This window comes from Haliotis asinina, chromosome 5 (assembly GCF_037392515.1).
Source record: "Haliotis asinina isolate JCU_RB_2024 chromosome 5, JCU_Hal_asi_v2, whole genome shotgun sequence".
Taxonomy (NCBI): domain Eukaryota; kingdom Metazoa; phylum Mollusca; class Gastropoda; order Lepetellida; family Haliotidae; genus Haliotis; species Haliotis asinina.
This window is the reverse complement of record NC_090284.1, coordinates 2,743,194-3,031,551: the sequence shown is the minus strand read 5'-3', so window position 1 is coordinate 3,031,551 and position 288,358 is coordinate 2,743,194. Positions and strand designations below refer to the sequence as shown.

The window sequence follows — 288,358 nt, the reverse complement described above, 5'->3', positions numbered from 1 at the left end:
GCCTGTTGCATCGCCAGAACTCAGTGTATCGTTACCCAGTGCCTGTTGCATCGCCAGAACTCAGTGTATCGTTACCCAGTGTCTGGAGCATCGCCAGCCCTCATTGTATCGTTACCCAGTGCCTGGAGCATCGCCAGGACTCAGTGTATCGTTACCCAGTGCCTGTTGCATCGCCAGAACTCAGTGTATCGTTACCCAGTGCCTGTTGCATCGCCAGGACTCAGTACATCGCTACCCAGTGTCTGTAGCATCGCCAGAACTCAGTGTATCGTTACCCAGTGCCTGTTGCATCGCCAGGACTCAGTACATCGCTACCCAGTGTCTGTAGCATCGCCAGAACTCAGTGTATCGTTACCCAGTGCCTGTTGCATCGCCAGGACTCAGTGTATCGTTACCCAGTGCCTGTTGCATCGCCAGAACTCAGTGTATCGTTACCCAGTGCCTGGAGCATCGCCATAACTCAGTGTATCGTTACCCAGTGCCTGGAGCATCGCCAGGACTCAGTGTATCGTTACCCAGTGCCTGTTGCATCGCCAGAACTCAGTACATCGTTACCCAGTGTCTGTAGCATCGCCAGAACTCAGTGTATCGTTACCCAGTGCCTGTTGCATCGCCAGGACTCAGTACATCGCTACCCAGTGTCTGTAGCATCGCCAGGACTCAGTGTATCGTTACCCAGTGCCTGTTGCATCGCCAGAACTCAGTGTATCGTTACCCAGTGCCTGTTGCATCGCCAGAACTCAGTGTATTGTTACCCAGTGCCTGGAGCATCGCCAGGACTCAGTGTATCGTTACCCAGTGTCTGTTGCATCGCCAGAACTCAGTGTATCGTTACCCAGTGCCTGTTGCATCGCCAGAACTCAGTGTATCGTTACCCAGTGCCTGTTGCATCGCCAGGACTCAGTGTGTCGTTACCCAGTGCCTGGACCATCGCCAGGACTCAGTACATCGTTACCCAGTGTCTGTAGCATCGCCAGAACTCAGTGTATCGTTACCCAGTGCCTGTTGCATCGCCAGGACTCAGTACATCTTTACCCAGTGTCTGTAGCATCGCCAGAACTCAGTGTATCGTTACCCAGTGTCTGTTGCATCGCCAGAACTCAGTGTATCGTTACCCAGTGCCTGTTGCATCGCCAGAACTCAGTACATCGTTACCCAGTGCCTGGAGCATCGCCAGCCCTCATTGTATCGTTACCCAGTGCCTGTTGCATCGCCAGGACTCAGTGTATCGTTACCCAGTGCCTGTTGCATCGCCAGAACTCAGTGTATCGTTACCCCTACTCGGTTACATCGGACCCTCAGTAAACCGTTACCACTACCCAGCAACACTGCCACCACACACACACACACACACACACACCCCACCCCCCACCCCCCACCCCCAGTACATCACTAACATCGTACCCTTCAATACATCGTTACAACTACCCTGTAACATCGCCACCCCTTAGTACATCATTACTCCTACCCTGTAACATCGCCACCCCCAAATACATCGTTACCACTACCCTGTACCATCGCCACCCCAATACATAGTTAACACTACCCTGTATCATTACTACTTTCCTATAGCAAAGCTGTACCCAGTACATCGTTACCCCTACCCGGTGACATCGTCACCCCTCAGTACATCGTTACCCACTGTCCTGTAACATCGTACCCCACAGTACATCGTTACTACTGCCCGGTCACATCGTACCCTCCAGTACATAGTTACCAGTATCCTATAACATCCCCACCCTACTGCATCGTTACCCATACCCGGTAACATCGCCACCCCTCAGAATGTTGTTACCCCTACCCTGTAACATCGTCGCACCTCAATGCATCGTTACTCCTATCCTGTAACATCATTGCCCCTTAGTACATCGTTACCACTACCCGTCCAATCGCCACCCCAGTGCACCGTTACCCCTACCCGGTAATATCGCCACCCCTCAGTACATTGTTACCACTACCCTATAACATCCCAACCCTACTGCATCGTTACCCCTCCCCTGAAACATCGCCTTGTCTCAGAATATTGTTACCTCTACCCTGTAAAATTGTCATATATAAGAATATTGTTACCCTTACCCTGATACATCGTCGCCCCTCAGAATATTGTTAACCCCTACCCTGTAACATCGCCTTGTCTCAGAATATTGTTACCTCTACCCTGTAAAATTGTCATATATAAGAATATTGTTACCCTTACCCTGATACATCGTCGCCCCTCAGAATATTGTTAACCCCTACCCTGTAACATCGCCTTGTCTCAGAATATTGTTACCTCTACCCTGTAAAATTGTCATATATAAGAATATTGCAACCCTTACCCTGATACATCGTCGCCCCTCAGTACATCATTACTCCTACCCTGTAACATCGCCGCCCCTCAGTACATCGGGGCAATTGGGTAGCTTACTGGTCAAAGCGTTCGCTCGACACACCGAAAACCCGGGTTCGATTCTCCATATGGGTACAATGTGTGAAGCACATTCCTGGTGTCCCCCACCGTGATGTTGCTGGAATATTGCTAGTAGCGGCGTAAAACCAAACTCATTTCGAGTATAGATTGTTATCCCTACCCTGTGATGCCGCCATCAAAGTACACCAGACACGCACAACCATGTCACATAAGTCACTCGCTTAGTGCGAATTGGTTCAACCAATCCAAAGTGTATCGGGGCATGGACAACAGGAAGTCTGCCAAGCTCTGGCACCGTGGCAGTCACATAACTGTTGTACACTTTGATCAGTCTCCAGCTGACAGATTGGGTGACAGCGGGCATCTTTGTTGTTGGAGAATCCTGACTATATCCTGATCACAAGAAGGACAAGCAGGAGAGTTTTATGATGATCTTAACGGGCACCTGTCTCCGTTCATATTACCTGGATAGAGACTGTCTGTTACTAACTTATAACACTAACTACTGTTGTTGACGATAGTGACGAGGGTGTCACTCACTTGTCCCTTCTTGACAACCTCTTGCCCCGAGCTAACGCGTGTATGAGGTAGGTATACGTTAGTATATTGCCAGGGGCATTAAATGGGGACCTGGTCTTGTGCGTGGTTCGCCGGAGTTGAGTTGGATGGAGAGTGGAGACTTGGTCAGACAGACCTAAGGGTTTTTACGTTGCTGCAGTACGATTTATGGGTAACTAGGAAGGTTTATGTTTATCATATTCTTGTTTACTTATTCAGTATAATCTCAGACTTTCAAACTTCAGTAAAACACACAACCACGCAGGCAGCATATCAGTGACTCGTCATTCATTGTTGCTGACTTCAGGGGAGGATACCTCAGCGAAGTCTGGACAGGACAATTCAACGGGAGAAGGGAGTCGTGAAGATGATCCAAGATCAGGAACACCTCCAACCTTCATCACTGAAGAAACCCAAATACGTGTATCACTAAGGAACCAATTGATGTAATACGTGATACAATAATAACTGGTTGATGACTGACCACACGCCACACAGGCAAAACGTGAGGAGGTTGAGAACATTCTCAGGAAAGATTGACTTTAGTTTTACGCCGTCTTTTAACAATATTCCAGCAATATGACGACAGCACGACAGGAGACACAAGGGATGGGCTATACATATCGTACTTATTGTGGTGGTGTGTGGTCTTGAGCACAGAGAACAGTTCCTTACTCAGATAAAGTTAGGCAACGTCCAGTTCGGACAGTCAATGGACTGGTGACGTTTCGACAGTTTGACTGCTGATAGTTGCTGGGACTTCAGTCCTGTCCCACAACGATGCACATGTGACACGCGTAGCCTCACATTAGTGAGGTTTCAAAAATTGCCTCTGTTCATTCAGCCAAAAATGGGTACCCGTTCTGATAATTCATGTGACTATTAACCTCCAAGCGGCTCACAGGCATCTTGGGTTATCCGGGGTAATAATAAATCAGATTGTAGATCAGATCAGGTTGCCCCGCGGTTGTGTGGAATTCAGAGCATTACAAATGGCCTTATTATTTTATCATTATTACTATTACCCATGTGGGGAATCGAACCCGGATCTTGGTGTGACGATCGAAAGCTTTGACCACTAGGCTACCCTACCGCGCCTTCTGAGGAATGAGCTGAGCATAACAGAATTTCAATGGGCTTCTGGCCACGCCACATTTCCCGCGTTTCTCATGAGGCTTTACGTGGTTTTGAGGCAGGCCAGCTGACTCTGTAAAGCAAATAGTAATGATGGGTCAGATTTAGGTGACTATTCCATCAGTTACAGACTAAACAACTGTCAGAGCTGTGGAAACATCTGCTGCTTGCAAGAAGGTAAATTGTGTTCCATCGGAGGGAATTATGTTGAAAACTATTGGGCAACCAATTCCATCAGCGTACCTCAGACACAAACCTTTTCAGCCCTATATCAACCCTATATCAACAAACAGAACAGTGAATATATCCCACATCACTTATGTCACGGTAGCTAGCAGTATGTCACTTCTATGTCCATTAGTCGGGCTAACTATTCAGTGCTCACTAGTCGGGCCAGCTATTCGATGCTCACTAGACGGGCCAACTATTCCATGCTCACTAGACGGGTCAACTATTCCATGCTCACTAGACGGGCCAACTATTCAATGCTCACTAGACGGGTCAACTATTCGATGCTCACTAGTCGGGCCAACTGTTCGATGCTCACTAGTCGGGCCAGCTATTCAATGCTCACTAGTCGGGCCAACTATTCGATGCTCACTAGTCGGGCCAGCTATTCGATGCTCACTAGTCGGACCGACTATTCGATGCTCACTAGTCGGAGCAGCTATTCAATGCTCACTAGTCGGACCGACTATTCAATGCTCACTAGTCGGAGCAGCTATTCAATGCTCACTAGTCGGGCCAGCTATTCGATGCTCACTAGCCGGACCAACTATTCGATGCTCACTAGTCGGGCCAGCTATTCAATGCTCACTAGTCGGACCAGCTATTCAATGCTCACTAGTCGGGCCAACTATTCGATGCTCACTTGTCGGATTAGTTATTCGATGCTCACTAGTCGGACCAACTATCCAGTGCCATCTAGTCGGACCAACTATTCAATGCCCATTAGTAGGACCAACTATTCAACTCAATAATCATTAATAACTGTCATATGTGGTATGCAATAGTAAGGTCCGTATATAGTATTCAGTATCATTATACGCGTTTCAGTGGCACCTGCCAGAAAGTATGGTCATGGTTTCGAATCTTATATTCGCTCGGATTATGCTTTTAGAGTTCTCTGCATCAAATTTCCATAACTTTCTCCGTTTCCTTACACATAAAGCCGACACACCCTAGTATGAGTGAGGAAGAAAGTGTGCAAGCCTAACTCACTCACTCATTCACTCGTATGCAACAACATTATCCCGCACTGTGTGCATGTGACGAGTGGTACGTTCAGATATGGCAGCATGTTCCTCTTCCGTTTGGCCAAGTCTGTTGTGTCTGGAAGTTAGATCTAGAATGCGTCAGAGGTAACACCCCGAGTCCAGGCCTGGCTGCACAGATGTAGATGTATTCACGTGGGCAGATCAGTGTGAGTACTGACAAGTCGACCGGATATAGTATACATATCTATCACGTCGGAAGGACCCCATGCTGGCGTGGCGCTTGGAGACACATACTCCTACACAGACGAATGCTCATTCGATCAAAACACAACTAATTATGTTATGACTAGTCTCAACAAAAGCACACGAACATGATGGCGAGAGATTCTCCTGTAAAATTTTCTTTCCCTCAGTTCATTTGGCTGCCATGTTGTCTCCGTCCGACGACATTGAGTCGCCACTGCAGATAGCTTGGCACGAGGCCCGGGCTGGCTCGATCCCCCTCGACACCTGCTGCCAGAGTCTGCTGCGCAGGGGAACGCCACACTCCCTACTCCACGGCACCACGCTCGCAACTAATTAATACACTTAGTCTTACAGTAAATATACCTTGTCGCAGAACTGTTTTCTAAACGATAGTGTACACATAAACATAGGATAAAGAGGTGTATAATCACAACAAACAAACAAGTATATATATATAGAGAAGGAAAGTAAATATCACTTATACCGGTATACCATCCTATTGGCCATCTTTGTCTGTGCCCTGCCAATCTCGCAATTTTTGTCGTGGAGAGATAGTGCACGGGTTGTCACTGTTATCTACAGTAGTGGAGCGGTGTTTCACAGCCAGCCATTTGTCTCTCTACTAGTAGTGGGGTGGTATAGTACAGACAGTCATTTGTCTCTCTACTAGTACTGGGGTAGTATAGTACAGATAGTACTGGGGTGGTATAGTACAGATAGTACTGGGGTGGTATAGTACAGACAGCCATTTGTCTCTCTGCTAGTAGTGGGGTGGTATAGTACAGACAGTCATTTGTCTCTCTACTAGTAGTGGGGTGGTATAGTACAGACAGTCATTTGTCTCTCTATTAGTAGTGGGGTGGTATAGTACACACAGTCATTTGTCTCTCTATTACTAGTGAGGTGGTATAGTACAGACAGTCATTTGTCTCTCTGCTAGTAGTGGGGTGGTACAGTACAGACAGTCATTTGTCTCTCTACTAGTACTAGGGTGGTATAGTACAGACAGTCATTTGTCTCACTACTAGTAGTGGGGTGGTATAGTACAGTCATATGTCTCTCTATTAGTAGTGGGGTGGTATAGTACAGATAGTCATTTGTCTCTCTACTAGTACTGGGGTGGTACAGTACAGACCGTCATTTGTCTCTCTACTAGTACTGGGGTGGTATTATACAGAGAGTCATTTGTCTCTCTACTAGTAGTAGGGTGGTATTGTACAGACAGTCATTTGACTCTCTACTAGTAGTGGGGTGGTATTGTACAGATAGTCATTTGTCTCTCCACTAGTAGTGGGGTGGAATTATACAGATAGTCATTTGTCTCCCTACTAGTAGTGGGGCGAAATTGTACAGATAGTCATTTGACTAACTACTTGTTGTGGGGCGGTGTTGTACAGATAGTCATTTGTCTCTCTACTAGTAGTGGGGCAGTTGTACTGGGGCGGTATTTGTCTCTCTACTAGTAGTGGGGTGGTATTCTACAGAGAGTCAATTGTCTCTCTACTGGTAGTGGGGCGAAATTGTACAGATAGTCATTTGACTCTCTACTTGTTGTGGGGCGGTGTTGTACAGATAGTCATTTGTCTCTCTACTAGTAGTGGGGCAGTTGTACTTGGGCGGTATTGTACAGATAGTCATTTGTCTCTCCACTAGTAGTGCGGTGGTATTCTACAGAGAGTCAATTGTCTCTCTACTAGTAGTGGGGCGAAATTGTACAGATAGTCATTTGACTCTCTACTTGTTGTGGGGCGGTGTTGTACAGATAGTCATTTGTCTCTCTACTAGTAGTGGGGCAGTTGTACTGGGGCGGTATTGTACAGATAGTCATTTGTCTCTCTACTAGTAGTGGGGTGGTATCATACAGATAGTCATTTGTCTCTCTTTTAGTAGTGGGGTGGTATTCTACAGAGAGTCATTTGTCTCCCTACTAGTAGTGGGGCGAAAGTGTACAGATAGTCATTTGACTTTCTACTTGTTGTGGGGCGGTGTTGTACAGATAGTCATTTATCTCTCTACTAGTAGTGGGGCAGTTGTACTGGGGCGGTATTGTACAGATAGTCATTTGTCTCTCTACTAGTAGTGGGGTGGTATTCTACAGAGAGTCAATTGTCTCTCTACTAGTAGTGGGGCGGTATTGTACAGATAGTCATTTGACTAACTACTTGTTGTGGGGCGGTGTTGTACAGATAGTCATTTGTCTCTCTACTAGTAGTGGGGCAGTTGTACTGGGGCGGTATTTGTCTCTCTACTAGTAGTGGGGTGGTATTCTACAGAGAGTCAATTGTCTCTCTACTTGTTGTGGGGCGGTGTTGTACAGATAGTCATTTGTCTCTCTACTAGTAGTGGGGCAGTTGTACTGGGGCGGTATTGTACAGATAGTCATTTGTCTCTCTACTAGTAGTGGGGTGGTATCATACAGATAGTCATTTGTCTCTCTTTTAGTAGTGGGGTGGTATTCTACAGAGAGTCATTTGTCTCTCTACTAGTAGTGGGGCGAAAGTGTACAGATAGTCATTTGACTAACTACTTGTTGTGGGGCGGTGTTGTACAGATAGTCATTTATCTCTGTACTAGTAGTGGGGCAGTTGTACTGGGGCGGTATTGTACAGATAGTCATTTGTCTCTCTACTAGTAGTGGGGTGGTATTCTACAGAGAGTCAATTGTCTCTCTACTGGTAGTGGGGCGAAATTGTACAGATAGTCATTTGACTTTCTACTTGTTGTGGGGCGGTGTTGTACAGATAGTCATTTATCTCTCTACTAGTAGTGGGGCAGTTGTACTGGGGCGGTATTGTACAGATAGTCATTTGTCTCTCTACTAGTAGTGGGGTGGTATTCTACAGAGAGTCAATTGTCTCTCTACTAGTAGTGGGGCGAAATTGTACAGATAGTCATTTGACAAACTACTTGTTGTGGGGCGGTGTTGTACAGATAGTCATTTATCTCTGTACTAGTAGTGGGGCAGTTGTACTGGGGCGGTATTGTACAGATAGTCATTTGTCTCTCTACTAGTAGTGGGGTGGTATTGTACAGATAATCAGTTGTCTCTCTACTAGTAGGGGATTGGCATTGTACTGATAGTCATTTGTCCGTCTACTAGTACTAGGGTGGTATTGGGTTCATAACCTATGTTACCCACTACTCTAGGTAGAGCGATATTGCACACAGAGTCATTTGTCTCACTAATGAAGCCCATTTCCGATTAGAACAATTACTCGACACATTCACGCGTTAAATCGTGCACAAGTGGCCGTTTTCATCTCGCCCGCGCTAAGGCGCGTGCAGATGAGGCTCAATGGAACCAATATGCCTGCCCTCAGAGAACAGCGGAAGCGATGCAATTATCGCCATGTTGTACTAGCGCTCCGCACGAGAACTGCCTCTTGACAAACGAGATTTGCAGACGAAAAAAAAACAATATGGACGGCCAGGATGGTTCTGCAAAGGGAAGATAACTAACGTACCATGTAAATGATGACAGTGGATGGCTAAGTCAGTGATGACAGTGGATGATTATGTCAGTGTATGACAGTGGTTGGTTGTGTCGGTGATGACAGTGGGTCATTTTGTCTATGACGACAGTGGTCAACTATGTCAGCGACGACAGTGGATGGCTATGTCAGTGATGACAGCAAGTCGTTTTGTGAGTGATGACAGTGGATGGCTATGTCAGTGATGACAACATGTGATTATGTCAGTGATGACAGTGGATGACTACCTCAGTGATGATAGTGGAGGGTAATGTCAGTGATGGCGGTGGGTGGTTACTACACTGATGACAGCATGTGGTTATGACAGTAATGGTAGTGGATGGTTATGTTAGTGATGATAGCATGTGGTATTGTCAGTAATGACAGTGGATGGTTGTCAGTGATGAAAGTGGGTGGTTATGTCAGTGATGCCTGTGGATGGTTATGTGAGTTTACAGTTTGTCTTTATGTCAGTGATGACAGAGGGTCGTTATGACAGTGAGTTGGTTATTGTAGAGATGAAAGTGACCTGGGCATGTCAGTGGTGACATCAGGTTAGTCATATCAATATCAGTGGCTAGTCGGTTACGTCGTGCTGTGAATGGTACCTGATGGCGGTTGACCTGTCCGTATGGCGACTGGTGACGCACTGGTGCACATGCAATAAATGGTAAGCTTTACCCGTGGCAGAAGCGCCGGATCAGATGCCGGTAATGACAGATTATCCAACACGTGTCTTTCACAACACACGACACTGCCTGCTCGGCATATGTTTCCTGAAACAATTTTACTAAAGTGTCATCTTCCCGCCCTTATTATACGTGCATTTTACACCAAACCAGTCAGTATTAACTGATGCATCTCCCTCATCCCACATGGCGCCAGACCTGAGACTTTTTTTCCCCTTCCCTCTCATCTGCAGTAAGTATTTGGACCTCTTCCCACATCCTGATCCTGATGAGGTACCCCCTGACCCCTTCTCCCTCTCCCCTCGAGCCCCTCCTCGCCACCCAGCCTCCCAAGGTGCCCTGCATCCACAGACTCGACCCCCATGAGGAGGTGTTCTTTGTACCCCAGTCTGTAAGTGTGAGTTTCAAAGGGGTGATTACCACAATACCACAGGCAGTAGAAAGAGGTGTGAGGATGCACTGAAAAGTTCTATGCCGCCGTGCCGGCTTCGCTAGGTGTCGCCACTGTATATGTAACAAGGACGACCCACGGGAGACAGACGCCCTTCCCAAATCACGGACCCTTCCCAGGACGGTATACCAGTGAAAATGGGGAGGGGGCCGAGTAAACGGTTCCCCCGATGGCATCTTCCCATCTCCTCCAAGTCGTCCCCGCCACGTCGGCTCCGAAACGTCGCCATTCCTACTACAGCGGCGTCAAGAGCTCCGATTAATCAGCCCACTCCGACCCTCTCATTGCCACCTTTAACCGTGTGAAGGTGCTGTTCCATTGCGGAAAACACGGCCCGTCGAGACCCGTCTCATCACAACACTTTTTAAGCACGCCGCCATCATTTCTGGCCCATTAAAGTCGCCGCCAAATTTCCAGAATTCTTTGCACGTTTGCCAGCTTCAGACTCCCCCATCACACTTGCTCTTGTTAACTAAGTTCACGCTGCGAACACCAGTCTGATGCAACCTCTAATGAGCGCTTACCTTCGCAATTAGCAAATTAGACGCTGTTTATCGTCCTTTACCACGGCTGAACACTTGCCCTTACTAAGGGCCCTCCCTCCCTCCCTCGGCGTTACGGCAACCTGCCTCTCAGCAGCACGGCACCGGTACGGCACGCGCCACGTTCACCTAGGGCAAATGGCAACGCTAAAACAGAGACACGAGCTATCGCCTTTGAAAGGTTCTTGGTTTGTTTGCACAGAAGTATACCATGTATACAACATAATGCCCGACTATCGAAAGCGTAATCGTATACTCGATACCTCAAAGACAACGTGTTTTCACAATGATCATACAATTTATGACACAGAGTTTGTGGATGCCGAATCACGATCTACCTAACTGGCGATACAATTCATGTCTGCAGGTGGCAATTTGTTAATAACCCTTTCGTACACAACCTCATTTGTTAACCCTTATTGAGACCCTGGGCTGAAAGGATCGACAGTGTCAACTAACTGTCCTGAAGCAGGGAATCAGGTGGTCATGATGTGTCAACACCTCTGTTGTTAGGATATGACAACCTCCGTCCTTAGGATATGACAACCTCCGTTCTTAGAGTATGACAAATCACCAACTATTTACACTTTCTGATCACAGACTTTCCTCCAGCTGCGATACCCTTACCTTGTCCAGTGAAATGTGTTGACATGATATATATAGGGCTGTAACGATGCATCGATGGTTTGCAGTTGTTGAGTCTCCGATGTCGATTAATCGATGGTAGAAACGAAAAGCTATTGATGCATCGATAGTATGCGTGACTATCGCTAGTTTAGGAATTATTGACTTCAGTGCATGTGCAAAATACAGGAAGTACCAGATTTGTTAACTTTGATTTAGAGTTATTCGCCCCTAAAGGAGACTGAAACTACAGCAACAGGCCATACATTCATTCGGGAAATGAATTCAAATGAGACAATTCACGGCGAGAAAACTATTGCAATAGTATTGCATTAGTTGGTCGCAGTAGGCTATCACTATATCGCAATAATGTTGCAATAGACTATCGCTATATCGCAATAATGTTGCAATAGTCTATCGCTATACCGCAATAATGTTGCAACAGACTATCGCTATACCGCAATAATGTTGCAACAGACTATCGCTATACCGCAATAATGTTGCAACAGATTAGTTGTTTCCCCTCAATAGTCACCATTATGTGTTGATCTGGAACGATCCGATCAAGTGGTGACTAAATGTCGTGAGGTCGCAAAGTGGGGTCGACTAGCAGTTCTGTCTATGTTGGTAAATCTCTAATGGAGTGTAGTCTTGGCTATCAGTAATCTGTGTGGACGTACCTTGTAAAGAAATTGGGTATTCTTGGCTATGAGCAGAGTATGCTGGTCGTAAGTCATGTGGAAAACGGGTATTCTTGACTATGATGGCAGAAGAAAGCGGGTATTCTTGGCTATGAGCAGCCTGTACCAGTCGTGCCTAACATGGAAAGTGAGTGGGTGAGTTTAGTTTTACGCCGCAATTAGCAACATTCCAACTATATGGCGGTGGTCTGTAAATACTGGAGTCAGGACCAGACAATCCAGTGATCAACAGCATGAGCATCGATCTACGCAACTGGGAACCGATGACATATGTCAACCAACCTGACCACCCGATCCCGTTAGTCGCTTCTTACGACTAGGATAGTCACCTTTTGAGACAAAAATGAGTTGCTGAAGACCTATTCTACCCCGAATCTTCACTGGTTTATGTGGCAAGTGGGTTTGTACCATCAACAGTCAGAATTCTGTTTCAGGGTCTAGTTCCCATCATCTAATATTTTCTGTGATGAACAACGAAAAGACGTCACGGTATAAAGATGTGACACACTTGATTTACATGTTGTGTACATCTTTATGGGTCAGGGCCTCCTTTCACAAAGCACTAAGGTGATCGTAACTCACTAAGGTACCATAGTGCAATATTAAAGAATGGGAGTTTAGATTAACCTTAGTAATGTTGCTTCGTGAAAGGAGGCCCAGGTGCCACCATGACATCTGATACGTGTATGTTGACCAACGCGTGTACCTGATTCACGCCCCCATGGCGTATTTTACACACAAAACAAACGAGTACAGCTGATTCGCGTGTTTGGTTACTAACGACCACCTAGTTTACAGCTGATTCACATGTTTGTCTATTAACGACCACCTAGTTTACAGATGCTTCACATGTTTGGCCAGTAACGACCACGTAGTTTAGGGATGATTCACATGTTTGTCTATTAACGACCACCTAGTTTACAGATGCTTCACATGTTTGGCCAGTAACGACCACGTAGTTTAGGGATGATTCACATGTTTGTCTATTAACGACCACCTAGTTTACAGATGCTTCACATGTTTGGCCAGTAACGACCACGTAGTTTAGGGATGATTCACATGTTTGTCTATTAACGACCACCTAGTTTACAGATGCTTCACATGTTTGGCCAGTAACGACCAGGTAGTTTAGGGATGATTCACATGTTTGTCTATTAACGACCACCTAGTTTACAGATGCTTCACATGTTTGGCCAGTAACGACCACGTAGTTTAGGGATGATTCACATGTTTGTCTATTAACGACCACCTAGTTTACAGATGCTTCACATGTTTGGCCAGTAACGACCACGTAGTTTAGGGATGATTCACATGTTTGTCTATTAACGACCACCTAGTTCATAGATGATTCACATGTTTGGTCACTACAGTTTTATTCCACTAATGACAAACCAGTTGGAAGATTCACATTTGACAACCAATCATAAACCATTTTACAGTCGATTCCTATATCTGCAGACTAATGATTTTACAGCCGAGGTACAGCCCTGTATTTGTCCAAGTATTTCTTCGATGAGTCTCTGTATACTGAATCACAGTGTACGGATTGTGGACGCCCAGTTTGTATGTCTTCAATGCGCTTCTGTACTGGTAGTGGACGCCCAGTTTGTATGTCTTCAATGAACCTCTGTACTGGTTGTGGACGCCCAGTTTGTATATATCTTCAATGAACCTATTTACTGGTTGTGGACGCCCAGTTTGTATGTCTTCAATGCGCCTCTGTACTGGTTGTGGACGCCCAGTTTGTATATATCTTCAATGAGCCTATGTACTGGTTGTGGACGCCCAGTTTGTATGTCTTCAATGCGCCTCTGTACTGGTTGTGGACGCCCAGTTTGTATATATCTTCAATGAGCCTATGTACTGGTTGTGGACGCCCAGTTTGTATGTCTTCAATGCGCCTCTGTACTGGTTGTGGACGCCCAGTTTGTATATATCTTCAATGAGCCTATGTACTGGTTGTGGACGCCCAGTTTGTATGTCTTCAATGCGCTTCTGTACTGGTTGTGGACTCCCAGTTTGTATGTCTTCAATGAACCTCTGTACTGGTTGTGGACGCCCAGTTTGTATATATCTTCAATGAGCCTATGTACTGGTTGTGGACGCCCAGTTTGTATATATCTTCAATGAGCCTCTGTACTGGTTGTGGACGCCCAGTTTGTATGTCATGAATGAGTCTCTGTACAATGAATCACAGTGTCTAGGTTTGTACGTTTTCAGTGAGTCTCTGCATACTGAATCACAGTTTAGGTATTGTGGACGCCTGCTTTTGTTTCCTCCTGACATGTGACTGACGCATGTTGCACATGTTTATACCCCACATCAGCAGGAGTCAGTGTGACACGATCACGTTTCCAGGTATCATTCCAGCTTCAGCAACTTCATTCTTAGATCTGTGCACAGGGAATCACCGTCTACATGCCTCTATGACAAGAGACAGCTCCATCCGATGGTGTCTACGCTTCTCATCTTGGAGTACACGGGCATGTTCTGTTCACCAAGACTTTTCGGAGTTCCATCTGACTGTAGATATGCAGCATCCGTAGGCATTCAGTTTGGCTTTCGAAATGTGATAGAAACCTCGTGATAGGACATTTCAGATTGTCACCTTTTCACCAACAAGTGATGCCATCTCTATTTCAATGAATACGCTTTGATAATGCTTTTGATGGAGTAGGAATCGGGCATTTGGCCATGCTACCACTATTACACTTTCAGGTCCCTTAGATTTAAGTCGGGACCTTTTCACTTTGATCCATTAGACTAGTTAATACGTTGTTTCTAGGCAACATATGTGCACTAACCAAGAACTTTAAGGAGAGTGTGGCTGACTCTTGGATGGCATAGTCATAACATATGTCGTCGACTGCGGGCTGTAAACAGGGAGTTGGTTATTCACGTCTGATTCGTGTTGACAGTGTGTAATCCCTGTGGATGTGACAGCACAGACGCGCATACTACAGCAATCTGAAGAAGGCAACATTTACCCCACAGGTGGAAGGGATAATCCTTCTCGGAGGACTGTCAGTAAATCATGTTTTAATTTGTGTAACGCTGTAAGCACTTCTCGCTCTTATTGCTCCCTTTTCACAGTCGGCGGCACCGGCGCCGTGACACAGCTTGTAAGATTATAAATTTCACACCTCTCACCTCGTCTGCTCTTCTCCTCACTGCGGTGACTCAATAACTCAGTCATCTTCACTCAATAATTGCGCCTGTGTTTAATGGGGTAGCGTGCACGACGGTTGTGCGGGTGGTGATAAAAGTGTGGTGTGTAACAGGAGTGTTGTACAGGTAGTGATAGATCGTGATGTGTAACAGGAGTGTTGTACAGGTAGTGATAGATCGTGATGTGTAACAGGAGGGTTGTACGGGTAGTGATAGATCGTGATGTGTAACAGGAGGGTTGTACAGGTAGTGATAGAGCGTGATGTGTAACAGGAGGGTTGTACAGGGAGTGATAGATCGTGATGTGTAACAGGAGGGTTGTACGGGTAGTGATAGAGCGTGGTGTGTAACAATAGGGTCGTACGGGTAGTGATAGAGCGTGGTGTGCAACAATAGGTTTGTACAGGTAGTGATAGATCGTGGTGTGCAACAATAGGTTTGTACAGGTAGTGATAGAGCGTGGTGTGCAACAATAGGTTTGTACAGGTAGTGATAGATCGTGGTGTGCAACAATAGGTTTGTACAGGTAGTGATAGAGCGTGGTGTGCAACAATAGGTTTGTACAGGTAGTGATAGAGCGTGGTGTGCAACAATAGGTTTGTACAGGTAGTGATAGAGCGTGGTGTGCAACAATAGGTTTGTACAGGTAGTGATAGAGCGTGGTGTGCAACAATAGGTTTGTACAGGTAGTGATAGAGCGTGGTGTGCAACAATAGGTTTGTACAGGTAGTGATAGATCGTGATGTGTAACAGGAGGGTTGTACGGGTAGTGATAGAGCGTGGTGTGCAACAATAGGTTTGTACAGGTAGTGATAGAGCGTGGTGTGCAACAATAGGTTTGTACAGGTAGTGATAGAGCGTGGTGTGCAACAATAGGTTTGTACAGGTAGTTACAGAGTGTGGGGATATACTAGAGATTACGTGAGGACATGATAAAGGACTTGTCACTACAATCGAATACCTATTATTTGAACATAAGTTCGATTGTCTGAAGTACCTTGCTGACGCTGTTTGACGCCACTGTCGTGGTAGTCGTCCTCCCCAGGAAAACCCTGCTCACCCTGCTCCCAACTCCGCCCTGTCGCCGGCATATTACACTGTAGACCGTGACAGTGAGATTCGCCATAACGCATCATCTGAAATGTACGCATACTTGATATGTAGATACACATAAGTAAAAAAAGCCTTACACAACACCAACTACTGCTTTGGGTTCGCTTAAACCTTAAAACTCCCTCGCTCAAAATGGAATTCGGAAATCAGTTGAAACTGGTAGTACGAGAGGATCAATTAGGGTAGAACGAGGGTACCAATGTGGGTATGAATAATGTGGGTAGAACGAGTTAGGGTATCAATGAAGGTACGCATACTGAAGGTAGAATGAGGGTATCATTGAGGGTAGGGTATCCAGGAGAATATCAGTAATGAGGGTAGATCGAGAGTATCAACGAAGGTAGAATATCTAATCTGAAGGAGTATGAAATGTAGATCGACATCATGATAGCTGAGAAAATACTGTTCTGCAGATGTTTATTACTATAGCTGAAAGGGTTATTTTTATGGTCATGTTTATAGAAGACGATAGGTTTTTGTAGTTGATTTTCAGGCTGAAACTTAGGTGTTAAAAGGGAAACAGTCCATACAAGAATTAGGTGGGAAACAGTCCATACAAGAATTAGGTGGGAAACAGTCCATACAAGAATTAGGTGGGAAACAGTCCATACAAGAATTAGGTATGAAAAACAAGTAACAGAAAATGTAATGTAATTAACAACTGTATTCAGACGTATGTCAAGTTCACAATTCCATATACATCTTAGACGAGAGTGTAGCTCCATCTCTAGACGAGAGTGTAGCTCCATCAGTAGACGAGAGTGTAGCTCTATCCGTAGATGAGAGTGTAGCTCTATCAGTAGACGGGAGAGTAGCTCCATCAGTAGACGAGAGAGTAGCTCCATCAGTAGACGGGAGAGTAGCTCCATCAGTAGACGGGAGAGTAGCTCCATCAGTAGACGGGAGAGTAGCTCTATCCGTAGATGAGAGTGTAGCTCCATCAGTAGACGAGAGAGTAGCTCCATCAGTAGACGAGAGTGTATCTCCATCAGTAGACGGGAGAGTAGCTCCATCAGTAGACGAGAGTGTAGCTCCATCAGTAGACGAGAGTGTAGCTCTATCCGTAGATGAGAGTGTAGCTCAATCAGTAGACGGGAGAGTAGCTCCATCAGTAGACGAGAGAGTAGCTCCATCAGTAGACGAGAGAGTAGCTCCATCAGTAGACGGGAGAGTAGCTCCATCAGTAGACGGGAGAGTAGCTCCATCAGTAGACGGGAGAGTAGCTCTATCAGTAGACGAGAGAGTAGCTCCATCAGTAGACGGGAGAGTAGCTCCATCAGTAGACGAGAGAGTAGCTCCATCAGTAGACGAGAGAGTAGCTCCATCAGTAGACGAGAGAGTAGCTCCATCAGTAGACGGGAGAGTAGCTCCATCAGTAGACGGGAGCGTAGCTCCATCAGTAGACGAGAGAGTAGCTCCATCAGTAGACGAGAGAGTAGCTCCATCAGTAGACGAGAGTGTAGCTCCATCAGTAGACGGGAGAGTAGCTCCATCAGTAGACGGGAGAGTAGCTCCATCAGTAGACGAGAGTGTAGCTCCATCAGTAGACGAGAGTGTAGCTCTATCAGTAGACGAGAGAGTAGCTCCATCAGTAGACGGGAGAGTAGCTCCATCAGTAGACGGGAGAGTAGCTCTATCAGTAGACGAGAGAGTAGCTCCATCAGTAGACGGGAGAGTAGTTCCATCAGTAGACGAGAGAGTAGCTCCATCAGTAGACGAGAGAGTAGCTCCATCAGTAGACGGGAGAGTAGCTCCATCAGTAGACGAGAGTGTAGCTCCATCAGTAGACGAGAGTGTAGCTCTATCAGTAGACGAGAGAGTAGCTCCATCAGTAGACGGGAGAGTAGCTCCATCAGTAGACGAGAGAGTAGCTCCATCAGTAGACGGGAGAGTAGCTCCATCAGTAGACGAGAGAGTAGCTCCATCAGTAGACGGGAGAGTAGCTCCATCAGTAGACGGGAGAGTAGCTCCATCAGTAGACGAGAGAGTAGCTCCATCAGTAGACGGGAGAGTAGCTCCATCAGTAGACGGGAGCGTAGCTCCATCAGTAGACGAGAGAGTAGCTCCATCAGTAGACGAGAGAGTAGCTCCATCAGTAGACGAGAGTGTAGCTCCATCAGTAGACGGGAGAGTAGCTCCATCAGTAGACGGGAGAGTAGCTCCATCAGTAGACGAGAGTGTAGCTCTATCCGTAGATGAGAGTGCAGATCAACCAGTAGGCGATAGCATAGCTCAGCCACTAGACGAGAGTGTAGCTCTACAGTAGACGTGAACGTATCTCCATCAGTAGACGAGAGTGGAAAATATGAACATCATTACAAAAAGACTGTAATAAATGTATCGCACGCAGAGAATATAGAATGTGAACACCCATACCGGTAGACGGGGTCGTAGACTCAGGTAGGTACAGAAGAAGAGAACCGTGCCTACTACCGTGATAACCATAAACTTAGCAGATAGTGAGTACTAGTATCTGCAGACATACACCCATAAGCAAAAACTCCGTGGAGGCTTTTGTTCCCCGATCTTGTAACAAACACAATCTACAGATAAGCAACTCGAATCGGTCTATGCCGTGTGTCCACTCAAGCATGTATACGATCACGGTTTACGAAGGTGATACGTCTAGTCTGGGGGAAACCTAAGGTGGGTATCTCAATAATGATGCTGGGGTTGTAAGATTTAATTCGCACATAATACCGAATATCTCACTAGTTATTTATGTTGCTAATATTGGCTCTGCATGAGGGGCGGACAGGTAGATGGTCGGACTTTCACCTACGTCAGAAAGCACGAGAGCAGATTTGTTGCAGTTGTTGGTTATACGGTTCATACTCTACAACTTCCGGTAAAACAACCGATATGCGTAACAGCATTCAGTGCAACACATCTCCGCTTACAGGCAGCCTAAAGGTTAGTGTGTTCGCCAACCATGCGCGTCTCCCGTGTTTTATTCCGTGTCGTGACACATATTGCCACGACAGTCCTTTAGGCTTCCGTTATGGCATTGCTAGACTTATGTGGTTAAGTAATAACAGATTTGGGGGCTTTGGACAAAGTGTATAGCGGACATGTTTGACCTGATAAACACAACAAACGAGACGCATTGTGTTCTGTCTTTTAAATATGACCCTCTGTCGGCTTTAAGCCATAGTGTGAGGAATACACATTGCTACATCCGACCACACGCGCCCCACGCTCACGTTATGTACATAGCCCGGGGTGCCAGATGATTTACTCAACAGACATACTAGACAACTGTCCTGGTGACACCACAGACCACAGGCATAAGGACACTGAAAATATCGTTATTTTCGCTCCTTGTGAAGAGATGTTTGTATACGTAGGTTGTGTTTCTATAGGCATCGACGCCCGAGGGTCTTGTGGTGTTTTTCGGACGTGTCCTGCGTGCGGAGACGGGCATGTTAGAGGGGATGGAAGTGACGAAAGCGGCACACTGGCGGCAGATGACCACACGGGCGTGCTGCAGGCGTCTCATGTCCCCGCTGTGGGTGTCTCCGACGCGCGATACACAGCCATGCAAGCAACCTCCGACCTAGCTCTGTGTACAAACTCGAGTCTACATGAATCTTCCATACTTTAAGCCGAATCCCACCGTCCACATTTACACCGATTGACTTGCCCGCCATCTAAGGCTTCTTTGCTTTTCGGATTCTCTTTACGGCGTGAAGACCATTAATCCCCGTGATCAGAGACAAATCTGCTGAAGGCATCTACAGTAAACATTCTCTTATGTTACAGTTTGCTAGTGGGTAGGTAGAGTTTACCTGACTGGACCCCACCACAATAAGCTGTTGATTCAAGGAGCAAAACAGCAGTCAGGCAGTAGATTGTCCTCAACGACAATGGGTATTGTCAGTATTACAGACAGACTTGTCCCCAGATGCCTCAATAGCCTCCCATTGGTGCATACAGTTCAGGACAGACATCCAGTACTGTATTTGCATTGGTGATAATTTTACTTACCATACTTTGAGGCCTTTGCAACAACGACCCCATATTTGTGTAACTTTGCACTTTATGGATCAGAATCTCTGTAGGTCCCTTGCTTGTCTAACCATGCGCTTTTCAGATCAAAGAGGACCCTGTGTTCCCTGCTTGCTCCCCCGGGGAATTGTCCGTTCTGGCATCGAGGACTCCACTGTTAGATGAAACCTCCTTCACGGTAGATACTGTATGAGACAGAACAATGCGGAATAGCCCCTGAGTGTATGTGTCAGTTGGTGCTGATAGGTCATCAATGATATGAAGGATAACATTGCTTTTACACCATGAGAATTCTGGGACAGTAAAAACCAACCTTGACTTGGTTGCCTGCGATTTGCAGATGGGAACAGCTGCCTGGTTGTTGCTTATCTGACAATAACATGTACGTTTATGATGATTTACAAATGTGGGCACCTTATTAGTAGAATAAGAAACCATGTGTTATGGATGGTTATGGGTGGATAACTTGTAAAGTATGACTACATTGTATTTTGTCCAAAGGATTAAGAATCAGCCGGTATCTTCCTGCAACCTGAGAATCACTTAGATGCCTGGTTAAATGTCCTGAAGAGTCAGTGTACCGGCAGTAGTGTACTGACGACACTTACACAATGCATTACTGACCACTTCAGTCGTTGCAAGTCGAAGAATACAGGTTAGGACAATATGAGAGTGCTGACGAATGTGACTCAATGCTGTGGTGTAAATAGTATCATAATGCGCGTAGAACTGGGCAATAAACTGGGTCAAGAGTTCAATAAATGTTACGTATCAAGAGCTGGCAAATACCTGCACGGGGGTGTACTTGACGTGTTGGTCCTTTAGTGGAGAAGACCGAGCAGTCATAAAGCTCTACTAGATGTATAAGTAGATAGAGAGTTGACACCCCGGGTGTTCGAGCTCGACCTATAGTCCGATCACTGAGACAGTGGGTATCGGGTATACAACATAGACTGATTTACTTCCTATCGGTTTCCATCGTGGCTGCCATTCTATTGTTGCAAGGGTGGGGCAGATTGGTTTCTGATACCGTCAGGCAAACTGCCAGATCTCAAATGACATATTCGGCCAGGAGTGGGCGTGGCGTGCTATCACTTACGCTGAACAGTAAGTTGCAATTGGAACAGGAGAGAACAGGAATATATCGCAAACGTTTAATGTAACTTGTAATCTAAGATATACTTTCTATGAGGCCTGCGCTGCACGGTCTGGTGCCCAGTCTGGGTCTAGACGTTGTAATTAGCTCCTCGTGGAAACTGAGACATTGTCTCTGTAATTGAGGTAGTCATTTATTGCCCGGTATTCAACCTGATAAAGTTGTGTTAGCGGACAAATAGAGTGGACTTAGAATAACCTGATTTAAACTTGCTGATAGTTCTCTAGAAGTGACCCGTGAAGGTCCCGGGGTAGAATAGGCCTTCAGCAACCAATGCTTGCCATAAAAGGTGACTATGCTTGTCGTAAGAGGCGACTAACGGGATCGGGTGGTCAGACTAGCTGACTTGGTTGACACATGTCATCGGTTCCAAATTGCGCAGATCGATGCTCATGTTGTTGATCACTGGATTGTCTGGTCCAGACTCGATTATTTACAGACCGTCGCCATATAGCTGGAATATTGCTAAGTGCGACGTAAAACTAAACTCACTCACTCACTCACTCTCTAGAAGTGTGTTCAGTCTATATGATATGTCCTCGGGTTTTCATGTAGTTGTTCAGCTAGGAACCACACATACCAACCACTCCATGTCTTATTGCATAAACATAGATATTTTATGTCTGCTTCATTATATCTTGAAGCAGTTGATCTGTTCCAAGAATCTCAGCAATCTAACAGTGTAACAGTCGTATGTAGATAATCGACCCCTGACCTAGAAATCCAGTGATCAACAACACGAGCATCGATAAAAGCTAATGGGATACGGTGACATGCATGATCAAACAACACGAGCATCGATATACGCTAATGGGATACGGTGACATGCATGATCAAATAACACGAGCATCGATATAAGCTAATGGGATACGGTGACATGCATGATCAAACAACACGAGCATCGATATACGCTAATGGGATACGGTGACATGCATGATCAAACAACACGAGCATCGATATACGCTAATGGGATACGGTGACATGCGTGATCAAACAACACGAGCATCGATATACGCTAATGGGATACGGTGACGTGCATGATCAAACAATACGAGCATCGATAAAAGCTAATGGGATACGGTGACGTGCATGATCAAACAACACGAGCATCGATATAAGCTAATGGGATACGGTGACATATATGATCAAACTAGCCAATCATAATCATGGGCTTCTGAAGACAATATGTGATCCTGACCTTTACGGGTAGATGTAGTCAGATGGTTTTAGTCTGGCATCCTTCTGCTATAAATTCCTTACCTAACCAGGTAACATACAACGCTGTGAGTAGGTTGTAGATTGGTAACGATATGACACAAGGTTGTGACAACGTGAAACTGGTAGCTTGGCAGATATATGTATACAACATTTAGTATCAATGTACTTGACCATGTTTTATGTTTGAATATAGACTCGACTGAGTGATTGGGAGATGAATAAATAATCTACACCTCAGATATCAGAAGATGTGTTGTGGTATGAAACAATGCTTTTGCTTATTTCATTGCATGATATATAGGGCATGATTATCAAACCGGTATTTCATAGACAGACAGACAGACAGACAGACAGATTGGTAGAGAGATAGATTATTGTAGTGCCTCCAACAATATTGCAGGTGCACATCTATTTGACAAAGTATTAGATTTTGCTCTACCCACTAAGGCAGAGTCTTCCCACCTCCCGTTAATTCTAGATCTACGTGCCTATCACTCACTAGTACAGCCAAAGACTATGAATGGTAAATCTAAATCTGATCCTGAAGCATATGGAATAGCAAGATGCAGTCGCAATTCAGGAATAATTCACGATCGAATGATATACAAAAGACCTATTTGGTATAAGCTAATAAGTAGATTATGCCGTAGAAGCGTTGTGTGCTGTGTGCTGTGTGCCTCGGATATGACAAGACGGATATGCCCCTTTTAAAAAAAAACACAATATGAACATCTGATATGATGAATGTAATCATTTAAAAAATGAACCGTGTAAATTTATTAACTCCTTCAGAAAAGATCGCAGTCCCTGGAGAGCTATCACAAACCTAGAAATAGGTATAACAACCTGTAAGATGAAAAAAGAAAGACATTTATGGAACAGAAAAGAAAAAAAAACTAGAAAATAATATAAATGATACCAAAATATTTGGTAAGAACTTAAAATAATAAATCCTAAGAACAGTCAAAATACACAGCACTGAAATGGGCCAATGGCTCCACTACTTTCAGTCATTATTCTCTACTTCTGATAACAACCCAGATGCAAACAGACAAACATAATTTTTCGAACATTCATCTGATCTTCTACTTCAATATCTTGAGCCTATTTTCAACTCTTTTTTTTTTATTATTCTCGACACTGGGTTTACTTGAATCTTGGTCAGTTGGCATTACTCCCTCACAAAAAAAAACGCATCGCTAAGTTTGAATTTTGAATTTTCCTTGTATTGATGCAGGTGAAATTTTCCGAGCATCTTCCATGGGTTTGTGATTTTGTATGTGTTTTTGTATCACAAACATCGCATCCAAACGCACCCATCCTGCACAACGCCCATTTAAAGGCATGATTTTGTTTTTGCGCATGTAATGTCACTGAAAGCAAAATGTGCATGAAATGCACGTGAAAAGTGGGATGCACATCGCATCGCTTGGGGTATAAAAGGTCGCCTTCATTCACCTTTTCCGCCACTTTCATTGTGAATGAAAATGCTGAGACTAAGCCGTACAAACCGAAACATCGCCATAGGACTTCTTCTTCTGAATTGGCTTGCGTATGATTCGTCGTAGCACCCAAGCTCTACAACAGCATTCGCTAATGGTCGTAGCCACCATCCGGGCTTTACTCTAATAGTCACATACTAGTAATCGTCGCCCGCCGTATGGGAGTCCATCAGAGCACAAATTATCGTCTCTGGAAGAGATGGTGGCAACGGAACTCCGTCAAAGATAGGCCAAGTAGCGGACGTCCTAGCGTGACCAACAGAGCCCAAGATCGGTACATCCGGGTACATGACTTACGTCATCGTACTACTACAGCCACCAGTACCGCCATGAACATACCCGGATTACGCCGAGTTTCTGCTCAGACTGTCAGGAACAGGCTTCAAGAAGCAGGTGTGTGGGTGGGTGGGTGGGTGTGGGGAACCATATAATACACTGGAAAAAGTGATTTGGTGATGGTCCAAGGCAATCTGACCGCTCAACGCTACTGTGCTGAAATCCTGTTTCAACAGGATAATGCCAGACCGCACACGGCACGTGTCACAACAGATTTCTTCACTAATGAGAACATCAATGTTTTGCCATGGCCATCCAGGTCACCACACTTGAACCCAATAGAACATCTGTGGGATGTTCTCGACAGACGTGTACGACAGCGTAGCCCACAGTTGCAGACTCTCGGACAACTTGCCACAGCTCTACGGGCAGAGTGGACTGCTATTCCACAAAATCAGATCCAGAGACTCATTCGATCCATGCCGAGGCGATGTCGCGCAGTCCTAGACGCTCATGGGGTCACAACGGATACTGAATTCAGCGCTACCTATTGGACTTTTCTATTCAACGTTCCCTGTGCAGACTTTTCATTGAATTGTGTCCATTATTACGAACAATACTGTGTATTCAAATTATTGATATAGAATAGCTTAAAACTATATATGCGTTTCTTTTTTGAGTGAGTATATAAAGAGTGATCATAAAGATACCATTAGCTACCGTGGAATAACTTACTTCGTGCATTTGGTCAGTTGTTTACTTATATCATCAACAAAAGATTAGTTAAATGGACTGACGTGATGGGTCGGGTCATAACGAGGGTCAAGCGGGCTTTGTTGGGGCGGGGTGGGGGTCTACAAGAACAGATAATATACTAAGCATCAAAAGAAACGTCAGTAGATATTCCAAATTTGACAGGCACTTTATTCAATTCATTACAGAATGTGATGCAATAAGTGTATGGAAAAACGGTTTTGTTTACAGTTTCTACACACATTGATGAATAACTAACCAGCATTTCATTGGAATACGTTAACGTTTAATGTCCAAACAGAGTCCTGACTTCAGTACCTCGTGTGACCACCATGGGAGGCAATGACCGCAGCACAACGTCGAGGCATGGAGTGCACAAGTCTATTGATGAATGCCATGGGCACCTGGTTCCACACTCTTAGGAAGGCTTGACGCAGTAAATCAGCTGTGTTTGGTCTTGGGATGACGTCATTCAACCGCCTTTGAATTTCGTCCCAAAGGTGTTCAATTGGATTTAAATCGGGACTTAGGGCTGGCCACTGCATTACATTGACACCATTCTGCTGTAGGAAGTCCCGTATAGCCCTTGCAGTGTGGGCTCTGGCATTATCGTGCTGAAACACGTTGTTACGGTGACGAGCAAAATGTGGTATAACGTGGGGTCTGAGGGCTTGGTCAATGTAACGCGCTGCTGTGATGCCGCCTCCTCTTTCAGGACCAAGATTCTGGAATACCACAGGACCAACTCTCTGGTTTAGGCCAATCCCCCCCCCCCCCCCCCCCCTTGGTCCACGGTAAGGTCTGCGGCACTGAAGGTCACTGCTGCTAAGACGTCGGCGTACAGTGGAAGTGCTGAGCGGTCGCCCATATGTCCCAATTGTCTGACGTGCTGTCTCAGAGGCCTGTTGGAAAGGAGTCTGTACGTGGCGTCGCACAATGTGGCGATCTTGACGTCTCGTGGTGACCCTTGGTCTGCCGGTGCGGGGACGGTCGTCTGTGGTGTTGGTGGTCCGGAAGCGTTCCTGAAGCCTGTAGATGGTCCGAACATTAACATGGAAGTGGTTAGCAACGGCTTTGGCAGTGTGACCAGCTTCTAGTCGTCCTATGGCTTGGTTCCTCTGAGCTGACGTAAGACGTGGCATCCTGCTGACGTTTTGACGTTAATATTTCAACCAAGTTTGGGGGTGCATTTTATAGGGCTGGATCAAGAGAAAAGCACGTGCAGCATTTGATGCATGCACTGCATGCAGAAAACCGTACCCTCTTCATGTTCATGCTGCGTTTTGGTGGACCTTTCCTGGGTTCGAATTTGTGTTTGGAGACAAATGGTTTTGTCACGTAAAGCTTGATTTTCTGACCAAAAAATACAATCACAACATTTGCTAAGTTTTCAGTTTTATGGTCGCAGTAAGGAAACTACCAACCTGACGTTTCTTTTGATGCTTAGTATATATGCTGTATGGTGGAAAGTTCTACGCACTATTCGTTGATTTCGCAAAGGCTTTTGATTCTGCGCAGCGGAATAAACTCTGGGGGCTTCTACAGTCGCACGGTCTTAGTAGTAAAAGGAATAAAATGTTAAGTATATACAAAAATGTTAAAAGGTGTGTAAGGAATAAGCATGAATTATCTGACCCTTTCATTAGTGAACTAGGAGTTACTCAAAGTTGCATTTTAAGGGCTTTCCTTTTTACGTTTTTCATTGATGAATTAACATTACAAATATGTGACCCATGTACGATTGGGATCCAACTACACCCAGATATAATACCACTATATCTGCTACACTCTGCCGATGATATTGCATTATTCTCAAGTACTGTTAACTGTTTACAGAAACAAATAGACGAATTAGACAAATTTTCTGACCAGTATAAATTGTGTGTAAACGGAGACAAATCCAAAATTATCGTCTTTAAGAAAGGTGGAAAACTCTGAGTTAGAAAAATGGTATTATAAAGGGCAACTACTCCGAACTGCCTGCGTTTATAAGTACCTTGGTCTGTATGTCTCTAATAGCCTTTCCTGGTCTAAACACACAAAACAAGCGTCAGTACAAGTCTTGAAAATCTTAATCGGTGTTTGTAAAAATATGACATCTGTAGGTGAAATGTCCTTTAACACATTCTTTACAATATTCGATATGAAGATAAGTCCAATACTTCTATATGACACTAAAATATGGGGACTACAGTAATATAAAAGTATTGAAAGAGTACATTTATATGCATGCACACAGTGTCTTAGGGGTAAAGCGAGCATATGTAATATGATGGTCTACGGAGAATTAGGTAGATTCCCTATGTTTGTATACTCTTCAATTAAAGCCATGAAGTATTGGGTAAGATTATTGCATGTGCCAGGTTATGATATGATGAAATTGTATGACGAAAATGTGAAAAGAAATTGAGTGACTGATATTAGAGAGTTTCTGTACAAAACTGGTTGTGGCCATGTGCGGTGTGATCACAGTGTTCAGTGACACACACATTGTATCATATCATTTACACAGAGAATGAAAGATACGTATTTTCAGTCTTGGTCGGAATCCATAAAATGCTTATACTATAATCAGTGGAAATCGGACATGTGTTTTGAAGACTATTTTGCAACGTAAGAAAGTGCCGTGTAGCTCCCTCTCGTTTCCGTTGCTCTTCCCATGAATTATTTACTGAAACGGGCAGGTATACAGGTATACAATGAGAAAACAGAATATCTCAATTATGTAATATGAATACTATTGAGGATGAACTACATTTCTTTCTAACAGAGCTCCAGATAAGGTGCGTATTTGCGTATTTTACTCAATAAAAATCACATTTATTCAATTAATTACAAATCTGGGAGTACAAAAAATGCGTCAGAATCACTCAAAACCCAGTAGGTGTATAATATCTTGCATACATTACTCAATTAACTGAATTGGCTTGCGTATGATTCGTCGTAGCACCCAAAGTCTACAACAGCCTTAGCTAATGGCCGTAGCCACTATCCGGGATTTACTCTAATAGTCACATGACTCCCATGTTGAGTTTTTTTAAATGGCTGTCAAATATTTGGCAATAAGGCAATTACTAAAATCTTTTAGTCTATTGAAATGCATTTATATTTTTTATATTTGAAAGGATTAAGTACCCAATAAGAATAAGAAAATCTTGCAAAAGTACTAAATTCTTTTAACTAGTGGTAGTACACAAAATGCTAGTTACTCCTCAATATATGCAATTGCCCATACATACACACAGAGAAGTAAATACCCACTTGCTTGAAAACTTACCTGGAGCTCTTTTCTTATCTGTCCTGTTTATACGACTCTACGAAGAAACTACCTAAAACGATACTTTTTATAAGCATCTAAGTGTAAGAACTTGAACTTCAGATACTACATGTCAAAACATTGACTAGAGAACAGTCTCGTTTCCTGTTCACTTGGTTCCGTCCTATTGCGCAACTTAGTGCGATAGCCAGTCCAGAATGTTTAAACTATGTCAGCTAACTGGATGCATAAATATTAATCAGTATGATTTGATAAGTCTATCCACGTGAATATTGCAACACTAAGCTCCTTCTAATCCTAGCAAACACGTCGTACGGTGTGCTCTGTCGTAAAGCGAGCTCTGACAAACGGAAACCTAGAACTCGATGAAATCTCAAAACGAGGCTCTGCCGCTAGAAAAGTTTGGCGGTCTCTGACGGAACTGATATTCCATCAACCTCGTTGTGCGTCACAGGACTACGGTGAATAAGCGCAAAAAATACCTAACAGGTTTAACCAGTGAGCCAGATGCATTGTGACTTATTTTACGACCTCATCAAACAGGGACAGTCTGCATTTCCATAGTTAAGATATGCTGCCTGAACCTCGACAGAAAGTATAGAAAGACGGTGTTCTTAAAGTTTATAATTACAATTCATTTATAAATATCATTTTCTTATGAAACAAGGAATTGAAATTCAGTTTAACTAGAATTGTTGGAAGTGTCGATTTACACTTTCACACGAGAAAATTCGGATCGGCTGAAAAGTAGGTCATAGTCTGAATAGGTTAATGAGACTTATGTTTTGGTATGCACATCACTATTACAGAATCCGGCCATGTACATCTACTTCGCTATGAGATTGCATTGTTACGGAAAGGAATTTATAAATGACATCTATCTGATCATGTGAACTCCAAATGTACTGCAGGTCTGAGGCCTTTTAAGTACTGAAATAATGATTGACTGATAGAGAAGGTTACACTAAACACACTAAAAGCGAACATAACCTCCATCAAGAGTATTTCTAGCGACTTGCACCTATTCTAGTTATCTCCCTTAGCGCACCTGACAACACTTCCGGAGAAGAGACGCTTCAACCTGCTAATCAAGTCATTGAATGAAAATGGCAATTCATAGTTATGTGTGGGCTGTCTTCATTTGGACATGCGTCCCAAGCTTTTCGCATGGTGCTAAAGAGACACCGATGCCAAAGGACATCCCTAAAGGTGCGCACGGATGCAATATTGCAATTATTCGATAAGGGGAAGGGGGCCCATATATTGATATCTGTATACATGAAAATAATGCGGCCATCGTCTCGGTTCAGTGAACATAATTGTGTATGTTGTGTGTGTGTATATAATTTTCCAGCTCTCATCCTTGGCTACGAGTACTGAAAGCTCATGTTAACAGACCGTTTTTTACAAGAGAATTATTCCAATCTGACACTAGTGAAAGCCATTTTCTTTTGACGGAGAGAATATGTAACACGTATGACATGCATGTGATGTTAAAGGGGCACTGATGCGGAGCAATTTCCGTGGACTGGTGTAAACCTTTGTTATTGTTTTTCTCCAGTGAGTACCCGGATGATATCCCAGAATTCGTGACTGGTTCTTGACCTCTGCTGCGCAGTCCGTATGTGCAACTGATAGTTTAATTATAGACAGATCAACTGAGGTGAAGTCATTTTTACTTCATTACAAATGTGTTATGATAACAAATGAAACACTTTGAAGATTAATCATCTGCCAATGGTAGAAATGGTAAAAAGCTATCAGGACGGAAAAATACCGGAGCCAATGTACGTCTCTATATTTTGTCTCATAACCCTAATTAGTTTATTGTCATATTTGTATGATTTTGAAAATTAATAAAAGAACACACGGTCTGCTTATACTCGTAGTAAATTTCTAACATAACAGCAACATTTATACATTGTATAGATTGCCAATGTGGATCCTATTTCACACACATACGCGATCTAGTGTGTGTTTTCTGTCATATCGATTCTGCTGAATGCTACAACAAATAAATTAAAACAAAATGCAAATAATGAATGTAAAACAGACTAATTTTATAGCAACAATGTCAGGCTACTACCTTGTTCAGGAATGTATCGATATCCACGTAAAAGAAATCGTATTCCATTCATCTGCAGCTGGTAAATAATCCTGCTCTGTGTCGCGTGTCTTACACAACTGTCTAAAGCAACACATCGTTTCACGTCATTCGTTGGTGAAAACCTGATAAACCTCGCACTGGTCACCCAAGATAGCACACCTGGCAACTAATTGTATGATGTCCGCTATTATAAGTAATTTAGTTAACCAATAAAGAGCAATCAATCTATCAACGCAAGGGTGGTTAATTCTTTGAAGGGAGGATGTTGTTTTTACAATCGCACTTTACGACAGGGTGTAGTCATCTACACACACTACCTTTAGACAAAAGTAATTAATCAATTAGTGTGTTATCAGTTAATCCTTTGATCGATGTTTGTTTTTGTAACTCAGCTGGTAAACCCTCTTGCATCACCTACATGCACATATTACATAACATACAATACATTTGCCATTACAGACCTTAATTTATAATGATGAGTATTTACTCCAGACAGGAGAAATGCCAAATGGGAATCTTTGTTGAGTAACCTGAGTGGTGTTACTACTAATTATACCTGTTATGAATTCATTAATTGACCATCCAGAGAATGATGACAAATAACACGTGTAGGTTTACACCTACACCATCAAACGCAATTTACAGCAAGGAAGATGTAATCTCTGTGTCGCATGCAGCCTGAAAACACTTATGGGCTGAAACTGTTTTGAGGATACCAACGGAATTTCGTTACATAAGTAATACATACAGGCATTTGCTATGTACTTGGGTAAATAGGTGAAATAAGGGTTTTTAATTTACGTAAGAAAATTTTCAGATTTCTCTACCAAAGGCAAAGTCATCGTTTATTGTTTACGAATTCAAATAAATCAACTGTGTTTTTATTATCATAAATAATAAACCATTGTAGCTACCATAGCTACCAAAATTTACGTATGATAGTTGCTATCACAGCTGAACCAACACTCAAAATTACCTAAATATAAAGCTTTGCAATCTTCCGTACTGAAACAAATGGCTTGCTACGTGCCTGTAGACATCATATTTTCATGTAACATGATTGAATAGCAAGGTTAAAACAGAGAAATGGGATAAAATCGACTAACTATACCATCCAAGCATCCGAAAAAAACTACACTGCTGGGATATTTTGTTACGATCAGACAACGAGTACCATGGATATTTTTAAATAATGGCATATGATGGGCATCCGGCCTCCTGACTCTTTTGGGTGAAGAAATTCTGCTAATATGGACAGGAGCCCAGTTCCTTTGTCTGTCACGGTCGAAGGAGCGGGCGCTGACCAATTTGCAGTATGGTTCCGTAATTAGACCGTTGGCGAGAAACATTATTCGCTCCGCATCAGTGCCCCTTTAAGGACAGGACATCCCTAGGGGTAGCCATTGTTTTCATGTGACTGTCCCTAGGGGTAGCCAGTTTTCATGTGACTGTTGCTCAAAGGTTGCCTAATCTGGGTTGCAACATTGAAAATCCCAGCTATAGTCACGTTAACCTTTCGGGGTTGGCACATGGAGAACACTCATAAACTCATAACCGAATCATTGATAAGCATATAATACCAGATGAAATAGTCGCTTTTGACATGTATCATGTGTTTTTACGTGAACAAATCACTTGTCTGTGGTGGGTGCCACGGTTTGGCCAGGATATACTCAGCCTATCAGACACTATTAGATGCTGATTTATTCAGGAACACATATTCATGGTATAGCATGGTATAGCATAAACTTCTTGTGTTGTAAGATATCATGGAAATGATTTTGTCACTTTTTTGTTCCATTTCAACCCATTAATTTTTGTTTCAGAAATTTACTGTGTAGGATGTGAATACACAGTGAAAGGTAGGACATCTTCTTCATGCAATATTGTCATAGCGGAACTGCATAATTATCAGAAACATAGTTTTTATGTACATCTATAAAATCATTCACATTTTTAAAAACACTTTATGACATTTGTCCATTAAAAGTTTTAACTCCACCTAGGTCATCCTTTACTAGATGATTGCCATGCACACTCATTTGATTCTTTTCTTTATGAATGTTATCACCCTTCTAATTTGTTTCACAGCTTTGGATAAACTGTTGAAAGTACGATCTGAATCAGACACACTGGACATTCAAGTTGCAGAGGCTATTGAAGCTGTTTGTGACAAGAGTCACTTCAGTGGGGCAGAAATTTCTTCTGACAATCTCTTAAAGGGCTGCAAATTTCTAACAGGTTGGAATTTATCAGTGTATTATTCTATCAAAGGTCACATGCAACCAAAAAATCAAATATAATTAAAACACAATTATCACTTAAACAAAATTATAAGTGTACAATCGAGATTCAAAGTGCAATATTTTGTACTTGGGCTTACTTCCCTCAAAACGAAGCCCTCGGGAGACCGAACCCAGTCATGTCAGATGGGCGTGCACTCAAGTGTAACGATGGCTTCCGATTGGCTGCTTCATTTGCTGATACGCTGAGAGCTCATTGTTTGTACAGAAAGATGATCTGTTTGATGGGCTGTTTAGAAGTATTTGAGTCACAAGAAAGTAAGATTCTTCATGGATAACAACTTCTTTTATTGTACTTGATGCGTCATTTCAGTATGGATTCATATACCATTGTCAACCAAATCATATACACTTGAAGAAGTTGTTATCCATATAGAATGCCTTTTGAGATGTTGGGTTTTGTAAATACATGTTCTCAGAATTTGCGTGCAGTCCATTCAAAAATCACCTGAGCAGAGATTGTGAACTACTGCATGGCTGGAAACTCTCATTTGTCCAAATACAAAGCACTTGGACTTGGAACTGACAAGAGTTTGCACCAGTTTCCGTCAGATCCAGTCATCCGAGAAAAATGGATGTAGTTTGCTTGCAACCCGCAGACATAAAATTGTGTGTACAAGTATCACGCCACCCTCGATATCTCCTGGGGATACGTTCCGATAAGTCTCCACTTTATCCTGAACGCATCTACGGGTTGACCCAATAATTTTATTACCTCCCTTTGCTTACTTCGCATTCTCACAATAGCCAATCAGCTAGGCCGTCATTATAATCGAGCTTGCCAGTGTCAAGAAAGTAGCGGTCGCAAAAGTTTGCTCGCAGTGCGACTCAGATTTTGAGGAAATCATACAGACATATTTTTAGGTCCGAATCTTATAAAAAAATACATGTGTATGTGCAAAAACTCCTTCTATCTCTTTCAGAGAACCTCTGTATCGTTTGGTTTGCCAAGTTTAATCGGTTAGATAATTTGAAAAGCGAAAGCGAGTTGTGATTGGTTCTCTCAACTTCCCAGTGTTGACACCTGATTGAATACAAAGCCAGCCAAGGGAGGTAATACATTTATCGGGCTGAGCCATGGATGCATCCAGGGTATAGTAGAGACTTGGAACATATACCCTGGAGATATCAAGGATGGTATCACAACTGCCTAATTACATAATGTGGCAGAGACAGGACTCTGGTGCACGAGTCATAAATCAATTTATTTTGTGTATGGTGTCTGGCCTGATAGGTGTTCAAATTGCATGTCGTCAATGATTGAAGCTGTGTATTTCATATTGTCTTTAGCAGACAGGCAGGCAGACATGTAGGTGTCAATAAACTAGACATTGAGCTTTCTCTGTGACAGAAGCTGCTTACCACAATTAACAAGTTTTTTTTATGTAACAAGTAGATTATTTACTTAGTTGTGTACACAACCAAGATTAGACGACCCCATACTCCAGGCATGCATACTGTTTCAAGCTCCGCGAACCTAATCACTGTGCATGTGTTATGGGCACAGCGCAGCACAGCTGTTTAAACCAGTTTTTCCCCAGTGCTCGGGGAAATTTAGTGAATCATTTGAACTCCGATTTCGCAGGCTTTTTTCCATCGTTTTTTTTTTCAAATTTATAGGTTGAATTGGCATTTTTGATGATTTGTTTCATTAAGTGCATACGGAAAGGTATCAGAATCTGCAAAGTTGTGTTTTATGTTGCATGTGACTTTTAAGCATGGCAAACTTTCACCAGTATTGTGGTAATAAGATGGACATCACGATTCCATTTGCATGTACAGATTCATGGTCATACCACACTGGAGATTTATATCTGTTGAATATGTTGATATATTACTTTACCTACGAACTGCTTCTTTGATATCTAAGCATGGTATTGTTACATTCATCAGTTGTGGACAAAGTTAAGTGTCTAACTTGTATGCACTTTCAGAGACACATGAAAACATCCTAGAGCCTCTCCTCGTCAGCCATTACAGTCGCACGTACATGGCCACCTATCTTGACCTGTCACAGCAAGTCTGTGTCGATCTCACCTCGGCATGTGTCGGCGTATCAGGCACAAAGAGATTCCCCGGACATTTGGTTAGTGTTAGTTTCCTCACGTTGACTAGAAAATGCCAAGATTACTGACACTTCCCATAATAAATCCTATATATCCACACTACGGGTTATGGTTAAACATGGTCACCTGTTTAATAACAGTTCTCTTTTAACTGTTTGAAATAACCCTTTCTCAGAAAGTTTCCTGCATTTGTCATTGATATTAGTGGCCAAATGTCCATCATCTACAGGGGTCATTAATGTAGATTTTCAGTTTAATGAATTTGTTACTTTGTTGTCAGGATTTGGATATAGAATTTGATCCAGAGATGCAGAGGTTCAGAGTCAAACCAGGACGCAATCTACGTATTCCAGAGCCGATAGAAGCCAGCCATGAAGAACTGTGACACGTCTCTCCACTGTCATGCCAATAATGCATCATCATTGATGGAATATAAGCATGTAAGTGAAGGTGTCTCGGTCATAGCCTTAACATCACAAGGTGAAGATCTCAAGGTACCTCCACTCACCTAGTAGCAAACGCAACACCCATGACCATGCATGATATGGAACATTGCATTCTAATGGTTGTTAGAAAATTTCAGTTCCGCATGAGTAAGAAATATTAATATTTTTATATTGTATACTTACCTTACCATAGGTCTATAGCATATTGCCTCAAGCTTAGTAGGAGATCTGACAGTTGAACTGCTATTCAATCTTGAATGGCTACCTTGAATTCAACAACTGGAATGATACGGAAGTTTCTGGATCTCCCCATGGCGCATGCATGAAAACTCCATGACACTTTTACTTCAAGTGTCATCTTGTCTAGACGTGTTTGAGTTGCTACTTTATTTCAGCTATTAAAGTTTGATTTACTACGCTTTTGCACTGATTCCTTTTACAGGTTCTTGGTGTTGGGGTAGGTAATATTTTTCAACCTTTGTGTCAGTTATAGTGTATAAATTCGTTATCATACACTTGTCGGCTACCTTGGACGAGACACTGTCGTGTGTCTCCTATTTTCGACGTTGCCTCCTTAACTTTACGCAGATCGCTTTTGTTTGTCGGCGGATTGGTTTTCTGTTGATAATTCTCCCGCCGTATCTAAGCTTTTGTGTTTCATTTTTTGCCACATGTTGCTGTATCTAGTATAATTTTGCTGTCCCTATCGGAGGGGCATCCATTTCACTTGTCATTTGCAAAGCAGCTGCTGCATGTGCGAGTGGAGCAGTCCATTACGTGGTAAAGGGTGTTCTTCATTTATCCTTATTGTCACGTTCATATTTCGTTTTGTTACAGTAGTTGTGTAAGACACGACACTTGTGCATGGTGTTTAAGGCCTGAAGTCTGGCAAAGATCCTCACCCCTGGTGTCCAGATTGTGCTACGGTGTTGTGCACCCTTGAGCAGCATTGTGCAGTAAGGGAGTTGACGAATGCAGAGTTTAAAATTTTCCTGGCTGTGGTTAAGAAGTTACATAAGATGTCCCGTTCGCTTGTGTCTTCATCAGGATCCAGGTTGTTGGCGCCTCGTACACCAGAGTTACAGCCAGCGCTGAAGGTGCCTGGGGCAGCATTTGATGCTTTGTTGATGGTGGAGCCGACGCTGATGCAGACACTGATGCCGTTGCCAATGCCAATGTTGATGCCGACGCCGACGCCCCAGGCTAGTGCACCAGGAGGTACAATGGATTCTACGATCGTTGTTAGTACTTACCCCTTCGATGACGTCAGGTGCATCTCAGGAGCTGACGGCGCCTACTACTAGTGCTCCACCATTGGTCCCAGACTTTGCAGCAATGCCGAGAGAGGAGCGCATCCGTTTACCGGCGCCGGTGCCTGTGGGAGCATGTCAATCAGCAGGAGCACCGCGCTTTGTGAGATCGGTGCCAGGGTTGGATGCATTGGCATATGGAGCACCTAGAGGCACCACTACTGTCACCAGCACTAGAGATCAAGATGGGACGACGCCATATCCTGCTTGAATGAGGACTTTGCCAAATTGTCGGCAGAGTGAAAGGGAAGCGCCCCTATTCAAGATGTTGAGGGTGGTACCTGTCATGACTGGGACCTCCCGCCCCCCAGCCATGCCAGTTTTCCCCTACACTGGTAGGCGGGAGATTGGGCATCTTTTGGAGGAACTGGTCCATCCTCGAAGATCCTTACATTACCAGAATCCTGAAGAAGGGCTACAAACTACCGGTCAGACAACCTCCACTGTTGACGTCTCAGTCGTCAGCACGGGTGTATCCAGAGTTACATCGCCAGTTGCTGGCAGACAACATAGAGATGTTACTAGGGAAGTGTGCCATCGAGAAAGTGTTGGACCCACACTCGCGAGGGTTCTATTCTCCGATCTTCCTCATTCCCAAGAAGGATTCTGACAAGTTACGCATGATCCACAACATGGCAGCGTTCAACAATCATTACTTGATGGAGCCTCCTCACTTCAAGATGGTGTCTCTGGAACAGCTACGCCTCAAGTTGGTTCTGGGAGCATGGCTGTGCAGTCTCGACTTACCGGATGTGTATCTGCACGTGCCCATCTGCCCGGCTCACAAGAAGTTTCTGAGGTTCGTTTTCTACAGTCGACATTACCAGTGGCGGGTCCTGCCGTTTGGCATTTCCACGGCCCTGTGGCTATTTACCGGAACCAGGACGCCCATCAGTCAGTTTCTTCATCTCAGGCAGATAAAGTTTGACCCGTACATAGATGATTGCCTTCTCAACCAGTCCGAACCTCAGCTGCTACGCAGACTTTGGCATCCATCTCCTGGAGCAGTTAGGGTGGATAATAAACCGGGAAAATCGCAGCTGCATCCCACACAGGAATTGGTGTTTATTGGGGGCCTGTTCCAGACACAGTACGACCATGTTCGATTCCCTCTCGGCAGGTGGGAGAAGATTTCTGTAGTGAACGGACTGTCAGAGTTGTTGCTTCTCAGGCAGTGGCAGTCTCTGTTGGGCCTACTGACATCAGCGCAGGACTTAACACGCAGAGGGCGCCTTATGCTACGACCGTTACAGAGGTACCTCCTCCCATACATACAGGCAGACGATGTTACAACGAAGCTGTTGCTTCTGGTACATCTGCACCAATACCTGCAGTGGTGGACGATTAACTCGAAAGTCTGCAACGGAGTTTGCTTGACCAAGTTTGTGCAGGACCACAAATTATTTGTCGACGCATCACTCCAGGGCTGAGGTGCACATATCAACAATCAGACTCTGGTCTGATGTAGAAGCAGGGTGGCACATCAACAATATCAAGCTGGAGGCAGTGGTTCTAGCTGTAGACCACTGGATGCCGCTACTACCCTACTCCAACCTGTTGATTGTTTCAGACAACGTGACTGTCATATGGCTGATATTGAGACAAGGGACAACCAGGTCGAAGTCCCTGCTGGATCAGATGTTCCGCCTGCATTCTAGACGCAAACGGCATCCAGAGCTCGAGCAGGTTGCAGGAACGTCCTAGCTGATGCGCTTTCCCGTTGAGGGAAGCCGTCCCCGACTGAGTGGAGATATTTCAGCTCATATGTTAGGATCACAGGCGCCCACTGATAGAACTATTTGCCACGAGGTTCAACACTCAGCTTCCAGTGAACTTGTCTCAGATACCAGCCCCGGCAGCTTGGGCAGTCGACACTCTGTTGATGTCATGGGAGGGAGTGGACGCGTATGCCTTCCCTCCGCCGTGCTAGTACTAGTGGTAGTGGCGAAAGGATCCGTCTGCTTTTGGTCGCACCCTGGTGGCCAGCAAGGACGTGGTTCCCAGAGCTGTACCGCCCTCGCAGGAAAAGATCCGTTCTGGCTTCCAGAGTGGGACCAGTTGCTATGCCATCTCCACAGTCGGACGACTGCACCCGGACCCGGCGCGGTTTCATCTATGCGCCTGGACCATCTGCAAAGGACCAAGGGGTACTCATCTCAAGTGGCGAAGAACAGTGCCCGAGCTTCCACTCAGTCACTCTATGATGAGTGGGCTACATTTGAGAAGTTCTGTGCCCAGAAATCGCAGGACCCGTGGGTAGCATCACCCCAATCCCTTCCGGAATTTTTACAGTATTTACGGTGCTTGATGAAACTCAAGGGTAGTACCATTGGGACTTACCTGTCAGCATTAAACTCAGTGGTAGCAGTCAGAGGAGATAGGAAGGTCTCGCAGATCACGGAACTGGTTACTATGTAGAAGGCATTCAAGCTGGAGGACCATAAGGTTAAGTTCCGGCCGCCTGCGTGGGACCTGAACATCGTGATATCGACGAAGAACCAGCTGCCAGGTCAACCAGACAGGTTATTCACCATCCCCCTTCTTACTGCCATCATCGGACCTCAGGATCGGGAAGAGCAGTTATTATGTCCGGTTCAGGACCTCAGATTATATATCAGGAACTAGGAAGAGGTTGTTCCTGGCCTTTTCCATGACTGATAGAGGGGAAGTCACCAGGAACACAGTTGTGGTTGAGGCAGACCATCCTGGTGGTTTACAATGCACAGAATCTTCCGCACCCATTGTCTAACAACCCGCACGAGATTCAAGCGCTAGCATCAACAATGGCTCTGCACAGAAAGTGTACAGTTGCCGACATCATAGCTGGATGCTTCTGGTGGTCCTCTTCAGTGTTTGCTAGCCATTACTTGCGGGACTTGGCCGTGGAAGATGTGGAGGGGCTGCAGCCTTTCAGACCAATGGTGGTTGCACAGCAACGTGTCCTTCCGCCCTATTGGTACAATCTTACTTACCTTGGTCTATGGGGGTCCTGTACTTGCGTGAGATAATGTACCGTGCCCCTCCGGTGGTTAGTATGTGACTTACTACTCTGATTCTGGTTCCAGTGGACCTTCCCGAGAGATTGTTGTGGCAGAACAGTGTTTGTGAATCAGTAGTGTTCAGGCTGCCCCGAGGTATATGTGGAATGATAGACGTTTGACGGTCCTCTGGAGTCCTGCACCACCGTCCTGTCTGTTGCATCCATATGCTATAGACCTATGGTAAAGTAAGTAAAAAATTTGTTAAAATCTAAATATTTTAGATATTTAAATACTTACCTTACCATGGGGCGGTTAGTCCCTCCCAATGCTGGATGCTCCTCCCTACTATGGACTCTTCGGACCAGGAAGTAAAAGTGATGTTCTCGTGGAGTCTGCACGCATGCGCCGTGGGGAGATCCAGATACTTCCGTATCATTGCAGTCATCGAATTCGAGGTAGCCATTCAAGATTGAATAGCAATTCAACTCTGTCAGATCTCCTACTAAGCGAAATTTGAGATAATATGCTATAGACCTATGGTAAGGTAAGTATTTAAATATCTAAAATATTTAGATTTTAACAAGTTTCTATTCTCAAGTGAGAATTTCTCCATTTATCAGAGGTGTTTTACACACTGTTGTTTTATATCAGTATTTTCTTGTAGAATGTGGATGATAACTACAATATTTTAACACCATGTACATAAACAAGACACTGAATCATGTTTCACAGAAGTGTCTGTACTGGAACTTGTACACCTGATTGTATGTTACATGATCAAACAACTACAGTGTTCCCAGAAATTATTGAGAAAATCTTTGTTTTTTTTCTAATGATGCTAAGATTGGAAAAAGGGCTTTCACTATGCACTAAGCATAATAAATAAGGGAGACAACTCTTGAAGGCTTAGAAGGCAGCTCATTACATCAAGAGTTATCTCCCTTGTCTGAGCAGATGGCTTCCTGTGTTGACATGGCAGAATTTACAGCAAGAGAGAAAAGAAAGCTCATTCTAGATGATTTTGAAAGGGGTGAGGCTGATGCTAAAGTGTTAGCTTGTAGACATGGTATTCCTCTGTCTACAGTATACAGAACTTTGAAGAATATTCAAACAGGAACCGGGATAGAGCACAAAGCAGGGGCAGGTCGGCCTAGGAAATTCAGTATTGTGGATCGCCGAAGACATGGGCAGATTGTGAGTAGGGGCAAATTGAAAAGTGTTGAGAACATCAGAAATGAAATGATTAGCAGAGGAAGTCCTCAGGTATGCAATGAAACAGTTAGGCAGGAATTACAGAGACTTAATTGGGTGAAAAAACGTGGAATTCCCTCGCCGTTGATGAAAGATGCACAAAAGGAAAAACGTTTAAACTGGTGTCGGGCTCATGAAAATCAAGATTGGGATAATGTTTTCTTTTCGGATGAAAGTTCTGTTTGGCTTTTCCCTAATTGTGTGAAAATTTGGACCAAAGATACTGTCAAACCTATAGCCCGAAGTTTCACATGTGGGGTGGCATATCGGCTCGCGGAGCGACGCCATTGTGTGTTTTCACGGGAAACTTGACAAAGGAAAGATACGTTGACATTCTAAATGGTCACCTTCTTCCGACAGCACAAACATTGTATGAAGATGATTGGATTTTCCAGCATGATAATGACCCAAAACACACTGCGCGCTACACAAAACAGTGGTTGTCGGGCGAAAATGTTCAAGTTTTAGACTGGCCCAGTTACAGCCCAGACCTAAACCCAATTGAGAATGTGTGGGGAGTCATGAAGAACAGAATAAACCAAAAGGGACTGAGAAATATTGATGATATGAAGGCCGAGGTGGTCCTCCTGTGCGAGGAGGTCTAACAAAGTACTAAAACAAGACTGAGACTGTAAAACGATGATGTTTTAACATGTTTATGTAAGTAAAACGCCAGAAGTTAATAAACGTAATGAGTTACATGACGCAACATGATTCTCAATAATTTCTGGGAATGCTATATTTGTCAGTCACTCAACGAAAAGAGGAAGAAGTCAAGTTTAAAGTCTGGTGTCCTTTAACAGTATTGTGCACAAGTGTTCCTTCTCTGTAAAGGACTTGAAGTGATTCGTCCTTCGCCTTACTGTATTGGACAACATTATCAGCTGCCTTCAATTCTTCGGGGTAATATATCACAGCATTCACATACGCTGGCATCACTGTCTGTGTAAACATGACTTCCCTGTTGGTATTGTTTGTTATAATACACAACTTTGATGACGATCTGAATATGCAGTTAACACATCAGCATGTGATGTCACAGATGGTGTTATGTTGCCTGGAAGATATGAAATAGAGTCAGGTCCTCATGCCACAGCCTGTCCTTCATCGTGCATAAGGCAGGTCTCCATTCTGTGGTGGCAAGTACTTAAACATTTTGTCATGGTTGTGCGTTGATGTACTATGTGTATCACAAGAACTGGTTTATATAGGACACTTAGTAACTTGGGATATGCTGTGCTTGAACAGGGAGTAGGGTCTAAATATGGGAGTCATCATCACTTCCTGTCTTCATGGGAGTTATGTGCATATCGTAGGGGTCATTTTCATTAGAAAAGACTTTATGCTACAATGTGAGAAAGTCAATTCACTGATTCAGAACCAATTACTAATCAGTCATACTCATGTCATTATGTGATATTGCAAAATTATTTTCAAACTGAAAATTGAGTCATGTCAATTTGCATCAATATATTATTTGAAGTATTACAGTATTTGAAAGTAATGGCTAGACAAGAAGCGGGGCAGGGCGACTGAATGTAAATAACAGAAAATTTGATATTAACATATTTCTGTTGACATCCAAGTGTAAGCATGCTGTTTTTGACTGTACTTATAGTAGTGAGGGATATTTGTAAATTTTGAAATTATGAATAATGATGTATGTATTCATTGACATGCTGATAAAATGTCAGTCATAAAAATACTATGCCTAACTTATTTTGTGCAGTATGTGATGAGAATCGGTTGACGTGCATGAAATCAACCTAGCACCGAAATTAACCTTGTATTTCCAGCATAGATTGTGGCAAATACTGACTATTTCTGTGTCAGGGTAGTTTCTGCTTGAATCTGTTTTGTGATTTGATAACCTTGACTTAAAATATACCAAATCCAGTCTAAGTAAACTTATCCTCACTACTTTTCGTTACACTCCACTACTGAGTCTAACAAAACCTTATGGGAAATCATGTCAGGTAACCTTTGAGATTGACCAATCAGAACACAGCTTACCAAATTGTGGAAGTGGACATTCACACATACCTTTTGAACTTTTTATCTCGAAATGGTTCGTACCCTAACGATTCCAAATCCTATTTAGCATACGCTCGCTTCCGGGTGATGCACACGGCGTACGTACAACCATGACAATGGTGAATAAACAGTCGCTGAAAATGGTGTTTTTGGCAATATTCAAGGATGTCATCTTGCAGAAATATTAGCTAATGGTAACCATGTAAACAGAAACCCCAAAGCATATATACTGCAGGTCAAATAATTGTGTTATTAGTGGAGTTTTGTTTGTGGAGAGATCTGTGTTCGTGACCTGAATATTTTGAAAGTCCATCGAATGCCTAAATAGTAACCGTTGTCTGATTGGTTAAATGTATTTAACCGTCTCATGTTTGGTTGGACGGTCATTGATCGCTCAAAGGTTACCTGACGCGACCTTCTACTAGGTTTTGTTAGACTCAGTGGTGGAGTGTAACAAAATACTCGGAGACTAAGTTTACTTAGACTGTACCAAATCAAGCATCATTCATCCTTCTCTATCAGTATAATTTGTTTTTTATGAAATCATTTATCATTCATGAGGAGAGAATCTCGACCACTATGTCAGGTGTAGATGTTCATACCTATATACTATTTGATTTGTAAGAGTACAGGTAGCCAGAAGAGAGTTTTGAAGGTGGTATTCACTTTTGTTACGGGATGAAAGATTGGTGCCAGACATTGCCAAATAATCTCTCATAATCTTTCAGATTCAAACAGTCAGACAATAGCTAGTGCTTCATGTCTATTCCCAGAAAGTCAGTCTTGGTTGAAAAATGTGGTGCTTGAGATGATGCCTTACAACCAGTAGTAATTTCATTTGTAGTGATGTCCATTGTAAATATGCCCAGTGTTATAGGAACCTTGTGCCTGCTTTGGTTTTTAGCATGAACTTGTCCATATATATACAGCAATCAGTAACTGTGGCAGTATAATATTTGGTGATACCTGATGCTCTGCTAATCGACCAAAATCTGTATGGCTGTTGCCAGGTTGTTTGTGAACTGAATGCGAAAATGGTCACAAAATTTTGATTTAGCTATTTATAGACTCTTTGTCTAGCCAGAACATACCCCTATAATTCCAGCCAAATCTGTCAATAGAAGTAACTGGTATCTTGTAGCAGAGACCATATCATATCTTGTAGTTTGTTGACCGCCTTGCTTGGGAAGGCTGCACTTACAAGCACACCTGTAACCTAAATTAACTCATTATGTCTGTTTATTCTATATATCTACATATATATGATATCTTTCAAGTATTTTGCTGTAACTATGGCATTCTCAATGTATGTGTACGTATATAGTGTTTTTTAAGCTCAGTTTAGCTAAGGCAGTCTCAGTATATCTGTATATACAGTTTTAAGCATGACTCTATTCATGATAGCCATTATTTGTATCTGTACATTAAATGCATTTATGAACGCCTGTAACCATGGCAATCCCAGTATATATGAGCATAATATACAACGTTCAAGCATGCTGCGGCTTTTATCTCAGTCTCTTCCATTCCTGCATCTGTGGCGTTTACTAGACACTCCGGTACACTTAGGAAGGTATGCATATATAGTCATCTGTATCATTTGCAGTGTCAAAGAATTGCCAGTCTCCTCCATGTATGTTGATGGTGGTACATGTGTTGTCTTGCTTGTAGGATGTAACAGTCAGCGAGTCAGAATCACTGCTAGTTTTTCAGCAGGCACATACTTCTAATATTGTTTTGAAATCCCAATATGACAAGGTCACTGAACAGCTCAGTGTATTTGCCACTATAGCACTTTTTTCATGCTGTATTACATTAACCTAAAATTCATACATACCATATAATTTAACAATTACTGTAATAATTTCTCATACACGTGTGTCTTAGAAATAATGTTTATGTGTATCACACACTTTTGAATGCTGTGTCAACCCTACTTTCCTGAAACCTATAGATATCTCGCAGCTAGAACTACAGCTCTTTACATGTGTATGTGTGTTTCTTCTATACGCATGTGAGTCAGACTGTTATTATACACCTCAAATATACCATGACAGAGCAATAAACCTATATTATTTATCACGTTCCTATAGCAGATTTGTGTTGTATTTCAAAATGGTTGAAGTTAACTTGACTTGGGCAAGTTGGTGGTGACTGGTCTATGAGGTTATGCGTACATGATTGTGCTGTCCTGTCCAGTAATGAACACAGGGTGTGTCATTGCCCTCTATTCACTCAGCAACTCACTTGTGTGTCTCATATGCAGTTTTGGTGGTATACTTTCAAGGAAGCTGATATTTGGACTCAGTAATGATCTGCAGTGTGATCACTTGGAGTGAGTGAGTTTAGTTTTAAGTCGCACTCAGCAATATTCCAGCTATATGGCAGCTGTCTGTATATAATACAATCTGGACCAGAAAATCCAGTGATCAACATCATGAGCATCGATCTGTGCAACTGGGAACTGATTACATGTCAACCAAGTCAGCGAGTCTGACCACCCAATCCCATTAGTTGCCATAGACGACAGTTACTTGGATAATAATGCAGCACCATGCACAGGATGATGATACAGTGTAACATAACCTTGCCAGTTGCATCCTGACTGTTCAGGAGTGAAGGAGTGCTTGCACAGAAATCAGGGTAGGTGACAATCGGAGACCCTGACAGCCAAATCTACTGCAGCCTTCTGTCAGCCGCTATAGGTCTCTGTGGACCACTTCCTCCATGGACAAAACAGGCTCTCTGGTAGGTAGTGTAGTTTTATTGTATGTACAAGTTGGTATCACAGGAACATGCTGGCTCCACAAAGCTGCTGTAGAGGACACTGGACGGAACCATGTTTAAACATGTCAGAATTAAATTTCTAAAATGAAGATGGTCAGTTGGACAGGTACTAGATCAGCCAGTAGGTGTCTCATGATGTGGAAATGGGATATCAGTTCAGATGTTGAATGCCATGATTACAGAATGGATGGGGCTTGTATTGAATTCTGGCATGGAAAAATGTTTTTGTCTACATATTTCTGCATGTCGGTGATTAGATATGCAGTCTTAAGTAGTTATGTTCACCATGTACATTTAGATAAACTGACTTTAACAAATGTTTGGGTTTATGGAGCTGTATACAGTAGCCTGTTCGTTAGTTTCACTTGCACATCCACCTACTGGAGATAAGGGTGCCAGACCACTGAGGAAGTAATACAGAGACTCCCTTATACTGAAGTCTTCGGGGGATGGCTCCTAGTTCAGCTGAAGAAGAATACTTTTCAGAAGTCGCGCTTCAAAAGCAACGGTGTTTCTCCCAGGATGCATGGGTTCTTCCTCCAAAGGCTGCTCTATAACCGCTTTCACATCGCGCCCGTACACTACAACAGGAAATGACATTGTCAAGGGTGAAGGCAAGAAGTGTACACATTCACAAAACCATTAATGATAGTGTTCAAAATAAATGACACAATAACACAACAGTGCTCACATGAACAATACTCCAGAAACTGAATACACTCCTGAATGACACACCTGTACTTAAGATCACAACACTTACTTATGTACACAACAATCCAGGAACTGAATGAATACTTACAATGCCCTTGAAACTGAATATGATCCTCTATGACACAACAGTACTTAGATTCACAACACTCCAGGAACTGGATGAAGTCCTGAGTGACACAACAGTACTTACGTTCACAACACTCCAGGAACTGGATGAAGTCCTGAGTGACACAACAGTACTTACGTTCACAACACCAGGAACTGGATGAAGTCCTGAGTGACACAACAGTACTTACGTTCACAACACTCCAGGAACTGGATGAACTCCTGAGTGACACAACAGTACTTACGTTCACAACACTCCAGTACTTACGTTCACAACACTCCAGGAACTGGATGCACTCCTGAATGACGGAGTCCCTGATCATGATCATGTGTTTTGCCATGTTTTCTATGAGTGAGAGGAAGCAGCGTTTGGCATAGAACCAGGTGTCTGTGCCAAGTTTCTTGTTGTATGGCTCCAGGCTTTTGATGACACGTGAGATGCCGAACTCATAGTTGCCCTTGGCACAGTAGAGAGTTCTGTGGGACATACAGGTTTGAGATTGTACTTACAAAACTTTTATTGTTCAATCATCTTTACTTGTCATCTCTGTCCTTCTAAAGGAAACTACCACAATACATGTATGTTAGGTCAGAAAACTATGAACATGTTGCATCTGTATACAACACACGCTCCACCACTGAGTCTAACAAAACCTTATGGAAGGTCCTGTTAGGTAACCTTTGAAAATGACCAATCAGAACACATCTTACCAAATTGCAAAAGTGGTCATTCGCACACACCTTTTGATTTTTTATATCTCGGGAAGGTTCGTACCCGAATGATTCCGAATGCATATTTCCGTAGATTCGCTTCCAGGTGATGCCCGTGGAGCACGCGATAACAGTGAGTAAACAGTTGCAGAAAATTGCATTTTGTCAATTATTCAAGGATGTCAGCTTGGGGAGATATTAGCTAATGATAACAATGTCAACTGAACCCCCAAAGCGTATATACTGCAGGTCAAATATCTGTGTTTTATGCAGATTTTTGTTTGTTGAGCGATGCATGTCAGCGACGGGGGGGGGAGAGATAATCCAAAAACACATCACGCAAAAATTAAAATTGATTAATGAAAGGATTGAAAAGATTCAGCTAGTCATTGGTATTTTCATAGCAAACCGTCATGTGATGATTCCAATGGTGTAATTGTCAAATGCTTTAGACGAGTTGAGAACATTTTGAAAATGAAGAAGGAAATCGAATATCAGACTGCATCGCTTAACAAAACCAGAAAGCATGTGGATAGCATCCTCTTGACTTTGCCATCGCCACAGAAACAAACAGTAACCAAAAGGCCTCTAAGATGACCTCATTCAGGACAAGAAGCAAAGTTATCCACAGCTACAAAATTGTTTCCAACAACTCTGGTGCGAAAGTTCCCTGTGCAGCTATCTCCTTTGCAGCCACTGCAATCTTCTAACAGGAAAACAGTACGTTCACCCAAGCAAATGCTGCCAGGAATACGTTTGTTACCAGATGTTGAGAAATTACCAAGCAGTGAAGCCGAGTTAAAACACACACACAACTATAGTATGCTAAAATGTTAACATAAGAATTCCTCCCATTCACCTTTCCAATGTTTATAAGTCTGTATATACAAAAATTATAATTAAAACCTAACACAACAATTATTAAAAAACTCACAAATAACTAACAGCCCAAAAATTAAAGGGTTGAACCATGTTGCATTAATCTGCAGAAGAAAGGTGGGGAACGAAATGAACTCTTTCCAAAATAAACCATTAATCTGAACCAGCTGTACAAGTGACAGTTGTTCGTTGTATTAATTTCCAAAAATCTTTTTCATGCTGCTTAGACATTGAAGCCAAGAGATCAGCATGAGGATTGCTTGAGTTCAAACAGTAAGAAACATCTTCTGACATGGAAAGACCTGATGGAGAAGTAGAGGTGTTTGAATTATCATCAACACAATATTCATTTATTTGTGAATGCCACTGCATGATTTCAGTTTATGTTAAGCATTCATTTTGTTTTGTGTACACTGTTGAAATGAACATGTGTTACTTAAACTTTCACCAAAAATTAACACTCATTGAACAGAACAAATTATATCAAAAAGGACATACTGAAGTTCTGGTAAGTCTGAGTATTGGATATATTCAAGATATTGATTTTGACATGTCAATATTGGAGACATTTATGTCTTTAAAGAATATTAGGTGTCGAGGCCATGGAAACCTAAAAAAAGGTCATTACTGTCATCCAAGTCAAACTAATTTATATGAAACAGAAATTTGAGTAGAAAATGTGTATTATGATTTCACAAGAAAATTCAGCAACTCCTAAAAATGTAAATTATTACATAACCTTTAAAGTTTAGTTTTGGATTAAACATATGTACTGTTTGATCATACAGCTATGTTGTTTTATTTTATGTTGACTATACTAACCTCTACTAACTATAATTTTCAGATTTCAAGCACTCTACTTGTTTAATACTAACTCTGGTTTTCCACAGCTTTAAAAAATATGAAAAATGAAAAAAGTCCCGGTCCGGACGGCTTTACAACTGAATTTCTTAAATTCTTCTGGAAAGACTTGGGTGATTTTTTATTAAACTCCTTAAACTCTGGATATCGCAAGGGAAAACTTTCAACAACACAAATTCAAGGCTTGTATTCCAAAAGGAAACAAACCAAAGAAATAATTGAAAAATTGGCATCATATTTCTCTTTGGAATACATCATACAAAGTAGGAGCTGCTGCCATTGCCAACCGTTTAAAAAGAGTATTGCCAAATATAATCACTGAAGATCAAAAAGGATTTCTATCAGTCCGCTATATTGGAGAGGTAACAAGACTGATATATGACTTAATGGAACACACTGAAACATTTCAAATCACTGGCTTATTGTTGATGATTGATTTCAAAAAGGCATTCGATCCTTTTCAAGGTTCTTCAATTTTTATCACATTGGATAAAAACTCTTTACAATGATATAGAATCTCGTGTGGTCGTTAATGGCTTTGTATCAGACTCCTTTAACATTGATTGGGGTTGCCGCCAAGGAGATGCAATTGCCTCTTACTTATTTATAATTTGTGTTGAGGTTCTAGGTATTATGGTTAGAAATAACAAAGATTTAAAAGGGACTAGATTGGGCAACATCGAATATCTTTTTGCACAATTCGCAGACGACACAACCTTAACTTTAGATGGAAATGAGAAAAGTTTGTATGCCACTCTTAATACTCTTCAACTCTTTCAACGTTTTTCTGGACTAAAGACAAATGTGGAAGAAACAAAGTTAATTTGGACTGGCTCAAAGAAAAGGTCATAATATAAACTTTGCAGTGACTGGAAATTTGATTGGACTCAGACACAATTCTTCTTTACTGGGAATACATTTTGATATTGATCTTGAATGTATGATTGAAAAAAATTATGATGAAAAAATATCTTATATTGAAAAACAAATGAACAGTTGGTCAGCCAGGAGTCTTACTCCTTTTGGAAGAAATACTATATTGCAATCACTCCTACTTCCAAAATTAAATCATATATTTTCATCATTGCCAGATCCACCTAAGGTCCAACTCGAAAGCTTTCAGAAAAATTGTTTCAACTTTATATGGAGAGGTAAACCAGATAAGGTAAAAAGAGATGTCTTGGTTCTCAACCCAGAACATGGAGGCATAAAAGCCCCCAGTATAAGAGAAATAATAATATACCAAAAACTGAGATGGATAGGCCGATTGCATAGTGGAAATCTTAAGTGGAATATGGTGTTCATCAACAGACTCAGAAATGAAAAATTATTTTGGTTAGTAGATAGCAGCTACATAGAAAAAGACATTATTCCTGATATGACAAATTGTTTTTGGAGGGATGTACTTCTGTCATATTCCCATTTTCTAAGAACCTGTAAAACGTTAGACATACAAGAATCCGAACTGCTCAGTCAGTCGATTTGGAATAATGACGAAATTAAAATTAAAATTGACAATCGACCATTTTTCTACAATTCATGGTATAAAGAGGGAGTTCTATTTGTAAACGACTTATTTAGTGAAGAAGGTAGAGTTTTAAAATTTGATGAATTTCAGATGAAGTTTAAAGTTAAAACAAATTTTTTTATACTTTCAAAAGCGTAAAAAGAGCAGTGTCAGCCTATATAAACAAACTAGAACATAATGAAAAAGAAATAAACGTTCTTTCATGTCCAATTTACCCTTTCAATTTTAATCATATTGATAAAAAGTTAAAATGTAAACACATTGATGCAATATTGCTTGATTCTAAGTTTCAACAATTGTCTTGCTATAAAAAATGGGAAAGAACTTTAGGCCTACAATTTCCAGATGAAGACTGGAGAGTGTTCAATACCATTGCAGAAAAATCTACTCACAGTACTGATCTAAAATGGTTCCAATATAGAATAATTCATCGTATTCTTCCGATTAACAGTTTTAAGTTTAAGATAAAGTTATCAGATTCGCTTTTTTGTCGTCTTTGCAATGCAGTAGTAGAGACCATAGAGCACCTATTTTGGTATTGCAAAGAAACTGTGGAAATTTGGAAACATCTAGAAATGTGGTTAACATCAGTTCAAGTAAATGTAATATTTACGACTTCAAAGATAACGTTTGGTTTAAAAGGAAAACAAAACAATCCTATAAATGCGATAATTTTATTAGTCAAAAACCAGATATACAAATTCTCTAATAAAAAGCAAAAACCTGATATTGCTTACATCCAGAACCAGATTAAACGGTACTATGATTCCACAAGATATTCATACCGGTTAACAGGTGAAGAAGACATGTTTGTTAAATTCTGGTCCTCCCTACATGATCTGTTGAGAGTATGATGTCTTTTACTGTTATCAGTTATCTCTACTGTACATCAGAAGCTAGTCTTTATAACTTATTGAGAATACATGTATTCGTTTTGTGTGTCTGAATATTGTGAATCATGTCTGTATGTTGAAAATATGAAAATAAAAAATAAAAAAATAAATAAAAAAAAACCTCTGGTTTTGATTTGCAATGTAGTCAATGTACAGTTCACCTATATATGATATGATATGCTATCTGTACTTGAAATGGTTTATTTTAATTAAGTGGATGAAAGCTTAACTGAACCATATGCTATTCTTTGACTGCTTTGTGATTCATCATTTTCCATCTCCAGGTTCTGGGTAAGAGGTTAATAGTTATACTGAATTTTTCAGATGTTCATTTGCATGATGTTTGCAACACTATCCCACCAAGATCCATTTATTGGTAAGTTAAACATCTGAGCACACAACAGATTGTCAGTATTAAAAAATACTAAACATAATCTTTAAATGCTGAAACTGATAAATGTTGGTGGTATTGTTATTTGTGGGTAAGAGGGAAAATTGTACAGTGGATTCTTGATTTTAGATACTGTTACCTTGACAGTAGTTAATGCAATAGAACATAATTTGTGACAACATTCTGTTTTTACTCAGGTCACAATCTTCTACCAGTGGCATGAAAAGAAAAATTGTTGAGGAAGAAGGGCAGAAAAAAGCCTGCAGAGCCATTGTCAGAAGATCTGACTTTAATAAGGTTGTTTTAGACCACATAGCTATTTCAAAACCAATGGCTGTCATAAAAAGCTCTGCCAAAGTGGTTGCAGATGAGTGCAGAACCTTATGCAAAAAGAACTCTCATTCACTTCTAATGCAGAAAACACATGATCACATTATGAATTTCACATGGGAAACATTTTACCATGAACTTAAAACGAGGTGTCCAGGAATTGTTCCATTTTGTCAGCAATTGTGAGTGATGTGCCCATTCAAGCAACAAGCAAAGCTTTCCGCAACGTGTTGATGACAGGACCTGTCTTCACAGTAGATCTCAAGACAAGTCCTCCAGGGCATATCAGGCTTTCTTCTCACCCATGGTGGTTGTACTCAGAAGGTACTTTTTGAATATGCTCATGATGTATAAAATGTTTGTAATTAAGGCAGTAATTTTCATAATAAGCACAATTATTACTGAGTAATCATCTCAGGGGATAGCAATAAATGTCATTGGACATGGGTTACAAGAGGATCTCCTCGGGTGCACAAGTATTACCTTCCATCAACAGTATTCTGACAGTCTGATGCAGTATTTGGCATCGAATTATTGAATTGAAGAAAGGACTCTTCTATTCCATGATTGTCATTTACATAGGATTCAATGGAGGAGTAGTTGTAGTAGTAGTACATCACACAACTGAACTTTGCAGTCCACTTTTAGTTACGTACCTAATCAAATTAATATTATTTTTCAAGGATATACTGAGACAATCACAGGTTGGAAATCACCATGCATTCTGCTTCATTACACCAGAAACTGCTTTCTTGGGAAAGTGAGCTTAGTACAGAGACTAAGGATATGAAGACTGAATGGGCTGCTGGAGGACAGAGGAAGTATATCAGCTGATTGGTGACAACTGGGATAAAAACATTCTGCCATCCTACAGGACCTCGGGCAGGAAGACTCTGTCCAGATGACCAGGACACCAAGATAAACTTTCCTGACAACTTTACTGACCAGTCATCAGAGGAAAGGATACAGTGGCTGGATGATATCTCAGAGGAAAGGATACAGTGGCTGGATGATATCTCAGAGGAAAGGATACAGTAGCTGGATGATATCTCAGAGGAAAGGATACAGTGGCTGGATGATATCTCAGAGGAAAGGATACAGTAGCTGGATGATATCTCAGAGGAAAGGATACAGTGGCTGGATGATATCTCAGAGGAAAGGATACAGTGGCTGGATGATATCTCAGAGGAAAGGATACAGTAGCTGGATGATATCTCAGAGGAAAGGATACAGTGGCTGGATGATATCTCAGAGGAAAGGATACAGTGGCTGGATGATATCTCTGGGGAAAGGATACAGTGGCTGGATGATATCTCAGAGGAAAGGATACAGTGGCTGGATGATATCTCAGGGGAAATCATTAAAGAGTGGATTTTTGAAGATTCAGAGGACATCTGTGAATCTCTGAGAAGGGTTCTTTCAGATCCTGAACACCAGGAGAATTACTGGGTGACCAACCTTGAGGACGGACATGTCAAATGTCTTTTTTGTGAAAAGATATATGCATATGTTGGGTCACCGAAGGCACATGAAGCCAAGTTCCACAATGTCATCATTTGGAAAAAGAAATCAAAAAGCAAAACCAAGAAATCAGACCAGTTGAAAGACCATCTTTTGATGCAGTTTAAGCTGACAATGCTTCACCAGAACTTAGACCAAGCTGTTGACAGGGCAGATGGCAGTTGATCTGTTCATTCAGCGAAATATCAGTTACCCTTATATAACAAAATGAACAAGGTGAAATATGTGATAGGTGTTGTACACTTAACTGCCCTCACTTCTGGCACTCTACCAGAAGAGCAGACAGAGCACCTAGTCGCCAATAGATTTGTGAATTTGCAAGGGGGCAGAAATAACAACATTGCCCTTGATGAGTACTTGGAAATGTTCAATCAGGACAGTAAAATTGCATGTTCAGGTTACAAGACAAAAGAGAGTACCGTCCAACATTCAAAAGAGTACCCACATCTCACCCAGTCTATGCGAAATTTTGATGTAATTTGCAACCTGAAACATAAGAAAGGATTTCATCACTTGCCAAACTATGGTGCTGATGTACACAAAGTACTTTGTGAACTGAAGCAATTAGATGTGCTTATAACAAAACCTGGACGTTCACTCCACTGCAAGGGTCTGTGCACAGTAAGGAATCCATTTGCCAACTCTGAATGAAATCTGTCTTCCACGATACATCATCACAAACAAATATTTGATTGTGCAACAAACTGCAGTGTTCATGTAGGTATGTGATCTGTGATCACTTTTGTCTTGTGATACAAGTTCACATGGTGTTCTCTGATGTCCAAAACATTATTACATTCAACATTATGATAGTGTTGAACACTCTGATATGGGCTTAGTGTGCAACAATATACAAGGCAAAAGAATATACCAGGCAAAAATATGTTTGCCAAATGTTCATCATGTTACTTGCAGTAGTATGTTCAACAGTTTGATTGTAAGTTCCAACTGGTTTGTACGTATCTTGAGAGTAACTTTCGATTACAACCATCATCTCGATATACTTGCTCACCACAAATAGTTGCAATATGGCTGATGCGGCATTAAGCAGTATTCACTTTAGATTCAGTTAAGTTATTTGGATGGTTTTAATTTCCTTGCTTATACATCCTGACTTTTACATTTACAATACTGCTGCAAACAAGTAGATTGCAAGACTATATATTTTAATGAAAGTACTTATATTTGTCAAACACTGCTGAATCTTTTCAGTATTTGTTTTCTCATTTTTATTGCAGTACACACTAGTCATGATGCCACCATTTGGCAATAGGAAACTACAGCATTTTATCCAGGATGGCTTTAAAACCAGTTTGGACAGTTACTGGCCCTTTGGCTTCAAATAAAAATCAGATTCACCACCCGAATTGGATGTGTCATATAAATCTGTCCTGGTGCTGTTGTCTAATAGAACAGGCTTCACTCCTGCAAACAATTCTTCTAGCTTCAGCATAGAACACTTTCCACAGGAACATGCTTTAGCACAGATGTCACAACAACTATGACAGCCAGTTTCAGGTTTTAGACCTTCCAACTGTTTCACTGTGAGAAATGATGTCATGAGCGACATTCGTCTGCATTCTGTTAATTGGTACACATTTCTTACTTCAGTGTCACACTATCTCAAGTGAAAAGAGTTGTGCAGCAACAATGCAATAGCCATGTCGCCTCCTCGTCCAACTCGGCCTATTTCCTGTACAAGATCAACAGTGTTATCTGGATTTCCATATATTATAACACTGTCAAAACCTACTATGTCAACACCCATGCCAAGCGCATTTGTACACACCATTAACTTCAGTGAATTTAAGGTTTCTTTCAAGCCTTGTAAAATTTCCATCTTTTTATCTTGTGGTGTGTGCGAATGAAACATGTCCACTTGCTTCACAAGATCTGGTTGCTCTTCAGTAATGTAGGTACACATTCTTGTTACATCCCTGATAGTCTGACAGTACATAATAGTTCTAGGAAAAAGGTTCTTTAAATCTCTTAAACAGTCAACAAGCCAAGACATGGCAGTTTCAACAGTGTTGGACACTTTAGCTACAACAAGTTTAATGTTGGTCTTGTTTGGAGACATGTTTATAACATATGTATTTTCTTTTAAGGACAGCACTTCCATTACACATTTTCTAATTTTTGTTGTACATGTGGCACTTAGTGGTAATATGCATGCATCAGGAAACAATGATCGCAGTTCCCCAATGTGAGCAAACCATTTCCAGAAAGCTTCTTTTTCAGCACCATGACCCCTGAAACAAGTTGTAAATTGCAACAGTTACTTGATCAAATATTACGCTATTTATTGATGAAATATCAGACTGATCAAGAACTGCAAAAACATCAAGAAGTGTGCCCAATTAATAAAAAATGTACCTGACTATTGTCATAAAATGGATCTATCAACTATGAAGAAAATTAAAGCCATGTAGATGATATTGTTGATATTTTAGTCTTTGATGACTCATACCATGTTGCAGTTGTGTGGAACTCGTCGATGACAATCACATCAACTTTCAGTTTTTGTAGTGCTGTTCTCCAAATGGGTCACCAACAAGTGTCTCGGGAGAGGCATAGGTAATATCTACAGATCCATCTTGAATAAGTTTGTCACTTGACTCACTGAAACCTACAAAGATGAACAAGCTGAATTTTAGGAATTAGGATATTAATTCATGTTTCCACAAATGGTAATAGTAGTAGTAATTACATACACTGATTCATGACTGCAAACATTTTGAGGTTTGAATAGGGTATTGATACTAAATTACACTGCCTACAATTGTGTATTCAAAATTACTGATGTAATAATGATGAATCTATAACCAAAATTATTATAATTGGCAACTAAAGGTAAGCTTTACATAACTATATGGTATATATTGTTTTTACTGACATCTCATGTAAATGACTGTAGGTAAGAAGTGAAGTCAGTAACAGGTGACAAGGAACAGTCTAAATAATAGGCCCATAATAATCACATTTATAACAAATTCATTTCATAGTATGCTTGATATTCACACAAATTATCTTACCTCTGTACGCAGAAATGCAGAAATGCCAGGAATGGAGGAGAATTTATCTACTTGATCGTGCATGAGTGACACGAGAGGACAGCAAACGATCATCTTGCCCATTTGTCTGGAATCCAACTCGCGACAAACGTGAATTTAAGTTTGAAAAACAAGCAACTTGCCAAATCCAGTTGGCAGAGTGGCAAAACAGTCTCAATTTTCCAGTAAACACTTTAAAATTTCTTTCTGTTGCGTTTTCATCCCTTCGACACCGAAATGTGGAAGAACTTGTCCGCACCCACTGTCAATATTATCTTGCGTAGCCATTTTGTCGGTCCCACCGAACCGTAATTAGTAGCTGTTTTCTGATTGGTGAAATCCGCTCGGTTGTCTCGCGTTTGATTGGACGGTAAAAGGTCACTCAAAGGTTACCTGACGTGACCGCCTACTAGGTTTTGTTGAACTCAGCAGTGGAGCGTAACGAAAAGCACTGAGACTAAGTTTACTTAGACTGCAACACAGAGGGGACTATTTACACAAAGCAATCTTAACACTATGGAAGTCCGAGCTCTTATACTTCAAACCATAGCATATGAACTACTTCTACTCTTATTCTTTGACAGAACCGCACGACAGCCACAGCTATATGTATAAACCCTCATGACCAATGACAGTCATGGCGCTACCATAAACTTCTAAACTGACCTCAGGAGGGAAAAACCATTAGCATTGCAATAAGGAAGATGAGTAAGATGATATGAAGTATATAACTTCATACAAGACCTGCCTAGTGGTTTCAGTTACTATGGATGTGGAGACAGTTGCCATGGAGACTCATTCTTACCCTATTACAAGGTTGACAATACACAGGTGGTAGATCTTCTTGTCTGGATCTTCATACGCAACCTGCTCTTCCTCCTTTTCAATCTTCCTCATCAGTTCCTCAGCCTGCAAAAACAAGACAACAGATACATGTGAGGATCACATACCACTACATGAAGGACTCGACAGGAGCACATACCACTGCATGCAGGGCTACAGACAGGAGCACATACCACTGCAAGTAGGGCTACACACAGGAGCACATACCACTGCAAGCAGGGCTACACACAGGAGCACATACCACTGCATGCAGGGCTACAGACTGGAGCACATGCCACTTCAAGCAGGGCTACAGACAGGAGCACATACCACTGCAAGCAGGGCTACAGACAGGAGGACATACCACTGCAAGCAGGGCTACAGACTGGAGCACATACCACTGCAAGCAGGGCTACAGACAGAAGCACAGGTCACTGCAAGCAGGGCTACAGACAGGAGCACATACCACTGCAAGCAGGGCTACAGACTGGAGCACATGCCACTTCAAGCAGGGCTACAGACAGGAGCATATACCACTGCAAGCAGGGCTACAGACTGGAGCACATGCCACTGCAAGCAGGGCTACAGACAGGAGCACATGCAACTGCAAGCAGGGCTACAGACAGGAGCACATGCCACTGCATGCAAGGCTACAGACAGAAGCACATGCCACTGCAAGCAGGGCTACAGACAGAAGCACATGCCACTGCAAGCAGGGCTACAGACAGAAGCACATACCACTGCAAGCAGGGCTACAGACAGAAGCACATGCCACTGCAAGCAGGGCTACAGACAGGAGCACATACCACTGCATGCAGGGCTACAGACAGAAGCACATGCCACTGCAAGTAGGGCTACACACAGGAGCACATACCACTGCATGCAGGGCTACAGACAGGAGCACATACCACTGCAAGCAGGGCTACAGACAGAAATTAATACCACTGCAAGCACGGTTACAGACAGGAGCAAATACCACTACATGCAGGGCTACAGACTGGACTTCATACCACTGCATGCAGGGCTACAGGCAGGAATTCCAACAGGAACTACAGACAGGACCAGGTATGAACTGAAAACTAAGCTAACAGGTGACGACTAACATTAAGTTCTATGCATAAACTGATAATGCTGATAAATAGATGCTGTTATTATATCTTATATAGTGTGATAGAGAGAATTGTGTTGGGGCCAGGCTTTGGTCTTACCTCCTCATTCTGGCTGGTCATGATGTAGGACACACACAGATTGGCCAGGACGATGGCACTGACACTCAGCAACTGCAACAAGGAGGAACACATACTGAGTCAAGATTGTAATGAGAGAAGAACTCAACAACTTACGAAGGATTTAAAACCTTTTTACTGTTTATTTTCAAATCACATTTTGATTGAAAACTATGAACAAGGTAGCAGAAATTTCTCAAAGATAACACACAGAGAGTTTGGAAAAACTCTGCAGCACATTTGGAGTAGGATTCACTCACATTGTCATAGTTCTTCTTGACGATGGGCTCATAGAAGCCTGTTGCCTCCTTGTACTTATTCTCCTGCATGAACAACACATGTGCCACATTCAGTTTCCATGCATCATGCTCGTTACAGAACTCAACAGACTTGCGGAATATCTTCTCCACCTGCTGGTAGTTCTCCATGTCCCAATAGATCTTGGCCTGCTGCATCAGGATAGGGATATACCTGCAAAACACATCATCAGGATAGGTTTATACCTGCCACACACATCATCAGGATAGGGATATACCTGCAAAACACATCATCAGGATAGGGATATACCTGCAAAACACACCATCAGGATAGGGATATACCTGCAACACACATCATCAGGATAGGTTTATACCTGCCACACACACCATCAGGATAGGGATATACCTGCAAAACACATCATCAGGATAGGTTTATACCTGCCACACACATCATCAGGATAGGGATATACCTGCAAAACACATCATCAGGATAGGGATATACCTGCCACACACATCATCAGGATAGGGATATACCTGCAAAACACATCATCAGGATAGGGATATACCTGCCACACACATCATCAGGATAGGGATATACCTGCAACACACATCATCAGGATAGGGATATACCTGCCACACACATCATCAGGATAGGGATATACCTGCAACACACATCATCAGGATAGGGATATACCTGCAAAACACATCATCAGGATAGGGATATACCTGCCACACACACCATCAGGATAGGGATATACCTGCCACACACATCATCAGGATAGGGATATACCTGCAAAACACATCATCAGGATAGGTTTATACCTGCCACACACATCATCAGGATAGGGATATACCTGCAACACACATCATCAGGATAGGGATATACCTGCAAAACACACCATCAGGATAGGGATATACCTGCAAAACAAATCATCAGGATAGGTTTATACCTGCCACACACACCATCAGGATAGGGATATACCTGCAACACACATCATCAGGACAGGTTTATACCTGCAAAACACACCATCAGGATAGGGATATACCTGCAAAACACATCATCAGGATAGGTTTATACCTGCCACACACACCATCAGGATAGGGATATACCTGCAACACACATCATCAGGATAGGTATATACCTGCCACACACACCATCAAGATAGGGATATACCTGCAAAACAAATCATCAGGATAGGTTTATACCTGCCACACACACCATCAGGATAGGGATATACCTGCAACACACATCATCAGGATAGGTTTATACCTGCCACACACATCATCAGGATAGGGATATACCTGCAACACACATCATCAGGATAGGTTTATACCTGCAAAACACACCATCAGGATAGGGATATACCTGCAAAACAAATCATAAGGATAGGTTTATACCTGCCACACACACCATCAGGATAGGGATATACCTGCAACACACATCATCAGGATAGGTTTATACCTGCAAAACACACCATCAGGATAGGGATATACCTGCAAAACAAATCATCAGGATAGGTTTATACCTGCAACACACACCATCAGGATAGGGATATACCTGCAACACACATCATCAGGATAGGTTTATACCTGCCACACACACCATCAAGATAGGGATATACCTGCAAAACAAATCATCAGGATAGGTTTATACCTGCCACACACACCATCAGGATAGGGATATACCTGCAACACACATCATCAGGATAGGGATATACCTGCAAGACACACCATCAGGATATAAACACACATCATCAAGATATCACACCATCACAACACCTCACAGACAGACAACAGCTGGATAAAACACAGACCTTAGGAACAGACACACAGTATCAAGTCAAGATACATACACACAATCAGGGGAGCATGCACACACATTCGAACACATGCACACATGCATGCACACACACACACAAACACACACAGAGTTGGTATGACACACAATCACAATGTTATTCACATCTACCTCCAGCAAACAGGGCTGATGATTAACTTCCTACTCTGGAAACCTGTATGTACCAATTAACTCACCTCTCCAGGGCCTCATCGTACTCATTAACAGCTCGCTTGACTGCATCGTCGTCATGATTCTGTCTTGCTTCCTGGACCTGCATAACAACATTGAGCTTAGCACCACTATGCACATACCATATCATGAGGGTGTGTATCTGGCACATCTGGCACAACATGTGGTCAAAAGTTTAAAATGTCCACAAAGAGAATCACTTCAAAAACACTGCTATTTAAATATTCTGAGACTAAACTAAAGACAAATGCAATACAAGTAGATAAACCTTGCAAATTAATTTTAAATCCCTACAACAGAAATGTTTTGAATAACACTGTTTTCGTAGTTACATTTATGTACTTTCAAGATCACTACTGATACAGGTATAATGCTTGATGCGTCGCGGTTTTGGAGTAAAGACATGAAAGCTAGGGTCATTATGTAAGAAGCATTTCTATAGGTCATGGGTAGGTGGTGTTAGAGACCACTGCATGTCTCTGGGTTGTGAGCTTGTGGTCAATCAAGTTTAACAACACAACTTGAGATGTAAAGATATTTCAACTCTGAGCTTGACATAGCATTAACTACACAAGTATTATTCAAATATGAAGGTGAAAATCAAGGTGAAAACTTAACACATCACAAAGAGCTCAATTCTATCTATCTTGAGTCTACTATCTACATACATATACTAATTTAATTTCACTATGCCTGTCACTTTACCTGTTTAGTTAGCTTGCGAAGTGTTTCCGTTTGTTTGGAGGCCATCTCGTCCAGCTTGCGATATGCCTCTTCTGGGGAAGTCTGACGTGTGATGACTGCCTCCAGGAAGTCATACAGGTACTAACAGACAAATAATCAGTTTCAGAGTTATTTGCAACATTACATCCACAATCTTCAAGCTACATAATAATGCTGTTCGTTAAGACCTATGTATTACAAAAATACATTAAAAACAAGGAGAAGAGAGCACTGCATATCACATACACTTCGAACTTCAGTGAAACCAGAGATGCATATACATGTACATACAGCTGGCATGTGCATTGCACCTATCAGTGAAGGTATGGGTTGTAAAATATCTTCAGTAAACCATGCATGTCATAACGGGTAACTAACAGAATCGGTTGGTCAGACTCGCTGACATGGTTGACAAGTCATCGGTTCCCAATTGCGCAGATCGATGCTGGTGATGCTGATCACTGAATTGCCTGGTCCAGACTTCATTATTTACAGACCGCCAGGAAACAGGTGGAATATTGGTGAGAGGAGCATAAAACTAAACTCACTCACTCACTCACTTCTACAGCCATAGCTGGCACAAGGAGGAAAAGCTTACCGGGGTGAGGTACTTGTATGTGAGATGGGCGTTCTCAGCCAAGACATCAGCTGCTAGATCATAATACTGAAAGAAAACATTATGATGTAGATATAAACATGGTAACGGGAGCCATATACTGATGAAGCAGGTATGTATACATAAGCATTATCCCTGGAACACAGGGTCCATGCACATGCAGTCCATCAAGTATCACTCACATCCTTGATCAAGAATTACAATCTGCTGCATGTAAACAGTTTCCAAGTATCTCTAAACTCCTGGTTCTTGGAAGTCCTGAACCAGTACTTGATGAAGTGCCCTTCAACCTGAAGCACTGACCTAGTATTTAAATTACTGACTCCTCGTACTTGAGGTACTAACCTCATACTTGATGTAGAGCAGGAGGAGGTTGCCGAAGGTCTCGGGAGGGAAGGGGTTCTGCTGCAGCAAGAACTGCATCTTCTGGAATCCCTGTGTGGCATTCTGCTCCATGTTCATTAGACCCTGATTGTGCAAAGTCACTGCATCCAACTCCTCTTCTGATCGTGGTGGCATATCTGTCAAGGCCTCGCAAGCTGCCTCAACTACAACAGGAAAAGTTCTCTTTTCAGAACCAGAGAAAAAACATGTCTACACAATATATCATAACATGAGACTTTTGACTATTTAAGAAAACATTAAACACAATCATTACACAATTTTTCTGCAATCCTGGCAGGATGCAGTCAGGAATTTCATTGTTGATATGGGATACTAATGCTAAATATATGCCAACACTACAACAAACCAGTTTGGTTAATTGGTTATTGTAATTTTCTGAAAAAAAAAACTGATATTTTATACTTCTCCTGACTCATGCTTATAATGCTTATCTCCTCCCTCCATGCAAAGATAGTGGAACACACAGTTGAAATCTCTTGAAGTTTCGTTCTATTTGAAGCAGACGTACAATATCACTCACCGGTAGCGCTCCCTGCTTCCCGCCAATATGGTCACGTGACCAGCCATGCCTGTCACTCTCATAAGCCCAACATGAGAATGACAGTGTGCTTGAGAGGGGTGGTAGAATTGAACGGAAATGGCAGTGGGTCAGGCCACAAGAGATTCTACTGGCTGCCATATAAGTACATCCAGTACTCCACGAACCCCCTTCGGGAACTGTAATGCCAGTAGTTCGGTCCTGTTCTTCCAACATTCATCCATGAAAAGTGGGAATCACATCCTGTCAAACTTGTCTTATCGTGAAGCAATCGCTGACTGTAACATGGTGATATGTAGATCAGCTGGTGTCCTAATAGCATCTAATGCAACTGCATATCAAGATCCGTCACGACCCTTCTTCAAGTACAAGTATCTTCATAATGAGTACATTATGTCACTCATGCCAGTCTGTTCAAGACGTGGGCATGGACTCTCAACCAGAACGTCTTGGTCTCGACAAGTCACATGATAAACTCGGGCAGGTGTTTGCCAAACACTGTTATGTTAACGAGCAGTTTCCATGTACAGCGAGTGTTGATGCCAAGGCACTTGCTTTGTGTGGATTGGAAGCTCGTGGAGGTAAGAGTCCTGAGGTTTTGTAGACCCTCAGTATAACGGCTCTCATGCATCCTGAGATAGTGTTGTGGGATACTTCCATAGATGTCTCCGTAGATACTGTGATAATAGGCACTTGTCTCCTTGTTTTGCTTTTAGTACACTGGAGACACATTTTCAACACTCTGATTGAGCATAATGCTAAATCCTGTGTATCTTGTGGCCCAAGGTCTGTAGATAATATCAGGATGTTGTCTATCCGCTTGTCCAAGCAGTTGATTTTTGGCGATAAAATCCCATCTCAGTCCCAGATGTACAATCTTACGATGACTGGAGTCAAATCGTGTGTGACTGAAGTCCATTTTCTGTGTCAATAACTCGTAGACATCACTTGTGAGGTGTGGTAGTACAACATTCAAGCTGGAGACTTAAATCTGCGTAGTTGGTCTCCCACCTTGAACAAGTGTAGTAAGGTGAGTAGTTCAGCTCCTTTAGTCAGCTTGATCCCAGTTTCATGGTGATAGCACAGCTGAGTGTCGCTAAGTATGTCGAGAGTAGTTTGAGCTAGGATTGTCCTATTTCCTTGATTACTACTGGAAACCAATCTCTCACTGGCCAGTAAGGTGCGACCAAATTCAGTTGTATCAGCATCATCTGTTTTATCTTCCCAATGACTTTCGGTAGCAGTACAGGAGGTGGGGAACCAGTAAGCATTTAGTCCTTTCAATGAAATGCTGAGACCATCTGTTGCCCACGCTAACGGATTCGGTACTGGAGATATAAATGTTGGCATCTGACAATAGAACCTTGAGACAAGTAGGTCATGTCTGACTGATGATTCGAAACACCTCTTGATGTAGCATCCATTCCATAGATGGTTGTAGAGGGCGTTGCATGCAGCTGAAATGTGACATACCTTTATGTAGAGGTTCAAGTTGTCAACCATGTCGCAGTTGCTCAGCAGTGTGTGAGATCATGTCTGGCAGAGCAATCCGATCTGAGGTGATAAGGTGCTAAATCATGAACTATTGTTATGGGCGTAGTTGTAGATGCCTTCATCTGGTCAAATCCTGTGCTGATGTCAGTAGACCAAGTAGACACTGCCAGTGTTGTAGTGGTAACAGAGAGAGGAGAGCTTGTTCTATCATAACCTGAATTTTGACCCAATGATCCTCTGGGACGACGATGTGGTTCAACGGAATGATGAATCAAATCCCAAGGAATTGAAGATCTTACTGCAGCTTTAATTCTGATTTCAGTAGATTCACAAGCCATCCAAGTTGAGTTAACAGCCTGATGGTGACATCTACGTGTAGTCTGAGTTGACTTGTCTTGTGATGCACGTAAGTGCCATCATCCAGGTAAAAGGCACTGTGAAGTCCCTGCGGATGTAGGTAGATTACTATTGGCTTGGTGATCTGAGTAAATAGCCAAACGTTAGAACCATCCATTGGAGGTACTGAATAGGAAGCACAGATATTTCCCGGAGTCCAGATGTATCGGAATCTTGCAGAACGATGCTGGCTAGACATTCTGCTGCATGGATGAGATGCCTCGTTTGTGGTAGATGGATCACTCTGAACCATTCTGGCTTCAGTAGATGATCCTTGCTGAACTCCTACAACTTGTTGTAGGACTCCTACTGTTGTATACAATCCAAAACTTTGTGATGAAGGCAGCGAACGATGATGCAGACATATGAAGGATGCAGTGTAGTAGACACAGTAGTTGATGAAGGTTTGGTAGACGCTGATTGTGGGTCCTGCATGCTGACAATCTGTGCCTTGGCAAGTAGTAGCGGAGGTTCGTGGTAGGTCTGACATTCATCAGGAGGGATGATCTCATTGCCGAAGGACTTCAAAGTCGTGGAGTATTGTTTCAGCAGAGGTCTGGTAGTGGAAGCCTGTCTCTGGCAAAGACGATTTCAACTTCTTAGGTTGATCACGAATTTGACGACATCCTCTTTTGAGACCTAGACAGAGACTCAGTGGTATCTCGACCATGCCCCTGGGGTACGCCTGGCTGATCACTCAAATGATGAATGTCAGCTGTAAACAACATGCAGTTACAAGACACAGAAACAACAGATTTAGACATGACTAGCAAGAGCGTATGTTGTTTGTCCTTCGCACGCCTTTGAACAGTCTAAGTTGACGCCTAGTCTAAGTTGACGAAAAAAACATGTCCAAAACACATGAAAATATATAAATTTCAACAATAATTCTACATAATGACAATAGTAATTACAATCCAAAACCGAATCTGAAATAATTTAGATTATAAGACCAAAGCAAAAACTTATCACGGTATTGGGACCCAAAGTGCCTCCAACTGCCTTTGTGCCATGAAGGAGAGAGTGGCAAGCATCACTGGTCATGTTACCATATTAGCAGGAAAGGGAGGTAGGCAAGTGTATTATACATCCGCTTCAATTAAAACGGAACTTGAAGGGATTTTAAGTGCTCCACTATCTTCGCACAGTGGGAGGAGATAAGCATATGCATGAGTCAGGACAAGGAAAAATAATAAGCATTTTTGATGAAACTCTTGACTTATTGAATGTACACCACAATAACCACAAAGTTCCCCCTTTTCAAATAGTCACATCTGTGCCAACATGTATGCAAGATGTGTGCATGATAATGTAACTCACAGTTTTTCAGTTGGTATTCAATGGCTGCCTTGAGATTGAAAGCCTCGATCAGTGCCGTCTCATGAAGGGTAAGAGTGTTGCCAACGCTGCGTACATCAATACCCTCCGTTGTCATGCCAACACTAAGTTCTGAAACAATACAACAAGGATTTAGACATCAACTCAGCCTCCAGTCCCTGCTGGTGAATGCCGCTGGACACTTAAGCAGCAGTACCTCTGATAGTTGTGGTACTGTACCTGGGTGTTCCCGGATGCCCCTCTCTATGATGTCTGCAATGTGCTTGAGGGCCGGTGCATACTGTTTCATCATGTAGTGACATAATGCTATATTGTAGGACAGGTCCGGCTTGTAGCCCACAATCTGCATCGCAGTAGAGAACTTCTGACAAGCCTCCTCAAATCTCCCTTCCTGAAACATCATCATAAGAAAAGATGTTTTCTCTTTCTAGACTGGAAACAGGTGGGAACAGGGCCACCAAGCTAACAATCTCTTTTGGTTCATGGATATTTTCTTTTCAACAAAGTAAAGTGAATTCTATGATTATCATTCTAGAAGTTGAGGAGAAAAAGAATGAGGACAATTTTTAGGGATACACAACTTCTTTATTCTGTACCGGCTGCATTTCGAAATAGATTCTAATGTCTTTGTCAAGTAGGTCAAAACGTCTCCTATAAGGTTAATAAAACCCACCCAACTTATCCAATCAAAATGCAGGAATTAGTATGAAATGACTAAAAAGTACTAAATATTGTTTGACGAATTGTGGCTAGTGATATGTCTGCGCACTTGTTATTTGCTTCTGATGAACAACAATGGATATGATTAAGACAGATTATGTTGCAACCACATACTATTTTCTTGTGCCATTAAAATTAAATGAATCAAGGGATAAGACACTCACCTTGAACAGGAGACAGCCGAAGTTGACCTCCGTGTCAGGGTCATCTGCCGGGCACTGCTCCACCAAGCTCTGAAACAACCAACTTTGTTTGTCACTAACACCCTAAATTATACATTTGTTGAACCATTAGGAGATGATTCAAAGTGACTAACAGGCAAAATGTTTTTAATAGAAGCAACCATTTGTACACACAAAAAAAAACATGGCGGTAAATGTTTTATTTAGTAAGAGTTTACCCACATTTACAGTTGGATTACTAAATGGACTAATGGCTGACATAAACATAAAAGACGGTTCACGCCTGAGCACCCACCACCCAGGTGTGTGTACAAAATGATGTGTTTGCCGTGATCTAAGTTCCTGAGGGGGGTTACCTTGGCGCCAGGCAGATCCTCCTCTCCATACTTGATGGCTGCCTGCAACTTGGTGATCTGTGGAAACAAACAACTCATAGTCATCACATGAGACTTGAGGAAACTCATGGGTCAAGAATTATAGCCAGTAGAAAATGTTATCTTCAGTTTTAATTCATTTGGTTTGAACAGTTTCAGTCACTGAGCCAGATTATTGCATCTTACTTGATGCAGGTCTTAGGACCAACAGTCATGGGAATGGTGCAGATAAACCAAGACATATAAACATGGAAAATCTAGATGTCCAGCCACAGGGCAAATTCCTGACACACACAAGGGACACAACTATGCCTCATGAATGGATGCCTGGTGGTACCCTCTATGACAGAATAAGTATGTGATGCACATAGTCATCACAATGATGTTCCTTGTGATGTGACTACAACACTTAAAGGATTGCATTTTCTTTCACTGAATCACATACTAAAGGTAATCGTATTTAAATCAACATTATATAAAAGACTAAAATTGTCTGTCTGTTATGACTGTATTACCAAGACTCATCTTGAGTCAAGTATATATAAAAAAAACCGTAAGGGACCAATTAGCAGGCCCAGCAAAGTGAATCAAACTGCAATTATTTGGTCTGTTAGCTAGAGCTGATGATCACCCGAACTACATACATACATTGTACAATGACTTTTTCAGACAGTACATAGTCCAGCATTATGCCTCTTATTGACAGACAAAGACATACATGCACAAACACAAGCACAGACAGAAACATAGTATATAGTGTGTACCTGTCCCTGGTAGGCTGGATTGTCAATCTGACAGGCCACTTTCATGGCTTCCTGGTAGAGACAGGCTTTATGCAGGGCCTGGGCATAGTACAGGCGATACTCCTCCACTTCCGGCTGCATCAGTGTCAGCTGTTCATAGCTGTCAGCCGCATTAACAAAGTCTTGCATCTGGTAGTAGCAGTAGGCCAGCAAGGACAGGGCTGACCGAGACTGGAAACCAAACATGCAAATGTCAATAATAAAAATAAGCGATAAGGGTATTTTTGAAAAATCACCTCTGTAAATATAACACATAGACCAGTTGCTGGAGACAATAAATCATGGTTATGTTTACATTGAAATGACGGACAACTCTCAAACTTCAAGACGTCCCATAGCCCAATTTCTCTGAGTTAAGCATGGCATTGTTGAACAAGGAGTGATAAGTCCAACTTAGGTGCACAGTCTTATACCAACTAATGGTGGTGAAAATTTGGATCTTGTTCCATTTCATGGGAAATGTGTGCATGATACCCACATGTTCACTGGTATTGAGTATTTTGGTGATTCCTTGTTTTGAAGTGTTTTACCAGTACCAAAACACAACAAAAATTATTAGTAATGCCATTAGGTTTCACTAAATGCCAAAAACTCATATCTATTTAGGGTTCCAAGTTTCTTTCCTATTTTGATGAAAAAAGCTGCATTTCTTGTGAGTGCTTAAGAATTACACTATGAGTATGAGTATGAGTCTCTTCATCACTGTTGATAGTTAATGGATGAATTATAACCGATCTTCTGTTAACAGATGAAAACATATCTAGAGATAAAAAATATGTTGAAAAGGGATCAACATGACGATGTAATATTCCGAGTTTTGGCAACGGTTTAAACAATAAGCTCCATGGATTAAGGGGGTTCATTTGAAGAGACAACATTTCCAGACATACAGTGATTTTGTACCAGTTAAAACCATAGGATCCAACACATTCTTACCTTTGGATGACTCTGCAACTGGTTGTTGAGCAGCTGCACAGCTTCATTATAGCGCTGATCCTTTATCTGCAATAAATATTTTGTGATCAACTCCAGCAGAGCATGCATGCTACTATGGTCACCGACTCTCTGAAACACAACACTACGTACAATAAATATTTCTATTCATGAGCAAAATAACCTCTAGAATAGGTAACATGTAAGGTAGATATCACTTAGCTGTTGTTATAACAGTGTTTTTCATGATGTAAATCACTTCATTTCCGCTTACTGGGATAATGAAACTCCAAGTGACATAGGTCTACATTACTGTTGTTAGGTGACATGAATGACAAGTCAGTCCTTGTATTCTCCTCATGATGATGTGTGAAAGCACCAGAGTACTGAACTACTTCCATCTTCCTGGCTCAACATGCAAGACTCTCTACAGCACACCATGGAATAGATACATTATTTCTTGTAGGGTTTCACATATGTGATAAGTACCGTTGCATTTGTTAAATACTATCTGCTCAGTCCCCAATGCTACATTTCCACGAAAAGATGATAGATAGATAGGAGAAAACCTACTTGTCCTGCTATCTGGTCATAATCAAATAACATACACTTCTTGGTCTTTTCACCATTGTTTTGATCATGAAAGTAAACAAACATTAAATTTTTGAAGGTGAACTTAATTAGTCCGCAAACATAGATTTGATTTAAAGCATTCGGAATATGTTGGGAAAGATTTGAATTCATTCTGGTATCGTGGTTACTACTGCTAGCCTGATTATAGTAAATTATACTGCTGTTTCACTTTTCATAAGTTTAAATTGAATGAACAGTATTTTTTCTGCAGTTTGCCCCAGAGACCATATACGGTCTCTGGTTTGCCCCTACAACAGCGACAAGAATTTCGAACAAGGCTTCAATCCATGTAATCGGGGTATTGATATAACAAAAACTAACAAAGATGTTTCGTATTGTCACTTATCAACTTGACAGGTAGTTCACACACTATTCGGTACACGTTCAATATCATCAACTGTTTACCTTGGTTACAGGCACTTACCAATCCATAAATAGTTGATGTATACTCTCCCTCCTTCAGCTGAAGATGAGCCATGATTAGATTGTGCTGTTGTGTCTTATACTCTTGAACTGTTAAGAATTTCTTGCTGTCGTTTATTTCGATACTCTTCTAACGAACCTAACCTACCCGAAAAGTATGCATATTTATGCGCATGCCACCAGGATGCGTAACTCTTGTTACTTCCGTTTTCCGTCTGAGCTGGTTCCCGTCTCGACCTGCGCAGCCATGGTGATTTTAGGAGTCGTCACCCAGTTTGCGGAGTCCATAAATATTTTACGGCCGCGTTTATCGGATTCAACTGCGAGATGGCAAATTAAATAGTTACGAACATCGAAAGCCGTACTATCTCCAAATGTAATAATCAAAACTACATTATCTTTTATTCAATGGTATACTGGCATCTCCTATTCTCGCGGTACTTACGAATATCGGCTGAAAAAATAATACAAACAGTTCTTTTTCGTATGTATGCTTGTTGTTTTTACATGAAGAGATTCTCCCTCTAACGTCTGCATTTATCAGCTGCTTGATCCATCAGGCGTATCATCGCACTTGAGCGCGATGAAAAACATGGTAGTCCGCCGCTGACTTTCCGAGGCGTCTCCCATTCTCGCGATTAACGGGAAAGTAACGTTAAAGGTGTAAGGAAGGGGAACCTTATGAGCAAGGTCGAGGAAAAGTTACTGTACGATTTTTCCAAGATGGTTACAACTCACGAATATTGGTTACATTGCAAAATCTTGATAATTCACAGACTTGGGCCACTTCCTAGTTACCGGTCAATGATGTAAAGAACCGCTAAGTATCATGCATCGGCGATCTCGCCAGAAATTGCGTTTACCGCGAGAATAGGAGACGGCCCTATATATGTGGATGCATTCAATGTTAAAGCTCTATGTATATTCGGTGTATCATGTGTATCAATGTATATTCCATCACTCATACGTATCAATGTATATTCATTCCACCACTTATACAAATCAGAGTATATTCCGTGTATCGTAGGTATATTCCGTATGTGATACGTATCATTTTTTATCCCACCATTCATACGTATGAATGTATATTTCGAGTATCGTACATATCAATGTATAATCCACCTATCATACGTATCTTAATATGTTCCGGTCATAATACGTAACACTGCATATTGATGCGAGCTCTATTGCTGACAGTCTAGTGTAGATGACAGTCTGGCTGTGCAGCGGACAGTCTCGCTGAGTTGCTGACGGTCTAGAATAGCGGACTGCCTAGTTGAGTATCTGGAAGTCTTGTTGTGTAGCTGACAATCTAGTCGTGTAGCGAAGTCTAGTTCTGTTGATGACAGTCCAGTTATGTAGCGAACAGTCTAGTTGTGGAGCTGACAATCTAGTCATGTAGCGGACAGTCTAGTTGTGTAGCTGACGGTCCAGTTATGTAGCTGACAATCTAGTCATGTAGCGAACAGTCTAGTTGTGTAGCTGACAATCTAGTCGTGTAGCTGACAGTCTAGTCATGTAGCTGACAGTTTAGTTGTGTAGCTGGTAATCTAGTCGTGTAGCTGACAATCTAGTCATGTAGCGAACAGTCCAGTTGTGTAGCTGACAATCTAGTCGTGTAGCGAACAATCTAGTCATGTAGCGAACAGTCTAGTTCTGTTGATGACAGTCCAGTTGATGTGCTGGCAATCTAGTCGTGTAGCGTACAGTCTAGCTGACAATCGAGTCATGTAGCGAACAGTCTAGCTGTGTAGCTGACAGTCCAGTTATGTAGCTGACAATCTAGTCATGTACCGAACAGTCTAGTTGTGTAGCTGACAATCTAGTCCTGTAGCTGACAGTCTAGTCATGTAGCTGACAGTTTAGTTGTGTAGAATACAGTCTAGTTTTTGTAGCTGACAGTCTAGTTGTGTAGCTTGCAGGCTAGTTGCGTAGCTGACAGTCTAGTTGTGTAACGAAGAGTCCAGTTGTGTAGCTGACAGTCTAGTCATGTAGCTGACATTTTAGTTGTGTAGAATACAGTCTAGTTTTTGTAGCTGACAGTCTAGTTGTGTAGCTTGCAGGCTAGTTGTGTAGTTGACAGTCTAGTTGTGTAGCGAACAGTCCAGTTGTGTAGCTGACAATCTAGTCGTGTAGCAGTCTAGTTGTGTAGCGAACAGTCTAGTTGTGTAGCTGACAGTCCAGCTGTGTAGCTGATAATCTAGTCGTGTAGCTGACAGTCTAGTCATGTAGCGAACAGTCTAGTTCTGTTGATGACAGTCCAGTTGATGTGCTGGCAATCTAGTCGTGTAGCGAACGGTCTAGTTGTGTAGCTGACAGTCCAGTTATGTAGCTGACAATGTAGTTGTGTAGCTTGCAGGCTAGTTGTGTAGCTGACAGTCTAGTTGTTTAGCGAACAGTCCAGTTGTGTAGCTGACAATCTAGTCGTGTAGCTGACAGTTTAGTTGTATAGAATACAGTCTAGTTTTTGTAGCTGACAATCTAGTTGTGTAGCTTGCAGGCTATTTGTGTAGTTGACAGTCTAGTTGTGTAGCAGTCTAGTTGTGTAGCGAACAGTCTAGTTGTGAAGCTGACAGTCCAGCTGTGTAGCTGACAATCTAGTGTAGCAAACAGTCTAGTCGTGTAACGAACGGTCTAGTTGTGTAGCTGACAGTCCTGTTGTGTAGCTGGCTATCTAGTCGTGTAGCGAACACTCTAGTTGTGCAGATGACAGTCCACTTGATGTGCTGACAATCTAGTCATCTAGCGATCAGTCTAGTTGTGCAGATGACAGGCTATTCGAATGGGATAAAAAAAATACTTTCACCCGGAAGGGAGTAGAAAATCTGTCCCGAGGTGTTATCCCAGAATACGTTGTTTAGTGGCCATGCTGAGAGTCACCGACTAAAGCAACCTAACATCATATAAGCAATACACACAAACATTGCATGGTGGGAGAACATTGTCTCATTTGCGGTTGAATTACTTTTACAGGTTGGTGTGGTCCTGTTGTTGAGACCCTCTATGTTATCACTTAGGTCACAGTGACCCAAGGGGAAAATTCATTATACTGGAGGGTTGTTGATGGCTTGACGTTGTATATTAATACCACAACTGAGCATTTCATGCCTCAGATATCATCAACGAAATTTAACCTGTTCGCTGAATTTGTTTACTTCTCACGAGATCTTTACCTGTGTTCACTATCGTTTCTTTAAACGTTCACTGAAACACATTTTCTATTAATAGCCTTCACGTTTTTGGTTGATAATAGATAGCAGGTGTTCTGAGAAATCCCCGATACGTCATCGGTGCTCTATTCTTAGAACACGATGAATTCTCAGAAATAAGGGACGGATTCCTGTTAATGAAAGATTACGAAACATTATGGTAGATACGTCCAAGATCTCTGTGTAATTCATTGCTGGAAGTGTAATTAAATGTATTTTGTCATTCTAATGTTCAGTTAGGTTGTAATTTGTGTTTAACCCGACTCGGGCAGTATTTCCATGCATCATGATTTGACAGCTGGATGTGTCAACCCCCACATCCCCACATCCCCACATCCCCACATCCCCACATCCCCACAACCCATACCCCACACTCACACCCCAGCAAGGGTATGGTGATGACGAACCTTTCACCATAACCAGTGCGAATCTAAGATTCAAACCGATTCTGTCAGAGGGTTCTGGCAAATGGACGGGAAGCGACCCCGAACAACGTTTCTAGCGCTTTGTTATACTGGTTTACACGAGACTAATTCACAAACACACTGGGTAACGCTTACAACTGACCAACTGTGTTCACAAACACACTGGATGGCCCGCACCACTGACCAACCCTTTTCACAAACACATTGGGTGACCTGTACCACTGACCAGACCAACTGGCTGATCTGTACCTGCTTTAGTTGATGGTTCACCACATGGCCAATCCGTACCAGCTGTAGCTAACTGTTCACAAACTGGCCAACCCGTACATGCTGTAATTGTTTACAAACTGGCCAACCCGTACCCGCTGTAATTGACTGTTTACAAACTGGCCAACCCGTACCAGCTGTAATTGACAGTTCACAAACTGGCCAACCCGTATCAGCTGTAATTGATTGTTTATAAACTGGCCAATCCGTATCAACTTTAACCGACTATTCACAAACTTGCCAACTCGTACCCGCTTCAGCTGACTGTTCTCAAATTGGTGAACGTATACTAACGTAGGTTCGAACATGCAGTTCAGAACAAACTAGATGAATCACATCTTCTTTATTTTGTGAATGTGACGTTTCAATACAGATTCTCGAAATACAGAATCTCGAGATACAGATTCTCGAGATACAGAATCTCGAGATACAGATTCTTGTACCGATGTCAACGATACCATCTGACTGACATTTTTTTAACTGGTGAGTCAGTACTCCAAGCTGTCCGAAAGTTAGGCACGTCATAAGGTTTAATTTGGGACAGTGGGACAGTTACCGTCACCGGTGACTCAATGTGAATTGGGTGTGGCAGGCCCAGAAAACAACGTCTACGGAATACAATCCTCCTGTGGTATGTGTAGGATATAACATCGCCCGCGGGCGTTATTGAAAAGTAAGCCCTCTTCCCGCGGGCATATAATTTCAATGTTTGGTATTCACTGATGAAATCAACTGAGATGAGACTAGCCTCGTCTTGCTCTCGCAATACATGTGTTTCGCACGAGCTAACCGGGCGCTACCCGCACACCACACGGTTCATACCGAGAAACAATCTCATTCTTCACATCGATCCTTCATAGCCAAGTGGGTAAGTCAGTAAGCGAAGGGTTCAGTGTTCAGAACTGGGTGTCGGCATTGCACGCCGTCACATTTTACGATCCTATTCAGTGATGGCAAAGCAAAGTTATTAAGATAATGCCCGGTCAGAGGGACATTCTTTAGATAATTGCCAGTGGAAGCGATATTTTGTCAGATTTGAGGGATATTACGAAAACAATAGCGTGACGTCACTGTCGCTTAATAACAGTAGGGAATGCCGTATCGTTCCTGGCATCAATATCTCATGCATGCATGAGTTATAACGTACAGTAAGAGCTCCAGCCTGGTTATAGAAATGATATTCTCAGAAATTTGGAAACTGTTTGCCATATATAGATATATAGAACAGATATAGTCATGTGATAAGTGATTCTGGGAAACCAGTATCAGTGAATGCGAATTAGAGAAATACTGTACAACAATCAGTAAACACATTGCACACTGGCACGCCTGTTGTAACAGCATCAGCGGGCCTGGGGCACTACAGACAAGGTGATCCAGCTTTAGAAACACTGAATAGCTGCTATTCATTTGACTCCTGTATTGTGAATAACTGAAAAAATCTTTGTATGAATAGACACACATCCAAGTACACACAGTGCGTCATATACAGAGAAATATGTTTTACAAATATGTTCAAACTGAAGTATTTCCATGCTGAAGGCATACTACATATCAGTACTGTGCACATTGCGTCTTGTGCATTTTAAAGTTATATGAGTTTTAATTTCCAATTAAATATGTTGAATGTATGTAGTATTGGAACTTTTGCCCAAATTATAACGTAGTGAGAATGTTACCTACCAACTCCTTGATGAAAAGTGAAAATTGGATAAGATGTGTGACACAGCCCTGTTTCAGTCCAATAGCGCAGAGGACATTGTAAAATCTGCGTCATGCAATGTAAATGCTGAAACAAACGTATACACAGGCAGTGTCATAATCGACAGTCTGCACAGACGAACATTAACAGGTTGCCGGAATATTGGGAGAACTGGCCGGGTTTTCTACGTTTAAATCCTTGTTTAATACCCTCAGATATTCTACATTACATTACAGATAATTTTGTGTTCAATCAGTTAGTGTGAACACGTTGCCCACACTTTCACATCCGAGCTTACAAATGGGTTTGTCATGTTCGGCGATTGTTACATTCTACACTTAGTTATTGCTTGAAATGGAGGGAGAAAATACAGCGTACAGAAGGGATAAATATACGTGTATTTACCAATACTACTATTCATAACAAGAAACCTTGATGACGTGAATATTAAGGAAATACACAAGTAAATAAGGTACATTTAAACATGTGGGTGAAAAACCCGACGCTTCAAAATGACAAAAGCAGCAGGATCGTTGGCTGATAGATGTCCCGAAACCCGATAAAGTGGAGGTATATTGGGTAATACCTTATGATAATTAACGAACAAAAGACTTAATGAGAAAAGGGATTGTATTCAATCCACACGACACCATAATACTGAAGAAACCTGAAGATAGCATGTATATGATGTTCATGTCACGTGGTAAGTTTTGGTCTGTTATCTGAATTTCATAATACAACTATATATATGAACACTTACACTGAACAAAACAGTTGTGTTGCATGTGTACAGATATGTCTAAACCTATTTATGTAGTTTTGGTCAGAACATTATGTAGATGCTACAATTTTTGAACGAAGAAACTTTTTGAAAAATACATGAAAAAATGGACAAAGGTTGCTGGAAAAATATATTTTATGCAAAATTGGAGATTTCATAAATGAAGTCATTTTATCATCTAATTTTAGCATCTCATGTTTATAAAGTGGGGACTTACAGTACTTGTGCTACCTGCATGGGCCCTAAGTGGATTTACCCTTCATCCCTTCAGCCGTGATTATATGTATATATTTAGCCATAACCATAAAGTCACAAAAATGACACGTTTTAAAATATTTAGTAAGCTCAATTTACCTTTGAATGTTTTGGGACCTATGTACCCAACACGAGGACAATAATTTTTCAACCCCTATGAGGAGGCTGCAGGAAGTGTTGAGACGATTGGGGACAACAGTCAGATGGGGCCGTTTCGCAGCACGACAACGCAAGGCGTCACACCACCATAATGATGTGAGAATACCTGCGCAGCGTTAACGTCAAGGTGATGCCTTGGACACTGTGTTCTCCAGGCATGAATTCCATTAGATATCATGTTGACCCACCTAAAAGAAAACGGCCTGGTAACACCCCTTGTGAGACCCCTCTGGTGGTTTCGAAAACATCTAACATCTATCCTTTGTCATCTAACACCGGACAACGACCCACAAACACACATATCCACTCCACTGTGGAAGAAAAGTTCAAATATCAGCTGCCCTTCCTCGATGTACTGGTTGAAGGACAACAACAAGCTTAGTACCTCTATGTATCGCAAACCAACCCACACAGACTAGTACCCTCTCTTCACCTCCAACCACACACTTCAAGTCAAGAAATGAATCATCTCCACTTCAGTACGTCGAGCCTACAACATCTGCTCCCCCAAGCAATAACTGAGCACCAACACCAACACCAACACCAACACCAACACCAACCGCTTAACTCCATTACCTTGCCACTGAACTCCAGCACCTTTCCACTGGACTCCAACACCTTGCCACTGAACTTCAACACCTTGCCACTGAAAACCAGCACCTTGCCTCTGGACTCCAACACCTTGCCACTGAACTCCTGCACCTTGCCACTGAACACCAACAACTTGCCACTGAACTCCATTACCTTGCCACTCAACTCCGGCACCTTGCCACTGAACTCCAACACCTTGTCACTGAACACCAGCACCTTGCCACTCAAATCCAGCACCTTGCCACTGGATTTCAACAACTTTCCACTCAACTCCATAACAACATCCTAAACAGGATCACAGAAGCTGGCAAACTACAAGCCAGTCAGAAACAACCACCATCGGGAACAGTCTGCCACGTCCCAAGCAATCATGCAATTGTGGACAGGTTCATGAAGGTGAAATACCAAGACACCTCACAACCCTAATGAAAAAGCATCCGATCTCAGTATTGACACGTGTGCCCAAATCATTTGTATCAGATCACATCCACGGCAACCCCGACCAAGCGATGGAAGTCGCGGTAGCTGGGCGGGGTAGGCGGCTGAAGGGACTTAACCCAACAAAAGTACTAGAATCGGTACTTTACTATGAAAGTGCAATCCCAAATGTAACATGCGTTACATCTGATCAATTCCTGAATGGCATTGTGTAATGATACAAGCATCACTATCTCTCTCTTTATGTATGTATAGCAAGCTTCACGTGTTGTCGCTTCCCTCTACCTGTTGTTATTGTAAACTGGCTTCCCTATGAGGGGGGGGGGGGGGACTTTATTGCACGTAATAATGTATGCACATTTAATTCTGTGGTAATTCCCTGGTACGAGAACATATTGTGAACTTGATTGTCACACTCATATCTATATATACTCTTCAAAAAAGTAGGGATCTTCATTTTTTCTGTTTACGATTATAAATATTTAGGAGATTTATCGGAGACAGTCAATGTTGATATGATATTATTGAATGTTTTGAGAGTGCATCACCATTTGCACTTCCTTACAACCATAGTTATTTTGAATGCAGTCGCTTTTGAAAGATGACTGATGTATGGCATGTAATTTGTATGTATACGATTTTCATTTTAAAACAAACGACTAGATACAAACACTAACTAATGTGTGATGCAAGATGAGTGTCAAAATTAATGTTCTAAGTGATTTCTCGACCTTCTTGAAAAAACGTCAAAATCAAGGAAGGGACCCCATGCACGTGTATGGGGCTACTGCGTTGTGCACGTGCATATCGGATACAATGTACATATATGTGGGTGTTGGTGAGAGAGAGAGAGAGAGAGAGAGAGAGAGAGAGAGAGAGAGAGAGAGAGAGAGAGAGAGAGAGAGAGAATGACCTATCCAGTGATTCTATCACTTTCTATCCAAATTGAAAGTTCATTATCCCCTACTTTTTTGGACGATCTATAATGACGTATGTGGAAGTGGCCACTTTCCGACATTTCTCTTGGCTATGAATCTGACTGATGACCCACCGGCAACAACGTGGAATTTTAATATACGGCTAACTGGGAGTTATTTCAATCACTTTCTACTGACGAACTGAAATCTGATGTTCTTGTTTATGTTCCAAATTCTCTTCAGTTGTTGTCAGGTAAGTCACATTGTCGTAAAGCATGGTTTACAGAAGATAAACAGGTCAGGAAATGTAGGAGGGAGGCAGAGAATACACGAGTCATCCTACAGTTCATAATCTTAACAATGTTAAGATAACTAGTACCAAGGCTCGATGTACGTATAAGCAAAAGAGGCGCCAGCGCTGAACGAATTTTGTATCACTGTAACTTTCATACATCAATGACAAAAGTGTGGAACATGATACAGAACATCCAAGGCAAAGGTACAAGATGTAGGATCAAAATCACCTGAAAGGTAGTCACTAAAGCTGACATTGTAAAGAAGTTGAGTGAAAGTTTACCTGTACATTTTTATCATTACATTATAACGCACAATTTCAGAAATACATACATCAACAAAAAAGATATTTAGGATTTAGTTTTTTCTGATAAAGGTGAAGACTTCAATGCTGTATTTTCACTATACGACCACTATTTCCCCCAGCGCTAGGGGAAAATTAGTGAATCGTTTGAACTCCGATTTCGCGGGCTTTTTTCATCTCATCCCGTTTTATCAGCTTTATAGGTTGAATTGGCATTGTTGATGATATGTTTCGGCAAAGGTATCAGAATCTGCAGTTGTGTTTTACGTTGCAGATGACCTTTAACATTACCTTTGCACAAGCCCGTGATGCCATAACAGACAGTACCCGTTATCAGCTTCTGAATCCCAACTCATTTGTTGTTTACCTATTTGTGATGATGCTTAGACAGCTGAACATAATTCCATTGTAGTCCCTACTCCTAAGCCTGTCCGGAACCATACAGTTCCATATAACCTAATTCATTTACGAAGAACCTTTGTAAAAGCATGCAGCGCATGGTCAATAAGTGACTGTTATGGATCTTAATTGTGGCTGCAAATATTGATTTTAATATCACCTCTCCAGGCTTCTGCCAAATCTTCCTAGGCAGCTGGTCTGACCTGAAGTAGGCATTACACTAACAAGTCCTAAAATATCGGAAACAAACCAATGCAGGAATACGTCCATTTGAGAAGTAAATACAATTATCGTCTTTCGATATATGTCAATGGATCTAAAATGCTGGGTCAAAACAGAAAATACCCTGGTAATTCATTTTTCACTGCCGAATCTTATGCTATCCTTTCCGCCTCGTTATAGATCTAAATACAGTCAGCGTATAAACAGTTTACAATATTTTCTGATTCTCTTTCTGAATGTCTACTAGTCATCCATTTATGTTAGAAATTTTAGAGCTAAAAATCTCCCATACAATGATTATATACCTGTCATCAGATGTTACATCCTGGATCTTAAGCGAAAGAAGTGGACATTAATAAACTATACAACTATCGGTTACACCTACTGGGGCTGTCAGTCGGGATTTCAAGTCGTAATAAGACGGGGTTGCTATTCACGATATACTCATGTATATTTATTGTGAAAGACGAGGATCCTCCATTTTGTATCCATTGTGATGAAGGAAACACAGTCAAACATGTTTTGCTTGACTACATGTATTGATTTTTCCATCACAAGGGATAACCATTTCAAGGTTTCACCCACGAGGGATCATTTTACCATCAGCCCTCATATAGTTATTGCTTTTTACAATCATGTCAATTGATCAACATGTTTTCATCATCATCATCATCATCATCATCATCATCATCATCATCATCATTACTGAAACATTTATATGGCGCCAAGTCCAGTCCAAAAGTATTGTTCAGTATAGCGCTCTCCGAACAACTCAAGAAAGAAAAGTTTGGCACTGTGTGTTTTCTTAAAAAGGTATGTCTTCAGCTTGGATTTGAAAATCTACAGGTTATTTATTTTCCTCAGCTGCAGTTGGTGTTGATTCCGGGAACCGAAGTGGACATCTGCACCCTCAGATCAAGACAGCCATCATATCTACATGAGGCAGACGTGCCAAGTCCATCTGCAGCCCCTCCCATCTCCAACATGAGCTTGACCACCTCAAGCCAACTTCCATAACCCTCAGTGCACCCTCATCCGAGACAACTAGTGGACCTCAACTCTCTATCATCAAGACCAATTCAGCCCAAGCCTGAACCAAGCCCTATTCAATTTGCAGGTTCCATCAGGAATCACATCAAGAGACAACAGGGGAAAACTGCCATAACTGACTCCACGTTCTCATCCGGAATCACCCTAAAAACCTTACTGAAGGCCAACGGCAAAGACAGCTACAACACCACTCCCAACTCAACAGGGTGTGTCTACAACTGGAGTGCAACTGTGACACTTACATTGGTGAGACTGGCAGACCTATTGCCAACCGGACCAAAGAGCACAAAACGTCAGCAAATCAGACTTAATATCAGCTCTTTCGGAACACATAGTTAAGATTCCTCCCCACACCATCACCTGGCAGCACAAAAAACCATAGCCGTGAGCAGTTGCGCAAACGGAAATTACTCAGGCTGGAAACCATCCACAACAGACTGTTCAAATCTGAGCTGAATAGGGACCAGGGTGTTTTCCTTCCCAATTTCCTTGAACAATATTGTTTACCTAAACAATGCAAGACAGTCGTCTGTTACTGCACATGGTAAGATGCAGAGATATGTTAGTGTCAGCAAGGCATACAAACGGGCTACCAGTCATCCAGGGGTGGCAACCTCGCACCCCAAGAGGTGCATAACTCTGTGTCACGCTATTCGCTGCGCATTCTCTCTCAAACACATGGGCATGTTCACAGTGTATTGTTAGAACTATATAAGATATACACCCGATAGCCGAATTCTAGGGAATTAGTGACAACACATTCCCATATATGGAAACGAAAATGATCATTGGTCGAATGCAAATAAAGATCAATAGAGGGCAAATTCCCAGAAACACGTTGACAGATCATATATAAAGTGTCCGTTGGACGTTCTCAGATACTGGCCAGATACGTTTGGGACAACACTCAGCGCTGTACTTCCACAACATTCGAGGGTACCAAACTCTGAAACAGACGGAACACTTCTGCAAACAGGTACACTATAACCTAATTAATGATCTGTTTGTTTTCAGGTTTCAGTCAACAGAACAGCAACTATACGTGTACCGTCATCACGTGACACCTTGTATATTACAGGAAAACAACAGATATGTACTGATCTTTAACAGTATCTGGGTCTTGTGTGGTTGCTCAACAATACATCATACTACTTCCAACATATATTTTAACACTATCATGTTAACGAACTGTAAAATGGGTTGCTTAAATCTGTCATGACCGTAATATTGGATAATAGTGGATACAATGTCTGTGTGTGTGTGCGTGTGTGTGTGTGTGTGTGTGTGGGGGGGGGGGGGGGGGGGTCGCACGGGGTGAGAGAGAGAGGGAAAGAGAGAGAGAGAATGACCTATCCAGTGATATCCGGACGACTTTTATGTGAAACGAAACTTACGTTCAGCAATTGTACTCGCTTAACCGGACGCCGCGCTTCCGGACCCGGACGGCGAATTTTCAAACCATTCCCATACATTTCCATTGAAAAATTATCCAGTTATCTGAACGGAGAGATCTGTGCAACGTGCACATGTATATGGCACGTCAATACCGTTTACCGCACGACTATGTGATTTCTTAATCTATCAGAAGGCATTTATCAGAAGGCATTTCACACCAAATGCCTTCTGATAGGTTAAGAAACCACATAGTCTTTCATTTCACACACACACACACACACACACACACACACACACACACACACACACACACACACACACACACACACACACACACACACACACACATATATATATATATATATATATATATATATATATATATATATATATATATATATATATATATATATATATATATATATATATCGTTAAGCATTAGCGTTCTCCTGATCAGGTCAAGCTAAACACCTGTATATATATCAGGATCAGGAGAACGCTAATGCATTGCGTGCCCGTGTCACCAATGACTAGGTCTATTACTGTGAAGGGGTGCGACTTTTGTCAGTTGATTGTTCACAGCTGATAGTCGAGACAAGGTCGCAGTTTGACATCTCAGTGTCAAGAAATCGTCAACAATGTCTTAACTTTCGCTACACGATTAGCTACAGGGGGTTTAATGCATCATATCCAGGGTTTAATACATCATATCCGGGGTTTAATGCATCATATTCGGAGTTTAATGCATCATATCCGGGGTTTAATGCATCATATCCGGGGTTTAGGCAGCGAGAAGCAGCACTGAATCTGATTCTGAAAGTAATCTATTAAAGTTAGTAAACCAAACTAGATACTGCTAGTCCCATATTAGATGATCCTACGCACTAAACGCATTTGTGACAAGAGAGGCGGTACAACGAATTGGGCGAGTACACTTGGCTGCTACAGGTAGCTTGACGATTATGCACGTGCAATACATGCTAACCGTGACATGAAATCAACACCGCATATTCCCTCGAATGATAAGACTGCAATTTCAGGCATAAGATACTGATATTCCACGCTAACCTTTAGTTAAGACGAAGACAAATAGGTGATTGGGGCATTGACAAGCATTTTAGATATTCAACAATTTTGTTTTAAAAAAAACAACAGGAAAATGTCATTTGCTTCGTGAAATGGATCGGTGGTCCTAAACACATTTGCTTAGTATATTGTGTTGATTCAATTCGTTGGGACTGTACCCGTTCCCAAATCGAGTGTGCTATAACAATTCATGCGTGAAACGCGCGGGGAAAATGAGCTTCTAGATATTTATCAGACAACCTGTCTCCCTCTTGTTTCAAGTGGATCGTTCTGTGGGGCGTTCCCAAGTATGCAAATTGGGGTCATTTGTCAGGTCGTGGATCACCTTATATGTGTTTACCAGTAGCTTATGACTGTAAACAAGAAGAGTTGTTTAACGGGACAACTTGTGTAACAAATTCATGTTTACATGTTTCGAACACAACAATAACAACATTCTCTGCTCCTTTCCTATTTTATGAAGTCAACTCGACCAGCCGTTTGTGTCATTTGACCTCCCGGGTCATGCATATGCAGAGTAGCTCAACCTGTATATCCATACCTACGTACATACATACGTACACACACACACACACACACACACACACACACACACACACACACACACACACACACTAACATAGACAGACATGCAAATGCTGGCACTCATGAGACTGGTGATAACCGTTTACACACTGAAAATGGTAAACGAGGGTACTCAACCTCTTGAGCTAAGCTAAGATACTTGTTTTTACAGCAAAATGTCTGACAGAAGCAGCAGCAAAGGTTACACCGGAACTGGAACAAAAGCTGACCTTGGCAACCACTCCAACCAGCTCAACCCAAATCACTCCGAGCATCGAGGGGGAACCACCAGTTACTCTGGGACAGGTACAAGAGCGGACCTCAACAACCACGCCAACCAGCTCAACCCCAACCACTCGCAGTATGGAGGGGGCGGGACGGGAGGCAAGAAGTGATGAGGTGTCAGCTGATGGTTGGCTTCACAGACATTACAGACACCTCACGTGACATTATGTCAGTGAGGTCACTACTGTGCAGTGCTTGTGAAGTCCGGTGCTTAACTAACAAAATACTTCATATGCATAGTATGAAATAAATATGTTATAACTACAAACAGTGCTGTGTTGTTGTTGATATGTCGGACAGAGATGGCAAAAGTGAGGCCTGGTTAAAGCAGACACCCCTCTAACTAGAAAGCCTTCCTTGTGAGAGAACTTGTTAAGACATGCAATATACCGCCGTGTCAATGACTGGTTATTCCAGAAGAGAGGTCTTTCACGAAGGAGGACAGTTGAAAAGACCGAGAGCTCCTACAAATGATAATGCCCTGAAAAATATCGTTATCGTTATTATAGCTAAAATGGATAGAATTTTTAATAAAATAACAATTTAAAACAACAGCATCGGTTTGGAAGCATTCACTGCTAACAACAAACGACGGAGTCACCGCCACACTTTTTTTCAAATACAGACAGGTCGTAGAACAACACAGACCTTTGCCCATACTACGAGCCGCCATTGTTTTCAGTGCTCAACAATGTTAGACTTCCAGTCGATGTTTTCAGTGCTGTATGTTGTAATTTATGGTACAATTGTTATGGTTTGCACCTGAGACAAGAAAGTACATATTGTGACATGTGACGAATGTGAGTCATAAGTATTGTCAATAATGAACCCAAGTTCAAACGAGCCGGAGGCGACTGAACGTCAACAGCCGAGCTACTTATGACGTCACCTAAACCCGGGCTTGATAATGGCCCGTCGTCAATTGTGAGCATTGTCATTTTGTGGGCATTATGAAGTTACAGTGGCCCACTCATTTCTGATAACGTACAAGCGTTATAATGATGATTATATCCATTTTAGCTATATTGCGTATATAGAGCGATTCCAGAACCGTTCGGGTTAAGGTTTCCTTGTGTGCAAGTTGACCGTCATCAGTAAGGTGTAAGGAAAACGGGGCCGTACTGGAAAACTATTGGCCGTACTGGAAATCTATTGGCCGTACTGGAAAACGACGAGATGTTTGCCAAACTATGTCTATGGAAACTGTATTTATGTAAAGCTTTTAATCTGCACACATCTTTAATCTTATAGAGTTCAGCTGTCAACTAAATGGCAGTGACAGAACCATTCCCATGGCCAAAAGAGATCCCTGCCTAAAGCAGAGTATGAATGTACTACAATGCTGAATAATGACACCAGGTGTTCGGCAGAAGGAGACCATGCCCTGCACCAGCACTGAAACTCAACACATTGTACAAACAAATCAGTAATCAGTAATCTACCTGGAAAAACAAATGGCGCAAATTATGAAAGGGAATTTCACATGACATCATTTTAGTCATTGATGAGTAAATATAGAAATGACCTCTTAAAACTTGATATGTCTTCCATAAAGATTTTAATATACTTGTATGTGACTGACAACTTTCTCGTGCATCACAAGAACAAATCCACAGGGAGTAAACCATCTCTATGCTCAACCAGAAGTTTCAAGTAGCAAGTGTTTATGAAATCAATGTTACCTGTGTCTGTTGGTAGAGTGTGGGGTAATCATGTTGTCAGACTCATGTAGATAGGGGGTATTCACATTAATATTCAATCATGTAATATACTACAAACAAAAAGTATGGGAGCACCCTCAAAGTTGATAGCCATGTATAAACAAAAACGTAGTGAGGTCATTTATACTCTAAGGTAAATGAAACTGCTGTGAGCTAAATGGGAACTTTAAAAGACATGACAGAATTTGCAGTGATGCAACGGATTCAGTTTTCGTGGAGTTTGAGTGAAATGAAACATTGTCAAAAACAGCAAAAAACACGGGTGCTCAAACACAGCAGCAGCATCTTTGATTCGAACAGACTAGTACTGGTGCATGTCGACGATTAAAAACTAAAAACTATTTAACAGCTCTAATCTAGACATAATGCTTTCATCAAGATTAGTATGGCCGAGAGTGTGTGAAACGCTGGCTGTACAACCACACAGGCCTCCATGTCTACTTATTATTTAAGAATTATTCGAAGCTCTCTTAGCGTTAAGATCGTCGTGAGTTAGTGTATGGCGCTCACGACTATCTTGCCACTAAGAGAACTTCTAAAATCTAGGCCCTGTGTTCTTTCAACATCCCGCACAATATATGTGATACTAACAATACATCGATTTTACTTAGTGGTTCAGAAGTGTGAGCGTTTACATTCGGGAACCTATATAAAAGTGCAGAGCAATTACTTTAAGCATTGTCTTGATGCCTCCAGACGATGCCTCCAGATGATGCCTCCAGTTGTGCTATAGTGAGAAGGGAGATGTAGGTAGAAGTTTCAAGTGCGTACGTTGTTATAGTCGGTCCATTGTGTACAGACTTCTGCATGGGAAAGGCTTTCATATCCTAGAACTTGCTATGATATGTTATGGATTCGTGATGATAATGGTAAAATACATTGAGTTTCTCATGTTCGACAGGATAAAAGACACATATTTAGGATTCAGCGTATATCTGGTCACTCTGTACTTTACGCTTCTGCAACAGTTGATCATTGGACTTAAGTTGCTTTGTGATTTTCATGATCTCTTTATTGTGTAATTCCTAACTGTCTTTGACTTTGTACTACATATAGAAGAATGTGCTGCTAAATGTTATAGATTTGGTCTCATTGGGGTTGAATCGGACTTGTCATTAGCGGGCCAAGTCTGATTTATTTTTAGCTATTCGTTATTGCTACAATGTGCTGTTGAGATGTGATCGTCAACTATGACATAAGCAGCAGATATCGGTGTATCACTCTCTGTGCCTTCGTCAGTGTCGTCTACTATGTAAACAACAAAAGCAGTATCCCAAGGACCGATCCCTGGGGAATTCCCATTTGTTCAGATTTTGATTCGGAACTGTAACCATACAATACTGCATTTTAAACTCTAAATTCTAAATAACTTTCAACCAATTTCAGAGGATTACCTTGGATACCATAAGCGTTACGTTTATGATGATACCTCCATGCCATACCCTATCAAAAGCTTTGCTTACATCACAAGAAGTTACATTTGTGAAGTAAAGCAATATCGATAAAGGTAAATTGGTATGTGAGTTGGTATAATGTTGAGTCAATCAGTCTCGATAGTAGACTAGTTAGCTGGTACCTTTCCCTAACTTTTTACGTTTGAAATACACATTTCAAATAGCGTGCCCAGCAGGTCTGTAGTGTTTCCAGACTGACGAAAAACACATTTATTTCACAGACATAAGTAAGCCTACTTGGTAAGAGTAAGAGCTAGGCTAGTCGCATGCCATATGTCCTTGTTGCTTTAGTCGTATCTACAGAAAGAAGAATATATGATAAACTTCATTTGGTTGTAAATCCACAGACTGTAATCGTTCATTGACTTTACATGGTTCAGTAAAAGGAAGTTCATTGTATGTTCTTCTTCATATAAATGATCACACACACGCACGAACGGACACACGCACACATACACTCACACATACCGTACAACACGCGAAGGTAACGGAAGTTGTAGCATGGCGTTAATAACCAGGCGATGCAACATGACATGGGGATCTCTCTGCAAGTGGTATCATTCATACAGTGGATATGATCAACAACGTCTGGACAGTGTAGGGTGTGACTAGCGGGTTCCAACCATAGATCAGGTTTTCCAGGAAGGTGGATTCCGTCGTATTTGAATATGACACAGTAATCTCACGCATTAGGCTATTTATAATTACGTTTCCGAAAGGAAGGTTCCAGTTTGACCAGAACATGTACAGAATGTAATTGCGGCAGATCGATTTGTTTTGCTGGAGTCTTGATATAGCAGCTGGCCATATTTGGAAATTGAAATAACACGTGACTAGAGACAGACCAGGACACGTGATTGACCTATTTATGTGACTAGTGGTATAAACGAACATGTTCCATTATACATACGTTTTTTGTGTAATGAATATAGTGAAAGGTTGAGACTCAAGTCAAGGGACGGATAGTTGACATGTATGGATATCATTAGATCTTCCCATGGCAAATAGATGTATATTCGAAAGCAACAAATCATCTTAAATGGCTTGAAAAAAAGGTCATTTGTCCACATCAAATCGTCACGATAATCTGAGACAATGGCATGGCAAGGGGGAAAGCGGTTCAGCAAACGACCATGAAAGGGTCAGGATAACCTACATAGCTCGCAAAGCCATTCGGTCACTGGACGATGTACGTGTTCATCAAATCTCCAAACAGGTAATGACACATGAAGCGGGCGGGGTGGTTCAGCAACAGACGTGTGCATTTACCACACCATTATTTAAAGGCTCACGGGAATTAACGATAACACATGCCCATATTTGGAAATGGAAATAGCCATTGACAGAACACAAATACAGATGACTAGAGGGCAAATTCTCAGAAACAAGCTGACTGGTTTTATATTATGTGTCCGCTGGGCTTTCTCAGTCAAACACTGGCCAGCTACGTTTGGAAGAACACTCAGCGCTATACTTCCACAACATTCGAGGGTACCAAACTCTGAAATAGACGGAACACTTCTGCAAACAGGTACACTATAACCTAATTTACGATCGATCTGTTTGTGTTCAGGTTTCAATCACCAGCATAGCAAACATACATGTACCGTCATCACGTGACTCCTTATATATTACAGGAAACCAGCAGGTGTGTATTGATCTATAACACCATTGGGGGTAGTGTTTAGGTCGTGCATGGTTGCTCAACGCTACATCATGCTATTTACAACACATATTTAACACTATCATCTTACCTAACTGCAAAATGTGCTGCTTAAACTTGTCATGGTGCTATATATAGAGAGATCGTCGGTGGCTGCCTTATTGGTCAGGTTATTTCAAAAGACGTTAAACGATGGTGCTTGTTGTTGCTATGCCTGGCGTTCTGCAATGCGGGAATGTTTACCCATCTGGGATGACAGGTCGGCTGGGACTCAACTGAATGTGACCAGACTTGGTAGCCATGTTACGCTGCAGCATGGAGTCTCACGATTTCATCGGCGTCATGTCAGACGAGTAGTCACACATTCTCAACACAAGCCACGTTCCGTGTCCTTAATTTGCATGCTGTAAGGTCCAAACATGTTTAGGAGTTGAACATGTTAAGTGTCTCAATGCTGGACAGACGAGTAGTCCACACTGATACTCATTGAAGGTAATTTTTAAAGTGGCGCTCTCCATATATGTCTCTGGAGGGCTTATAGGTGTACTCTTGTATAGGACGCTAGGTAAGTAAGGGACAAAGTTAATTATCTTACCTCACTCATAACTGTCGTTTTCTGATTGACTAAGCGATCTTCTATTATTTTCGCTGTACATCACTTACAAGCGAGTTACACTGCAATGTACCCCGCTACTAATGACAACTCCTTCGTTACTTCGGGGTAGTCCTTCATCACGAATAACCTTTAATCGCGCATGATGCACGAAATTACCGATGTTTTGCGAATGCAAATCGATGGAAGGTAGGTAACTCTAAATCTGTATTGCTTCTGTAGTCTGCAAAATAAACAATGGCAACGAACATTTGCCTCGCATTCCAATAAATATATTTTAACAAAACGTTCAAATGTAGTCCCTGTGAACGTTAAGAAGGGGAATTACACCGCGGCAACTTCACAAAACAGCGAGATTCAAGATTTGAACTGCTTGACTCGCACAGGTTGGCTAAGTTACGATCCGATACCCATGCTTCAAACAGTTCAATGTTAACATTGAGGTGTTCGTAAGATAAATACGTTGTTCACTGGTTGATGTAGCCGTAATGTTAGTTTATATTACTTGAGCCCGAAGGAACATGAACAAACATGAAGGGTACATCAACCCATGTCCCCCTCGTGACCTGTAAACAAAGTATGTCTATCGGAATATGCAGAACAGCTTTCATTGTGAGGCTCAGTATCAAGTGTGATAGAAACACTATCACAGCAACAAAACAACACTTCACATGTAGTCAGTGAGTCATTGTGGCTCCTAATCACTTTTAACCTGCACGTTTGGCATATATGTAGAGTTTAGTGTTAATATGGTAGGCTGCTACGTTCGCTGTGAGTCCTGGTGATGCAATGGTTATGCATGCTATGTTATTCATGCACGTACACACTCTCACATTACAGACAGACACGCACACACATATACAAACACATGCGCACACACACATATACATGTATACATAAACATGCTAAAGTTTGTGAATTCAAGTCATTGGTTATAATTGTTTACAAACTGTAAATGTTGAAAAATGAGGTTGAACACCAATATAAACAAGAATTTAATAAGAATATAAACAAATAATATTTCTCACTTGTATGTGTGTTTGTGTCTGTGTATGTCTGTGTGTGTGCGTTTTTGTTTGTTTTTGTTTTGTTTTGTTTTTCTTGTTGTTTTATGTGTCCCTCTGTGTGTGTCTAACGAAATCTGACACACCAATGAGTTTCCCTGTAGCTAAACTAAGATACTTGTTTTTATAGCAAAATGTCTGACAGAAGCAGCAACAAAGGTTACACCGGAACTGGAACAAAAGCTGACCTTGGCAACCACTCCAACCAGCTCAACCCAAATCACTCCGAGTATCGAGGGGGAACCACCAGTTACTCTGGGACAGGTACAAGAGCGGACCTCAACAACCACGCCAATCAGCTCAACCCCAACCACTCGCAGTATGGAGGGGGCAGGACTGGAGGCAAGAAGTGATGAGGTGTCAGCTGATGGTTGGCTTCACAGACATTACAGACACATCACGTGACATTATGTCAGTGAGGTCATTACTGTGCAGTGCTTGTGCAAATACTTCATATGCATAGTATCAAATAAATATGTTATAACTACAAACAGTGCTGTGTTGTTGATATGTCGGACAGAGATGGCAAAAGTACTGTAGGCGTCCAATGATAGTGATTCTGCACAGCGCATGATGGTGACATAGAAACTGCAGTATACACCCACCCCTGGAACCCTGTACTGTAGGCGTCCATTGATAGTGATTCTGCACAGCGTGCGCATCAGTGATAGTGATTATATTTTCGAGACTATTTGCGGCAAGTGTGTTGTGATTGCTGCTCTGAAGTAACATATGGGTGGTACCGAGTTAATGGCAATGATGTGAAGCTGAATATTTGGTCCTTTCATATCAGTCATTGCTTTAAAATATTGCTGAAATATTAGATTGTAGTCCTGTGGTTTACTGGTCAGGGAACAATATTGACCAAATTGTTACAGAATCTTGAACATTTGGCTTCACAAAATACATTGTCTAAATGTCATTCATTCTGTGAAAGGTTATTAAAAATACATCAAACTGTACATACTTCGCAGTGGTCGAAAAGATGGTGAAAACAGGCGATGGAGGGGAGAGACCATTAAAAATGTCTGTTTTAAGAACCACGGACGGATGTGGTGCAAAGACAGACCATGATGCCATTGCACGTTTATTGACTTCACTCGCACCTTCCGTCGTCTTGGTATTCTAAGCATGGACCCTAGCTGGATGTACACCATTCCTTCAGCTAGTAGCAATGTTAGACAATCTAACCGTCAATTCAAATGAATGAGTAAAGGTCTAACGTCGTCACGTCCACTATATAGTGACGAGAAAGGTTTTGCATGGACAGTGAATATAAAGTGTTAAACGCCCATTCATCAAAGAACTGTACAATAAATAGAGTATCACAGTAGGTGTTTAAAAGTAGCTTGAAAATCAAAAACTAATTTACTTTTGAAGACAGTACAATATACATGTAGGTAATAGGCCAACAATACTGCACAAGGACTCATGGGGACTTTCAGTGGCCGTGCTACCTGCATGGACCGTAGTTTCTGAAGATGCTGGCGAATGTGACATAGATAAACACATATGGACAATAATTTACGGTACTTCAAACTGCTTTGAAGGTAGTGCCATAACAATCGCAAATCTGGACTCACAACTCGAATCTATTCCTTCGTCTTGTGTATATAGTATTATTTCGCGTTTTCCATAACTGAAATAATTTGCCAATCAAATAACACTTGGATAGATTCTTGTTTTAGAATCAGTCTCAGAAGAACTTTTTCTTAACATTGCCTTTTTGTGAGTTCTGTTTCTCTGTGAATATAAATTAATGCTACGGTTGGCAAAGTCAATATTTTCCCAAAACATTTAACACAACCTTCGGGTACATCTTTGTACATCGATCCTGTGCAAAACAACTCTATCTGTACAACATCTTTCACCCTTCAACGACTCTTCAGGTGTACAATGTAAACAAAGTGTCTTCATAGGCGACACATAAACATCCCGTGGCACCCTGTACTGCAGCCGTCCAGTGATAGTGAGTTTGTACAGACAGTGCATCAGCGCATCATTCGGAGAATACGGACGTATGTGCATCGGTTGATGAAAATATCTCTATTTATTATCACAAACAAATCATAGCTTTTAACTAAGAATAGTGCATGCATGTGGAGGCATCAATGCATCCCCTTATCATTTACAATGTATGTAAAGACACGAGTTTTTTCATTGATGACAACTTCTTTATTGTGAAGAGTCACGACGTTTCGAAGTACATGTATATTCTTACTTCTTAATCAGGTGAATGAAGCAAAGGGTACAACGAGCTATTTATGTACATGTAGATACAACAACGGTATGACAAAGGAATCCAGTAGTTAATTGGTGGATGGACAGGAGTGGAAACCAGGGGGTTGTTAACCCAGGCATGATTTTTAAGACAAACAATAGGAAGTCAGGTGGGGTGGGGTATAATGGACAAGGGAAGCAAGGGAGTTTAATCCAGGCGTGGCTGAAGTGGTAAGAGTGGCGGCATGTAACAAGTTGGCAAGAGACAAGTGGGAGTGGGTTTTATTGGTAGTATGTACAAGGATAAAGTGGACAGCAATGATATTGAATTATTCCAATATAAATAAGTCACAAGAGCTAGGGAGATGTGTTCCTTGGTCACGGTTGATAGCTGGTGGGTTTCTTCTGATATCTATGGCCTCTTGCAATTTCCTTTGCCGACAGTTGCTGTTGATGACAGATAAGGTCTTGGTGGCTTCCCATATGATGGTGTGGGTCCTGGTTCTTGCTGATTTGTTCGGAAACCGCAGATTTGAGGTCAAGTTTATTGACGGATGTCTGATGTTCTTTCAGTCTGGTGTTGAGGGACCTAAGGGTTTCGCCGATGTATGTGTCACCACAATCACAGAGGATTTGACATGCGCATCCTCTGGGATTGGTTGTGGAGCTACTGGTGCCTCTGTCATTGGCGCGTAGGGGGGGTTTGACTTTGCCAAATTTGAGGGATTGAATGTTTTTCGTCATTGTGGAACGAAGTGAAGATTTAGAGTCATACGTTTGTGAAAATATGCATTTTGTGCTTTTCCTGCGACACAAGAGTAACTATACTCAGATCAACAAGAACATTTACTTGAAACTGAACTATAGAGCTCGATCACATATAATTTATGTAAAACGAAGTAAAACCAATTTCTTTTTGTATCGGAGTTATCCCTGAGGTGTTGAACGGTTATTCTGCCTTCAGGGGAAAAACTTTTAATGAATATATTTGGATGCTGCGAGATTTATTTACACTGGTTTGACCAATTTTGCATCAACGAAAAGTTTATATTTCCAAACGGGATGGCTATCACTACAGAGGACGAGTGAGTTAAGAGTTCTAGTCACTGGGACAGTATTTCAGTCTCATCGTCACTAAAACAAGTTATACACTCATGACACATAAACACAGAATATGAAAAACTTGTAGACGAACTACATTAAAACAACCAGAAAATCACAGATACAGAAGCTACAACCGACACTACCACTACAGACACTATCACTACTGACACTACACCGACACTACCACTACTGACGCTACACTGACACTACCACCACTGACACTACCACCACTGACTTTACCACTACTGACGCCATCACTACTGACACTAATTCAGCAGATACTCTGACACTGCCACTACTGACACTGCCACTACTAAGACTACACTGACACTACCACTACTGACACTACACTGACACTACCACCACTGACACTATCACTACTGACACTGACACTACTGACACTACACTGACACTACCACTATTGACACTACACTGACACTACCACCACTGACACTACCACCACTGACACTATCACTGCTGACACTAATTCAACAGATACGACACTGACACTACTACTGCTGACACTAATTCAACAGATACGACACTGACACTACTACTGCTGACACTACCACTTCTGACATTACACTGACACTACCACTACTGACACTACACTGACACTGCCATTACTGACACTACACTGACGCTACCACCACTGACACTACCACATAACTGACACTACACTGACACTACCACCACTGACAGTAATTCAACCGATACTACACTGACACTACTACTACTGACACCACCACTAATGACACCACCACTACTGACACTACCACTACTGACACTATCACTATTGACACTACCACTACTGACACTACCACCACCGACACTACACTGACATTACCACCGCCGACACTACCACCGACACTACCACTTCTGACACTACACTGACACTACCACTACTGACGCTACACTGTAACTACCACCACTGACACTTATTCAACCGATACTACACTGACACAACTACTACTGACACTACAACTACTGACACTGACACTAACACTATTGACACTAACACAGCTGATTCTACACGGCCATCACCACTACTGACACTACACTGACACTATCACTACTGACACTACCACTATTGACACTACCACAACTGACACTACTACAACTGACACTCTCTACAATCTTGAATCGAGAAAAGCAAACTAAATATCTAAGGCTGTGTCAGCTAATGCTGGGACGTGTTACCCGGATAACCGTGATGGATGGGTAATGAGTTGGCCCCGGGTACCCATCTCTTTACCCGGATTGGTTATGATCATGTGACTAGTCGATTAAACAATGTGATATACTATTTAAATAATAGATTTTTAGATTTATAAGATTTAGACGTGATTATGCAGTCACTTGTTTTGAATATAATTCGTGGGTAGCGGGGAATGGGGTACTCAGGTAGAAAATTTAGACCTGTCCCAGCACTTGCATCAGCAGGTAAAAGTGTATCGCTGTGTGTCGGGACATGGTCGTGTGTTCTGTGCCGACTGTACATACCACATGACTTGTTGAGGCAGAACATCACATTGTAAATTCAGTCACCAGGAACAGACGGCCACAGAGTCTAGCAGATATGGGCGTAATTAAATCGTTATGCTAGCACATCTTATCTGTATACCAACTACCACTTAAAGCAGGCAAGCTTCACCATACATGGAGCGGTCCTCATGGATACTATCACTACTTGGGAGAGCTTATCATATTTCTGACGTCACACTGTGACCACCTGCCGAGCAGTTCCTGGAACCCTTGTCTCAATTCGTTCTTTGAATTTCCGGAAACAAAACTGAACATGATCTACCTGCGGTAGCTGAACATCAGCTCCTGATACAGGAGTATCAGTTATAACCGCGATAACGATGATGCCTACATAGAAACCTGCAGGTCGGGGTGACAGGCAGTGTCACATTATACGCAATAACAAATTGGCAGGAGCAGGCTGACAAAACTATTATTTCAATTAAAAATATCTTTACATGTCCATATCCAGTTTCTGAGATTAAGTTTAATGTCTGGCAGTGTTGCATGTAGTAGCCGTAACATTAGTAGAAATGCCTTTATACACTGTTCACTACAAGCATTTCTGCCACTTGTAGTAGCCGTAACTTCGGTAGATCTAGTAGCTTCTTTATACCTAGTTCACTACAACCATTTGTGTCACTTGTAGTGGCTGTTACATCGGCAGATGCAGAGTTCACTATTATGGCATCTAGCAGGAATATAATCGGCAGATTTCCTTGTATTTCACATATACATGTCTTTAGGTGTGTGTATTCCGCTACCCTGCCTCTCAATGTTTTCTATACATAGTTTTCTACAATAATATCATGTCTCGCAGTCCCCGAACCATATCAAATTCTTTCCCGACAGTCCAGCCCTCCTAATTGCTGAAAGAAGCAAGGATGGATTTCCCCAGCTTCAGTCTCTGTCTCAATGGGGTTCATTTGCAATTGAAATGATTTATTTTTATTACCATCAAACTGAAATTTATTCAGAGACTAAGCGTTTGCGTTTACAAGTAGCAGTACTACAAGTAGTAGCTTTCATGTAACGAGTAACATTACTGTCCGTGTACGTTAAGTATTGTTCTCTACTTGTATAGTAGCGTTACAGCTACCCGACTAGAAATGTCTTTAGAAAGGTTCTCACGCACACGAAGAATACAGATCACAAAAATATCCAGTCAAACCTGAGCCGCGCAAAAGTCTTTTCATGACAATAGTCGTACCACATCACTCATGCGGAGTCCTTGCATGTACAGCAACACGTGATTGCAATCGGTATTTCACAATACTTGAGTTGGTTTTATTTAAAGTAGTTCGGGGAATACCGAGTCGATATTACCAGTCACATGGCCTTGGACGTTCTTGGAAACAGACTGACTGATGCTATATAAGTGCGAGGCGGTGTTCACAACACATAACTCCACGCTGACAGAAGAAACCCTATCCCAAGGCGGAGACGTGAGTACCTCGTGTGTTATTACACTGTAAGATATGCGCCAATTAAATGATTAGAATGACAACTTTGTGGAATCTTCCATAGACTTTGTGCATCCTTGTTTAATATTTGCCATGACGTCAGAGTATAATCTTATTAATAACTGCCGAGAAATAGGTGTTGCCTTTTGCAGAAACTATAAAACATTATTCTCAAAACAGAATATCTCCCAAGAACTATGAACTTGAGATGATGTCATGGCATCCATTTTGTAAGAATAAAATAGGGGCATTACTCTAACAAAATGTAGGATGGAATAACAAAGACTGGAAGAATGATGAAAGGTACATTGTCCATTCTTTGCAGGTCATTCCACACGAACTTCGAATTCGCGAATGTACAACAAGTACTAAATACAAAGCTGCAAACAGGTGAGTACAAGTTAGCATTTAAATGCAATTAAATGCTCAGAACAACCTTGGTGTTACTGTAAATTATTGGGTTCACCTCCAAAAAGACAGACCACACATAAGATCGACCTCCCATAAGATAGACTCAATGAGTACACTCATCATCTAAGCCATACTGTCCTTCAGTATTTAATTAATGAGCTGACCCCGAGTCACTACAGAATACAGTAACAACACATTCCTGTATTCTGGGTTATAGGTCGGGAAAGCCATATCTTTTAAGCTGTTTGTCTTTCAGGAGGTCTGTCTAGGGGAAGCTACCAATTCTTGTTAAAAGATCCACAGACTCAGTGTATAACCTTGTTACTATTCTCGCAGGGGTTATTGTTTAACCTTGTCAGTATTCTCAAGGGAGTTATTGTATAACCTTGTCAGTATTCTCAAGGGAGTTATTGTATAACCTTGTCAGTATTCTCAAAGGAGTTATTGTATAACCATGTCAGTATTCTCAAGGGAGTTATTGCATAACCTTGTCAGTATTCTCAAAGGAGTTATTGTATAACCTTGTCAGTATTCTCAAGGGAGTTATTGTATAACCTTGTCAGTATTCTCAAAGGAGTTATTGTATAACCTTGTCAGTATTCTCAAGGGAGTTATTGTATAACCTTGTCAGTATTCTCAAGGGAGTTATTGTATAACCTTGTCAGTATTCTCAAGGGAGTTATTGTATAACCTTGTCAGTATTCTCAAGGGAGTTATTGTATAACCTTGTCAGTATTCTCAAGGGAGTTATTGTGTAACCTTGTCAGTATTCTCAAGGGAGTTATTGTATAACCTTGTCAGTATTCTCAAGGGAGTTATTGTATAACCTTGTCAGTATTCTCAAGGGAGTTATTGTGTAACCTTGTCAGTATTCTCAAGAGGGTTAGTGTATGACCTTGTTACCCTGAAAACTGACGTTTGCAGCATTTGGTTTTTCACCACACATACGTTTAAAGTACTAGATCTTATCACTAGTTGCAAGCCTCAGGGATATGTCTATCTCAGCTGTTGACTTCATAGTAAGGAACCTAACTTTATAACATAGGTCAAAGATATGATAAAATGAAGAAAATAGTTTAATATGTTATCGATAAAACTGTTGATGCATAAATATACTTAATATCCTTTTGCTTCCTACTGTAGTATATTTGTGAATATTGACGGCAATATTGACATTTCAAATCATGATAGTAAATGTCTTAAAAGACACAGTTGTGAAGGAATGTACCTTACCTGTCTCTTAAATGTATTGGGTGCAACGTCTGAGTTTCTATCGGGTAGATCTTTAGTCATGACATTTTCCTCGTTTTTACAAAAATGGATTAAGAAAGTGCGTGATGTGGCTATACCCTTTTCAAGGTGAAACTAATTATTTCTGTGTACCCATTTCCTGCATCTGCATCCATTTCCTGTATCATGTATTGGAAATGGACCTGCACAATGTTCGTCAACGGACCATAATTGAACTGTTATTCCCAATATATGATATTTGCTATACCAACACACCTTCGGCTTATGATCTTTATTGATTTGTGATATTGAAAGTCATATCTAAATTGACATTTTGTTTACTAATTCAAAACATGATTTCTATAGGGTGATGTATCGAATATCATCCAATGTAATATATCCGATGTATTGCTGACTAAGATCAACGATGATTTATCCAACGTAATGTGTTGAGGAACTTAACCAAAGCTAAACTGTATAATGTATTCAGTGTATACACAAATGTATCCAACAGTTAATTGTTGTATTGCGAGTAATGGTGTCTGTGTTTCATCTTTTAGAAAAAAATGTCTGACAGTGGAGCTCAAAAAGACTTGGACAACCATGCCAATCAGTGCAACCCCAACAACTCGGAATACAGTGGCCACACTTCGGGGTACTCCGGGACCGGCGACAAGGCCGACCTCGACAACCACTCCAACCAGTGCAACCCCAATAACTCCGAGTATCGGGGGTACCAGTCGGGCTACGGTGGGTCTGGTGGCAAGTGATTATGTGACAGACGCTGACTGCTTAACACAGCCAATGCAAACACGTGTGTGGAACACGTGGCATGGCGAACAGTAGTGATCATTCTGTGGCATGGCTGTCCAGTCAAAATATTGAAAAGTGAAAAAGTAAATGTCTTTCATGAAAAGATATGTTTGTAGATGTAATAAAAGTGTAGTATATGTAATAAACAGGATGTGAATCCAGAGAGAGTTGATCGTTGATTGTGTATGTGCCGTGAGTTTGTGTTTGTGCGCACGTGTGTGTATGTGTGTGTCCGTGCGTTAGTGCGTGTGTAAATGTGGGTCTTACTAAAATGTGACCCGTGTTATTGACATATTACACCTCAACAGACATTGTGTATATACCAATGTTTATATACCTAAAAGGACCACAAATTTTAGTTTGCAACACGTTTTTCGACTAATGCTATACAGCAAGTTTCATACATAAATCCGTCAGTTTACTATGAGGGTGTTCATTACAAACGTAGCTCCGAAGATGTTTGATGAAGGTAGCAACATTCAAGACCCCAAACTGTGTTATAATAGACATGTGGAGGACGTAACGTCTGATGCAGTTCCCTAGTTTGACTTGCGCCATACTTTCTCGTCCTTCAGTACGTGAATGATTTACTAGTCTGTGCATATGTTTACAATGGATACAACCTTTAGGGGTAGCACGTGGTATCATCAATATTGGACAGTCATATATAAACATGTGTCTTTCCATTAAAAAGAGGATGCACACATAAACATAATGTATTTCAACCAAAGACGATGTGACCACATAGGTAATATGCCCATCTTTATTGTTTTCTAAGCCAATTGATCCATTATTCATACAAAGGTTTGCAGAGACATGCAAGTGCGCTTTACAAATGTTGTAGATGGCCACTCAACGAAATAAATCTGTCTGTCTGTTACATAATGCACATTGATAAAGTATATGTTTCTCGCCACACAGGGGACATTTAGTGTCATCATTTTGAGAATTACAAAACCCTTTTCTAACCAATTCTTGAATCATTACGGTTAACGTCTATCATAACACGTTTCGAGCTCTGCGTGTATTCATTCCGTACCGGTTCAGTAGTCGGGCAGTAAGTGTGATATTCGGATCTAAGGCTCATATGGCTGATATGTATTTTCACCCCGGCATTTGCTTATGTTCAAAGTTAGATATGGACTATATCCAAAGCAGGTAGGCAAATAAAATATGTAGTATGATCAAAATTTGGAAATTTATCATATGAACAGGTTGTAAAAGCTATAATACATTTTGAGACATAATAGTACTGGCAGCAGGTTCTAAAAACTTCTTTTGATCTGGTATTATTCTGTATTTTCGGTTGCGAAAGATTGTTTCGTTAGAAGCAAAATTATATTCAAAGGATCATTTTGAATCCACATAGAATGATTTATCTGGTAAGTTTAATTCTTATTTCATCATCAGACATGAACCACTTTTTAATTTTCTTCCAAAGTCTATTTATCAAATTACAATCCCAAAAAGAGGTGTAAGATATGATTACACGATACCAAGTGGTCAAATGCAACATATGTCATATTTGGGATTTCACTTTCTTAGGAAAGTACAAATTCTAGTACCTTTTTGGTTGAATCCTATCCGGGATTCGAAGTCGCGGTCGCAGTCGCTGTCGCAGTCGCGGTGGCTGAGCGGGCTAGGTGGCTGACTTTGTGTGCTGGCGATTAGGTGCCTGACTCTGAGGGTGCGGGTTCGAATCCCGGATGGGACTCAACCAAAAAAGTACTAGAATTTGTACTTTCCTAAGAAAGTGAAATCCCAAATATGACATTTGTTGCAAGGTGCAAGATAGTTTCATTGGGATGAGTCACTGGCTTTCATTTTATGTTCATAACAGTTTGTGCCTATGATATTGTTTACAATTTTCATTTGGAACCATCATAATTCCGTACTGCATGTACATCTAAATGGAATAATGTAAGTTCTCCAGTCTGATTCATCAATGTTAGATTCAAGTGTGGTTTCCCATTTTAAATTTGAGGCTGATTTCCTGAATTTTGCCGGAAGAAGAGTGATATAGAACAGCATGCTACCATTATCAGAATGAAACATTTTATGAATGTAGTAAGGTGCTACAGGCAATTCTAATGACAAGTGGTCTGAGTTAAGGGTAGCAAGATTTTTTGAACTGATCATACTTTGATACGATAAGAAATGTAAATGCTGTTGTTGTAAGGTGATCTAGGTATTAATAAGAATTCTAGATCGACATCTTTGACATGTTTACTGGTATATAAAGTTTGAAAATAGGTTTTTGCATGGTTGTTAATATCCTTTGTTTCGTTTATTTGTTTGCCACCAGTTTCTAGCTCAGTAATTGCTTTGTTTAAGAAATTCTGGGCTTTCAGGGGATAATAAAAATCTGCTGCTTTTCTCCTTGTTTCATACCAGTTTGCTTTTGACCTCAATATGCTTCTTTCTGTTTTGTATTTATTTAATTCAAGCTGCTGATCTTACAGTTTATCAATTTCTTTCTTCAGTTTCGACTTCACTCTCAATCAAGGCTATCTGCTTTCAATACTGCCTAGTTTTACTGCAAGACTTTCAAGTGTTTCATTGTATATGTATCATTCTATTCTTCTTCTGGGTTTAGTCTTTCTCTCTTTTTCTGAGATGAATATGTTTCTGTGTGGCCTAGAAGATTGCCCGAGTACTTCGAAAAGCAATCGTTCGTTTATCTTTACTACTTTAAAACCATCTTCGTCTCGAGAGTAATAGTGATCTACCGTCTCTTTCATGTTAATTTTGATTTCTCGCCCATATTCGGGATCGTTACAACCATAGCATTCAACTGAGTGGTCCATTTGAACGTAACGCATGTTGTAGCATGCCGTTGTGTTTGTGAAGGGAACACAAAACGGGGATCTCTATGCATGCGTTATAACTGAATATGATCAACAATGTCTGCACAGTGTAGTGTATGACTAACGGTCTCCAACGATGCATCAGGTTTTCCATGTTTCCGTCTTGTTTGAATGTCCTTTTGTGAGTAGTCTCACTCAATCAATAGGCTTCTTGTAAGTACGTTTCTGAAAAGAAAGTTCCAATTTCTCTGTAGGAAGAACATGTGCAGACATGTTATTCTGTGAGACTTCTTTTCCTTGTAAGTCTTGATCTTGCAGTTGGAATAATATCACGTGACCAAGGTAAACCAGGTCACGTGACTGGTCGATGATTATTTAAAGTGGCTGCGAGAAGCCCTCAGTTAAATCGCTGAATCTCCAATCATAATCAAGCAGCCCTCAGTGAATTTGATTGCCGATCTTTGTAGAAAGTATCGTTCGCCATAACTCTGCAGGTGAGTCTTTGTTGTGTTTTATGTAGCAGTGTAAATACACATGTTGTGTTTAGGGTCATTAGCAATTACTACATCATTCATCCTAGAAAGAAGGGAGAAATACGTCTTATCTACCTTAAACGTTTTTATCATAGGGAGTGTCATCCCTTGTATATTTTAAGTTGAGTGGAATGGTAGAATTTTCTAAACTATCTATTTCATCACCGAATTCGATTAAAATTTGAAACTCCATACAGGTATCAAATGCACTATAACTTTCCGCGCTTGTTTTAATGCTAAATGTGATATTCTAGTTGTTTTACTGTCCTTCGTCGATGGGTTTTTATAATACGCACATATTCCATTTCAGTGTTAAATGTTCTCGTCACGATATGGCTGAAATATTGCCGATGTGACGTTACATATTAACCCACTCACTCACTCTAATTTGAATTATATGTTAGACTAAGTGTAGATTGTGTGAGCATATTAGTGATACTTTGCAATGTGACCTTAACAAATCAATTCCTGCAATTTATAGAAATTATTTGTTAAATTCCAAGTGTAGATTGTGTGAGCATATTATTGATACTTTGCAATGTGACCTTAACAAATCAATTCCTGCAATTTTTACAAATTATTTGTTAAATTCCAATTCTCTTCACAAAACTTATATAGTGAAACAGGAAGGTATTACAATAATGACATAAAATGTAAAACATGTCTGCCCTGTTCCAGTTATGCAGAGGATGAATTCGATTTTGTTTTAAAATGTCCTGTTAATCAAAATTTATGGAAATTGTACTTTAATCCTTATTATTGGGAAAAGCCATCAGTTTTCAAACTTGTCCAGCTCTTGAGAACCGAAACTGTTATGCTGCACTGTAGTCTAATAAAATTCCTTATTCAAAGTCAAGACTGAAGTTGATGTTTATGCTTAAATATGTACTTCCCTGTCTGTAGTAAGAAGGTATATTTTCATGTTCATCACCAGGTAACCAAAAGAATTGAATTGATTCTGGTAGTGATGGGTCAGTAAAACGAGAAGAGCCCAGGAGATAGACGTGTGTGTTACTATAGTGTGCAGTGACTCTGGGTCATTAACTAATGGGGGTGGATGGGTGGACAGCATGGGTCAGCCAAGTAGTGTACTCATTGAGTCTTATGAGAGGTTTGTCTTTTGGGAGACCTGTCTTATGTGAGAGAACGTAGAGGTGACATCAGACAGGCACAGATGTCGGTCTCGCTCAATGTGAGATTTTCGTGGGCGTCTTCCATAATTTCTGCAATACGAATGACTGAAAGGAAACTCCTTCATGCAGAATACCCTATCATATAATCATATTTTAGAAATATAACTCCGTAAATTAGGATCAGTTTCTACACTTGTGTTAATATGGTAATCTCACTCAGTACTTGATGATGCAAAGTTTCATTGTGCTCTTGTTCAGCAAGAACATCCTGTGACTAGGCGCCGTCAAAAAGAGCCTCGTTTAACATACCGATGTGGCAGAAAGTAACACTTGAAAAATATTGTTGGAATAAAACGATTTTACAGATTCTCCAAGTCCGACTTACTTTTTTCAAAACATATTCAACGGCATACAAACAGTTCTCGTCTATACTTGGTGGCTGGTATCAGATATAAACTGTCAACGTCAGGGACAATAGGTCACGATTATTTACCTAAACGTATGCCATTTAACAATTTGCGTTAAAATGCAAATTGCATTGGTTACCTAACGCCGCTGAGAAGTGAATTTGTAATTTCTGTAGATAATAGATCTCAAGAACAAGGTTTTACTTGGCTGATGTTTTTGTTAAGCTATGGCTGTTATGTGCTATTTTTTTTGTTTGACGATGCTCTTTTCAACTATACGCTCCATCTTGCAACTGGTTTTGCTTGTCCTTGGGTTGTCTTGTGCTCTTAGTTTTGCTTGTCTGTAGGTTGCATTGTCCTAGTTTTGTGTGCCAGTCGGTTGCATTGTGCTATTAGTTTTGTTTCTCTATGAGTTGTATTGTGCTGCTAGTTCTGCTTGTCTATATGCTGCATTGTGCTGTTAGTTTGTTTGCCTATGGGTTGTATTGTGCAGCTACTTTTGTTAGTCTATGAATTGTATTGTGCTGTAGTTTTGCTTGTCTATGGGTCGTGTTGTGCTGTTTGTTTCAGATGCTCAGGGATTGTATTGTGCAGCTACTTTCGTCTGTCTATGAGTTGTACTGCTAGTTTCGTTTGTCCGTGGCCTGTTTTGTGCTGTCAGTTTTGTTTTTTTATTGATTATATTTCTTCTGCAAGTTTCAATTGTCTGTGGGTTGTATTGTGCCAGTAGTTTCGTTAGTCCATGTGTTGTATTGTGCTGTTAGTTTTCTTTGTCTATGAGTTGTATTGTGCTGCCAGTTTCCTTAGTCTATGAGTTGTATTGTGCTGCTAGTTTCCTTTGTCTATGAGTTGTATAGTGCTGCTAGTTTCCTTTGTCTATGAGTTGTATTGTGCTGCTAGTTTTCTTTGTCTATGAGTTGTATTGTGCTGTTAGTTTTCTTTGTCTATGAGTTGTATTGTGCTGCTAGTTTCCTTTGTCTATGAGTTGTATTGTGCTGCTAGTTTCGCTTCTCTGAGAGACATATTTTGTGCTAGTTTTGCTAGATTTTTTACTGGGTTTCATTTTGCTGCTAGTTTCCATCGTCTATGAATTGTATTGTGCTGCTAGTTTTGTTTGTCTACGGGTTGTATTGTGCATCTCGTTTCGTTTATCTGTGAGATGTATTGTGCTGCTACTTTCGTTTGTCTATGGATTTTATTGTGTTGCTACTTTTGTACGTATTGCTGGTGACAGTGTAAGACCTATATTTGAGTAATCGCTTATCAGTGTAAAGTCACTATCCTTTGTTTCCTTTACTACCGTAAATATACAATAAAAAACAGCCTCGACTATCCCTGGGAAAAGATTACATCTTTACTAATAGCAAAACGGTTGAGAAAGTTATGCAGACCACTGAAAATCAGTGATGACACTTGGTCTCTACATTCCAGGTGAACAAAAGTGTATCCACACCATTATCCTTTTTAGGCGTAAAAACCATATTCCAGACGAGCTTTTCATCAAGTATTCATATTTGAATATGGGGTACATTAAAAGGTTTACAGCTGATAAATTTCAATTCTTAAAGAAGTTGAATACCGTGGTTTGTGCGCATAAGGTGTGACAGAAGGAGTGCATGTTTAGGTTAGGCAGTTATTTCCTTGCATATGATCATACTTCATGGTATTTTGGGCACACAAGCATTTATCCTGAGGTAAATCTTGACAAGGGTTATTTCCCCTCATCAAATTTTATTTGGGTATGTCATTTTAATTGGATATAATGTTGATACCCCCTGGTAACATATTTTATATATTTCTGAATATTAATCTAGAGCAAATTTACTGTATAAAGTTCATTTTATAATAAAAAAACTACCATTAAATTATTCTTTTCTTAATGAATCAATATTCTTTTGAAGTCTACGTTTCTTCCTAGAAGTTATATAATGTGTCTAAACATACATACTGCCTTGACTATTGATTTTCCTGATTTATTTCATATTAGTGCTGAAATATCTTTATAAATAACACATACTGAATGTAAACAATGTAGTTTTAAGAGAACTTTATTTACATATTACTTTTTTACAGACGGTGCAAGAGGAGTGCCACAAGGGGGCACTACTTGTCAAACAAATGCCGTGGTGACTTGCTATATTTATTGCATAATTAGTTTCAGCACACCTTTTCTACAAAATGATATCAAAGTCTGCAATTTCTTCACATTTTGATATTTAGGATGCACCCACCTTAAAGGTTTCCTTCCATTCTGCAGCAGTATGTCTGACCGACCAGATCAAAAAGCCGCCGACAACCGCAGCAACCAGTGCAACCCAAACAATGAGAAATATCAGGGCCACGAAAAGGAGTACACCGGGACGGGCGACAAAGCGGACCTGGATAACCATGGCAACCAGTTAAACCCAAACAATCCTGAATATGGAGGGGGCGTTGCTGGGGGAAAGAAGTGATTGTCTCCCTTGACTTATTCCCACCGAAAATGTAGATAGCTTTTTAAGAGTCGCAGTGATTTGTGTGGCTGTCTGCCAGGCTCTTCTTAGATTTCAAGTAACGAAATAATAGTAATAAATGCCATAAAATCACCATCAGTCTTGCGTTGCTAATGATTCCAATTACAAGATGGCACTTGTAGTTACGGAAGACAACGGGAACTGGTTGGCAGGGAAACAGCGTGTCTGTTACAATTACAAAATCTCAGGGGACTTGGACGAGGAACCAGACATACGTCCGGACTAATTACAGAAAGCACATGCGATACACTTGAACAAGGGGTACATCCTCATCACCATCTCCTCGAATCACCCCACCTCACTACGTCACCTAAACGTCACGCCATTTCTCGTGTCCACATCATAAAAATGTTAGTATTGTACTGTTAAGTTTGTTTATCTGTGGGTTTGTGGGGTTTTGTACTTACTGTTGGTAACTGCTTGTTATGAAGGCTTATCATATACCTATCAAAAATATGGACCATTTTGCACATGCATTACTTGTAGTCTGTCGTACAGACCCCGAAGCAAATATATCCAAGGAAGCCCATGCAAGTCTAGAAAATGTGGTAAGTCTAGATTCCCTTACGTTCATATCATCTTTAGTTGAAGGACATTATGTGTGCATCCTCCGTTTAATAGGACACATGTTAATATATTACTGTCCAGTATTAATGATACCACGTGATACTCCTAAAGGTTGTATTCATTGTAAACATAAGCACATACCAGTGAATCGTTCACGTACTGAAGGACGAGAATGTATGGTGCAAGTCAAACTAGGGAATTGCATTAGACCACGCAGGTACCTGCGTCACGCTACAAGGGAATCACTTGTAAGAATCTGTCAATGTTAAATTAGCTCTGTTTCTAATACATTCATTGTCATTAAGGAAGAATCTCATCTCACCTGCTAACTGATTTCACAATGCTCTGATGCTTTTCACGCTTTGCCAGGTCAGTATGCTGTCTGTCATTACAACACTATGTATACGGGCCAGAGGCCTTGTGTACAATAAACCATCTTGATCTGGATCATCAGACCACACGTCTATTATATAACAGTTTGGGGTCTTGAATGCTGCTACCTTCATCAAACATCTTCCGAGCTACGTTTGTAATGAACCCCTCATACTAAACTGACGGATTTCTGTATGAAACTTGCTGTATATCATTAGTCGAAAAACGTGTTGAGAACTCAAATTTGTGTACCTTTCAGGTTCATAAACATTGGTACATACACAATGTCTGTTGAGGTATAATATGTCAAGAAGACGGGTCACATTTTAGTAAGACCAACATTACACACACACACACACACACACACACACACACATGTTTAGTCAGACAACGAAATCACATTGTAAATCATCGATGTTATGCGTTTGTTTGAAAGAATCTATGTGATTGTCAACAAAATAAACAGCAGAACGCAGACTGCTTCAGAGGGAGGGAGCCAAGGACCAGCGGGAGTGTTGGGTCAGTCAGTCAATGTTTGTCAGTGTAGGTCAGTTCTGCACGTGACAGGTATGCAGAGGTGTCACAGGTCGTGAATAGGGTAAGGTGGGTGCCAACTGTTAACCATCATACGGAGTTTGTTGTAATGAGTTGTTCAACATGAATCACAAAACCCATTATTGAGAATTATCTTTCAGGTTAAAATCTTTAAATCTGTAAAAATCATTAATCGGACCACCTATGCTTAGAACTCAACATTTGTTAGAGCCCCTCTGACACAAGCACACACAATCATGCACACTCACTGAAGAAAAGATCAAATGAAGACAAAAGTATTATGGTTTGATGTCGTTCACATTCTAAATTAATCAACGTATTTCTAATAGCTTTAAGCATATAGATAGATAATATTTATATTTTCATGATAATATTATGTGAAATGAGTGTTTTATGTTACACTATAAGTCGTTGGAATTAGCCAGTGCTATTAATATATTTTTAGCATATCTGGCTGGATACTGTTATTATCTGTAAATATCATAACACAATTACACTTCATCAAGTTCACACCATTCTTCAAAAAGAGGAGTCATCAGTGTCCAGACGAATGACAACTGGATTAACTGTTTGCTCCTTGCAACATATGTCATATTTGGGATATCACTTTCTTAGTAAAGTACAAATTCTAGTACTTATTGGTTGAGTCCTATCCGCGATTTGAACACGCACCCTCAGAGTCAGGCACCTAATCGTCAGCACACAAAGTCAGCCGCCTAGCCCGCTCAGCCATCGCGACTTCCACAAAGATGAAAGTCGGACAACTGGTAGTCTAGACTGCGTACTTTGTGTACCCCTCTGACAAGTGTGAATTGGCACGGCTCCCATGGCAAATTGCTTCTTCAAGCCATCTTTGAGCCAGTACTCTTTCCCACCTTCTTGACATGTTCAACACATGCGTCCCAGCATGGCAATGTCACATATAGCAGTGTTGACAATGTGCTTGACAGCATTCAATTTGAATGATTGATTTTTCCTGGCCACTGTACTTTTAAGGTCTCCCCAGATAAGCTCGGTTGGGTTGAGATCACAGTGGTACGTTGGTAATCTCAATACCTTATGGCCGTGTTGGCGTAGCATTTTGTCAATGCTGTATGTGGGTGGAGGTTTGTTAGTTTTAATCAAAGAGTACAACTGTGGTTTAGTGGCCTTAAATGAAAATTGTATATTCTTATTTGTTAGCCATTGCTGCATATCTGAGTTCTTTGTACTGGAAGTCGGGCATCTGAATAAACTTTCCTGATGACAGCTAGAAGTAGTCAGTGTGAATTATCCATGCGGCCCGTCACTCTGCAGTGAACAGATAACTATCATGGACTGCGCGCGCATTACCTTTCTGTCCGCTGTTACAGGTTATTGGCTCCCTCCCTCTGCAAGCAATATGCATTCTGCTGTTTATTTTGTTGACAGTTGCATAGACAGATTCTTTCGTCCAAACGCATAACATCGGTGATTTACAGTGTGATTAGTTTGTCTGACAAAACATCCACTTGCAAAGTTTGAGATCGATTGGATCATTGGATGAGGAGTTATCTACAAAAACCGAGTCCTCATGCATTTCATGCCAAACTATAACGATCAACACAACTCTCTCTGGATTCACATCCTGTTTATTACATATACTACACTTTTATTGCATCTACAAACATATCTTTTCATGAAAGACATTTACTTTTTCACTTTTTAATATTTTGACTGGACAGCCATGCCACAGAATGATCACTACTGTTCGCCATGCCACGTGTTCCACACACGTGTTTGCATTGGCTGTGTTGACCAGTCAGCGTCTGTCACATAATCACTTGCCACCAGACCCACCGTAGCCCGACTGGTACCCCCGATACTCGGAGTTATTGGGGTTGCACTGGTTGGAGTGGTTGTCGAGGTCGGCCTTGTCGCCGGTCCCGGAGTACCCCGAAGTGTGGCCACTGTATTCCGAGTTGTTGGGGTTGCACTGATTGGCATGGTTGTCCAAGTCTTTTTGAGCTCCACTGTCAGACATTTTTTTTCTAAAAGATGAAACACAGACACCATTACTCGCTATACAACAATTATCTGTTGGATACATTTGTGTATACACTGAATACATTATACAGTTTAGCTTTGGTTAAGTTCCTCAACACATTACGTTGGATAAATCATCGTTGGTCTTAGTCAGCAATACATCGGATATATTACATTGGATGATATTCGATACATCACCCTATAGAAATCATGTTTTGAATTAGTAAACAAATGTCAATTTAGATATGAATGAATTTGGATATCACAAATCAGTATAGATATTAAGCTGAATGTGTGTCGGCATCGCAAATATCGCAAATATCATATATTGGGAATAACAGTCCCATGGTGGTCCGTTGACGAACATTGTACGAGTCCATTTCCAATATATGATAGGTACGATAGATGCAGGAAATGGGTACACAGAAAATTAGTTTCACTATAAAAAAAGGCGTAGTCACATCCCGCTCTTTCTTAATCCAGTTTATGTGAAAACGAGGAAAATGTCATGACTAAAGATCTACCCAATACAAACTCAAACGTTCCACGCAAAACAATTATGAAATTAAGAGACAGTTAAGGTACATTCCTTCACAACTGTGTCTTTTAAGACATTTACTATCATGATTTGAAATGTCAATATTGCCGTCAGTATACACAAATATACTACAGTAGAAAGCAGACGGATATTAAGTTTATCTCTGCATCAAAACATTTATCCATAATAAATCCAAGTATATTTTTCGTTATTAACATATCTTTGACCTGTGTTAAGATTCCTTACTATGAAGTCGATAGCTGAGATAGGCATTCCGTTATACTTGAGGCTTACAACTAGTGATAGCATCATAAGATCCTGATCGTTAAACATATAAACATATGTGTGGCAAAAAAACCCAAATGCTACAGACGTCAGTTTTCCGGGTAACAAGGTTATACACTAACTCCCTTGAGATATTGACAGGTTTACACAATAACTCCTGAGAAGGTTATACACTGTGGATGATTTAACAATAATTGGTAACTTCCCCTATGACAGACCTCCCAACAGACACACAACTGAAAACAACACATACAAACAAACACACACACGCGCGCGCGCGCGCGCGCACGCACACGCACACGCACAAATATATATATATATATTTGATCGAGGTATGCAAACTTGTACTCACCTGTTTGCAGTTCTGTATTTAGTATTTTTTGTACATTCTCGAAGTCTGTGTTCGTTTGGAATGACCTACAACAGGATGGACAATGTATCTTGCATCATTCTGTAAGTGTTTGTAATTACATCCTACATTATGTTACAGTTTATTTTATTTTCACTAATAGATTCCTTACTAACATCTCAAGTTCATAGTTCTTGGGAGATATTTTTCTGGTTTGAGAAAAATGATCAATAGAATGGTAAATTTCTGCAGAAGGCAACACACCTATTTCTCAGCAGTCATTAATACGATTGTACTCTGACGTCATAGCAAATATTAAGCAAGGATGCACAAGGTCTATGGAAGATTAATTAAACAAAGTTGTCATTCTAAACATTAAATTCCCGCATATGTCTTACAGTGTAATAACACACGAGGTACTCACCCGTTCGCCTTGGAACAACGTTTGTTATGTGAGCAGTTCTGTATGTGTTGTGAACACCACCTCGCACTTATATAGCATCAGCCAATCTGATTCCAAGAACGTCCCAGGCCATGCGACTGGTAATATCGACTCGGTATTCCCCGAACTACTGAAAATAAAACCAATTAAGGTATTGTGAAATACCGATTGCAATCACATGTGGACGCACTATCACGGACTCCGCATGAGTGATGTGGTGCGACTATCGTCAAGAAAAGACTGATTGTACAGTCTCCTTATAGGTTTGACTGGATATTTTTGTGATATGTATTCTTCGAGTGCGTCATGCAGAAGCAAGCACCTTCCTAAAGACGTTTCTACTCGGGTAGCTGCCAGGCTACTATACAAGTAGAGAACAATACTTAACGTACAAGGACAGTAATGTTACTCGTTACATTGTTCTTACATGAAAACTACTACTTATAGCACTACTACTTGTAAACACAATTGTAGCACTACTACTTGTAAACACAAACACTTAGTCTCCGAATATATTTCAGTTTGATGGTAATAAATATTATATCATTTCAATTGCATGGAGACAGAGACTGAACGTGGGAAAATCCATCCATCCATCAATTCTTTCAGGGCATTAGGAGGAGGGCTAGGCTGCAGGGGAAAATATAATATGGTTTCAGGGACAGCGAGACATGCTACTGCTTGTAGAGAGCTGTGCATAGAGTACAGTGATAGGCAAGCAAGCGGAATAAACACACCACCTAAGGACATGTATATGTGAAGTACAAGGAAATCTGCCGGTTCTGTTACTGCTAGATGCCACTTCACAACTACTTGTAGTGAACTCTGTATATACCGATGTAACGGCTAGTGACACAATTGCTTGTAGTGAACTCGGTATAAAGAAGATACTAGATCTACGGATGGAAAGGCTAGCGACACAATTGCTTGTGGTGAACTAGGTATAAAGAAGATACAAGATCTACGGATGGAACGGCTACTACAAATGACACAACTGCTTGTAGTGATGCATGTATAAAGTATGTTTAGCTACGGCATGTAGACCATGTTCAGTTTTGTTGTCGCAAATTGAAAGGAAGAATTGAGACAAGGGTTCCAGGAACTGCTCGGCAGGTGGTCACAGTGTGACGTCAGAAATATGATAAGCTCTCCCAAGTAGTGATAGTATCCATGAGGACCGATCCATGTATGGTGAAGCTTGAATGCTTTAAGTGGTAGTTGGTATACAGATAAGATGTGCTAGTATAACGATTTAATTATGCCCATATCTGCTAGATTCTGTGTCCGCCTGTTCCTGGTGACTGAATTTAGAATGTGATGTTCTCCCACAACAAGTCATGTTGTATGTACAGACGGCACAGAACACACGACCATGTCCCGACACACAGTGATACACTTTTACCTGCTGATGCAAGTGCCGGGACAGGTCTAAATTTTCTACCCGGGTACCCCATTCCGCATTATCCTACCCTACCCGGATACGTGTTATGTTGATTCCTGACATCAAATTCGTACGAAATGGTAGTATCTTCTTCAGTTCGGAGGCTACAATTTCGAGTATTTCCATAAATTAACTATGTATTATATTCGAAACAAGTGACTGCATAATTATATCTAAATCTTATAAATCTAAATTTTTAAAAATCTATTACCTAATAACATATTACATTGTTTAATCTACTAGTCACATGATCATAACCGGTCCAGGTATGGAGATGGGTACCCGTCCAATTAATTACCCATCTCCCCCGGGTATCCAGGTTACAGGTCCCAGCCTTAGCTATCAAGTTTACTTTCCTCGATTCCAGATTGTAGATAGTGTCAGTTGTAGTTGTGTCAGTTGTAGTGGTGTCAGTTGTAGTGGTGTCAGTTGTAGTGGTGTCAGTGGTGTGGCAGTGTCAGTACTGGTAGTGTCAGTAGTGGTAGTGTCAGTTGTAGTGGTGTCAGGTGTGGTAGTGTCAGTTGTGTGATAGTGTCAGTGGTGTGGTAGTGTCAGTTGTGGTAGTGTCAGTAGTAGTAGTGTCAATGCAGTGTCAGCAGTGTGGTAGTGTCAGTAGTGGTAGTGTCAGTAGTAGTGTCAGTGGTAGTGTCAGTAGTGGTAGTGTCAGTAGTAGTGCCAGTAGTAGTGGCAGTGGTAGTGTCAGTAGTGGTAGTGTCAGTGTAGTGTCAGCAGTGGTAGTGTTACTGTAGTGGTAGTGTCACTAGTGGTAGTGTCACTAGTAGTAGTGTCACTAGTGGTAGTGTGAGTGTAGTGTCAGTAGAGGTAGTGTCAGTAGTGGTAGTGTCAGTGATGGTAGTGTCAGTAGTGGTAGTGCCAGTGGTGGTAGTGTCAGTGGCGGTAGTGTCAGTAGTGTGATAGTGGTAGTGTCAGTGGTGGTATTGTCAGTAGTGGTAGTGTCAGTGGTGTGATAGTGGTAGTGTCAGTGGTTGTAGTGTCAGTAGTGTGGTAGTGTCAGTGGTGGTAGTGTCAGTAGTGGTAGTGTCAGTGGTTGTAGTGTCAGTGGTTGTAGTGTCAGTGGTTGTAGTGTCAGTAGTGTGGTAGTGTCAGTGGCGGTAGTGTCAGTAGTGTGGTAGTGGTAGTGTCAGTGGTGGTATTGTCAGTAGTGGTAGTGTCAGTGGTGTGATAGTGGTAGTGTCAGTGGTTGTAGTGTCAGTAGTGTGGTAGTGTCAGTGGTGGTAGTGTCAGTAGTGGTAGTGTCAGTGGTTGTAGTGTCAGTGGTTGTAGTGTCAGTGGTTGTAGTGTCAGTAGTGTGGTAGTGTCAGTGGCGGTAGTGTCAGTAGTGTGGTAGTGGTAGAGTCAGTGGTGGCAGTGTCAGTAGTGGTAGTGTCAGTGGCGGTAGTGTCAGTAGTGTGGTAAGGGTAGTGTCAGTGGTGGTAGTGTCAGTAGTGTGGTAGTGGTAGTGTCGGTGGTTGTGGTGTTAGTAGTGTGGTAGTCGTAGTGTCAGTGTAGTGTCGGTAGTGGTAGTGTCAGCAGTGTAAGTGTCGGCGTTGATAGTAGGGCTGGGACAGGTAACCCGAATACCTGGACGGATGGGTAATTGGTTGGACACGGGTATCCGTCTAATATCCCCGGACCCGCTTTGATCACGTGGCTAATAAATGAAGAATTGATTGAACGTGTGTCTTAATGTCATAATTTTGTTTGCAATGAGATTGTTGTCTTGTGTTTGAGATTGTGGAGAAAACTTGCACTGAAACTCAAAAGATGTCAACTGCCGACAACTAAGTACAGAACAGAACCGCCCAGTGTTAACCTACCTTGTTCAATATTATCTAGCTAGCGGGTTCAACATGCGACATAAAACGAATTATTTAACTAACAACTAGAATGGAAACGAATCTAAACCATACTGAAACATTTTCAACAAGCAGACGAAGTCATGAATATCCCTTGCAATGGTAAACTCTCTACATGAATCTGACATGTACTTATGTCAATGTCAAATGTTATATCGTTCTTCACACTGATTTAACGAAGCCATACATAATTATGTGAACAATTCATATACATGTAACTATTCGATAAACAGCGCATTTGATGACATCATTGTTCTCTATGTTTAATCCAGGATACTTTTCAAAGAATCAGACATAACATGGTGTCATTATTACAATTGTGTGTATCGTGCAGAACGTCTGTACATCAATTTGTTACATGTAAGTTTACTAGCATACATCATTTATTTACACCATCCATGGCATGTTGCCTGTAGGTTGTTGGAACGGCAGTTGTTTGCATCTCCTTCCTTCTTATGGGGGGATGTAGGCTGTTAAATATTTCCACATCGATCACGGGCCTACTCCATGAGCACACACTACATTTTAACTTTGTGACTGATGCGACGTGTTCGGTTTTTATCCAAACGACGATGTTATTCTCGGCCATTTAAGACTGGTTTATGAGTGAGTGCGCTAAGATTTACAGTCAACATCAATAGTTCAGTCATATCGTGACTAAAACCAATTCATGGTATATCATAAACTATAGAAAATTTACCAACAAAGACAGTAACATTTCTAGATCACCCCCAAAATGAGTGAAAACTAGCTGGCACATTTCGTTAAGTGTAGGGTGGTATTTTTGGACAATGCTAAGTACAAATGGGCTATGGGTCATCAACAGCTGAAGGCAGGTCATCCTACTATTGACCAAGGGAACAAACAGGGCTGCAGGTACCTGTGGGGAGCTTAGTTAGATTTACACCATACCGTCAGTCGCTGGTGGCTGTAGGAAAAAAAGCCGAGGTGTAAAATGACAAAAATTTCTACGTTTAATAGTTTGGTAAGTTTAGATCAATTTTGAAGGCTTGGGGAGTTACGCACGTGTCCAGGTGACAATAATTATACGATACTTGAACTAACAATAGCGGTTGCTAATTTATACTATCAGTCATTAAAATGCACCTATCTACAGAACATAAGCAGAATTCATCAATTAAATCAATTTGGACACGTCCCACTCCTAGATCATAGCGTCAGTGGTAGTGTCAGTAGTGGTAGTGTCAGTAGTGTGGTAGTGGTATTGACACTGGTGGTAGTGTGTGTACCTGTAGTGTCGGTAGTTGTTGTGACAGTTTCTGTTGATCGCTGCTAGGCAGTCTGATCTATGACTTGTAATCAATATACGCTGCCGCATATGAGTCGATTAGGGTAGACCTGTGTTAGTTTTCAGTTGTGCGAGTTCAAGGACGACCTGCAATTGGTTTTCTTGGAACTGGGCGGCACAAAGCTGTATGACGTCACCAATCAGTATGGCAAGGGTGGTTTACTTTATCTGCGAAAGTGAAAGGACTGGGCTTTCCTTGGGACGATCAGTGAGCGCTTTGCGCATTGCCTTGGTGTGGTGGAAGTCAGCGCTTTATAAATACTCTTATTATTATCATCATTATCAATGATTCCATGGCAGTCTGCACGTACTGTCGGGATTTGATGTACATCCTTGTTTTATAGTGTTTTGGTGGTCAGGTTACCCTGCCACAGGCATCGAACATATATATCACATTTCCCATGTCACATGAAACATACACTGCTATTCAACAGGCCGAATTCAGTGTGTCCATATGTATTCGAGTTAGTAAAGGTATTCCTTCATCATGTTCGTTTTCAGTAAGAAAAATGAATCATAGGTACCCAAACCGTGGCCTGAAAGAGGAGACTGTAGGCTGGAGTGTAGTCTCAGAATATCACAATATCATATCAATAATTCCATTGATTAACCTCAAGAAAACCTAGAGCTGCCTCATTTAAGGCAGTCCACATGTCAGTGCGGGCTGGGCGGGAGGGGAAATAAGGTGGTTCAGGGATTGTGAGACAGACTATGGAGACAGGTCACCTATCCATTCAAATATCACGTATGACCTACTGGAACAAAAATGTACAGAATATGCATAATGCGTCGTCGTTTGCATTTGAATGTAATATTTTCATGACAACAGTAAGATCTTTGAAATTGGGAGTCTCATATTGGTGAGCCTAGACTCGACAAGGCTAGCAGATGTGAATGTGATCTGCACTAAAAGTAGAGTTGGCATGAGAAAAAAAATAAACCTAACCAACTTCAAAAGTCTAAACCGAAAGTTGATGAAAAAATAATTCAAGTGAAATTGGCTCAAAGATATTTTAGCCAATTGTATATTGTGTGTCAGTTACCATAGAAAGTACTATGCACAAGGATACTAAATTTTCGCCGGTATCATAACTAAGCACAAAAGCACGTTGGCAAAACGAAGAAGTAGGATGTAGACTGGATAAACAGTCTCCATCAAATAAGCTTGGAGAGAGATACTTATTATACTTCTACGACTGCTATTACCACGTAAAAAGATTTAGACGTTTTTCACAAAGAGTATCTATAGTATTGCATAACTCGCTATAAGCTATTGTCTATAGTAATAGTTATAGAGGAACAAATTGTTAGAAAATCCTTGAAACCGGGAGTCTGATTTGAGTGGGACGACGCGGAACACGCAGATAGCGTTGATCTGCATTAAATGCGTACATGCAAAGGAGTGCAGGGTAAAACGTCACCACGGCAAAACGGCACCTGGCGAAAACGTCACCGTTTGGACACAACGGAACCTTCCCTTGGCGAAAACGGCTACAAATGTTATGGCGAAAACGTCACCATATACAATTTTAAAAAGGATGAACATTGATATGATGACTTTATTGTATTGTGAACTTTGGATAAACATTTAGTGTTTCGTAAATAGACTTTGTGAAATAAAAACATAAATATTAGGTAAGTAGACGTTATTGGATTGTGAACTTTGGATGAACATTGATATGATCACTTTAGTGTTTCGTAAATAGACTTTGTGAAAGCATATATATTACCTAAATATAAATAATATGTCAGGAATATATCAGGTAAGTATGCCCATCAATATATAACACTAACACTCACCAAGCTGCTTGCATCATGTTTAGATAATAAGTGCGTCTACTCTGTCGACAGTGATTGGAAAGTGCTTCTCATACCCAAGCTGCGTGTAGTATGTTTAGATAATAAATGCGTCCACTCTGCCGACAATGTTTGGAAAGTAAAAACATCGCACCCTTCAAACTGTATTTAAAGCACAGATATGTACCCGATACACATCATTCATCACAATGTCTCACCACTGTGTTGTATGCGATAAGACTGTCCGAAGAAATCAACATGCTGTGTCTTGCGACCAGTGTGAGTTATGGACTCACAGAGTTTGTGGCACCGGTATATCTGTATCACGCTACCGTGAGATATGCGCAAATGAAGAAGATTTCCCCTTTGTATGTGTTCGGTGTGAAGGGAATTCCTTTGACATCATGCTGGACAGCGTCAACTTCCATCTAAGTCTGGAATCAAGAGCCTAATCGATTTAAAAAAACTTAATCTAATAAAGATGTACGTGTCATAACATCACATACAGATAGCAATAGGCCTACTTACTCAAACAATGAAAGGGGGACATATATAAACACACGTGAAACATGAAACGCCTGGAGAGGATTCCACATACCTGGCATGAACAAGAATGTCCGACAGAAACGTATAAACACAAAAGTTTGTGTCAAGTCTTGTTGACATGATCTTGAAGAGTGGCGTTGAAAGTTCTTGTACTCACTCGATGTGACTTTCGCTGAGTCTGGGCTGCTGTTTCGCTGATGATCGTCGGAACGGCTGTCTATTGTCGTCTCTGTTCTGACGCCAAGATGGCGCCCGACGTTGACGCTGCTCTTGTCAACCACCACCTCTAAACTACCGGTTGCTTTGCTGCGAGTTAGGATTGGGGAATCGTGCGTGAGTCATAGCAAACTCACGCTACCCGGATATTTCTCCACCAAAATGAATTTTTTATTATCAATTTCATAATCACAAATTTTCGGTCACATCAGAACACTTCAGTGTTTCAGATATGGGTGTTCTTTTTTATGATAACAAAACATGCTTCTTTATAGAACGCTACTCTTTCTGGTATATGTCACACATAATTATCTTAATCCTTGACATTATGGAAGCAGCTGGATGGAGGGAATGTTGACATTTTCCTTTTTGATGGAAGGACATTGACATTATGAGGGGATACTGCATTGTGATGGAAAGACATTGTGTGAAGATACTACTTTGTGATGGAAGGACATTATGTGAAGATACTGCCTTGCGATGGAAGAAGATTGTGTGAGGATACTGCCTTGCGATGGAAGGACATTGTGTGAAGATACTGCCTTGTGATGGAAGGACATTGTGTGAGGATACTGCCTTGCGATGGAAGGACATTATGTGAGGATACTGCCTTGCAATGGAAGGACATTGTGTGAAGATACTGCCTTGCGATGGAAGGAGATTGTGTGAAGATACTGCCTTGCGATGGAAGGACATTGTGTGAGGATACTGCCTTGCGATGGAAGGACATTATGTGAAGATACTGCCTTGCAATGGAAGGACATTGTGTGAAGATACTGCCTTGTGATGGAAGGACATTGTGTGAAAATACTGCCTTGTGATGGAAGGACATTGTGTGAGGATACTGCCTTGTGATGGAAGGACATTGTGTGAAGATACTGCCTTGCGATGGAAGGACGTTGTGTGAAGATACTGCCTTGTGATGGAAGGACATTATGTGAGCATACTGCCTTTTAATGGAAGAATATTATGTGGGCATACTGCCTCTCGATGGAAGGGCATTATTTTGGCATACTGCCTTTTGATGGGAGGACATCATGTCGAAATACTGCCTTGTGATGGAAGGGCATGTGCTTATGAAGCCACCATGTGCATGTTGGCACAAGGTTTGTGTCAGTTCATAGCAGTTAAGACATGCAGGTGTTATATTGTTAGATGATATCACTGAGCAGTTTCATATTGATACACACTGTGAAGTTCAATATTGATACACACTGACTCTGAGTTTGCATGGCTAACAAGCACCAGCTTGTAACATGTGGTGTCATAAACCTGTCAGCAGAACATAGCCTCCAGCTGTCACTCTAGTAACTACACTGCTGAAGTGATAATCATGAAAATATAACTCTTGAAAAGGAATAAATAAAGTTTAATAACATTTCATATACAATGGACAGGCATGTACAAGCTGTAAAAACAACCTTTCAAAACACTACTTCCTGTCTAAAGTACAAGAGTTGCTGAGCTTAACAATAGTTCTGACTCAGGTTAAAACATAGGAACATACCAACTAAAGGAAAGATCTGGATATTCCCAACAAACACTACACAGGTCTGAGTCACCCTGAGACAGAACATTCAATGTCTACAGTCAATTGTACTACAGACAAGAGTGAGTGAGATGTGTTAGCACCCTTTCTTGTCAGTTTTTCAGACATAGGTATATCACAGGTGTGAACTTGAAGAGTTGGGAAAAAATACACTGATGCTGGTCTCAGACCCAAACCAACTTCAGTGATACACATGTATGACGCCAACAAACCTAGTCCCATAATCATGGAGATCATAGGATTCAAATCCATGATCATGTATCTGGCATGTGCAAGACAGGCAGGTCAGCACAGTATATTGTAGGGTCTGACCACTTTTAGAGAAGAAAAGTATGCAACATTGAGACTCCTCAGACTGACGTTAAACTATGAACCACAGGCGTGGCCTCCTGGAATGTTTCATGGACTGTGGTTGTTTACAAACACTTCCATGACTACAGCCATCAGGGGAGAACATAACACCGCTCACTTCCACCTCATGGTTCCATAACAAAATTACATTTTGGAATAGACAGCCAATCCTAGAAGCTCTGCACTGGTGACAAACCAATCCTGCATATGTGAAGAAGTCATGCTGGCTTTATTTCAAATAGAGTTCAGTTTGCGATGATGTCTTTTGGAACAAGGCTCTACAGAAGGTCAATTGTTTCCATCCAATATCCCACCCCATTACGCCACCTATCACCCAACCATGTGTTTTATGCTACAGACTGAAACAGCTGTACTCTTTCCTGGTACAGTTTGTGGTACTCGGCAGCCAGGTAGAAGAAGGGTGTGTCCACATTCTGCATCTCCTTCTGTAAACAGCAATACAAGCTTCAAGTCTGAACCATACAGGAACATGTAAACAAATACAAGCTTAAGTCTGAACCATACAGGAACACAAAAACCAATAGAAGCACATGTCTGAACCATACAGGAACAAGCAAACTGATACAAACACAAGACATGTCTGAATGATACAGGAACATGAAAAGTAATCTAAATTTTAGAAGGGCAACACCATATCAGCAGAGCGTGGAGAGAGGTTATACAGGTAAAGTACTTACAGCCGAACACTCAAAGTATTCCAGTTGATGTGTTGTGGCCATGTCCTTGCCAGCCTTGGGGCTGATCACTCGCCTCTGGTCTAGGTCGACCTTATTGGCAATCAGCACACCTGTGACAGGAATCAGAAAACTGGGGGAACAATGCAATACAATACATTATGTGGCTGTCATAAATTATGTTATACCGATATATCTAGAGAAACAGAGTTGGTCACTTGATCACGATTACCTGTCATCAGGAAACAGGTGTATACTACAGTATACTACTCACAGTGTGCTAATGATTATGGTTTCTTGACATAAAAAAAATCTCACACATGTTATATATCCTGGCGTACAATGGCTAGTGACCACAGATGATCTCTACTGATGGTGTTTAGTCATAATCAGGAGTGGGATCAGTCAAGCTGGAAGAACTGATCACCAGGTCCTACGAGTCATGACTTTTGTGCAGTACAGGAAAACCGTATGCTAATGCACAAACTCAACATGAAGTGTCAAGCCCAGTCACCCTATTGAAAACATACGGAACAAGCTGTAGATCATCCTCTCACATGATGAACCATACCAAAATTTGTGTAGTATGCATAATTCTGATAAAACAAAGACCTTCAAACAAGGCAGTCCATCATCAGCTTCATAACTGAACCTTCACTAATTCAGAATATTAAAACTACTTGAGGACTGATCTCTCTCTCCTTATCAAGCCTGTTCATAGCAGCAAGAATAGGGTCCCTAAACCAGATTAACAAGAAAGGGGAAGTAACTCTTCAAAACAATTCAAGTCAGAGATTTGTTTCACTAAGCTGTTAACTGATTACTGAACAACAGCTGAACATCATGAGATGGACATCAAAACCGTTACGTGTAGAGTAAAGCCAAACAGCCTTTGAAACATGAGGATGAGTACAATATCAAGATTTATTGGTGCAAGTGTACCTGGAAGAACTACATCTGGACACTGGGAGCGAACCCTCTCCAGCCACTTTTCACAGCTGGAGAAGGAGGTCTCGTTGGTCACATCGTACACAGCCATCACCATGGATGGGTTCTCCCACTGCAGGAATACACAAGTTAATAAGGTAAACAAGGCCACAATTAAGACTGTAAGTCATTAGCAAAGTTGAAGCATTTGGTAGAATTAAGTACTACTGAACATTCCACCATCTTCCCGAGGCAAAGTAGGAAACCGACTAATAAAACTCAAGTTTTCCATCCTTTCACGACTAGATTGGAATTATAGAGTTGTATCTTGTCTGGACTAACAAGTTTCTCTGGAGTGTAATGAAATTGTATGATGAAAACAATAACACATTAACTGTCTTACAAATTTTGGAAGATTGCAGTATTTACAAAGCATGGGACCTATTACGTAGACATTGACAGATAGTTTTTCAAATGTTTCCTTTTTCAGTAGTCAAATCTTGACCAGGCGCTGCCACTTTGTTTAAAGTAAATGCAATCAACATGAGTGGTGAAATCACACTGGTCAGTAGATCAGCCATACCAAATAACAGCCACTACTGGGGGCACTAGGTCCAAGCCACAAAACACTCCAGCCGAGTTGGGAAATTAGACCCTTGAAGTAAGTTAACTTCCTTGCCTCAAGAGGATGGCATACCAAAGTACACCAAGAAGTACTCTTTAGACGAGAAGTGGTAAAAAGGTGCCTGAAAGAGTTCACTTACAAATTTCCTGACTACTTCCGAGAATATTTCTTTACCAGCTGAATCAAACATGAACATTTCCTGCAATCACAAAATCATTGATCAGTTACAAATACAGATGCATGCATGTAACAGTACATACTTCAAGGTATACAAGTTCACACCAAGTCAGTATACTTCAGGGTATACAAGTTCACACCAAGTCAGTATACTTCAGGGTATACAAGTTCACACCAAGTCAGTATACTTCAAGGTATACAAGTTCACACCAAGTCAGTATACTTCAAGGTATACAAGTTCACACCAAGTCAGTATACTTCAAGGTATACAAGTTCACACCAAGTCAGTATACTTCAAGGTATACAAGTTCACACCAAGTCAGTATACTTCAAGGTATACAAGTTCACACCAAGTCAGTATACTTCAAGGTATACAAGTTCACACCAAGTCAGTATACTTCAGGGTATACAAGTTCACACCAAGTCAGTATACTTCTGGGTATACAAGTTCACACCAAGTCAGTATACTTCAAGGTATACAAGTTCACACCAAGTCAGTATACTTCAAGGTATACAAGTTCACACCAAGTCAGTATACTTCAGGGTATACAAGTTCACACCAAGTCAGTATACTTCAAGGTATACAAGTTCACACCAAGTCAGTATACTTCAAACATCCGCCGAGTTTGACAGTTTTAACAGGATTGACAAACTTTAAGGATAACAACTTCCTTATTATGATAGTGTGACTTTTCGGCACAGATTCTTGCACCATTGTCAAGCAGGAATGAAACATACAGCAGAGGCAAAGTATATATAGTGAGGCTAACAAAGACAACAAGATAACAAGGTAATTAACACAATAGGGTATGGACTGAGGTGATGAAACCAGTGGGTAGACAATGGAGGAGGGAGAAGAGGCCACTCAGTGATTGAAACATTTACTGTTCATTATTTACAGCTGACAGTCAAGTGATCCTGTTTATCCTAACTTTAGAACTATATGGTTTGAAGATCACAATTGTACAACTTACACAACGCCTACTGAACCCAACATTTACCATGTTTACACCGAACCCTCTCCTGAATGTGTACTTACGACACTGTCTTTTGAGTCTGGGATATTGATGGACTTCACAAGGAGCTCCACCCCTGTGTTCTGGGAATCATACAAACATAGAAATAGCTGTGAATATTAGTGTGGAAGAGTTGTATATATATATATTTTACATATTTGTATACATTGAATGATGTAATGAAATAATGTATTAACTTTTACTGTGAAGTACAAAATATATAAACTTGATTTCTATTTAGCTCCTGTTGTCTTGTCTTTAATTCTTTTGTTGCCTATAGTTTCTGTATCAACATCAGCCAATCACCCTAACCAACTTCTAGACCTGTTTGAAAGTAATTTATGTACATATCATTACATAATTCCATAGTAGCATGTATGGAAAAGTTTGGTTCATCAACATTTGAACTATGTCTTTACACAATGGTTCAGTCACTGAAAAATATATCAAATCTTTCGATTTTGTTTCCCTATTGCTTATTACAACAAATTTATCGTGGCTGTGACCAGACAGAAAAAATAGCCTCCCTAACATAACCACAGTCAAACCACATGGGACGATAGACACTTACCCTTAACATGCAGATAACATATTCAGATGTCACTTTATGAGCAAAGTCTTGTTACTTTTCTTCCTTTGCCTACACGATATCATTACTACAGCACACACTATTTACATCATAAACAGGACAATATGAACTAAGAAGTAATATGATTATGATGACAAATCTTACCATGGTATAAGTCTTTGGAAAACTGGATCCATCGCTGTGAAAAACTTGGCAAATGCTGCTCTTGCCGACCCCAGAATCCCCTGAAATGACAAGAATAAGATGTAATATGATGCAGCAGAACTGATAACAATTTACAGCTATACATCATGTGGCCCTCAGGATATTTAGTCAAACCAATCACCAAGTATCTGAAGAAAGAGTCACACACAATCAGGCACGTAATGAGACAAAGGACTGCTGCTTTAAATCAACCAAACTTTTCAGACTTTTTTATTATGTCACTCGATATACTATCGTGTAATTATTGACAACATGATAACATTATTAATGACATAAAACGGCAATGAACTGTCTCTAGCGCAGACTTGTACAACATATTATCGTGGCAAACTGGATCGAACTAAGATTTTCCACTACCCACATGAAACCGTGTCCATTACAAAACGCACTCATTAATACGTATAATCAATTGTTAGTTTGATGACAATACACGGGGCGTGCGCAGATTCCAACTCTTACCGACAATAATACACTTCGCTCGCAAAATAGTCGGCATCACGGTATACTGGTAAAACCCTTTCGCCTGTAACCAACGTAAACTTGTAACTTGCCGCACTTGCCAAAATATGCAAGTCTCGCAAGAAGAAAATGCATGGTTCTGATTGGTTGAAAATTCTTAATAACATTTTCCAAACGACTAGCTATTTAAGGTAGGAGACAACTGAAGGAGAAAGAAGCCTGAACCGATAACGAACTTTAGACACAACAGACCATGTAATGAAATATATAATACCATTAGTGGCGGTCCGATTAAATGAAATAATCGAAGATTGGTCGAAATGACTAAACGACCAAACAATCGATCATGTTTTCTCATAATCGAACACAAACAAGTTTGGAACACTTGTTTGCAATTAACAATATTTAATATTTATCCTAGAGTTAAGTCTTTGAAGGGCATTTAGAAGTGAAATACATAAGAATGAAGATTTTTATGGATGTCAACTTCTGTACATGAGAACACAACGTTTCGGAGTTAATGCTAACTCCTTCATCAGATGATTGAGAATGGGGTACAGAGCTATATTTATATGTGCAGATAAAACAGTAACAAAGTAACAAGTGGAATGAATTAACGAAACCAGCAATCAACCGTGACCAAGGAGTGTACCTACCAAGTGCCTGGGACTTATTGATAAATTAATCTCATCTATCTGTGTACGTTCTATCTATGTATTCATGTATAGCCAATCTACTTGTGTTTGTACATCATCAACCCTCATGTAAACTTGCTTATATCAATCATGTACATCATCCTTAATCCCCTATCATCCAATCATGCGCAATGTATCACCATTGGCTTCCATCCTTATCCCCAATCATGTACATCGTCCTTATCTCCTATCTGTGTTATGTAAACATATCCTATTATCTGTAATGTATTGACATTGGCTTCCATCATTGTTATCATAACTGTCGGCTTCCTATCAGTGCATGTTTATACTGGCTTCCAGCTTTCGTTAATTCATTCCACTTGTTACTTTGTTACTGTTTTATCTGCACATATAAATATAGCTCTGTACCCCATTCTCAATCATCTGATGAAGGAGTAAGCATTAACTCCGAAACGTTGTGTTCTCATGTAAAGAAGTTGATATCCATAAAAATCTTTATTTTTATCCCAGAGTTGCTTTTGTTTGTTACATTTGCAAAACACTAGAAGATCGTTTCTGGTCATGGTCGAATGTATCTGAAAGACTCTCTCTCTCTATTTCTCTCTCTCTCTCTCTGTGTGTGTGTGTGTGTGCATATGAGTGAGTATATGCACATTATCGCACTATGTACGTTGTAAAGTGGGAATAAAAATGGAAATAAAAACTAAAAAAAATCCCAAAAACGTGGCTACATGCTTGTACCATACCAATACCACTGTATTTAATGTTGTCATATTGTGTTTTAATGCTATGTGTGTCAATAAATAATGTCAAACATTTCTAAACTCTTTTCTGTTTGGTCCATGTGACTAGGAATAAGGCCCCTTTGACGTTTTCCATCAGCTCTTTTAACCTGACACTTCTCAGTCCTTTTGTTCTTCGACCCATTTGACACAAAAGGCGACTATGCTTGTCGTAAGAGGCGACTAACGGGATCGAGTGGTCAGGCTCGCTGACTTGGTTGACACATGTCATCGGTTCCCAGTTGCGCAGATCGATGCCCATGTTGTTGATCTCTGGATTGTCTGGTCCGGACTCGATTATTTACTTTGTTTCATGTGTGGCCAGTGAGATGTTCAGAAATCGGAGTCATAAATCAGGAATACTGTGTATTTATTGCCGTAGCTGCAAATAATCCTCTTTGACTCTGAACCTGGTATAATGAAGAGGAATATTATTTATAGGTAGACAACATCTGTGCTGCAATAGAAGCGCTGTTTCGGCGTAGATGCTAACGCCGTTACGAAGCAAATGATCATGACAGTATACACAAGGATAACAACAGATCCACATGACAGTTACTGGAGATTGTATACAACTGAAGAGGTTGATGTACAGTGTGTTGACATCATTTACTGATAGTTGATATATTGTTGTTACAGATAATGGCCACGAATATCGACTTTAAAGAAGTCCTTCTCACTAAATTATAATCATGTTCTGCCACAAAAAAACAACAACATATTCTGAAATTCGAATTGACGTTTCATTTTGCTTTGAACATGTAAGTGTTGGCACCTGGATATTGTGCTTGGCATTTACATCCCTGCATGCACCCTTCGTCTGAAGTAGGCGGAAGGCAGCTGACAGCTTAGAAACATCATTCCTGAAAATGGCTTTACCTATTTATTACAAATCCAATGACATCAACACTTCGTGTAATTAGTCGATTTGCATTTTGTGATTTTATTGTATAGGTTTATGATATATTTCATAGATCAACTGACAACCATTACTTACTGTGAAACGTTTTATGGATGATAGTAGGCACTGTGACGTTCCATATACTTCCGGGGCTAATATCAACATTTGACAGCTCGGATGTAGCAGAAATATCGTTGCTGGAAAATTGTTCATGGCTGCACCAGATTGAATTTAATTGAGACGAATTTCTCTGCATCTATCAGACAAATCTGGCAACAGAGGGTATCATTCACATTTGAATGGAGAGACGAAAGCCCCAGAGAAAGACCTGACGCAGGAGGATGGAAGGATGACCCGGTGTTGTGGATGTAGCCTGGGGGACACATGTCATCGGCAAGCTGTTAGTTGTCCGGGGTCATCTTACCTCACACTTACAACAGCATCAAGCGTTACAATACGTATTTACATGTGGTGTTTTTCCACAGATGGTGAATCGGTAAAAACTACACCACTGGAATTGTAGAGAGGAGTCGTGTAAAGGTAAACCAAATCTGTCCAACAAGACTTCCACTGCAACCCATCTATACATGTATTCTGCCACAATGTCACAAATCGCAGCCATAGTTGCAAAGGCAACCATTGTTGCAAAAGCTAATGTGCACAAAGAAGTACAGTGCAAATCACCTAACAGCACACAAACAACATTTGAGACTTCGAACCGTTATGTCCAGTCATATTTATCATATGATTTATTTTCTGCAATTGAAGAAGGATGTTTGACATCTGTTCGGAACTTGCTCTTGTCATATCCAGATTTGGATCTAAACTATCACATCAAAGACATTACCCCTCTCTCCTTGACTCTCTACAAGCGACATTTTGACATATTTCATCTATTTATGAGACATCATGAGAAGACGAAAAAGATGGACTTGAATATGAGCAGCAAAGACCACTTGGGTCGTGTTGAGCCACCAGTTGTGACGTCCTGTCGGATGCACTTCCTTGAGGGTGTCGTCACCTTGGTGTCACAGGGTGCAGATATTGATGCTGCAGACAACATGGGTCATACTGCATTGTGGGTAGCATCACGACAACAGATGCCAGATCTTGTACAGTATCTTATTGCTAATGGTGCTAGTGTTAACAAGATGGATAAATATAATTGTACACCCCTTCTTGCTGCATTTATGTACAGAGTGAGTTCAATAATACTCAAGACACTGATTGTGCATGGAAGTAGTCTTGGTGGTGTAGGACCTTACTGTCCTGCAGAACAGTCCCCCTTGTTCTGGGCTGCCAAGCATGGGAATGTGGAAATAATCAAACTTGTTTTAATGGCTGGGGTGTCACCTCCACAGATCCGTTCAGTGCGTATGGCGCTTCAAAACAGTGACATTGATGAAGATATTGTTGAACTCTTGGATACAGAATCCAAAACACCCCACTCCCTCCGTCATCAATGCAAATGTGTTCTTCGATCTCACATTATTAAACAATCTGATGGCAAGAACTTCTTGCAGAGTGTCGACAGTCTCCCACTGCCATCAAGTCTCAAACACTACCTACTCCTCAACAGATGATGCACTGATACTTTGGAATCCACCTGTGCCACCTGCTGTTGCATACCTGGAGATCCACCTGTGCCACCTGCTGTTGCATACCTGGAGATCCACCTGTGCCACCTGCTGTTGCATACCTGGAGATCCACCTGTGCCACCTGCTGTTGCATACCTGGAGATCCACCTGTGCCACCTGGATATCCACCTGTGCCACCTGGAGATCCACCTGTGCCACCTGGAGATCCACCTGTGCCACCTGGAGATCCACCTGTGCCACCTGGAGATCCAACTGTGCCACCTGGAGATCCACCTGTGCCACCTGGAGATCCAACTGTGCTATATTCTATTGCATACTTGGAGATCCTCATGTGCCATGTGTGTTGCATACCTGGAGATCCAACTGTGCTATATTCTATTGCATACCTGGAGATCCTCATGTGCCATGTGTGTTGCATACCTGGAGATCCACCTGTGCCACCTGGAGATCCAACTGTGCTATATTCTATTGCATACTTGGAGATCCTCATGTGCCATGTGTGTTGCATACCTGAAGATCCACCTGTGCTGTATTATGTTGCACATTCAATGGGCACCCAGTGCATAACTCCAACATAAGTGTCAAGAAATGGAAAATTATTTTGTATAATCATGATCATTCATGTACCATAATCAAATAATGTGATGTTAGCAAAGTTTGCTTTAAGTGCTGTAATGGCTGTGAGTGACTGTGGACATTACTCTAAACTGGGCAGTTTGTGCTGGTGCTGTAGTGACCTCCATTTACTGGCAGACGGGAAATCTTTGTTGATCTGTCAGTGGCCATCATAACCACCTTATCTGTTGTCATGACTACAAGATGAAAATTTTCACATCTTTTCTGTCTTCATGTACTTAATATGCGCAACCATACAATACAAGAATTCATCTTTTATAGACATTTAGAATTTACCTATGTGAAATACTGGCTTTGTAATGTCATGCGATTATTGAAACTGTTTTAAAGTGTGTATGTCAAAGAGTTTGTTTTTATCTTTTGTAGGTTATTGATTATATTAGCTCAATGTTGAACCGGACTTCATGTTTAGTGGATCATTCAAACCTTTAGTCACAGAGGAAATTAACCTCACTATTTGTGCAAATGGTTGTGTAATGCCTCTTCAGGATCTGGGATATTTGTTCGTGTTTGAGTGTGTATGACAGTTCATCATTTTTGATGTTGTGCATGTTGTATTTACTAATTTAGTCTCTCCGATGTCAACAGTCTCTTCATATCTTCTTGTCAACATAAGTCAAATACGTTGTTTTGATTCACACTTATTGTGTCCGCATGATCTGAAAGAGATGTATTTCCACCATCAGTAACACAGGTTCTGACTCTTCCAGTTTACTTTCAGATCGGCCCATTCCTTTCCATTATTCAGAATTGTGGGTATTCTATGTCCTTAAAGTGTTCTCATGTGGCGTTCAAATCTAGAGACCCACAAAATCTTTAACTTTAAGTATTAACATTGAGATAAGGACCCCATGACGTTCCACCTTGACTGTAAACACAATACAGGACCCCATGACGTTCCACCTTGACTGTAAACACTGCTTTCTTATCTGTGTTGGGCATGTACAGATTATGTCACAATATCAGGGCTACAGTGTTCAGCTGTAACATAGGTAAGTGTTGGACATGTACAGAACCTGTCACAATATCAGGGCTACAGTGTTCAGCTGTAACACAGATAAGTGGGGTGAGTTGTCACATTGCGTGACAGACAGACAGTGTTTTGAATGAGAACTTCCTTCTTTATTCTGTAAATTCTGTTAACTACCTAACTGCAAGGATGTTAATCTAAGACATTTTCAGTGGATCTCAACCTGTTTTTTTTTAATATTGAAAAAATGGCTGTGAAATTATAAGTGTATCCAAACATGATCAGAGTGTCTGAAAGCTACTTGTCATCATAAGCCAGACATTCATTGTCTGTGTCAGGTGTCTGGTGTTCCTCTTACATGAAGTGTCTCTTGGCATGATGTTACTGTTACCTTATATTGACTTGTAGCAGAGCTTCAGGTTGATTTGAATGCTGAAGTTACTCACTGTCTGGAGAAATGGCATGATTGTTAAATATAGTGCAATGTGACCCATATTGTTCATGACAGAGGGTAAGAGATATTTTATGGACCCTGGCTTTCTTCCAGCACTGCTGACAGATCTTATTTTGGGTGTTCCTCCTGGCCTTGACTCCTAACCATCTGTGTCATGACATACATGAACATCTTCAACTTTGCATCTGATGATGGTTAGGGAGTTATCACTGATGTTCTGATGTTCTGATGTTCTGTACACTGACCAGGCTGTCTGGTCCTTTCATCATTGTTTAAATGTGATTTCCTTTTGTGTGTGAATCTTGGCAGCTGATTATCAGTGAGAACTTGATCTTACTTTCAAAAAGTTCAAACATCACTGAGAATCTGGAACCTGCTACTGCTCGTACACCAGCATCTTGCTTGACTGAGACAGTCTTCAGAACTGGTCATGCTTGTCATGAGGTCAGCAAGGCTGTTATCATCTATCATCTTATCAACAGATCCTCTCAGATTTGGTGAATGACTCCTGAACTTCCACTGTCTTCAGTTGTACAATGCCATTATTTGTCCAATTATCAGTCTCTTGAGGGAATCCGGACAGTGACAGATGATGAATGTTTGTCTTACTATCTATTGCAAGCATTGTACAAGGCTGTGTTTATAGAGTATAACTTTGTTCACCAGTGTTTCACAAAATGTTGTTCAATATGTATGGAAATGGTTCCTCCTTTTGCTGCTTAGGAGGTAGCAAAGTTGTGTGAGACTTTTTGAGTGGCATTTTAGGAGATAGGACATACAGTATTAAACAAACTTTATGGAGGGCAACTTCTTTTATTTTTTGAGTGCAACATTTCAATACAGATTCTTGTATTGCTGTCAAACACTCATGAAATAAAACAAGTTATCCATAATGTTTGCTCAATATTGTGTGAAACTTGATCCCTAGTGACAGCCGTGAGCCTGTTTGTTGGTCAATTGGTGTACTGTGTGTATTGATGTGTGTATCGGTGAGTACTACTCTGTGTGTCCTGGTGCCTGCTGCTCTAGCTGATACATGGTCATCTCATATTGTCCAGGCGAGGAAAGGTCAAGGTCAGCTTGTAGCGTTTCTGAATAACAACAAAGTTTGCTGCATTGTTTGCTTGTTAGTTTGGAATTAGTTCATATTTCATATTGATAGCTCCCTTAAAAACAAAAACTGTCATATACTATTCAACATTTGAGAAGAATACTGATTTATTTCATATTGTTACGTGACTTTATGACAGCATCTAGCGTACTTAAACTGTGTGTTTACTTTTGTTACCTTTGAAAGAAGCTGAACTTGCTTCATTTACTTGTCCACATGGGGCACTACTTTAAAGACATCACCAAGCAGCGAATCAATGTCATTCAGATCCCATACACATTCAGTTGGTGAGTTTTATACATCAACTTCTCAGAAAACCAACCCTGATGCTACATGAAACTCAATTCAATATGTTACTCCACAAACCTCAGGGTAAAGCACATAGATCAGGGGTATCCAATTATGGCTGTTTGAGACTCACATGATCAGGTTTTGATCGGATCACAAAGCATGTAATGAGGACATACAAATTGTGTTTCATCATTCCATGACTGAGATGTCTTGTAGTTTCGCTGACCAAGACACTCATTCTTCCACATTTTTCTTGCCACATGGGCCGAAGTATTGAAATCTCATCGTCTACTTTTGCAATATTTCTAAAAAAGATTATTTCTATTTTTTAGATTTATCTTATCTTTGTTACTATGTTTTACATGAAGTTGTGAATCTCTGTGTGTACTTCTCAGTGTCAGCATCATGCTCATAGTATTCTTCCTGTTGCGACATGGCGTAGATATTGCCAGTGAAATGTGTAGCAGAATTATTTAACTTGTGTGCTGACAGATGAAATGATGATGAAGTGATGAGAATAGCTTGGCTGTTGATAGTGTACTACCAGCATTAAATGCTCTTTCCTTCAAACATATTTGTACAATGCTTTATAGTTACATTTTAAGTGGGGCTCCAAGTACCACAACAAAAGTTTATTCATGTTAAAATGTTGGACAGTCATAAATGACTGTACTGTTGAATTGCAAAGCTCTGTGTTCATGATCTGTGTTTGTTGTTTCAACTATGGAACTGTTGACTGGTAGAACAGGATGCAGGTGTGCTCCATGCTAACTGCACATTCCAGTTGCATGGCGGTTGTTGGAACATATTTCGCTACAAGTGCTTCTGTTGTCACTGTTTGGCTGCACGTAACCATGGCCACATGTAAATTGTTTATGTGAGGGATGTCTCAACATGGCCTCCATCAACACAGGGTTTTTTGAGGTGGTTAGTGTGAATGGTTTCAGACCAACATTATTCTGATACCTCCAACCTTCATCCATTTTTCTCAGTGGTTAATATGCCATCTTGTTAATCTGTATTTATGCTGCCAACATAAGTAGAGTACCCCTCACATTAAATAGCCCAGCCATTGTTTTTATTTGAAAGAGGCTTTTATTGATACACATCTAAAGCAAATGACTATTTCTGCCAAATAATTTTTAAAAACACATCGTCAGCTTGTGACCATTTCAGCACTGTCATATCACACAGTTTTTCTAGTGGTATTCTCTTTCCTCAAAATATACTAGTCCTCAAAAGTTTAGACTCACTTAAAGCATTCACTGTATATTATGTGTATATATGTCATTACATGAAAGATAAATTACTCCACTAACTTATGCAGATGAAATGCAAGAGGATCATGCATCAAATTGCTGAAAAGCATGTGCAATATCATGCATGTGAACAGCTGTGTTTTGGTGTAAAGTTGTGTTAAGAATTCATTGAGTTTCATCATTTATTGAACTCATGAAAATAAGCTTTTCAACATTATAGAATTGTTTTACAATACATCAGTTCATTTTTAAAAGCACCTTGGAACAGTATGGAATACTTTGTAAAATCTAGTTTAGGACAGTTGACTGAAAAAGTGGCTAAAGTCCAAACTTTAGATGGGTAGTGTAGTTTTACAGGTAACTGTCTGGAGGTTTTCGAGTAGTCTCCCCTTGAGTGCCCCTTTTGGGTGCTCTGTTGATTTCCCCATGTGTTTTGGCAAGTGGTGAAAGTGCCAGAATCCACTGTTAACTGCTGGGTCCCAGTGTTTATTGTGGGTATAACATGTTGCCTCTTTCTGAAGACATGTTATGTCCTTAACAGAGACGAGGTTTACACTTTACATTGCAGACATTGGGAAATGGAGGCAGTTTGAACAGTACAATGTTCATAAGTGTTGCCAGTTAGTGTCATGTGACAGTCATGTGCATGAAGGTGTTCTGGTGTGGATTCAAGCCGTTGTTGTATGTGATCGATGAGTCGAGTGTATGTCTGTGAGGCATGTGTGTGACGTGTTTCTCTGTGTGACTTGTACTCCAGTTACCCTTGTATGGGCTGACAAATAACATGCTTCACTTGTTGACGAATACTTCCTAAATAAACTTGCTTTTTATTTATTCAAGTTTGTATTTGTATCTTGATATGATTTTTCTGCAGTACCTTGAGACTTCCATAACCAGCAATGACAGTGCAGGACACTAAGACTTAAGAAGGTCCTCACAGCCATGTGCTGCTGTCATATGTCAGGATGCTGTCTGCTCACTAGAATGCAGGGATAGTCAAGTGTTAACATGTTGACTGCCACCATGAGTTTACTCATACTATCAATGTCTGCTTGAATTTGCCACTGTGAGTTATCTTCTAGATATATCAGTGGTATTTTAGGACAAGATTCACATTTTGGCAAAACAGGCACAAGAAACAATCATCTCCTTGTGGTAACAAAGAACACTAGAAGTTGTGTGTTTCTTGTGCCTGTTTTGCCAATATGTGAAACTTGTTTTAAAATACCACTGTTGTAGCTACGAAATAACTTGTGACAGTTTCAATATGAATGGAAACTATGATTATACTCGTGCGAGGCAATCAACATGCTTAAGTGAGTGATACATATTTAATCACAATATTGACCACTGCATTGTCTGGTCAAGGTTCAGTTATTTACTAAGTGATGTCATAATAAGTTGAATATTTCTGACTGCAGTGTTGAACAGCAAACAAACAGTAAACAGCTAAATTCTTAGTATGAGCGAGCTGATACTTTTCAGACTGGTATATTTGATTCAGAGTCAACAAAGACAGGTAGCTTATGACAATGTAGATGTGGAGTACAAGTGAATGCATCTTCCCTAAACTGTGGCCTTTGTTGATGGTACAGCAAAAATGTATGTCTGGGAAACATTATACCAAATACTTTCCTTACCATGGAGGCGTTATTGATTTCCAGATTATACTGAGATCATAACATTCGCACTTACTTGATGACAATATATTTCACACTTATTTCAGACGCACTGTGATTGTAGTTGGTGTTTATGGAGACAAGTCAGTCCATATTTTATTCAGTAACAACAACAACAACAACATATATATATATTTACAAATCATTTTATTCCAAAGTCCATCATGATACATACATTCATACATACATACATTCAGTCCTTTTGACTAAAAATAAATATTTACAACACATCACATGAATCATACATATAGGCAAGATCATAACACGTATATATAATAACATTAATAAATATATTAGTCTTTATAGATCCTCAAAGGTACAATATATGTGAAATGATATTGGAGTTTGGGATTCCTGTAACGCTGTAGTTTCAGACAAAAATAACACACCATCTGGCCTGAGACAGGCAGGTCTGTCTGAGACATCCCATGTTGCCATGGTTTGAAAAGAACTACAAAATTAACAAATAGTCATAAAAAGCACTTAGTCAATAAAATTATAAAATCATGGATTATAATACGCATTTCCCAGGTACTGAGAACTGCTAATCAAGTTCTATATCATCGTGAGACACCCAGTTAACAAAACTATCCAGGAATCCTTACCACTATACAGAGAGCATAAACTTCACATGCTCAATGTTGATAGATGCTGGAACAAATTGTGAAACATAATTTAGGTCAAATCTTTGAAAAGCATTTAGAAGTGGAATGCATAAGAAAGGCAACATTTAAAGATGTTTACTTCTGTATTGTGAATAACATGATGTTTGAGAGTGTATGCTTGCTCAACCTGATGAGGGTGCAAGCAAATGCTCTGAAACATTTTGTAATTCACAATCAAGAAGTTGACATTAATAAATCTGGCTTCTTTTCTCATAATTCTGGTACAACTAATCAACATACAGGAGACATGATTATTACCTTACAGCTTATCAGATCTGGTGATGGCCATGCATGCAGGTGTGAAACTAGGAAATACAATGAGGGAGAATCTAAATCATCATACTGTCGGGTGGGTTGTTTCCATGATGAAGTCATGCAAATCTGGATGACTGGGCCACTTGTCACCCAAATCTTGTTATTTAAGTTGTGGCTGTAATCACTTGAATTTCTGTCTGATTATTAACAAGATCAGCCAAATATCCTCTGTAAAGGTTGTGGTCTGTGAAAGTTCTTATCAGTCGTAGAGTGATTACACCATGCCATTTAGAAAGTGGTCAAATGCAACATATGTCATATTTGGGATTTCATGGAATATGACATATGTTGCATTTGACCACTTTCTAAATGGCATAGTGTAATCATAGCTTTCGGCCGTGGGAGACATGCCAACTTACACTTATCAGAGGGGTACACAAAGTACGCAGTCTAGACTACCAGTGGTCCGACTTTCATTTTTGTGGAAGTCGCAGTGGCTGAGCAGGCTAGGCGGCTGACTGTGTGCTGGCAATTAGGTGCCTGACTCTGAGGGTGCAAGTTCAAATCCCGGATGGGACTCAACCAAAAAAAGTACTAGAATTTGTACTTTTCTAAGAAAGTGAAATCCCAAATATGACAAATGTTGCAGTTGTAGAGTGCTCTTGTAGCATGTATTGTGTTAAGTACATCTGTTGGACAAAATGTGAGCAATGGTTCCCATGTGACGCCGTGGTGCCAGCTGGAATGACAATCTGTCCAGAAAACTGAAGTACAACAAACTTGGGGAGTCCAGTAACATCAACTTACAATATCTACATTTGTAACAATATAACACTGGAATGCCTTGAGCAGGAACAGAGACGACAGACAGTCAAGGGGGTTTCTGCTGTGTATGAAACATTCACCAACACATGGTCTCAAACAGGCTATATGCACACAGGCTATGCAGAAGCCAAGGTGATTCAAAAATAACTAAAAAATGCTGCAAATAACTCTTTCTCAACACACACCAAAATGTTCAGCTCACAATGTTGGTGAGTACTTTTCGTCTTGTGTGAATCCAATACTGCCTCTGAGCATTGCTTCATCAGTGAAGAAAATCTTTAACATCACAGCTGAAGTTATGCAAATGATCCATAACTTCACAGACAAAAGTATGATCATGACAGTGGTCTATAAACTGACAGTTAAGCTGTGTAATGATCAAATAAATTCATAACTGAAAGAGTGTGATAACGGCCCATAACATCACAGCTAGGTATGTGATAAAATATATATTGCCTTATGAAAATTATTGCAGGATGTCCGAGGATGTCATGCTGTTACATTAACTGGTGACCGTGTGGGGGTGACGTAAGTGGCTTCCACCCCTGAATCAGTACAGGGGTATTTCACCAAATTTGAGACCGCTGACTGACAAATTAGTTTTAACATCCTCCATATATAAGTGAAAACCATGGTGTAGATAAACTAATGCTATCCAAATTTGCAAATCCCAAATTGTATAAACTGAAAAATTACTGAAATATCTGAGGATATTATACTCACAAAAATTGCAGACATTAATAAGTTAACATTTGTGAACTATCACAGATTTTGATATAGGTAAATAATAAAATAACATTTCCTCAAAACAAAAGCCAAGTCTTAATGTTGGGTACTGTGATGCATGTGTTTGCATGTGTGGGACATAATTCATCAACAAAGAGCTGCATCATGAGAAAAACATGCAAGACAATATGTACAATGGTGCAAAGTAATACGCTGTACACTAGATCAACTCAACCCACATCCACCATGTTTGATAACATTCTCATCCATACAATGATGTGGCACAACACTAAACTCACTCATTCACCCACTCTACATACTGATCAACCGATATAATAATTGAATGTTTTATTAAGAATATAAAAATAGAATGAGAATTTCCCAGCAAAAGTTATTCCCCAAAACCTAAGCCAACGAGGCGTCTCTGTTTTTCTGTATGGAATCTCCTTATGTTATTGTAGCTTACACAGTTAGACATGATCAATCTGCCTTTGTCTCTTTGTTATTAATGAAATAATTATAGAGTTCACATGAGGTCAGTAGTTGTTTATGTGGACCCAACAAAATGCAATATCAGCCTTGCATCATACTTCACAGCAGGCAAACAGAAGCAAGGGCTTGTTATTTACAAGTTACTTCATGAAGTCAAAGGTACATCACATTTCCTCATGTTTGGCATGGGGATAGTCATATTCAAGTTTTGAAATAGAAATTTTTAAAAAATGCTGTTTTAGGACAAATATCGATCAAAAGAAGTTTCCACCTACTGAGTGTATGACACACAACCATCATTACATTGTTTACACTAAAACCGCTGTACAAGCAACCCTCAATGTATCATACAAGAAATAACTACCCCAACAACACAACATTTTATGCATGACAATAAAATCAAACTGTCTTTCACCATACATTTGTATTGAATGTCAGACTGAGCTGTCATACAGTTTGTTCTTCATTAAACACAAACTGGACACAGTTGTAACATAGACGTGGTAGAATGTGAGGCAGTTGTTTTGTAATACCTCAAATCATGGCTCTAACATACCCAAGGTGACAATTTTTTACAACAGAAAGACAAAGCACTGAGACTCACCTCTAATATTTGGAAATACTGACAGCCAGTTGTACAATCAACCATAGGTCTGAAAACAATGTTTCAAGGCACAATAGTTGTGATCATTAAAACAAACTATGAGGAAATGGTGCATCAAGGTCATGGGTGTCATACCAGCAAGAATAAAATTTATTTTTCAGATGTCCCGGGAAGGCTAAAATGTATATTTCAGTTTTCCTGGGAGAGCTAATTAGGAGAATATCGCCAAAGCTGAAGATAACATGACGAGAAGCATAAACCATGTCAGGAGTAGGGAGAATCCTTTTCAACAAGTAGTTATAATGTTCACTTCTTTAGAAGTTTATACTTCAACTTCAACCTCCTTATTCTCATACACCACTGACGGTACAAGAGAAAAGAATATACAGAATTAACAAATGTACATATATATAAACATGCGTCAAGATGAGACTTATTTACGTAACAAATTATACAAGGGTTACATTAGCGATAATTGTAATCATGACTAATACACTGGTATAAAACATGATGCGAATATATGCCAAAAGGACAACATACTGACATGGATTCTTACATTTAATGGCGCTGTACCAAATTCGACATAAACCATAAAGTTAAGGGTGGATTTTCTGAGACCACCACAAGATTATCACGGTTGCACTGAAGAAACATCCAAACATGTATGAAGTCGTGCGCCTTAAGAAGGAGGAGCACTCATAGGAAGAAGCAAAGTTACACCAGTTGCAGTGCAACTGGCCTGAGCCTCCTTGGAAAAGACGTTACAGGAACATTGACTCCCGACTCCATACCCTGAAGGGCCATCTCGGACACATCATCATCTGAACTTCTCAAATTATCTTAAACTCGATAATGACAATTTAATGTCGAATTCAATCAAATGTATAATGAAGAATAGATGCAAAAATGTGCAAATAAATTTATATTTTAAGTTAAAGAGTGCCCACATTAATCCTGTTTTCTTTGTAATTTGTCAGAGCCTCCAAGTGAGATGTGCCATGTTCAATCAGCCATAACATTGCATTGGAAGGACCGCAAAGGCTACACTCACTGAATCGAAAAGGGTCACGATTTTCGTCTTCCCAGCCATGATCCATGTCAAGGGTTACAGCATAATGAATATTCTGCATTCCACATACTTACTCCATTTCAGATGCCATAATGACACAAGGTAAATGACTAGTAATGCGCAACACAACCCCTATTTCAGTATGGCTGTGTTTGTGGCCATATTCAGTTTGTTGAGTTTGTTGGCCCACTCTTACAGACATCATAACAGCAATCATACTTACTCCTTATATGTTGTACTTTCATGGGAGGTGAAGAAAATGTTTAAGCTAACAATGACCAATGGGCAGACAATAGACGACTTGCCGTGACATGAGTTCATGTGACATTCAAACAGGTGAGCAAGGGATTAGTTTACAGGTAACAGAATCCGTTTGAACAATTGACAAAAATAATCCAAAAAGCACAGTATTCTTCCATTCCATACTTTCATAAAAAGTCTAAGTAACATTGCATTTATCTTAAAAATCTTTTGGTTTTCCATCTTCCACCAGTATTTTTCACTAAATAGAAATAACTGTTAAAGAGACTTTGCTCCACAGTTGGCCTCAGTGTTGACATTGCAAAGGGTTCCTACTGTGGAGCTGTGCCAATCAATGTCTTTGCATAAACTGGAATTTGATAACTGACACAAAGAAATAAGAATTGACAAATGTGGCATGCTAACAACTTGAATCCTAAAAGATTACCAACTTACCCCAGTATAAAAAATATTACATAAATTGAGGAAATGAAGATTTCACGTAAACTTCCTGTTCTAGCATAAACACAATCCATGTGGACAGTTTGATAGTAGACACTGACCACACAGACACATGGACAGTTTGATAGTAGACACTGACAACACAGACACATGGACAGTTTGTTCATCATAGGCAGACAAAGAATACAGACATGAGCCTCGATCCTAACATCCGCAGTACACACGGCAACCAACATGTATCAGCACTATGAGATTCTAGTTGTCATCCGTCACTGTTAAGAGATACTCCTTCAATAAACAAACATCAACACATGAAAGATTTCAAATAATATACCTATTAAAAGAAGTCACAGAATATCAAATCTTCTATTCTTTTACTTCTTTGGATTAATGTTGTGACGTCTGCTCACAGCACAGCAGGATGTCTGCTCTTGTAGATGTGTCTCACAAGCTTCATTACTTCACAGAAAGATGGACATGTATCTATATTTCAGAGTCACTGGCACAATAAGAAAACTTTGAAGGAGACACGATTTGCAGTAGACTGGAAAATGAATTGGTGAGTTTAAAGAGGTGGCATATTTGGACATTCAAATGATACTGCAGAAAAGTATGCATGGATGGTCTTACAAACAAGACACTTGCATCATGCTGTAATCCCTCATGACTGAGACCATCCCAGATGAAGTCACCTCGCAGTGCAAGCCCTGACATACAGTTTAAGAGAAGATGCAACTGACTGTTTCACATCAAAACCTGCAGATTAATGAAAAATGAAAGACTAAAGCTCAAGGTTAAGAAGTCTGAAAATCAGGCCTCTCAACAGTGCCTCTGTTCCATGACTGTAAAGACATCTATATAAGGATGATATAAAAATACTCTCACATAATTGCACTTTGGTATGTGGTAAATGGTGTGGTATCATGCTTAGACTATGTCCAAGTTGGAGCTGCTGAAGTCTGTGTTTCAGCAGACGTGTCTGTCTGTGTTTCAGCACAGTTGTCTGTCTGTATGTCTGTTGAGTTGTCTGTCTGTGTGTCTGTTGAGATGGCTGTCTGTGTGTCTGTCGAAATGGCTGTCTGTGTGTCTGTCGAGATGGCTGTCGGTGTGTCTGTCGAGATGGCTGTCGGTGTGTCTGTCGAGATGGCTGTCGGTGTGTCTGTAGGATGGCTGCAATCTGAGAGAAAACATTTTGAAGAATTGTCGTAGTACTGCTGGAAGATGCGCTCAGCTCGGCAGCACTCTACAGCATGGTAGGCATGGAGCAGAAGCTTGGGGAAGCGGGAGGTGAAGTAGTAAACAAACTGGTCCGGTACACTGCCCAGTGAAGCCTTCACAGCCTCTGGCAACTCTCGATAATGGTGTTTCTGGAACAAAGGCAGATATACTGACAAAAGACTTAGTAATTGGTGGTAATGAAGCATTAAGTACTGTCAATCAAGAAATTTTTGCAAGCATGACATTCTTGCGAAAATTGCGAATGACCTGAGCTCCCAAAAATATCATGATAAAGACTGATGGTCAAATGTAAAAGACAATCAATAACGTGTCACCATATCTCAATATCTTAAACAAGAGTCATCAAAAGATGACATATCCCCCCTGGCCCCCACATATTTGAAAGGACAAATCATCTGAAGGTTACTTGATGTTTTCTTAGATTAAGCTTGAATCGTTTCCATGGAAGTCATGGAAAATATAAATGCCACATATCTGTTAACAGCAAAAGGCACCACTTCAAGATCTGTCTCATAAATCTGCCAAGATCTGTTGAAAGATATGAAATGGTTTTCGAGTTATGCTCTGGAAATCAAGCCTATCCCTTCATTTTGAGACTAGGTCAGAATTGTTTCAATGGAAACCAGGATAAATGAAGATGCCAAAACACTGTAAATAGCAAAAGGCACCACTTTGTGGTCTGCCTCAAATATCTGCCAAGTTTTGCTGTAAGATATTGAATAGTTTTCAAGTTGTGCAGAAACGATGCCCATCCCTCCATTTTGAGACTAAGTCCGGAACGTTTCCATTGAAACTGAGAAAATAAGAAATCACAAAAACCTGTAAGTCCCAAAAGGCACCACTTTAAGTTCTGATTGATATATCTACCAAGTTTTGCAGAAAAATGCTGAACTTTTTTTGAGTTATGTTCCAGAAACAAAGCCCATCCCTCCATTTTGAGACTAAGTCTGAAACATTTCCATGAAAACAGAGAAAATGATAAATAATAAAATCCTGTAAATAGCAAAAGGCACCACTTTAGGTTCTGATTGATATATCCATCAAATTTTGCAGAAAAATATTGAACGGTTTTTGAGTTCTGCACCGGGAACAAAGCCCACCCCACCATTAGCCTAACACCAAAATGTTCCATGGGAAAAAATAAATAAAATAAAAACGCCAAAAATCTGTAAATAGCAAAAGGCACAACCATAGGTTCAGAATATTATATCTATCAAGTTTGGCCTAAAAATATTGAACGGCTTCTGACTTATGCACCGCAAACAAAATGATTACATACGGACGCAAGTACGGACGCAAGTATGGACGGACGGACAGACGAGGCGTCGACTACATCCCCCACATAGGGGACCAACATAGGGGACAACTAAATACAAGCATTGCTAGTACTCACATGCTAGATGTCAAATAAGGGATACTTGAACAAAACTTACTCATCAGTAAGTCTGATAGTCAGGACAACCGCACAACACCTATTCTTTGTCTTGAGAGACCGTCTGATAGGACAACACCATCCAGTGGGCATGGATAGGTTTCATTACACTTATCAGGAGATCCACAGCTTTGGTGATAATTGTAATTGTCAACAACAAAATGGAGGCATTACAACAATATAATTGGGCATATATGGCTTGTGCAGTGTGTTGTTTTCAGGAAAACATCACTGATTTGCATACACACAGAAGTCCTCTACTAAGCTCAGTTCAAGATTTGTGGAATCCTTCAGTATGTGCTTCGATTTTCAGAGGGTAGAACTTTCAGTCACTTTCAATCTACTTTAACAATTAGGCAATTCATGAGGCAAAAACCAAGTTTAGACAACCAGTCTACACTACACATGCTTAGACAACCAGTCTATACTACCCATGTTTAGACAACCAGTCTACACTACACATGCTTAGACAACCAGTCTATACTACCCATGTTCAACAATCAGTGTACATTACCCATGTTTAGACGTCAGAGTACACTACCTACGTTTAGACAAACTGTCTACACTAAACACGTTTAGACAACCAGTCCATACAACCCATGCTTGTGTAGACCGGTTATTCCAACTGAACTTCATCTTCCTCATGGTGGCTGTTCCCAAGCTTATTCATCAGATTAAACCAACAAAAAGGGAATCCAAAATGAGAACCAAGCAGATGATCTTACCTTATTTCTCATGGCTCGAAGCAAATCTCTCACAGAATGACCTTTGTATGAACGGAACTTTCTCAAATCTGAAATAAATACAGAAATCTTGCTGTTGATTTTGACAAAACAAATCACCAAATAACCTATCATTGTTTACACTGTTTTGTTCCTGAACACAACCACACTGATCCAACGTTACATGAAGTACCCACCATTCTGAAGTTCCTGTGTGATATTGCGCCGCCAGTCCCACCTGACGATAACATGTGCATCCTTCTCTAACCTCTGCACAACCTCACTATCCTCCTTCTCTTTTTCAATCCGGTCACTGACGTCCTGCCAGACAACAATTACAAGCTAACAACATGGGAACAACATGAGAAAACATGACACACCTATACACAGGACATAATTGGTCTTATCTCTGCAGAACAAGGAAGTATTCCAAAGAATCCTAAAACATATGACTCAATGCTTTATACACATCAAATTCTCATTCCAGTGGTGCAAACTGAGCAGCGTTTGGTGGACAGATGAACTCACCTGAAAGAACAGAAGCTGCTTCTCCCTGCTCCAGAAGAATGGATGTTTGAGCACAGCTTGAGCTGAGGGCCGTTGATCGGGTTTGTATGTAACCATACTAGTTATGAGGCTCAGGGACACGTGGTCTGAAGAAATTACATCATCTATTTTAATGAGCTTGAGTTCTAGGGCAACAAGAAACAGGCATTTAAGTCAACATAAACATCAAAGACTCTCAATGCATAGCTCGTGCTTACCCTCTGGATCAAGATTCTGAAGAGAGAACTCCCCACTGAGAATGTTGGCCTGTCGTTTCAGGGAGTCGCCAAATGGGTGTTTGCCTTGAGTACACACATAGTAGAACACACATCCCGCAGAGAAGATATCCACTGCATAAGTCTACAAGACAGAGTAACCAGGGTGGTAGTAAGCATTGTGCCCACTGGATCCTTGTCACCATCAGTTTTTGGCATGGCTCAAAGTTTCATTAATGTTAAAATAAAGAGCAGGAATCACCAGTTGATGTTAAATTTGAGACTCTCTCAACAATACTACATCCATAAAACCAGTACTGCATTACATATGCAAGGCATGACTCAGGTTGAAAGGGTACTTTAGCATATGAGTCAGAATAAGTACAAAATAGTGGTGGTGTTATTCTTTCTTGCATGTGCATATTTCCCATTCTTAAAGTGCAGAATAAATACTGTATGCTTCAACATACTGTCCTCTGAAGCTCATCCAGCATCTCGGGGGCAATCCATCCCTCTGTGCCTGCAGCTCCAGATCGGCGGGAGAAGGACAGTCGGCCTGCAGCCAGCTTCTTACACAGGCCAAAGTCTGAGATCATGGCACGCACCTCTTTCTTGGAGTTGGGTAGCGAGATGAGGACATTGTGGGGCTTTATATCACGGTGTACTGACAACATGAAAAACAGTAGCTGGTGTAGTTAACATTGTAGGAATAACGAAACATACAAAGATACTGATAACAGGTCGTTGGTCCCTAGACGATAATGTTCTGACATCACTGGGTAATTACAGCAGACATATCATATGTTATGTGAAATAATCATCAAGTGTTTCCAGAGCCTGTGATGTGCTGCTGACTATTTCTCTACACCTACCTATGTCTAAAGAATGAAGATGGGAGATGCCTGCCATTGCTTGCTGAAGAACGGTCTTGGGGTCAAGGTCACAAATGTGTTTTCCCTCCACATACTCCTGCACCGTGGCCGCACATAACTCCAGCGCAATGTAGCGGAATTGACTGTCTGCCTCCTGCAACATCAAGTTATACATCAGTCAGCAGTAGGATGTTGAGAGTCAAAGACTGCAAGTGGTGACACCATAATGGGAACTCAGATAGTTATCATGGATGGAGCATTTCCCTCAATCACAGACCACAAATGTACTTTTCTGATTAAAATTGATTTTTAATACTTATCCTGACTCATGCTTATTTGCTTATCTCCTCCCTACATGCAAAGATAGTGGAACACTTGAAATCCCTAGCAGTTCCCACCTTTTGAAGAAGATGTACAATCACACTCATCCACCTCCCCGTTTCCCTCCACACTGGTCACATGACCAGCCCCGTTTGTCACTCTCTCTATAACCCACAAGCCCAGCATGAGAACTGCCGAGAATCCAACATGTTTCAGAGGCTTGGTAGGGAGGGTTTGACGCCATGAGTCAGGATAAGATTGTAATTTCCTGAATAAAATTGATATTTTATACTTATCTTGACTCATGCTTAATTGCTTGTCTCCCTTTTCTATCCAAAGTTATAGTGGAAACTTGAAATCCCTTGAAGTACCCTTCTTTAAAAGAGGACATAAAATCATACTCGCCCCTGAGTACCCTCCCTTACCTCCATGTTTGGCACCAATATTGGTCACATGATTAGCCATATTTGTCGCTCACTCCTTTTTTGACCATCAAGAAGATTGTGTGGGCAACTTGGGCCCCTATAAGACACTTTTCTCTTGTCTATTTTGGGCTTTAATCCAAATATTGCTGCATATGGTTTTCAGTCTGTATATTTAATTGTGAGATGAACAAATTTTGTGTATAAATTACATATTTTATACATGTTTGCAGCTTGTAATCATGGTTCATACTTTGCTTACATTTTGATGAAAACTTGTCTGAGTTGTAGATACCGATTTTCAGCATCCAATCCTCACTGATTATGTCCATCTTGCACTACGGTCTGTGCCTCTGATCTCCACTGTGATCTTTGTCGTCACTTATCGTCCGAAGAATTTCATCAATTTTTGTTTCCCATTCTTAGACATGCAAGGGACAAAGTAAGACGGTGTCCATCAGTCATGTCTGGTAAGGCAAATGATGATTGTGCCAAGAAGCATATGCTGATAATTACACCTGACATTTGTAATTCCAGTGAGATGCCGAGCGTGACTCTGATTTGGTGATGGTCGCTGCACCAGCTAAGAAGAGATTTACTCCAAGGGAATCATCTGTATGGCAGAGTAACTAATCTAAATCGTCTCAGAAGAAAAGTGCTACAAAGGCTTGTTCCTTCACTCAGGATGTTGTGCCTCCAAGTGAATCGGAAATTTTTGATGAACCACCTCTGCTTCTGGCAGAGGAGATTCTTACAACTGTCAACATCATAGTAGAAAGGATTTTCCCTGCTTTCTGTTGAACCTGATGGCAAATAGGTACATTTGTGGTGATCTGAATGTCTGACTGGTAAGTCAAACCCCTCCTGATGTATCCACTCTGTTGGAGATGATTGTAGAAGACGTGATATAGCTTCTGCCGTGATGCTGCAAGCACCTGGGATGTGGCATGCCATTATGTAGAGATGCAGTGTCGAAGAGTTGAACAGTCAGCTGTATCAGCATGTGAGATCATGTTGAGCCTTGCTTGTTTATGTGGAATGCTACTGTTGTCTGAGTGGACCATCAATAGTTTGTTCCTCAATGCTGTGCACCAGTGCTGATTACAATATTCATCTTCTGGTGGTGCGTTCATGGCTTGCCCAATTTCCTGCTGCAACCTCGTTGTTCAGGTGGGCACCCTGACCTTGTAGCGACGCATCTGCGTAGAAATGACTGTTTCAGTTCAGCTCTCTCAAGTAAGTCTCTGTGAAAAGTTGTCATAGGCGTTGTTGTAGTCTTCCGCTTCAGGTCAAAAGCTGCACTGAGGTGAGTAGACCGAGACGGCACTGCTACTGTTGCAGTGGTAACGGAAGAGAGTGGAATTTGCGGTATCACGGCACGAATCTTCTCTCAACACTTTCGTGTTGCGAAGATTCTTCTTCCCTGGAATGTAGATCCATGTCCGACTTCATCAATAATCTTCTGGTACTGTGATACCATTCTGTGTACGCCATGTTCGTTGTTGCAGTAACATTTCAATCAGCTAAATATTCATGAAAATAGTCGGTGAAGTAGTACGAACAGGTATACGCTTCATCTGTAATGAAGATGTTGGTACTGGAATCACTTCGCCTTCAGATCATCAATACTGTAAGATGTGAGCAAGCTTTCATCCATGTGAAGTCTATTCATAGCAGGCTGGCTGTCGCGGCAAAAAACTGCCATCTGTTGCTACAAGCCTCCAGATAAACAATGTTGAATCTGCTGTTAGAAGATCTCTTGTCTTGTGAAGACAATCAAAACCTGGTGTAGACTGCTATCTGGGTTGTAAATAATATCTTTCCAATGATGGAAGGGTCGTTTACATCTGTAGGTGACTTCCTAACATGAGAACACTAGCTGTATTCTGCCCAAAGCATTGTCCTTCAAAGACCAATCAGATTCCAGATGTGATGTTACCTGTGTTGATTGTGAAATCTTGTGCATTCGGTGATTCCCTCACTAGCATTTGGGCTTGTCTCGGAGACACACTAGTGAGTACATGTATAGGTGACTGAGTAGAAACATGCGAAACCTTCCATCACTTAATACTGACGTTGGTAGACTGTCCTCCTAGCCATTGTGTCAGTGTTCTTCAAATGAAGATCATACCATCGTTATCTTACACCAATGCTGTGAAGCAATTCCCATATTTCCCCATGTTGGTACAGGTTGACTGTAGTAACCAAGTTACATGAAGGGTCGAAATAATCTTGTTGAATTCCTAGCTGCTGGTGCACAACAATCTGATGCATGGAGATGAACTGATCCTTCTGCCAAGTAAGTAGAGCAGATAAAATCATCTTATCTTCTTCAAAGTTGGAAACTTGTGGCAATAAACGCCGAATGTTGGTATGCTGATTCCACATATGTCAGTCTAGTAGAATAGTGTGCAATCCCCGAATACATTCGCACATGTATGTGCGCATGGTTGCAGCGTCGTTGTAGATGCAGTAGATGAAGGTCTAGTAGATGCAGTAGATGAAGGTCTAGTAGATGCAGTAGATGAAGGTCTAGTAGATGCAGTAGATGAAGGTCTAGTAGATGCAGTAGATGAAGGTCTAGTAGATGCAGTAGATGAAGGTCTAGGAGATGCAGTAGATGAAGGTCTAGTAGATGCAGTAGATGAAGGTCTAGGAGATGCAGTAGATGAAAGTCTAGTAGATGCAGTAGATGAAGGTCTAGTAGATGCAGTAGATGAAGGTCTAGGAGATGCAGTAGATGAAAGTCTAGGAGATGCAGTAGATGAAGGTCTAGTAGATGCAGTAGATGAAGGTCTAGGAGATGCAGTAGATGAAAGTCTAGTAGATGCAGTAGATGAAGGTCTAGTAAATGCAGTAGATGAAGGTCTAGGAGATGCAGTAGATGAAGGTCTAGTAGATGCAGTAGATGAAGGTCTAGTAGATGCAGTAGATGAAGGTCTAGTAGATGAAGGTCTAGTAGATGCTGCAAGTTGCACTGATTTCCCTCGAGCTCTGTACCTCAAGTAGTAGGAGTCGAGATTCACCACAGATGTCTCATTTATCAGTAAGGACCATATCATCGCTGAAGGACTTCATAGAAGAGCTGGTTCGTTGTTTCAGCGATGATCTAGTAGTAGATGACTTCAACCAGTCTCCATGTTATCCCGACAGCACCTCCAGGAACATCTTGCAATTCACTATAAACCTGTTGTTTGCACATGGGTACTAGAAGCAATAAGAATCAAACTGCCAGACATGACTTGAGAGAGACAACGTAAAATATTTTTAGCAAGTATTTGAACGGTAAACAAAACAAAATTCTTTCCAAATTCACAGAGAATGCTGGAATAACAAATAACAGTAGAAGTAGGACATAAATACCTACAACAGGAGCATGATTTCATCAGTGAAAACATAATCTCACAAGATGAGATGCATGCTCAACAACATAAAAAATCTATAAATTTACCAACAATTTTCATATTATAATGATAATTAACACAGACCAAAGCCGTATACCATTAAATATTGTGTAACAGAATGTAATGTAAAAGGATATTAAATGCCGCATAGAGACTCAAGCTGACTGCAACCGCCTCGTCGGGCAATGGAGGAGAGAGTGACAAACAGGACTGCTTATGTGGCCGATGTGGTGGGAAACAGGGAGGCTTCAACTGGGTGAGTGTGACTGAATGTCCATTTCAAGAGAAGAGAACTTCAAGGGATTTCAGGTGTTCCACTATCTTCGCATGTAGGAAGGAGGTAAGCTTGCGTCAGAATAAGGAAAAACATAGGATATCTGGAATTGGAACAGTTACAAATGTATTTTCATGGAATGCAGCCTCCTAACCCACATGGCCATTTGTCAAACTCCCCCCAACAAAGGGTTTGAGTTAGAGTGCAATTCATTGGGGAGACTTTAACTCAAATGGACTGTACAGAAATATTTATTCCCTCACCATGCAGAAATACCGGATAACATTTGGATGCTGGTCAGATTCACGTAGTAACTCCACTTCACGGTCAGCGAAACTGAAGCATTCTGGGAGTAACCTCTTCACTGCAACATCCCGGCCATCAAATCGTCCCCTGTAACATTAGCAACAATCACCTGAATACAAGAAACAGAGGAATACCCCGTAGCACAAGTTCATTAGTATGTGTTGCAGTACCTCAATTTAACAGCAACTTCACTATAACAGATGGTTCAGTCAATTAACTGTTTTGGTCAATTCACTTGTAGCCAATTGTTTCAATGGACTCACCTGTAGACAAACGTTCCTTCACATCCATGACCCAAGATATTCTTCGGATTAAAAATAATCTTCCCCACCTTGTAGTGGCCCTGAGGGGGATCTGTAGAGAGAAGTGGATTTGTTGAAGCCTGATTAATAAACTTCAGTGTTCCAGAATCAGTTATGGGTGAGGTTGAATATCTTAATTACTGGTAGCTCTGACCCATGATTTGGCAGTTGCAAATGTCCCTGATCTATTCAATGATGGGGTGACCCAGATCTACTGAGTGATATACAGTGATGGAACGACCCTGATTTACTGAGTGATATACAGTGATGGAACGAACCCGATTTACTGACTGATATACTGCCATAGAACAACCCAGATTTACTGATTGATATCCACTTAGGAACAACCCTGATTTACCGGATGATATTCAGTAATGCAATGACCCTGACCCTGAGTGATATACAATAATAGGACAACCCTGATCTACTGAGTGATATACAGTGATGGAACGACCCTGATCTACTGACTGATACAGAGTGATGGAACTTACTGTTCTCCTCCTCAAGAGAGTTGTTACTGGAGGATGGCGTCAGTGATGTCTGTGCAGACCGCTGCTGCATTTGTAGCTGCCGTTGCTCCTCCAACTGCTTCTGCAGCAGCAGCTTGATGGAATTTTCAGCTTTCTACAAACACACACACAAGGTCTGCAAACACAATGCATTTTTCTTTTTGGGGAATGGGGAACAAGTAAACAAGTACCTGTCCATTACTTCAAAGACATTAAATATGGCTATTCATTTCAGGATAAATTATCTAAAGATACCCATATTTTAATGGACAGCATACTTTGAACACAATAATCCCTTTGACAAAGTTTAAGCCTTTACAGCAATCTGATGTTGATAGCATAATTTTCTAAATATAATTGATATACTATACTTGTCCTGACTCACGTTTGATTGATTGTCTCCCTCTTTTATTTGAAAGTTAGTGGAACACCTAAAACCCCTTGACGTTCCTTTCTTCAAAGAGGATGTAAAATCACACTCATCCACAAGTACCCTCCCTTTCCTCTATGTTATGGCGATAATATCGGACATACAACCAGCCATATTTGTCACACTCTCCGAAAATTTGCAGCCCAAACACAAAGATTTGCAGGGAAATCCAAGTGACATGAAATGGCGGTAGAGAGGGTTGACCTCATGAGTCAGGATAACTATAAATATCAATTTTATTCCGAAAATTACCTATTTTTCCTTATTCTGACTCATGCTTATTTCCTTACAGTATCCAATGGATATGGTGGTGGATCATGCCACTTCTTGGATACTTTCTACCTGCAAAACATCTGTAATGTCTCCCAGGGAACTATAATGGCACTGTAATCTCCTGTCCAACTGGGGGGAGCCACACTGTCAACGTACTCTGACATCCATGTGTGGTCATATATGAGGGTTGGCTGAAAAGTTCTAAGCCTCACTGTGAAAAAAAGTTACAAAGTCCACGTTTGCAATTTATTTTTCTACATAGTCCCCTTCCAAGTTCACACACTTTTGCCAGCGATGCTGCAAGGCCCGAATCCCGGTCAGGAAGAAATCTTCTTCAGCTACCCTAAAAAAAATCAGTCACAGCGGAAATGACGTCATCATTACTTGCAAAATGGCGACCGGCGAGTTCCTTTTTCATTTTGGGGAACAGGTGGAAGTCAGAAGGAGCCAAATCAGGTGAATAAGGAGGATGGTCAATGAGTTCAAAGCCACAATCGTGGATTGTTGACATGGCCACCACTGATTTGTGAACAGGCGCATTGTCTTGGTGGAAGAGGACACCTATAGCGATCATCCCTCGTCGTTTGGCTTTGATTTCTTCTCGCAACTGGTTTAGTAGATCAGCATAGTATCTGCCGTTGATAGTTTGACCTTTTTCAAGATAATCAATGAGCAGAATACCCCTGGAATCCCAAAAGACTGATGCCATCACCTTTCCAGCTGAAGGAACAGATTTGGCTTTCTTCGGAGCTGGTGAATCAGGATGCTTCCACTGTTTCCACTTGTTTCTGGTTGAAAGTGATGTATCCAGGTCTCATCCATGGTTACAAATCGTGCCACAAAATCATCAGGATCTGCTTCAAAACGACGCAAATTCAAGGGACGTCTGATGTCCATTTCTGATGATTTCAGAGGGTAGGTTTACCAAAAGAGCTGTAGTTGAGATAAAACTATTAGTACGTTTGTAGTTCTTGTGTCTATGATTCACTAAATGATTGTCCTCATTGGTGGCAAACACCTGTCTCTACCTGGTGGGGAAAAACCACTCAGGCTGAGAACTTTTCAGCCCTCGTAAGTAATGTCTTAATAGTCATATACATACCGTAACTTTGCAACCCTTGTACCACATATTATCCAAATATGTTTAGGGTTTATGATCACTCATGCTAGCCTGTCTTGATGTGCGTATGTGATCACTCATGCTAGCCTGTCTTGATGTGTGTATGTGATCACTCATGCTAGCCTGTCTTGATGTGCGTATGTGATCACTCATGCTAGCCTGTCTTGATGTGCGTATGTGATCACTCATGCTAGCCTGTCTTGATGTGCGTATGTGATCACTCATGCTAGCCTGTCTTGATGTGCGTATGTGATCACTCATGCTAGCTGTCTTGATGTGCGTATGTGATCACTCATGCTAGCCTGTCTTGATGTGTGTATGGACTCTCAACCAACCATGATTTGTGGAATCAAACTGAGTTGGTGCAAAATCCAGTACGTGAATTTCTGACATCCGAGCTGCCATGGCTATGGCAAGTAAAAATAGTGTCCTTTGTGTCAAATATTCTAAGGATGTCGGGATCCAATGGTTCATATTCCTCACTAGTGAGGTGTTGCAAAACAACATTAAGTTCCCAAGCTGGGGCTTTGAATTTCTGTTGTTGATCTTCCAATTAGAAGGAGCGAAATACACAAGTAATTTCTGTACGGCCTGATTTCATAAATATAACAGTACTGAGCGCAACTAGATAACTTGAAAGTGATGATCCTTTTAATCTCCTTGTTTGACAAAGATGACATAAGTAATCAGCCACATGAGATTGAGATGCTTTAGACATATTAAATCCTTTGAGCTTGTGCTTGTTTGGTGTGCAGATGTACTAGCAGTTTCAACCAATCTGGTAGTTTCATTGTTGGATTACCGAGTTCTTGAATGAGTACTGAAACCACATTCTTGATAGCCAGTAAGGCATGACCAAAGTCAGTTGTAACATTTATGTCTGTTTGATTTTCGCCAGTACTTGAGGTATTAATATCAGAAGTGGGAATGCATATGCATGTCTGCGAGAATGTTCTTTGCTTCTGGAATATGCCATGCTTTTATGTAAATGTTCAACTCGTCAACTATGTTGAATAGTTGAAGTAGATTTAATGATCTTTATGATCCTTGCTTGTTTATGTAAAAAGCCACTGTGGAGCTTCTGACCAATGTTGTATCGTGTTGATTACTGCCTTCATTTCCAACTGACTGATGTGCATCTTGCAATCCTGATTGGACCATGGACCTGCTGCCACTTTGTTGTTGAAATGAGCACCCCACCCTTGAAGGAATGCGTCCACATAAAGATGAGTGCTGCAGACCGGCTCTGATAAATAAGTTCCTGTGTAGACATTCGATTCCCGAGGCCACCACAGGAGATACAGTTTCAGATTTTTTGGTAACTGTAGGGGGTTCACGTTGGTCAAATGTAGATTCACAAACCACTGAAGTGGTCATAAATGTAAGCTTCCCATGCGTGTCATGTCCTGGGCCGAGGTTAGCAGTCCCAGACAGCATTGCCAATATCGGAGTTTCAATGGATAGAGTAAATATTGTGATTGTGATATTCTGGCTTGAATCTTGATCCACCAATTGTTCAGAACCATAATATGGTTGAGAGGTATGATGAGCCGTATCCCTAGAAACCGCAGATCCTGTTTCGGTTCAAGGTCCGACTTTAGCAGATTGACTAACCATCTTAGCTGAGTTAGTAGTTTGATTGTGGCCGAGTTGTAGTCTGAGTTGACTACCTTCTCCTTGCACATGAATCCCGTCATCCAAATAAAAGGTTCTGACGTAGATAAGTATCCATGTAAACAACCAAAATGGTAGGAAATTAAATTGAAAATGCTGACCCTTGAATAGGAATCTTAGGTATTTCCTCGACTGTGGATGTATAGGAACATGCAGATACACATCCTGCAGGTCTATGCTGACTATGTAATTGTGTGGATGAACGAGGTGCTGGTGTTGTGGAAGGTGAATTCTTTTGAAATGTTCCAGTTTGAGTAGATAATCACAATTGAATCTCCTCATGTTGTAAATGAGTCAGAACTTTTCCCTGGAGTTTTTCTTTGGTACCAGGGAAACTGGGGAACAAAGCGTTGGTGTGAGATGATGAGACTTTATTTTTTCAACTATGTTCTTCTCTAGTAGAGACAGAATGGCTTCTTTTAATTTCAGGGTCTGTCTGATCTGCCACATACTTGAACTTCAATGGTATCCTGGTAAGCAGTGGAGTAGCCTTTAGTTTTATCTTGTATCCTGTACCAAGTTTTTCTGTAGTAGTCCTGTTAAGCAGTGGAGTAGCCTTTAGTTTTATCTTGTATCATGTACGAAGTTTTTCTGTAGTAGTCCTGTAATCCCCAAATTTCCCAGTAGATCTGCAGTCTTCCACCCACGGTTGACAGTTGTATGGGCATGATGGGGTTTGGAAGGCTCCAGTCCTTCTGAACCTGATCTTCACTCTGCCACTCCTAGGAGTGCTGCCTCTACCGGAGGTAGTCCTGTTATTCCTTCTTGAACGCCAAAAAAACCCACAACCTCCTTTACTGCTGGAATAATTTTTGTCTTCTTCCTTTTGAACTCAAGAGAACTTAGATTTGTTAGAATAACGAAGTCTGCTGAATGACAGTAACCAAAATGGCAATAGACTTAATTAGCATCACCTCCCTTGAAACTTGTATGACTGATCTAGCAACTTCCTCAATTCTTCCACCAAAGATAATAGGCACAGACCAAGGGGCTCTAAGTAAGGGTTTGGTGAATCTATCACTCCAGCTGCAAGATGATCAAGGCCCTTGTCTTCTAAACAGAGTTAATCCTGTTGAAGTGGATGCTAGGTGCTCTGATTCAAATTGTTGATTTCTTTTCTGTGTCAGAAGGGCTGACAAAATAATCCAGTCTCTAGAATCTTCGTTAATAGCTCTAGATCTGGCTAGACCATAAAATGTATGCGCCTAGTTGAGCTAGTTTCTTGTCATTCACTTTATAAGAATTAATCTGTGCGTTGTTAATAAATATATATTCCTCATCAATCTCCAGACCCTTTGTGAAGTGTTCCATGTGGTGTGATGGAAATCTTTTCGCATTGAAGGGTGGTATATGTTGACTTTGATATCTCATAGCTTTGTTGAAAGCTGCACTGAGACTGTCCAGTACCTCAGAAATATGACTGATGGGACGAACTGTCAGTGTATCAAATTCCTCCTTGACCATGCTATAAGCAGACATGAGAATGACAAATTGTACAAAAACTGAAAACAAGATCGTCATTTTCACCTCGCTTGATAATGGTAGCCATTTTCCCATGAAATGCTGTTTACCACAGATGCAAAGGTATGGCAATTCACTCCTGATACATTACCACTAGAATAGGTTAGAAATTTTTATTGCAAAGTTACATTGATCTCAGAAATGGTCAAAATGAAACCAAAAACACAGAAATATGCGGATTCGCAGAAAATTCTCATATCTGTATAAGTGAACGCTTCATTAGATTCCTTAAATGGAGAAACTAAATCCAAACCATGAAGTTACTTCCACATCAGAAACGACGACGTGTCCCTGCGTGATTCCCTGCATGATTCCCTGCATGGAGGTGTATAAAGGTAATTAATATCCTTTTGTGCAGCCTCCATATGTGAATAATTGCCTGTATCCTCCAAGCATGAATCCTGAGAACATAATTGCTCACATTCATCTTCTACACATATCTCCCTTTGTGCACTTTCTTTTCTGTGTTAATCTTCAAACCGATAATCCCTGTGCACATTAGACGAAAGCTTCCTATATCTGCACAAAGATTGATCCCTCAATGAGAAATCCTCCTGCAGTGAAGGGTACCTGCGTGCAGATGATGTGCTTCCAAATGTGAGGGTGAAGAGGATACATAACATTGTCGCTGATGACAATAATGTGATAATTAGTAGGATCTCATAATGGAGAACTATTGGTGACCCAACATTCATGGAAGTATCCAGACTGCGTGACGCAGAGGTTGTCAGTGGAGATGATCTATGAGAATGTAAACGTTTGCTCGTCAACATTCATACGGGTTTGTGAGTAAGGTGTGCTTCATCAGCAGTGACAGTCGCCACAGGCAGGTGCCTTCATGGCAAGCCTCTCTTCCACAAAGCGTTGATCCGTTAAGGACATCATGTGTTGTGTAAATTGCTCCATGAAGAGTCCGGGATAAAAATCCTGCGCTGGATGAGTAGACCTACATGGAGGTAAATATTCCGAGTATTTCCACTTCACCCGGAGGCACAATATCCCGCATGAAGGAACAAGCCTTCATATTACTAGATGATAACATCTTCTGCGATGAAGACGATTTAGATCGCTTACTCTGCCATATGGATGATTCCCTTTATTAGCCTCTTTATTAGCCGGTGCCGGTGTAGTGTCCATCACCAAATCAGAGTCACGCTCCTGAGTCACACCTGCCATCTCACTGGAATTACAAATGTCAGGTGTAATAATCAGCATATGCCTCTTGGCACAATCACCATTTGCCTTACCAGACATGACTGGTGGACACCGTCTTACTTTGTCCCTTGCATGTCTAAGAATGGGAAACAAAAATTGATGAAATTCTTAAGACAACAAGTGTCAACAAAGATCATCATGGACATTTGAAGGACAAACCATAGTGCAAGATGGACATAGTCAGTGTGGATTGGATGCTGAAAACCGGTATCTACAAATTGTTTTCATCAAAAATGTAAACAAAGTATGAGCTGTGATTATAAGCTGAAAACACCTATAAAATACAAAAATTATGCACAAAGAACAAAAGAAAGAAAGAAAGTTCTTACATCATAGAACTAATTATACAGACTGAAAACCACATATTAAACAACATTCATAGAGCATCGCACCCATGTTGTCATATTTACCATTGTGCCTTCGCTTGGTTTCTGCATTTACATTTTTGGCATACTGTTGGTGGTAGTAGTCCAACTCCATTTCTTAAAATGTCCAACACTGTTTGCTTGCTGATTTTGTACTTTTCGGCAAGGTCTTTCTGTTTAATGGGAGGTGTCGATTAGGCATCTTCTATTAACTTGATCTTAGAAGCCAAGCTTAATGTCGCATATGCACGTCTTCGCTTTGGAGGTGGTTCAGCCATTTTGCTACTGATGAAAAATAATCGAGACTGTTTTCTATTTATAATAAAATGACAGTGACACTAAGTGACACTGAGCCGAGTCCTCTTGGTTGAGTTGTTTGTTTACTGTTTACTAATTTACCTGATAATCCGCTTGAAGTCGGCGACCGCTAATTAGGCCACTCACTCCGCCTCCAGCAGGAAGTCCGACTTAATCAGCGTGTTTTCATAGTCAATTGCCTTGTTGGGCTGAGATATTAGTCCGAATTCTGAATTATACCGAGTCCGATTTATTTAGCATTTGTGTAATGATATGAGGGGATGTCAATAAGTTTTGAGCCTTGCATAGAAAAACACAAAATATTGGTATGAACCACATTTATTTTTCAACATAGTCCCCTTGTGAGTCAAGACACTTGTTCCATCTTTTCTGCCAGGCGCTGATGCCATCTCTGTAGAAGGCGCCATTTTGGTCCTCAAACCAAGCCTCAGTAACAGCAATAAGCTCATTATTATCCTGAAATCTACGACCACGCAAGTGTTCCTTGAGATTTGAGAACAGATGGTAACCACTTGGTGCCAGGTCTGTAGAGTAGGGCGTATGCGGCAAGATTTCGTACCCGCATTCCTGGACAGCAGCAGCTGCAACACGAGAGGTGTGTACTGGAGCATTGTCTTGATGTAGAAGAATACGTCTGATCTTGCCCCAGCGCTTCTCCTTGATTGACTGTCGCACTTGCCTCAACAAGTTAGCATAATATTCCCCATTCATTGTTCTTCCTTTTGGTAAGTAACTATGTGGATGACGCCTTTGCTATCCCCGAAGGCTGTCACCATTACCTTCTGCACTGATCTGGAGGCTTTGAACTTTTTGGTCCTGGGAGAAGGGACATGTTTCCATTCCATGGATTCTTGTTTGCTCTCAGGATCATAGTGGTGGATCCAGGTTTCATCACAGGTTACCAGCCTAAAGTGAAAATCTTCTGGATTCTTGTTGTATCTGGTTAGCATGGAGTTGCTTATGGTAACCCTTGTTTGCTTCATTTCATCTGTAGGCATTCTTGGCACCCATCTTGCGCACACCTTAGTCATGACGAGATGTTCATGAAGAATTGTCTCGATGGATCCATGTGAAATGCCTGTGGTCTCCTCTAACTCGTGGAGTGTGATTCGACGATTTTCCATCACAGGTCTATGCACTCTGTCAATGTTTTCTTGACTAGTGCTTGTTGTTGGACGACCTGGACGAGGGTCATCTTCAAGACTCTCTCTACCATGCTTAAATTCATTGACCCATCGTTTGATGGTAGCAGATGAAGGGAAAGACTTCCCATAAACTGCTGAAAGCCTTTCTTCAATGTTCTTCGCCGAGTTTCCTTCAAGAACTAAAAACTTAATTACTGCTCTATACTCAATTTTATTCATTTTCACTGCCGTGAGGAGGGGCTCTTTCTGTCAATGTGAGCTGTTCAATAACTTCTGAGAGTAGGATACCAAAACTTATATATCACATCAGCTACACCCCAAGGTTCAATGTCGTGCCATAGGCTGTGACACCTGGGTATGAAAAATGCTCAAGACTCAAAACTTATTGACATCCCCTCGTAACTTAACAAAGTTCTGCTAGGACCACCACTGAGGTCTGAATTGTAAAGAAAAACAATTTACCCAAGGTCCGAATTTGACAGATTCCACTGTACAGCAAAATTTATATAACAGTCCGAAACAGCAAGAGAAAAGTGTCCCATAGGGACCGCTGTGCCCACACAACCTTCCTGTTGGGCAAAGGAGAGAGCGACAAATATGGCCAGTCATATGACCAGTATTGGTGCCAAAACACAGAGGAAGGGAGGGTACTCGTGGGTGAGTATGATTTTACTCTTTTTTCTTCTTTTGAAGAAGGTAACTTCAAGGGATTTCAAGTGTTTCACTAACCTTTCGAATAGAAGAGGGAGATAAGTAATTAAGCATGAGTCAGGTTAAGGAAAATTAGTGATTTTAAAAACATCAAACAGAAACAACAATAAGTAAATGAGATGGCCGTGTGTGAGGTTGACTCACCCGAGGGAAGTAGACAACAACGGCAATGATGGTGCCGAGAGACAGCACGATGGTTGTGAGGAACTTGAGGTCAATGTATGCAGCCAGCCCCGAGTCTCCTTCAGATGTGGCGTTGGTCTTTTTCTTCTCAGGTAATGGGGATAAGGGTTCAAGGGAGATAATCTTGTCACTGTTGCTAGAGTGGTCTGTGATCTGGAAGGCTGGCGAGATGCGGGCATTGGTTCTGTCTGGCACTTCATGGTACCCTGCAGACAACACACATACTTCACTCACAGGATGTATTGTTGCATCAGATGTAATCAAAACAAAAATAAGGAATGTTTTTATTGTGATTTACAAATGTTTCTGAAATAAAGACAAGCCTCATTAATCCACCCTCAGTTTATCCGGCAATTGGCTTTATTGGTAACGAACTGAATAAACGTAATGTAGTCTAGATTATTTGGCCCAGCATCCTCATTAATCCGACAATTTGCTGTGCAATGGACAATTTCAAACAAACAAGACTTGACTGTACCTACTTAGAGTCTGTGCATACAACATGCACACAGCATGCACAGCAACAGACGATGTCGGACTTACAAGACTTGACTGTACCTACTTAGAGTCTGTGCATACAACATGCACACAGCATGCACAGCAACAGATGATGTCGGACTTACAAGACTTGACTGTACCTACTTAGAGTCTGTGCATACAACATGCACACAGCGAGCACAGCAAAGGACGATGTCGGACTTACAAGACTTGACTGTATCTACTTAGAGTCTGTGCATACAACATGCACACAGCGAGCACAGCAAAGGACGATGTCGGACTTACAAGACTTGACTGTATCTACTTAGAGTCAGTGCATACAACATGCACACAGCATGCACAGCAAAGGACGATGTCGAAACTTACAAGACTTGACTGTACCTACTTAGAGTCTGTGCATACAACATGCACACAGCGAGCACAGCAAAGGACGATGTCGGACTTACAAGACTTGACTGTACCTACTTAGAGTCAGTGCATACAACATGCACACAGCATGCACAGCAAAGGACGATGTCGGACTTACAAGACTTGACTGTACCTACTTAGAGTCAGTGCATACAACATGCACACAGCATGCACAGCAAAGGACGATGTCGGACTTACAAGACTTGACTGTACCTATTTAGAGTCAGTGCATACAACATGCACACAGTATGCATGTCCTTCAGTTAGGAACAACATACCCAGCATAAGGACTCCGCCTCCCCTCCGCACTGTAGTGGCACGGATGCTGTGTGTGTTGGAGGTCTTATCACCCTTCTGGGGATTTTCCCTTGGATTCTCTTCCTGTCTTGGTCCTTCTAGAAGAAGTGGACCCTTGTTCTTTGGCTGATCATAATAATAACAAGCAGTTGTCAAGGTGGCATAATCCCCTGCCGCAAATTATAAAACAAAAAAGTAAGTGAAGGTCATGGTTCACGATAAAATTTAATGTCAACAAAAAACATGACTAGTCAACGCCTATTCGTATCTTGCTCTGTAGTTGTTCAAACACACAATTTTCAAAACTCACTTTGATCTTGACATGAGTGAATGGGTAAGTTTAGCTTTACGCCACTTTTAGCAATATTCCAGCAATATTACATCGGAGGACACTTGAAATTGGCTTCACATATTGTGCCCATGTGGGGATTTGAACCCAGGTCTTCAGCATGACGAGATCATGACCTTCACATGAATGTCATGGTGTATGATATATGCAATATAGTAACAAAGAAATTGCTTACCAAAATATATTCAAGAGAAGCCTTGAAAGTCCATGAAGAAAATCAAAAGAACCATTCTTGCTGACAATCTCAACAGGCAAAAATGTTCAAAAAGGTCGCTGTGACCTTGAAAATTAAATGAAGATCACCACTAGATGAAGTTCAGTGTCAAATATGAAGAAAATCCAGTCCACAATTCTTGAGATATCTTGCTTACAAGGGAAAACCGTTAAAGACCCATTGTGACCTTGAAATGAAGGTCAAGGCCACCAAACATGACTGGGACCTTTCGCATACGGTAACTAAATATAGGTACTAAGTATAAAAAGAGGGGGAAAAGAGATATAAATGAGCATATGATGTCCCAACTCTTTGCCCTGAATGATACATTTCCCAGTCAGTGGAGCAGTGCACACTCAACCTGCAGCTCAGGAGTATACCGTCTCATCTGTCCCTGGTGCTGTAGGTCAACAGTCATACTCCATCAGAGATTGGATGAATGCCTACAGTACTGTATGAACAACACATTTAAGGAAAACCTGCAGCTCAGGAGTATACAGTCTCATCTGTCGTTGGTGCTGTCGGTCAACAGTCATACTATCATCAGAGATTGGAGGAATGTCTACAGTACTGTACCAACAAAACATTTAAGGAAAACCTTGCGCTTAAACCAAAAGCTTATTTACAAACATGAGATGCATGATCACCAAAACCAGTGTGCATGAGACTTAGAACTCACCGCAATGGTGACAGTAGTTTCATCCACGAGTGAGGCGAGGGCATAGGGTCCATGTTCATACTCCCCTACATATAGAGTCGGACTGAAAGTTAAAAGCAGAGCCTACAATACATGAGTGAGGTGAGTGGACATCACACATAATATCCTGTTTGTCACTATAGGGGTTCAATTTTTTTTAAAAAAGTCACTTGCCACAGGACAAGTGACTTCAAGAAAGTAACTTGTCCTGACTAATTTTCCACTTGCTCTGATTTTATGACAATGTTTGATGTTAATGTTTACTGGACTATTTATCGAAGAGTGATAAATTTCCAAGAACAATAACTCTAAATTGTTATTATTGCGAAATGTAATAGCCACAGATATGACATGAAATCCAAGTTTATTTGCAGTTTGAAACCATCAGTGGAAATTATCTAGTAGTCCACGGATAAGTAAGATACAGTCGAACCCCATTGTCTCGAACTCGGTTGAGACAAATTCTCTGATGTGTCGAACTGACATCTCGGTCCCTGCCGATTTCCTTATATTTATCATTATTTTTACCCTGATGTGTCGAACTAGATGTGTCGAATTCCCGGTTGTGTCGAACTCATTTTAAGGTCCCCAAAGGCTCTAACAAGTACAATTTTACCCTTTTGTCTCGAACTGTCAAAGCTGGTTGTTGCAACTCAAAACTTCAGTCGCGCAATCGGAAGTCATACTCATAAACGTGCTACCTAAAGATCAAAAGTAACGATTAACGGACTCAACAATCAAGTGATATGTTTTACTACGCATCTATACACACATTGTCAGCACACTTACCAACTGAACTTTACTCAAACAATTAACCATAATTAACTTGTTACCAGTGACACGTTGATCACGGACCGACAGGATATCTCTAAACAAACAATGGCGCATGTTGTTGTCATGTGACAGTCTATGTTAGCGGTCATGTGATTTCCTTGAAAATACAAAATGAGAAGTGAGGAAAACGGAGTTGGATTATCTAAATTGATGTTTTGTTTTTGGTTTAGTATTTAAGGTGTAGGATCAATTTTTTTAACCAGTACGGTTAGTAACATGGCAGAGCAATTCAGCGAAGGACCCGATCAGCCCAGGGGGATAACTGGATCACATGTTACACCTATAAAAAGCGAAAATTATCTGTGAGGACAATAGAGACAAAATACGAGGCTGTCATAGCTGTGGAGTCGGGTGGGAAATCCAAAGCAGAAATTGCAACTGAATTTGGCATACCCAGAAATACACTTTCTACATGGATTAAAAATGCTGATAAAATCAAAGAGGCATTTGTTCAGTCAAGCTTTCACCTTCTCGTAAGAGAATGCGTACTGCTAAATTTGATGACGTTGAGGAAGCACTTTTGAAATGGTTCAAAATGGTTAGGGATAGCAGTGCTAATGTAAGCAGTGCTTTATTGATGGCACAAGCAGAAAAGTTAGTCTAACCAACTTGGTACATTAAGAAACTTTTTGATCAATTCTGCTGTGATGCCATGCCCGAACGCCAAACAGACTGTAATTTCGGATTTTTTTAAGAGATAAATTCCCCACATGTACACGTATGTACATTCCGATTCCGTTTGTATGAACTATACAACTTTTTATACTGACTGAAAATGAATCAGTGCTGTCAACTAAATGGGAACGCTTGTGAGTTTGTTAAATTATTCTTGTTCTTATCTTTTTGTATGTATATTTATTTGCCATGACGAATAAAGTGATTGAATTGATTTACATTTGTATATGTTGTAATTTAAAGATCAATACTGCCGTAAACATTTATTGCAAAGATATATTGTTCGTATGTATATCCTACTGCAAAATAACGATGTGTTAAGCACCGTGGTCGTGTTGGTTCTTGGTCTTTTCAATGCTGACGGATGTGTCGAACACTCGGATAAGTCGAACTTTCCCCTTGGACCCGACAAGTTCGACACAACAGGGTTTGACTGTACCATTATCTGATTGCCCAAAATGAAAACTGACTTGTCCCAGACATCGGATTTTTTAACCCCTGCACTACCATGAATATTACAGAAGAAAACCATGAAAGTGTTTTCAGGGAATGATGATGATGTGTCAGCATGCTAAAATGAGTCAGCATAAATGCCATGCACATTGTTACAGGACCAATTAAGTATTGCTAACAGACGGAGGTGTGTCATAAAGCACTGGTCACTTAAGGATTGAGATTGATCTTAGAAGTTGTAAAGATGAAGGAAAACCAAGTTCTATGGATAGTCAACTTCTTTATTGCAATGAGTGTGACACTTCAGTGTAGGCACTTGCTTGATAACAGTGTTAGTACCTACACAAAATGTTGCACTCACAGTAATGAAGAAGTTGATTATCCACAGAACTTGGTTTTCCTTCACTTAAGTACTGCTAACAGAAGTATGTTTTTTTGTAATGCTCTGACCGCCAAAGTATTGCTTACAGACATCCTTGCTACCTGACCAGATAAGTATGGCATACAAGAGGAATTGCTTGCTAGGACACTACTTCTACAAAATTATACCATACAGAATGAGATTTAAGAGCTTTCAATATGCAGCCTCATTTCAGGAAACACAGGACTGAATGCTGGAATGTTCGATACAAGATGATAAAAGGGATGAGGGAAGCCCCTGCATGTAAACTGTCATCAAGTACTCACTAGAAAGATTTCTTCTGTCCATGTGCAAGGAATCGGTCCCTCCAAACATATTCTGCAAGCTGTCCTGTGAGGTGGTCCAGTGTCTCAGGGGCAAAGCTGGTGAAGGGTATCTTCTGTAATCCCTCCTGGTGGAGTCGATACATTGCAACGATTGGGGAGTCATACTCCCGCTGCCACAAAATATCACCTGGATGGAAAAAAGGGATGGAAAATGACGAAACAGTTGGAAAACTGTGAGTAATCTGGTGATGTTTCTTGAAACAGTTCAACACAATGTATGCCTTGGTCTGTCTGGTTGTATAGTGCTAGCCTAAATAGATACAATACTGTAGTTAAAAATTGATAACCCACTCAGATCATGCTGACACTCAGCCATCCAGTCCTTGTGTTATCCTCTAATACCGAGAGCCAGAAAGGGTAAATAGATCCATCTTCTGGATCCTGATAGTTTCTAGGATTCCAGTCCTGCCCATGTCGTCTCACACTGGCAAGTGAGTTTGTTCAAATTTGCCCCTGTTCATCCGTCATAAAGTCATGTGACCATAACCCTCTAGCACGTAACAGGTAGCTTGGGTTATACGGGGTAATATTAATCAGATTCTGATTAAGCGCTGCAAGCAATCACTTGGTGTTTGGCATTTAATCAAAAGTTTCTTCTTCTTTTAAATAGATTTCATTTACAAACACTTTTTTTTAAACTTCTCCAACCTACCTGATCTGCTATCGAGAGTTACAGAGAGACCATTGGAACTTGCTGTGAGGTGCTGCATATCTGAACAGAAACATACATCCACTGATGCCATGTTCAAGACAATGAACATATTCAATATAAACTCCAGTTCAAAAACCATGTCAGATAGATAGCATCTTGAATTATACTGTTGGTAAAAACACAAACTGATGACTTGTCTTGGTCATCCATTTTGTACTTACATTATTTGGGGATTGATTTGCATCATCAACATTAACAATAACGGATACTGTAATTGTGGTGAAAACATTAGTCAAAATTTGAACTGGCTCAAGTCAGATGACACATTGAGACAGTTGTACAATGACTCAAGACAGATGCCACACTGGGACACTTACATAATGACTTGAGTCAGATGCCATAAGACACTTATATAATGACTCAAGCCAACAACTCGAGCCATACACCATACTGAGACACTTATACAATGACATAAGTCATACAGCACACAGAGACACTTATATAATGACATGAGTCAGACGCCACACGGAGACACTTATACAATGACTCGAGCCATACACCATACTGAGACACTTATATAATGACAAGAGTCATACAGCACACGGAGACACTTATATAATGACATGAGCCAGGCGCCACAGGGAGACACTTATACAATGACATGAGTCATACAGCACACAGAGACACTTATATAATGGCATGCTTCAGGCGCCACACAGAGACACTTATATAATGACATGAGTCAGACGCCACACGGAGACACTTATACAATGACTCGAGCCATACACCATACTGAGACACTTATATAATGACAAGAGTCATACAGCACACGGAGACACTTATATAATGACATGAGCCAGGCGCCACAGGGAGACACTTATACAATGACATGAGTCATACAGCACACAGAGACACTTATATAATGGCATGCTTCAGGCGCCACACAGAGACACTTATATAATGAAATGAGTCAGGCACCACACTGTGACACAATATGACACTTACACAAATATCTCAAGTCAGGCATCATCTTATGACAAAATAGTGATACATAATGTCTCAAGGCAGGTGCCACATTGATGCAAAATATGAAAGTTACCATAATCCTTAGGGTCTGGTGCCACATGGGATGAATAGTCCATAAAAGTGGCATTCCATCTGAAAGGAGAACAATATACAATAAAAAAGTGGAAACTAATCAAAGCATAACCCTAAAGGGAACACCAATTACAGGTTTACTTGCCAGGCTGTATATTAGACAGAAAATTGTGAACCAACAATACTGATGCTTCTCAAGGCCAATAACCATAAGGCCACACCATGGACAAGGATTAGAGAATGTTCAATCCACAAGACTACAACATGGCCAAGGATTAGTGAAGGTTCAATCTACAAAGCTACAACATGGCCAAGGATTAGTGAAGGCTCAACCTATAAAATTACAACATGGCCAAGGATTAATGAAGGTTCAACCTAGAAGAATACAACATCGCCAAGGGTTAGTGAAGGTTCAATCTTCAAAGCTACAACATGGCCAAGGATCAATGAAGGTTCAATGTACAAAGCTACAACATGGCCATGGATTAGTGAAGGTTAAATGTTCAAAGCTACAACATGGCCAAGGATCAATGAAGGTTGAATCTACAAAGCTACAACATGGCCAAAGGTTTTGTGAAGGTTCAATCTACAAAGCTACAATATGACCAAGGATTAGTGAAGGTTCAACCTATACAACTACAACATGCCTGTGGCAAGTGGCTATTCAAAATATTTTTTAACCCCTGCTTCAAGATCTGTCTCATATATCTGCCAAGATTTACTGAAAGACACAATGAAGTTTTCAAGTTGCGCTCCGGAAACGTGGCCCATCCTTTTGAGACAAAGACAAAATCGTTTTCTTGGACATTGGAAAAAATGGAACAAGAGTCATCGGTTCGAATCCCAGATGGGACTCAAACAAAAAAGTACTAGAAATTGTACTTTACTGAGAAAGTGAAATCCCAAATATGACATATGTTGCATAGTGTGATCAAGAGTCATCAGAAGATGACACATATTTGAAAGGACAAATCATCTGACAGTTACTTAATGTCTATTTAGAAACAAAGACCATCCACCCATTTTGAGACTAAGTCCGAATTGTCTCCATGGATACCAGGAAAAATAAATCTGCCAAAACTTTATAAATAGCAAAAGGCATGACTTTGTAGTTGCCACAAATATCTGCCCACATATTTGAGAGGATAAATCATCTGACAGTTACGTGATGTTTTTTTTTTTCATTAAGTTGGAATTGTTTCCGTAGAAATCATTAAAAATATAAATGCCATATATCTATGAACAGCAAAAGGCACCACTTCAAGACTTGTCTCATACATCTGCCAAGATCTGTTGAAAGATACCAAATGGTTTTCGAGATATCCTCTGGAAAAGAAGCCCATCCCTCCTTTTTGAGACTAAGTCCAAACGGTTTCCATGGAAACCCGAAAAAATAAAAATGCCCAAAATTAATAAATAGCAAAAGGCACTACTTTGGGGTCTAGCTCACATATCTGTGAAGTTTTACAGGAGGATATTAAGAAGTTTTCAAGTTGAGCTGCAGAAACGAAGCCCATCCCCCCTTTTTGACACTGTCCAAAACGTTTCCATGGAAAGGGAGAAAATAATACATCACAAAAACCTGTAAACAGCAAAAGGCACCACTTTAGATTTTGACTGACATATCTGCCAAGCTTTGCAGAAAGATACTGAACGGTTTTAAGTTATGCTCCAACAACCAAGCCCACCCCGCTATTAGACTAAGACCAAAACATTCCATGGAAAACAAGAAACAAAATATAAATGCCAAATATCTGTAAATAACAAATGGCACAACCATAGGTTCAGTTCATTATACTATTCAACAAAAAGTAGGGGATGGTGAACTTTCATTTTAGATAGGAAGTGTAAACGTTAACAAACATTTCAAGGACAGACATCTTATGAACGCACCACCATTTCCCTCTATTACCACCCCTAAACACAATGCACGATATGCACGTGCACAACACAGTAGCCCGATACACGTGCATGGGGTCGCATTCTTGATTTTGACGTTTCTTCAAGAAGGTTGAGAAATCACTCATCTTGCACCACACATTTGTTAGTGTTTGTTTCTAGTCATTGTTTTACAATGAAAATTGTATACATGCAAATTACATGCCATACACCATTCGATATAACTATGGCTGTAAGGAAGTGCAAATGGTGATGCACTCTCAAAACATTCAAAAATATCATATCAACATTCATCGACTCTGATAAATCTCCTAAAACTCTTAATCGTAAATTTAATAAAATGAAGATCCCCTACCTTTTTTGGAGAGTATATATCTACCAATTTTGGTCTAAAACTATTGAACAGTTTTTGAGTTATGCTCCAGAAACAAAATGATTACAGTCAGACGAACAGACAGATGAGGCATCGATTATATATCCCTCCACATTACATACCAGGAATGGGGTAAAAATGGTCCATTAAAATTTTGAGGTTTACTATTGACCCATTTTAAATTCAGAAAATGGCTAATAGTCTCGAAAATGACCAAATTTCTCTATCCCAATCCCTCTATGAGAGTACAACATGGCCAAGGATTAGGGAAGGTTTTCCAAACCTTACTATCTCTGCCAGAGAAGTGTGTTTATTACCAAGGCAGCTGTGAACAGATCTACAAGTTTTTAGCAAAAAAACTACATACCTCTTTAGCCTTGTCTTGCTGTCAAACATCAAAATTGTATATTCTGAAAGAAATGGCACATACATATTGAGAACAAATACACAGATGCCATAGACAGTCCATAGACATACCATTCTGTAAATAATCTTAACTGGAAAACTAACAGTATCTTTCAATACTGAAATAACTAACAGTGTCTTAGAGGAGTCAGAATAACTAACAGTATCTACTGATATTGAAGCAAGCAGTTGTCACAAAGGTTTCATAATTCCCACCTGTAAATTATCAAATCAAACCTAAAAGTAATGAAAGTGAAGGTTGCAGTTTAAAATCATAAAAATTTAAATATTTTTGATATTTGAATATTTACCTTAAAATAAGGGTTTATGCATATTACCTCAAGCATCGTGTAAAAGACACCAGACAGTCCTTACTATGCCATTCTCCCGAATGGCTACATCATGTATCAACGAGTGCATGGGAACAGAAGTGACGAGATCTCCCTACCCGTGCAAGAGCAGAAAATCCAAAACAAGAGTCATCAGAAGATGACATAAGCCCCCGGTCCCCACATATTTGAAAGGACAAATAGTCTTACATTTACTTATCGTGTTTATAGACCATGTCTGAATTGTTTCCATGGAACTCATGAAAAATGCCATATATCTGTAATCAGAAAAAGTCACCATTTCAAGATCTGTCTCATATATCTGCCAAGATCTTCTGAAAGATATGAAACGGTTTTCGAGTTGTGCTCCAGAAATGAAGTCTGCAACATGTTCAGACTTTCTTTGGAACCGAGAAAACAACAAATCACAAAAACCTATAAATACCAAAATTTTGAGACTAAGTCCAAAACGTTTCCATGGAACCCAAGAAAATAATAAATCACAAAAACCTGTAAATAGCAAAAGGCACCACTTTGGGGTCTGCCACACATATCTACCAAGTTTTACTTACAAATATTAAGAAGTTTTTGAGTTCTGCTCCAGAAACTAAACATACCTCTCACTTTTGACACAAAGTCCGAAACATTCCATGGAAAACAAAAAAACAAGAAATCCCCAAAACCTGTAAATAGCAAAAGGCACCACTTTTGTTCTGATTGATATATCTACCAAGTTTTGCATAAAAATACTCAAAAGTTTTTGAGTTCTGCTCCGGAAACGAAGCCCATCCCCCCATTTTGAGACTAAGTCCAAAACGTTTCCATGGAACCCAAGAAAATAATAAATCACAAAATCCTGTAAATAGCAAAAGGCACCACTTTGGGGTCTCACACACATATCTTCCAAGTTTTACTGACAGATAATAAGAAGTTTTGAGTTCTGCTCCGGAAACGAAACACACCTCTCACTTTTGACACAAAGTCCGAAACGTTTCCATGGAAACCAAGAAAATAAGAAATCCCCATACCGGTGTGGTGGGTGTCTCGCATCATAGGCCGCCAAAATAGTTGCCCATAACCATAGAGCCACAGTATTCCTAGACACCTCTCCTTTAATCAACAAAGAAAATGGAATGAAAAGTCACTGGACAAAGAAGTTGCTTGTCGGAATCCTGAGGGCCTAAAATGGATGACACCGGAGGGATAGAAAGGAGCCTGTCAAGTTGTCCAGGGACAACAAAATCCCATAACAGTCTTAAATAAACCTGGCCATGACAAGCTTGTTCAAACTTCACACAGGTACATCCAGAGCATGAATCTCGCTGACCCTTGCCGCAGTGGCCAACGCCAAAAGGAAAGCGTACTCTTCGAAAGATTCTCGAAGGAAGCCTCCACCAAGGGTTCATAAGGGAGGCCACAAAGATGGTCTAAGAAAACATTTATATCCGAAGTAGGAGGTCAAAATTTAACCTTTTGATCCTCCAGCTTAAACGCCTTCAACATGGCAAGGAGTTCCGGCACTTTGGACACCTGCCAGTCACACTTGACTGCTAGGACGGAATTGAGGGCTGATAAATACTTCGCAATAGTGCTGCCTCAAAGATGTTTGGACCTTCTCAGGTAGAGAAAAAATTCTGCCAGAAACTGAGGAGAAACTGTTAAAGGATTCTGGTCTCTGAGCATACAAAGCTGCTCAAAATGTCCACTTGTTATCATAAAGACATCTAGTAGAGACCTGGTGCGCAAGAGCTATAACCTTTGCCATTCCGTTAGTGTAACCCTTTCCCATCACAGTTTTCTAAAAATAGTCCAAACGAGTAGATGGAATCTCACCAGATCAGGATGCAGAATATGACTGTGCAGATGACGCAGTAGATGCGGCCAATCAGGTAGTGGTAACAGGTCTCCGTCAACGAGACAGCACAAGTCGAGGAACCAAAGTCTGGCCGGCCACCACGGCGCGACCAAAAGCAGATGAATCTGCTGTGTCTGCTTGATCTTGACCACGACCGCTGGTAGAAGGACTGGTGGAGGGAACGCATAGGCATCCAGCCCTCCCACGACAGGCATTGATTGCCTGTTGGTCTGGCACAGTGAAAGCAGCTACCTTCCTCTATTGATCCTGTGGGATTCTGACAAGGTTATAATGTGTCATGAAAAGGCCTCTGATGAACGTCAGCTCCAGACAGGATTTCTCGATACTGACAATCCCCCCTAGTTGCTCGAGAAGACGGGTTTGCATAGCCAGAGAAACCACAGGGAAATGTGGTGAGTCAGGAAGGTATAGTCTGTTGAATGTACAGTGATACTGTAGTCTTCACCACACAAATAAGAGAAAGAGTCAGAAACCATGCCTACCACAACAAAATACAACTTTAATGCGTAAAGTAGGTAGCACAATAGTGTAATCAAAAAGCCACGTCTGACATGCAAGACGCTTGAAGTAAAATTGTAGGTTTTTGGGATTGTCCACGCTTGCGCGGGTTGGGAGATCTCATCACTTCCGTTCCTATACACTCTTCGATACACGATGTAGCCATTCGGAAGAATAGCGTATCAACGACTGTCTGATCTCTTTTAAGCAATGCATGAGGCAATATGCATAAGCCCTATGGTAAGGTAAGTTAAAAACTGAAGTTAAATGTCAACAAAAACTTGACCAATCAACCTCTCTTGACATCTTGCTTTGTAGCTGTTCAACTCACTGTTTCAAGACTCACTCTGACCTTGGCATGAATGTCATGGTGCAAGAAATATGCCAAAAAATTGTCAAAAAGAAACTGATAAGTCAAGATAAATCTTTTTTTCATAATTTGTTTATTTATCTAAGCATTTACATGGTTGGGGAAGGCACAGTAATTAAGAGAACAAAGCACGGCAGTTTGACAGGGCGGAGTGGTGGCTGAGCGGGCTAGGCGGCTGACTTTGTGTGCCAGCGATTAGGTGCCTGACTGAGGGTGTGGGTTCGAATCCCGGATGGGACTCAACCAAAAAGGTACTTGAACTTTGTACTTTACTAAGAAAGTGTAATCCCAACTAAGACATACGTTACATAATCTATTATATGATCTCTGGCTAAACACACAGTGGGGAACAATAATATCAGTATCTTAGATTGATAGGATAACTAAGAGTATGACGGGGATAACTAACAGTATCATAGAGAATCAGGATAACTAACAGCATCTTGGAGAGTCAGGATAACTAACAGTATCATAGAGAATCAGGATAACTAACAGCATCTTGGAGAGTCAGGATAACTAACAGTATCTTGGAGAGTCAGGATAACTAACAGCATCTTGGAGAATCAGGATAACTAACAGCATCTTGGAGAATCAGGATAACTAACAGCATCTTGGAGAGTCAGGATAACTAACAGCATCTTGGAGAGTCAAGATAACTAACAGCATCTTGGAGAATCAGGATAACTGACAGCATCTTGGAGAGTCAGGATAACTAACAGCATCTTGGAGAGTCAAGATAACTAACAGCATCTTGGAGAATCAGGATAACTGACAGCATCTTGGAGAGTCAGGATAACTAACAGTATCATAGAGAATCAGGATAACTAACAGCATCTTGGAGAATCAGGATAACTAACAGCATCTTGGAGAGTCAGGATAACTAACAGCATCTTGGAGAGTCAGGATAACTAACAGCATCATGGAGAGTCAGGATAACTAACAGCATCTTGGAGAATCAGGATAACTAACAGTATCATAGAGAATCAGGATAACTAACAGTATCATAGAGAATCAGGATAACTAACAGCATCTTGGAGAATCAGGATAACTAACAGCATCTTGGAGAATCAGGATAACTAACAGTATCATAGAGAATCAGGATAACTAACAGCATCTTGGAGAGTCAGGATAAGTAACAGCATCTTGGAGAATCAGGATAACTAACAGCATCTTGGAGAGTCAGGATAACTAACAGTATCTTGGAGAGTCAGGATAACTAACAGCATCTTGGAGAATCAGGATAACTAACAGCATCTTGGAGAGTCAGGATAACTAACAGCATCTTGGAGAGTAAGGATAACTAACAGCATCTTGGAGAGTCAGGATAACTGACAGCATCTTGGAGAATCAGGATAACTAACAGTATCATAGAGAATCAGGATAACTAACAGCATCTTCGAGAATCAGGATAACTAACAGCATCTTGGAGAGTCAGGATAACTAACAGCATCTTGGAGAGTCAGGATAACTAACAGTATCATAGAGAATCAGGATAACTAACAGCATCTTGGAGAGTCAGGATAACTAACAGTATCATAGAGAATCAGGATAACTAACAGCATCTTGGAGAATCAGGATAACTAACAGCATCTTGGAGAGTCAGGATAACTAACAGCATCTTGGAGAGTCAAGATAACTAACAGCATCTTGGAGAATCAGGATAACTGACAGCATCTTGGAGAGTCAGGATAACTAACAGTATCATAGAGAATCAGGATAACTAACAGCATCTTGGAGAATCAGGATAACTAACAGCATCTTGGAGAGTCAGGATAACTAACAGTATCATAGAGAATCAGGATAACTAACAGCATCTTGGAGAGTCAAGATAACTAACAGCATCTTGGAGAATCAGGATAACTAACAGCATCTTGGAGAGTCAGGATAACTAACAGCATCTTGGAGAGTCAGGATAACTAACAGCATCTTGGAGAATCAGGATAACTAACAGCATCTTGGAGAGTCAGGATAACTAACAGTATCATAGAGAATCAGGATAACTAACAGCATCTTGGAGAATCAGGATAACTAACAGCATCTTGGAGAGTCAGGATAACTAACAGCATCTTGGAGAGTCAGGATAACTAACAGCATCTTGGAGAGTCAAGATAACTAACAGCATCTTGGAGAATCAGGATAACAAACAGCATCTTGGAGAATCAGGATAACTAACAGCATCTTGGAGAGTCAGGATAACTAACAGCATCTTGGAGAATCAGGATAACTAACAGCATCTTGGAGAGTCAGGATAACTAACAGCATCTTGGAGAGTCAGGATAACTAACAGTATCATAGAGAATCAGGATAACTGACAGCATCTTGGAGAGTCAAGATAACTAACAGCATCTTGGAGAATCAGGATAACTAACAGCATCTTGGAGAGTCAGGATAACTAACAGTATCATAGAGAATCAGGATAACTAACAGCATCTTGGAGAATCAGGATAACTAACAGCATCTTGGAGAGTCAGGATAAGTAACAGCATCTTGGAGAATCAGGATAACTAACAGCATTTTGGAGAGTCAGGATAACTAACAGTATCTTGGAGAGTCAGGATAACTAACAGCATCTTGGAGAATCAGGATAACTAACAGCATCTTGGAGAGTCAGGATAACTAACAGCATCTTGGAGAGTAAGGATAACTAACAGCATCTTGGAGAGTCAGGATAACTGACAGCATCTTGGAGAATCAGGATAACTAACAGTATCATAGAGAATCAGGATAACTAACAGTATCATAGAGAATCAGGATAACTAACAGCATCTTCGAGAATCAGGATAACTAACAGCATCTTGGAGAGTCAGGATAACTAACAGCATCTTGGAGAGTCAGGATAACTAACAGTATCATAGAGAATCAGGATAACTAACAGCATCTTGGAGAGTCAGGATAACTAACAGTATCATAGAGAATCAGGATAACTAACAGCATCTTGGAGAATCAGGATAACTAACAGCATCTTGGAGAGTCAGGATAACTAACAGCATCTTGGAGAGTCAAGATAACTAACAGCATCTTGGAGAATCAGGATAACTGACAGCATCTTGGAGAGTCAGGATAACTAACAGTATCATAGAGAATCAGGATAACTAACAGCATCTTGGAGAATCAGGATAACTAACAGCATCTTGGAGAGTCAGGATAACTAACAGTATCATAGAGAATCAGGATAACTAACAGCATCTTGGAGAGTCAAGATAACTAACAGCATCTTGGAGAATCAGGATAACTAACAGCATCTTGGAGAGTCAGGATAACTAACAGCATCTTGGAGAGTCAGGATAACTAACAGCATCTTGGAGAGTCAGGATAACTAACAGTATCATAGAGAATCAGGATAACTAACAGCATCTTGGAGAATCAGGATAACTAACAGCATCTTGGAGAGTCAGGATAACTAACAGCATCTTGGAGAGTCAGGATAACTAACAGCATCTTGGAGAGTCAAGATAACTAACAGCATCTTGGAGAATCAGGATAACTAACAGCATCTTGGAGAATCAGGATAACTAACAGCATCTTGGAGAGTCAGGATAACTAACAGCATCTTGGAGAATCAGGATAACTAACAGCATCTTGGAGAGTCAGGATAACTAACAGCATCTTGGAGAATCAGGATAACTAACAGTATCATAGAGAATCAGGATAACTGACAGCATCTTGGAGAGTCAAGATAACTAACAGCATCTTGGAGAATCAGGATAACTAACAGCATCTTGGAGAGTCAGGATAACTAACAGTATCATAGAGAATCAGGATAACTAACAGCATCTTGGAGAATCAGGATAACTAACAGCATCTTGGAGAGTCAGGATAACTAACACCATCATAGAGAATCAGGATAACTAACAGCATCTTGGAGAGTCAGGATAACTAACAGTATCATAGAGAATCAGGATAACTAACAGCATCTTGGAGAGTCAGGATAACTAACAGCATCATAGAGAATCAGGATAACTAACAGCATCTTGGAGAATCAGGATAACTAACAGCATCTTGGAGAGTCAGGATAACTAACAGCATCTTGGAGAATCAGGATAACTAACAGCATCTTGGAGAGTCAGGATAACTAACAGCATCTTGGAGAATCAGGATAACTAACAGTATCATAGAGAATCAGGATAACTAACAGCATCTTGGAGAATCAGGATAACTGACAGCATCTTGGAGAATCAGGATAACTAACAGCATCTTGGAGAGTCAGGATAACTAACAGCATCTTGGAGAGTCAGGATAACTAACAGCATCTTGGAGAATCAGGATAACTGACAGCATCTTGGAGAATCAGGATAACTAACAGCATCTTGGAGAGTCAGGATAACTAACAGCATCTTGGAGAATCAGGATAACTAACAGCATCTTGGAGAGTCAGGATAACTAACAGCATCATAGAGAATCAGGATAACTAACAGCATCTTGGAGAATCAGGATAACTAACAGTATCATAGAGAATCAGGATAACTAACAGCATCTTGGAGAGTCAGGATAACTAACAGTATCATAGAGAATCAGGATAACTAACAGTATCATAGAGAATCAGGATAACTAACAGCATCTTGGAGAGTCAGGATAACTAACAGCATCTTGGAGAGTCAGGATAACTAACAGCATCTTGGAGAGTCAGGATAACTAACAGCATCTTGGAGAATCAGGATAACTAACAGCATCTTGGAGAGTCAGGATAACTAACAGCATCTTGGAGAATCAGGATAACTGACAGCATCTTGGAGAGTCAGGATAACTAACAGCATCTTGGAGAATCAGGATAACTAACAGTGTCATAGAGAATCAGGATAACTAACAGCATCATAGAGAATCAGGATAACTAACAGCATCTTGGAGAATCAGGATAACTAACAGCATCTTGGAGAATCAGGATAACTAACAGTATCATAGAGAATCAGGATAACTAACAGCATCTTGGAGAGTCAGGATAACTAACAGCATCTTGGAGAGTCAGGATAACTAACAGCATCTTGGAGAGTCAGGATAACTAACAGCATCTTGGAGAATCAGGATAACTAACAGCATCTTGGAGAGTCAGGATAACTAACAGCATCTTGGAGAATCAGGATAACTAACAGCATCTTGGAGAGTCAGGATAACTAACAGCATCTTGGAGAATCAGGATAACTAACAGCATCTTGGAGAATCAGGATAACTAACAGTATCATAGAGAATCAGGATAACTAACAGCATCTTGGAGAGTCAGGATAACTAACAGCATCTTGGAGAGTCAGGATAACTAACAGCATCTTGGAGAGTCAGGATAACTAACAGCATCTTGGAGAATCAGGATAACTAACAGCATCTTGGAGAGTCAGGATAACTAACAGCATCTTGGAGAGTCAGGATAACTAACAGTATCATAGAGAATCAGGATAACTGACAGCATCTTGGAGAGTCAAGATAACTAACAGCATCTTGGAGAATCAGGATGACTAACAGCATCTTGGAGAGTCAGGATAACTAACAGTATCATAGAGAATCAGGATAACTAACAGCATCTTGGAGAATCAGGATAACTAACAGCATCTTGGAGAGTCAGGATAACTAACAGCATCATAGAGAATCAGGATAACTAACAGCATCTTGGAGAGTCAGGATAACTAACAGTATCATAGAGAATCAGGATAACTAACAGCATCTTGGAGAGTCAGGATAACTAACAGCATCATAGAGAATCAGGATAACTAACAGCATCTTGGAGAATCAGGATAACTAACAGTATCATAGAGAATCAGGATAACTAACAGTATCATAGAGAATCAGGATAACTAACAGCATCTTGGAGAGTCAGGATAACTAACAGTATCATAGAGAATCAGGATAACTAACAGCATCTTGGAGAATCAGGATAACTAACAGTATCATAGAGAATCAGGATAACTAACAGTATCATAGAGAATCAGGATAACTAACAGCATCTTGGAGAATCAGGATAACTAACAGCATCTTGGAGAGTCAGGATAACTAACAGCATCTTGGAGAATCAGGATAACTAACAGCATCTTGGAGAATCAGGATAACTAACAGCATCTTGGAGAGTCAGGATAACTAACAGCATCTTGGAGAATCAGGATAACTAACAGCATCTTGGAGAGTCAGGATAACTAACAGCATCTTGGAGAGTCAGGATAACTAACAGTATCATAGAGAATCAGGATAACTGACAGCATCTTGGAGAGTCAAGATAACTAACAGCATCTTGGAGAATCAGGATAACTAACAGCATCTTGGAGAGTCAGGATAACTAACAGTATCATAGAGAATCAGGATAACTAACAGCATCTTGGAGAATCAGGATAACTAACAGCATCTTGGAGAGTCAGGATAAGTAACAGCATCTTGGAGAATCAGGATAACTAACAGCATTTTGGAGAGTCAGGATAACTAACAGTATCTTGGAGAGTCAGGATAACTAACAGCATCTTGGAGAATCAGGATAACTAACAGCATCTTGGAGAGTCAGGATAACTAACAGCATCTTGGAGAGTAAGGATAACTAACAGCATCTTGGAGAGTCAGGATAACTGACAGCATCTTGGAGAATCAGGATAACTAACAGTATCATAGAGAATCAGGATAACTAACAGTATCATAGAGAATCAGGATAACTAACAGCATCTTCGAGAATCAGGATAACTAACAGCATCTTGGAGAGTCAGGATAACTAACAGCATCTTGGAGAGTCAGGATAACTAACAGTATCATAGAGAATCAGGATAACTAACAGCATCTTGGAGAGTCAGGATAACTAACAGTATCATAGAGAATCAGGATAACTAACAGCATCTTGGAGAATCAGGATAACTAACAGCATCTTGGAGAGTCAGGATAACTAACAGCATCTTGGAGAGTCAAGATAACTAACAGCATCTTGGAGAATCAGGATAACTGACAGCATCTTGGAGAGTCAGGATAACTAACAGTATCATAGAGAATCAGGATAACTAACAGCATCTTGGAGAATCAGGATAACTAACAGCATCTTGGAGAGTCAGGATAACTAACAGTATCATAGAGAATCAGGATAACTAACAGCATCTTGGAGAGTCAAGATAACTAACAGCATCTTGGAGAATCAGGATAACTAACAGCATCTTGGAGAGTCAGGATAACTAACAGCATCTTGGAGAGTCAGGATAACTAACAGCATCTTGGAGAGTCAGGATAACTAACAGTATCATAGAGAATCAGGATAACTAACAGCATCTTGGAGAATCAGGATAACTAACAGCATCTTGGAGAGTCAGGATAACTAACAGCATCTTGGAGAGTCAGGATAACTAACAGCATCTTGGAGAGTCAAGATAACTAACAGCATCTTGGAGAATCAGGATAACTAACAGCATCTTGGAGAATCAGGATAACTAACAGCATCTTGGAGAGTCAGGATAACTAACAGCATCTTGGAGAATCAGGATAACTAACAGCATCTTGGAGAGTCAGGATAACTAACAGCATCTTGGAGAATCAGGATAACTAACAGTATCATAGAGAATCAGGATAACTGACAGCATCTTGGAGAGTCAAGATAACTAACAGCATCTTGGAGAATCAGGATAACTAACAGCATCTTGGAGAGTCAGGATAACTAACAGTATCATAGAGAATCAGGATAACTAACAGCATCTTGGAGAATCAGGATAACTAACAGCATCTTGGAGAGTCAGGATAACTAACACCATCATAGAGAATCAGGATAACTAACAGCATCTTGGAGAGTCAGGATAACTAACAGTATCATAGAGAATCAGGATAACTAACAGCATCTTGGAGAGTCAGGATAACTAACAGCATCATAGAGAATCAGGATAACTAACAGCATCTTGGAGAATCAGGATAACTAACAGCATCTTGGAGAGTCAGGATAACTAACAGCATCTTGGAGAATCAGGATAACTAACAGCATCTTGGAGAGTCAGGATAACTAACAGCATCTTGGAGAATCAGGATAACTAACAGTATCATAGAGAATCAGGATAACTAACAGCATCTTGGAGAATCAGGATAACTGACAGCATCTTGGAGAATCAGGATAACTAACAGCATCTTGGAGAGTCAGGATAACTAACAGCATCTTGGAGAGTCAGGATAACTAACAGCATCTTGGAGAATCAGGATAACTGACAGCATCTTGGAGAATCAGGATAACTAACAGCATCTTGGAGAGTCAGGATAACTAACAGCATCTTGGAGAATCAGGATAACTAACAGCATCTTGGAGAGTCAGGATAACTAACAGCATCATAGAGAATCAGGATAACTAACAGCATCTTGGAGAATCAGGATAACTAACAGTATCATAGAGAATCAGGATAACTAACAGCATCTTGGAGAGTCAGGATAACTAACAGTATCATAGAGAATCAGGATAACTAACAGTATCATAGAGAATCAGGATAACTAACAGCATCTTGGAGAGTCAGGATAACTAACAGCATCTTGGAGAGTCAGGATAACTAACAGCATCTTGGAGAGTCAGGATAACTAACAGCATCTTGGAGAATCAGGATAACTAACAGCATCTTGGAGAGTCAGGATAACTAACAGCATCTTGGAGAATCAGGATAACTGACAGCATCTTGGAGAGTCAGGATAACTAACAGCATCTTGGAGAATCAGGATAACTAACAGTGTCATAGAGAATCAGGATAACTAACAGCATCATAGAGAATCAGGATAACTAACAGCATCTTGGAGAATCAGGATAACTAACAGCATCTTGGAGAATCAGGATAACTAACAGTATCATAGAGAATCAGGATAACTAACAGCATCTTGGAGAGTCAGGATAACTAACAGCATCTTGGAGAGTCAGGATAACTAACAGCATCTTGGAGAGTCAGGATAACTAACAGCATCTTGGAGAATCAGGATAACTAACAGCATCTTGGAGAGTCAGGATAACTAACAGCATCTTGGAGAATCAGGATAACTAACAGCATCTTGGAGAGTCAGGATAACTAACAGCATCTTGGAGAATCAGGATAACTAACAGCATCTTGGAGAATCAGGATAACTAACAGTATCATAGAGAATCAGGATAACTAACAGCATCTTGGAGAGTCAGGATAACTAACAGCATCTTGGAGAGTCAGGATAACTAACAGCATCTTGGAGAGTCAGGATAACTAACAGCATCTTGGAGAATCAGGATAACTAACAGCATCTTGGAGAGTCAGGATAACTAACAGCATCTTGGAGAGTCAGGATAACTAACAGTATCATAGAGAATCAGGATAACTGACAGCATCTTGGAGAGTCAAGATAACTAACAGCATCTTGGAGAATCAGGATGACTAACAGCATCTTGGAGAGTCAGGATAACTAACAGTATCATAGAGAATCAGGATAACTAACAGCATCTTGGAGAATCAGGATAACTAACAGCATCTTGGAGAGTCAGGATAACTAACAGCATCATAGAGAATCAGGATAACTAACAGCATCTTGGAGAGTCAGGATAACTAACAGTATCATAGAGAATCAGGATAACTAACAGCATCTTGGAGAGTCAGGATAACTAACAGCATCATAGAGAATCAGGATAACTAACAGCATCTTGGAGAATCAGGATAACTAACAGTATCATAGAGAATCAGGATAACTAACAGTATCATAGAGAATCAGGATAACTAACAGCATCTTGGAGAGTCAGGATAACTAACAGTATCATAGAGAATCAGGATAACTAACAGCATCTTGGAGAATCAGGATAACTAACAGTATCATAGAGAATCAGGATAACTAACAGTATCATAGAGAATCAGGATAACTAACAGCATCTTGGAGAATCAGGATAACTAACAGCATCTTGGAGAGTCAGGATAACTAACAGCATCTTGGAGAATCAGGATAACTAACAGCATCTTGGAGAGTCAGGATAACTAACAGCATCTTGGAGAGTCAGGATAACTAACAGCATCTTGGAGAGTCAGGATAACTAACAGCATCTTGGAGAATCAGGATAACTAACAGCATCTTGGAGAGTCAGGATAACTAACAGCATCTTGGAGAATCAGGATAACTAACAGCATCTTGGAGAGTCAAGATAACTAACAGCATCTTGGAGAGTCAAGATAACTAACAGCATCTTGGAGAATCAGGATAACTAACAGCATCTTGGAGAGTCAGGATAACTAACAGTATCATAGAGAATCAGGATAACTAACAGCATCTTGGAGAGTCAGGATAACTAACAGCATCATAGAGAATCAGGATAACTAACAGCATCTTGGAGAATCAGGATAACTAACAGCATCTTGGAGAGTCAGGATAACTAACAGCATCTTGGAGAATCAGGATAACTAACAGCATCTTGGAGAGTCAGGATAACTAACAGCATCTTGGAGAATCAGGATAACTAACAGTATCATAGAGAATCAGGATAACTAACAGCATCTTGGAGAATCAGGATAACTGACAGCATCTTGGAGAATCAGGATAACTAACAGCATCTTGGAGAGTCAGGATAACTAACAGCATCTTGGAGAGTCAGGATAACTAACAGCATCTTGGAGAATCAGGATAACTGACAGCATCTTGGAGAATCAGGATAACTAACAGCATCTTGGAGAGTCAGGATAACTAACAGCATCTTGGAGAATCAGGATAACTAACAGCATCTTGGAGAGTCAGGATAACTAACAGTATCATAGAGAATCAGGATAACTAACAGCATCTTGGAGAATCAGGATAACTAACAGCATCTTGGAGAATCAGGATAACTGACAGTAACTTAGAGAATCAGGTGAGTGAGTGAGTGAGTTTAGTTTTACGCTGCACTCAGCAATATTCCAGCTGTATGGTGGAGGTATGTAAATAATAGAGTCTGGAGGAGACAATCCAGTGATCATCAATGAGCATCGATCTGTGCAACTGGGAACCGATGACATGGGTCAACCAAGTCAGCAAGCCTGACCACTCGATCACGTTATCGCCTTTTACGACAAAATAGTTGACTTTTATGGCAAGCATGGGTTGCTGAAGGCCTATTCTACCCCGGGACTGGTCAGAAAATCAGGATAACTAACAGTATCTTAGAGAATCAGGATAACTAACAGTATCTTGGAGTGTCAGGATAACTAACAGTATCTTAGAGTACTGAGGACAATAAACAAAACCCTGTCAGTATGTCTCACATTTCTTGAACCACACTATTTGCCCTTCCACTCTGCCATTACTGTAATTCTATAGCCCTAAATGAAGCAATATTTTCAATCTCACTAGGGCTCATGTACTTTCTTGTTCCGAATAAAATTATTCATTTCCAGCGATGTAGAGTCTAAAACCCTGACTGCCCACAGCAAGTTATCAACATTGTGGGGATTTCAGAAAGAATTGGTGAGCATGTATCTGTGTTTACTGTTAAATATGTCAGAAAGACTCTGATGGTTTCTGATGCTCAGGCTCAGTCAGACGATCAGAATGGATCAGTGCTCAAACACTGGTTCCTGATCCATGATTATACACAGACCAGAAAACTTCATGGTACTCGATTACTGTCCACTAAACCATCTCGCACAGATTAGTTGGCAGGATACTTTATTTCCCTGATGGAACACAGCGCACTATCATGTATTTCATATCTCTGCCATTCGAAAACTGAATGTGCCACTAAGTTTTAGCCAAGAATGAACTCTGACATGGTGAGTTACTCACTGCCTATGAGAACTATGTTTTTCAGAGAAGAATTCAGTATGTCTTGAGGCAGTCATCCAAAATCCAGTCAGACCCTATCTGCTTAGCAAATTAGGCTCAGTCAACAAGTGTGTCCCACGGCAGATTAATTGCCTATCGTAAAACTATTTATGGTTTTCCCTGCAGGAGACGTTCATAATGCAGTGTGCCCACTGCTACATATATTTCTCATCAGCACATACTTTCAACAAAAGTACATACTGCCATGATTAGGTATATGTTTTCAACATATATATGTGTTCATGTTCCTGAGCATATATTTTGAACACTGGCATGTATTTCACCGATAAGGCATAACTTATTTTCATGAGTGAGTGAGTGAGTGAGTGAGTGAGTGAGTCTTTTACCAATATTCCAGCAATATCAAAGTGGGGCACAATAGACGTGGGTTTCACACACTGTGCAAATGTGCGGAATCTAACCAGAGTCTTTGACTTGATAAGCAAACCCACCGCCCTCATGGTCGGTATATATTTGCTTAAATATATATTTCCTCATCATTAAACATTTCCTGTATTGATTTCTATTCCCTGATCACATTAAGATGATGCAGACTCCACTGACGTCTCAAATGTAACTGATAAGAGCTGTATGTCTATCAGCCAGCTGATCACTATACATGATAAACAATTCAGGTGTTAGTGATGTATAAGTCCTTGAGGCTATATAATGACATACAACCTGGGACAGCCGAGCTTGGTGTTTAACCCAGGCCTGGGCTGACAGGGGCATGATATACCTCACTCAGCTGTCTGTTTCACAAACACTTAAATGATATTTATGCCACTTCATTTCAACTCAAATTTTATAACATCACAATCAACTCAAACAACCACCTTTGTATTATAACAATGTGACGCAATGAAACCATTTATAAGTCTGACTTATGTAATATGATAATCAGTTTTACCTTGCTCTTTCAACCAAAATGAAGATATCAGTGCCATACACATAAAACACAGCAACAACACATGTACAGTTTCAGTTTGAGCCCAGCCCTCACCTGGATGCCCCTACACATTCTCCTACTGGTACTGCACCAGAGGTTTTACCTCCATCACAGTACTAACCAAATATTGTTTTCACAGCAGTACCAGTTCCACACAGGGTTACCAACAATATGATGTACCAACCAGATACATGATGGTACACGATGGCTAATAATGGAAGCACATCTAGGGAATAGGACACAGATTACAAACACATGTTGGTGTGCCATATTCACAAGTAATAAGCAACAACACATATTTCTGTTTTGGGCCTACCTGTGCGTCCAATGTACAAAAGATCCTCAGTTGACGATGGGCATGTTTTCTGTGTGCCATCAGTTGAAAGTGTCTGCATCTTCGCCCCAGTGAGTGGGTCCACCGCAATCCACACATCCTTCTTGTTTCCTGTGGATAGAATCAGAGAGTGAGCTCTGGGAACATCACCTGTTTCAGGGTTGCTTCAGTATGTAATGTGAGAAATGATTCCACAGTGAAGCAGGGCAGCAATGTCTTTAAACTGTAAAACATGGGTCAACAGGGTAAACTTTGAATCCAATACAATACCAGCAGATACACCACAATGTAGATCACTCACCTGTATACAGAATGCCTTCTGTGCTTTTACAAGGAGATGCTGTCACAAGTTCAGGAATGGTAAATGGGAGTTTCTTAATGCCCTCCCTGCCAGAGCTGATTGCATACAGACTCCCATCTTTAGGGTCAGGCAGGAAACTTGGCCTATTGCAACACAACAGCAGGATATCTAGTATTAAACACATCACTAAAAATTTACTGTAGTAACTATATACATTAAAAATCCTTGGACATTGGCTAATTCAATAACAGTGTAATCTCTAATCATTAATACTTACCCAGAAGCAAAATCAAAAGGCACTTTTATCACTGGATCTGAAATATATTAAGCGTCAATAGTTGGTTTTATATATGCATGCACGTTTTCAAACATGTACAATGAATAATAATCCATCTGAAAGTGACAAAACAGTGACATTGCTAAAACACTGGCAATAATAGAACTGGGGCACTGACAGAACAAATGACTGATAAAACACTGACACTGATTTAACATCAAAGTCTGGCCCTTGTTCTTCAAGGCAATCTTAACACTCTGATGGTAATCGACCATCTTGGCACCAATATCTCAGGAACCAGGGCCCTGCAAAAACAGTGACTGAACTCGGGAACTATAACGTACACCTTTAAGGTATGAGACTCACCCAAGAGAACATAGTCAGCTCTTACAAGCTTATCCTAATCTATGTATGTGAATGGGTTTCATTCTGCTTTTAGCAATATTCCAGCAATATCATGACACCAGAAAAGGGCTTCACACATTGAATCCATGCCGGGAATTGCCTAATCGATGAGCCTCACTCAGCAATATTCAAGCTACATGGCGGTGGTTGATCTATGTACACAACAGGCAAATTCATGATGTAGATGAGCATACTCATAAGCTGGACATATTTAACATGTATTCAAAAGAGTCAACTACAAATCACAGTCATGAACAAAGATCCAACACCATTTCAATATATTTGCAAATATGAAATCTGCTTCTCTACCTGGAGGGGCCCTGATGTAGCCTTATGGTTAAAGTTTCTGTTTGTCATAACGAAGAACAGGGGTTCTCTTCCCAACAAGGGTACAATGTGTTAAGCCCATTTCTGGTTTTCTGATGTCATATTGCTGGAATACTGCTTAAAGCAGCATAAAACCACACTCACTAACTCTCTTCATGGAAGGAAGCTAGCTGCTCTATGGTAGCACCTCACCTTCCTGAAGAGACCACAGCGTGTTCCCAGTATTCTTGCTGACAGCATAGAATGTTCCACTCAGGGTAGACACAAAGATGATGGAGTCTTGCACGGTCAGTGGGTTGGGCTGAAATATACAGTGTTTGCACGAGGTTTTGTACAAGTGTGAGCAGAAATAAAATTATACATATGTAGTCCAAATCATCTGTGTGTGAAATTTTCATTACAGTCCTGAATCATTCCAAACTTTATTGCTCTTTTTACATGTTATTGTTTTGAGGTACTTTAAAAATTATGTAGAATGGAATATACGCATCCAAAACATGCACACAAAATACTGTTCGCGTGTTCATTGTGTTAAAAACGCATGTTTGTGTGTTAACGCAAACACTGATATAGCTTCAACTGTCAGTCATGCTGTGCAAGAACCAGGCACAACTGTATGGTTTTATTGGGATGAAAATCATCTCAAAACTTGTGTAGATTTGGGAATTGATTGGAAGACATTACAACTAATCTGTCTTCAAAAGGCAGTGGTGCATTCTGAAGGTGATACTCGACAATCTGTACTCAAAGACATTTGTACACACTAAAAATGGTTACATTTTAACTAAACATCCAGTATTTGTTCAATCTTATTTGGAGCTTTCACACTTATTTGTCTGACCTATACTCAAACCTCAACAACCAATACACAAATCTAGATTAAACATGTACATATCTGGAAGATCAGTACACTCCTATCTCAAAATTTGTTGAATGAGTTAATATTGGAAAATTATTTCCCCAACCTTTTATCATGTTTATAGACACATCCATAGCATTCATTACCAATATGAATATGAACAGTTTAATTGTTGTCTTGAGATACACCCGTTATATTTAGGAAGTGATTTGACCATTTTTCCAAATTTTTCAGAAAGTATCTACATTCTCTTGATCACATCTGGGTAATTAAAGACTCGTCATAGCATCAAAAATCATTTCCAGGTCAGTGCGACAAATAACACGAGAAGTGAATATTGTTTAAAATCCTACAATTTGTATTTTGTAGAAATAGGATATTTTGTGTACAATTTGTCCAGCTGAATAGATAAAGGTGGGCACATATTGCTGAATATTTGTGTGTGAGTCCTGCAAAACAAACAAGATACCGATCTCTGCTAATAAAGATTGTCTAGTTACCTTAAAGACAAAGATGTTTAGACATTTCACATGACCTCACACAGTCATGTGAAACCCTGACATAACATGCATACATGCTAATCTGTCAACATTGCAGAGATGGACATCATAGTGGAAACACTCACACATCACTAAGCCCTGAGGCAATCAAAATCAGCAAACTCCTGAGTCAAAATTAGAGACAAGGTTTGAAACTGAGTGGTCCACATTCATGTGTATAGATTTTCCAGGTTGACTTAATAGCACTATATCTATGTCTTTCATGTTGGCATTGTGATACAGACAAACATTTTAAAGGGACACTCAGCTTTAGCTTCCTAAACTGCCCAATAGTGCTCATTAGCTGCCATAAATTGATTTTCTAGATAATGCAGCTCAGAGCATTTCTAATCACTGACTGGTTGATGTTTGAGGATTTCAACACTACAAATGGTGCATGCTATTTTTTTTTCTTTTTTTATCAACCCAAACATGCAATAGAAACAATCAAACAGGAGAGCAATAACCCTGATGGCTACAGTTGGATAGAAAACATATTTGCACAGAAAGGAAACTTTGGGTTTCTGAAAGCATCTGTGACGTGATGTCCAAGATTGAATCATATTCCATTTCTGTGTTTAAACCTTAATATTTAATATCAAGTAATAATATTGTGTCAATAGAACAAAAACATTAAAATAATTTTTTTTTATATTTTAGGCTACAAATGCACTGCGCATGGGTAGTGTCAATTATTGGACATAAACTGACCAAGAAGGAAAAATTGTCAATGTTACATAAGTAACTGACAGATATAACAAACTGTCTTACAGGACATGGGCTTGCAAACATGCTAAATGATTAGACTAACAAATAGTGAAATGAACATATTTTCCTGAAAAGTAGTTCATGGTAAAAAATATAACATAATGAAATGGAACCCTTAGACTTCCTTCACTTGAAGCTAGGGGAATCTAGACTTTCCACATTTTCTAGACTTGCATGAGCTTTGTTGGATATATTTGCTTCAGGGTCTGTACAACAGACTACTACCTGATATATATAAATGAAAAACACTTAATAATAGCCCTTTAAGTTTTTTTTTTGTTGATTTCTGAATAGTATAAGGCACCAGATTACTTGTTTAGTGCACGCATGATGTGTATTACATGTACAACTATTGTAAGGTTTCTTAGGCATGCTCCGGTAAGAAAGCTTTCCTTGGCAATAATACCAGACAATTTTTTTATCACTGTGCCTATATGCGCTTAGACAAGGTCCAGTCATGAACGTGGCCACAAGAAAGGTATAAGTCGCTATCTGGCTTGCCGGAATGACACAAAACCTTATTAATGTTTGATGAACAGATCACATTTCTACAACTCAGGAAATGTTAATTTGAGCACGGCTTAACCAAAAGAACACACACTAAAAAACCCCAAACATGAAACATGAAAGGCAATAAATAAGTACATGTATGTACTTATTGCTACAGAAAATATAAAATTCAGTTCATAGATATTAACAGTAACAATCCTTATTTATTAGGCAACAGCTGCATAAGAGACAACACATTACCACTCATTTCTGACATGCATTCATGTTTCATGGTATAACCCATCCTCGATATCTCCAGGGTATACGTTCCAAAAAGTCTCCACTATACCCTGGATGCATCTACGACTCAGCCCGATAAATTTATTACCTCCCTTGGCTGGCTTTTTATCCAATCAGGTGTCTACGCTGGGAAGTTGAGCGAACCAATCACAACTCACTTTCGCTTTTTAAATTCTCTAACCAATTAAACTTGGCAAACAAACCATGCGTAGGTTCTCTGAAAGTATTAGATGGATTTCTTGCATATATTTTAAAAAAGGTTTCGGACCTATAAAGTTGCATGTATGATTTCCCCAAATTGTGAGTCGCGCAAACGGCGAGCAAACCTTCGCAGTTGCAACTGCTACCTTTGTTGACACTGGCAAGTTCGGTTATAGCGGCGACCACTCTGATTGGCTACTGTGAGAAAGCGGAGTCAGCAAAGGGAGGTAATAAAATTATCGGGCCGACCCGTAGATGCGTCCAGGGTATAGTGGAGACTTTTCGGAACGTAGACCCTGGAGATATCGAGGATGGGTATAACCATACACCTGTGAATTTTTCATTATTCACCATGTTCAATGATGCTCAGTTATGAACTTGTTACAGGTTGATTTATGTTAGCACCACTTGGATTACCTGTCAACAGTTCTCATTTGGCTTTACTAAGTCTTTTTGAATTATTCAATCTCAGACTGGCTTACAAATCAAGGTCTGATGTGATAAATGTATTGCAATTTACATGTTATGATTACACGACGCCATTTAGAAAGTGGTCAAATGCAACATGTCATATTTGGGATTTCACTTTCTTAGTAAAGTACAAATTCTAGTACTTTTTTCGGTTGAGTCCCATCCGGGATTCGAACCCGCACCCTCAGAGTACGGAGTCTAGACTACCAGTTGTCCGACTTTCATTTTTGTGGAAGTCGCGGTGGCTGAGCGGGCTAGGCGGCTGACTTTGTGTGCTGGCGATTAGGTGCCTGACTCTGAGGGTGCGGTTTCGAATCCCGGATGGGACTCAACCGAAAAAAGTACTAGAATTTGTACTTTACTAAGAAAGTGAAATCCCAAATATGACATTATGTTGAATTTACATGTTGTTTAATATACCTGAGGCAAGACAGGAAAGAAGTTACAGCAAAGGCTAAAAAAAATGTATCTAAAGCTTAACTGATACACTGATTAATCACAGGTATCTTGCATAGATTTGTAGAAGTAGGTGTTTTTAGACATAAGCTTGCACAATCAAATGGAACACAAACAAACATACACAAACAATGAAAAGAGAGCGGATATTAGGAGTGAATAGACACAGCAAAGAAATGATGAAATGATACAATGAAATGATAAACATGATTAAAATACCATTTTCTGGTCAACAGACATGTCTTGCAAGTTTTTCGGTTCCCAGCAAGAGAATATAATTGTGACTTAACTTCTACTGAGTTCTGAGAAAATTATTATTTTGATTGATAAATACTTGTAATCATGTGACACAATGTGCACATGCGGACATGTGTACATGTGTACATGGAACAGAACATCCTGACTCTGGATCTCCTTACAATATTCATTGTATTGATACGATCGTCATACAGTGAAACAATTCGTCATCAGAAATGGTTAGTCCTCTTTACCATCTAGAAACTTGTCGTCTGTTATTTCTTATGGGGGAGATAGGGTGGACATTTAATAGAGTTTTGAACATACAAATAACTGACTTTCCTGCTCCCATCCTCGTATACAGTATCAGAAGCACATCCACGTCCACGGCATGAGTTACTCACCTGACTGACATTTCCACCAGCCCCAACACACAAAAGGGTTAGGAAAAACAAAATCCCAACATGTGCCGGCATGTTAATTTAATTGTCATCGTTCAAAAACACCCTATATTGACTCTGTTTTGTTTTCTGTCAACAAATGCAATCTCTATTTCACAGCATGAAGAGCCTCCATATTTGTTTGCGTAGTTCCGAAGTGATTGCTTCAGGGTCAGACGACTGGTTAAAACAAAACGGTAAGTTATTATATTTGCCAAAAAGCTATTTTGCGGTGCACTCCGTATATATGTACAGATTTCACTCTACCCAAAGGGTTCAGTAATTAAATCTATCTTTTTACACAGTAAGTTATCATTTGTAATTCCTACGTAAACTCATTTCATTGGTTCTGACAATTCAGTGCGTGAAGGAATAAACAGGAAGTGAAGAGGAGTGATCCATCCAAAATCTGTCAATGAAATACTCACATTTAGAAATAGGTCGTGATGATGGCTGACAACAGCTAGGTAATTATATGGTTTGACCTGTAAAATTGTAATGTACTGCTTCAAATGTATGGACTCTATATTTTATTTGTTTCTTTATAAAAATGGTGCTCAACGATGGCAGACGATGCATTTCTAATCTCATTTATAGGCCTACATCATGCTGATCGGATTGTGCTAGACAGAGATTTGTTGTTAAAATCATGCATATGAGTTAAATATCATCCTTTGCCATAAGTATCCTTAGGAACCACCTCCGAGTGACAATTTGAAAAGTGTAACTCGCAGAGTTTTGTTTAATGTGTCTGAAATTAATGTGAATTTAGGCTACTGTTTTAATAATTATTTTATTTATGGTACAGTGGGTAAGGGTATTCCGGATCACGGCTATTCCGGATCACTGCCACGTACATTAAACCCTAAAAACTCTAAATCTCGATGGATTTCTTCACTCGTTCTCTCATTTTAAAGCTGAGACATTGCTCTTCAAGGTGATATATTTTGTTTTACTTGATCTGAATCAGAAGTTTACTTGCGCGCCCTGTATCAAGGATACCTATCATCGCGTAATTTGTTGTTGGCACATCAGGAAAAGGTAACTCATTCGAAATGGCCCGTCTCAAATAAGACTAGAATCAAGTTGCTTCACGTTAACACTCCATTGCATGCATATACTTTTCACCTGTGAAAAGCAACAAAAATCTTCTCTACATCTGCCATATTTTTTTAGAAATGAGCAATTTATCGAACCACATGTTTAAGTCGGTTCCAGATCTCCAGAAAATAGAGATCACCTCAAGACTGCCAACCATCGAAAAATGGTAATTACTGTTGAAATAGAGTAATTAGTTTCACGATCTTACTTTGGTTGCCTTTATTTAAAATATATACTCACTCAAGGGTCTGTCTTAGATGTTCTTTGCACAGAGTAGATACATAAAACGTTTTGGTCTTCATTTCGCCAAATCGTAATATGCGGTACAGAACTGTCTGTCAGGTAAAAGGTTATGAATATTGGAAATAAGCAACTTGACAATGCTTTGGGGTTGAAATTGTTTTGTTTTGTTTTCAAGTCATATCATTCTTTTTTTAATAACTTGATGCATTTTAGTAAGGTACGACTCACTACAAGTGCCAAGCAGTCTTGCAGGGTCATTCAGGCAAATTCTTTATGTAGGTTGAAGTGTGTTTGCTGAGCCAGCTGGAGAACCTGTTCCACGTTTTCTCCATTGGCCTGTTGCACCGGCAGAGAAGGGAGGAGGCATGGTCATACTGTGTCATTATGTTATTAACCACAGCAACAGAAAGTGACCTTTTATGACAACCAAAAATATCCTGTTACTTATGCCAGAGGCCAAAGCAATGAGGTTGGAGTAGACTCGAGCTATAGTTTAATTTTGTTTCATTTTTAAACACAAGAAGATAGACGTACACTCATAAAGAGTTCTAATAGGCTGGTATTAATAGATTATGCTCGTTAGCTTTACAATCAGCAACTGATGATGGGTTATTTTGCCTCGATAGTTGTACATTTCAAGTTAAAGTCGCATGTAAAAGTCACGACAAAATACTATACATCAATACTGAAGAGATCAGTACCATAAACCACTTATGTATTAACCCCAAGAAAATATTTTCAGCCCACACTGGTACCTGGAATCATGATTCTGGAGTATGTTGTTATGAGCAGCAAGTGTTAAAACTATCTGCCAAGTGGATGTTGTTATCAACTGCAATGTTTGTTAATTATTCGTTTATCAAACATTATAAAAATTGTTAACGCATCTATTTAATTAAACACGTGGTACTGTTTGACACAGACCCCTGTTGCACCAAACGAGCACCAATAACCGAACACTGCCTCGTTATGTCACGTGACCCGGAATACCCTGAAATGATTCGGAACTGCTGTAACGACGGAGGGTTTTTTATGCAATATTTCTATAGTCAATCATGAAACATTGCTCAGTCAGAAATTGCCCTTAGGTGCTTCAGATATATTTTTGTGGAGGCGCATGCAGTTGGTTTTTCGTTAGTGATACGGAACTGCCCTACGCACTGTATCTTTAATGGACTTTTGGGCATAAACTGGAATTGAAAGGTAAGTAATGTACAGATATCAGACCATTGTGTAAAGATAAATTAATGATTATCAGACTTTGATGTACTCCAATCATCTGTAGTTACTGGTAAATTATTCCTTTTACATTCACTGTCAAAAGTCCATAACAACCATAATGAAAATTATATGAACAAAGTTTAGAGGAAACATGTCAAGAAAAACAGTTCAATAAATGTAATAGCACATGAGATGTTGCCAACAGTGGATGGCGTAATAGCTGTTTGTCAGTCCAGCACTTTACCTGTGGTCAGGTTTGTTGTCACTTGTATCCCTAAGGGGTGTCCTCATCAGGCTGACATGCCATGCTATTACTGAAATACAATTCAAAGCCAACTTATCCACTTAGTGAATGTTTCCCTGGGTGAGTTGATCACGTTTCTGTTGCTCCAGGTAAATGTAACATCAGCTTCATTATCACCATGATTATTATATTATTGTTCTGATCCTGAGAAGCCAGGAGTGAGTGGGTGGTCGAAGCAAGCCCTCAGTGGTTGGTCGAAGCAAGCCCTCAGTGGGTGGTCGAAGCAAGCCCTCAGTGGGTGGTCGAAGCAAGCCCTCAGTGGGTGGTCGAAGCAAGCCCTCAGTGGTTGGTTGATATTTGCATAGGAGACAATTACACTTGTCACATTGTTTTTAGAAGCCGTTGCTGGAAAAAAGAATCTGACATTTTGAAGTCAAGCAGTTGATGAAAGTAAAATTTCCTGCTAATTTATAAAAAATGTGCAGATTATGTCAAGAACATTTAGATGAGAGTCAAAATCAGGATTCAGCTTACTTGCAGAAATAGCAATAAAGAATTGTGTCATGAATGGTGCTTGATTGCCCAGTTATCCATGATTATGTTTACACTAAGTTTTAATTGATTGCATGCGATGGTAGCATAGTGACTGGCAAAGCAGGCGTGTAGGCTCATACAGATGAGCACTGTTGTCTCGATGTTCATGGGACCAAGAAAAAATATCAAGTTCGAACTTCAAGATGTCCGACCAGGGCATATTGTCACATATCACTATAAAAGAAAACAAAACCAAAAGTAACTCTCATGGATATTTGTTAGTATATATAGAGAATCTCACCCACGTTTTGAATGATTTCAAATATGTCAACACAAGTTGATAAAGTAACAAATATTTCAAGCTTGCAGAGGATATTTTACCTTTATCAATGAGTATTGATATAATTGATGTCAGTTGAAACAAGGGTGAGATTCTATTTATCATTCAAAATCATTCTTTATTAGTTTTCAGTGAAAAATGTACATCACTGAATACAGCACTTGCATTAGATTTTCAGTGCAACAATGTCATAGCATTGTGACATCATCAAGTTCATGACATCATAGCACTGTCAGGCCATTGTGCAAAATCTACTGTCAAAGCGATATCTCCCCTTGGTGTATATTGCTGATCACACACAAGCGATATCTCCTGTGGAACACAGTTTTGGATGATAAACAATTTTACTCATAGAGATCGCAATCATACACAATACAGCACATGATACAATGTCCATCTTGAATCATACAAGATTAAGAAACAGCTCACGTTAGTCACATCATTACACAAAACCCTCATTGTATTCTCAGAATTTCTTTATTCAAAATCATGATCCTTTATCAGTGGTATTTAGTCGTAACAGTGAGTACTTTCAAATTAGTTCCTTCTTAATAAATCCTGATTAAATAACAAACAAGTGACACCTTCAACTCAATTAGCCCTTGTTTAATGGGCATTCTAGAAGTTGATGAGTCAAAAAGGAAACATACAGCTTTATGGATTGCAACTTCTTCTTTATTACATTTCGATGTAGATTCTTACATCGTTTTCAAGCTAAATGTGAATACAATCAAATAGTGAGAAGCTTCTATACATGGTATGTTGTGACAAACAGCGGATTAACATTAACAACAGTATGTGATAGAGTAAACAAGTGGTACATATAAACAAGTGGTACATAATTGGAGGAGGTCAGTAGGGAACTAAAACAACAGAGAGCACTAGTGATGACGCCGATGACGAATTGGATAAGTAGTAACAACAAACAGACACAATGCTCAGATAGTCTATGGTTTGAATAATTCTTCATAGGCGGATGGTATGCAGTATCCTTGATCTCTATTGATCATAGGTTTGTGGAAACGGATTTCGATGGCTTCCAACAGTTTCCTTTTTGTGAAGTCCTGGATTTTGGTTGACAGGCCTTCGAATTCGTCGAACTTTCAGAGTTCCAATCCAATATGTTTTATTTGCAGTGAAGAGACCACAGGCCTATTGTATATTGAATATACTGACTTAGTAGGCAGTAGAGAGGACATTTCTCCTGTGTTGAAAGGCATGATGCAGAAACACTGACAACTTTTCCAGATGTTCCCTACTAGAATAGGTTAATAGAGATATAAATTTATTAATATTGTGATGTACAAAGTAATATTTCTTAATATACTTATTTCTCAAAGTATGGTAGGCTGGACAGACACAAATGAAATGATACTCATCTTCAATTAGATTCGAATCTCACATTTTACATATTCTATCGTCTTTTTTATTCCAACATGTCGACCCGTTTCTATTAACAAATCATGGGAGGAGCAACGAAATTTTGTAAGCGTGATACTATAATTTCCGAACATACAAGGATGATAAGTAGGTTTCATTGTATATAGATTGCTTAAACATTCTGTAATAAAAACATTTATTTGACACAGATAATTGGTCACGCCAAGTCTGGAGATATACTGTATAACTTGTCACCTTTGTTTAAAGGATCTGAGTCTATGCACTCTTCAAGCCATATGTTACCGAAACCAGTAGAAAATAGTAAATGTTTAACATTTGTAACCCAATTATGTTTTCCATTTCTATCATACAATATCATCATGTTTATACATTTTTTGGGTAATCTGTAAGATGACATATGTAAGATTTTTAACGAGTGTTTTACTACTTGCATTTTTGATTCAACATGTAATGGAAATCTTCCACATTCACCACAGACCATAATGTTCGAAGTAGTAACTTTCACACCGAGGAATCTTTTAAGTGCATACAAATGTATGCAGTTTTCAAACTTCAGAACCATATAAAATTATGGGACTAATCTTAGCATTGAAAATTTTGAAAAATGATTTTTGTGACAAGTCACCTAAAATATAAATGTATCTAGTTATACCAATTAATACTTTCTTTGCTTGCAGCGATGCATTTCTGACATGTAAGGACCATGATAGGTGGTTTGAAAAATAAACTCCTATGTATTTATAAGACGTAGTTGTTTCTAGTATTTCACATTTATAATACCATTTCTCTTTTGCAGCAAGTTAGCCTCCGTTCTTGAAAACGACTGTTTTAATTTCGTCTCTGTTTATGGTTAGTTTCCATTCATTGCAGTATTTTTCTAATTCATACATTTCTGCTTGTAATCCGTGGATAGTGCTAGAGAAAAGTATGATATCATCAGCAAATAACAGAAGAAATAACTGTACTATGTAGGGATACAGGTGGATGCCAGTTGAACAGTTTTCATGGGTAATAATAATAATAATAGTGGGTATTTGTAACTGTGCCTGTATCCATGCATTCGATGCTCGCTCAAGGCACTACAAAGAAAGGTGAAATGTATATTTAACATATATATTACGTTACTAATAGTTAGAATTGAAAAAGGAAGAAAAAAATCTAAGAGAAGGCTATGGAGAAGTAATGGGTTTTCAGAAGGGACTTGAAAGAGTTCAGTGATTCGGCACATTTGATGTCAGCAGGCAATGAATTCCAAATCAATGCAGCGGCGTAGGTAAAGGTCCTCTGACCATAGGAGACAAGTTTGACTTTGGGGACTGGAAGTAAATGCTGATTCTGGGATCTGAGACATCTTGCAGGGGTGTATAGTGTAAGAAGTTCGGATAAGTACTCTGGAGCTTGACCGTGGAGACATTTATATACAAGACACAATATTTTGAAGTTCACACGGTACTTAACAGGAAGCCAGTGTAGGAAAATGAGTGATAAAGTGGTGTGATCTCGCTTGGATTTTAGACATACAGTGCAGGCAGCAGCATTTTGAATTGTTTGGAGTTTGTGTAATTGCACAGAGTTCAATCCAGCATGGAGGCTATTACAATAGTCAAGTCTAGAAAGGACAAGAGATCTCACTAAGGCATGGGCACAGTCTGTGGTGATGTATCGGCGGATTGAGCTTATGATTCTGAGGTGGTGATGGCAGACATTACGTAGATGGTTGATGTGGGCCCCTAGTGAGAGGTTAGAGTCTATGTACACTCCAAGGTCCTTGGTAACAGAGCAGGGTTGAATGACAGAGGAGGCTACCTTGACACCAGAGACTGATACTCCATGCAGTTGCCTATGGCTGCCGGCTATCAATAGTTCTGTCTTACTGTCATTGAGCTGAAGCATCCTAGATGTCATCCATCTCTTTATGTCAGACACACAGTCATCCACAATCTGCAGGTGTGCCAAAAGTGAGCTCCGTCTCAAGATGGTAGTGAGCTGGGTGTCATTTGCATATCCATAGTGGCTGCAACCGTTCTTGTTTATAACTGCTGGTAGCGAGTTCACATAAACCAGGAATAGAATCGGCCCAAGGACAGACCCTTGAGGAACTCCATGGGATAACTCAAGTCTTGATGAAGTAGCACCCTTAACTGACACTTCTTGGCTCCGACTACTCAGATATGACGGAAACCACCTCAAAGCAGTTCCTCTCACTCCAACTTGTTGTTTCAGGATTTCGAATAGCTGTGCATGATCCACAGTGTCAAACGCTGCACTCAAATCAATTAAGACAAGGGCAACCATATTCCCAGAATCCAGAATATTTCTCAAGTCATTTACTAATCTTAGGAGAAGAGTTTCTGTGGAATGATGTGGATGATGTGCCAACTGGAATCTATTCAGCAGATCATGTGATGAAAGGTGTTCCATCAGCCTCTTTGCTACAGCCTTTTCAACAAGTTTTGAAAGAAATGGCAAATTTGACACAGGTCGATAGCTTTTCAGTTCTGAACAGTCCAATTTGTTGTTTTTAATCAGAGGCTTGACTATTGACTCTGCATTGCTAGTTCATTGATAAAGAAAGAAAATAAAAATGGGCTCAAGATACAGCCTTGTCTTGCTCCTGTGTGGCTCTCAAAAGTTTCAGATGTTTCATTATTGTTTCTCACACACATCTTTACCTTATCTTTGATACTTCTTAAAAGTTTACTCATTTTATTGCTTAAAGAATGATTATCCTGAAAATCCCATAACTTCTCTCTGTGAACAGAATCGAAAGCCTTTACAAAATCTACAAAGAGAACATAAAATTTGGTACCTTTCTTATTTAAAGTGAGTGTAAAACAAATATGTTGTCAGTAGTAGTATATCCTTTTCTAAAACCAGCTTGGGATGCAGTTATCTTATGAAAGGATTCTGCCCAGAATACTAAATTTTTATTTATGATGGCCGTGGATATTTTACTGAAGATACTTAGAAGAGTAATGCCTCTATAATTTCCAGATTGATTTTTATCCCCATGCTTATGAATAGGTACAATGATACGAGTGGACATGAATGTGGAAAAAAAACAATCTCAAGGTTAACATTAAACAGTAATTCAAGATATGGGAGTAGAATATCTGATGAGTGTAAGAAAAATTCGGATATAGTATCATCTATTCATGGTGATTTGTTCAGCTTCAATTGCCAAATGCTATTTAGAATTTCTTCTCAAGCTATTGGAGCATCGAGTATGTCATTTGTCATCGATTTTCGTATATAACATCTTTGATCATTAGTTTTATTGATTCGATGAGAGGGGCATTTTTGTTGATGATCTGAAAGGGCTGATTTGCTGTCTCTGCCTTGGCTTTAGAAGATTTGTGTTCTTTTATGTTGGTGTCAGTGGGGCGGGAGGTTTCACCTATATTTGAATCGCCACATTCACAGTTGATCTTGTAAATCACTCCTTTTGGGGGCTGCATGCTGGAGGGTGGGTTACGGCCATTGGCTTGGACAATGGTCCTGAGGGTTGCAGAGCCAGAGAAGATGGTGTCAATGCGAGCTTGGTGTTTAAGGAGTCTGCTGATTTTATGGGAGGTCTTGCCAGTGTAAGGAAGGGTAATTTTAATGGGAGCGGTTTCCTTCTTGGTGAGTTTAGGATTGTCCTGGAGCGTGGTGGAGATAGTCCTCTTGACTAGGTTAGATGGATACTGGTTGAAGACATGTTGTAAGTGGCTGAGTTCCTGTTCTAGGTCATCACTGCTGGAGCAAATATTCTTGGCACATTTTGTTAAGGTTGAGATGACACCAGACTTGGTTTTAGTGGGGTGGTTGGAGTTGAAGTGGATGTACTGGTCAGAGTAGGTGGGTTTCCTGTAGACTGTGGTTTTGATCTTGTTGTTGCAGGGGTCTCTGGATACAAGGGCATCTAGGAAGGGGAGTTTGTTGTCGTTTTCCATCTCCATTGTGAACTTGATACAGGGGTGTTGGGTATTGAGGTGCTGGAGTAGTGAGGTGGGATCTTGATCTTTCCTGAGCATAACAAAGGTATCATCCACCTTCCTATACCAGCAGACAGGATGGATGGGGAGGAGGCCAAGGTTTTTTGTTCAAAATGAGTCATGTAGATTTCAGTGAGAATTTCAATTAGCCCTATTTGGTTTACATTACCACATTCCGCAGTATGGAAACAACCTCAGTTTAGAGGGATGCTTCGCATTAAAGGGAGAAAAGTATCAAGTTTCATTGCAAATACTGAATTAAAAGGGTAATTTTGCATGCTGGGACCTTGAAATTATATCCAGATATATAATATTGAGACATCCTTATTGAGTTAAAAGAGCTTGAATAGTGGCAGATTGTGAAGGATTTTGCCCAGACTAAAATGTTATATTGAGACAACCAAAATATCACGTTATCAGAGTTCAACACAATAGTACTCAACTGTATATTGTACTCTGAAGCATTTAGAGTTGTGGTCATCTCAATTTTTTGTCCCCCGCCGCAACATCCGTATATACGTCCACACATCCCGTTTCTTGTTAACGCGATATCTTATGACATGTTATGACCCAATGTCATCAAATTTGGTGACATCCTACATTGGGGAATTATGCAGACACCAGTCGATTTGGGTGACCTTGGCCTTATTTTCAGCATACCATAAAACATTGCAACCTATGTCAACAATTTTTTGACAGCCTACATTGGGTGATTATCCAGACACCAGTCATTTCACGCATCTTGTGTGTGAGCAAGAAGTACTGCGGAAGACATAGCTGCGGTAGACATTGCCATGTTATTGGCAAACACTTGTTATGTATTTTCTTCCCAAAGACACACATTCCTCTATTTGTTGACCCGTGAAGGTCCCAGGGTAGAATAGGCCCTCAGCAACCCATGCTTGCCATAAAAGGCAACTGTGCTTGTCATAAGAAGCGACTAACGGGGTCAGGTGGTCAGACTCGCTGACTTGGTTGACACGTCATCGGTTCCCAATTGCGCAGATCGATGCTCATGTTGTTGATCACTGGATTGTATTGTCCGGACTCGATTATTTACAGACCACCACCATACAGCTGGAATATTGCTGAGTACAGCGTAAAACTAAACTCACTCCCCTGTTTGTTGTCTGTGTTACTGTTAGTTCAAGTGCCAGAGTCCCAGATATGCTGTGTATTTGCATAAAATACATTAGAGAAAAGTTGAAATATGCAAGAAAAATAAATGCCAGCATATGAAAAAACACTAAATACTAAATATTTATGTTTACACTCTGTCAAAGTAACAATGCGTATTTACCCAATACATCAAAATCACGTTGCATATCACATCAGTTCAAGTTAGTGGAACTTAAAGCTTTTCCATCTGTAAATAATCACGATTATAAAATTCATGAATTCTGAAAGCAATTGAAATGTGCAACAGAGATGGAATATCAATTGTGGTTTGTTAGCCTTTCACTGATTGATCCATCTTCAAATAACAACCAATCAAATAGCGTCTTTCTGTAAACAAATTGAAAATGGTGAGCAAGTGTCGTAAGCTTCCATATGCTAATGGTAAAATATCTAATTTTTAACACCTTACAAACAGAAAAAAAAATTCATCAGAGGACTGCTAGTTGCATTAATAGGCAAGTACTGTGTTTCACGATCAGAATCAATTCATGATGATATTTTGAATGAACTTGTAAATTGGGCTATTTGCGGATTGGCAGTGAAACAACACGATGGGAACAAGGTTTTGAAAAAAGTAACTGATAGAGTGAACACGTGGCTGTTATATCACTAAAAAAGCCATCTTGGTGTATATATAATATATCTCACTGCTCACATTTGTAATGAGCAAGTGATTGTGAGAGTTAAACTCCACAGTCACAACGGCAGCATTTCAATCATATCGTGACTTAAAATGATTATAAATTCATGATAAATGTGCAACTTAAAAAAACTTGTTGATGAAAGACAGTAAAACTAACTAGTATATCGCAGTAAGAAGAAATGAAACTAGCATGTATCTCTAAATCAGGACAAATTAGGACAATGCACTATGAAACAAGCTGAGGATCATGAACAACTAAAGGTAGATCACCATTCCAGTGACCATGTTGACATATGGTACTTTGTCAACCAGTATGAACTCTAACTGGATTTATACAATCCCTTCAGCCATTTGCGATTGTAATGATATAAAACAACAAATATTCTATGACCAAACTGACTTTGAAAGTTTTGGGACTTCACATGGATAAAGCTGTATTAGCTATAATTTGACATTGTGCCACCGCGTTTGTCTTCTTTTGTTATTGAATTAAAAATGTCGCAGCTGTTATGCTTATATGAAATGAATACCCAGATTTTTAAAAAGATGGTGGGTATCTAAAAGTTTGGAAGTCTACTATCTATAGTATCTAGCTTTATTGCAGCTGAAAGTCTATTATCTATAGTATCTAGCTCTATTGCAGCTGAAAGTCTATTATCTATAGTATCTAGCTCTATTGCAGCTGAAAGTCTATTATCTATAGTATCTAGCTCTATTGCAGCTGAAAGTCTACTATCTATAGTATCTAGCTCTATTGCAGCTGAAAGTCTACTATCTATAGTATCTAGCTCTATTGCAGCTGAAAGTCTATTATCTATAGTATCTAGTTCTATTGCAGCTGAAAGTCTATTATCTATAGTATCTAGCCCTATTCCAGCTGAAAGTCTATTATCTATAGTATCTAGTTCTATTGCAGCTGAAAGTCTATTATCTATAGTATCTAACTCTATTGCAGCTGAAAGTCTATTATCTATAGTATCTAGCTCTATTGCAGCTGAAAGTCTATTATCTATATGTCTAGCTCTATTGCAGCTGAAAGTCTACTATCTATAGTATCTAGCTCTATTGCAGCTGAAAGTCTACTATCTATAGTATCTAGCTCTATTGCAGCTGAAAGTCTATTATCTATAGTATCTTGCTCTATTGCAGCTGAAAGTCTATTATCTATAGTATCTAGCTCCATTGCAGCTGAAAGTCTATTTTCTATAGTATCTAGCTCTATTGCAGCTCAACGTCTATTTTCTTTAGTTTCTTCCTCTATTACAGCTAAAAGTCTATTAGCTTTAGTATCCAGCTCTATTGCAGCTGAAAGTCTACTATCTATAGTATCTAGCCCTATTCCAGCTGAAAGTCTATTATCTATAGTATCTAGTTCTATTGCAGCTGAAAGTCTATTATCTGTAGTATCTAGTTCTATTGCAGCTGAAAGTCTATTATCTATAGTATCTAGCTCTATTGCAGCTGAAAGTCTATTATCTATAGTATCTAGCTCTATTGCAGCTGAAAGTCTACTATCTATAGTATCTAGCTCTATTGCAGCTGAAAGTCTATTATCTATAGTATCTAGCTTTATTGCAGCTAGCTATATGTCCTCGTACTTCTGTACAGAGACACTGTTCCATTCCTTATCTTACATATGAACAGAATAATAGATGTCCTTTTTAGCAAAACAATGTTTTATTATCATTCCTATTAAATGGTAAACAAGAACCAAGCCTGATGTTAGTGATTGTAATGTGCTTGTTTCAGGGGAATGAGTTACAAACGTGAGGGACACAAGCCCCCTCGCCCTCCTCCCCCCAAAGCCAGCTTGGGCTCCAAGCTGACTTCAGGGTCAATAGGCATCAGCTTCAAGGCGCTGGAGGAAGAAGAGGATGAGGATCTCACTATCTTCACTGGAAAGTTTGATAAGGTTGTAGAGGAGGCTCACAAGTCCCAGCGGTCTAGTCATGAAAGAAGAGGATCATCAGGGGAACCGAAGCTCATCAGGACAGGATCAACCTCCATTCAAGATTCAAAACTCACTAAACTTCACTCACACTCAAAATCCTTGGATGATGGTAACTCATCTCCTACCAAGAAGAGCTTTTTCGAATATAAAGATATCATTTCAGATATAAAACATAAGATAACTGACACCAAAGAAAAGATAACTGATTCAATAAGCAAAAGAATAGAAGAATTTTCCGGGGACTCCAGTTCCAATCCCAGCCCAGAAAATGAGCAGCCTTTAGATGATGATATTCTGGTTACGGAGAGAGAGAACATTTTGACTGATGTAAGGCCAGAGAGGGTACCTGTTGTACAAGATGCTTTGCCCAGTTCAGTGAAAGATGACTTAGTTGACCATTTCCAGGAGTGTGAGGAAGACTCCAGTGGTTGGAGGAAGGATGATGAAGAAGATGATGATATAGATGTAGTTGATGAGTACTTTGGCATGAACTCAATGGAGGATTTTAGTTCCAACCCTGGACTAAATGTGTCAGTCAGGCAGAGATCAAAACTAAACCGTTTTGTCAATAAAAACTCTAAACCTGTAACGTCAGCAACTGTCACTATGTCAACTCTAATGGTCACGAGTCCAGCAGAGGAAGAACTGCAGTTTAATCTAGAAGTGCGAGATGAAAATAACGAACCTGTTGTCGAGAAAACTGAGTCAGGACCAAAAGCAGACCAGGAGACTGCAAGTAACCATGACAAGGAGACGCCAACCACATTAGAGGTAGTGAAGTCTACAGAGAAGACAGTCCCCATCCAGAAGCTGGTCGCAGTAGCTGTGTGTGTGTTTGCATATCTGATCATGCCTCTCCCCTCCTATGTGTCGGGGCTGATGATGGGGGCCATGCTGGCGTCCGCCGGTTGGGCCTTGTATCTCTGGTACAAACAACCACCAAAACAACATGAAGAATTCAAACTTACCCCACTTGAAGATTTACCTCCCATGTATGTTCCACATATGAAGGATCCTGTCAAAGATGATGGTATTTATAAGGTAAGATGTCATCTGGCAATGGCTGCAAATGGACATATTACAGGTCATGAGTCCTTGCATTCATTGTCTTCTTTGTATTTTGTAGTGTTTGTAATAAAGTATTATAGTCAGTGAGCTCACACTCAGCTCTTCACACATATACAATCCTCTCTTCTCATATGTACAGTCTATAGACACTCAGCTCTTAACATATACAGCCGCCTCTTCACATATACAGTCAGCTCTTCACATATACATACTCAGCTTTTCATATATACAGTCGGCTCTTCACACATACACAGTCTTGCTCTTCACACATATACACTCAGCTTTTCACATATACAGACTGCTCTTAACACATATACGACCCATGAAGGTCCCGGGGTAGAATATGCCTTCAGCAACCCATGCTTGCCATAAAAGGCGACTACGCTTGTCGTAAGAGGCTACTAACTGTATCAGGTGATCAGGCTCGCTGACTTGGTTGACATGTGTCATCGGTTCCCAATTGCGGAGATTGATGCTCATGTTGTTTATCACTGGATTGTCTAGTCCAGACTTAGTTATTTACAGACCACCACCATATAGCTGGAATATTGCTGAGTGCAGCGTAAAACTAAACTCACTCACTCTTAACACATATACACTCAGCTTTTCACATATGCAATGAGCTCTTCACACATATACACACTCAGCTCTTCACATATACACACACAGCTCTTCACACATACTGTCAGCTCTTCACACGTACAGTCACCCCTTCACATATACACTCAGCTCTTCACATATACAGCCAGCCCTTCACATATACATACACAGCTCTTCACATATACACTCTCAGCTCTTCACATATACACACACAGCTCTTCACACATACTGTTAGCTCTTCACATATACACAGTCATCCCTTCACATATACACACAGCTCTTCACATATGCACACTCAGCTCTTCACAAATACACAGCTGTTTTTCACATATGCACAGTCAGCCCTTCAAATACACACACTCAGCTCTTCACATATACACAGTAGCTCCTCGCATATGCAATCATCTCTTCACATATACACACAGCTCTTCACATACAAATACTCAGTCCTTCACATATACACAGTAGCTCCTTGCAGATACAGTCACATGTACACCGAGCTCTTCACATATACACAGTCAGCCTTTCACATATACACACACAGCTCTTCACATATGCACACACAGCTCTTCACACATACACAGCTGTTCTTCACATATACACAGTCAGCCCTTCACATATACACAGTCAGCTCTTCACATATACACTCAGCTCTTCACATATTCACAGTAGCTCTTCACGTACATGACCCGTGAAGGTCCCAAGGTAGAATATGCCTTTAGCAACCCATGCTTGCCATAAAAGGCGACAATTCTTGTCGTAAGAGGCAACTAACAGTATCGGATGGTCAGACTCGCTGACTTGTTTGACACATGTCATCAGTTCCCAATTACACGGATCGATGCTCATGTTGTTGATCACTGAATTGTCTGACCCGGACTCGATTATTTACAGACCACCGCCATATAGTTGGAATATTGCTGAGTGCAGCATAAAACTAAGCTCACTCACTCACTCTTCACATATACACAGTAGCTCTTCACATATACACAGCTGCGCTTCACATATACACAGCTGCTCTTCACATATACACAGTAGTACTTCACACATACACAGTAGCTCTTCACACATACACAGCTGCTCTTCACATATACACAGCTGCTCTTCACATATACACAGTAGCTCTTCACATATACACAGTAGCTCTTCACATATACACAGTAGCTCTTCACATATACACAGCTGCTCTTCACATATACAGTCAGCCCTCCACATATATACACATACAGCTCTTCACATATACACTCAACTCTTCACATGTGCTCAGTCAGCTCTTCACATAAACATACAGCTTTTCACATATACAATCAGTTCTTCACGTACGCAGTCAACTTCTCACTCAACCAGACAGGATTGACACTTTTACATATTGGCTTCATCAGGATAGTGGGAAATGTCACAGTATGCATGTTTCTGAAATCAATACATATGAGTATACATGTGTATAAGGCTGTTCAACATGTTCGACTGCCTGCTAGCATGTGGTTGTGATGTTGCATATTATGCACATGTATTTTTACATTTTGCATGTTGTTTTGAAAGTATTGATGCAGATTTGATTAGGCTGCAAAAAAACATGTTTCTTGGGCACATTTTTTGGAAAAGCGATGAGGGCAGTAGGACTTTTAAAAAACAAATTTAATGCAAACCATTAATGTGATGAGTGAGGAAAACATGTTTTTTTCTCTCAGAAATACAGCTTGGAAAGTTTAGCACATGTTAGTGAGCTGTAGGTTCAGTGACATTCATTCTTAAGATGCTCATTCTTACAGTGGACAAATGGATAATCGAGATGCGGCCAAGTCAAATTTTGGAGGTATGAACTCGAAAACAGTTGTCATGATAGTCTCTCAAATGTGTTCAGTCTTATGTGACTAATACCTCTTGTCTGTTTGATGCAGGGCTGGATGAATGAACTGTTGGAATACAACCCAGATGACTACCATATCAATCAGACTCACTCGGTCTACATAAGTCTAGAAGGTGCACATCTAAGACTACAGCGACCAAAGATAGGGGTGCCAAAACGTGCCATGTGGGACGAAGCATTCACGCCATCATCATTCATACACCAGCGCCATTTCGACCTTCAGGGGAGTCGTGTGTTCCTGCTCCCCCCAGGCCTAGTGAAGAAGCGGATATGGAGCAAGAAATACCCAATCTGTGTGGCCCTGGCTCAGAGTGGTACCAAGACAGCCAGCACACCCCCTGCAGTGTCCGGATCTCCCAAACATACAACCACACCCATCAGTGATGGAGAGTTAGGATTTGAAATCATTGACGAGGAGAAATGTGACAGTGGTATTCTCTATCTGTTTGCTCGCACAGGGAGAGAAAAGGAAGACTGGTATAAACGTTTTGTGTGTGCATCTATGGGTAAGCCTTTAGGCAATCATTTACTAGATCTCAAAAAGGCAATTTTAAGTCAATCTAAACATAAACGGAGCAATTCGGACACTTCTTTGAGACACAAGCGACAAGGTTCTACAGATTCTGTTTCGTCCACTTCGTCACAAGCTGAGACACCAGTACCACCATCCACAAAAGAAAACCAGTCTGTGTTAGATGTGGATCTCCTGGCCTTCGCACAGTACATGGGACGCCTGATGCCCTCCACCTCTAGTGTCTCCAGCCCAGGAAAGGAAAACAACACATGGAGCACGATCAGTGGATCCCTCATCTGTGATAAGCAACTGTTCTGGGTAAATGCAATGGTTGGTCGCATCTTCTGGGACTTCCTTCGAGACAAATGGTGGTCAGAGAAGGTGACTGAAAAGTTGCAAAGGAAACTCAGTAAGATTCATGTAAGTAGTGAGTGTATTGACAAGTATGACTTGAATAAGATTCAAATAGTAGTGAGTGTGTGTTTTGACTGGTAGGACCTAAGTAAGATTCTTAAAGTAGTGTGTGTATTGACTGGTTTGACCTTAGTAAGATTCATGTTGGAGGGTGTGTGTATAGACTGGTAGGACATGAATAAGATTCATGTAGGAGGGGGTGTGTTTTGACTGGTAGGACCTGAGTAAGATTCATGTAAGTTGTGTGTGTATTGACTGGTAGGACCTGAGTTCTACTAATACCTTGTTATACCATTTCACCCCCTAGTAGGACCTGAATAAGATTCATGTAAGTAGTGTGTGTGTATTAACTTTAGGACCTGAGTAAGATTTATGTAAGTAGGGTTTACTTGCTGATCAATGTATCCTTGATGTCTCCAATGTATGCGTTCCAATAAGTCTCCACTGTACCCTGTATGCATGTATGGGTTGGCCAGATAATTTTATTACTTCCCTTTGCCTGCTCTTCATTCTTACAGTAGCCAATCAACTAAGCTGCCATCAAAATCAATCTTGCCAGTGTCAAACAAAGATGGCAATCGCAGCTGCAAACGTTTGTTCGTAGTATGATTCAGATTTTTTTAAAAATCATACAGACAAATTGTAAGCTGCGAAACTTTAGAAAACTATGTATAAAAGAGCTCCTTAAACTTCTTTCAGAGAAACTCTGCATGGTTTGTGTTGCCAAGTTTAATTGGTTAGATGATTTAAAAGAAGCGAAAAGTGAATTGTGATTGGTTCTATCAACTTCCCAATGTAGACATCTGATTGGTCCCAAAGCCAGCCAAGGGAAGTAACAAATTTACAGTTGACAATACAAATTATCCAGCAGCCTTGCTCATCCTATGAAGCGACAGCAATCAGAGTAGGTTGGGTAACTTCGCTGGTTGTGGTTGTCGATGATGTGGGACTTGAATGATAGTATCAATTACTGGTTTATCTTATCAGTAATGATTATCTAGCATTAATGATTCATACACCTGTAATATTCCTACTATCTGACTTCAAATAAACCTGGTCTTCAGGTGCCATATTTCATAGAAGAACTACAAGTGATGGATATTGATATGGGCTCGGAGATCCCGGCCATCCGACGTGCAGGAAAACCGTACCTGGATGAGAAGGGCTTCTGGGTCGACCTCGACATTGCCTACAATGGAGGTTTCAAGATGACAATCGCAACAAAAGTGAACTTGATGAAACTGAAGAAAACTACACATCAGAATGTTTCACAGCGTCCACTTGATAAGAGGTGAGGGTCCTTAAAATGATTACATTTTGTCATCTACAGGTGCAAGCATCTCTGTGTGACTGTGAATGTGTGTACACAGCCTGTAATTAGTTGACTCTGCATGTATAGGTGCAAGTGTCTATGTGTGACTGTGAATGTGTGTACACAGCCTGTAATTAGTTGACTCTGCATGTATAGGTGTGAGTGTCGGTGTGTGACTGTGAATGTGTGTACACAGCCTGTAATTAGTTGACTCTACATGTATAGGTGCGAGCGTCTGTGTGTGACTGTGAATGTGTGTACACAGCCTGTGATTAGTTGACTCTACATGTATAGGTGCGAGCATCTGTGTGTGACTGTGAATGTGTGTACACGGCCTGTAATTAGTTGTTTCTACATGTATAGGTGCAAGCATCTGTGTGTGACTGAATGTGTGTACACGGCCTGTGATTAGTTGACTCTACATGTATAGGTACGAGTGTCTATGTGTGACTGTGAATGTGTGTACAGTCTGTATTTAGTTGACTCTACATCTACAGGTGAGTGTGAATGTGTGTGACTGAAAGTGCGTGACCCGTGAAGGTCCCAGGGTAGAATAGGCTTTCAGCAAGCCATTCTTGCCAAAAAGCAACTATGCTTGTTGTAAGAGGTGACTAATGGTATCGGGTGGTCAGACTTGCTGACTTGGTTGACACATGTCATCAGTTCCCAATTTTGCAGATCGATGCTCATGGTGTTGATCAGTGACCTGATTATTTACAGACCACCATATAGCTGGAATATTGCTGAGTGCAGCATAAAACTAAATGCACTCACTCACTCACTGAAAGTGCGTATACATTGAAGGGTCCTCTCTCAGGGAAAAGCAAATAAACATGGAAGGGAAACCTAGAAGTTTTGTCCATTGTGACTACTGTGTGAGTGATTAGTTAGATATCTTCGACGACCAGTATGCAGGAAGTCCCAGGATCTTCACAAATCTGCTAGTCTGTAGGTAACTTGAACATTATGTGGGGAAGGCAGAAAATGCCGTATCAGACACCCTTAAAAAACATAAAGCACAACTCACTCACAGAAATGTTGGCAGGTCACCCATAACAGACTCTGATGAGGAGGACAGTGCAGAGTCTTCCACAGACGAAGAAGAGGAGACCCCAACCTCTGATGAAAGGTAAGCAGTGTAACAGTAGGTGAGCTGTTACTGTCAACAGCCTTTGTTACGTTGATGTGCAGAGCTGTTACTGTCGACAGCCTTTGTTATGTTGATGTGCTAAGCTGTTACTGTCAATTTTTTTATGTTGGTGTGCTGAGCTGTTACTGTCAACAGCCTTTGTTACGTTGATATGCAGAGCTGTTACTGTCGACAGCCTTTGTTATGTTGATGTGCTAAGCTGTTACTGTCAATTTTTTTATGTTGGTGTGCTGAGCTGTTACTGTCAACAGCCTTTGTTACGTTGATATGCAGAGCTGTTACTGTCGACAGCCTTTGTTATGTTGATGTGCTAAGCTGTTACTGTCAATTTTTTTATGTTGGTGTGCTGAGCTGTTACTGTCAACAGCCTTTGTTACGTTGATATGCTGAGCTGTTACTGTCGACAGCCTTTGTTACATTGGTGTGCGGAGCTGTTACTGTCAACAGACTTTTTTATTGTCACTGAGGAGAAAATTCATTTTTCATAATGGAACCACAGTTGGAACACATGAATAGTTTGGATCAGTGTGCTAACAATGACACCATGCCTTGTTTCAGTGCAGCGTCAGGTGGCACCACCAGTAAGAAGTTCCTGAGATACCTGGACAAGATCACTCAGAGTAAATATTTCCAGCAGGCCACGGAGTATAAATATATCAAGCGGGCCATGGAGGGGGTGTCCAACACTCCTCTCATCCTCACTGTGGAAGTCAAGACCTTGGTTGGAACCATGGCCCTCAACATTCCACCCCCACCTACAGACAGATTCTGGTACAAACACAACACAGTTTTATCAATTTTTATTGTTTCAAAGTTAGCATGAAAGTCAAGGGTCATTCATTACCTGTATGATAAAAGTTAAACAGATTCGATGTCACTAGAATCAATTACAAAAGGATTATCCAGCTGTCATGCTTTAATGAACACAAGGGAATGAAACTGATAGCACTCATCAGAAGGTGCCAGCGGTGTATATATGGCAAAGAACCTATCTTTATTCAACCAGCACTTTGATGTTTTAAATTTGCGGTGACACTCTTGTAATCATTACATATGATATTGTTAAGGACTGTTTTGGTGAAATTCTAATTTAAGAGGTTTGAAGGAAGTGTTTTTGGTGTGTTTAAGTATGTCGAAAAATAACTTTTCCCATGATAGATAAATACAGTATAAACCTTTTGTGGAACATTCATCCTGTTAGTTGCATTTACAAAAACTTATTCATGCATCACCACTCATGTTAAAGGTATGGTTTCCGTGGCAACCCAAGATTATGGCTGTCAGCTAAGCCGAAAGTTGGGGAGCGTGAGGTAACATTCAACTATATCACAGAATGGATAGAGAAGAAACTGTCAGTTGAGTTTCAGGTGAGGAAATGTAGTGGGATAGTTACTTGCTTACTCATGTATGGAAGCCCTTTTTCTAGGAAAAATATGTATTTTTAACTTACCTTACCATAGGTCTGATGCATATTACCTCAAGCTTCGCTAGAAGAGATCAGACAGTTGTTGATTCGCCATTCCCTAGATGGCTACCTCATGTAATCTACGAATGTAGTCACGGAAATGACGTGATCTCCCCACTCGCGCAAGCGCGAACAATCCAAAAATCACTTTTACTTCTAGTGTTCGTCTGTTCGGACGTTTTTTGGTTCGCTTAGTTTACCTACTTTGCGGTTCAATAAAGTTGTTCCTCACAGGTAGGTATGGTTTGTATCCCTTAGGTGTGCGTGTTAAGGTAGGTAATCATTTAACTGCACTTACTTTGCTACCTTGTGTTGTTTTTTTCTCTCACTTCGGGGTGGGTTCGCCCGCGTCGTGTGTGAGTGCGGCGTGGCGTCCGTGGGGGTATTATATCTTGCTGGTTTTTCTTCCTCCATGTGGTTTTCCATGTCGATTAGTATTTTTGTCCATGTTTCACTGCATTTATACGTTTTTTCGTGCCACGTTGCAATGTATGCAGGTAGCCTTTCTGGTTGTTTGCCCTTCGCTGTCATGAGCTTACGGGCGTGCCTACTTTATAGTGGGGGTGCGTTGGTGCTGCATTTCTGGTGTAGGGGTGTTTTTTTCTACCTCCTAGCGTTGGTTTCAACGCATTGTTATGTCTTGTTTTGTTACAGTTAACTGTGTATGTCTTGCCAGTTTTACACTATCTGCTAGGGGCAGAAATTGGCGAAAGTTCCTCACCCTTGGTGCCCGGATTGTGCGTCTCTAGCCTGCTCTGTTGACAGACGCTGCCAGTACTGCGAGGCGTTATTGGTGGCGGATTTCAAGACTTTATTGCGGCTAAGAGGAAGCTTTTTGCACAGCAGTAGAGAAGGATGTCGTCTCCAGCGTCGTCGTTGGGATCTCTGCCGGACAACCCTGACTTACAACCGCCTTCAGCGACTGTGCCAACGCCTGGGATGGGGCGTTCGTCCGTGACGCCTGTATGTTTGTCCCCGGAACCACCTCGCCAGGATTACATCGTGGATCTGTTTTCATCCAGATGCCTTGTCTCATCCGGAAGTCCAGAGGTTTCTGCGTTCCCTGCTGACGCCCGGTGCTGCTGCGATGCCAGCGTCTATCCCGACACCAGCACCTATGCCGACACCAGCGCCTGTGCTTACACCAGTGCCTATGCCTACGTCAGCGCCTGTCCTGACACCAGCGTTTATGTCTACACCATCGCCTGTGCTTACGCCAGCACCTATGCCTGCGCCAGCGCCTATGCCTACGTCAGCGTCTATCCCGACACCAGCGTTTATGTCTACACCATCGCCTGTGCTTACGCCAGCGCCTGTGCTTATGTCAGCGCCTATCCCGACGTCAGTGCGCTTATCCCGACGTCAGCGCTTATCCCGACACCAGCGCCTATGCCGACACCGGACCCTGTGCTAGCTCCAGCGCCTGCGCCTTACCGTACACCCAGGGTGTTGCATACGTTGTCCAGGGAAGAGGTTTTGCACGACAGTTGGATGAAGGGCGCGCTCAGCGATTAGAGACCGAGCGCTCTCGGCGCAGATCACGCTCCAGGTTCCCTGGGAGTTGGCGATCCTGTACCCTCCACAGTAGTCTTTGTCGGTGCTCTCGGTCAAGTTCACGGTCCCCGCGTCGCCCTTTTGAATGAGGACTCTCGCTTTACTATCAGGTGAAGACGTTGCTTGCAATCCCAGTCCATATCACCTCGGCGCTCCTCCAGATCTCGGCGTTTGCGGTAGCCGGAACCACCTTGGATCCTGTCCAAGGAATCTGCTGCTCATGCATCGACTTCGTCTTCTACACTGTGGCATGATTCGAATTCCGTGTCCTGGGAGGACCTGGAGGAACAGGTTTTTTGCCCGTATTTCGACGAGGAGGCAGGAGGCGACGGCGATGGTGATGGCACTTAACTACCCCTATCAGTCGTCTTCGAGTGGACTGCTGAAAGTTTACCGGACTGCCCTTCGCCTTCGGTTGATTCCAGCAACCCTGCAGCGATTCATTTATCGCCGGAGCTACTCATCCCGCTGTTGTTAAATGTGGTCTTTGCGAAATTGTCATCTAATCCGAATTTCAAGCGTGTAAGTCCAGGAAGTCAGATTACAAGATACACAGCCTGGTTTTCGCGGACAGCGTGGCTGTCCTGGGTGAATCTCTGTAGCAGTTATTGGGCTTCTCGCAGCACTCTTACAGAGTGCAGGATTCTAAGCGGGTGGCCATGAAGACTGAACTCAAGCGGATGTTTAAGCCGTTGTCTGCGCTGGCGTCAGCTACATCAACGTCAGTGATGGACTGGTCTGAAGACAACGCCTCGAGGATCAATCACCTTACCAGGTATTCCTATGCCGGTAGGCGGGAGACTGGGTGTCCTTTGGAGGGACTGGTCGCATCCTCGAAGATCCTTACGTTACAGTTTGTCTACATAAGCAACAAGCGGAGAAAGTTTTCTTTCACTTGCTTTACTCATTTTGTCACGAAGATTCTTCGAGACAACAACTAAGTGCCACGTCTAACTACACCTCGTGATTACAAGAGAGGACGGCATTTATCTTCGGGGGAAAATTGCCAACACATCTACCTGGAAAGCTATTGTCTACTTCAGTTTCAAGCGGCGGAACAGTTTTCGCGCGCTTTACTCATTTACACACGTGCTCGCCAAACAGCATGGTTACTGTCAAGCCTACAGGCTAGCAGGGTATCACCGTTTACAAGATTTCATGATGATCAGTTACCTGCTACACCGGTGACGTCACGTCTATATTTTGATTGGTCCCCGAGAGACACCGCCCTGCAAAGGATCCCAGGGTCGTTACATCTACTATCTGATTGGTCATCGAGGGACAACGCCCTGCGCAGAATGTGTTGTTTTTATTCTAGTGTTAGCAAGTTGTCTGCAGTGACTTACAGTCATTTTACGATGGGAAGATGTCGTTTACACTCTAGACTAGCAGTCTACAGCAGCATTGGATGCCTCTAGTCGGCATAGAGATCCTCTAACAGTAGTCTGAATGCTGCCTGTCAGGAGGCGTGCAGCGATGTATGGCAGTTTCTGATCGGACAGACAGCCAGCTTTAAATAGACTTCATTGAAATGTCAACACATTCATAGTAAACAGCGTGGTCGTTCTCAAGTCAAATAATGATGCATTCTTCACGACATACAAGCTTTTCTTGAGAGAGGTGGACTTCATTATCAGGCTGTTAAGTCAGCTTGGATGACTTGAGAATCTAACTCCGCGGGATTTGATTCATCACATCGCCGTCCCAGGTTCGGGAGTCGAAGTTCAAGGCGATGTTATACACAAGCTGTACTCTGCCCGTTGTCACTGTGTCAGTGATAATGTCTACTCGATTTGCTCACTTCACCTAAGGATATGATCAGACGTAGACGTCTACTATTACGTCTATGACAGCGGTTTCTGGATCATGATTTCAAGACAGGTTTACGACATTGGATGTCTCGACACCACACCGGTGGTAGACTCGCTGGTTTATGTTTGCGTAGGAACTTACATGTTAGAGCCGTCATTCAACAACCATCTTTAGGTAGACACGTCTCTCCAAAGATTGAGTGCCTATCTAGTCAAGGAGGAGTGCCTATCTAGTCAAGGAGGTTGCAGCAGGATTCTGGAAGAGAGGAGATCTATCTCTTCACATCACCCAGTTGAAGATGAAAGCGGTGATGCATGTCTATCATTGGTTGACAGCACCGAGAGACAAGCTACTGATGATCCTTACGGACAACTCTATGGTAGCCTTCTAGGTAATCAAGGGTCAAGGAGGCCTCGACCTCTACTACACTTCTTGTCGAGTCTGATCCTCCAAATAAAAGTATCTCTCATACCAGGAGCCTGCATCTTCATGGCAGACGCCTTATCTCGCCCCCTACGGATATCACCAACAGAGAATATTGTGTGTCGAGACACTTTCAAATAATCAGTTTCTAGAGTGCGACCAATTGTTGTACCATCCTCACAATCTGACACTGCACCTGGATCCGCCGCAATTTCATCTTTGTGCCTGGACCAGCTGTGAAAGTCTTGAGGGCCAAGGGGTACTCATCTCAAGTGGCAAAGTTAATCGCCCGGGAGCACAGGATTTCCACTCAGTGGACCTGCAGGCGTGGACGATCGATGCGATGTCCCTGTCGTGGGAAGGTCTGGACGCTTACTCGTTTCCACCATCAGCCTTTCTCTCAGAAGTGGTCGCCAAGGTCAAGCAGACTCAGAACCTGCGACTGCCTTTGGTCGCGCCTTGGTGGCCAGCCAGGTCATGGTTCCCCGACCAGCGTAGTCTCACCAGCAGAGAGTCGTACCAGCTTCCAGATTAGTTATGTCTGCTTCGACATCCGCATCTGACATTCATCAGGACCCGCTGAGATTTCATCTTCACGGTTGGGTCATCTGCAGAAGGCATTGAGAGTTAAGGGCTACTTCTCTGAGTGGCAAGCGTCCTAGCTTGTGTGCATCGTATGTCCGCTAGGTCCTTATATGACGACAAGTGACACTCATTTGAGAGTTTTTGTGTTCAAGATTGCAAGATCCTATGACAGCTTCTCCACAGTTTTTGGCGAACTTCCTCCTGTTCCTGCATAACTGCAAGCATCTTAGAGGCAGTACTTTGGGGACTTATCTGTCGGCTTTGAACTCCTTCTTGGCGATTAAAGCGGATAAACAGATTTCCAAGATACCACAGCTTATTGCGCTACTCAAGCCTTTCAAATTGGAGGACCAGAAAGTTAAGCTTCATCCTCCAGCTTGGGACCTCAACATCGTCCTGCAACATCTTAGAGGACCTCCGTATGAGCCTTTAGAGGAAGCCTCCTTCATGTATTTGTCTAAAAAGACGGTCTTCCTTCTAGCATTGGCTACTGCGGCTAGAGTTAGTGAAATTCATGCCCTGGGCGTCACACAGGTTCGCTTTGAGCAGTCAAGGCATGGACAAGCCTCCTTGGGTCTCCTGTGGGATTTTGTGGCCAAGAATCAGCTCCCTGGACAGCCAGACAGGCTGTTATCCATTCCTCCTGCATCTTCAGTCTTGGGACAACATGACTTAGAGGAGGTGCTGCTGTGTCTCGTTCGAGCCCTCAGATGTTACATCCGGAAGTTGGCCTCTAAGAGACGTTCCCGTAAAAGAATGTTCATCCCACTTTCGACTACCTGCAAGGGGAGGTGAACAGGAACACAGCCGACTTATGGCTTCGATCTACGATCCTGACGGCTTTTGATGCCAAGCATCTACCTCATCCGGTGGCAAACAACCCACACGAGATCAGAGCGTTGGCATCTACCTTGGCCCTCCATAGTAATTGCATAGTGCCACAAACTATGGAAGGCTGCTTTTGGAAGTGGTCTACTGCCTTCGCTTTCCACTACCTGGGGGACTTGGCAGTTGAGGACATGGAGGGACTACAGTCCGTTGGTGGTTGCCCAGCAACTTACCCGGCCGGCCGCCCTTTAGGTAATAACACTGTTTCTTACCGTTGGTCTTAAGATTAACCTCACCTTCAGGGTGCGTCGGTTTTTTCTTTGGAGTTCCCTTGGGTTACTCTTTGTCCTGCTTCCAGGTTTGTCCTGTGACTGTTGACATGGGTCTCCCAGGTTCTCCTAATGCATGTGCACTGGTTGCTGAGGGATGGTCCTCCGGAGTCCACACCACCATCCATCTGTCGAAGCCATATGCATCAGACCTATGGTAAGGTAAGTTAAAAATTTATTAAAATCTAAATATTTTAGATATTTAAATACTTACCTTACCATAGGGCGGTGACTCCCTCCCAATGCTGGATGCTCCTCCCCACTCTGGACTCTTCGGACCTTCCTGTTGCCAGTAAAAGTGATTTTTGGATTGTTCGCGCATGCGCGAGTGGGGAGATCACGTCACTTCCGTGACTACATTCATAGATTACATGAGGTAGCCATCTAGGGAATGGCGAATCAACGACTGTCTGATCTGTTCTAGCGGAGCTTGAGGTAATATGCATCAGACCTATGGTAAGGTAAGTATTTAAATATCTAAAATATTTAGATTTTAATAAAATGGTCCAGGTTAGAATTTATCTTGCTGTAATTTTATAGATCAATGTTCATGCTGTTGGTCACTAGATTGTCTGGTCCAAACTCAGTTATTTGAACAGACCATGTATCTGAAATGTTGCTGAGTGCAGCGTAAAACTGAACTCAGTTCAACTCAACTCAACTCAACTCAATTCAACTCAACTCAACTCAACTCAACTCAACTCTTACTCACTCACTCACTCTGATTAAGAAAGAAGGGTGTATTGATTGTTAAGTATAAAGGACCACAGAATTATGGAGACTGTTACATCATTGAATTCATTGGGACGCTAACGTAACATAGTGACTTGTCATGGATCCACAGAGATATTGGATTATTGAGATGGAAACTAGAGATGCAGTTAGTAAGTATACCTGTGGGTAGAACCAGGTAACTGAAGTGAGGTCAGTTTCAATGTCAGTGGTCAGCTGGTGCATGGGGATCACCTATGGTCAGTTTCATTTCAGATTGTAATATATTGATATATAGTCAGATTTATCGACATCTGTGTTATGTTTTTGGGGTGTTTAGAAGTGATTTTTTATTTTATGTAGTTTGTATATTATGTGGAGGGTCAAGTTAGATATGGGTAGTAAGCAGTGATTTGAATACCATCACACATGATGTGAATTCACCACTGCAATCATGAGAATAGACATCATGCTTTGGTTCAGTGCAAAAATGGTGCAGTTTTTGGGTGTGCAGGAAACAGATTGATGCCCTCAGACTTGTCAAATACAGTAGTTGATTCAAAACATTTCTCACTCACTTTTCTGTGTTAATATGTTTTCACACATCCATGAAAATTCGTGTTTGAATTCTTCAGCAATCCATGCTTGTCATGAGAGGCAACTGTTAATATCGGTTTGTCAGGTTCACTGACTTGGTTGACACATATCATATCCCAGTTGCGTAGATTAATGCACATGCTTTTGATCACTGGAGTATCTGGTCCACACTCGATTTTAACATTGCTGTGTGTGGCATTAAGCAAAAAACAAATGTTTTGACACACCGCATAAAATAAATGGTACGTGACTGACTGTTTTGTCGTATTCTATGTGCCCATTGTTCTCAACTTCTACTAATGTCAAAATGAAAACATTATTGTTACTCATTGTTGTCATTATGATGAAATTTGTTTGGATTGATTAAGATACTCCAGACCTAAAACTAAGAGGAAGAATTGTATTTGTTTCAGCGTGTGTTTGTTATGCCCAACATGGATGACCTGGTTATCCCCATCCTTCTCCCTGGCATCCTCCCTGAAGCCATTCCTGTTGCTACGCCGTCCGCCACCACCTTGGTCTGAGTCAAACAACAAAGCACTCTGCAGCAGGGCACCCAGATCTCCATACAAACAAAGCACTCCGCAGCAGGGCACCCAGATCTCCATACAAACAAAGCACTCTGCAGCAGGGCACCCAGATCTCCATACAAACAAAGCACTCCGCAGCAGGGTACCCAGATAATCATACAGACAAACTCCGCAGCAGCTGACCCAGTTCTTCATACAGACAACAAAGCACTCTGCAGCAGGGCACTCTGGTCATCATATAGCCAACAAAGCTCTCTACAGCAGGGAACCCTATACTTCCCACAGCAAACACTGCAATTTGTAGTTGGGAAACCTGATTCACCTTAGCCAAAATAATAGTTGGTTCATCAACCCTGTGAGTTGCACCGAGTTACATCAGAGTCAAGCAGCAGGATAGCCTATCCTTGTTGCACTCCTTGACACACAGCTTTCCTATAGATGCCAGAATAGCCTGCTCTGCACTTGAACCTTTCTCTAAGAAACTGCACTTTTCTGTGTACAAACTTGTACAGATATCTGAAATTGCCCCTCACATGATGCAGAGTGAATAGCAAGCCTCTCCGATGCCCCATGGTGGAACCAATCTTCAGAGCAGTTTCCTCTCATGTTCCCACCTGCATAATTAGTCCTTGTTTATGATGCCTCGTCTTATTAATGTATCTTAGCTTCAGTTTTGTGCCTTGTTATTGATAGTGATACCTAAGGCTCTGGTAGCATCTTGCATGCTACAGTGAGATGTTTGTGTGACAATCAGACTGTATGTGTAGACAAGGACAGTAACAAGACATGCTACAGTGAGATATTGATGTGAGAGTCAGTATGGATCATACTCTTGAAAATGGAGGCAGGGTATGCCCCTGCCTAAGTCTACTGAAGCATTGGGTGGCTTATTCATATATTGAGGGGGAAAAGAAAAGGGTCTCATGAAAGCAAATGTCTACATTTATTTTTTCCAAGGTTTCTTCTCAAGTTATTCAGTACCTAAAAAATAATTACAGGAACACTTGTATTTTCATGTGATTACTTATAGTTTTTCCTCAGTATATGTGTACTGGTTTTATCAGGGCAGGTGTACTGGTGTATCAGGGAAGGTGTATTGGTGTAGCAGAGAAGTTGTACTGATGTAGCAGGGAAGGTGAATGGTGCAAAAGGGAAGGTTATACTTGTGTAGCAGGGAAGGTGCCCTGATGTAGCAAGGATGGTGAATGGTGCAAAAGGGAAGGTGTACTTGTGTAGCAGGGAAGGTGCACTGATGCAGCAGGGAAGGTGTACTTGTGTAGCAGGGAAGGTGCCCTGATGTAGCAGGGAAAACAGAAGTTGTATTTGCTACTTGCAGGGATATTGTCAGTCATTGCAGATTATTTATTTTCGCAAATTATTTATTGACATGTTGCATATGTTTTTGTATTATATAACATGTATATTTTAGCATTCTAATGTGTCAAGGAAGATATGCTTTTGTTGAATGCAGAATAGTGTATATGATGGTTTACTTCAGTGAAGTTTTTTGTGTTGTTTTTGGAAGACAGGAAGTGTAGTAATGACAAATTATATGGACGACAACCTCTTTTTATGGCATGAATGCAACGTTTGTACTGACTACAAACTTATTGTTATTTTACTCCTTTACACCTTGAAACTCTCCAGTCCAGAGAATACTGTTTTTATGGATGAAATGATAGAATGGGTGTTTTGGGTTACTATGAGAATGATGTTTTGCAGTTGTAAACATGTAGGATAACTAATCTAACTACGGTGTGCTGGTCCAGACACAAGAGCCTTATGGTAACTGTACCCTGCAGGACCATTGCTTACCTGACACTGGAAAAATCTGTTGTTCAGACAGGTCAGTGCTTGATTTGTGGAGACACATCCCTCCATCTAAAATTTTGAACTGAATAGCTGTCTCAGTAGCTTTCAATGAAATACAGGTTCCTCATCACAGAATTACACAATCATATTTTGCCAAACATTTTATTTTTGTAATATTACATGAAATATGGTATTTTATGATGTTTGTGAAATAGTTTTAACTGAAGCATTTGAGTACAATTCTAAGGTTCTAGCTGTTATTGCTGACATGAGATATGGCTTTGGTTCTGTGAATTCTTGAATGTAACTTTTGTCCTGAAAGGGTGTCCCAGGAGTCATTAGAAACACGTCTGTGAACTGAAGACTCTGCGCACACTGGGGACTACCGTATAGTGACAGCTGTTATCTGTCACTGTCCATGAACCACTGACACACCACCAGCTGACTGCTACAGGCTGGTTGCTGTAAATGAAAGCTGTCATATTAGCCACTAACTCATGAAGGTGTGGACACCGGCAAACTGTAGCACAAATGTGGTTGCACAGCGTAGAGAAAATGACCAGTCTTCATATATGCAAGTGAAGCGAGCAAAGGTTGGCAATGCACTTCCCTCGCTTCGGTTTAAAGAGTATTTTTCATGTCAAAATAAAATCTCGCCACCGTCAAATGTACACTCCCATTTCCCCACTAGGTTGTGCTCTCCGATTTCCAACCCCCTATATAAACACACTTGTGGCTTAGTAGGCGTATGAAGCATGGGAGGTAACTCTTTATGTATTCCTTACGGAATAATAACCTGTTCCTTCACTGCTTTGAACCGGAAGCTGACAGGGGTAATGGAGGCGAAGAACGGTTTGATATACCACCAGTTGCACTTATAATGTTGAATAAAACATGTTTCACGTGAGTAATTATTAAATATGGTGTTGGAAATCTGAGAACACAACCTAGTGAGGAAATGGGAGTGTACCTTTGATGGTGGTGAGATTTTATTTTGACATGAAAAATACTTTTTGAACCGAAGTGAGGGAAGTGCGTTGGCAACCTTTGCTCACATCGTTTGCATATATGAATACTGATCATATTCTCAACGCTGCGCAACCCCACTTGCGCTACAGTTTGCCTGTGGTGTGGAACACCATTCACTAACTGATCTTGTGTGTGAAATTCAATCAAAATGTAGTCTTTTTTACATGTGTTAACTGTGTCCTTGTGTGCTACTTTAAAATAGAAAGAAACTCGGCATCTTGTGGCAAGTGAGCATTGTGTCTTGGCAATGTGAATCTGAAGTGCTGTCATATCGCAACATCATGCACTGTTAATTTTGCACCAGCAGTCTAGTAGTGTTTTACAACTGTTATATATAGTAATCCAGAGGAGATGTGGTGTATTTTTATAAGATTGTCATTAGAGTATCACTCAGACTAACATCATGCTTTAACATTGTCCTAGATACAGAGTGAACGTCATGTGATTTATACCATTTTGGGAGGGGTGGTAAAGCTTGGCATCTGGATGGGTGCAGAGAACCTTGATTTTATCTACATACTGCTCATTTACAAGGAGAGTTGTATATGTGGCTGAGGTTTTACTGCAAAAGGCAGTTAGCGTCAAGTATAAACTATATTTTGTTTGGACTGAAATGCATGATGGATTCAATGTAATTTGAAGCCTTTACCTCCTTAAACTCTGATCCTTTGATACGATATGACACCTCTATAGAAGCTGACATTAGATGATCTTGAGGTAATCCATTTAGGTTAGTGTTTCAAAATTCTCAGTATTATTGTGCAGAGCGTACAAGACAAGTTCCCTTCAGAAAAAAACCTGGAACAAACAGTTCTGAATGAAAATAAGAAAGGCCTTGCCATTAACATGTTGGTTGCATAAGAACCCACAAGATTCAAGTTCCCTTCAGGTCAGCTTCATGCTAACTTGCTTAGAGGGTCTGTCAGATGTTCAAAATGATGTCATATTGGAGTTAAACCTGTTTATGAGATTGTTTCCTCAGCCTTGTTCTGCCAGGTAGGATGTGCATTTTGTATCATAATACTGTCTATGTGTGTAGGTGCCCATGCTTGTCTTCCTATGCTTTAATCAAACTGTTTGCACTCCTGGCTGGAACAATAAGCTTGCAGCCATGCCAAAATATTTAATGGAACTACTAGTCCTAAGTTTAACAGTATTGTCACTTTGTGCTTTCCTTGTGCACCTTTAAGGTATAAAATGATGCTAAGAAATTTTCATGAGCTTCTCATTGTGTTGAGTTATGTCCCTTAACTTTAATTTCCATGAACCATTTGAACATAATTCTTAGTTTGATACATCCAGATAGAAGTGTAGAAGACAACTGTGTTCAGCCATTGGTTCCCCTTGCTTTGGATGCTGGCAACAGTAACTTGCATGTTTCTGTCACATGGATCGGAACTGTGAGGGTTAATGTTAAATTGTTATTGTATTCATTGCTGAGTGTTGGCTCTTGTGAAAATTCTTTTTGAAGGAAAACCAAAATGAATTAACAAAAATATATGTTATTAGATCTTAATGTCTGTTCATGAAAACCATAAATGTTTTATCATGTTATTGAAGTGTTTGTGTACAACTTCCTGTCATTATGCGAGGATGTCATTTTAATAATTTCTGCCTCATGTCAGGTGAACTACTGCTTTGTGTTTTATAGAAAGGTACTGATGTTATTTGTGTTCAGATGGTGAGGTGGGTATCAGCAGTAGCAGCCTGCTGAGCTTTTTGATTAAACATCTCAAACAATTCATAAAGATATATTTGTCAAATGTAGTGATTGTCTTTGTAGATGGAGCCTGTTTGCATAATATGTCAGTTATTACAGTGTACTGGGACACTGTCCACAAAACCTCACTTAGTGCTGAGATGATCCTAACTCCCATACTATAAAGATTTTGTGGCGATCATAGCATTAAAATCACTCCGTTTAACAGTCTGCAGGCATCATTTTGAATGCAAGTCTTCTCAAGAAAACGCTTTGCAAATTGATTCTTGTGATCTACCAGTTTGGTAAATGAATATTCTCCTTTTGTTGCATTTACTCCTGTTTTAACCTGGAGTCAGGTTGTTAAAAGAATTTGATGGTTTTATAAAATCCCCACTGCACAGAAGTGAAATCCTTGGATGTTGTCATTTTAGGTATTTTATCTGATGGTTGTTTTATTTGTCTCATGTCTATTTTCTTGTAATTTTATTATGTAGATTTATGTATTTTATTTGAAGATGGATTGTCTGAGTACTTGCTTGTTGGCATGTATATAAGTGTTGAAGATTGTTGAAGTTTATGTTCCTGTGTGTTGAAGCATGTATCCAGGAATCATGTAGCATATTGATGTGCAATGTATCCACAATCTGTATGCAAGAACTGGCCAAAACTTTGTTCTAGTTGTGTATATCAGATGCCCCATTTTCTGTGTGTATCAGATGCCCCCTTTTCTGTGTATATCAGATGCCCTCTTTTCTGTGTGTATCAGCTGACTCCTCTTGTCTGTTTAGAAATACTGGCAAGTCAGTGGCAGGGTAATTTATCTTTAAGGTCCCATGGGAATGTTTCACATGAAGATCATGGTGCTACTGTTGTAACTCCCATTACACACATAGTATTCAATAACACAGACCTGAATCTCTACCAATTGGACCCAACAGACCTGATCCTCCAGCAGCCTGTTCCAACAGACCTGATCCTCCAGCAACCTGTCTCAACAGACCTGATCCTCCAGCAAACTCCCAACAGACCTAATCCTCCAGCAAACTGTCCCAACAGACCTGAACCTCCATCAGCCTGACCCGACAGATCTGATCCTCCAGCAAACTGTCCCAACAGACCTAATCCTCCAGCAAACTGTCCCAACAGACCTGATCCTCCAGCAGCCTGTTCCAACTGACCTGATCCTCCAGCAACCTGTCTCAACAGACCTGATCCTCCAGCAAACTGTCCCAACAGACCTAATCCTCCAGCAAACTGTCCCAACAGACCTGAACCTCCATCAGCCTGACCCGACAGATCTGATCCTCCAGCAACCTGTCCCAGTAGAATTGATCCTCCAGCATCCTGTCAAAACAGACCTGATCCTTCAGTAGACTATTCCTACAAACTTTTGGACTCTCCTGATCCTCCTATACTCTGTCCCTACAAACTTTTGGACCCTCCTGATCCTCCTGTAGACTGTCCCTACAGACAATAGGACTCTCCTCATCCACCTGTAGACTGTCAGTACACACTATAGGACTCTCCTCATCCACCTGTAGACTGTGAGTACAGACTATAGGACTCTCCTCATCCTCCTGTAGACTGTCCCTACAGACTATAGGACTCCCCTCATCCACCTGCAGACGTCAGTACAGGCTATAGGACTCTCCTCATCCTTCTATAGACTGCCCCTACAGACTATAGGACTCCCCTCATCCACCTGTCGACTGTCCCTACAGACTATAGGACTCTCCTCAATCTCATGTAGACTGTCCCTGCGGACCATAGGACTCTCCTCATCCTCCTGTAGACTGTCATACAAGACGTGATCAAGGGGTAGCCCAGTGCAGACATTTTCATGGTCTAGGCTTCAGGTGCAGCCACCACTGGTTGTTATACATGAAGAGAATATAAAGTGAGATTTGGCTACAGTGTTAGAAGTTAACATGCAGCAGTCACTAGCCAGACTGGAGACAGTGTTAGGACTCACTGAAAAGTCTCTTATATCCCTAGAGGAGAAATAAAATTACTTCAGCTAGTGGACAGCATGTAATTTGTATACCTGTAGTGTTCAGTGGTCTACTTCTGGCTATCTGGAAATGGAATGACAAAGACTGGTGAGATAGGGTTTAGAGTATCAATAGGAAGACACTTTTGATTATGGAGATTGCTGCATTGTTTGTCAACGATTGCTTGCCATCTGTACTATCATTGCAACATGAATACATAAAGTATGTACAACAAACCAATCGTGTTTAGTTTCAGTACAGTGTATGCACCCTACTTTTAGACAACTACTTCTACAAAGTGGAGGCATTTCATTACTGTCATTCGTATCTGTCAGTGCGTTTCATTTCCAAGTATTGCTTTGCTTGCAGTTACTACTTGGATCATCTAGCTGTATAAATAGGGTCCTATGACATATACATATAACTACATGTCTTTGATTTGTTAAAAGAGATAACCAGGTCTTTGAATGGCATTTAGATGTCATACAATAAAAGGGAAATTTATGGGCGTCAACTTCTTTATTATGAGGAACAAGTTTCAGGTTGTAAACTTAAAGGTTACATGCAATGTAAAACACAACTTTGCAGATTCTGATACCCTTCGGTATGCACTTACTGAAACAAATCATCAAAAATGCCATTTCAACCAATGAAGTTGGATAAAAAAAGGCCCGCAAAATAAACATTCAAACGATTCACTAATTTTCCCCATGGGGTATGCGCTGAGGTCATACGTGTGATGCATGCGCAGTGAACAGGTTCGTGGAGCCTGAAACAGTATGCCTGCCCAGAGTATGAGGTCATGAGCTGTAGTCTAATCTTGGTTGTATACACAAACTAGTAAATAATCTACTCGTTATTATTAAAAAAAAACATGTTGACTGTGATAAGCAGACTCTGTCACAGAGAAAACTCAATGTCTGGTTTTTTTTAACACCTATGTGTCTGCCTGCCTGTCTGCTAATGACAATATGCAATGCACAACTTTAATCACTGACGACATGCAGTTTGAAATTGACACCTATCAGGCTTATAAGCCATAAACAAAGAGCCGGCTGAGTGTATCAGTGGGTGAGTGAGTTTAGTTTTATGCCGCACTGGGCAAAATTTCAGCTATATGGCGGCTGTCTTTACATAATCGGGTCTGGACCAGACAACCGCATGAGCATTGATCTGTGCAATTGGGAACCAATGACATGTCAACCAAGTCACCTCTTGCGACAAGCAAAGTCGTCTTTTTATGGCAAGCATGGGTTACTGAAGGTCTATTCTACCCCGGACCTTCATGGATATTGCAATGAACCTTCATGAACCAGTGGCCAATGAAAATGCTTTGTGCATATCCACCGGCTCTGACTGGGTTCGGTATGGCAGATGTTTTTTTCGAGGGAGGTAAACACAAGTACAAAATATTGCACTTTTGATTTGTGATTATACACTTAAAATTTTGTTGATTAGTATTTCTTAATCAGCAGTGCATTTTATATATCATGAATAAGTGATAACTGTGTTTTAATTATGTTTGATTTTTTGGTTGCATGTGACCTTTAAGAGTATCAGTATGCGCTCAGATATGCAAGTTCCTCATAATAGAGAAGTTCACATCCTCAAAATACCCTCAATATATGGTACCTGCAATATATACCTGAAATATTGGGGAGTACTGTGTTAAGGAACAACCCACCCTGACTATACATGATGATTCTTATCTTCCCGATAGAGTTTCTTTATAGTGGCAACCCAAAGTTCCAGGCAGGAGTTGATGCTTATGACATAAAGAATAGGCTTGTGTGGTCCAGAATTGATGATTGAATGGCTTCCATCATAAAGCCAGAATATTACTATGTGGCATTAGGCAACAATTAAGCAAACTCATATATTCTCATCTTGAGCTGATTGTTGGAGCTTTCTGTGTGTAATGTCCATAGTGTTTGCAGTCAGCTATTGTGCCAAAGGACTGTGGAACGTGTTAAACCTCACCATGTCAGTTACACCTAAAATAGTCTTATGTTTGGTGATGCAAAAATACTCAGACTGCTGTCACAATCCTTTTCCAATAATGATACATTTATTGAATAACCAATAGTGTTGTCAGGTATCATAACACTACTGCACGAGTTAAGTACCTCATCTTTCCCCACTTTAAGCACTATGCAGTAGGATCAATGGTTAATGACCGAGTTTTGTAACAGTTGTAACTTAGCTATGATGTGTAACACATCCTTAGTTAACCCACTGTCATCTGGTAGCTGAAGGCAGCTGCACTCACAGGGCATGAGGGTTGGATGTGCCATGACATTTGACTGTGTGAACAGAAGTTCAGATTCAACTGCAATGCAGAGATACCAGTAAAAAAGCAAATGATCAAATGTGTCTGAGTATGAGTATGTATTACATCAAAGAATAAACAGGAGGCTGATACTGAGAGGCTTCTCAAGTGTTCACAAATATTTGACCTTAACCTGGCAAAATCATTGTATTGGCAAGAACCGTATTGCAAAGAAGTCTTGTAGTCATGAGTGGTCTTGCTCATATGCTATCAGCTATCAAGTTTTAGGTTTATGAGTATAATATTTGGCAGCCATGGTTTCACCCAGAAACTCTTATGTTAATACTGATTGAAACACTCATATGTTCAAATATCATTTGTTGATGGAACCCTGCCACTCTTGGCGGGAAAATTGTTGATGCAGCACACGGCAATATTTATTCATTCATTCATTCATCATTGATGGAATAGCATCTCTTTTTGCAAGTCTGAAGCGGGTATTGATAAGTGTGACATAATCTAATGAAATTGAGTATTCGTAATGGAGCTGTCTCCATGACGCAAACAACCTTCACACGTTTGTTCAACTCGTATATAAAAGTGTATCGATCTCCCATCAGATTAACAGAAAAGCTTGTTTCCATAGATATTAATAATACATAAAAAGCAACAAAATAGATTTTCATGTATTAACTGAAATATTTACTGTACATTTCCAGACGATGTGATATGGTTGTCACATACAGATATCGACAAGTTCAGACTGGAACTTTTACTAAGCTGGAATTCTTTAATGCCTTGGACCTGTGTTGATGCAGACCTTCTTCAAACAATAAACACACGATACAAACGAGGCATTAAACACATTATAATTCTAGCTTGGTGTTTACAGAGAATTTTTGTCCTGCCCAACATGGATGATGTCATTGTTCCCTTCTTTCCTGCGGTTGTCCTTGCTTCTGGATGAAACTCTCCATTGGTGTGTGGGGATAAAGGCATCACCCAACAATTGGTCAAGAACAAGGTTTACAGACAATATGTTTATAATTAAGCTAATTATTTCCGAAAATAACCAATGAATTGCTATACAATTTCTTACAAGTGAGTCAGCTTTCTTCCTTGTATGGGGCAGCTGTATTTGATTGGAAGATAATGCATGGTGGCACGTTGTCATACCCAAAACATGTTCTCACAATTCGGGATCTGTTACAACCTGTGAATTTAACTGCAATATTGCAGACTGCATCCCTTAAAATTTCACACTCATTCATGAACTTTATAGATTGATAAGTGTACGTTGTTGGAGAATGTCAATTCCAACAAGGTTCCATATGTACTAAGTCTGAAATATGTTATTACTGGACTCGCCAAAATTACAACCATAATAAACTGATAATATGTCAACACTGAATGATTGCTTTGTGCTAAACAGTGTTTGACAGTAACTTTTTTAGCAAGTAGCAAGTACTTTCTACTTGGTTTAAAAATAGGCAGCAAAATGCCATAGCAGGCAACAGTATTCTTTTGTATTAATTCATCCCTCCCAGTACCATTACTATCTCCAGCCAAATGGACCTGTATCAGGTCTCCTGGTACCAGTAGATGATGTTTTATCATCCTTATGCAGAAATTGACAAATGTCCATTATCAATCATGGCAAGCAGTCATGTTTTACTTATGCCAAGCACACTGAGTGACTCATTCTGTCACAATTTTAGTGACCAAAGAATGCTCCGATGAGCATTTTGGGGGAAAGTTAATACCAGCATGGGTAAATTTACAAGTGAAAGTGCACAAGTGGAAATCTATCCTTTGAAACTGCTAATTGATGATTCAATAATAATACCAAGTAACAAGTTGTTGCTGGTATGTTTTCTTCACGTAGCAAAGTAAAATTTTGTATAGCAAATCTGGTACCTCAAAGTGTTAAGAGAGTATCTTTGTGATCTAACGAAGCATGTGTTTGTAAAATCTTGTATGTGATAACCTGTCTTCATTTATTCCTTTTTAAAAGGAAGTGTTGACTGTTTGCACAGTGCATCATCCAACATAGGGTGAAACAATTTCAGAATGAGCAATGATCAGAAACCTACCCCTTACCCATGCAAAGTTTGTACAGTTCATTGTAACATCATCTACCATCTGTTGTCAATATTGTCCTTACATATGAGCCATTTCTTCAGTCATGTTACGAGGCAAGTAAGCTAATGCCAATTGTGAGGTGGGAAATTTAACTTGAATAAACCTGCTAGACAAATATGCTAATTTAATTTCTTATAGTTTCCTGTGAGAATATGGCACAGAATACATGTATCTGGAGAACCAACTAGCAAGAAGGATGTTACAGAGACAAGTTTCGCAAAGCTATCTTGATTCTACAACTGTCGTATTTTCGGTGATGGCCTTTACACTAGTTCTAGCACTGTTATTCCCATCAAGGGCACCTGCTGATTGTATCGTCAGTAACCTGAATGATGGGAGCTAACCGTGTTACTAGCCAGGGTCCCTTTTCACGAAGCTCTCGTAAGCCTAAGACCTCGTAACTTTTCTCGTAGCATCCGTACCTCCTATACTGTAACATAAGAAGTAGGAATGCTACGAGAAAAGTTACGAGACCTTAGGCTTACGAGAGTTTTGTGAAAGGGGCCCCTGGTCTGTAACAACCTGAGCTGGTCTTTGTGATGAATGTGGACTACCGCATCAACTGTTACAAAAATATATGGGTGTATCTTTTCAGATTTGGCCTCTGGTCACATGATCAAGAAATTAAACTGATTGTAGAATGACATACCCAAGAGAAATATGTTGCTGTCTAATTAACAAAACATACTTTATTACAAACGACCAGTAATAACAGAGGGAACTAAGAAGCATAAGTACGAGCTTCTCCATTAGATGTGCCAAGAAGATGTGGATTTTGTTTGACTTGGGCTGCAGCATGAAAATAGTATTCTCATGACTCATCAAAATAAACTCATAGGCTGTTGCTCTGGAGACAGCTGCTAAAGAAGCTGATAATTTCATGTATATGTATTTAACACTCTACTTTAAACATGTTCATTATTGCCAGTCTCGACAACATTGCACAGAGGGAGTTGAACGTTTTAAGTCAATGAGCTGCTTGGATACCAAACAAAAATGTTCAGGGATAATTGATCATAATGTCGGAACCTCAGTCACCCTGACAATCAATCCATTCCGTCAGGATTGCAGGAACTTACTATCAAAATCTGTCAGGATATTAACTTATTCATGATGAAACCATCATTGACCGGATTCAAACTTGCAGTCTTCCCATCACATACAATAACCCAAAACATAATGCTTAAATGGTAATGCAAGATTTCCCGCACTTAAATATTAGTTTGCAGATTTTGCACCATTGTAATTATTCAGTGTTCACGAATAGCTTCTGACCCTCTGACAAATCTGGCAGATTCTCCAGGGGTCAGATATCACCAACCCGCCAGCCCCAGTGTCTGACTGAATATTTCACAATGTCTTTGTGTGAAGTTTATATTTGTGGCATGTGACACTTGTTTGCTGTTTATTCATCTAATGTTTGTTATCATATAATGTTTAAAATTTCAAAGTCAGTTATGAGAAATGTTAAATCTAAAATGTTTGTTTAACTTAATTCTGTGGGTCCTGCGAATTTTCAGTGGGACAAACAGACATCTGAAACTTTGAAACACCATCGTGAAAACTGATTATTGCTAGCTACAAAGTGTTGTCACATTCTGCTGAATAACAAAATGCAAAATCCTTTCTTTAGGAACAGAACTCATTTATTGACGCATCAGGACAAAACAACATAAAATTGACTTGAATAAAGACTTTATTCAGAATACAATTCAAGCAAGCTACGAGCACAATATACATGTCATGTCAAAAATTCTCCTATCACTTGTACTGATAAAAGCTGCCCAATCCTAGGATACCTGTGCTTTGGCAGATTGTGATCTATATCTCTTCTTGGTCACAATAAAAATGCAGTAAGTACTGAGTTCGGAAAACACAAGAGGCATCATACATTAATAATAATTATAATAAAGAACCATACTGTCTGTAATAGCAGCACTTTGGAACACACGGTGCCCTGCCTGGAAGTAATCACAGTGTGCTTATATAGCATTTATATAGATACAGTCATACTTTTTTTTGTATTTTAATCTTTATAAATTTTTTTTTTGGTTTTGTTGGATTTTTTTCATTTTTTGTTGTTTTTTCTTTTTTTATTTCTTTTTTTTTTTTTATTTGTATTTCTTTTTTTTTTCTTTTTTTTTTTTCACTTAAGTATTTCTGTTCTTGCACTGCATCCTGTGTCTACCTGCTGCCACGGCGTGCTGGACTCTCAAGCCCATAAATGCCAGATCACTGTTAATATTAAGGACAAATAATTAAAAATCTTAAATTAAATTTGTGGATTTAGGATGCACATTTGTTTTCTATTTTTGGGAGGTATTTTTTTTTTGCGTCTTTTTTCTTTTGTGTTTTTTTTTTGTATTTTTTCATTTGATTTTTTTTATTTGTTTTTGGGTTTTTCATCTTTTTTCTTTTTTTTTTTCTCCAAGTATGGGCGGGAATAAGGACTATTACAGACAATACAGCAGTTCAGGTGGCATATTATATAAAATGGCTAACCCAATCAATCATCCAAGATGATTCGTTATGCCCAATATCATTTATTTCTTGGAAGAATTATCAACAGCACTAGAATGCACTTCTATCCTGATTCAATCACACAACTGGACAACAGACACACATATGAGACTTCAGTATCACAGGTTGTATTTTTCCTGCCAACTGACAGATTCCAATTCAAACAAGAAAAAAAAATTACACCACCAATCAAGTGTAATTAAAGGAAAACATATTTGCACTCATTGTTGCTGCATTACAAGTAAGATTCGATTTGACATCAGTCATGAATGGCCTATACATAAACAGTATTTTCATACATTCACAAATAAAGACTTGAGGTTAACTTGTATAAAAGGCTTTGAACCCTCCCTTTCCCCCCGCCCTCCCTCCAGCCCAATTATTAGTAGGCCCACTTGCTTGCTGAGGCTGTATACCCACATGACAAGACAATTTGGGAATTCTGAAAGACTTAATACTTCACCTGAAGTACAAAAAATAAACTCTGTGCTATACTTGAAGCAGTGAGCACCACTAATTGCACGCTGTTTAGCACTAGGGAGGGTAGGCAGCAGGGTAACAGCTCTCAGAGCACAAGTGATGGTCCATGGAACACATAGAAGCAGTAACTAACTTGCGTCGTTGGCGACGGCACCCACCTGCATTAGCTAGCTAACCCGCGTACAACAAGAGATCAATCACATGATGGGAAACTGGGAAACCATGTCAACAAACAAGCCAGAAACCTGCCCAACCTATATTTGATTGTCCTGGAAACACACTACTGGAATACTGACCATATCACGAGTCATCAACATTTATTCATTAAACAGACTACCAACAACCAGTGAATTGACAAAAATCTTGGTAGAGGTCCCAGATTAGATTTGGTTATGGCAGGTTTCAGTGTAATAATATATCTCTCTATATATTAAAGATTTGTTTGATATTTACATGGATTCCCCTCCCAATATATTGCTAAGGAAAGGGTTGGAATTATGATCCTCTACTGCCCCTCCCCCCCACAAGCTTGAGCTCCACATGTTGCCGTGACCAGGCTGGCCCCCTCCCATGCCTCCACGACTTGGCATGGCACTCCACGGAGTGGTGGACTCGCTGCGGTAGTACCCAGGGTTAGCAGCTGAGGACGGCTGTGTGGAGCGTTGTGCGGCAGGCTGGCCAGGGGGTGCTTGCTGCATTGGCTGGAAGTTGGACACCTGTTGGCCTTGTGACCACTGACTAGGATTGTTGGATGAATTACTGTGCTGATCCAGGAAATGAGCACACTCTTGGTCAGACAAAAATTCAGCCAGAATGGTGGTGTTGCCAAGAACGCAAGTGTTAAGTGCTTTTTGAGCTTTAATGGCTTCATCCTTGGAATTGTAGCAGACCACTGCCTGTCCTTGACTGAGATTAAGGTGGAACAGACGCAGTGGACCATGTTGTTGGCACAAAGTACGAAGCGTGGAACCATCAATCTGAAAAGGAATGTTAATTTCAATAGACCAACACCAAGCAGAACAAAATAAATGGCTTTTAAAGCCACTTCAAACACTACTGCTAAAAGGTGTTTCAACTAATAACTCAAATGTGATATCGATAATGGTTCAAAAGAAATTACATGAGATTTCATGAATATTTCTTATTTCTGAAAGCAGGAATAATTAAATCAATTCCATATCCCAATTAATAGTCAATAAAAGTGAAGTAAGCAAGCTAAGATACTATGTGAAAGTTGAATAAGCCCACAACAGCCATCTCCAAAAACTGCAGCTCAATCTTCTAATTAACTAATGCACTAATTTAGCAGCTGATTAGAACAGAAAGCTGTATTCAATCTCTAGCAAGCACTAGACAGCAAAATGTGAAGAAGTTGAGAATGGAGCATGCAATATGGACACAGCTGGTATTGTGGGATGGAACAATGGTTTTAAGACTGCAGAAACCAGGCTAGATGGTCCAAGTTGACTTGGGACAGGTAACGTATGGACAAATGGATGATAGTTAATGATACATTTCCCAGCCTGGCATGCAAGTTGTGACCATGTTAAAGACTACAAGACAACTACTACCTGTGGAGTGAGGTTCCTTAGGACCAGCCAAGTGGAGGTATTAGGGGCTCTCCCATCCCAACCTTGAGCGTTCACTGTAAGACAAGAGGTCAAAAGCTTCACAAGACAGCACCAATCACCGCTAACCCACAATAAGATTTTGTCTCACAGCAATTTGCAAAGCTTTGCCAAATAAACAGAGCAGCAGGCCCACCCGCCCCGATAGTCTCCACCAATACACTGGTTGGTCCACTAGGCATACCCCACTCTAGCTTGCACCGACCGACTGACAGCAAGTGTCCATGTCAGAGATGAGAAGGCAGAGGGGGACTATTGGGGTGGTAACAAGCAGAAAGGTAGTTAAAAGTAGTGGTAGTAATAATCAGGCATCACTGGTGGCAAATGTCAGATCACATAAATAGTCCACTATGTGCACATGTGGATAAAATTCACATTCTTATGAAGCAAAAGAAAGTTATACCAAATGTCCACAATGTTTGTCTTACCTTTAAAACAGCTCGCATTGATGTTGACTGTTATAATTGAAAGATTGATGTTTGAGAAGAGAACTATTAAATAGCCTTGCCATAGACGGTGTTTAAACCGACATGTGAAGAAATACAGGCCACATGAAGGTTTGCAGTTAGTCCAGGAAGCAGAAGCTTAATACCCATCACCAAATAATTGAAATGTAAAAATTACCTGGGGTAAATGCCGAGTTGTCTGTCCTGCCAGCCCAGGAGTTCTGTCTGTTGACACCAGCAGGCCAGTGGTGGGACTTGTGTGCCATTAGGCCAGGAGGAGGGCGATTCTTTGGAGGCATGCTCCATACATCAGACATGGAGGGCGTTGTTGATTCAGATGTGGACCAGGGTTTGGACGAACTTGTGGTGGAGATGTGGCTTCCTTTCATGCTCCAAGTGGTGGACGAGTCAGCAGCCACAATTGGGCTGGTCTTGATGCTTGTCGCCAAGTTATTCAGGTAGTCATCCTTCACAACATTGACACTTAGTGACCGGGATATACTTCCTGGTGTGATATGAGGGTCATCTTCAACACTCTTAGTGAGCCCCTGCCATGGTTTGCCAGGAACAAACTCAGGGATGATGTCGGTCATACTGATTGTCGGAGTGCTGGATGTGGTAATTGGTGGGTGAGATTCTTTGTTTTCAGAGCTCTCTTTTGTCTCGGCTTGTGAAGTGGTTCCACCAGAACTAGTAGAAGGCCAATTTTGAGACGAGGTGGTTGCTTGTGTAGACCAAGTAGTATCACCACTGATATTTAGGCCACTGAGATCAGAGAATGGCCCTAGAGATGGGCCACTTTGTGACTGCTGGAGGGGTTTGCTTCCAACAGCTTTATTGAGGTTTTCTCCAACTTCACCAGCGGTTTCTTTGTCAGGGGTTTGGCGCTTCCACTGGTTAAGGCGGGACGTTTGTTGCACTTGAGGTGGATTGATGGCAAGTTTCTCGAGTTCATTCTGAATGGGCATCATGTTATCAACTGAGTCTTGAATATGTGGGCCTGCTGCTGGAGCTTGAGCCATGGGACCTCCAGCCCCTACAGCCCCACCAGGGTTCTTGAGCAGGATCTGCTGTGCCTGAGAAAGCTGCTTCTGCAGCTGCAGTATCTGCTGTTTGATATTGTTGATCATGACTGCCAGCTGTTCCACCTGTTGCCGCTGAATCAGGTTCATCATCTTGTTCTGCTGGAGGAACTGTTGCTTGGTAACAAGCTGCTGCAGCACATTCTGCAGTTGCAGCAGTTGTTGCAGGAGCACCAGGATGTTGTGTGGCAGTTGCTGGTTCAAGAGCTGAGGGCTAATGAGGCCAGACTGTACTGCCAGTCGCAATTGTTGCAGGATCTGCTGCTGCGCCATCTGTTGCTGCATCACCTGTGTGTTCGGCAGCTGTCCTCGGGTCAGAGGACCTTGGGTGGGGCTCATTGAATTCATAGACTGGTTCTGTTGCTGTTGCTGACGCTTATGCTGCATGAGTTTTTGTTGCAATGATTGTGGATTAATACTGGGATTATTTGGATTCAGACTAGATGGGGGCAGACTAGGTCCCGATTTAGACCGGTCGTATATGGTGACAAATGGCTGATTTGGTACTTGAGCATTTTGAAAGGGAGTATTTTGCATGTTAATGTTAGGCACATGTGGATTGCTCTCAGACTGAGTATCTGATATGTCATCGTTAACCATGGCATTGTCAGGCATCAGGCCAGGCATTCGGGGTTTTGCACTATTGAACACATCCATGTCAGCATCCTTCTTGTTGGCCATAAGATCAGCTGAAACAAAAGTAACATCTCCTCACATGTCAAGAACTTTAAAGCTGGAAAGTATCAGCAGGGCACATTTCAAGGATAACATCAAAAACTAAAGAGGGTGTTTTTTGTTTCTTTAATGGTGACTGTTTGGTATGTTGCCATTCCATCCAAAAGATAATAAAGTGTAGGCTTTAAATAACATCTTTGTGGGAACTGAACCCAGGGCCATGGAAAAATGAGAACTTTGATGACAGCCCCCCAAAATTTCTATAAATTACAAAATCATTAATTTAAATGTATTAGCTTCAATGACATAGCTACTTACCCAGGGCACTTTCAACATTCATGTTATTGCTAATCAAGGCATTCTGAGCTTCTTCCTTCTGTGAAAAGAGGTAAGTGGATTGTTAATAAAGATGTTCATTAATGACACTTGTGTTCATACTGTGAATCCCTCAACAAATATCTTCTAGACACATCAGTCGGCAAAGACATCAGATAAAGTTCCCACTGCTCTAGATAAGCTTTTTCGCAAAGTGGGTATATTACCCAGGGTGCCTGCAATAAGTGGGTAATAACGATCTTCAGTGGGTACTCAAATTTTCCAATATCCACTCTTTTCCAGAATTTGGGTATTTACTATGTCGATAATGTTTTGAAGAAACGTTTAAGAAGACAACCATGACCAACTGTTAGTACTCCAACCATTCATATGATCATTGTTTAAAAAGAATTACGATAAAGTGAAGTCTTAACAAGGCAAGCGATTTCACTGGATCTTATCAGAGAAATGAATCAAGATGAGTGTTACAAACATAACTTGATGCGTTTGTGCGAATGTTCCTTTCTGTAGTTCATAACGTGTACAGTTACTTGCTGAAATTTGTTCAATAATCTATGGGATCCACTCATAGCACTTGACACTTAAGTACTTCCTTCTGTTATTCATCAGATTTTCACTTGCGAGTCAGGGTATGCAACAACTGAATAGACCATTTCTGTATTTTTCTTTGCATACTTGGGATACTAAACATATATTTTAGTGCATATTTTGAAAATATCAATGTTTATTTTATGCAGATAAGCAGCTTATCTAGACCTCCGAGTTCCCATATGAAAATTGTCTGATTATTTGCCAAAAGGAGAAGTGGTTTTGTTATCTGCAGTTTACAACAGGAGACCAATACTATGGACGAAAAGAAGAAATAGGCATCACATATTGTACCCAAATGGGGAATTGAGGACAACTTTTAAGCATGATAACCAATCAAACCACTAAGTTTGCGTCTATGCTCCAACAATGCCTCAGCAAGAAACGGATGCCAAGTAAGAAACTTCTTGTACTAAAGAATACGTATTAAATCAATAATTCCCTAATTATTCCGACAAAAATGCACAATTTAAGTCTTAAGTTTAGATCATGTTGACAAACTTGATCAAACCTTACAAACTGCTCAGAGCATCACAAGACTCATTTGTTCTTTATACCCCCATTGAACGATATCATGATGGGCGTTTGTATGATTTTAATCTAAATATGCGTTTGTTTCCAATATAACTTATCCAGAAACCTGTTGATATGAATATTATGTGTGAATGTGTTAAATGTCCTGATAACCTTTATCATGGAAAAGAATGCTGGATGAAAGGATTTGAAGGTCAAACATGATAAGTCTTTACAACTTAGAGCATTAACCCATCTGAACAATCAAGTGGACTCTTGACATACAGATGAACAAAACAATACAAACATAACGAATGATGTCATGCAAATGAAATGAATGATGAAATGATGAACAGACCAACTGTGCACATGACCAATATTTTAATATAAATGACCATTAAACAATTAACTCCAAAACACAAAAATTCTTTCCAAAATTTCCAAAGTGTTTCTTAAATATCCAGAAGACTTGGTGGAACACGATGACATGCAAGTAAGACGGGCTGTCTAAAGTCTAAATATGTTTACTTAAAAATATAGTGTATGAAATTTCTCATGAACTATGCACAAACTATTCTTAATTATGCCCTGATGAAACATTGCAGTTGACATAACATTGAACAGACAGTATCATACTTCAGTGAACTTATAAAGCACATGTTCTGACACCTACTTTGAAACCCATGTCCATCAGCTGTTGTAGTAATTTGCTTCTCATTTGGGGATGATGATTGTTGCCAGTGGGGAATTTGTTAGGGCCCTGTAAAAAAAAAACTCATGAGAATATTTGGATCTACTGAAAAGTTGTATTCCATTATTCAATTACAGCATAAAATTGCAGACGTTTTCGTTTAACTACGCTACACATACAATTACAAGGAGAAATTGATGAAATTCTTTAACTATTACTGAACATGAAACATCAAACTTTTCATTTCTAATAAATGTGCTGATCAAATAAAATGAATGACAAAGCATATAAACAATAACTGTGGGTTAGAACGTGCAGACAAATGTGTCATGTTAGCGTAACAGCGAGAGAGACACAGCACATTGTGCGATGTTGCTAGCTCCAATGTTATCCCTGGCACAGTAGGGCCACTTCAGTTACTGTTGTCCCATATAAGTGTGATGACATGGAGGAACAAAACTAAATCAAACTTGAACACAGCAGTTAGTTAACATGTTCACCTTAACACAGCATTATCACCTTTTGGAAACTTATGAATATGATTTCAGGTAAATGGAAATAATGGTTGCCTCAGTGTCAAAAATGAAAAAGTATTAAAGATAAGAGAAAAATACAAAGCATTAACTATTAATTACATTTGCAAACAAAGAACCGTTGAGCTTTACTAACTTACAAAAGGCATGAAATGACTTCTGTAAGAATTGTACTACAAGCAATCTAGCATGTAACAAAATGATAAGGGTGAGCCTTGTGACTAGTGTACTGGCAGTACAACTGGAGCTGCAGGCAGCTATGCTAGTGTGAGCTAGAACAAGGACGGTGTCGGAAGTGACGGGGTCTCATGGTGCCCACATTTTCCAGGGATAGTATACCTTCACCAGATTCTTTTTGGTTTTCCAGCCAGGGGCACTGCTCCATGTACTATTTTCTTGTGAAATGTCATTCCAATATCCCACCTCCGTTTCACCACCCCACACATTGCCTGAATTGCTTGCATTCTCATCTGGCCAGCCCGGCTGCAAGAATCACCATCAGCAACATACAAGTGTCGGCCGCAATCCAAGGAGGGGGGTGGGTGGGAGCAGCACAGGCAGGGAGGGCGGAGGAGGAGGGAAGAGGGACAGGAGAGAAAGAAAGAGGACAGACTGATGCTTCACTCAAGTATCGAGTAACAGATTACCAGAAACTCATCATGTGCACAGTTGACCTATATCTGATATGAATTATACTAAGGCAGAATTATAAGGATGATTTAAGCCATAAATGTAAAATGTCTAATCATGAACACGTCACATGAACCTGCATAGAAAGTGCTCAAAACAATGAACACTAGACAAAATCAACTATCAAAAGCAAACCAACTGAAGATGTCCATCCACAATGTGACACCAATTCCTTTGCTTTGAAATAACCAGGTATGTGATGCCTCATGAGGAGTTAGAGTATTAGCACTAATGCTACATGGAGAAGAGTATTAGTGATTTAAAATGAAGGATGCTCTACTTTTTCCAATTTTCAGGCTATTATTTATATCATAAAACATGAATGTAAACTTCAGGAACACTGTTTTACAGTCATAGAACTTAAAACTTTCAAACAGTATCCCGTGTTCATAGTTTCCGACAAAAAACTTGCTTTTTGTTAATTGTGGCTTCTTGTGCCTTTAACAGTCCCTCCTGGATTCCGCGGTTGCAGAAAAAATGGTGGAATTTACCTTTCCATGCAGAAAAATGTCTGTTCTGCCGAAAAAGTTTTCTTACAGAATCTGTGCAGAATTTGCCAATTTTCTGCCACGGAATTTGTTTTTTGAAAAATTGAGTGAAAACAGACGGACAGCCATAATGAAAAGTAGAGTTAATCTCAAAAGTAGGATCAGTTACACATAAAACGAACTGACATATTTATTGTGACAACATTTTCAAAAATATCAATGATTTTAGATACTTTATTAATAAAGCAAGTTTTGAAAATCTTTCAAATAATATCAGATGAACTGGACACTGCAATTACATTCTCAAAATCGATCATTTTGAAAAGTGAAATTATTTCAGATATAGTTTAAATATAAAATTGTTATTTGCGTGACACAGGAAGTTGTTTGTGTGCACGCAAGTTACAAATGAGAAGAGGGAAATAACTTTCAGCAAGTGTTTCAAACACAGAAAAAGGTGAGCTTGCTTTGTCATCAAACTTACTCAAGATATGATGTGTACTGTCAACTTAATATTATATCTGTTTGAGAATTAAACTATGAAGGTCTGTATAATGTTTTGGGGTTTTTTGTTTTTCCTAACTGTTTTAACTGCAGAATGTTTTGCAGAATATTGAAAAATAGGGTGCAGAATTTGCTTAGATTTGCACTGAATCCAGGACGGACTGATTCAACTTACAACTTACAGCTTTCAAAACTGAATAATTTTTGTTTTTTGTTGAACAGAAAGTTGCTAGCACATCAATTATTTCAGAGGGAAACATCAGAATTCGCAAAATTTGCTATTGCCGAATAAATACTGAACATAAGAAATTTAGCTGGGTTGATACAATTAGCGTTTGTTTCCAATATAACTTATCCAGAAACCTGTTGATATGAATATTATGTGTGAATGTGTTAAATGTCCTGATAACCTTTATCATGGAAAAGAATGCTGGATGAAAGGATTTGAAGGTCAAACATGATAAGTCTTTACAACTTAGAGCATTAACCCATCTGAACAATCAAGTGGACTCTTGACATACAGATGAACTAAACAATACAAACATAACGAATGATGTCATGCAAATGAAATGAATGATGAAATGATGAACAGACCAACTGTGCACATGACCAATATTTTAATATAAATGACCATTAAACAATTAACTCCAAAACACAAAAATTCTTTCCAAAATTTCCAAAGTGTTTCTTAAATATCCAGAAGACTTGGTGGAACACGATGACATGCAAGTAAGACGGGCTGTGCAGTCTTCCCATGCTGTCTCTATGCTACACCTGCCCAGCTGTGAAGGAGACTAAGTTGGACAACAATTAACTGAGAAGCAGCTACAACACCCGCCACAATGCACTCATGTCTGCAAGCACAATGGGCATTAACCAGTAGTGAGAAGGGCCATACAGGAAACTTAGCAAACCTTTCTCAAGTTCCAGTTCTGGTCGCCGCCACCACCGCCGCCGCCATCTCCACTCCAACTCGAGGTAGATAGGGATTTTGGCTTTGCACCAGGTGTGGGATTCCACTGACTCCCTGGGTCACCCCAACCTCCAGCTCGGGCCTGGAACACAATGTTATGTAGTATCCAAAATGTTGATAAGCTACTAAACAAAACTATTCTATTTTGAAAGCATTGTACACAGCAATCACACTGTATGTACTAGCATAAGTGAATAGTACAAATTATTCAGTGACTAAAAAAAAAAAAAACCCTGATAAATTTTCTATTACCAAATAGTGGTATAATGAGAGAAACAGGAAGACTTACCTGCTGCTGAGCATTGGCTGCCCAAATACTGGTTCCGTCATCAACCTTCATGTTGGAGTTGGAGAGGTCTCCCCATCCAGAGGCCTTTGGTGGGTTGCCTACTCCTATATTTCCACCTCCCATTCCAGAGCCTGTAGGTGGCTGCTGGACCGGTACCTGTGCTCCTTTGTTCCAAGACTCTGGCTGCTCAGGCTTGGGCCGTGGAGTTAGTGGAGTTGCTGGGGTACTTGGTTGACTATTCCAACCTTGCGGGCGCTGCATCTGTGGTTCACCCCAGTAACCTGTACCATTGTCAACACGTCGACGCTGCATTGCTGCATCTTCCCAGCCTCCTTGAGAATCTTGATTGTCACCCCATTGGGACCCAGATCCACGATCACGATCCTGACCAGAAGATCCCCAAGATCCTGTTTCAGTCTTGTTACCCCACATGCTTGAGGTTTCAGAGCCTCCCCCCCAGGTACCAATGGTTTTGTCAGAACTTCCACCTCCACTACCTCCAACATTGCCAGCACCATTTCCACCAACTCCAACACTACCAGCACTGTTTCCACCAAGGCCACCAAGACCACCATTTGGACCAACACCTACACCACTGCCAACCCCACTTCCTCCATTACCACCCCATTGGTTATCAGCTCCAGGCTTGTTTGGTGGGCCATTCCAAGTATTGGAATCATTCTCACTTTGCCACTGAGATCCACCTGATGCTCCATTCCATCCACCACTGCCTCCGCTACCACCATTGCCACCATTTCCTCCATTACCTCCAGAGCTACTGTCACGACTAGCTTCCCAGATTGCCGTTCCATTATTGTTGTTCCACACATTGGAAGCTCCACCACCACTGTCAGTAGAAAACTTGCGTTTGGTCTTTGGTGATTCTGAGACATCCCAGGCTGTATCCTGTTTGACAGGTTTTGCCCCCCACCCATCATGGTTCTCAATGGCCTGTCTGATGAAATCATCAGCAACTTGTCCTGATTGGCCTGCTGCATCAGCAGCAGAGGGTTGCCCGGTCCCTGAATTGCTGCTGCCTGGGGTTAAACCCTTGCATGCAGCTTGAGCCCACGATATGAACTCAGTAGTATTGCCTGATCCCTGACTATTGGCTGCACCATTGGGGTTGTCTCCCCATTGTGACTTAGAATTATTATCCCACTGGGTTGCTGACTGTGGAGTGGGAGGTAGGGACTCTCCCCACCCACTACTTCCCAAAAAGCCAGACTTGGGAGGCGCATCTGGTGTGCCCCACATGCTGGAGCCATTACCCGCACCTTCTGGGCCACCATTATTGCCACTGTTTTCTTTCCCACAATTGTTCATCACAGCACTTGTTGGATTATTCCAGCCAGACTCATGGGGTTTGGAATACGTAGTCATGCCACCAAACATGCCAGACCCGCTACTACCCTGCCATGGAGTTTGATTATTTGAAGGCCCTGTCTGATTGCCACTCACTGGAGGTCCACTTTGTTGAGCACCGCTACCGCTAAGCATCAAACCATGCATATTGTTGCCATTTGAGGTTTGCATTTGCATGGAATTCTGTGGTCTTGGGCTACCCTGGCCTGGGGCACCCATCCCCCATCCTGAACGGGAAGTGGAGGAGTTTGAGTTCATAGAATTTGATAGGTTATCACTACCAGCCATGCTGGTACCAACTTGCATATTATGTCCTTGGTTGTTCATAGAAAGACTTGGATGCGGATTACTTGAACCCCAATTCATAGGATTCATATTGGCAGCAGAGGAATTTGGAGGATCCCTGATCCCCCAAGGATTTGATTCAAGTCCACCAAGCGTGGAATTGGCTCCCCATGGATTGGAAGCACTTTGACTCTGCATGGCACTTAACCCCTGATTGGTCTCCTGATTTTGACCATGGCTACTTGAGCTAGATATCACAGATCCGGACTTGACAGATGCAGCATCATCTCCTGCATCAGAGCCCGCAGTTTCAGAGTTCCCAATGGACGGCCAAGCTTCTTTATCTGAGGAATCCACAATGACACTATTAACACTTGAGCTTTGGCTCCACTCACAGTCCTTGGAAGGATTGTGCCAGGTTCCTATATTCTGACCTCTGTCGTTTGCAGCTGGACCTTATAGAGACAAAATAGGACTATATTTCCTTAAGGGATGATAGAAGTACTTTACATCATGTCTCATTCTTAGTCAAACGCACTACTGTTTGAGATAAGAGTTTCTCTCTCGACCTTAAAAAGCCTTGCAAATGATTTGATCGAAATACAAATGGACCATTTCAAGAAACATCTGTTCCTTATTACCTTAGAGGCAGAAGACTAGTCTAAAGACAAATACTAATGAAGCATTCATCAACAAAGTTGAAGTAAAACAAAAGGGTACAAATGTGGTTTTCAGGCAACAATACTTAGTACAGGGCAGAAAGAAATCAAAAGCTGTCAAGGTATTTTGTAGACATGCCTGATAACCAAGAAAATGAAGCTTAACTGCGGAGCAAACTTACTTGGATCTGTCCAACCACTACCCGTAGCAGGTGGTCCCTCACGCCATCCACCATCGTCTTCTTCACACCAACCAAGTCCCCCTGCTGCTGACGCTGAAGACGCCCATTGATTACCAGCCTTTTTACCCCCTGTTGTTAACAAAGACACTGCTGATGTATATCAGGAAAAATAAACAGGAAGTGTTTATAAGCATTATAAAATTATATGGTAACACATTAGAATAATTTTTCCTTTGAGTGTGGTTGTTGTTTGTCCTTTAATACTGACCGAATCAAAAATAAAAATCCTTGAAATGACTGATTGACATGCTGCTGTATGCAGAAGCAGGCAAGTACATGGTAGCTAAATCCTTTCATCAACTCTTACTTCTTCAGCACACCTACCTTCTTGCATGTCTTTGTGACCAGCTCAGGGGGGAATCGTGGTTTGGTGAGTACTTCGTTGATAAGGAGCAATGAGTAGTTTGTAGCAAGCGATGATTGATCTTGAGTTAATTGTAACTTGTTCAATCTGAAATGAAGATGATTGACATGACTACATCTCCACTAAAGCTCAAATAATACCAAGGTAAAGCCACATGGTCATAGTGATTCTTAGTTGTCATAAGGATAGCAATGACTGCTTTGATTAAAGATCAATGAACAAAACAGAACAATATACATGGCACCTTAATGTAGCTAACTTGAAGCAACACCACGTACGCAAGTGTGATCTATGTAAAGCATGAATCATACTACAACATACCAGCTATTGTGAAAACAAGTAGCAAGCTTCCCTCTTTGTTGGAAGGATTCAGTAACTCCCATTTCCTAAAAAGAAAAGTTTCAGTTGAACCAGCTCCAACAGGATTTCTGTGGGTCATGATCAACGGACCCCATCTAAAATCCTTTCCATTGCAAAACTTCATGGCATACAAACCCAAATTAATCAAATCATGCATAAAAGGTTTTAAAATAAATTGATAAATAGTTTAGTATGTTTCTAAATGTGATCAAAAGGTATTCACACTTATTCATGAAATTTAATCTGAGGGTATCAGCATGTATGTCTATGTTTTCACAATGCAGTCAGAAACATTACAGCTATAGTCTAAACGAATCCTGGAGAAATCATGCTTTCATGTAACGAAAGTCCAACAAATCAGGGTACATGAAGCAAGTTACCAAATTTGACAGTCAAATTTAGTCACCGCTTAGCAAAGCAGTCTATTGTTGTGATCTACTCTTGCAGGATTATGAAGATGTCTACAATGTCAATATGCACAAAAATAACTTACAGCAAGAACTGAGGACAGCAGTGAAAAACTTACCTGAGAGCTAGGCACTTTGACTGATTTGTCTTAGCTAGAGAATGCTTCAATGTGCTTGCCCTCAATTTGGAATGCAATCTGATAAAGAAAAATTAAGCATTTCAACAACAGTCAAGAAAGACTACACATGTTCAATTTATAGCCTTACATCCATGACAACAGAACTCCAACTATTAATCCCTTGTACAAATTGTGAAGTGTTTAAATTTTGCAAAAGGAACAAATTTTCCCATATACAAAACATTAACATCCAATGGCACCTACAACATTAAAAAATTTGTCAGATTTACAGTTATCTCTAACTCACCTTTACAACACAACCTCAAAGCAAGGTTCAATTTGCATTGTTCTGAACTAGACAAAAATCTGGAATGGAAAACATTATGCTTAGGCATAATTCAAGAGGTTATCATGATCAATATGATCTTGATATTCATGTCAACAATTTACAGTACCAATCATTATCAAAATAATGGACATATTTGAAACTGATCGACTGAGTAGTTATCAGAAATAGAGGGCTGTGTGCTTTTTCCTGTGGTAACCAAATAAATGCTAGGATAATATCAAATGCATTTCCACAAAAAGAAACAACTTACAATGAAATGTTGAAAGAATATGGCATGGACCCACGAGATCTGTAAAATAGAAATATATCATGTCTTTAAACTTCGTTTCTAAATTTTTACTTACACCTATTTCCATGAACTGGATTAGTTCCTTTTCCATCAGTTTGTGGCCTTGAAAAATATGGCTATCACCTCTTCAAAATTAATACCCCTCATGTCACTTTTTAGCAAGTGTCCCCAAATGTACAATACAAACATGTGAAAGTAGATTGTGAGATAAACAAAATAAGAGATCCTTGCAGGGACTCAGAGAACTCTCACAATGTGCCACTTTCTGGATTATTAGCTATTTTCTGAATTAAGAATGGGCCACTGACCTTTTATGAATAGTAAATTTCAAAATATTGAATTGTAATTTGAATGTGAAATGGTCCCTGCCTTTCCCAATCCCTGTCCTTGGTTAGTTCAAAGCCCTCTTCCCTGGAATGGTGAAACTCAATTATTCCTAGCAAAGCCAAAATATGACAGACAGACAAATTTAAATTTATTGCATAAATTTACTGATAATTTACAAAAATGTGAGTGAGTTGAGTTTTATGTCACAATATTCCAGCAACATTACATTGGGGACACCAGAAATGGGCTTCATACATTGGATCCATTTAGGGAATAAAACCCAGGTCTCCAGCATGACAAGCGAAAGCTTTAACCACTAGGCTACCCCACCACGTTTAAAAAGACGTTTATTCCTTTATAATAAAGAATACAATGACACAATCAGATAAGTAAAAGTTTTGGAAACTAGTTGGAAAGTTTACAATGTCTATGAATTGTTCATTAACTCATATTGTCAATTTATAAAATGTACTAAAATATCTACCTTTGCACAACAAAAAATACAATGGCGAGCAGATCAAGAAATCTGAAAAATAGAGAAAATGTGTGCTGACATACAAACCTTAAAACAGGAAATGTTATCTATTCTGCTCATAATTCTGTCTCCTTACATGACTGAAGAGAGTAAGGTGTTTCTTGAAGTATTTTGTGAAATAAGTAAGATATCAAATGTTGTTCTTTGATAAATGAACTTGACTCCAAACAGCAAAGAATAAATATGTTCCTGAAGTAAACCATGCTGACATGTTGATATTTCATGATTAAAGTGATAGTACTGGTACTAAAAATCAAATCAAAGTTTCTTGGAACATGTAAGTAGGTTTTTCACAAAACATGTTTTCATCAGGATGCCTCTGAAACTTCTGATGACAATTTGAACGAACTTATGAGGTTGTTGCATGAACCATATTGGGACACCTGCTTTGGAAAATAAATCATTCCTCTGCAAGCATGGACAAAGTGGCAGGTAGTCATTGGGGTAACTGTGCCCAATTGATCAAATTAAGGAGCATCAAAACTTTGGGCTTTCACATTGCATTTAATTCAGTAATAACAAGAACAAAGCACCAAACTTCTTCAAATTTATCAATTATCACTGACATGCAGTTCATCCACTAGGTTTTCACATCTCAAACTGCTCTGTTAATAAGAGATGCAATGCTCTCGGCAAATGTTTTGACAACAATTACAGTAACAGGCATCAGAACATTTTTCAAAACAAATAAGTGACTTTTTAATTTAATAGTTACACAAACATTGTAACTTAAAGTATACTGTCTACCCATTCTGACGACCAGTACACAATTTAGCAGATAGTTCCAAAATGGGCATGATTATTTGTCAAAGATTTCTTCGATGATTTGTAGGCCTACCTAGTTGGATATTTACTTTGGGGCAAAGACAATGTTTTGTCCATTCGAATTTAGGAACAGCACTAACCAAAGGAGCATAAAGAATAGTTTAACCTTATAACTGACCAGTTCATAATCTGCAGTACAAATACTGGAAAGACTTCTGCCATTATCCATCATTAAATTTCTTTCAAGTCAATAATATCACTTAAATATATATTCCTTATCTGATAAGGAAGAGTTTTAACATGCTTCTTAATTTTTATCTGAACATACTGCAAGACATGACTAACTGCATTACACTTGACTAAGATACGTACACTCAAAGATTACAAATGACACTCACCTCTTAATGACTGTTGATTATGGTTCTGCAAATGACAACAAAACTTGTGTTAAAAAAGCAAGGACAGCAACTGCTAAGAACAGTTAGGAAAATATTACAGTGAGTGAGTTTAGTTTTATGCAGCACTCAGCAATATTCCAACTATGTGGTGGCGGTCTGTAAGCTATAGAGTCAGGACCAGACAATCCAGTGATAAATAACATGAACATCTATCTGTGTAATTTCAAAACAATGACATGTGTCAACCAAGGCAGCGAGCATGACCACCCAATCCCAGCAGTCGCCTTTTTTTAAGGCAAGCATGGGTTGCTGAAGGCCTATTCTGTCCCGGGACCTACACAGGTTGGGAACTAAAAGAAAATCCAAACCTTTCCTAGTAAGCAGATGCTTTCAGTTACCTGTGTGCAACTATTACGTATCACACTAGTAAGATCTCACATAGTGATGTAAGCCAAGTATAGCCAGAAACTTACATTATGTGCAACATGTTCTCAGATTAACCTTTCAGACAGCTTCTATATAAATTAACCAATTCAGGTAACAACTGGGATGAAATGCAGGGGTTCAAAATATTTTTGAGAAAGTAACTTGTCCTGGCTTATTTTCCACTTGCCCTGATTTTAACAGTCATGATGATGAAATTATGAAAGCAAAGATCAACATTTGATGTTAATGTTTACTGATTTATTTTTCGAAAAATGATAAATAGCCAAAATAGATAACCCTACTTTAGCACTGAGACATTTAAAAGCTACATTTTGAGTAGATAAGACATGAAATCCAGTTTATTTTGCAGTTTGAAACCATAAGCAGAAATTATCAAGCAGCCCATGGACAAGATAGATATTATTTGATTGTCCAAAATGAAAACTTACTTGTCGGGGGCAGGATTTTTTAAACCCTTGTGAAACAGAAAAACGCTTAATTTTGAATCTAAGGAGATATTAAAGCCAGTCTGCACTAGTACTTACCTGAGATTAGATATGAAAGGCAGTGCTAATATCTTCCGATTTGGCAATGGAATTTAAACCCTGCAAATAATAAAAACCATTGTTTCAATATTACAAAAGGAAAGAGCTCCTTTTGGTCAACCATTTTCTTACAGAGGTAACACGGGATGGGGGAATGGGAGGACCTATTACATAAAGAATTTAACTGTTATGACTTCAAGTTTTGATCCTACCTAGTTGGTTGGCAGACTTCCAATATTTGGAAGTCATGCCAAACTGCACGTCATGGTCATCATAAAGTATTTCCATGCCATATGACTGCTGTTTAAACAATGAACTTTTCAGGCAAACTCCAAGATGACATTAGTACCCAGCATATGGCGGGCCTTAAAAATTAGAGGACAACTGAAATAGAATCCCGGAAAAAAGTATGTTCACCTTATAACAGGATCAGGTTGATTATACTGCAAGGCAAGATGAAAGATCTTTGGATAACAGCTGAAACAAAATAATGACATATGACTTGAAATGCAGATTTGATAACATTAATAGTTGTGTAAATATTGAACATAAATCCTTTTGAAGAATAACTGCCAATACTTGTTTATTTTTTACAATATTTCAAACAGACCTTAAATACAACACATTAATACCCCTATTTTTTTCTATCACGTCACGTAAATCAAACTCCCCAAACTCCAAATAAGTCTATCCAAAAGAAATCTCATATTTCATTGTTATTCATGTGACAAAAAATACACAGAAAACATTTTGGAAATTCTAAAAACTGAATTCCACAACATATCCGAGTTAAATCAACTTAGTTATGATGACTTCATATTTCAACTCGTGGTATCAAAGGAAATTTACTGAATCAAAAATTATGTCAGATTCTAATGATATTTTATGTTCGACCATGTCAATGGTGGCCATGACATAACTAAAGTCTGGGTCATTTGAGGTTTTGGCAAAATGCCACTTGGGATTCGATGGATGAAATTTATGTGATTTGCTATTTAAGCGATTTGATTTTTACTAAATCTAATCAAAATGTCGTAAATTGTGCAAAAAATAGTTTCGGACATTGTTAGAGGTGCCTGAGACCGTAAATGCACCGGCAGAAACGCCATCTTGAATTTTCAATGAAGTCAATCCACTCTACAACATGGCCGCCCATAACAAAAATGGCGACCTGTCTGATCTGATCCTCGAAGCGAATGCGCCTTGTGTTGACATTACCCAACATGCATCTAACTAGGTTATAGTGTTTTCAGCAAGAATAATGTTAATAGTGCCAAAACAACTAACTGCAAATCAGATGAGTCCACTTTCCTCAGCTTTTGAGCTCGAAAATAGGGGGCACCTTCTCCTCACCGACACCTTACCCGCATTGCGAAATGCAGACAGATGTTTTTTTCACAACAACAGCTCTGTAACCTCTCTAAATATAACAAATGCTATACCAGAAAATCCTTTGGGTATGATTAACAATATAAGTGCACTTTTTCGCTTCAGTGAAATTGCATTCAAAGAAGGAAAACCTCTCAGCTCGATAGAGCAAGGCAACTCACCTTTCAGAAGGAATTCAAATGGCTGAGTTTCCTACCCTGGAAAGATTGCACGTATATCACAGAATCTGCTTGAGGAATACACACTCAAATTGTCTCAAAATAGAGTATCTACATAGCACCGGTGCCGAGACATCATTATTGCCGAAATCAACAGATTCTGTCAGTATTCGAAGCTATGCTGACAGGCCTGCCTGGAGGCCGATATCGGCATCAGGCCCATTACGTCCACTGGCTTCTGTTAAATGTCGCCTTTCATGCGCATGTCTCGCAAATCACGTGATAACGAAACTATTTTCGTAATAGCATTTTATATATAATGACCTCATGTGAAAGCATGAATTGTTTCATGAAGTCTGGACCTTTACACACTATGCGAGAGGTGATATGACGATACAGTTATAACAAATTCCTAATTAAGTGCTGCACTTTAGTTTGTATTAGGTTGAATGTTGTTATTTGGGGAACAACCACGATTTTTATTTGACAAAAAACCGAAAGATTCATGTTGACGGTATAATAATCTCATCGCCATGCATTTATCAAAATCAACACTCCAAACTATCTGAACAAGGGTGATTACTGTCAAAACAATTCAATCTTCAAAGAATACGCAATCAGTATATGTATACAGAGTGGTAATGACACTAGCGCATGTTTAGCTTGTATCAACAAATCATTCAGGCTTGGTCTTATGAACACAGCGACGCGAATGGACGCAGGTTATGTTGTTCTTAGAGAGAACTGTCGCTGGTGTTTCTGAATGGTCAACAGTGATTGGGGGGAATCTAATTATAGTTTGTATAAATATTTGAGTGAAAAATCCCTTATTACTTATTTCCACCTTCCGAATTAAAACGTGTATTGAACAAGACTGTGTGACCGGCAGACCGGCATATAAGCATCCTGTCATTCTTACCTGTAGCTATATGTTCACTTATGATCCCGGATGGGACTCAACCGAAGAAAAGTACTAGAATTTGTACTTTACTAAGAAAGTGAAATCCCAAATATGACATATGTTGCATTTGACCACGTTCTGGCATCGTATCTTATGATCCCTGGTTTAGTAAGTAATTCAGTCCTCTTGGGATTAGCTGATTATACAGAACTATAGCACTGCCTTCCCGTTGTCTGTAACAGTTGATGCCAAAATACAGGTTAGTCACATGCATGGTAAACTGAACCTGTCACATTGTAAAGCATAACCTAAACTTCCTGGATATCTATCTTCTTTATCGTCAGTGAGAAAGTACAGAAATGAAATTTTCTGTTATTGTTCTTATTATTTGTTTTAATCACTACAAATTTGCCCTTCTTCGCACATATATATGCACCTTCCTATTCACCCCTGAAACAACTCCGCGATGTAATTTGACATGATACTGTAGTATACTTATAGTGTGATCTATGTATATGATTGATATGCCATGATGAATGTTATAAGATTTGGTATTTAACATGTGATGTGATATATTATATGACATGATATGGATGGTATAATGTACTATGATAGGTATAGTATGAAACAATATAGTAGGATACGATTTCGCATGTTAAAATGTATAAAGTATGATATACGATATGGTACCATTTGATGTGATATGATCTAAAATGACGCGATATGGCATTACATGGTATGATATCAGATCAGGTTTTCATATGATTTTATGTGATGTAAAATATGATACGTCTTTATAGTATAGGCCTGTGGCCTTTCAGTATTGAAATAAAGAACTGAACTGACTCCACGATGCTACATGTAAAAGTTTTATTTTGTAAATGCACCCCATCCCTGTTTTCCGCTGAGCTGAACCAGTGCTTGGTGTCAGACCTGATAATTATTGGTTTCTACCGAAGACGTGTGCATGTACAAACATCGATCCCACTCTATAACATCCTCTCATGTCTATTACAAACAGAGATTTGTGCAGGTGATCTTTTACAATGCCACTGTGTGGATCATGGGTTGACCATATGTTCACAGTGACCAGTTCTGGTCTCAGGGGGCAAGCATAAGAACCAGGTTCTTGGTTTGATTGCCCCAGTCTGTAAGTTTAGTCATGTCATCAACCACTAGCTAGGGGAGCCTCGACTTGTGATCGTGGTAATATCTATAACTATTGTTCTGATGGCTCTTTAACCAATAAAAACCGAATATTTAAGTCTTTTACAATTACGAACTATGTTACATGTATGTACTCAGTCCGATGAAAAACCTTGATCATAAGACATTTTTTTTCATGTGCTTCTCCGAACATGTCACCGGTCCTCATTCACCTGCATTGTCCGACAAGTGCTGCATTTATAATGCCGATATGACACCTATGTGTTACATATATATTTTCTAGAATGACACTGACACGGTTTGTAACGTATCAGTATGAAATTTCTAATGAACAATATATAAATGGAATGTAAATGGCTCCAGAGTTTCAGCTAACATGGCTAATATGTGTTATTTTAGAAGTTTCCATAGTTTCCGAAATGACATTCAAAGCCTAATGGTCTATGAAATTAGTTGTGTCGAAAGTAAGACATATATCCCACGTGACCTTCGCGCAAGTGCCCGAACTGTCTGAGCAAGAGCCTTGCAAAACAAAACTTGCATTGTTTACACTGTGTGAAAGCAATCAACACAGACTGCATGCAGACATGCACAATGTCACTGGTATAAGATCATTTCCATGACATATCTCTCAGGTAATTGCATTTTTCTTGACATGTTATTTATTCATAATATTTTTTTTCTGCATCGTTACATTGTGATCCCATCATGTTCACTGTTTGGGTCATGTGCCGATGCCGAGACATGGCAGATTGTATGCATAGATTGGAGTGTACACGTGATCACATTAGCTTGTGTACAAATTAGACGTACTTTGAACGACCAAATGAGATAAGCAGCCTTATTTCCACATGGACAGTGATCATGACGGTTGATACTTTGTGTAGCACTCTTAATAGTCTTATGATTATTTAACTTGTAATTTGTTTACAAATCCGTTGCTGACACCTGATGTCAATGACAGTGTCTCCAATATTGGTCAACCAAACTAACGTAGATGCACATTTTGCAAAACAGTTTTTTGCCGTTGAACCCAAGCATATCAATATAGGGCAACATGTTATACGTGATTGCTGTGATCAACTCGATGAAAAACACTGTAATTGCCCTGTTTCAAGTTCTTATGACATGTAGGGTGGAGGGTAAAAGTTACACAGCGTTTTATGCTAAAAGTTTTCTCACCTATCACAAATGTAGTGGCACATACCCTTTGATTTCCAATGATTGAAAAATGTTTGTCAGAAGAACATATGAATAATCCTGCCGCAAGCTTTGAGATTTATAGCGATGAAGTGTTTTGAACAGATTGTGAAAAAATGTTGCTTGACAATGTAAGTCGTTTGGTAGATCCTTTATAGTTTGCATGTAGACCAGGGCATGTAACAGAGGACGCAACATTAACCATCCTGCAGAATATTTATTCTCATCTGGAGACTTGTAACAACTATGTAAGAATCCTCTTATTGATATTTCTTCACCTTCAGTACCATCCAATCACACCATTTGATGAGTAGACTGTTTAAACTAGGCGTTAACAGCAACATTGCTAAATGGGTTAAAGAGTTCATGGTAAAGAGAACTCGGTATGTCTGTGTCAGTGGCTTTCAATCTCCTTTTCTCTCTACCTCCACTGGTGCTACAGAGGGCTTTTCTTTCACTCTTACTCTTCATTTTGTATACCAGTGACTGTTACTTGTCAGTAAATGACGTGTTTACGGTCAAATTCGCAGATGACATTGCTATTACAGGCTTAATTTCTGACTCTGAAAATAAATATCGTCAAGGCGTTCACAAATTTCTATATACTCATAATGAGTCCGTCTTTAATACAAAAAGAATATGCTGTGGAATAGTAAGTTCTTTGTAACATCTAATCTAATCTGTGCAACTGAAGTCAAATTTTACTGAAAGATTAGTATTTTGCAAAATCAGAGAACGTGGGAATGAGTTATATACTCCAAGTTGTCGTGATAAGTATGGATGATAAAGACATGGCAGTCTGTTGTAGTAATGCGAGTGTTGCCATTCATATTTGTTTGGTAGTAGTTATGAATAGTATGCCTTAGTATCCATAGAGACGACACCACTTGATGTAAAAGACATGTTATCCTCATTTGTGAGTGTCAATTTCAGTATATATTATATTTTTGTTTAGCATGTAGTGTTTTTGTTTTTACCATGTAGCATGTTTGGGGGTCTCATTGCTGTAATGAAGAGAGGGTTGTCAGTAATGAGTTGTAGTCAAAGAGCCAAAGGACAAAAGGGCTGAACAAAAAAATGTCAAAAGGGCCGAGGCTAAAAGTGAAATGGGCCAAAATGAAAAGTCAACAAGGCCCATAAAAATGCAAAAAAATAAAAAATGTAATAAATTACATAGTAAAATATTGTAGAGAGTGTTTGGTTTGTTGTTGTGAATTGGAATTCGATGGGATGTTTGGTTTTTTGGTTGTAAGTTTTTAATACAGATCTAATAAAAACAACCACAGCCACACAGCAGAGGGGTTGTTCTTCTTTTACTGACTGGGCTGGTTAACTGGGTTTATTTTCTTAACTAATCATACACAGCTTGGTGGGGTGGGTGGGGAGGATGGATGGTGACAGTGGAGATGTGTCTTTATGTTCAACATACATTATTGATAAATTCCTAATCACAGTCATACATGATACATACTGTACATAAATGTACAATGTTTTGTATTATGTTACTACTTAAATATAAGATATTGAAAAAGAACTAATTTTGTGTTTACCTAGATAATAGCAGTGCCTGTATTTTATGTAATATGTATATATTTATATATTTATAATTTATATGATAGTCCATTTGATGACAAATGCTTTATTTAAATGTGTTTTAGAAAAACCAAACCCCATCCAGCCCAAGTCCAATACATCATGAAAGAATGAACTAGTGTAAATTATGATTGAATTAACTTGAGGAAAGTCAGATTTATAGATGTCAACTTCTTTATTGTCGATAGCACAATGTTTCTGAGCATGTGCTTGCTACTTCATCAGGTGAATAGTAGGCAGTACTGAGGTTTGGGGTATATATACAGAGGTAGTACAAAGAAAACATGTTGAACAACATTTAAGACTGAAAACATAATACAAACATGAGGCCAGTATTGTACTCAGTCAACATGGTAACTGGCTTGATTGAATACAGCACAAATTAGATGAGGCCAGTGATGCATGAAAGCAACATGAGGAGGCCAGTGATACACTAAAATAACATTATAATGATGGGGTAGTTAGTAGCTAGGCAGGGGGGGGAGGGAGGGCTGTAAGTAACTAGGTAGGGAGGGAGGGAGGGTTGTCAGTAGCTAGGAAGGGAGCGTTGTCAGTAACTAGGGAGGGAGGGTTGTCAGTAACTACGCAGGGAGGGTTGTCAGTAGCTAAGTAGGGAGGGAGAGAGGGTTGTCAGTAACTGGGTAGGGAGAGAGGGTTGTCAGTAACTAGGGAGGGTGAGAGGGTTGTCAGTAACTAGGTAAGGAGGGAGGTTGTCAGTAACAAGGTAGGGAGGGAGAGTTGTTACAAACTGGGCAGTGAGGGAGGGTTGTCAGTAACTAGGTAAGGAGGGAGAGTTGTTACAAACTGGGCAGTGAGGGAGGGTTGTCAGTAACTAGGTAAGGAGGGACGGTTGTCAGTAACTAGGTAGGGAGGGAGAGTTGTTACAAACTGGGTAGTGAGGGAGGGTTGTCAGTAACTAGGTAAGGAGGGACGGTTGTCAGTAACTAGGTAGGGAGGGAGAGTTGTTACAAACTGGGTAGTGAGGGAGAGTTGTCAGTAACTAGGTAAGGAGGGAGGGTTGTCAGTAACTAGGTAGGGAGGGAGAGTTGTTACAAACTGGGTAGTGAGGGAGGGTTGTCAGTAACTAGGTAGGGAGGGAGAGTTGTCAGTAACTAGGTAGGGAGGGAGAGTTGTTACAAACTGGGTAGTGAGGGAGGGTTGTCAGTAACTGGGCAGAAGGACAGAACTAAAAAGTGAGCAGGTTGACAGCTGTTATGTAGTCAGTTTCTTGTCTCAGGTCCTGCTGCAGAAGAGAGTTGCAACGTTGAGCTATGGGCCTCTGGGTTGTACTGTTTGTAACTTATATTCTACACGCTGCTTTAAGCATTGTCCAAATGAACCTGCTTGTCTTGTAGAGAAGGGATTTCCTGTGGTACTTTTGTAAGCAGGTGGACTCTGAAGAAGCATACTGCTGAACTATGCCACACTTGATGTATGTGTTTGTCCATAGGATTACACTGAAACTGAAAGGTGAAGTGCACTTAATATATTTACAATATTAAATACAAATGAAGATCTTTTCAGCTTAAGTGTGTATTTGACAAAAGAAATCCAGTGTTAGAAATTTGTGCTATAAATAAACCCCAGATGAATTTCTTGCAGACACAAGAATTTCTTGACCTTGAACGCATCACTCAACATGAGCTAGGTGTTGTGTTTACATGACTACTCTACTTGACTATTATTCCTCGAATGGAATTTGGTGGTTACTATGAGAGAAGCTCTATAGTGTATGAAATAGGTTCATATTTCAGGAAAAAATCATGCTAATTCATTGCCTTATTTTACCCTTTTTTATGTCTTTATTTTGAATACCTCTGTTCTGTGATTAGCTCACCCTTGCTTGGCTTGGATGAAGTAATAGCAGCTGTAGCTTCATTGGGAACAAGCACATAATTTCTTCTATTTACTTAGACCCAGATATTGTTTAAAACATGATCTTGATAAGGATATAAATGTTTCAAGATGTTTTTACATTTTCCACTAGTACACTGAAATGTGTTCAGCAAATACTCCAAAGCACCAAACAATTGATCAGTGTTTCAGTTTGCTCTTTATGACCATTAGTCAAAATGACTTGCTACAACTTGAAACACTGAGTCAAAGTGAATCAATATAGTTTGCTTTGAAGCTTTGGGAAAAAAAACAGTTTGAAATTTTACAAGCATCATGAGACCCAGACTGTCAAATACACAATTTCAAACTATTTAGTAACTAGAATGCCTGAAGAGTCTAAACCTTGCACTTGCACAATTTGATAATCGATTATAATCGAAAATAGGTCCTTCAAAATGATGCGACAATCAATGACATAATTTCATAATTGATTGTTGCTAATAATTCTTTCAAAAACTGTAGTGAAAAGTCAATACCCAAGTCAGACTACAAGGCAACTGACAACTACTGATAATTATAACTTCTGTTTGTATTATTCACAGAAATAAAAATTATGTTGTATCTGCTCGTGCCACAAAAGTAAGTGTAGTTAACAGAAAATGGATACTGATATATATCTTGTTTTGCTAACAATGCCATACTCAGTGGAGCTGGCAATCACAACAAGCCAGCATGTGAATTTCACCTCAGTCTAGGTGTGTACAACTTCCTCTTACCATGTTCAGGAAAGTACGTTTTTCACTCCAACTGCAATAGCGCTAATTTCACAGTATTCTCAAAATCAAGATTATCGCCTTGTCATCCAAGGTCTAGTAGATGGTGAAAACCTGTGTCAAATGGAATGTTTATTTTACCTCATTCCGTGCGTGTACAACTTCACATGTTCACAAAGATTCATAGAACAAAACTTCTAAGTGAAATAAAACAGTGCTACGACATATTTTTCTTGGTAATATAATGCTTTTTTATATTGTATTTTACTGATCCCTGGGTCAGAATTTATCCTGTCATATTGTGTTTTATCAAGACACAGGGATTAAGATTACTGTATGTATCTGTCTTGTGTATAGAGCTGGAAAACTTGGGACAGCTGATTGCTATTTCCAGCTCTATACACAAGACAAATACATACAGTAATCTTAATCCCTGTGTATAATACAATTCATAGCAAAAATGTATTTGAATTGAAAAGGTAAACAATCTTGTCAAGTGATGTTTAATTGCAAATTTTACCTTATCACCGACACAGTCATTTTCTCTCTTTACTTCTCGCTCATCCTAGGTATGCGCACTTATTAAAATATTTGCATCATTTGGTAAAATATTGTGTAGTTTAGATATGACACAGGGCAAAATGAGTCCCTGATTGATTGATACAGGAGAGGGGGCAGTGGGGTAGCCTAGTGGTTAAATTGTTCGCTTGTCACGCAGAAGACTCAGGTTTGATTCTCCACATTGGTACAATGTGTGCAGCCCATTTTCTGCTGTCCCCCTGCTGTGATATTGCTGGAATATAGCTAAAAGTGGCATGAAACTTAACTCAATCACTCACTCCAGGAGATGAATGAACTGATGGGCCTGTAGCAGATTTGAATATGATTTCCTGCCATGATGCCACCTAGAGATGTATTTCTGACTAATTTCAGACTGCATAATGAGACAACTCAATCATCCTTGTACTTTAACTTGTTGAGTTCACTGAATTCATTTTCATCATTTCATGCATTCATGAGTATTGTCGGGAAAGTGAAAGTATTACTGGTGATGCATGGTGACATTGATGAAGGCATCCCAGCTTGTCATTGCTGATGGCAAGTAGACATGTTAGCTTCTTAACATGTTCTAGTGTTGAGAACCTACCTTCAGTAAGCACCTAGTATTATCAGTAAACATTCACTCAGTGCAGTAAGTCATCCAGTTGGCACATTGGTGGGTGTAGCATGAAGGAACATTCACTCAGTGAAGGAAGTCATTCTGTTGGTACATTGGCGGGTGTGGCATAAAGGAACATTCATTCAGTGCAGGAAGTCATTCTGTTGGTACATTGGCAGATATGGCATAAGGAACATTCACTCAGTGCAATAAGTCATCCAGTTACAATGATGGGTGTGGTAAAAAGGAACATTCACTCAGTGCAGTAAGTCGTCCAGTTGGCACATTGGTGGGTGTGGCATAAAGGAACATTTACTCAATGCAGTAAGTCATCCAGTTACAATGGTGGGTGTGATAAAAAGGAACATTCACTCAGTGCAGTAAGTCGTCCAGTTGGCACATTGGTGGGTGTGGTATAAAGAAACATTCACACAGTGCAGTAAGTCTTCTAGTTACCATATATGGATATATACTGGTGGATATGGTATAACATGTTATATCTGAATGTGCAGTTATATGGATATACGTATATGGTATACCATGTTATATCAGGGTGTGCCGTTATTATTGGATATGTGCATATGGATATGGTATATAATGTGTCATATACCCAGATTAAAAGGTTACACAACAGCCTATTTCAATACTAAGATGTTTGGCTAAAACCATTGGGATGACCAATCTATGTTTTTAGAGAAGGTTCATCTAGTAACTCATTAAGGGATATCCTGATCATTTCTACATATAATTATAAGAAATATTGTTAAGGATGTAATGGTACTGCCTTTGAAAACAACATATCCATCCTATTCTGCTTATACAACACAAATAAAAATAGTAAAACATAGTAAAAAATGACAATCATTTGACCATGTAACTGTCATTTCTGATTTTCACTTTTTGAAAGAATCTAACATGTTTGAGGAAAACAAAATGCTTGTTTTCCAAAAGCACGTATGTCCTGTTAAAAATAAAAGATGATTTCAGTTTTCAGTTTTTTTTAAACTGAAAAGTAATAAACCAAATTATGATAATGACAGTTTATCAGATAACCAATTATCAGATAACCAGTTATCAGACAACCAATTTTGGCAAGGTATACTGAGTGGCGCTAACTTTCTATTCTCAGTATAGCTGGATGTGCAGTTTTTATGTGGGTATGCAGTTACTATGTAGATGTGTGCATAAGGATATGATATAACATGTTATATCTAGTTACTGTGTGGATATGTAAAATGTGGATATGGTACAAGACTAAATAAAAAAGTGAAATGTTTCTCTGGCATCAGTGCATCGCTTTTATTTCTGTGACAATTTTTATTGCCATTTAAAAACAAACAATTTTGACATGACTGCATCCAAACCATCCATTTGTTCACTAAAAGAATGAGTGTCTGCAAGAATGAGCGAGACTGAATCTACAACTCATTAACACATGCTAAACTTTCCAAGCTGTATCTTTGAGAGGAAAACGATTAAAATGTGTTCCTCCCTCATCACTTTTTCTCTATCAAAAATTAAAAATAAAGTCCTCGTCGCATTAAAAAAACATTCATGTGCCCAATAAACATTTGATCTTTTTCTTTTATGCAGCCTAACATGTTATTTGCGGGTGTAAAGTTATTATGTGGATAAATACAAATGTATATGGTATAACATGTTATATCTGGATGTGTAGTTATGTGGATATAGATATGGTATATCATGTTATATCTTGGTATACAGATACCTAGTGGATATGTGCATATAGATTTTGTTATAGTTATGTCTGGGTGTGCAAGTATTATCTACATGTGTACAGATGGAATCATAGCATAGCATGTTATATCTGGATGTGTAGTTATGTGGATATAGATATGGTATATCATGTTATATCTTGGTATACAGATACCTAGTGGATATGTGCATATAGATTTTGTTATAGTTATGTCTGGGTGTACAAGTATTATCTACATGTGTACAGATGGAATCATAGCATAGCATGTTATATCTGGATGTGCAGTTATGTGGATATAGATATGGTATATCATGTTATATCTTGGTATACAGATACCTAGTGGATATGTGCATATAGATTTTGTTATAGTTATGTCTGGGTGTACAAGTATTATCTACATGTGTACAGATGGAATCATAGCATAGCATGTTATATCTGGATGTGCAGTTATGTGGATAAATACATACGGATGTATTGTAGCATTATTTCTGAGTGTGCAGTATCTATATGGATGTATGCAAAAGAATATATTTTATAACGTTTTATCTGCATGTGCAGTTATGTGGATATATACATATGGATTTAGTATAACATGTTTTATCTGGGTATGCACTTATGTGGATAAATGGATGGGGTATAACATGTTATATCTGGTTGTGTAGGTAATATGTGAATATAATATACATGCAGATAAGGTGTGCAGGTATTACAAAAGTCAAAGAAGACGTCATCATCAGTAGTTTGTCATAATGAATCACATAATGTCAACTTTTTGATTGTGAATCAAGTGTTACCTGCTTCCTGCTTGCTTGACTGGGGTTGTGTGCTTTTGTTGCATTATTGCACTCATCAAAGGCACATATTTTAATTCAAATACAATTTTTTAAACATTAATGTGTGAATAAAATGTAAGTTTGTTATTATTAATTCTGTTTACAAAATATTGATTTCAATATTATTTTCATTGTTTTCAATATATTGTGTAGCTAGATATATGGTAAGCAAGATACACTATATGCATGCTACTTCAGGCAAATCCTCACCTTACTGTTTTCATGATTTTACCTTAGTCAACAGCAAGTCTTGTCAGCTCTTAGATACATGAGATATCAGTATCGTCACCATCAAATGCTATGTTTGTTTTTGTAAATATGCAAATTAGCTATGACATCATGTAGATATGAAATTGAGAATGGCTCGTCAAGTGACCAAATGTGGACAGTCTCAAATTTTCAGGGACCCATTTTAAGTCTGATTACCTGCTGGCACATCAATGCCATGACATGACAGATTATTGTAATAATATGAAAGAAACTGCCTGGCTTCCTTTGGGCAGCAGGAAATATTCTTATATTAAAGTTATAACATATGCAATGTTCCTAAAGTCATTATGTTTCAAGCATGTGATATAGCTACTCCTGCAGAACATGGGCTGGATGTTTGTAGATCTATATAGTTAATCAATGTGTGGTGAGGTAATGTTATGTCAGACTGCTAGATGAGATGTTGCTGCTGCTGCGAGGCTGTTGCTGTTGTTGACAGTGTTGGTGATGTTAAGCCTCCTTGTAGTTGCGCATGGCAGTGTGGACATAATGTACATGTTGGTGTAAAGACTCCTCCCAGAATCAATGCAGGGCCCAACAGACTGGCCGCTGTTCTGCCAACAACAGAGAGCTTCTGTCTCCTGTCAACCTCATGTTGTTTGACTACGCCATAGTCACACAGGTGAAAGTGGAATGGCAGAAATCACTGTCATCAGCTGAACCAATGTGATGCCATTCACCAGTTGATGGCATTTGGAGATGCTCACTAGACTTCAGAAAGAAGTTCATCTTTTGTTATTTCCTCTTGTGTTTCCGAGGTTCCCTGCGCCGAACACAGCAGACACTGATGCTCGTTTGCCACCATGAAGATTGTGAGCTGGTCGTTATTTGGAGGATGTTTTAGAAATAATGTGATAGTCAGCCCTTACAGGGATTTATCCCCAAACATTCACATGATGTTTGCGGCAGGGTGATTTGTTTGAAGCATGCATGCCTTAACCCCCAAGAAGGAAGTTTAATGGACTAAAGGGATAACGGCAGTTATTATTATCTGACTTCTCAAGAGAGATTATTGATAGAAGTATGCATGAATCAGATGGTCCTTGCGCAATAAACATATACAATTACATATACATTGCAATAAACAGTGCAGGTTGTACTGGAAACTAATGCTACATGTTTATCAGCAGATCCAGAGGAGGGTGTAAATTACCCCCACCAGCAACCCCACCCCACTCTTGACCTGTGCACACGCCATCCCCCTTTTTATTCAAAATACTTTATCCGCCCCTGAATATACTCTATTGAAAGAACAGTGTGCAGTTGGTGAACCAGTCTTTATCCTTAAATGCATGCATTTATTTAATTGTCAATCAAAAGCAGGGTTTTAATTTTTATGAAAATAAAAGAAAAATAATCACATAAACAATCCAGAACTCAGGATAAACTATAAAACGCCTACCAACTCTATGTTGGGACAGAGAGACATAGACAAATTGGAACGCTGCATACTCTTTGTTTTGATGAGTGTTATCAGAAACACAAGTGAAAACTGAAAACAGCTATTACTGAATCAACTGCTCTGCCATGTTGTATTCAGCGTGACATAGGTAAAGACACTTTCCTTGGCTCAACACCTCACAACATATTCACTGCCCCTTAGACTTACAATGAAGGCCTTGCCATTGGTTGACCTCTGGTGACCCTAGCTGCAATATTCTTGGAACTTCGATATAAATGGTGTGAAACCCAACTCATTACAATGAACACAGCATGGTCATTGAGGATACTGGTCAATTTTGTGCATCTGGACGAACAACAGGCACCTTGAGCAGCACAACAGAAAACTGCTGTCAATATTGTGGTTACTGAAATGATAGGAAGATGTCCGTGTAGTAAGTCGCACTCAACAACCGCACTCTGCAATATTCCAGCTATATGGCGGATTAAACTGAAGAAAGCTTCCACTTAATACCACATACGGTATTCTTATGACTACCACTGTGGGGCATATAGACTGTTAAAGAATGGGAATATTATGCAAGATGTATATATATATATATATATTCCTGCTGCTATGTCCCCAGACTGGGGAGACAGAAGTACTGCAATTTGTGCTAATTGCGGAGGTGTGGATCCATGCCACCAGGAGATAGCTTTCTACCTGACGGCCAGCATCAAACAAAGGTTGAATATATTTATGCAGAAAAACATAATTGCCAGTGTGTAGGCAAGGAAAGTGTGTTTTGTCTGTGCACTGGTTGAATTGGCACACGGAGCTGTCGTTGGAGGAGAGGTTGGCTGGTGTTATTACCAGAATATGTTATCATTTATTCATGTGGACTCTGAGTTTCAACAGCGTTGGGCCTGCTTGGCTGCAAGACATTTATACTTATCAATATTATAGTACTGGCACAGACTCAAGGTCAATTGGAACTATACGACTTGAAAAGAACCCTTGAGCTGAAAGTAAACACACAGCTTGGAACACATCTTGCAGTAGACAGATAGGAGCTAATTCATGTGGATAGGAACACACAGATAGCAACACATTTTGCATTAGACAGATAGGAACACATCTTGTAGAAGACGGAACACATCTTGTAGAAGACAGATAGGAACACATCTTGTAGAAGACAGGAACTATCTCGTCAATAATAGCACAGAGCTCGGAACACATCTTGCAGTAGACAGATAGGTGCTGTCTCATGTCAGTAGGAACACACAGCTAGGAATATTAAAGTCTTACAACACTAGAGCACATCCAAGTTTATCACGTAAGCTCATGGAGGCTGTTGGCAAGGAGTTTTTTTTGTAGGATCAGTAATACATGTTTGTAGGATCTGTAGTAGATACTTGAAGGATGAGTAAGAGATATTTGTAGGATCAGCAGATGTTTGTAGGATCAGCAGTAGATGTTTGTTGGATCAGCAGTAGATATTTTCAGGTCTTTAATAGGCATTGTTTGAACATAGATTGGTCAGTAGAGCGCCTTGATCTATGAATGAAGGACCTTGATTTTTCTAAGTAAAATAAAAGAAGCGCATACCATTGCCACCTTGTTTAAATTCATGTGCAGGAATATACTCCACTAATGTAACTGGCTTCATGTCAAGTGGCGGAATGCTGGCACGAGTTATGATGACACAGAACAGGTTATCCTTCCTACATAGTTGCTTTTGACATGGGAGATACAGGTTGTTCCACAGCGCATCAGCATGCATCGATGTGTTATGTCTTCCCTCTTCCCCTTCCCTCAAGGAGGGGAGACATTGTTTTGGCTTAGCTCCTGTTGAAATCCAAGCCTTAACTTGAAAAACATCCTGTGTTTTCTCAAAAGAATTTGGCTTGTGCTTGTTGATGAACTAACTGAAGTCTTTAGCTTTTTAATTATTTTTTTCTCAAAAGTTTTTGTTTTATGTTTTATGTTTCTGTAGAAACAGGTTTGACTTTGTCTCAGATGAGCGTGTGTTCATTTGGGGATCGAAACATGGGAAAAAAAAGAAAACATGGCATACAAATCTTGATTGGTGTATTTTGTTATTTTTGTTTGTTTTTTTTTAAGCTGTACCTCGTTGCTCTTCAATTAGAACAACTCAGATAGTCACTTTTTTCATTTTTTGATTTTGTCATTTTCTTGTGTTTCCATTAGTCTGAAACTACTGCAAAGCAAAAAATGGAAGTGGAGTTAATTATCATTAGATTTGATTGGCTTTTTGGTTTGTTGTTTGACACAGTCAGCAATTTTTCAGCTCTATGATGGCATTCTGTAAATAATTGAGTCTGGAGAGGACGGTCTACAGATCAACAGCATGAGCATCAATCTGTGCTATTGGGTTACAATGGCATGTCAACTAAGTAAGCAAGTCTGACCACCCAGTCCAGATAGTCGTCTCTTACAACAAGCATAGATTACTCTAACCAATTCCAACCCAGATATTAACAGGTCCATTATCCTTTGAACAGCGTAGAGTTAAAGGAAATGGTCAGAAGAACATATAAATCCGATGAAACTTCTTATATCTGCTCTCAAGTCATAGAAGTAATGCATCAGTAAGTCATAGAAGTAATGCATCAGTAAGTCATAGAAGTAATGCATCAGTAAGTCATAGAAGTAATGCATCAGTAAGTCATAGAAGTAATGCATCAGTAAGTCATAGAAGTAATCCTTCAGCAAGTCATAAATTGAAGGCAACTTAAATGTGTGTCCCATTTCTTTTCAACTCTGTTCCATTTTTTGTCCTGTATTGAGATGACTGCCAGGGTATGCTTGTTCCATGATGTTATTTTTCCGATATAGCTGTTACCCATGGTTTCAATAAGCGATCCTGACATCAGCCTATCATTCATTATGGCATGTAATTACATGTTATCCCAGTTTGCATCTGTATCCTTATCACATTTTATTTTCAATTCTTGTGTTAGTATACAAGTGGTAGATTAAAGGGGGGCGGAGGAGTAGCCTAGTGGTTAAAGCGTTAGATTGCCACAACATAGACCAGGGTTCAAATTTCCACATGGCCCATTTCTGGTGCACCCCACTGTGATATTGCTCTAATGTTGCTGAAAGTAGCATAAAAGTAGCAGAAACTAAACTAAACTAAACTAAACTAAACTAAACTAAACTAAACTAAACTAAACTAAACTACACTACACTACACTACACTACACTCATACTTTCACTCACTCACTCACTCACTCACTGGTATGTTAAAACCTCTTTTTTTTGCTTTGTTAGTGAGTTTATTGGTTAAGCTAGATGTACTTTTTCATGGGAGAACACCACCTGAAACCTCAGACAGTGAGACTTATGGCCTGAGTGTGCTCCAGTGTGCTCCAGTGTGCTCCAGTGTGCTCCAGTGTGCTCTGAGGTGTCAATCCAGGATGATAGTCCTCCATTCCATTGTTTCCCAGACAGTGTTGTGTGTGATCACTGTCTAGCACACTCTCTTGCTCGTGCGTATTCTGACATGATGGCTAATGTTAATGCCTTGCAGTTTGAATAAGGCTTGAAATGCTGTGATAGAAAATGACTCCACTTATTGATCCTCACAGGATGCCGATACACTGGATACTCAAGGATATAATGCATTGTACATAAACGTCTGCATAATAACGGCCTGCACAGATCCCATGGCCAGTAATGATCCGCTGTCAATACTTCAGGGTATGTATGTATAGTGTTCCTCACTATGTGAATACCTTAGGTGGCTAAGTAATGCAGTGGTGACATGGGTCTATCATTAGACAGCTAATGACATAAAGCCATGTGTAACTCGAGGATGTCATATGGGCTGGAGTCTGGATATGAAATGTGTGTGAACCCACCTTTACCCAACGTGGAAGACATGTGACAACCTATGGTACATACCACATGTTGCATGTGATGTCTAGCAGGGGGCATTAATGTGTGAGATGTAACCTCATCGGGCCTTTACTTAAAAGGTTGCATTTCCATCTCACTGACACCAGGCCCTTACTTGATTTGTTGTGTTTCCACCTTACTAAAACCAGGCCCTTACTTGATTGGTTGTGTTTCCATCTCACTGACCCCAATCCCTTACTTGACTGGTTGCGTTTCCATCTCACTGATACCAGGCCCTTTCTTGATTGGTTGCGTTTCCATCTTACTGACACCAAGCCCATTCTTGACTGTTTGCATTTCCATCTTACTGACACCAGGCCCTTACTTGATTGGTTGCGTTTCCGTCTCACTGACGCTAAGCCCTTACCACTATTAGTTGCAAAGCCTTCTTACTAACACCATAACCTTACTTGATTGGTTGCGTTTTCATCTTACTGGTAGGCCCTTACTTGATTGTTTGTGTTTCAATCTTACTGACACCAAGCCCTTACTTGATTGGTTGTGTTTCCATCTTAATGACACCAGACCTGTACTTTGACTGGCTGTGTTAACATCTTAATGACAAAAGGCCCTTACTTGATTGGTTGATTATATTTCACAACTTAAACGTGTATTGAGGAGTGATATAGTTTATATAGAACAGTGATGCTGACTGTTTGCCTTTATAAATAATGCCAGGGATTTTTATGTAATTCATTCTAAGTATCTGAGGTGCAGTGGCTTGGCCTTGTGGCTAAAGCATTTGCACATCACGCCAAAGACCCAGGTTTGATTTCCCACATAGGTACAATATGTGAAACAAATTTTCTGGTGTCTCCTGCCATGATTTTGCTGGAATATTGCTAAAAGCAGTGTAAAACTAAACTCACTCACTCACTAAGTACCTCAGCCAGGCATATGGAGAATGAAATGGTGATGGAAAATTGGATTATATAAATTGGTCCATATAAATCGCAGAATTACATCTTGTCTACACCGATGATGTAATACAAGAGATGCCTACCTTTTATCAGTTGTTCATTAATTCTCAATCCATTTTATGTAGCTAGCCTTACCTTACGTCTTGAATGAATGGGTGAGTGAGTGAGTGAGTTTAGTGTTACACCGCACTCGGCAGTATTCCAGCTGCTAAGCGGCGGTCTGTAAATAATCGAGTCAGAACCAGACAATCCACTGATCAACAGCATGAACATTGATTGATTAGGAACCGATGACATGTGTCAACCAAGTCAGCAAGCCTGACCACCCAATCCCATTTGTCGCCTCTTATGACATGCAGAGTCGCTTTTAATGGCAAGCATGGGTTGGTAAAGGCCTATTCTACCCCTGACTTTCATGGCTCATCGTGAATGAAAGTGGCAACTCTTATTGCCCCCTGCTGCTGAAACCAACATTAAATGTACAGTCATGTGTCAACCATTGCTTTTGAGGTATGAACAACAGTAGTGTTACACCATTATCTGTGAAATACTATTCACATTTTGTAGAGTGAGAAACATTTATTATTAACCAGTTTGAGATGAATTTGGAAAGTTTGATTAAACATATTTCTGTGAAGGACAGAAATTTTAAATCCCTGACATTTCTGTGAAGGGCCAGTGAAATGGTGATGGCGTGAGAGCAGATGTAATTAGCATCAAAGTTTGGTGATGTTCGTGATGCATGAGATGTGTCAGAAATTACTTTGTTAAATCTTCTTCACTCACTAACTCAGCAAAGGATTTGGAGCCTTTTTGGGCAGGCAAACGTGCCTGTTGTGAAAGTCAATATTGTCCCTCACCTTATGAACAGTGCAGGAGGTGGTCTGCTTTGTTCTACATTAAATTGGGGCAACATGGAGACCAAATGTACCCATTTTTCTCGAACCCAATGTTTAATTTCAAGGAAGCATAGGAATATTATTCAAGGATCCCCATGTTTATTATTCATCAACATAATGTTAAATAATAAAGGGCGATAATATTTAATATTCAAGGGAACATTCTATCTAGTTTGTATGGTATGTTTGTCATAAGATGCGACAAACAAGATCATTTCCTGGTTGAAACATGTCATCGTATACCATTTGTGTAGAGTGGTGCTTATGCTGTTGATCACTGGAGTTTCTGGTCCAGACTTAAATTATTGACTCCCATATAGCTGGAATATTGCTGAGCATGGTGTAAAACTATGCCTACTCACTCAGTTCAAAGCAAAAATGGGACCTTATGTTGAGTATTGAAGGACCTCTGTATTCGATATCTTTGGTGTGTTAAGGCCCTACATCTAAGTGGTTTTACTGAGCTCTTAGAGTCCCTAGCCCCTTACCCGGCAGGTTATTGCACTAGGCTCTCCATCTATGGGTACATACAACACTTTGTCCAGGGTGTACACTTTTCAAGGTAGCCTAGTGTCCAACTTTCAAGGTGTAGTGTCAGCAAAGGTATATGTATTGAGTTTAAAGTACAGTCACCTTGAAAACATTTCTTAGAATTGTTGAAAGTGGTACATTTGAGCTCTGCCTGATATGTCTCAAGTATGACCCAGTGTGTTTGAAACTGGATCGCTGATTGTATCATGACAGCTTATACACTTCCAAATGCCAATCAGAGACTAATCCCCACAAAGCTTTATCCTCGCTTGGTTAAGTTGTGTTAAGTTGTTGTGTGTGCACTACAACATGTTGTCAAGGGAAAGTGGCATTGATGCGACAGAGGGCCATTGGGGCACGTTGACAGAATGCTTCTATGTATAGACCTGTTTACCCATACAAAATCCACAATCCACACATTTGTTGACTGTTTGTAAAGACTGAATTCATGCCAGGTGTTTCCATAAGGAAGCATGTGAAGTCGCCCTCCATGTTTTCCAGTGTCTGGGTCCTGTCCAGTTCCAGGGGGTCATGGATACTGGACAGGAGGTTGGGGTGGGGCTGAGATAGTGGTGGTTGTTAATGGCATTAGGGAGGGGGGTCAGGATGGGGCAGAAATACTGGTAGGGGTTAACGGCAGTGAGAATGCTGGATGGGGACAGGGGTGGGGTTGAGATAGTGGAGGGAGGTTAAGGGCAGTGGGGATGCAGGATGGGGATGGGGTGAGGTTGAGATAGTGGTTGAGGTTAATGGCACAGGGGATAGAAATGCTGGATGGGAATGTGGGTGAGGTTGAGATAGTGGGGGAGGTTAAGGGCAGTGGGGATGCAGGATGGGGATGGGGTGAGGTTGAGATAGTGGTTGAGGTTAATGGCAGTGGGGATAGAAATGCTGGGTGGGGATGGGAATGGGGTTCATTCTTCAGGTGGTAGAGATTGAAATTTGTTTAGTGGATTTGAGTGATTGGTGTTTTAGAGTTGAGGTATAGGAAGGACACACAGGCTAGTCTGAGATATACATGTAGGCATGCAGTATCACACAGCAGTCACAAGAAAGATTAACATGGCATGTGTAATCCTTACACCAAAGTTGCCGTGAACCATAGTGTGTTAGGGCAAACATGAGGAAGCGTATTGCCTGGTAACACTGAGTGTTCAGTCAGGAATGGTGCCCATGTATTACCCATAGTGTTTCTGCTGACATGATGCACCCAGGAAGTGAAGCAAACGGCAGCATTTCCAATAGATGTTCTTAGAATAGAATGGTGACATGCAGATGACATTTTCAACAGTGAGAAATCAAGATGACTGAAATCAACTCAGTCTTTCTTATTATCATATTTTAAGCAAAGCTTGAATTGATAACCATTGATTAAGAAAGTAGAAAATAATACCCAAGTTCAAGTCAATTTCCATGTAACCTTTATTCACCATCAGCCATTGACCACAGAGGGAAGGAAGGCTGTAGTTTGTGGAAACAGGGTCCCTACATGCAGCTTGCTCTGCCCCTCTTTAGTGGAGAGCTCAACAGGGTATATACAAATGCCCTACAAATACCTATATTTACAGTCATAGGTAAGCCTTAATGTGCAAAACTTATTTGGCACTTGCATTCTCACAATCTGTCCTCTATTAAGTATGATTTAAGGCTGCTGGAATTTATTGATGTTCAGGAGAATGTCTTGTTATTCAGGGGCCGTTGTAGACTTATATAAGTTTCTAAGGCAATATTTATGCTGTTTAAATCATAATTTTTGAATTACCAAGATGATAAGAAATAATGTCAGTTTGAAAGACATGCTGTCCCCACCTCTAGAAGTGCAGATTATCAGAGTAGAATCACTACAACTCCACTGATCATCAGTATAGACATGGAGCAAAGCTAGTGCTGGTCTTTTCTCACAGTGTCTGAGATAAGGAACAGTCAAGTCTCATTAATCCGACATTGTCCGTTTACACATCAAATTGTCGCATTAACGAGGATGTCGGACTAAATAAAGGAGGCACATCAAATTGTCGCATTAACGAGGATGTCGGACTAAATAAAGGAGACAAAGTTACATTTATTCAATTTGTTACCAACAAAAGCATCGGAGTAAGCCGATTGTTGGATAAATGGAGGTTGCATTAACAAGACCTGACTGTATATACACAATAACTGTATATAAGATCACACCAAGGTTTTTCAGGGATACAACTCGAGCCTTCCTTAAAATTGACTACAAAAGCCATTTATATTTGTATGTTTATTTCATGCTCAACTTTTTAAGGATGAACCTATAAATTTAGTTACAAATAAATAATGTGTTTCATCCTCATGAAGTTTCAAGTGTTTATGTACTGCTATCCTCCAAATACCCATGAGAGACTTGCCTGTTATGTCTGAATGTGTTCCAGGAACACATTTGAAGAATGTGGCACAGTTGGATGCCAGGTGTGAGGTCCCAAGTGTTGAGCCAACTGTGATAGAGAGGCTTTTCCAAACTGGAGTTAGTGGATTCTCTTGGTAGTAGAACACAAATATAGGAAGTTGCCATCCTCAATTTGTGTGGCCCCAAACAATATTCATGCTGTTTCAGTTACATTCCATTGTGCCATTACAATTACACAAATTCTAGCTTTATTTCAGCATAAACTGTGAAGAAAGTATTTGTGTCTTATGATTGAGTGTAAGATGGATCTGCTGGACGCATTGGAGAGTAATGCAGATTACTTGCTGTGTGTTGTACTTGATGACTTAGATAAGGGTGGTATATTGACAGTGTAGATAATACAACCCCAAGTAAAGAGATGTGGTGTGTCATGAGTTAATGAACACCAGTCTATGTCACAGAGGTGGCCATGTCTCTGCTCCACTTTGTTTGACATAGGGGTGTAAGCCTGGTGTCTGATAACCCTTAATCCCCTCAGGTGCCATATATAGCGCACTTCATTATAACAACAGGTACTGCATGCTTGCAGTAAGGATTCATTTGGTCAGCAACACCGCAACTGTATATGTAGATTTTGTCGCAGTGGTAAGTCAAAGTCATGAATTATTTCCATCCACATGCAGTTGAATGGTAATCATAGAATTGAACCTCTGTTTGAAGCATTATTAGGCCCTGAGTGACTGGAATGTCACGCATAGGGTATGGCACAGGTACCTCACATGTAGTGTATGACATAGATACTCCGCATGTAGTATATAACACAGGTACCTCACATGTAGTGTATGACATAGATACTCCGCATGTAGTATATAACACAGGTACCTCAAATGTAGTGTATGACATAGATACTCCGCATGTAGTATATAACACAGGTACCTCACATGTAGTGTATGACATAGATACTCCGCATGTAGTATATAGCACAGGTACCTCACATGTAGTGTATAACACAGGTACCTCACATGCAGTGTATAACACAGGTACCTCACATGCTGTTTATAACACAGATGCTCCACGTGTAGTATATAACACAGGTACCTCACATGTAGTATATAACACAGGTACCTCACATGCAATGTGTAACACAGGTACCTCACATTCTGTTTATAACACAGATGCTCCACATGTGGTATATAACACAGGTACCTCACATGTAGTATATAACACAGGTACCTCACATGTAGTGTATGACATAGATACTCCGCATGTAGTATATAACACATGTACCCCTCATGTAAATTATATGAAAGGTACCTCCAGTTAATAACAGTTGTAAACAAACATCTCAGCGGACGCAGTACATACGGGGCAGAGAGTGCATCTGATCATGCAGCCTTCACCTCCCGTTCCCAACACTTAGGTCGTCGTGGAATGTTATGGTGGGAGAAAGCAAGAAGCAGTGTTGGATCAATAAAGATGTCACCATGTTGTTTTCAGGTAAAGCTGCAGTGTCTGTGTGCATGTCCATGTTCATGTGGAAAAGTATATAGATTACGTACATTGATTCCACCAACCATTCATCCATCTTTGGCTGTGCAGGATCAGACTATTAGGAATATCAGTAGCCAACATTGTGGATACACAGCTACTGATGCTTCCAAGTGGTATACAACATGGCAACATGTCATGTCAGCATGTTAAAGCATGTAATTCTTCATTTGAATGACAAATTGCTGATTCAGGTAACTGTATTATTCAACAGACAGATGTGTTGTCAGGTGTCGTCATAGGTGCACATTCCTTAGCGAGCAAGTGGTCTTCAAGAAATGCCAGGTGGCATCCTATACAAACATGCACAACTGATCATGCTTGTGTCTAATAATAGCACCAGTGTCACAGTGTGGAGGGAAATGGCATGTTGCAGGCAGGGAAGTGTTTATTATACAGGTTTCTGTCAGAGGTGTCGGTTTCTTAATGTCTGCTGCACCAGTGATCTATAGGAATACAAGTAGTCAGTCTCGAGGTGGGAACTAGCAGCTAGCAGTTGTCCTTGAAGCACTGGGTCTCAAATATCTCCATGTTTTTGTTGACATACTCGCATGCAGGTCTGCCAGGAATATTGAGTTTTCTGATAATAACTGTTTTTTCAGGTTTTTCCTGTTTATAATGCTGAAAGTGTTAATGGTACAAAATACCACACTGGAACAGGCAATAACTGACTTATATTGGAACATTGGATGCAGGAGAGCTTTGTCAAGAGTTTTTACGTGATGGTGGCGTATGATGGGGTAATATGGGCTTTATTGTATGGATGGTTTGCTTGACTTAGAATGTAGGACTTCAAGGAAATCACAGCTTAATATCCAGTGTGGCATGATGGTTGTGGTGGAGGAAGTCCATTGCATGATGTTGGACTCTCACATTACATATATAAATGCTGTTGAGGGTAGCCACCACTTTCACATTTAGTTCTCCGAGTGGAATATATGTTGAAAATGTCAGGCTGTCATATAAACATAGTTGTATCATTAGTATACACAAATGCCTTTGCCTGACATGTCAGTTGTGTCTGTTTACACAGAGTATTAACACAAGTGTCTGATTACACATTGTAATATACAGGAGTGCCTGTTTACACTGAACTGGACATGAGCGTCTGTTTACACTGTAATTAACACTAGTGTCTATGAAGTGTAATAAACAGTAGTGTCTGTTTATACATTGTAATAAACGGAAGTGCCAATTTACACTGAACTGGACAGGAGTGTCTGTAGTGTCTGTGAAGTGAAATAAACAGTAGTGTCTGTTTACACATTGTAGTAGATATGAGTGTTTGTGTACACAGGGTAATAAATGTTAGTGTATGTTTATACTGTGATGAACGCTAGTGTCTGTTTACACTGTAATGAATAGTAGTGTCCACACTGTGTAATAAAGAGTAGTGTGTGTTTATATTTCTACATTGTTTTCAAATACAATAGCATCTGGCATGCCTGCCAGTAATACAACAGTGTTTATATTACCCATCAACACTGTAAATAGTGTATTCTCAGCCTTATCCAATCTGGTGTATATGTTGAGTGGTTGTTTGTTGCGGTAACACATCCAGTGCTTGCTCCAAAGCTCTTATCAGACTATTGAATTTATTGTAGAAATTCCACATCCATCATGAGACAGAAATGTTTTGTTAAATTACCTTCGGATACTTGCATCATTTCACTTCATTTTGGTTCTGTATGTATATGTGTATGTGTATGAGAGGCTATTTGTCAACACTGTTGCCTGTGTATAAGAGGCTATTTGTCAGCACTGTTGCCTGTGTTTAAGAGGCTTTTTTTTAACACTGTTGTCTGTGTATGAGAGGCTATATGATAACAATGTTACCTTTGTAAGAGAGGCTTTTTGTCAACTCTCTAGCCTGTGTATGAGAAACTACGTCAGCACTGTTGCCTGTGTATGAGAGGCTTTTTTTAACACTGTTGTCTGTGTACGAGAGGCTATATGTTAACAATGTTGCCTGCATATGAGAGGCTTTTTGTCAACTCTGTATCCTGTGTATCACAGGCTATATGTTAACAATGTTACCTGTGTGAGAGGCTATATGTCATCGACGTTGCCTGTGTATGAGAGGCTATATGTCAACACTGTTGCCTGTGTGTGAGAGGCTATATGTCAACACTGTTGCCTGTGTGTGAGAGGCTAAATGTCAACAATGTTGCCTGTGTATGAGAGGCTGTATGTCAACACTGTTGCCTGTGTGTGAGAGGCTATATGTGAACTCTGTTGCCTGTGTATGAGAGGTAATATGTCAACTCTGTTGTCTCCTTATTAACTTCATGCATAATGAACAACATAATTTGACTTTACAGAATAGTCTTAACTGTACAAAGAATACTATGCTGAATAAGTAATAACCTTTAGTTGAGCGTGGATCCATTATACTCTGAAAATAGCTCTTTCAATCAATAATACAGGGCATGGTGATACTGGCAGGTTATCTCCTAGCTATGCTGGTGATAATACATATCTTCAGGTGCCAGCTCAGTGCATCGTCAGCTCAACAAGGTCAGCATTAACATGTGTTTTAGAGGACACAGAGAAATATGTTTTTGATTAGTGTCTCTATTCCATCCTTCACTGTATTGTTGTATTGTTTATGTTGTCATAAATTACTATCATTTTTACTGTGTTCTGGGTCCAATGCTTCAACATAGACATTGGATAATGCTAGATAACTTACATGTGCATGCAAAGAGCAACTTGGTGGAAATGAAATTACGCATCACCTCGCCAGAATAGAACCACTTATTATCTTTTTGACTCTATCCTGTCATTGTTCTTATAGTATGCATTCATTTCTCAATAAAGCTTATCTGCCATTGTGGGCAGGTGCAAAATCTGTGTATATGATGATTATGTATTCACCTGTCTCCCACTTTAGCCTAATAATGAGGGAGTGTGTTTACACTGAGCTATTTTGGCAATAGAGAGTATGCCTCAGGTACATGTGACAAACAGGTTGGTTCAGGTCCATCTTTGTCTCCACTGGCAATCTCTGCATGTCCAAGGAAAACCATCTCAGGTGAGAGAGTAAACAGGTGGTGTTACGATGTAGAACTGGCCTAAATGCTGTAGTATAGCTCCATTCCATGCAGTAGGCTCTGCTCTCAGCCTGTAGTGACATTAACCTGTTGGCTTACAGGCACATCAATAGATTATCTCTATTTCAAGTAGAGCATGCTGGGTAGGGTCAGAGGTTAGAGTAAGGTCACAAGAGGTGGGTGAATTAGAGCAATTTTCGGCATGATGGACAAGACTGCTATCAGTTGTAAACACTGCAAGTACTAGTACTGATCACTCCAGGTCTGTTAGCCAGTAACTCCAACTCCATTAGAGTCAGGAACACAGACACATATTTCCTCTATCCTTAGCAGTATATTGGGCTGGTCATGTCGATTAGCGATTAATATTAAAGAAGAAACTTCGAGCAAAATGTGCTTTAACCTTTTCAAGAAATCAAAATATTCATAACACTGAGTATTGTTGTACATAGGTTTGGATAAAAAAATATTGTTCTGAACATAATTTAGAAGCAACCCATCATTACCTTTATGCATTGTCTATCAAAACTCTGTCTCATCACAACAGTTTATGCATTATAATATCGATGACAATATTTTCACAGCCCATTATCTTTACTAGTTTTTTCCATCAATGATATTTCTGAATATCAATATTTTTAGCTGGTACTCTGATGAGGGAAATGCCAAGACACAGGTAACATATTTGCTTGAGCCTATTTTGTTCAAGGAAATTGGTTTCCAATGATTTTGGTTTACACATATCCAAATTATCATCATGCATGCCTTCACAATTGTTGTGATACTCTTAGTTTTAGATAAATGTGATTAAAAATTTCAACCTGGAGTTAAAAATAATACAATAATAATATGTCACCTTGTCCACTCCCCACTGAGTATTTAAGGCAGTTTCGTGTAGTTTCGTGTCATAAAATTCTCTCAGGTTACACTGATCATTTCAGCTAGTTTCAATGGCTGGTTATTCATGAGTGATTGATAGCAGTATAAAAGTCAAACATGGCAGTTGTCCATGCACCATTCAGGGTGGCTCTCGGGCAGTTGTACTTATTTTCTCTGGCATACTTCTAGTGCTGATAGCTGTCAGCTTTTGTAAGTACAAAGTCAATGCTCCTATAGGGAAGTTGGCTATGATTTGAACTAACGTTTGATTAGATAAATGTTTCCTTTCACTGATATTGTCAATATATGTCTTGCCTTATTGGCCGTCTGCTCTGTGAATTGAAATTTGGGGTGTTAGAAAAATAACCACAGACATGAATGTGCTACAGTGTATTATGCTGATACACAACTCTGATGATACGATTATATGATAACTTTGTCAAACTGGTATCACTTTTCCGTTTTGCACAAAAATGGCATGTTAGCTTATTAATTTAAAAACAAATCACGGAAGCCAGGAAGCGAGATTCCGCTAGCCCTGCCAGCCAGCCAGTCAGTCCACCAGACTGGGCTTATGCAGAGTAGAGGACCATGCTGACGTTACTAATCCCCAGCTTGTGTGATCTACAGCATTGTTTGCCAGAAATAATTCTTATGTGAAAAAATGTTTGGACTAATCAGGGAAATGGTTCTGACTTCCTGATGTATATTTCCTAGTGTTCTAGTCTTCTGTTCGATGCTGACATGTCACAGGTGGACTGTACTTACCTGCTCAGCATACACCATGATAACAAGTCTGTTGTAGGGAACAGTGAGTTGAACAGGAGACTTTCCTCATTCATGCCTTGTTTGTTTTATGGCAAAGTCAGCAATACTGAACGTTTTCAAGGCGATTATGTGTATGTACCAGTCTAAATCACAACTAAGTCGACCTGTAAACCAGGGTAGAATAGACCTTCAGCTTGCCATAACAGGCAACTTTGCTTGTCATAAGAGGCAAGTTTCTAACAGGATCAGATGGTAAGGCTCGCCAAGCTGGTTGACACGTCAGTAGTTCCCAATTGCGTAGATTGATGCTCATGCTGTTGATCACCGGATTATCTGGACCAGACTGGATTATTTACAGACCGCCGCCATATAGCTGGAATATTACTGAGTGTGGCGTAAAACTAAATTCACTCACTCACCCATAATGGAGATGGATATTCTGATCCAGTTTGGTCAACACAACACTTCTGGGATTCTAGGCCCTTGCCTAACCAAGGTCCCCAAAGGCTGGCCTTGTCATCATATTCTTGCAGCCTTGCTAAAAAATGAAAAACTGAAGAATTGAGTGACATGTCACTTGGTCTTTATTACAAGTGTTTCTAATTTTATTGCAGACTGTCTGGGGGAGCCAAATGGAATAACACAGATCCAAGTGAAGCAGGCTATATGAACTGCTCCAGTTGACGACCTTCCTGACATCGAGCTAGCTGTCTGTCTGTCTGTCAGATCATTCAAATTTGGAATATCCATGGGAACCTTAAAGCGGAACATCTGATGTCTGGTATCAGCTTACATTTAGACACAAGAGGTGTTATCACATATCAGCAGTAGGTGTAGAGTCAACAATACAGGTGATGTTATCACATGGCAGCAGTAAGGGTAAAGACAACAATACAGGTGGTATTATCACATGGCAGCAGTAGGAGTAAAGACAACAATACAGCTGATGTTATCACATGACAACAGTAGGAGTAAAGTCAACAATACAGGTGGTGTTATCACATGGCAGCAGTAGGGGTAAAGACAACACTACAGGTGATATGTGGAGAGTAGTACATGGGGTATCACATTGCGGGGCTGGGAGTATTTTCAGCTTATGGTAATATTATACTTGTCATGTCCTTGGCCTCCATATGAAGGAATCTGACTCTTAAGGAAGAAGCACTTAACACCAACTACAGCTACATAGATTGTGTCCTGCTGTGGATATACACTGCACTTGCTATATATCCTAATAGTTGCAGCTACTTCAACATGAAATCAATGTGATCAGTCACCATTAAACAACATTGAGATGGGTTTACTTTCTCTCCCTGCTGACTTGGTTGACACATGATGTCAGTTGCACAGGTCTATGCTCATGTTGTCGATCATGGTATTGTCTGGTCCAAATTTGATTATTTACAGAATGCGGCCATATATCTGAAATATATTGTTGAGAGTGGTAAAACTAAACTCACTCTCTCATCCATGCACACATCTCACATTATGAATACAGAAATCTTGAACATGGCAACAAACCTCATTGCACCTCACCTTGTACTACAGTTGCAAGAGGACAATCTTTTTGCTTTGAGCAGGAAGATATGAACATGCTACAATAGTCAGAACAGTCTCTCTCTCTCTCTCTCTCTCTCTCTCTCTCTCTCTCTCTCTCTCTCTCTCTCTCTCTCTCTTTCGTACTCACTAGAGGACTGTAACAAATAAAACAAAGTTTACTTACACTGGTTAGTATCTCTCTCTCTCTGTATGTATGAAGTTTACAGAATAAACTGTGTCTCCTATAATGACTTCTGTCATGTGTCCAGTAAAAGTTTTTAACAGACAATGGCCTTTCAAAACACATGATACTGTTGTTCAGTCTTCCACAGCCTTAGTTCTTGATTCTGACCTTACACATTTTTAAACCTTATACACACAACTGTTTCACCAGGACACCATTGGTCATTTAGTTGTTACATGTTATACATAGCAAGTGGCAGGACGCAAAGAACTGTTCTTTATATCTGCCGGTCGTCATCAGCATGTTCACTCTAAACTTAGTTTACTGCACTAGACAAGGTGTAAACAGTCTCTGAAATGGGACTGTTATGTTTAGACAATGGACACATGACTGGGTCTATCCCTGCCAACTTCATTGAAGTCATACATGAAAACCCTCCATGAGTTGATGTTCACATCTAATTTTAGAACCTTGCAGATATTCGCACTTTTGACTGACACTTAACATGTGCAAATCCCATTGAATTTACAGGTATGACTCGTCTACAAAGTGGGACAAAGACCTAATTTATGTGGTTCGTGTGAGAGTGGCCCCAACTGTCACCTGAGATAACTCCGTGGAATATCACAAACTGCCCAACCGCTGATAAGCAGAACACACCAGCTGATAAGATACTTACATTGTTAATACATGTAGGGGTGTTGACTGTGGAAAGTTTTGTATCAGGTTACGGGCCCATGTATTTATTTCAATTGTTAACATCATTGACCAGGTTGCGAAGTGTCTGATTTGGGCTTTAATACCCAGACAATGAGATTTGAATGTGGGGTTGATAGCACTGTTCAGTGCTCCAACTGTGTTGAGTTCTATGGCCCTAAAAACTAGTGTGCGATCATGTCTGTGTTTACGGTGGTTACCTGAATGTTTTGCTGTATCGATTTCAGGATTACATTGATCATTTGTGTTTCATGACACAACCAAAGTTGCCAGCATATTCCACTTATGGATGTGAAACTGACATTATGGCCATGTTATATTATAACCAAATGGCTCTGTGGGTGCTATATAGTGCTGTTTGACTGTCATGTGCTCCACCTCAATAAGGGTATGACCCCCACTATTTGACTTGACTCTAGGCGACAGAAAATACAGCCATTTCACCCTCTTATACATGTTTATTCATGTTCCAACTCATTCATGGTTAGATTGTGCCCTTAACATGTATGTCAGCCAGTATGACCCAGTCTCATTATCTGATGCCATTCTTTTTGTGAACAACCTTTACCTAGATACCACAGTGGTGGTGACAGAGTTCATTCCCTTGCATAAAAGGGTCATGGTCATCACTACTTTGAATCAGAATAACTGTCCCAATATTTGTCTGACTCTTATGATTATTTAGTAGCCTTTTAATCAGGGATATTTCCTTACATGAGGCATGAATTGTTTAGTTTGAATTTGAACAAATTTTTAAGAACATACATTAAAGTTATAAAACAACCAATGCGATAGGTTGTTGAATATGATATCGAGTAATGTCAGACGTTTGGTCACTTCATTGCCATCTGACCGCCGCCATATGGCTGGAGTATTGCTGAGTGCAGCGTAAAGCTAAATTCTGTCACTCATTGACAGCTCTCTCACTGTCAATGGTGAACAGAGCTTGTGATAACAGGGCATTAAGGTGTTGGCATTTTCAGCCTTGCTCAACAGCCTTGTTGAAAATTTAATGTTCTTATCCTGACAAGCATCACTGTAGTTTAACCAATGAAGATCCAGGGTAAATGATTTTCACAATGTGCATATGTGGTTATATTCATGTTTTTAGGACACCCTTGTCACACTGATCATGGAGTTGGAATCATCTGGGCTATTTGCAACACTTGAGATATCTATTGAAATTTACGGTAATGACTGTCCATACTTTTTGCTCTAAGTGAAATGACTTCGCCTCAGAACATGACATGAATTGTGTGTGTGTTCTGCTGCCTGGTTATGGGGGCATGTGCATGCATGGACGTGCTCTGGGATGGTGTTTTCATTTCACTTAGAGTTAAGGTAGTTTTAGTTACCATAAAATACATAAAAACGAAGACAAGTAATTGCCTTCGTTTATCACAATCCTATAAAATAATAAAACAGGGAAAAGGACAATAATCGCCTTTACAGTGATTTGCAGCATCTGGCTGAGATTAAGGTCTTGATGTGTTTACAGTTACTGGTAGTTATTTGATGGTATATGGTCTGTGCAGTGACGAGAGTTATGGGACTTGGTTGGTGTTATCTGGTTTATCACCTTTATGTTCATAAAACACCTAGACATCACCAATTTGCACAGTCAAAACTGGACACACCAGGTCAAGAAGGCCAGTGTGGTATAACACAGATCACAGCAGCGAGTATAGCACAATAACATGGCACTCTGTAGGGAACAAACTAACCTTGTTCCCAGGCTATACTGAATGCTGAGCCCATGGATGTATAGTTATTCTATCCTTCAATGGGCAAGTGTGACAGTAGGGGTCCAATTGGATATTATTTTTATGAAATTATCATATAAACTATTTATTTTGACCTTAGAGACTTGTGCATTTCTTGGAGTAAGCCAACTGTCAACACTGTAGGGAGCACAACAAACAGTGTGAAACATGGATCTGCTCTAATGTAGGGGTGAAAGTAGCCGTCATATACAATATGGGTCTAATGTAGGGGTGAAAGTAGCCGTCATATACAACATGGGTCTAATGTAGGGGTGAAAGTAGCCGTCATATACAATATGGGTCTAATGTAGGGGTGAAAGTAGCCGTCATATACAACATGGGTCTAATGTAGGGGTGAAAGTAGCCGTCATATACAATATGGGTCTAATGTAAGGATGAAAGTAGCTGTCATATACAACATGGGTCTAATGTAAGGATGAAAGTAGCCGTCATATACAACATGGGTCTAATGTAAGGATGAAAGTAGCTGTCATATACAACATGGGTCTAATGTAAGAGGATGAAAGTAGCCGTCATGTACAACATGGGTCTAATGTAAGGATGAAAGTAGCCGTCATATACAACATGGGTCTAATGTAAGGATGAAAGTAGCCGTCATATACAATATGGGTCTAATGTAAGGATGAAAGTAGCTGTCATATACAACATGGGTCTAATGTAAGGATGAAAATAGCTGTCATATACAACATGGGTCTAATGTAAGGATGAAAGTAGCCGTCATATACAATATGGGTCTAATGTAGGAATGACAGCAACCTGCATATACAGCATGGGTCTAATGCCGAGGGACTTGCCAACATAAGAAAGCTGTGGGTTAAATGAAGATATGATATCAAACTGGTTATTGTGATTTGATATTTGACTGACTAGCAGTGTGTCTATGTAACCGAAATCCACATCAGGTCGCCTCTTTCTCTGGGTGCTAGCTAAAATGTGAAACTGCTCGATGATAATGCTCAGGATGTCACCAGTTTTCTCAGACAAGACAGCAAACATTTTTTGATTTAGTCCCTTGATCACAGTTGCTCATCCGTGGGATACCTCTTCATATATGCCTTCATAAAATACTTAAATGTGAATCAGGAAGACCAAACCCCTTCATATAAAGCACGTGTGTGATACAGCGAGACCGAACCCCATCATACAATGCATGTGTGTGATACAGCGAGACCGAACCCCATCATACAATGCATGTGTGTGATACAGCGAGACCGAACCCCTTCATACAATGCATGTGTGTGATACAGGTAGACCAAACCACTTCATATAAAGCATGTGTGTGATACAGCAAGACCGATAACACACCGAGACCAAAGCCCTTGACATAAAGTGTGTGATACAGCCAGACCACACTCAATCATGTAATGCACGTGTGGGATACAGGTAGACCACATTACTTCATAAAATGCACATGTGTGATACAGGTAGACCACACTATATAAAATGCACGTGTGTGATACAGGTAGACCTCACTCCTTCATAGAAGGCACGTGTGTGATACAGATAGACCTAACTCCTTCACATAACGCATGTGTGTGATACAGGTAGACCAAACCCCTTCATATAATGCACGTGTGTGATACAAGTAGACCAAACCCCTTCATATACTGAACATCATTGAAAACGCACCACCCCTAAAATTGTGGATTTCTAAGAGCAGAAGTGAGCAATCTATGTAAATTTTACATATTTGTGTAGACCAATGTTTGATAAAGAAAAGAAGCAAAAAACAATCAAGCAAAACAGTGAAGATTTAATGCAGCTGACAATGAAATAAAGATGGGGTCAAAATGGAAAGTCAGTAGCGTGTATGACCCCCGTTAGCAGCAACACAAGCTGTGCAACGTCTCCTCATTGAACGGATAAGTCTCTGAATAAAGTCCTGAGGCACTGCATTCCACTCTTGCTGCAAGGCATTGTCGAGTTCCCCAAGGTTGTTGATCTG

At 40.4% G+C, this 288,358-nt stretch overlaps 12 protein-coding genes, 2 long non-coding RNA genes and 1 pseudogene across 18 annotated transcripts; 8 read left to right on the top strand and 7 right to left on the bottom strand.

Annotated features, from left to right (window-relative positions):
• Positions 1-9,156: 9,156 nt before the first annotated feature.
• LOC137283312 (fap1 adhesin-like) lies at positions 9,157-18,589 on the top strand. The gene is made up of 4 exons (XM_067814765.1): positions 9,157-9,208; positions 9,958-10,115; positions 16,256-16,322; positions 17,031-18,589. Exons 1-4 carry the CDS (start codon positions 9,157-9,159, stop codon positions 18,587-18,589), a joined length of 1,836 nt encoding a protein of 611 aa, XP_067670866.1.
• A 6,958-nt stretch (positions 18,590-25,547) lies between these two features.
• Positions 25,548-26,378, bottom strand: LOC137283311 (uncharacterized). Its single transcript, XM_067814764.1, has one exon. The coding sequence runs from the start codon at positions 26,376-26,378 to the stop codon at positions 25,548-25,550; it is 831 nt and encodes a 276-aa protein (XP_067670865.1).
• Positions 26,379-29,586: 3,208 nt separating this feature from the next.
• Positions 29,587-35,534, top strand: LOC137284677 (uncharacterized). The gene is made up of 5 exons (XM_067816583.1): positions 29,587-29,722; positions 32,447-32,482; positions 32,712-32,861; positions 34,858-35,009; positions 35,270-35,534. The coding sequence occupies exons 1-5, from the start codon at positions 29,614-29,616 to the stop codon at positions 35,372-35,374; spliced, it is 552 nt and encodes a 183-aa protein (XP_067672684.1). The 5' UTR covers positions 29,587-29,613; the 3' UTR covers positions 35,375-35,534.
• Positions 35,535-36,454: 920 nt separating this feature from the next.
• LOC137283310 (uncharacterized) lies at positions 36,455-38,175 on the top strand. The gene is made up of 2 exons (XM_067814763.1): positions 36,455-36,653; positions 37,085-38,175. The coding sequence occupies exons 1-2, from the start codon at positions 36,455-36,457 to the stop codon at positions 38,173-38,175; spliced, it is 1,290 nt and encodes a 429-aa protein (XP_067670864.1).
• Positions 38,176-45,757: 7,582 nt separating this feature from the next.
• LOC137283644 (intraflagellar transport protein 70A-like) lies at positions 45,758-70,913 on the bottom strand. Its single transcript, XM_067815248.1, has 16 exons — positions 70,695-70,913; positions 69,641-69,706; positions 68,666-68,875; positions 67,884-67,940; positions 67,510-67,578; positions 66,845-67,016; positions 66,608-66,736; positions 62,800-63,002; positions 62,437-62,502; positions 61,821-61,940; positions 61,121-61,197; positions 59,090-59,300; positions 58,812-58,883; positions 57,587-57,690; positions 46,883-47,091; positions 45,758-46,379 (listed from the first exon to the last, which is right to left on the bottom strand). The coding sequence occupies exons 1-16, from the start codon at positions 70,746-70,748 to the stop codon at positions 46,255-46,257; spliced, it is 1,944 nt and encodes a 647-aa protein (XP_067671349.1). The 5' UTR covers positions 70,749-70,913; the 3' UTR covers positions 45,758-46,254.
• On the top strand, positions 52,036-54,394 carry LOC137283201 (uncharacterized; annotated as a pseudogene).
• An 11,609-nt stretch (positions 70,914-82,522) lies between the features above and the next one.
• On the top strand, positions 82,523-85,306 carry LOC137285316 (uncharacterized). Its single transcript, XR_010956965.1, has 2 exons — positions 82,523-82,682; positions 84,924-85,306. It is a non-coding gene; the product is annotated as an uncharacterized lncRNA (long non-coding RNA).
• Positions 85,307-97,603: 12,297 nt separating this feature from the next.
• On the top strand, positions 97,604-107,782 carry LOC137284607 (uncharacterized). 2 transcript variants are annotated; one of them, XM_067816487.1, is made up of 3 exons: positions 97,604-97,844; positions 98,188-98,252; positions 107,454-107,782. In XM_067816487.1, the coding sequence occupies exons 1-3, from the start codon at positions 97,767-97,769 to the stop codon at positions 107,647-107,649; spliced, it is 339 nt and encodes a 112-aa protein (XP_067672588.1). In that variant the 5' UTR covers positions 97,604-97,766; the 3' UTR covers positions 107,650-107,782. The 2 variants fall into 2 exon arrangements, 1 of the variants encoding a protein (XP_067672588.1); XR_010956914.1 differs by lacking the exon at positions 107,454-107,782 and adding an exon at positions 100,064-100,477 and having other exon boundaries at positions 97,616-97,844.
• Positions 107,783-110,797: 3,015 nt separating this feature from the next.
• On the bottom strand, positions 110,798-112,963 carry LOC137283730 (uncharacterized). Its single transcript, XR_010956875.1, has 3 exons — positions 112,804-112,963; positions 112,383-112,447; positions 110,798-111,212 (listed from the first exon to the last, which is right to left on the bottom strand). It is a non-coding gene; the product is annotated as an uncharacterized lncRNA (long non-coding RNA).
• An 8,376-nt stretch (positions 112,964-121,339) lies between these two features.
• LOC137283424 (intraflagellar transport protein 27 homolog) lies at positions 121,340-126,717 on the bottom strand. Its single transcript, XM_067814897.1, has 7 exons — positions 126,579-126,717; positions 126,060-126,139; positions 125,350-125,409; positions 124,273-124,332; positions 123,524-123,641; positions 122,585-122,694; positions 121,340-122,332 (listed from the first exon to the last, which is right to left on the bottom strand). The coding sequence occupies exons 1-7, from the start codon at positions 126,613-126,615 to the stop codon at positions 122,234-122,236; spliced, it is 564 nt and encodes a 187-aa protein (XP_067670998.1). The 5' UTR covers positions 126,616-126,717; the 3' UTR covers positions 121,340-122,233.
• Positions 126,718-129,070: 2,353 nt separating this feature from the next.
• Positions 129,071-136,071, top strand: LOC137284606 (ankyrin repeat and SOCS box protein 8-like). The gene is made up of 2 exons (XM_067816486.1): positions 129,071-130,532; positions 130,652-136,071. The coding sequence occupies exon 1, from the start codon at positions 129,505-129,507 to the stop codon at positions 130,498-130,500; it is 996 nt and encodes a 331-aa protein (XP_067672587.1). The 5' UTR covers positions 129,071-129,504; the 3' UTR covers positions 130,501-130,532; positions 130,652-136,071.
• A 975-nt stretch (positions 136,072-137,046) lies between these two features.
• LOC137284604 (serine/threonine-protein kinase/endoribonuclease IRE1-like) lies at positions 137,047-193,652 on the bottom strand. Its single transcript, XM_067816485.1, has 22 exons — positions 193,472-193,652; positions 188,940-189,048; positions 188,016-188,052; positions 187,739-187,881; positions 187,420-187,548; positions 171,335-171,377; positions 168,697-168,755; positions 167,598-167,657; positions 166,886-167,072; positions 164,219-164,300; positions 162,958-163,102; positions 161,735-161,979; positions 152,801-152,933; positions 152,271-152,361; positions 151,965-152,094; positions 147,281-147,434; positions 146,879-147,072; positions 146,412-146,553; positions 146,176-146,300; positions 145,845-145,968; positions 145,651-145,718; positions 137,047-143,621 (listed from the first exon to the last, which is right to left on the bottom strand). The coding sequence occupies exons 1-22, from the start codon at positions 193,541-193,543 to the stop codon at positions 143,187-143,189; spliced, it is 2,907 nt and encodes a 968-aa protein (XP_067672586.1). The 5' UTR covers positions 193,544-193,652; the 3' UTR covers positions 137,047-143,186.
• Positions 193,653-193,869: 217 nt separating this feature from the next.
• Positions 193,870-223,600, top strand: LOC137283512 (testis-expressed protein 2-like). Its single transcript, XM_067815054.1, has 8 exons — positions 193,870-193,974; positions 206,140-207,382; positions 209,911-210,813; positions 211,872-212,098; positions 213,165-213,248; positions 213,828-214,040; positions 214,516-214,636; positions 221,987-223,600. The coding sequence occupies exons 2-8, from the start codon at positions 206,144-206,146 to the stop codon at positions 222,095-222,097; spliced, it is 2,898 nt and encodes a 965-aa protein (XP_067671155.1). The 5' UTR covers positions 193,870-193,974; positions 206,140-206,143; the 3' UTR covers positions 222,098-223,600.
• On the bottom strand, positions 201,828-202,532 carry LOC137283309 (uncharacterized). Its single transcript, XM_067814762.1, has one exon. It carries the CDS (start codon positions 202,530-202,532, stop codon positions 201,828-201,830), a length of 705 nt encoding a protein of 234 aa, XP_067670863.1.
• Positions 223,601-234,731: 11,131 nt separating the features above from the next.
• Positions 234,732-254,731, bottom strand: LOC137283510 (trinucleotide repeat-containing gene 6C protein-like). 4 transcript variants are annotated; one of them, XM_067815050.1, is made up of 18 exons: positions 254,470-254,731; positions 253,337-253,396; positions 252,920-252,979; positions 251,949-251,973; positions 250,735-250,776; positions 249,885-249,923; positions 249,593-249,651; positions 249,286-249,363; positions 248,721-248,785; positions 248,360-248,486; positions 247,976-248,104; positions 245,485-247,589; positions 245,137-245,277; positions 241,990-242,076; positions 240,198-240,255; positions 238,301-239,893; positions 237,620-237,693; positions 234,732-237,025 (listed from the first exon to the last, which is right to left on the bottom strand). In XM_067815050.1, the coding sequence occupies exons 10-18, from the start codon at positions 248,367-248,369 to the stop codon at positions 236,498-236,500; spliced, it is 4,725 nt and encodes a 1,574-aa protein (XP_067671151.1). In that variant the 5' UTR covers positions 248,370-248,486; positions 248,721-248,785; positions 249,286-249,363; positions 249,593-249,651; positions 249,885-249,923; positions 250,735-250,776; positions 251,949-251,973; positions 252,920-252,979; positions 253,337-253,396; positions 254,470-254,731; the 3' UTR covers positions 234,732-236,497. The 4 variants fall into 4 exon arrangements, with proteins under 4 accessions (XP_067671151.1, XP_067671152.1, XP_067671153.1 ...); XM_067815051.1 differs by lacking the exon at positions 248,721-248,785; XM_067815052.1 differs by lacking the exon at positions 248,721-248,785 and having other exon boundaries at positions 245,485-247,478.
• Positions 254,732-288,358: the final 33,627 nt, after the last annotated feature.

Bases quoted from the DNA above. Each gene is read 5' to 3' on its own strand.
- LOC137284606 (XM_067816486.1), top strand. From the start codon at position 129,505: ATGTATTCTGCCACAATGTCACAAATCGCAGCCATAGTTGCAAAGGCA.
- LOC137283424 (XM_067814897.1), bottom strand. From the start codon at position 126,615: ATGCCGACTATTTTGCGAGCGAAGTGTATTATTGTCG. The intron at 125,410-126,059 runs GTAAGATTTGTC...TATGATTCCCAG, and splicing joins TTCCAAAGACTTATACCATG to AACACAGGGGTGGAGCTCCT. The intron at 122,333-122,584 runs GTAAGTACTTTA...TGCTGTTTACAG, and splicing joins AATACTTTGAGTGTTCGGCT to AAGGAGATGCAGAATGTGGA.
- LOC137284604 (XM_067816485.1), bottom strand. From the start codon at position 193,543: ATGCCGGCACATGTTGGGATTTTGTTTTTCCTAACCCTTTTGTGTGTT. The intron at 188,053-188,939 runs GTGAGGTGCTAC...AATATATTTCAG, and splicing joins GCTGTGGTCTCTTCAGGAAG to ATCCAGTGATAAAAGTGCCT. The intron at 167,658-168,696 runs GTAACTTTCATA...GTTTCTGTTCAG, and splicing joins ACCAGACCCTAAGGATTATG to ATATGCAGCACCTCACAGCA.
- LOC137283312 (XM_067814765.1), top strand. From the start codon at position 9,157: ATGTCAGCGACGACAGTGGATGGCTATGTCAGTGATGACAGCAAGTCG. The intron at 9,209-9,957 runs GTGAGTGATGAC...TCTCATCTGCAG, and splicing joins TGATGACAGCAAGTCGTTTT to TAAGTATTTGGACCTCTTCC. The intron at 10,116-16,255 runs GTAAGTGTGAGT...CGTCCTCCCCAG, and splicing joins TGTTCTTTGTACCCCAGTCT to GAAAACCCTGCTCACCCTGC.
- LOC137283644 (XM_067815248.1), bottom strand. From the start codon at position 70,748: ATGGCTCATCTTCAGCTGAAGGAGGGAGAGTATACATCAACTATTTAT. The intron at 69,707-70,694 runs GTAAGTGCCTGT...TATTTATTGCAG, and splicing joins CATCAACTATTTATGGATTG to ATAAAGGATCAGCGCTATAA. The intron at 67,017-67,509 runs GTGAGTGTCTTA...ATGATGTTTCAG, and splicing joins TCGGCTGTCTCCTGTTCAAG to GAAGGGAGATTTGAGGAGGC.
- LOC137283510 (XM_067815050.1), bottom strand. The intron at 242,077-245,136 runs GTTTGCTAAGTT...TTTTTTTTACAG, and splicing joins AGAACTGGAACTTGAGAAAG to GGCCCTAACAAATTCCCCAC. The intron at 240,256-241,989 runs GTAGGTGTCAGA...CTCTTTTCACAG, and splicing joins TGATGGACATGGGTTTCAAA to AAGGAAGAAGCTCAGAATGC.
- LOC137283512 (XM_067815054.1), top strand. From the start codon at position 206,144: ATGAGTTACAAACGTGAGGGACACAAGCCCCCTCGCCCTCCTCCCCCC. The intron at 210,814-211,871 runs GTAAGTAGTGAG...CCTGGTCTTCAG, and splicing joins GGAAACTCAGTAAGATTCAT to GTGCCATATTTCATAGAAGA. The intron at 214,637-221,986 runs GTGAGGAAATGT...TATTTGTTTCAG, and splicing joins AACTGTCAGTTGAGTTTCAG to CGTGTGTTTGTTATGCCCAA.
- LOC137284607 (XM_067816487.1), top strand. From the start codon at position 97,767: ATGCTATATAAGTGCGAGGCGGTGTTCACAACACATAACTCCACGCTG. The intron at 97,845-98,187 runs GTGAGTACCTCG...CATTCTTTGCAG, and splicing joins CCCTATCCCAAGGCGGAGAC to GTCATTCCACACGAACTTCG. The intron at 98,253-107,453 runs GTGAGTACAAGT...TCCATTCTGCAG, and splicing joins AAATACAAAGCTGCAAACAG to CAGTATGTCTGACCGACCAG.
- LOC137283309 (XM_067814762.1), bottom strand. From the start codon at position 202,532: ATGGAGATGGAAAACGACAACAAACTCCCCTTCCTAGATGCCCTTGTA.
- LOC137283311 (XM_067814764.1), bottom strand. From the start codon at position 26,378: ATGCCACGTCTTACGTCAGCTCAGAGGAACCAAGCCATAGGACGACTA.
- LOC137283310 (XM_067814763.1), top strand. From the start codon at position 36,455: ATGTCCCGTTCGCTTGTGTCTTCATCAGGATCCAGGTTGTTGGCGCCT. The intron at 36,654-37,084 runs GTACAATGGATT...CTACACTGGTAG, and splicing joins CCAGGCTAGTGCACCAGGAG to GCGGGAGATTGGGCATCTTT.
- LOC137284677 (XM_067816583.1), top strand. From the start codon at position 29,614: ATGAAAATGGCAATTCATAGTTATGTGTGGGCTGTCTTCATTTGGACA. The intron at 29,723-32,446 runs GTGCGCACGGAT...TTTTTGTTTCAG, and splicing joins GCCAAAGGACATCCCTAAAG to AAATTTACTGTGTAGGATGT. The intron at 32,862-34,857 runs GTTGGAATTTAT...ATGCACTTTCAG, and splicing joins GGGCTGCAAATTTCTAACAG to AGACACATGAAAACATCCTA.